The sequence below is a fragment of the Cupressus sempervirens genome, chromosome 8 (genome assembly GCF_028749045.1).
Source record: "Cupressus sempervirens isolate cs-2001-9-10 chromosome 8, ASM2874904v1, whole genome shotgun sequence".
NCBI classification, from domain to species: domain Eukaryota; kingdom Viridiplantae; phylum Streptophyta; class Pinopsida; order Cupressales; family Cupressaceae; genus Cupressus; species Cupressus sempervirens.
The window spans coordinates 772,067,375-772,355,732 of NC_143125.1; the positions used below are offsets into that span (position 1 = coordinate 772,067,375).

General features: G+C 35.8%; 1 protein-coding gene across 9 annotated transcripts; it reads right to left on the reverse strand.

Annotated features, from left to right (window-relative positions):
- Nucleotides 1–60,207: 60,207 nt before the first annotated feature.
- On the reverse strand, nt 60,208–239,959 carry LOC149544693 (lysine-specific demethylase JMJ705-like). Of its 9 annotated transcripts, none has more exons than XM_089795270.1 (13): nt 239,379–239,959; nt 209,774–209,965; nt 132,502–133,951; nt 132,230–132,308; nt 131,952–132,019; nt 130,968–131,118; nt 123,961–124,673; nt 123,737–123,823; nt 123,546–123,620; nt 122,073–123,338; nt 121,744–121,953; nt 61,373–62,413; nt 60,208–61,106 (listed from the first exon to the last, which is right to left on the reverse strand). In XM_089795270.1, exons 3-13 carry the CDS (start codon nt 133,793–133,795, stop codon nt 60,601–60,603), a joined length of 5,490 nt encoding a protein of 1,829 aa, XP_089651396.1. In that variant the 5' UTR covers nt 133,796–133,951; nt 209,774–209,965; nt 239,379–239,959; the 3' UTR covers nt 60,208–60,600. The 9 variants fall into 9 exon arrangements, with proteins under 9 accessions (XP_089651396.1, XP_089651393.1, XP_089651392.1 ...); XM_089795267.1 differs by having other exon boundaries at nt 123,955–124,673; XM_089795266.1 differs by lacking the exons at nt 209,774–209,965; nt 239,379–239,959 and adding exons at nt 134,337–134,429; nt 134,557–134,574 and having other exon boundaries at nt 123,955–124,673.
- Between the last annotated feature and the right edge of the window lie 48,399 nt (nt 239,960–288,358).

The following is a 288,358-nucleotide window of genomic DNA, read 5'->3' on the forward strand; positions in this document are numbered from 1 at the left end:
AACACCATCTTTGATGAGTCCTTGCTCAAGGATCATTCCTTTCTCTTTGATATCCTTATAGGTCTGCAAATAGTTCATGGTCATGTGGTGACCCAAGCTGGGATGTGCATTATCAATAAACATTTTCACCAAATGGCATTCTGGCAAGGTGCAGGATATGCAGGTGGTAAGGGTTTGCCATCTTTGTAGGTATTTGGCAAGGCTTTCTCCACCTTTTTTCTTGGTGTGGACAAGATCAACTATTGATAGCTCTGTTTCAACAAGATGAGCATATTGGGCTACAAATGCCTCAGATAATTCAGCAAAGTTTTTAATTGTGCCATAGGGGATTTTGTAAAACCATTCAAGAGCTGGTCCAACCAAGCTTTTGGGAAAAAGGTGCAAGAGGAAGACATCATTGTATGCCACATCTTGGCAGTGCATGTAAAATTTTTTGATATGTGTGATAGGGTCTCCTTTTCCTCTAAATTTGTCAAATTTGGGTACCTCAAAGTCTTTGGGAAATGGTGCCATGGTAATGGCTCTGTCAAATGGGTAAGGACACACATTCTCAAACTTGAATGTCTTTGGATCATTCCCTTCTTGGATGGCTTTCAGAGCGGTCTTCATTTGCTCCCATTCTAAATTGATACGTGATGGCTAGGGTACCCCCAATGTAGGAGTGCCTTGAGGTAGGTATGCGCTAGATGGGGCCACTGAATATGGATGCCTGTGAGGGATTTGCTAATAGGGATTGTACATTGTTTGGGCAGCTGCATGGTGGATAACGGGTTGCTGAGGGGGAGGTGGTACATATTGCTGCATGTGCTGCGAGGCTTGCTGTTGATATGGGATTTGAGGTTGGGATTGAGGAACATAAGTTGGTTGTGTGATAAATGGATTGCTTTGTGGAGGTAAGGTATAAGATGGTTGTGAGGCTTGGGGAAAGGATCGAGGGGCTTGTGGGGTTTGACCAATATATGTGGGTTGTGCCCCCATTCGGGATGGTATCTGCAAATAATTGGTGGTTGGCTGGGGTGGTGGATTACCTCCTAGAAGTGGCATTGAGAAGTAGTTGGTAATAGGAGGTAATGGATTAGTTGGTGTTGGAGGTGGTGGGAATTAAAAGCTTAGGAATGGAATTGATGGGGTTTGATAGCTTTGTGGCTGGATTTGGAAGCTTGGTAGAGTGGTGGCGGGAGCTGGGGTCACTTGCAAGCTTGGAAAAAGATTGGCAGTAGCTTGTGGGATTTGATAGCTTTGTGGAGTGAGGGTAGTAGCTTGTGAATTTGTGTCTGGTGGTATTGAGCTCCCAAGACCTAATGGAAATGATGGGATTGTGCTTTGGGCTATGGTGAACAAGCTGGGGGTGATGAAAGGTTGATTACTTGGCCCCATGGGTGGCATCCCTGTTGTATATTGCTGAGTTTGGCCAAAGATGCTAGCACTAATTTGGAGATGGGTGGATTTGGAAGGCTAGGTTGGGGAGCAGCAGCAGCAATAGTGAAGGGAGTGAACGGTGAGGTGTTTTGGGTAAAGGGGGTTTGGAGTGGAGAGGTATGAACCAAGGATGGAGTGGTGGTGGCTGGGTTGGCTTGCGGCAAGGAGATTTCAACTTGGGTGGATGATGGTATGTTTGGGTCTGTTGGATCATATGGATTGGCTGGAGGCTCTTCTTTTGACACATATTGAGGATAATTTGGATCCTAAGAGCCTATGGGTGGTGGCAGTTGCCCAAATAATGGGTGAGATGGATCTGATAATGGAGGGGGTCTTCCAAAGTCAAAGGTTCCTACATTGTCCCTTCGAAAATTAGCCATGATTATCTCTTTGTTCTTGTCTATAATGGCATTTACCAATACTGCATTTCCTAGTTGGTTCATGAAAGCTTCAATGTCAGTAGGTGATGGCATAGCTTTCTCTAGGCTGAAGGATGGCTGAATGCTCAAGGGGGGTGAGGTTGTTCGATCCAAATGATAGGGCTTCATTGTTTCTTTCTTCTTGGCTAAGCGAGTGATGGGTGGCATGAAAAATGCTCCTAGGGAGGAGATGCAACAATGCTGATGGATGCAAAAGGGGGAAGGCTTCTCTATGCAAATGATTTCCTAGGTTGAGGCAAAGCTATGTGACAAAACCTAAAGAGGATTTGGTTGGGGATTCTAAATTCAAAGATATGTTGCCAAAGCACAAAAGGTCTACTTTCCTATGTGCAAGCTTGGTGGTGATTGTGTCAACTTAAGGATAGACTGATGATCCTTTAGGAAGAACACGAGATTGACCACTTATGGATCCCAACCTTTAGCTCAAGGTGATGAGGTATAACAAGTGACAAAGCTAGATTACCCTAGACAAAGCTCTGTCAAAGGGATAACCTTGGTGAGATTGGTGGATTTGAAAGATTTTAGGAATGGCAAACTTTTGGCAAGGTGACAACAATTTTGAAGGCTTGGATGCAAATTTTTTTGGATTTCTAGCTAGATGGTTTGATTCTAAATGAGATGGATGAGCTAATAATGCTTAAGGGGATAACCTAAGATGGCTAGCTTTTCTAAAAATATGACTCTAAAGTGAAGCTTATCCAAGAAGATGTGGAGAAACAAGGGTGTCTAATCATAGAAATCATGCCTAGTGGGTAAGGCATAAGCAGGATTGACTCCTGGATGTTGGCTAAATTTGATGGCGCGCTCTAACCAGGCCTCTTGAAGTGCTTCGTTGACAGCTTTTTCCTCTGCTTTGTGGAGTTTGGCAACTCGCGGGCTTGGTGTTATTTCTTTTCTCTTGGCTGAAAGTTCTGTGTATGCCAAAGATGGCTTGATTTTGACTTTGTAAAACTTCTATTTGGGTTTGGGTTGTTCCGACATAAATTTTTGAATTTTCTTGGCTTTGAGAGATCTCAGTTGTTTTGCTTCAACTTGTTCAACTTCTAAAATAGGCAATGACTATGCTAAGTGTTTCCTAAGCTAGGATTGACCAAGTTTGGCAAGCATTCATTCAACAAGTAAAATAAAATCAAGCAATAGATAGGAACACCCAGATAGAAGTTTGTGGTTCTCAGAATGTGATACTTGCACTGAGGAGTGTGTATGTTCTACAAATGTTTCAATTAGTCACTCCAAACACATTAACACCCTAAATGGTTTTCTACAAGGCTAACAGTTGGTTTAGCTAGGGAGTCCTCGATATATGCAAGGTACGTGAGGCCCAAATCTGTAGATGAGACCAAAAAGATGTTAGATAGCCAAGAGGAGCGGTAACCCACTTCTCCTCTTTCACTTCTCAAGGGTATAAAGTTCCTTGAGGCTTAGCCCGAATGACAAAATATTGATCCCAAGAGAGGTGTCTTTCGATTCACCTCCCCATTCTTATACTCTGCTAGAACACTGGAGTTGAGGTTGTCCAAGGGGTGATGAAATCCCCAAGCAGGCCTCCTAAAAAGAAACAAGGTTTTGGATCCTAATATTATGCACCCAAGATGGCTTGAAAGATGACAAGGGGAGAGATGACTTGGATGACCTTGGGCTAAAAAACACACTTGTTCTTTTACCAACTGACTCTTATGTGTGCTAATCTAGACTTTGCAAGCACTCATGTTTAAGATACAATGTTCAATTCCAACTTGAAGCGCCAACAAAAGTAAATCGATCGAAGAATGCAAACAATAAGAAGAGTTAGGGTCAACAAAAGAAAACTCGCGCGCCCAGAGGCCCTCCACGTCAAGTATCGATTAATTTTCTTTAAGGCATTCAAGATTGAGTGTGAGTTTGTTTTAAGCCCAAAACAAAAGTGTGTGAGATTCGATTTCAAGCACGCGCTCAGAGGCTCTCCACGTCAGTTGTTGTTCAATTTTAGTGTCCAAACTTGAAGTTTGATCAATTTAATCTAGAGTTTTGGTCATTCAAGAATTTTGATAAAGTTAAAGCAAACGTTCAAAGACCAAGTGAGTTAGTTAGATTGTGGAATTGATGGGTGATTAGAAAAGAGGTGAGTCCAAGGAACTACTCAAATTGATTCTTGCAAATTTGTATTTAACTTAACAAAGTTTCTTAATTGTCCAAAAATCAAACTTTACCTAAATTGCATGTGAAAGAGAGATTTGTTTTGTTCAATTTTAGAAGCTCCAAATGAAGTGTTTGATATTGCAATGGTTAATTGATCCTTGGCATTCAAGATTGGATTTTTTGTTTTAAGCATGCATTCCAAGAAAAATTGATTTTAATCCATGGCATTCAAGAGTCTATTTTGAGCAACATTCATTCAATGGAAAATGTGTTTAACCATTCAAGTTCATTTTTTAGCAACATGCATTCAAAGACAAATGGTTAAACATTCAAGTTCATATTTTAGCAACATGAGAACCTGCAAGAAACATGGTTAGTGGTTCCATATGTGCTCCAACCTACAATGAGACAAAAAAAAAAAAATTAGTTAGTTACCCAAAATCTTCAAAAATGAGAGCTTAACTATGGGAAAAAAAATTTTAACTTTTTTTGTTGTTTTTCCTACGCATAAAAATGCTTAAAATGGTCTAAATTTTAAAACAGAAGTGCAACAGAGACAGGCGAAGATGACAGTTCATTAGGCGCAGACACCAAACTGCAGAGACGCTAATCTGCAGAGACGCTGATCTGCAGAGACGCTAATCTGTTGAGACGATGGCGGCAGCGGAGATGACAGTTTAGATTGCGGAGACGACAGAGTAGCCGACAGAGGTGCTAATCTGTGGAGATGATAGTCTAGGATGCATAGACGACAGTTGGAGATGCGAAACTCTGCAGATGACAATTTGGTTGTGAAGACGACAGTTTGCAGGCGCAGATGCCAAACTGCGGAGATGACATTGCGCGAAAAAAAAAGGCTGAAAAACGCAAATTTTTTCAAAAAAAAAAATTTTTTTTGTTATTTTTGGATTTTTTGAGGGTATGTCTTCTTCCTAAGTGCGTTCTTTAACCTGCAAAAACAAGAAAAACACCCTACAACTCACTCAAACAACAAGAAACATTAGATTGTTAGAAAAATAACATATAGATAGAAATTGATGATTAAATGACCCATAGTGGGGTCCCACCGGACGTGCCAAAATGTAGAACAAGATTTAGTATGCAAAGAACATTAACAAATAAAATAAACATTCACAAACCAAAAACTAAATTCACATATATTTTTAGACAAAGAAAAGAAAAAAAAAAAAAAGTGCAAACCTCACAAGAGAAAACACTCCATACTTTCTTGATTCTGTAGATGTGTCCTTTTGATGTGGATGTATGCTCAAGATGCTCAAAAGCTGCTTCAATGGAGGTGGGTAATGGCAAATTTGTAGCTTTGTGAGCTCTCAATTTGGCATTATAAGGGTAAGATTGATGGCTTTGGTTCTCAAAATAGCATGGTAACTTTAGCTCAAAGATTGTTGATGAAATGGCTTGGGATGGGATTCAATTTATAGGCCAAGGGGTAGAGGGATGGAGGGCTTAGATGCAAGGATGGGGAGATGGTTAAGGAGGGCTAAGATGCACTCAAAGGGGAGCACATGGATTGTGCTTGTTTAGCACCAATGGGAAGGTGACACTTGTCACAAGGAGGATGAGTGTGAGAGGGTAGGGTAAAGGGTTGGTTAAAGGCATGATGAGTGGGGTTGAGTATGTAAGAGAGATGTAAGAGGAATGAGTGTGGAAGAGGGAAGAGTGTGGAAGATGGATGTAAGAGTCATGAGTGGGCTTGTAAAAGTCTTTTATGTTTTGTAAGAGCACTCATGACTTGGTGGTTGGGATTTTTGAGGGGAGACTTTGATTTGGTTTAGGAAAGTCTTAAACTTGTTTAGGGAATGTGACAACATTAGGGGGTAGATTAGGCTTGGGTTTAGGATTAGATTAGGGATGTTAGAGATGTGCAAGTGGATGGAATTAATGAGGGTGGGTGAGTTAGTGGCTAAGCTTGGTTAGTATGGGTGGATGGGGTGGATTAGGCTAAATGAAGGATTAGGGATAAGTTAGGGGTTTTTGGATTTGAGGATTTTATTTATCAAATAGATTTATTTAATAAATGGGGATTTTTGGAATTAGATAGAAGAATAGGATTTAATTGATAAATAATAGGTTTATTTGATTTATCAATTAGGACTATAGATGATTAATTAAATTAATCAGCTAGGGATGGCAAAGGATTAATTAAATAAGAATTTAATTAATGATGCCTTTAGAATGGCTAAATTAGATTACCAAAGCGGTGTAATCAAATTTAGGTGTCTACAGCAGGAAGTGGTGCATCATGTAGATCTCGACTAGCAGGTGACTACGACTCCCTTCCTCAACCACACCAGAAATGCCATACATAAGAACAAACATGCACACCATACACATGCAAGTATGGGGTAAGTATCCATAATAAAACACATGAGATAATAAACCATTTAACTAATCATCATCAATAACTGGAAATAATGTAATAATCATCATGCATATATGAAATGTAGAGTCTAAGTAATCTCATCATACATCAACTGAATCCATAGCACAATATCTGATAGTCTCGAAACAATGCTACTAACCATCAACATAAAACTAATCTAACATAGTCTGACAATAATAGCAACAATATGTCCAAAAAAATGTAAACGAGGGAAGGCACTACAAGTCACTCAAGTGTCGAGCAAATAGACCATGCCAAGTGATTCAAGAGCCAAGTAAATAGTGGATTTGAGCAATACAAGTGTTGAATCATAGTAGAAATATTAGTGTATGCAAAATAGTGGATGTTGAGCAATACAAGTGTTGAGTCATAGCAGAAAGATTAGTGTATGCCAAGCAACAAAGACTTTAGATGTCGAGTAACATATTTTTGACATATTTGTTTGTAATGGCACAAAAAACTATGTAAACCATTTTTGAGCCAACTTAAGGATGAATTATGATATTTTGGAGATAAGGATGAATCTCTAGCAGGATTCCCTATGCAATTACATGTAGCCAATCAGAAAATGGGAAGGATTAAGTGGCAAAATGGATGAATCTCAGCCATAGATTCATACCTAACCCTAAGCCACCAAAGTCTTCTTAAGGAGGATGAAACCCTAAGCTTTCTAAGAGTGTTGAAGGAGCGAAGAGGATATTTTATATGTACAAAGAGAGCATTCATAGTGACTTAGAAGTTATGAAGTGAAACCACATTGTAGAATCAATTAGAGCATAACAAAGGATAGAGAAAAAGATACAACAAAGAGACATTACATCAAGAAGGATCAAGAATGTATTTTTTAGAGGTGATCTATTATTAGGCAAGAAAGTACCAACCATAGGATCTATGTTGAGACATTTTAATAGGTGATTTCAGTCAAATCTCTTAATAGAGTAGTCCTAACATGATGTATGAAATCCTTTAATAGGGTTGTTACGTAGTTGAAAGTTAAAGTCCTTTAACCAAGCACATTTATAATAGGGTGTTGAAATCCTCTAACAAGGTGAGACCTAATAGTCTTTGTAAGCCTTTAATAGGGTAGATCATGTTTCATGGTCAAAACATTATAACCTTTGTTGGATACACTTTTACTATTGTAGTAGTGAAGATTTTTGAGTGTTATCCCCACCCTGGTTTTACCTTCTCACTTGGAGGGTTTTTGGGTAATCATATATGGTGTTATGAGTGTGAATGCTTACATGTTTACATGATTTATATGTATATGTTTTACATGTTATTTCAGTTTACTCATTGAATGCATGAGATAGATATGTGGTGAAAGTTTTATGTGTCCAAGTTTAAACTATTGATTCAAACCACCCCCCCCCCCCCCCCTTTCCTATTATATTTCCAACATGTCGAGTGAGACAAAAGTTAGTATAAGCCAAGATATAAAGAGTTAGTTCATGTTAAATCATAAGATATGTGTTGAGCATATAGAAGTTGAGGGATAATATGAAGATTAGTTATGATCAAGCATTGTGGTATTCATGTGTCGCGTGAACCAATTTTGATATATTTTTTTGGAATAGCACAAATAATAAGGAAACCCATTTTTGTCTAACTTAATGCTTGTTTGATGATTGAGGATTAATTTAAGGAGATGATTATGCATTTTTTATGGATCATTAATCTCTATGCAAGGTGATTAATCAATCATAAAAATAGAAGGGTTAAGCATAAAAATTAAAGGACCTAGATCATTGATTTTGATCTAGAAACTTCTCCAATTGGTTATGAAAGGAGGATCCAAATCCTATTTTCACAAGGCTTGTGTGTATGTCACAAAAGAAAAGTTTGGGTGCTTAAAGAAAAGTTTGAAGGTGAGTCAAATAGAGTGACTGAATAGAGTAGTAAAGGAAAGCATACATATATATCAGATTAGAGATCATATCAGACTTTGGAAAGAGTAGATTTGTAATTAGCATATTAAATGCAAATCAGAGGATTAGGTATTGATAAATATTAACAAGTGAACCAGGATAAATATATTAATAAAGTGGTCCTAATAAACCTATATAAATCTCCTAATAGATTTATTACTTAGTTGTAAGTTTTAAATCCTTTAATCAAGGTAGACGGAATAATTCTTGTAAGCTCTTAATAGGGTAGACCCCTCATAGGGTAGATCATCAAAATTGATCAAAATTGTAGCCCTAACAAGAGATTTTTGTTACTAAAATAGTGAGATTTGTAGGTCTCATCCCTACCCCAATTTCACCTTCACCTTGGAGGGTTTCTAGGTTACCAAATTATTATGTTATGTGTTAGATCTAATACATCATTACAATGAATGTTTAAATGATTTACAATATTATTAGAAGGATTTAAAGTGAAAGATATCAATTTTATAATTGTTTGAAAGGACAAAATTTTTGTAGATCCTGATTCACACCCCCACCCCCAAAATTATCTCAATTCCCAATAGACTTCCAACAATTGGGATCAAAAAAATCTAACCACTTGAGAGTTAAGATCTTGGAGATGGAGGTGTACAAGTTAGAAAAGCCATTGAAAACTAGAAGCTAGACATATGACGTGTACTACATCAACTTAAAGAAGCAAGAAAAGAATTGAGGAAATCATTAAAGAAAAGGAAGGAGTTGGAAATCTAGCAGAATGATACTCAATATCAAGAAGACCTTGAAGGTCTACTTGATGATGAAAATTCTAGTGAATTTGATGTAACAAAAGTAGATCTATTGGAGAAGAAGAACACACTAAATGACTAGGTAAAAACACTAAAGAGAGAATATGAAATTCATAGCGATAAGATTGTGTGAAGTGACTGAATAGAAAAAGAAAGCTAAAGAAGATAAGAGTGATATGACTACAAGACTTGATGAAAGGAAAAATGGAGTGCAAAGGATTACTCAAAATTATTTAGACATGGCTAATAGATTGCTCCTTACAAATCAAGAGTTTAATAGGAAGGATGTGGAGATTACAAATTTGAAATCTAAGAATTAACTGAAACATGAGAGTGAACGCATTGAAAGATTGAACAAAACTAAAGAAGTTGTAAGATACTATGAAGAGTTGACAAGATCATAGAGAAGACCCCATGACACATTTAGGCCAGGATATATCGAGCACCTATTATCTACCAAGAAAGGAGAATCGTCAAAGAGTGGAGAACAAAAGAATAAAAAATGAAAGAAAAAACCCACATACTATCATTATGGAAAGCTAGGCCATAGAAAAATCATCTATAAAAGAAAATTTGGTAAGAAAAATCCTAAGCCCAAATTTACTGGTAATTTCTTTAATTATAAGAAGAAAGGACATCAAGAACATCATTGTAGATCAAAGGCTAGTAATACATGAGTGGCACCTAGATTTGAAAAATACTGTTAAAATTGTCAAAAGTATGGAAGTCAAGCTCAAGAATCCACATCTTAAGAAAAAACTAATTGGACACCTAAGAATCAAGGAAATTCACCTAAGTTGGGCAAAAAATAAATTGGTATTAAACCATGTGGTACAATTGTCAGTTATGTAGTGAGTATGTTCATGTTACAATAAATTATATCAAGGCACATTCTAGAAGTAAATCCAAAAGTTGGATAAATGATAGTATAGTTTGTTATAGTTGTCATAAGATTGAACATTTGAGTAGAAGTTGTAGGACCCAAGCACCAGCAACAAGCAATGAAAATATCAAAGGAAGAGGTATTATTTATTTTGAGTAGACAAATAATTAGATGAATCAAACTTGGAAGAAGAAGGAAGAAGCATGTAACAGTGGAGCTAGTGAAGCCAAGATCACCCAATCCAATGGATTAGGTGATTTCAACACCTCAAAATAAGTAAAATAGAGGTATGAGGAACTGTACATTTCAAATACTATATCCTACATCAGTTCTTAAGTTTAAATGTATTGTATTTCACATCTACATAAGATGATATACATAAGGATAGCTCTAAAATGTGAACCAAGTAAAGATAGTATATATCAAGTTGGAGCATAGTTGTTGTTGAGCACCAGTATCAATTTAAGTTGTAATAGAGTCACGGTGTGGACTGAGCTCCTATGTTGACTGAGATGATATGCTTGACCTGTTTGTGATTGAGAATATGAATGTCATTATAATTGAGATTTTTTTCAAGACTGTGTCATTGAATGGAAGTATGGATGTTGAGTTGTTGTATGCAAGCTGACACAATTGTTGTGTATTTTGTGATCACCTACTATAATTATAGAGAATTAGATGTAATGTTATTTTGACTATTTAAAGGTATTTAATCAATTTTGAGTTCTTTTTTAAGTGATTTAAAACCCTTAGAGTGATTTTAGAAGAATCTAGTGTGTGTTGTCAATGAAATTGAAGAAGTTTGTAAAATCTCTTTGAACCAAGTTTGATCAGTTTGTGAAATTGTTTGGATTTTAGAAACCATAGTTTCTAATGGAAGTGAAAGAGGGGGGCATTAAATGATAACAAGGTCTAGATTATGCGTAATGAGGCTTGTCCTCCTTCAAAGTTCAAGGCTTATCCAAAGATTGTGATTATTGGAGATGCATCTGGAGCATTATCATCAATTCCACCTTAAGTCATTATGGTGCATGATGTATAGTCATGCTACATGTGTAAAACTGGAGAAATTTGTGACTTCAAGTTAAGGATCACATATGATAAGCTATGAAAGAATGGATTATTGAAGAAGGAAAATAGAGTCATGGCCAAGAAAGGGTTAAATCATATCCTAGATTTTCCCAAATTTCTCAAGGTGGAGTACATTAAGATTTTTTTGAGTAGGATGCATGATATAAAGTTGTGGCTAGAGAATGGGCCAATTAAGATGAATAAATCAATAATACATCAGATAACTAGCTACCCTAACCTTGACCAAGTAAAGACTACTCAATGCCAAGCTAGGAATATAATTGAAGACCTAATAAAGGTGAAGTAGAATGGTTGTGGGATTAGAATTAATAAAATTGAAGTGCAGTTATTGAGTTTATATTGTAAGTGATTTCCCATAAATTATATTAGTTAAGCTAACTGAACATTATGCCTTGTGTAGCTATAGATTTTGGATACAAAATAGTCAAGAAGGACCATAGCTATGGCTTAGCTAAGCTATAGTCAATTTCAGATAGCAGAAAATCTTGGAGCCATCAAGAAGGAAAAGAATACATCCTGTAAGTTTGGTTCACTTATCTTATGTATAGAACTCCTTTCCTATAATTGGAGATATAGTCTGGGATAAGGATAGACTAGTTTTCAAGCAGATCAATGTATATATTGAACAATTAGATGAAAATTGTAGTAATTTTGGATGATATTTTAATGAATTCAAAAGGAAAATTAAAAATATCATGAGAATCCCTAAGTTAGTGGTTGATCACATAGGCTTCATGGTAGATACAAACATTACCTATGCTCAAGTAGTCATACCAAGAGTGGCATGGTTAAGGCCAATGCAGTATGAAGTTAATGTTGATGAAGTGTATGTTGTAATTACTACACTTTTGGTAGAGCAGATTGACAAAGGTGTCAATTCATTCAACGCATGAAACTGCAAATATTAAGATGATGCAGATAAAGGTACCCAAGATGGACAAGAAGAGAAAGAAATTGATCCAAGACCTAGCAGGTAAGCTTGGAGAATCACCCTTGCAAATCATTGAAGGTAAAGGGGAAGATTAAGAAAATGATGGTAAGGATTATGAAGAAGATGAATCCAAAGGTAAAGAGCTTGTGGATGTTGATCATTAGGTGCCAAAAGGTTAAAATATTGTGATTTTGGATCCTAAGGTTAAAAGGAGCCTAAAAGAAGTGGTGATACCACCCACCTCCATACAAAGATGAGTATCCAAACTAGGATCAAAGTGAACAAGTCATGCAATTGCTGAGCCAAAGAAAGGGATAGTAAATATAACTAGGCTAGAAAAGGGAAAGAAGAGGTCATCATTGGCCAAGAAGACTAAGGTTAGAAAAAGAAGAGGCCAAGGAGGAAACTTATTGTTAAGCCTGATGAGGAGGAGGATGAAGAAGCTGAGAGAAATGAATCATATGATCTAGGTAAGTTTCAAATAGTGCCAAGGCGAGCTCCTCATGATATTGAAAAGGTAACTGAGGATCTTCAATGTTTAGTAGGCCTAATATGATTCAAACATGTAAAATATGATTCTTTAGATAAAGAAGATAAAGAAAACATTGCACAAGCAGTTTTGGACATGATGGTAAATTTCAAATACACACACCAATTAAATCGAGTAAAGAATTGCCTAAAGAATTGTACAAAAAAATTGATGCTAAGTGAAAATGGGCATTAACCACTAAGAAATAATTAAGAGAGGTCACATTGGCCTGTGTTATGCAAGACTTATGAAAGTATCATATGGTTATTTCCATGAAGGAGTATGCAAAGAAATTTATTACTAAGGCTAGAGCTTATAAAATTTTGAGGAATATAATTGAAAATATTATACAGGAAAGAAAGGTTGTGTGGAAGAAATTTTTTGGGTTGATGTCACCAATAGAAGAGGAGGAAAAGGAAGATGAGAATGTAGAAAAAGATAACACGGAGGATGTGTAAAATAATGCAAAATAATTAGAGGAAACTGCAGAGAAAATGGTTCATGATAAGGAAAAATAAACAAAGATAGTCATCATTGAGAATGAACCCCTGTTACAAATTGCCCAATTTGACTCTAGCTATCAAAGAGCTAGAAAAGATAGTTTCAACTAAGCCATAGAAAGATAAGAAAGTTCCTGATGATGGGACCCACCACTCGTACCAACTCACAACAAGATGGAGACAAAGAGATGACGAAGGCTTCATAAAGCATCCATTAATACTTGAAATTTATTACAATATTCTCCAAATGGAAAGGACTCCAAATTCTTACAATATAAGAGAGATTTCTCACTAAGAGCTTCTACAAGAAGAGCCTATCCTTCAAGAGGTTATACTCGAAGAGCTTCTACTTCCCCAACTTCTACTTCTCAAGCTTTCTTACAAGAGATTACATTTGAAGAGCTTACACTTGAAGAGCTTGATTACAAATGAACATAAGCCTTCCTTAAATAGGCACTTACCACCCAATGCATGATTTATCCACAACATTCTAGAATATCCACAACCTTCTACAATATCCACAACCTTCTAGAATTTCCACCTAAATATAACTAAGCACTACCATGTGGCCCAATTAGAAAATTACATTTCTTTTGTAGATCACAACAAATATTAAATGCATGATTTAAGGAACTTTCCACAAACTTCTAAGTTGCCACCTACACACCTCAATTAATGGAATGACAACTATTTTTCCTATCTTTCTATTTATGCCACCTATGTACCTTGAAAATAGAAATTCCTCTTTTCTCCTTTTTCTTATTATTTTCTTTCTATTTTCATCACTTTCTCTCTCCTCCACAATTTTTTTTCCTCTTTTATTTTTTAAAAAAAATTAAATTAAATTTTCCCATGCAAGATGCTCCTGCATCAGTTTCTCAATCATCAAAGACACTGTGATGGACACCACTAATCCAGCGACTATGCAAATTAAAGAATATCAACATATTGGAGAGCAAGGAATTGATCAATAGGTAGCTATGACAACAATTGAAACACCTACATTTATTAGTGATTTCAATGCTCAATTAGAATAGAAGACACTGGTCATAGATGCCAAGGAATAGAATGGGTTGACTGCTAAAAGGAAGAAAGATGAAGAGCTTGATAAGGAAGATCAGACCAAAGAGGGTCATATTGATGTAATGAAATCTCAAGTAGATAATTCTACTACTAGTGAAATAAGACCAATAGTCTCAGGTTCTCTTATTTAGGGAACAAATGAGACAAAGCCACCTAGAGATGCAATGATCGAGGAACAAGGTCAAGAACAAAAGAAGGCATAGAAAGAGAAGGATCGAGTGTGGATGTTTCTTCACACTCTCTACAATTAGCATTGCCAAGTAGCAGCACCTGAAGGAAGACATTTTTGAAGAAGAAGACAAGATCACTTAACAAGCCAAAAACATTGGATGAAGTTATAGTGATCCCCAAATTTGACATTGATAACTTGACATATGAGCAAGTGCAAATTTTCAAGATCTATTGTCCATAAAGTGCAAGAAGGAAGAAATGAGTAGTGAGTAGAAATAGAAGAAGGTAATTCAAGAGATAAAGGATATCTTAGTTGATGCTTATGATATCAAAGATGTTGATCATAAAGCCCTTATTATGAACCAATGAGTGCATATTGTTGAAAATGTCAATGATGAAGATATTGAAATAAATGAGAAGTTATGGAAATAGTCTGAGAAGAAATTTGAGAAGAAAGTTTTGGAGAAAGTGTCAACCTAAATAGCCATTAGGAAAGTTGAACTAACCCTGTAAATAATGTAGAAAGAGTAATAAAGAATATTTAAATTTTGTATAAGACATTATATCATTTACTGAGATTTACAAAGGATATACAAGATAAGATTTATAAATTTTAGTTACATTTGATATTGACTAGACATTCTTTGAACATGTACATAATTTCAAGTTCTATTCACTATAATAGATTGATTTTTATTCAAAGGAGACTGGCTAAATTGCAAGCCATAGATGGAAGAATGGGATAAAAACTCATTTTCATTCAGTTAATGTCAATACCTCATTTGGAGGTGATGTAGAGAGATTTTTCATTAGCCAAGGAGATAGAAAAAATATATTCACATCTCTCTACTGCTGAAATTTTAGTTGACCTAGTTGCTCAGCTAGAGATAAAACTTCAAGTTTTGGAATATGTAAAATCAAGTTTGCATAATACTTTAGAAATGATTATATAGATTCACAAATTATTTTTGGACAAGTAAGGTTTTATCCTATCACCCTAATAGACTTAAGTGATAAAAACAAGGGGAGAATACTGCAAAAGGGGGAAATGATAACAAGGGGGAAATGAAGGAAATGCAAATGGATATCATCAAAGGTATGACCCTTTGAAATTTTTGTTTTGAATGCTCATTTTGAAATTAGAGTATGTTATAAGTCATGTATATATTTTGTACATATTGAAATCTTTATAAAGAGCGAGTCATAGTCTAAGGGGGACTACTATTTTTAGTTTTGGATGTAATGTTGAATCATGAAAAAGTGTTTTCACAACTAATGTCAAAGGGGGAGATTGTTGATCTCTAAAGTTGGTTGTATGTTAGTATCAAACACTTAGTCATTTTTATGGAAGATTTGGTCAATCACCACTATGATCGAGCCATCTAATGAAGTTTGAGCTATGTCTATTCGACTTGTTCTTATCTTATTTCTAAGTTAAGAAATTGTTATTGTTGAGTAAGTGTATGGTCACCAAGTACTCTTATACATACTAAGTGAGATAGAAGTTGGTATAAGTTTAGATATATAGAGTTACTCTATCTAGATTCATACAATATGTGTCAAGCATATAAAATTTGGGGGACAACATGAAGATTGGGTATGACCGAGCATCATGGTATTCATATGCTGAGTGAACCAATTTTGACATTTGTTTGGAATGAAACAAACACTAAGGTAAACCATTTTTGGATGGCTTAAAGCATTTTTTAATGATCAAGGAGTAATTTAAGGAGATTATTATGTGTTTTTTATGGATCATTAATTCCTATGCAAGGTGGTTAATGAAACAAAAAATGGAAGGGTTAAGCAAAAAAATTGAACGATCTAGATCATTGATTTTGATCTATAAACTTGTCCATTTGGTTAAAAATGAGGATCTAAGCCCTATTTTTACAAGGTGTGTGTATAAGTAAAATAAGCGAAGTTTGGATGCTTGAAGAAAATTTTGAAGGTGAATCAGACAGGGCGACTAAGAAGAGCAGTTAAGGGAATAATATAGATAGATCAGATTATAGATCAAAATTGAGATTTGAAAGAGGAGATCCATAATCAAAATATTAAGTGAAAACTAAATGATCAGATACTAATACATTATAACAAGTGAATCATGGTAAATATCTTAACAAAGTGGTCCTAAGAGTCCTCTATAAATCTCCTAAAAAATTTGTTACTTAGATGTTAGTTTTAAATCCTTTAATTAAGGTACACTAAATAAGTCTTGTGAGATATTAATAGGGCGGACTCCTCACAAATTTTATCATTAGAAATGATCAAAATTGTAGTCCTTATAGACAAATATTTTTACTACGGTAGTAAAGATTTGTGGGTGTCATCCCCATCCTTATTTTACCTTCACCTTGGAGGGTTTCTAGGTTACCAAATCATTGTGTTATGTGTTGATCATTTACTTTCATATTCATGGTTGTGATTAGATGTTAGATTTGATACATCATTACAATGAATGTTTATATGATTTATGATATTATTATTAGAAGGGTTTAAGTTGAAAGATATCAATTTGATAATTATTTCAAAGGATAAAAGTTGTATATATCCTAATTTTCCACCCCCCACTCTCAATTTACTTTCCCAATAGACTTCCAATAGGTCACTCCTAATTGGGTGATTGAACTCCTTTAATAGGGTCACATTTAATAGTGTGTTACAATCTTCAATAGGGTTGGCTCTTAACCGATCTCATTTTAGAAGAGTGAAACATTGGTGGCATGTTACTTGATGGTTATTCCCAAATTGGGTTTCCATGTTAAATCATGGTGTCAAAAGTATTATTTTTATGTATGGATTTTATTATTTTACAAGCTATATTTTTACTATATTTTATTTACTAGCAGTTGAGACATATAGAGACAATAAGTTATGAATTTGCATGAAATATTAAATTGTTGATGATATGCTATATAGACTGATTGTTTTTTTAGTTTGGTTAAGTTTTTTGAATTTAGTAAAAGTTGAATTGGTATATCTGGAAGCAAGGATAACTAATTCACCCCCTCTCTCAATTATTCTAAATCATTATAATAGAAGGAAGTCCTAAAAATAAGTTAGAGAAGAAAGATCCTTAGTGTCACAAGTTGACAAGAAATCTAGTCCGATCATATATAGTGGTTGTTCACATCATATGACTGGTGATATGAATAAAAATTTTGAATCCAATAGTTATGATGGAGGATTTTTCAGAGATGGAAACAATGCATGCTATCACAAAAAGGGAATAGGATCTATTACTCTTAATGGAAAGATTAACATTGATGATGTTTTCTTTTTTATGGATTGAAGCATAATATTTTGAGTGTTGAACAACTAGTTGACAAGGGATATCAGTTGCAGTTCACAGAAAAGACATGTATTATCAAGGATAGGAATGGCAAGATGATTGGTACTAGTACAAGATCCAGAGGTAATGTTTTTCAGTTGAATCCTACTGAGATGACATGCTTAATTACTAAGGTTGAAAATAGTTTGTTATGGAATATAAATTTTTGTCACATAAACTTTGATAATATTGTGAAAGAGAGCACTACATTTTCATTAAGAGATTTCCCTAAAATTGTGAAGCCTAGTAACATTTATGCAAGGAATATGTTATGGCTAAACAAAAGAAAAGTTCATTTCCTAGCAAGAAGTTTACTACAACTATGTAGTTGGATATTGTGTGCATAAATTTGGGTGATTCTAAAAAGACAAGAAGATTATATGGTGAAAGGTATTTCACAATTCTTATTGATGATTTTACTAGGATGATGTGGGTTGCATTTCTTAAAGAAAAGTCTAAAGCATTTGAGAAGTCATTTTTGTTCAAGAATAGAGTTGAGGATGAATTTGTTTGATGATTAAAGACCTAAGATTTGATAGAGGTGGAGAATTTACTTCAAATGAGATTAACGCTTTTTGTGAAGTGAATGGTATTAAGAGACAACTGTAAGCCCCTAAAATTCCTGAGAAAAATGGTATATCTAAGAGAAGAAATAGATCTGTAACAAAAGCAACAAGAGCTATGATGTTTGAAAATAAACTATTTTATGGTTTGGACATGCACCATCAATGAATTATTTTAGAATATTTAGAATCAAGCGTTACATTAAGAGAGATGATGATATTGATAAGTTTGATTCAAGGAGTGATGAAGGTATGTTTCTTGGTTATTCATTGAACAAAAATGCCAGACATTTTAATTAGAGGACTAAGACTATGTTTGAGAGCACAAATATTAAAGTGGATGAGAAGTTTGGAGTTCAAGTGAGAATACTTGATTACAAATTTGATGAGGAAGTTAATCATAAAGTTTGTTAGCATGAGCATTGATGGTATTCCATTGGAGGAGTATCCCAAACATTTCTAGAATAGTTGAGGTGATTGATATGTGGCATTCATGACTGTGTTTTTCATTGATGTCAACATAGTATTGTTTCTATAAAGACTGGCAGAGTAGAAGACATAGAATGAGGTTGTATAAACCATGTATTTATTATTAGATCAAGAATAGTTGAGGACATTCTCTACATTTTGTCATGATGTCGTGACCAAGTGTGTGTGTGGAGAGTTAAAGATATGCAAGAGTTATTCAAGAATTATAGAGGAAAGTGTGCAAGAAAAGTAACTAAGAAGTATTTTCTGATATTTTGATTTTATCTTTTAATAGAAATAGAATTGTGATGAGAGAAGTTAGTCAATGATTGTAGAAACTCTAATGATAATGTCAATGAGTGCACAATTTAGATATCAGCGTACAAAATATTTGAGAAGTTTTATTTACTATGAGCTGAAAATGTTTTGTAATTGTGAAAAGATGTAATGAATTCTATTTATTAATGAAGTCAATCATAATTAATTGGAAAAGCCTCAAGGTTGACTAAAGGAATTATTTTGAGGATATGGTATAAAGAAAGGTTATTTTACTTAATTTTAAAGAAAAAAGTGTGGAAGTGAGTGTGTGACATGTGAAGTATTTTTTAAATGTAAGTGATCCAAGGGATTATTGGAGGTGAAGTTGTTGATCAAGTATTCAGATCAAAAGAGGTTTGGTCTAGTCAAGAGAATAGAGAAGGAGTTCAAGTTATTATGCATTCTATTATTCTACATGGAATAATATAGAGATTAGTTGGACAGTATCTTCAATTGTCTTTCCCTAGTTTTTTTAAACAATGGGTCCATCTCCCTTCTACAACTCCTAACAGGGTTGGCACAACTCCTAATAGGTTTGGAATCTCCTAATAGGGATTCAAAGTCTCCTAACAAGGACTGTTATGTACTGAATGTATTCCATAGATTCTTGATAGGGTTCATCCTCTTACAATGAACATTTATATTAGTACATCATTTTGTGGGTACCATCCTCACTAGGTTTGTCCCTCCAATCAAGGGTTTTCATAGTTTTTGATTAGATAAACAGGTTTTAAAGGGAACCTGAAACCCAAAAGTTACTACATAAGAAGGCTGATAATAAGTGTGATAACCCAACCAAAAAAGTATAAGTTCAAAGGCTGATAATAAGCATTAAGCCCAGCCAAAGAAAAAAGTAATGAGAAAAGACCAAGAAAAGGAAACAAACAAAGCCACGGCCAAAAGCCAGCACAAAAAGCCAAAAGAAAGCAATAAAAAAAAGAATAGGCAAGAGTTATTCCTCATTCTTTCACTCCAGATCATGCATCACCTGAGTAGCCTCAAAGGCTTGTTGATTCTCCTCCATTTCCATTTGTTGCCCTCTTTGATTTCCCTAGTCTTGTGCAGGAGTGGAGTTGTCCTTTGCAGGGTCGTCCTCCATTCTGGCCTCGTCCCTATCATTTCCATCCTCATCATCATGCATTTCTATATCTTTGATCCATCCCATGAGAGAGATGATGTTGTTGTTAATGGATTTTAACAAGGAAAACATCTGATTAGCAAGGTTGTGGTTGTAGTTTTCCAGATTGTGTATCCTCTATTCTGCCAGAGTGAGCCTATCAGCCAAACCTATCCTCCTGTTGGCATCCATTCCTTCCCTTTTTGTCTCAATGTGTTTCACCTAGTCTTTAACCTCCTCAAGCTCATGGAAATTCCATTTGATTGATCTTAAATTATCAATCATATTGTTGTGAGCATTATTTAAAAGATTAATCCCTGTCTCCCTGGCTCTGTCCGAAATAGCCACAATCGTCGGATCAATTAATTCTTCTAGTCACTGCTCTTCTTGATTATCCACTAGGATTTGGGGATTCATGGCATCCCTAAAGATTCACATTTTGGCAGTCTTGACATTGAAATTAATCCACACTTTCCTCCTATCATTAGTCTGCACTTCCCCTTTCGCATACCCAGCTTTCTCCTCTTTCTGCTCCTCAGGGTGGAGATGGATAGGATAAAGGGGCAGCATAGACGTCTCCTCATAATGAGGGCACACATCCTCTAGACTCTCCCTCTTGTGCTTCTTCCTTCCACTATCAACCTTTGTTTCCTCTTGCGTCTCCTTCACCACCTCCTCAGACTCTAGATCCTCCTCATCGTCGTTGCTTCCCTCCTCAGCCTTCTCAGCCTTCTTTTGCCTGAGATCCCTAGGGTTTTTTATGCTTTGGATTATGGGGGAGGGGGATTTTTTAACGTGGAAAGTCACAACTTTCCCTAAGGAGGAGACTCCGCCTTTCTCAGAACTGAGGCTCTGAATGTCATCCAAGTCAGAGGAGTAACTAGAACTTCTAGACTCCACAGTCTCTGTCTAAGGGGGGGCATTACTAATAGTCTGAACTTTGAAGTGCTCATGGATAAGAAGTAGCAATCCCTCATGCAGTGTTGGGTTTGCAATGGGCTTCTTTTTGAAGCTGTCCATCACCTTACCCATAGAGGTTAACAGATAAAAAGGAAAAGAAATTCTAGCTTTCTTCTGGAAATGATTTAAAATAACAAAGTGGTGGGTGCAGGCTCTATCAAACCTTGGGTCCAAAGTAATATACTCAATAACATCTTTCAGCACGTACCTCCACCACTTCTTCATGGAGTCGGGGACATAATAGGTGTCAATTTTTTTAACGCCTTCAATTCCTTCTCACTCTCCACAAAATTACTTACTGCATTGGCTGAGAGCTTCTTATCCCTGAAGAATTTGAAACCCTTGATAGGGATCTCGGTGACAATCGTGATTACCTCCTCCATTATCTAGAAGTTGATGCCATTCACCTTAACCCTGCCCTCTTTCCAAGACTCAATCATACTGTTAGTCACCTCCTAATCAAAATCATGTAGCTTCATGAGATACTTGGTTACCCACCCTCATCCAGCTTTTCCCAAACTTTTGGCCTTCTTCTCCATTTCTCAAAGTCCCCCGTCGGCTCCTTTCTGCATCTCTCACCCACCATCTCCTCCCTCTTCACACCTGCTTTACTCATAAGCTCTTCACTATGAGATTGGAAAAGACCTCTAAGATTAAGCAAGGAGAAAAGAAAAATAACTCTGTTGTTGCCCCTGAAATGAATGCAACAAAAAACCCACAAAGTGTGGCAATTAATCAATGAAGGATATCTGCATTTACGAATTCCCATTTTTCTATTATGAAAAGTACCCATATATCTTAACCCTTTCATATTCATAATTACAACTTGATATCCTCCATAATTCCTTGGATTTTCTCAAAGTCAATCAAACTCTTGACATCCACTGACAAAGGAGTTTCGGGAAGCCATGTCATTTTTTGGTCTATGCTGACCCCTATATTTGCCAACCTGTCGGCAACCGGGTTTGCTTCCCAAAAAGTATGGGTGACATGGAATTTTTTGAATTTGGCAAGGGTCTCTCTCGTCTCATTGATAAGATTTGTAATCATCCAAGAAGGATACGAATTTCCATTAATGCACTTAATAATGTTATTCGAGTCCCCTTCCAGTCATAAATTGGTGACCCCATTTTCAAAAGCTAGTTTAACTGCATTGCACGCAGCGTTGGCTTCTACAAAATGATTTGTTTGGAAACCCAAAGGGAGAGAAAAAGCTGCAATATTGTCTCCATTTTTATTTCTAACCACACCTCCACTACCCGAGGATCCAAGGTTGCCCTTGGAGGCTCCGTCAAAGTTGGCTTTGTGCCAGCCTTCAGGGGGGAGGTGCCACTTGGCTTCCTGTCTTTTTCTCATTTTGTCTTTTACCTTCTCCTTCTTCTTGCCTCCTATCTCAAAAGCTCCCCCCTTCCTCACAGAAATATTTTCCTTTATTTTACTAAAGATCTTCCTTCCAACAACCAAAGTCGGCTCCTCCCTGTCTCTAAAAATCTGATTGTTTCTCTCCTTCCATATGCTCCAACAAAAATGGGACAAGGGCCAGGAGCTGATTTCCTTCAAGGTAGACCCATTGAACATACATTGCCATTGTCAAAAGAAGTCCAGGAGGTTGGAAGGAATGCACCAACTATGGTCAAGGTCTTGGGTGAGGAAGTCCTAGACTGTTCTGGAGTAAGAGCAAAGAACGAACAAATGATTGTCTGTCTCTGACTCGTCTTTGCATAAAACACATCTGCTGGGCATGATATGACCTCTTTTAATGAGATTTTCCTGGGTGAGATTTTTTTCCTGAAGTGCCAACCAAAAAAACATGTTGACTTTTGGTGTTAGGCTCGGGAGCTAGGCCCTCAACCAAGGGGGGACGCATTTGTACTCCATAAAGTAGAGTACCCAGAGGAAACTAAATAGAGCCCATTGGCATTATCCCTCCAAACCAACTCATCCTTGTTGGTGCTGAGGGATAAGGAATTAAGCATGATCATAATTGGTTTGAGTTCCTCTGAGATAATAGAAAGGTCCTTCCATCCTTGATCAGTCCTATAGTTACTGACTTTGTGCCCAAAAAGGTTGATGCAATCATTAGTCCAAACACCTTAGGTAGGGTAATTAATGAGTGGGCCCTGAGAAAACCAACTGTCCGACCAGAAAAGAATGTTCTCCCCATTTCCCAGCTTCCAGGAGACCTTAGAGTTAGCTAAATCCTTGGCTTTTAAGAACCCATTCCAAACAACTGAGCCTCTAGGTAAATCCTCACTGAAAAGAGTGAACTAAAAAGAGGGCCTTTATATACTTGTTCACCACAGTGTCTTTCCATTCCCCTCTGCTACTAAAGATGCACCAAATTTTCTTTTCCCGAAGGGCCTTGTTGATATGAGTGAGCTTCCTGATCCCCAAACCCCCATTCTTTTTAGGGAGACAAACGTTGTCCCAAGCAACAAGGGGGTACCTTTTATTCCTATCAGTTCCCATCCATAAAAAATCCCTTTGAATTTTCTCCATTCTCTCAGCATGTTTTCCAGGTATGGTGAAAAGGCTCAGGGCATATATAGGCAGGTTTTGAAGGATGGATTTAACGAGTTGACATTTTCCAGCTTGGCTAAGAGAGGCTCCTTTCCAGCCAGCTAGCTTCTTATTGAACCTATCCAAGATGTCGTTCCAAAAGGAATTAGAAGGGGCCATGCCTAGGGGGAGACCAAGGTAGGTAGAAGGAAGTTTCCCCACCTGACAACCCAAGATTCTGGAGATTCTCTATTGTCTTCCCTCCGAAGTGTTGATAAAGAAAATAGAGCTTTTGTCCCACTTTATAAGCTGCCCTAACCCTCTGGAATAGGTGTCCAAAGTGTCTTTCAAAGCCTTGGCCTCCCTGACCGAAGCCTCTCCTCCCATAATAGTATCATCAACAAATTGCCGATGCATGAAGGGAGTGCATTTGGAAGAAGGTTTGAAGCCTTTGATCCTCCCATCTTTCTTTTTCTTCTCCATGAGTCTGCCAATACATTCTGCTCGGATGATGAAGAGAATCGATGATAGAGGATCTCCCTGAAAAAGGCCTCTAGTAGGTTTGAAGAAATCAGAGGGGGATCCATTCACTAAAATAGCTAGCGAGGGGTGGTGACCAACTGGGAAATTAGCTTGGAATATTTGACATCAAAGCCAAAAGCCTTCAACACCAACTCCAAAAAGGACCAATCCACTCGATTGAAAGCTTTAGACATGTCAAGTTTGAGTAACATCCCTTCTCTCTTACCAGCTTCCATAGAGTGAATCACTTCATGCACCATGATAATCAAATCTAAAATCTGTCTGCCTAGGACAAAACTAGATTGTTGTTGAGAAATAATTAGGAGGAGGAGCTTAAGAAGCCTCAAAGTGAGCACCTTCAAGATGATCCTATAAAACGAGTTGCACAAGTTGATGGGTCTAAATTTATCCAGAGTGTCAGCCCCTGGCACTTTGGGAATAAGAACTAAGAAGGTGGAGTTGATTTCCTTTAGAATGCATCTGGCTCCAAAGAACTCCTGAATTGCCTTAACAACATCCTTCATAATGATAGGCTAGTACATTTGGAAAAAGAAGGTAGGAAAACCATTAGGTCCAAGAAACTTATTCGCCGAAAGAGAAAAAAAGAGCTTCTCTCACTTCAGAATCAGAAGGAATGGCCCAGATCATATTATTATGGTGCGGTTGGAGGATCTGAGGGATACAAGAGACAATATCGTCCCGGTCCACCTTAGAGCTAGAAAAGGATCCCAAGAAAGAAGGGAGGAGAAGAAAGAGACAACTTCAAGTGAAATATCATCTTCCTTAGTCAACACACCCTGGTCTTTTTTTAGGCCAGAAATCTTGTTGTTGGCTCTATGTTTAAGTGTGGATAAATGGAAGAACTTTGTCTTCTGGTCTCCTTCCTTGAGCCAGTTGATTCTAGATCTCTGCCTCTAGAACTTTTCCTCTTTACTAATGATGTCATGTAAATCAGACAAAATGGACAGCTCTACATCTCTTCTCAAGGCATCATACTCATTTTCCTGAATGGAGGCTTGGATGGAAGAGAGATCAAAAGCAAGATCCTCTTTCATAGAGAATAAATGACCAAAATCTAACTTATTCCAAGCTTTTAACATCCTTTTAACATTACTAAGTTTTCTTGCTACCATGAACATAGCAGTACCTTCCACATCTATGCTCCACCAGCCCTTTATTCTCATTAGAAGGTCAGGGTGGGAGGTCCACATTTTCTCGAAACGAAAAGGAGGAGGTCTACAAGGGTGAAAAGGGACAATTGAGAGGGAAATGGGGGAGTGGTCGGATCCAATTCTAGGCAAAAGAGCTAATTTGCAGGAAGAGGACTGCAGCCAATCAGGAGAAATGAGGGCTCTATCCAGTCTAACCTAAATACACTCCTTACCTAAGCATTTATTGGACCAAGTAAAGTTACCACCCATGAGGTCCAAATCCAGAAAGGCAAAATCATTGATAAAGTTTGAAAGATCATGCTTGCTATCCCAGTCCTGAGGCAGACCACCCTTCTTCTCCTTATCCAGAAGAGGGGTATTGAAGTCTCCCATAATGATGCCTTTTTTCAAGTTGCTATTCTGAACCATCCCTACAACTTTGGACCAATAGGAATTTCTTTCTCTCTTGTTGTTGGGGGCATAAATTTTGAGCAAGAACCAAAATTCATTGGAATGAATATTGTACACTTTACAAAATAGAATGTTACCAACATTGGAAACCGATTCCACCCTGAAGAGTTTTGACTTGTATAAAGTTAGTAGGCCCCCAGAGGCATCATCAAAGTTTGCAGCCTCTCTGCTCATCATGTTACTGAACTCTATGTTTCTCAAAGAATCCTTTTTCATTTTTGTTTCTTGAATCATCAAAATATTTGGTCTCTGGTCTCTAATCAAATTCCTAATGATTTCCTTTTTATGGGCGCCATTTAGGCCCCTGATATTCCATGAGATGATCTTCATTTTTTACTCTTGGAAAAGTCCTTCAGGGTGCTTTGCCACCCATTTTCCAAACACCTTCTAGTCTCCTCTTCTCTGGACTCCCTTTCTGATTTCCTTCCTGCTTTGGTTGTAGAGCCCACATTTGGTTTGCAATTGCTCCTAGTCGCTGCCGGAGAAGCCTTTGACAAATTTTTGATTTGATTCTTCCTAAGTATCTCTTTCTTCTTTTCAAACTTCAGGGATCTAGAAGCCTTATTAGCATTCCTTGGGCTGGTATGAAGATCAACCCTTTGGTTTTGGTCTTTCACCATATCCTCCTTATTTCCTGTTCTAGTTGGTGCATCTTTGGTGGAGACCAAGTTTTCCTCTGGGTCCTGGAAGATGATAATTTCCCTATTATCTCTTTCCTTGATCTCTTCCATGGAGCCCAGAACCGGCTGCTCCTCTCTAGGGGAAAGGTCCCAACCATCCTCTTGAAGACCTTTCTGTGAGACACCCTTAACTTGCTCTTCTCCAGGCTTGAGGGTCTTTTCCTTGACCTGATCATCCCCTAATGTTTGGGGTTCGGTTAAAGGTAGAGAGGAACTGGGATTGAGTAACTCTCCTTCTTTACTTGTCTTTCCCTTAGGTGCTTGATCTGTCCTCTTTGGGGCTTCTACTGCAACCTTGGTCTTCGAAGATAGGTCCTTCTAGCCTTGAGCTGTGATCTTTTTTTTCCAAACTTTCTTCATCCTCTATTGAGCACAAGAAGGGGGATTCTGCTTACTAGTCATCTTATATTTCGGGCACTGAAATGCCTTATGATCAATTTTTACACAGTAAAAACACCCAAAAGGAACACTTTCAAAGTCTAACTGTTGGATATGGGTACCAAGTTTGGATTGAAAAAAAACCACTTCAAGCATATCCTCCCCTTCCCTTACTCCAACGCATATCCTCACATAAGTCGGACTACTCTTTGAAGCAGTGATTGGGTCGATGGAGAGAAGCTCTCCGAAAGAGTTGGCCACTCCCTTGATGACATCCTCATTCCAGAACTCCAATGGTAGCTCTAGGAGTCTAACCCATACCGGAGCTTGCTAGAGGAAAGCTTCGTTTAAGTCCAATTGGGATGACCATCTCTGAAGCATGAGGGTGACCCTTCCAAAGCTCCAAGGACTTTCACATAGAATATCAGCCATATCCTCTTGACAGTAGAACTCAAAAGAAAGGAAACCATTAGCCATTGCAGTGACAGAGACCTAACCTTTCAAGCTCCATTTTTTCAAAGTATAGGCCCGGACCACATCAATATTTGGTCTTGGGCCAATAAACTTTTCGACGAGCTTTGAAGCCATAGAGGCAATGTTGTGATCAAAAATCTTGTCTGGAATAGCAATCGTGCAAGATCCCTTTTCCAGACCTAACACAACCTTAACCAAAGGGAAAGAGGATTTACCTGATGGCTTGACTCCAAAGAGTGAGGCCCAACGCTTTGGGAGAATCCCTGGAATATCCTCACATGGGTCCCCATCGCCTGACTCCTCCTCGATGCTTGCCTAGATCCCCTCTTGTGTGCCTGGTGATCGAGGTTCACCTCCCTGTGAATTCCCGCCTGTCTCCAGATTTAAAATTTGAACTTGTGCTCCCGCTCCCATGTTACTCTCCAACTTTCGCTCATGAAGGGTTTTCATAGTTAACATATATGGTGTAATTGAGTATGTGTATCTTCTTATGGTTGTTAATTATATTGTTCACATGCTTAACGTTTAATAAGTTTGATAAAAGTTATATTTATATGATAATTGATTTACCCTCCTCCCTTTCATTTATCTTGGTGAATTTTACTTTCTAACAATTTGTATCAAAGCATTAGGTCCTTGAAGGAAAATCTTAACTACTTAAGGAGATAAATGGAAGGCATTTCATAAAAGAAAGTCCTAAGTTTAACTATAATAGTTGAAAATAAAAGATGAAGACACATTTTCTATGTAAGGGTCTAGGATATTGGCTAATGATAGAGAATGGAATGAAGATTGTGGAAGGAAGAAAACTTGAGGAATGTAGTGAAGTTGAAGGAGATTTCTTCATGTGTAGCAAGATTTCTAGAGAAGCATTATTTTCATCTCTTTCTGAAAATGAATACAGTCAAGTAAAATCCTTAGAAACATATCATGCAATTTAGAAATCTTTAGAATCTACATCTGAAGGTGATGTGCATGCTAAGAAAATTGTATACAAAATTGGATATATTTGTTTCAAGAAGCTAAAATTATGGAAGATGAATCTATAAGAAGTTAGGTTGGCAGAAAATCAAAAATTATTGTAAGAATCAAGTCTTAATGGAACTAAAGATGAAGATGAGATCATATGGAATATATTTAAAACCCTAACACCACCATTCAAGCAGACAACATAAATGATTGAGTACATGATATCTTGTACTAAGAAATTTACTAGAGAGACTCTTCTTGGAAGACTGGAAGCAATAGAAATAAGCTTGAAACAATTTGGAGATTCACCTAGAGTGGAAACTATTTTTAGTGCATTTAATGTCTGTCCTTTCTTGTCAAGAAGTGCAAGAACTAGTGTAGATTATGCTAGTAGCAATAAATGCACATGGGAGGAAGATATGGGATTGAAGAAGGAATTTTATTTCTTATAAGGAGAGATCCAAATGGTAAGAAAATATTTAAATGTTGGACTTATAATGAGTTCGGTCATTATGCTTTGAATTTTCCTAAAAGAGAGAAAATGTATAAGAATAATTTCAAACCTAGAAGGCCTAGAGATTATTTGTATGCAAATGAAAATGATGAGTCTAATAAAAGAGTTGATAGTGAAAATGATGATTAGTTAGGATTTGTAGATATAAAAGAAGAAAATCTTGAAATAGAATTCAAAGAAGAAAAAGCCCTAGTTTCACAAGTTAAAAATAAAGTTGATTGGATCATAGATAGTGGTTGTTAACATCATACGACTTGTGACATGAATAAATTTGTTAAGTTTAGTACTCATGATGGAGGGATTGTCAAAGTTGGTAACAATGCAACTTGTCATATCAAGAGGATATGATCTGTTACTCTTGATGGAAATACTAATACAGATGATGCTTACTTTTTTGAGGGGTTAAAGCATAATATATTAAGTATTGGAAATTGGTTGATAAAGGATATTAGTTATAATTTACAAAGAAGACATGGATTATCAAGGATAAAGATACTAAATTGATTAGCACTAGTACAAGATCCAGAGGTAATATTTTTCAATTGAACCCTACAAAGATGACATTTTTAGTAGCAAAAGTGGATGAAAATTTTAGAGTTAAAGAGAAAATATTTGAGTATAATCTAGATGATGAAGAAGAAGCTAATCCTAAGCCTATTATAGAAAATATTAATTTTTTCTTTGATACTAACAATAATTTGTAGAATGATAATCAAGTTGCAAAACAAAGAGAAGAACCAAGATATGAACCTAGAAAATAAGTAAGTGTTGAGATAGTAGTGCCTACACCTAATAGGAATTTTAGAAAGAGTTGCCCTACTAATCAAATTACTGGAAGCAAGGAAAAGAAAGTTATTACAAGAAACATAGTACATGAAGAATTGTGTTTTATTTCTCAAGTTGAACCAAAGAGTGCACATGAGGCATGCAAGGATGATCATTGGATTTAAGCAATGAAGGAAGAACTAGATTAGATTGTTTAGAATGAGACATGGGAATTGGCTCTTAGACCTAACAATAATAATGTTATAGGAACTTAATGGATTTTTAGAAACAAGATGAATGAACAAGGTGAAGTTGTAAGAAATAAAGAAACATTTGGATGTGAAGGATATTCACAGTAAGAAAGTATAGATGATGAAGAGACATTTTCTCTTGTTGCTAGAATTGAAGCAGTAAGAATTTTCTTGGTTTATGTAGTAAGTAAAAAGTTCAAAGTGTATCAGATAGATGTGAAGTTAGCATTTCTAAATGGAAAGCTTGAAGAAGAAGTCTACATTAAAAAGCCTGAAGGATTTCATTTGACAACAAAAAGAGACATGATATATAGATTGAAGAAAGCAATGTATGGACTAAAGAAAGCATCTAAAATCTAGTATGCTAGGTTAGACAAGTATTTGAAAAATTTGGGATTTTCTAAAGGCACTAAAGATAGTATCTTGTATTTAAAAGAAATTGAGATGGTTTGTTTGTTATTGTTACATTTTTAAAAGACATAATAATTAGAGGTAATGATGAAGCAAGTAACATATTTGCTAATGAAATGAAGAATGAATTTGACATGAGTATGATTGGTGAGATAAAATATTTCTTAGGTATACAAATTGTGTAGAACAATGATGGCATTTTCTTATCACAAAATAAGTATTTAAAATATTTATTGAAATAGTTTAGCTTGGAAAGTTGTAATCTTATTGGTACACATGATAATAGGTCACAAGTTATATACCAAAGATGAGACACCTGCAATTGAGTAGAAGAAGTAAAAATCCATGATTGCAGGTGTGTAACATCTGACTCACACAAGACCAAATATATCAAATGTAATTTGTATAGTAGAAAGATTTCAAGAAAGCCCTAAGAAATCACACTATATAGTAGTAAAGATAATATTCAAATATTTGAAGGGTGTACCTAATTTTGGCTTGTGTATGATAGATCAAATAACTTTACTCTATGTGCATATTACTAATATAGATTTGGAAGGAAGTATGGATGACAGAAAGATTACAATTAGGAAAAAAAATTTCCTTAGAGGAAGATAGGTTATTGGGGGAAGAAAAAAACACAATTGTATTTCACAGAGTATAGCACAAGAAGTATATGTTGTAGGAGTTGAGAATTTGACTCCGAAAATGTGCCAAGATCACTTGCAATGCAAATAGCTTGCTGAAGAGAAACCTAGGGAGCAAAGAGCTTGAAGAAAATTTCATACAAGAGAATATTTCACAATAGGAAATGAGAATTGCTATGTGAAAATGGAATGAATTTACAATGAGTGAGAGACCAAATAAAAAGTCCTCATGGAAACTTGTAGAACAAGCTGGAATGAGGTAGGAGATAAGGTTGACAACTAAGCACACATCCACAAGAGGTGGAAAAGATAAGTATGCTAAAGGCAACAAACTCCCATGTTGTCAACAACTAATCTCAACTACATGCATTAACCTAGGTAAGCTTAAGTAATAGAATAAATAATTAACAATTAATTAATTATTTACTCTATGATGCAGGAGCATCCAGAGGTATAAGGGCAATCTTGTGTCACCCAAAAAAATGTACTTAGACTTAGTTTTTGTTTCATGTGTTTTCATTCTGGATACCCATTTGGGTCAAATAAAGGTTTCAACTCTCACAGTTCTACTATCAGTGTTCTAGGTTAGAGTATTTGAACACCTTGTGATACGTATAAATGTCAAAAAAAATAGGAGTATTTAATTGAGCCATAATTTTGGTGAATTAGAGGGTTTAAGTTGGCTAAATGAATGTAATTGTTATTTAGAGCATTCCAAAAAAAGAATTAGGTCAAAAGGCCCCACAGTTTGAAAGTTATTGCAGTTTTTCAATTTTTGGAGACCTCCTAAGAATGCTTCAAAGTTAGGTTCAGGGCATTAAATGACCTCGTACAAGGCCAAAAATATGGGGGACCATAGGGCTATAGAGAACTTTGAGAGCTTTTTGTAAATGTAAATGGTTCGTCAATTGGAGCTACAGTTCAAAAGTTATGCCTCCCAAAAGTTCGATTACCGTTTTTGGATTCTTCTAGTTTTGCACTAACTTCTAACAAAACTTCTGGAGCCTTCTATTTGGTCGGTGGATATCAACTAGCACTTTCTAGAATGCATTCCTAATCCTTAACCCTTTGGGGTCTATTTAATTACATTTCTGGCATTGTAAAAGGTAGTTCAGAGTGGAGTTTGAGAGAAGGTATTGGGAGAAGAAATTATCTCCAAATTTATGCTATTGTAAGCCCATAGGGCATGTTTTAGAGTTTGTTTCTCTGCACTAAGTGTACTAGCATATTTTCATAGTTAATAAAAATTTTCCCTTTCCTATTGTGTCCATTATGTGCTTGGGTTGTGTTCCCATCACTCTAAATCCACCCCCCCCCCCCCCCCCCCCCGCTCCTTAAGTGCAACTTAGGGAATGCCTTAAGCTCACAAAACAAAGGAAAAAATGCAAAATGGGTCCTGACAATGAGGCCATTTTAGGTACCCAAGTACAATGAAAAAAAATGGAACTAAATGCAACCTCTATAAAATGAGGAAAGAGAGAGAACCCCATGGGAAAAACTCTCCCCCAAAAAGAGGTAAAACAACATGTTGAAAAAAATATGAAGTGTAGGAAGGATGGCCTCAACCAATCCCCCCAAGGACAACTTTCATAACCCCAAGCATTGACCGTAGTAGAAGAAAGAAAGGCGATGCAAAAGGCCTAGTGAAGATGTCTGCAACCTGATTGGGGGTAGGAATATATTCCAATGCAATAATACCATCTTGGATCAATTGATGAATGAAATGAATATGCAACTTAATGTGCTTGGTACGTTGATGTTCCACCGGGTTGCAAGAAATGTGGATGGCACTTTGATTATTGCACCACAAAATATTGGGACGATCAAGAGGAAATCCAAACTTAGTCATCAACCAACGAAGCCATAAAGCCTCCTGACTAGCAAGAACTGCGACCCTGTACTCAGCCTCTGTAGATGAAAGTGCTCAAGCATGTTTCTTCTTGCACGACCATGTGATGGGACCAGAGCCAAGGCAAAACACAAAGCCAGAAGTAAACTTTCGATCATCAACATCACCAACCCAATCTGAGTCAGTGTAGCCAACAACGTGTGGAGTCCCCATAGTGTAATGAATGCCATACATGAGTGTGCCCTGAATGTAGCTTAGAATACACCTGACATCTTGCCACTGACACCATGAGGGTCCTAAGAAAACTGAGAGACAAGGCCAACCGCAAAAGAAAGATCAAGGCGTGTGTGTGTTAGGTACAATAGGCTGCCAACCAACTATCGATACAAAGTACCATCCACTATAGATGAGGAGCAAGAGGTAGAAAAAGTAACACCTGACTAAAATAGTGTAGGAGTAGCCTTACAATCAAGCATGTGAAAGCGACGAATCATGTCAAAGGCATACTTTTGCTGATACACAAAAATGCCAATAGGAGACTAATGAATCTAAAGACCAAGAAAGTAGTGCAGCAAACCAAGATCAGTCATCTTAAACTAGTCCATCAGTGCACGCTTAACATCTTGGAGCATGGATGACAAACTACCCATAAGGATAATATCATCAACATACAAAACAAGAATCAAAATCTCATCACCAAGATGTTGAATGTACACTATGGGATCGGAATGGTAGTGAGTGAAGCCTGTAGATAGCAAAAATGAGTCCATCTTCTCATACCAAGCCCCAGGGGCTTGTTTGAGACCATATAATGAACGTAAAAGCCTACAAACCAAGGTGGGATCCTGCACAACACTTGGAGGCTACTCTATATAAATCTCCCTAATGATATCACCATGCAGGAAGGCACTTTTCACATCCATCTGATAAACTAATCATCCCTATGAAGCTGCGAGGGATAAGACAAGGCGAATAGAATTCATCTTGGTGACAGGGGCAAATGTCTCAGAGTAATCAACACCCTTAACTTGTGAAAAACCCTTCGCAATAAGACAAGCCTTTTACTTATCAATAGAACCATCAACAACATACTTAGTGTGGTAAATCCACTTACAATGCACTAGTTTTCTCCCCTTGGGAAGAGAACAAAGATCTCATGTGTGGTTCTCCATAAAAGAAGAATATTCCTCCTCCATTGCACTGTCTCATTCTAAATGTCTTGTCACCTCCGCAAACGTCTGAGGATTAGTACTAACAGCATGACTGAGTAGACTAGAACTCGCAGTGTGAGAACAAGTCCAACGGGATGTGGATGGGTCACTAGCTAGAGATCCTGCAGCCTCAACAGTAGCTCAAGCCCATTTAGGCATCTTGGGAGGATCTTGTGGTGGAGGTATATTGGGATCACCATGATCATCATCCTCATCATCTGTGGAACAAACTGGAGATGAAGAGGGAGTAGTGGGAGCAGGTGGAGGCGCTGGAGATGAGGAATGAACTGCAAAAGGGCTCTCATCAAACTAGACATCTCGTCAAAATAGGACCTCTTTGGAATTAGGATCAAATAACCTATAAGCCTTTACATCCTCGCAGTAGCCAACAAAAATTAGTGGTCAGCTCTTCGGTTCCATTTCTTTCCTTTGAGCATTAGGTACAAATGCATATGTCGTACTCCCAAAAACTCTGAAATGACGATACATTAGGCTTGACATGGGACCAAGCCTCCTCAGAAGTCATATGTCAAAGTGCCTTGTGAGGCATCCGATTCTAAATGTAGTTCGAATAATTGATTGCCTCTGGCCAAAAACATGAATCCATGGACCTAGACTAAATCATGCAATTTTTCATCTCCCGAAGGGTTTTGTTCTTCCTCTCGGCCACACCATTCTACTGAGGAGTGTAGGGCATTGAAAGCTGATGCTAAAGACCATGCTTAGAATGAAAATCTCTAAAAGCCTGCTTCACATACTTCCCCCCATTATTCATGTGTATGTTCCGAATAGAAAGCCCAAACTACTTCCCTACAAATGCCTTGAAAACTCGAAATGAGTCAAAGACATCAGACTTGTACTTAAGAAAGTACACTCATGTGCATCTGGAGAAGTCGTCAATGAATGTAAGCACATAGCTAGCACCCAAAAAAGGAGTGGGAAATGACATGAGGTCACTATGAATCAACTCCAAAGGCGCTAAAGCATGAGTGGCTCATCCATGTGAAAAAGAATCCCTATGTTGCTTTCCAAGTGCACATCCCTGACAAACACCATCTTGATAGGAAATCTAGGGAAGCCCAAGAGCAAGTGCCTGTGTGCTCATTTGCTAAAGATATCTGTAATTGACATGCCCAAAATGTTCATGCCAAAGTCTGCTTATTGAATCTGCATGTGCAACTAAACATGAACCTATGTCATCAAAAGACTCAAATCCATCAAATCTATAGAGGTGAGATGTAGAGTCAACACTCCTAGTGGCCACGATCATCTCCAGATCATGCAACTCCCGAATAACCACATCATGCGGTGAGAACTCAACTATCTTCCCAGAGCCAGAGTGGTAAATCTAATAAATAGACAAAAGGTTCGTCGAAATATCAGGAAGATAGAGTACATCCTATAGAGAGCCCCCGGCCAACGCAATAGTGCCAGAACCCAAAACTAAAAGCTGTGAAGACTTTGCAACTGCAATCTGTGTGGTGGCACAAGGAGAAAGTGAAGTAAGTAACTTAGGAGTTTTTTTTAAGTAATGAGAATCCCTAGAATCAAGAATCCATAAAGGTGCTAAAGTTGTAGCTTGTGCAGAAAGAGCATGACCTTTCCCTATAGCTGGAGATGAAGACTGAAGAGCTAATATGTGATGCTCCTTCATGGCTTCCTTTAAAGCCTCCAATTATTTCCAACACCTGGAAACTAAATTTCCATCTTTCCTACAAAAATTGCAATACTTACTCGATTTCTTCTTGGTCTTGGAGGTAGACTCACCTGACTTTGAAGAATCTTTACCCTTGGGAGGGTTTGTTGGAGAATTAGCTAGAGGCTTAGGATCAAATTTGGTTGTGTCTTTCTTCAATTTTCATTTCTTCTTTGATTTCCCCTTATAATTTTGAGCAACCAACGATTGGCTGGAAGAGCCAGAGCCATCCACCTGTTGGATCTTTTCCTGTTCCCTAGTCAACCTGTCACAAAATGTCTCAAATGTAGGCATCCTATGTCTGTCTCCAAGGGCATCCATAGTGGAGTAGAAAGTAGAAGAAAAAACTTGATACTACCCCTTCAACTTTGAGAGTATCAAAAATATGCACTCATCATCAGTTTTGTTCTTCCCACATCCCTGTAAAACTGCATGTAGGGATTTGAACTTCATCAAAAAGTCCTCAATGGTGGGAAAGTTGCTTGGTGACAAAGAAGTCAATTTTGCATCCAACTGAAGTGCTTAGAACTCATTCACCTGTCCAAACAAAGTCTGAAATTTTTACCAATAAGCTCGTGGAGTAGTCAAACTATCTAGATGAAATAGTAGACTATCTAAAATGTTGAGTGCAATCAATCCCATGGCTTCATCCATTTTGTTCCTGTGTTGTAGAACTTCAAAAGGGTGCGTAAGAATAGGTTGATTCTCATCCAGACAAGACCATAGACCTCTTGACATGAGAAGTGTAGTCATTTGTGCCTTCCAAGTGTGGTAGTTGTGTGGTGTGAGACGAGTCACAGATGGATCCTCCATTGAGAGAAAGAATAAGACAGAAGTAGAAGGGTCTTAACTGAAGTAAATTACAAAAAAGAAAGAGACCCCCCCCAACAAACATACAAGAATATCCCTCAAATACCACAAAAACAACTATAGAAAGCAAAAAATTGGAAAAGAACTTGGATTTGTTGATGCAAAATACGAGGAAACACAAGCCTCTATTTTGATGCAAAAAATGAGAGCTCAAATGAACTTATAATCTTACAAAACCAACACCAATGTCTGCATCTCTAAGTCAGCTTTTCGATGCTTCTTTTGGATTGGAAAAAGACCTCCATATGCTTAAGTTATGGCCAAAAAATTTACTGTTGCTTCAAAATTGCACCTTGCTAGAAAATTACAGACACTATGTTAAATTTGATGCTCGTATAGCCGTCAGAAGACCATCGTCGAAATGATGATGTCAGTGGCTAGAATGATGATGTCAGTAGCTTAAATGATGATGTCAGCTCACCAATAAATGACATCAGCATAGTCGTCAAAAAAGTGACATAAGTGGTCGATTAGATGATGTCAGTGTCAGCAAATGACATCAGCGTGCCTGAAAATGATGTTAGACAGTTGGAAAGTGATGTCAGCAGGGCGAAGCAGCCATAGAGCGGCAAAATTGAAAAAATTACTGGTGGCAATGGTGCTTGGGAGGAAAACCCGACAGCGCCACTGGTGGCTGGTGGCTCCTTGGCAAAGCGGAGGTGCTGGCTAGGCGGAGCGGGCTCCAGGTGGCACTGCGGTGTTTGCTGCCAGCAAAGCAGGGAGTTAGTGCCCGGTAGGTGGCCGTGCAGTAGCGCATTGGCGCTACTATGGCGATGCCCAAAATATTTTTTTAAAATTTTTTTTTTCTCTACGTCTATATAGCAGCTACCTAGGAGGCTAAAAATTTGACAAAAAAATGCTTGTAGCCAAAAGTGAAAAGTTTTATATGAAACCTAACTGCAAACAGCCTTCCAAATCTAATGGCAGCATCTGTTTGACCCTAAAGTGCTCCAAATAAATTGCTCTACCCCCGATTTGAAGAAAAATGCACAAACAAACTAGGGTTTGTGACTCCAAATTATGTCTTCAAAAATCCTTCGAACAAGAAGCAGCAGGATAGCTCTGATACCATGTAGGAGTTGAAAATTTGACTCTAAAAATGTGCCAAGATCACCTGCAGTGAAAATAGCTTGTTGAAGAGAAACCTAGGGAGCAAAGAGCTTGAAGAAAATTTCGCAAAAGAGAATATTTCACAATAGGAAATTAGAATTGCTATGTGAAAATGTAATGAATTTACAATGAGTGAGAGACCAAATAAAAAGGCCTCATGGAAGCTTATAGAACAAGCTAGAATGAGGTAGGAGATAAGGTTGACAACTAAGCACACGTCCACAAGAGGTGGAAAAGATAAGTATGCTAAAGGGAACAAACTCCCATGTTGTCAACAACTAACCTCAACTACATGCATTAACCTAGGTAATCTTAAGTAATAGAATAAATAAAAAACAATTAATTAATTATTTACTCTAACATATGTAGCAATAGTAAACAATTATAATTAGATCATGTGGTTGATACAGATGTTGAAGGACATTGGGATTGAGTTTTCAAAACCTTCTATCATACATTTTAATAACAAAAGTACAATGTGTATGCCTAATAATCTTGTGTTTCATTCTAAGACTAAGCATATATTGATTAAGTATCATGTTCTATGAGAGAAAGTTGCTAAGAAAGAAATTGAATTAGAGTATGTTACCACAAAAGAGTTGATTACAAATATTTTTATGAAGCTATTACTAATTTTTGCACACTTGTAAAAAAGATTTGAATTGATGCCTAATGGTGTTTTATGATTCTAACACCCTTCATTCAGCCTGCATATATGTTCCATGATGATGTACCGATGTTTTGAACCATTCGATGAAGTCCCATTTTGAGCTGATGTCAGTTCTGCATTTTCTGCCTAGGTGTGAAACAGCGACATAGAGCCATCTTTGCATTTGAATATCTTTTACCCTGTTATGTTTCATGAATCACCACTTTAAGAGAATTTAGTGCGCATATCAATGAACTTATGTTTCAAGTTTTGAGTCATTTTGAATCTGTAAATTGCTAGATTGATTTCAAGTTTCGAGCCATTTCGAATCAGAGGTTTCACTAGTAATCAAAGGTGCATATCAATCTGAACTTATGTTATATCTTTGAGCCTATGATTGGTGGGACTAAGTGGTTTGTTCCCTTGTTTTATACTCTCAAAATACTACAAGTGTGCCAGTTTTTAATTCATAACGAATCCATATGCACACTTTTCCAAGTCATTTCTGTTTGCCAAAATCACTTTTCAGTCGATGTTCCTAGTTGCAAAATTCTGAGTAGCCTACTTTGAACGTCCACCATTTGCACCCCGAGATCCGTCATGAGCCCAAATCGTGGAATCATATTCTCCTCATGACAACATACCAGCGCCCCAATTTTCAAAACTTCAAATGCCCAGTTTTCAGAGCTCAAACCAAACACAATTTCCAGCTTTCTAACATGTTTATCTGCAGGTGATTTTAGGTTAGCATGTTCAGAGGTCAATATCTTTTGACCCCGATGTCGTCATGCGACGAGATTTTGCAGGCCTGTTGAACATGTTAGAGAGATGATATATCCAGAGTTTTGGGGTTTTGACCAGATGTTTGAATCAGTTTTAAGACCAGCCGACAAACCCTATCATCAGAAAATTACACTTTGCAAAGAACAGTTATAAATGAGTTTTCAGTGATGATTCAATGATCAATTTGGTTTCCAGAGAGTTCAAGGCAATATTTTAATTGAAAGGAGCCAACACTGGTGGATTTTCTTTTTTTTGACACCAGTAAGCATGAAGGTACAGACCTTATGATGCATGTTTTGGAATCAACATTGATTGAACAGGACGAAATGTTTTTGTTTAAAGTATGGAGAATGTTGATTTTTGAATTAAGAAGGGTGGTGAATGGGATTTTTTCTAAGTCAAGGATATAATGAGATCCATTATGTTTTACTTAAGGTGAACCATTTGGCATCTACATGGGATTGTCTTTGAAATAAAAGTTTATAATTGATCTTGGTAGAAAGGCCTCATGCAGGGGACTCTGCCCATGCAAGGCAATCAACATCTTTTGATACCCATGGCTTCATGCAAAAAAATTTCACGCCCAGTCGTAGCAGATGCAATCGAATGCAAAAGATAAGGAAGCTCACATGACTGGGGAGGAAGGAGCTTCACTCGGGTAGAAGAAGCATAACAAAGAGGATGTTCACAGATTCTCCATGGGCTAGCCGCTGGTTTGGGGAAGAGGGAGCCTTCATATAAATAACTTGTTCATGTCATAAAGAAGCCGCAAACCATAGTAAAGGAGCTGCCCCACGTTGCCAGTAACAAAGCAACACAACAATCACACACACCTTCAATAAACAGGAGCTTCTGCAGTTCACACAGTCAAGAGGCAAAGCCTCGTGCAGGGGACTCTACCCACGCATTATGTCAAAAAATAGGGACAAAGCCCACATAAAAGAAAAACACCAGTTATGAGGAAAAGCACTACATAAATCAAGATATTCACACCTCCACGTAGCACAGGAGGTTCACGCCGTCATGGTTGAGGCTCCAAGTGCAGGACGGGGGTATCACAGTCCAAGGTAGTGTGAAATTTACAGCGGGTGTATCCCACATTGATGGGGATTTGAGTTTTATAATATTTTAAATACCCACGCAGGATAAATGGAGTTTTCTTTGAAGAGACACATTATTTGTAATGCCGCTACTTGTATGTGGAGGGGGGCCCAACCTATCGTGGGTCAACGCAGTTTTGACTGCCCAGTCGCATGGTTGGGGGATGTGGTTTGAACCCGCGCGATGTCACGACAATATTGTGTGATCGGGGGTCCAGCCTTGGTGATGTGTGATATTTTGATGCTCTCGTATTATCGTAGGTAGAAATATAAAAGTCCCCAACCATATGGCTCCATCGTATGATCAAGGAAAATTTTTTATGTCTCGCAATGCTCCGCCCAGTCGTGTGATCGGAGGCTCCAGAATGAAGAAGCCTGATGTTACGGGTTTGCCTTGCCATAGGGTTGGGAGGTGCTCTCAAAAATGGCATGATGCTACGATGTCTTCATAGGATCATAAGATAATTTCTGAAGCGGCCCAATGCTATGAGGATGAGGATGAAAGATGTTATGAAACATAAAGGGGTCTGCTCAGCGAATGAAGGGTTGACACGTGGCAAGGAGGGAAAAGAAGAAAATTGATTTTAATATCAAACCTTCAGAATTAATTTCAACGCTCAGAGATTAAATTGAAAAGATTGGATTTATTTTTAATGTTTTATATAGTTTGACTATATAGGCATTTTAATTTTTTCAATTTAATTGTTCTGTTCTATCCGGGAGCTAGAATTTTCAAAGGGCTCTCAGAGGGGCATTTTTTATCCAGAATATGAAGTGTTATATGCCGTCAAAAATGGGAGAGGATGAACTCTCCATTTTTGCAGTCAATTTTCGTACAAGTATTAACTGGTATCAGCTACAGGAGCTTTTCTGATTTTAGGGTTTTCGTGGGGAGATGTGAAAATTTAATGTTGCAGATGAAATTGCAACTTGGTGTAGAGATTTTTCATCATTCTTAACTTCTCTAGCAAGTTTCAAGTTGATTAGATGGTTTCTAATGTAGTTGGATCAGTTATTGTTTTTGGTAACAACAGCAATATTTGAGTGTCACGACAAGGAGGGTTGAGACATGATGGAAATCAGATTTTGGGCCTCAGTAAAGATTTGTGATGATCTTCTGATATCTTCTTCAAAGAGATATTTGCATATTTTATGTGGAGATATATCAGATATTTTGCATCAGTTATGGTTTTTCAAGTGCAAGTAGATGAAGGATGATCAGTTTCAATAACTCTAGATTGAAGACATTCTCAATGGGACAGATGTCAAAAGCATATCACTTTTTCGGAGATATCTTCTTTCCTATATATCTCCTTCTGCTGATTGTAAGGGTTCCAATTTTTATGACTTGTGAGCCCACAAGGTTGGATCCAGTCAAAAGTTGTGATACCAATCTTCTCAGTTTTTTTTGGTTATGAACAACATGTCGTATCTCTTTTGAGATATAGTTATTTCACAGTCATTCTTTGTGTATTTTCTTGGGTTCTAGTTTTATGCGGAGACATATTTTGGAGTGATTTATGGAAGTCCTTCATGGTGGTCACTTGTAGATTGCGTATAACCCAGTTCTGGGAAGTGTTATTATGCTGTTACCTTTGAAGTTGGAATAAAGAATAGTTTGGAAGCCATTGTTGAGTTATTTTTGTTGCATGTGAGTTCTTTTCTGATTTTGATGTTAGCTCTTTTGTGATTCATTCTTGAATCCTTGAAGTTAATGTCATAATTTTTAGCATCTGCAAAAAGGGTGTTTGCTACCCATATAGTTTGTGAGTTATGATTTAAATTTTCACATCGGTTGCTAATTGTGAATGTTCTTATCCCTGTTAGTAATTGATTTGAAGTCAATCCTTCTCATGTTGTATTAGGGTATTCTGATATAAATATTGTGCTCATGTCAAACTGGTCTTTAGTAAGGTTTCATCGTGCCTTAACAATATCATTTCTCACCTTTATTCTGGTGCATCACCCTTAGGTTTTAGAATTTTGTTTACTAATTACCCTTCTCCCCTTTTCCTTCATATATGAATTAGTTTTAGGCAGTATAAAGTGATTTACTAGATAGGAAGCCGGCCTAGAATCCGAAGATTCATTCCAACCATGGTTTACGCACAACCTTGGAATGTTTCCATGTTTCTCCAAAGGGTTAATTTTTTTGCAAACTTAACAGGGTGCACTTTTGAGAGCTAATAGAAGCATTTGACTAAAGATACTTTTAAGTATTTGCAAGGTACGTTTGGTGTTATGGCCCTACCTACTTCTAAATAAATGATGTAGAGAGTGCATCAATCCAATGGTACAAAGAACTATTATTTATCTACACTGGTTGTTGATGCATCCTATATGTTGGACTATCTATGGTTGAGTAGAGTCATTAAGGACTCTTGATAGCTAGTATGGCATAGTATATTTGGATGCTTAAGTTGGTTGAGGACTTTGAGAAAATGATTGACATAATTATTCCTTTGTTATTGATGTCAATGTGGGAGAGATTGCATGAAAGAAATCTTCTGATACTATGTGGGAGAGAATTATTCATGAGATATTGGTGTGAATGGGAAGTATATCAATGGGGGAGAAGTGTGAATGATTAATGACATCCATGTAAGAATGAGAAAGAACAGATAGAGAGTTGTTCTTGTGAATTTCAAATTTTATTGATGAAGAGAATTTAAAAAGAAGATAACATGACTAGAGTTGGATATAGTGTTTATGGACTTAGAATTTTTTCATCTATGTTTCCATCAATGCCAAAGTGGGAGATTGTTAGCATGAATTTTGATGGCATTCCTTGAAGGAGTATCCTAAGCATTGCTATAATAGTTGAGGTGATTGACATTTTCATTCATTATTGTGTTTGTCATTGATGTCAAAATACTATTGTTTCTATAAAGATTAGCAAAGTAGTAGATACAGAAAAAGATCTGATGATGAGGTCAAGTGCAATTGAGGACATTCTTTACATTATGTCCTAAAGTCATGGCCAAGTGCACATACAGGGATTCAAAGACATGCAAGAGTTATTCAAGAATTACAAAGGACAATGTACAGACAGAGTACCTGAAAAGCAGTTTCTAATGTCTGGATTGTATATCTTAACAAGGATAGAATCATGATGAGAGAAGTTAGTCAGTGGCAATACATAGTCTAATGATGACATTAGTGAGTGTGTTAGGTTGGATATCACACATGTAAAATATTTGAGAATTCATATTTATTGTGAGCTAACAATATTTTTATTATTGTAAAAATATGTAATGAATCATATTAGCTTAATGAGGTCCTATCATGCCTAATTGGGAAAGTCTCAAGGCCGACTCAAGGAATTATTGTAAGGATATGGTACAAAGGAATTTTATTTTCCTTGATTGAATAAAGGAATGTGTGGAAGTGATTGTGTGACATGTGAAGTATTTGGTAAATGTGATTAAGTGATCCAAGGGATTATTGGATCTAAAGTTGGTGATTTGAGATCAAAAGAATTTTGTTTTGGTCCAGAGGATAGAGAAGGAGTTCAATTTATTCTACATTCTATTATTCTAAAAGGAATACTACAAAGATAAGCTGGATAGTGTGTTTGGTGGTCTTTCCCACAAGTTGTTTGGGCAATGGATCCATCTGCCTTCTACAACTACTAACATAGTTGGCACAATTCCTAACAGGATTGGAATATCCTAACAGGAATTCAATTTCTCCTAACATGGACTGATATGTATTGAATGCATTTCATAGACTCCTAACGAGGTCCATCCTCTTACAAGAAACATTTACATTAGTACATCATTTTGTGGGTACCATCCCACCAACATTTTCCTTTTGATCAGGGGTTTCCCTAGTTAACATATCTAGTGTTATTATGTAAGTGTATCTTCTTATGGTTATTGATTATATTATTCGCATTATTAAGGTTTGATAAGGTTGATAAATTTTATATTGATCTGATAACTGGTTCAACACCCCCCCACCCCCTTCCCTCCCTCTTTTTTTATCTTGGTGGACTTTACTTTCTAAAAAAACTAACCAAGAATATGTTGAATCATTTAATGAAACTAATAATGATTGACATAATGAGATTCAAGTTGTGGAATAGGGAGAGGAACCAAGATCTAAACCTAAAGTATAAGAAAGAATTGAAAGAGTAATACCAAACAAGAATTTGACAAAGAATCAGCTTGCTGAACAAATTATTGGAGACAAAGAAGTTATGACAAGACACAAAGAACATGAAGAGTTTTGTTTGATTTCTCAAGTTGAACCTAACAGTGTTGATGAAGCTCACAAGGATGATTATTAGGTTCAAGAAATGAAGGAAGAATTAGAATAGATTGAGAAGAATAACACTTGGGAATTGGTTCCCAGACCTAAAGAATGGGTTTTCAGAAATAAGATGAATGAATAAGGTAAAGTTGTGAGAAATAAAGAAAGATTGGTATGTAAAGGATACTCATAGTAAGAAGGTATGGATTATGAGGAGATATTTACACTTGTTGCTAGAATTGAAGTAGTAAGAATGTTCTTAGCTTATGCAAATAATAAAAAATTCGAAGTGTATCAGATGGATGTGAAGTTAGCATTTCTAAACAGTGAGTTAGAAAAAGAAGTCTACATTAAGCGACCTGAAAGTTTTCCTTTGAAAGAAGAAGGAGATATAGTATGTAAGTTTAAGAAAGCATTGTATGGAAAAAAACAAGCACCTAGAGCCTAGTATGCAAGATTAGATAAACATTTTGTAAAGTTAGGATTTATTAAAGGTAATGCAAATAGTAACCTATATTTAAGAAAAGATGGTAATGGTGAATTGATTATTGTGGTATTTGTTGATGACATAATATTTGGATGTAATGATGAGTGAAGTAAAGCATTTGCAGGATATATGAAGAAAAAAATTGAGATGAGCATTATTGGTGAGATGAAATATTTCGTGGATTTTTAGATTGTACAAAATGATGAAGGTATTTTCATTTCTTAGAATAAGTACTTGAAATACTTATTGAAAATGTTTGGTTTAGAGAGTTACAAGCATGTTGATACACCTATGATAACTGGTCACAAGTTATCTAGTAAAGATGAGACAACTACAACTAAGCAAAAGAACTATAGATCTATAATTAGAGGTCAGCACTATTTCACAAACACAAGACTAGATATAGCTAATGTAATTTCTATAGTATCAATATTTAAAGATGATCCTGAGGAATCACTTTATGTAGTAGTAAAAAAAAAAAGATATTTGAAGGGCACTCCTTATTTTGGATGGTCGTATGACAAATCAAATTAATTTACTTTATATTCATACACTAATGTGGATTTGGAAGGCAATATGGATGACATAAAGAGTACAAGTAGTCAGGAATTTTTTCTTGGAGGAAGATTGGTTTCTTAGATGAGCAAGAAACAAGAACGAATTTCATAGAGTACTATAGGCTCAAAGTATGTTGCAATAGAAAATACTTGCAATCAAATAATTTGGATGAAGAAAATATTGAATGATATTGGGATGTAGTTTTCAGGACCTATTATCATTCATTGTGATAACACAAGTATAGTGAGTATGTCAAAGAATCTTGTGTTACACTCAAAGAAAAAGTACATATCTATTGAGTATCACGCTTTGAGACAGAAAGTTACAGAGAATGAAACTAGATTGGAATATGTAAACATAATAAAGAAGACTACAAACATATATGCAAAGCCTTTACCTAATAATATATTTGAGTATTTGAGACGAATTTTTGGGGTTACACCCCTAACTACTTAAGAGTAGATGATAGAGTTTGCATCTAACAAGTGGTAATAGAGCACTAGTTTATTATCTAGATTGAATGCTTGATGATTCCTCTATGGGCGAGTATTTGTGTTTCAGATACATCATGAAGGACTCAGGGTAATTGGCATTTCAATAGTGTCTTTGGACACTTGATCTGATTGAAGATATTGAATAGTGGATTGACATAATGATGCCTTTTTCATTGATGCCAATGGGAGAGAGAATACATGAAAAACATCTCCTGTCAATAGGGGAGAGAATGAACTCTTGTGAATGGGGGAGAGAATGAACTCTTGTGTATGGGGGAGATGTGATGACTAGAATATTTGATTAATAAAGAGGATTTAAAAATGTTATTGATGAAGAGGATTTGAAAAGATGAAAATAGTAGCAACAGTAGAGTTGCATTTGGTATTTATGAAAATTAGATATTTTTCATCTATGTTGCCATCAATTCCAAAGGAGGATTTTTTAGCATGAGTGTTGATGACAATCCTATGGGGGAGTATCCTAGAATTGTTGGAGCACTTGAGGAATTTTTATAGCACTTACATGTTGTATTCATGATTATGTTTGTCATTGATGTCAAAATATTGGTGATCTTGAGAATATGGCATAGTCACAGATATAGATTAAGACCATATATTTAGAAGGTGGAATATGAGGTAATGCAAAGTTGAGGACATGTTCTAAAGAGTCTCCTAATGATTTGATTATGAAATCATGTAGAAAGTTGAAGACTAGTGCCAATTCTTCATGATTTATTCAAGAATGAATTCTGATAGAGTTCTTGAGAAGTACTTTGTGATGTTTTGATTATATCTCCTAATAGAGATAGAATGTGGATAAGAACAGTTAGACAGAGGTAGAAGACATGCTAAATATGGTGTGGTTGATTGTACTAAGTCAGAAGTTGAACATGTGAAGAGATTGAGAAGATAGTGAGATGAAATTTTAGTTATTAAGGAAATGTGATTTAATGTATATTAATGAGGTCCTATATTGTAATTATAAATTCAAAGAGGCTCATGGCCAACTCAATAATGTAATCTAGAACTTGTTATAAAGGAAGGCTTGTTTCCTTGGTTGTAGCATGTTATTTTTGTAAAATAATATGAGAAGTATAATGCAAGTGAGTGATCTAAGGGATTTTTTATGTGATGTGAATAAGTGGATCTAGTATTGAGATTTGAGAAGTATTTGGTGCAGAAGAGGCACAATAAAAGGATAGAAAAAGAGTATGAGTTGCTAAGATATGTTGTATTTGGTATTATTTTGCAAGAGATAATGCAACGATCAGTTGGATAGTAAATTTGGTGGTCTTACCTTTGAATTTCTTTGGACAATGGACTGACCATAGTATCGCTAAACCTGTAGTGTCCACTAAAATGTAAAACCACACCCAGACTCTATTGTTCTTTTATATATTTTTAACCTAGAAGACCAGCTAAAGTTGAAAAGGAGCTCAACTTCTCTCTTATCACTATCTATGTAAACATATCTGTTGGATTATCATTTGTATGTATCTTTTCCAAATTTAACTATCCATCATCCAAAACTTACTAAAGGAAATAGTACAACAACTTTATGTATTTTGTCTTTGAATGTAGAGCACAATTCATTGCAAGATGAATGGCACTCTAGCTATTTATAAACAAATAATTATCCCTTTGTAGGTTTCCTAATTATTACATTAAGAATTGAAGCCATATCATCTCCTTGGGTGCCTCTATAGTAGCAGCATACTCTACCTCTATAGTGGATAAAGCATTAACCTTCTGCAACTAAGAAATCCAATTAACTATTGTCCCACCAACAATAAATATACAACATGTAGTATTGTGTTTGGTATCAAATGTTAAGATTTAAAGAGACATAAGTAACAATTACATGCAAATATATCCAATATCATAAAATAATAATGCACACAAAAGGGGACACAAGACACAAAGATTTGATGTGATTCACCCAATCCCTAGGCTATGTCCACCAAATAGTGAGTCCAATATTTTTATTATTCAGTGATTACAAGCTAATTACAATCTATAATCCCTTAAAACTCAATACCACTACAAGAAGCTATTATCACATCACACCTCATGAAATCTCTAACCCTAAGTCATTTTACACAATATTTTTGTCACTTACAAAATTAGGGTTAGAATAATTATAACATGTTATCTTGCGGTAAAATAGTTGATAAAATAGGTCCAAAACCCTCATTGTTTCCCATAGTTGTATTAGGAGCTACCACCTCTAAACCCCTGCTCAAGGACCCACCTAGCCCCAAACCCTACCAAGGAATAATGTAAAGTGTACAATACTTTTCTGATCAATCACCACAAACTAACAATCTCCCACTTGGGGATTGATCAAGCTCCAAACTAGGTAGCAACCTCACACATGGAGACTAATCATGTAGCAATAGCATTATTCCATGAGGCTCCCACAGGATTGAACCAACTTGGACTTAGTTGTTCCTTTATTCTATTCAATCTAGAAGAGCAACCAAAGTTGAAGAGGAGTTTAGCTTCTTTCTTGTCCCTACCTTTGCATCTTGTCTAGGTTTAACTGTCCATCATCCAAAATTGATTGAATGAAATGAGACCACAACTATATGTGTTTTGTCTTCAAATGTAGAGAATAATTATTAGCAAGATGAATGGCACTCTGAATATCAGTATATAGATAATTATCCCTTTATGGATGTCTGGATTCTTCCATGAAGAATTGAATCCATATAATCTCCTTGGTTGCCTCTATAGAAACAACATACTCTTCCTCTATAGTGGATAGACCATTCACCTTCTATAACTGAGAAACCTAGCTTACTAATGTCCCACTAATAGTAAATACATATCCTATAGTACTCAACCCAGTATCAAGATCCCCTGCCAAATTTGAGTCACATACCCTTGTAAATTAGTAGTAGAGCCTCCAAAATGTAAATATTTATAGATATTCCTCTCAAATATGTGAGACTCTATTTGACTTACTTTCGATGCATAATCCCAGAATTACTCATATACCTACCAACAACACCCACTGCATGTGCAATAGGTGGTCTAGTACATACCCAAGCATACATCAAAATACCTACAACTGCAGAAAAGATAACTTAGACATCTTATCATCCTCTTCTTGTGTCTTTGGACACATCTCCTTAGTTAATTTTAAATGGCAACACCTTCTCAATATAATCAGACTAAAATAATGTCAATTTTCTATTTTTCCTATCTTTTCAAATTTTCATACCAAAGATTTATTTTGTTGACCCAAATCCTTCATAGAAAATTAATGTGCTAATTATTTGTTAACACCTTAATGTGATCCATGTTAGACCTAGCTACAACCATATCATTAACATATAAACATAAAATAATGTATCTCTCATCATCTAACCTCTTAATATAAACACAATGAACTAAATGATGCCTAGAGTATCCATTCTCATGGATAAAACTATCAAATTTAAGATATCATTTATGAGGTGATTGTTTCAAACCATAAAAATGTTTCTTTGATCTACACACTAAATTCTCCCTACCTTTAACCTCAAATCCTTGAGCTTGTGTCATATATATGCAAATCTTCGATAGCCACAAGACTTGAGCCAATGCGAATAGAAGTCATTTTAAGAATGGGAGAAAATATATCATCAAAATCAATACCCTTTTTCTGTGCAAATCCTTTTACAACTAACTTGGCTTTAAATATTTTCTTACCTTCACCCTCTTCTTTCAACCTATAAACCCATTTATTCTATATAGCCCTTTTACCTATAAGAAATTACATAAATCTCATGTCTGATGTTTCAACAAAGAGTTTATTTCTTATGTCATTGTAGACTCCCAATAAAGCTTTATATCCACCTACATATCTTCATCATACCATTTAGGTTATTAATAAAATAAAATACAAAGAGGGAGAAAATCTTTCTAAAGGTCTACTTAACCTTTCTGGTTGTCTAACATTCACTTGACATTGTAGTATTTGTTGTTACAATTGTTGTGAAGCATGAGGGACTACTAAAATGTCATCCTTTTGATTATCATCCAACATTGCATGATATATTTCTTTCTTCTCCTGTTACTGCAACAAATCTTTTTATAACACTTTCTCATTGAATATAACATTCATATTTCTTACAGTTTTATGATTTTCAAAATCTCAAAGCCTATAACCAAATTCATCAGTTTTATATCCAAAAAATAGACTCTCTTTTTTAATTTAACTTCCATCTTGGTTCTATTTTGAAAATTTATATGTACAAATGTTTCACAATCAAAGGTTTTGAAAAAAGAATAGCCCTCCTTCATGCCCGTCCATGCTTCCTCTGGAATACCACAACCCAAAGGAGTAGAGGGACCTCTATTAATCAAATATACAATATTATTGACAGCCTCCTCCCACATGTTTAAGGTTAGCCTAGCATGAAACCTCATGCTCCTTGCACGCTCCATTATTGTCCTATTCATGTGTTCAACCACTCAATTTTCTTGTGGAGCCCTTGGAAAAAAAAATTTCCTATGAATACCCTTAGTGGAGCAATAATCTTCAAATTCATTGTTGCAATACTCACCACCATTATCAAATCTGAGACATTTTATCCTTTTACCTGTCTCATTTCCAACCAAGCTTTTATATTTCTTAAAAGTTGAAATATAGTAGATTTTTGTCTAAGAAAATAAACTCATACTTTTCTACTTGCATCATCAATAAATGTAACATATTAATGAGAGCTACCAAGGGAAGATACTTGAGCTGATCACCATGTATTTGTATGCACAAGTTCTAATTCCCCATGTTTTTTTATCTTCCCCACTATTCACAAAACTCACTCTCTTTTATTTTCATACACAACTTTCACAAAAATCCATATTAACACATTTTAGACCTTGTACAACATTTTTTGAATGAAGTAATTTCATACCTTTCTCACTCATGTGCCCAAGTCTTTTGTGCCATAGTGTTGTTTCAAAATTCATAGCAACTATTTGTTCTCTATGTTCAACTACAAAAACTATTTCTGAACATTCATTTTTCTCTGAAATAATTAAAATACAAGGAATAGGATGATGTGTACAAAGATATGAAGTTCCTACTTTCACACCTTTTACTACTACTATGGAACCTTTTGAAACCTTCATTTTTTTATTATTAAAAGTAGCTATGCAACCCTCATCACCCAGTTGCCTTGCTGAAATTAAATTCCTACTCAATCTCAAAATATGTCTTACCTCTTTTTTTAGCCAATGATTCTTATTCTGTAACTTAATCTTAATTTTTCCCTTTCCAACAATCTAACATGATTCATTATCCCTAAAATAAACTAACCTAAAATGCCCTTAGACATAATCAAGAAAATAATCTCTATGGGGAGTAGCATGAAATGAAGCCCCTAAATATAAAACTCATGAATCATTAACACTTTCTACATAAAGAAGAAAAGCATCCTCTTCAGATTTATTACTTACCACATTTGCCTCCTTGTTTCCTTCTTGTTTGTCTCCTTTATTGTTCTTTCGAGTCTAGCAATATTTCTTCTTATGTCTCGATTTTCCACAATACCAGCAATCTCTTAGTCCTCTTGATTGTGACCTCTTCTTTTTCTATTTTTCTCTTGATTTCCAACAATTTCTAAGAGTGTTTCCTCTCCCTTTCTTTATGCCTCTACTTTATGTATTCAAAACACTTCTTAATGTAGATCCACTTGAGCTTTTCCTATGATTCCTGACTCAGAATAAAACCAATTACATTGTCAAACTTTAGGGTATTAGATCTAGAAACAAAATTACTCACATCCATTACCAAGCCATCACATCTTTCTAGCAAAGAACACAAAATCAAGAGAGCCCTAATTTATTCATCAAAATTAATAAATTATGCAAGATAATTGATTGGTAACTATATTAAAATCATTTAAATGATCTGCAATAGATCCACGTTCTAGACATCTTCATATTAAATAAATGCTTCATGAGAAATACCTTATTTGAAGCATAGGGCTTTTCTTATAGCTTTATTAGGGTTTGCATCAACCCTTCAATCATCTTTTCTTTTGTAATATTAAATGCCACCAATTGCACTAAGCATAAAAAAATACTTCCAAGTTCCTTTCAATCCAAAATATCCTAGTCCTCATCTATCATAATGGTTGATTTCTTAGATTTTTCTTGTGATGGCTGCCATAAATCCTTCTGATAAAGATAGTCCTCCATTTGCATTTTCCATAACTGAAAGTTTTACCCATTAAACTTATCAACATTCAATTTACCTTTATCTTCTATCACTCTCACTCACCTGTGAGACTCACAATCAACTAAGGCCTTCCTACAAAGGATAACTAAAAACAACCTTGCTCTGATACCGCTTGTTAGGATTAACGAGATAGAAATAACAATTACATGCAAATATAACCAATATAAAAAAATATTAATCACACAGAAGAGAACATAAGACACAAATATTTAACATGGTTCATCTAATCCCTAGGTTACATCCACCAAACAATGAGTCAAGTGTTATTATTATCCAATGACTAAAAATTGATTACACTATGTAACCCCTTACAGCTCAATACTACCATAAGAAGCAATGATCTCATTATACATTATGAAATCCCTAACCCTAAGTCATTTTATACAAAAAAAATTTATAAAAATAAAAATAAAAAATTGCTTACAAAACTAGGGTTGGAATAAGTCATCCAATAGAAAAATAGGAGCGGATACCTTTTGCAATAATAAAGTCACTATTTCTTTCAGGGGCGTTACCCCCAAAATAAACCTGTGAGGGTGTTGCCCTTAACCCCATCTTGAGGGCTCTATCCCCAAACCCCTATAGAAATAATCTAGGGGGAAACTATGTGAAATAAAGTGGGAAAAAATTAACCTCTAACTCTAATTATGCTCCACATCAAACACTAAGTCCAAGGTTGAAGGAACTAGCACTGAATGTGCAAACAAGACTACTACAGAGGCTACTAACAAACAAGATATTGTAGCCAACACAAAGAATGATGGTGACATTGAGATTAAAAGGGTTTAGATCATTCTTGAAGTTTGCATCACTCTGAGAAGATCTTGTAGATCTTCTATAGTGAAAATAGAGAAACAGTCAAAAAGTGAACCAAAGAGGACTAGAGTTACTATACAAGAAAAAAAGTTAGAGGAACATGTCGAAGAGAAGTCTAAGAAAGCTACTTGGCAAAAGGAAAAAACTCAAGGCCCTATATTTAAGGAGCCAAAGAGTATAGTAAAGAAGAAGAGCTCCAAGGAAAAAGAAGCAAGGCAAGATAATGAACTAGAAGTTGAACATTATATTGTTACAAATCTAAAGGAATCAAAAATCAATTTGAAAGCAAAAAGAAGAAAGTGGAAACCAAACATAAATAAGGTCACAACCAAAATTGGACATGATGAGAATCTCGACTAGGTACAAAGATCCTATTGGAGATACAATAAACAAGATCAATGTAAGATTGAAATCTCAATCATAATGCTTATGCTAAAATTCAAGAAGAATGTAGTAGAACTAAAAGGTTGAGTACCAGATCATTTATTTGGAAAGGTGGAAGAAAAGAAACTTAGAGAAATAGAAGAGGGTGAGAAGATAAGAGAGGAAAACGTAGGAGAATTTTCTACTCTAATTAGTTATGAAGATATGCAAAATGTCTTGAACAAGTCGAGCCTAAATTTAGAACAAGATGATGAACATCAAAATAACGGCAGGTCAATGTGATGAAGTCAAAGTAGAAATAGAGAAAGCACTTCTTGAAGTACTAAATGACCCCAATTTGAAGAAGAGAAAGCCCAAGAAAGGATCAGCGGTATTACAATTGATGAGCCCAAGATACTGATAAATGACCCCAATTTGAAGAAGAGAAAGCCCAAGAAAGGATCAGCGGTATTACAATTGATGAGCCCAAGATACTGATAGAAGAAGACAAAGAGACAGATTAGTTTGTAAGCACAGTTGGGCAGCCATACCTTTGCATTAAGGGAGTTCCTATAACTCTAGATACTATTCAAGAAGAAGAAAATATGGACACGTTGGACAATACAATTGACATGGGAAGCATCAAGGAGATAGCATGACTGAAGCAGTTAGTATAGAAGAAGGGATAAGTGATAGTGATAACAATAGAAAGATGCACAAAATGAGGAAAATCAAGTAGATGATCAAACTAAATAAGATCAAGATCACCAAGATATGAATACAAATCGTATTAGTATAACATATATGGAAAATGAAGATTTTCACAACAAATGATAATAACAAAGGAATGATCATTTCAACATGACTGGACAAAGTATAGTTGAGAATGCACAAATAAACACTCAATCTCCTATTGTGAAACATAGGTCAATAGAGAAATGGAAAGACATTACCTCTCCACCCACAAAAAGCACTTCAATAAAATCATTATTGGCTAGTGCGAGCGTGGCAAAGGAGATTTCAAAATTAATCAAAGAAGACATGGATGAGAATGGTTTTATGCAGATATCATTGTTTTCTTATGCAAAAGCAATAGAGAAAGCTAAAAAGAAAACAAAAACACACAAGATTCTTCTTGAGAAGTCTTTGGAAAGATTACAAATGACTTTTCTCACACTACTATAGCTACATGTTATTGAGAATTTGAGTCAAGTGATTGAATAATTTGATGATCATTACTCCACATTGATAGAATCAACTAAGTTGAAAGCTCAACAAGAATTTGAAACTCACTCAATTTCAAAAGGTATGTGCAAACATAGAAAATGATGTTTTATTTATTGATGAGTGCATTAAGGATATAAGCCATTGCATTTCTCAAGCAAAGAAATGTGTATGTAGCATGCACTAGATCACATCATTGTGTTGAAGATGTCACTCAATGCCTTAAAGAAGATGAGGCTAAGTTAGAGATGATAGCCGTTGAGATAGAGAAACACGATTTGAACATAAGTATATAAAAGAGTGAGCAAAACAATTTATAATCTTCGTACATTGGAGCATGAAAGAAATAGAATATTGTAAGAATCGGTCTATTGAGAGACAATTTGACTCCAAAGTTAGACATGTTGCAAAAACAGTTGAACACCAAACTCAAGGCAAAGAAATCTTATGAAACATTCATCCACGTGGACCTACATGGAGCTTATATTGTTGCATATACCATATATGCAATAATACATGTAGCAAAATCAGTAAAGAAGACATGGGATGCAGAATGTGAAACATCGAGAAGAGATTTTTCAGATTGTACTAAATTTTTGGATTAGAGAAAAGTTTTTGGCACCACAATTTTGACATGTACATATTTATATATAACTCACTTCTGTCATTAATATCAAAGGGGGAACAAATACATTTTAAAATATATAAGATACATAAGTTAAGTTCAACAACATTTTGAATAGCCAAATTTGAAATTTTGGAATTTTGGAACAACAATTGTTACCATCAGTGTCAAAGGGGGAGATTGTCGGCAAGTTGGCTAAGATGGGATTATGGATGTTGTCATTAATGGAAACAATATGCTTAGCTAAGACTATATATGGTAAAAATGTGGTTTTGATATGTTAGTATTATAAAATTGCCTAAGTATAATTTAGGAAAGCAATGCATAGGCAGTTTTCTTTTCATCTACAAGCTTTACTGGGAATAGATCTAGAGCTACCATTTTGGGATATAGTAGTATGGAGAGTTTGCAAGATATGTATAAGGTCGTTTGCATTAGTTTCACAATTTACACAAGTTATGGAAGGAAAATCACATGATTATTTGATATCGTTAAAATAGAGCACATCAAGCATCATGGTCATTTTGGCTAAGGAATTAATTTGACTTGTCAAATCAAGGACTTAGGAATGTAGGGGTATAAATTTTTGATAAGGTGGTGATTATGTGCAAGGTCGACTAAGCAAAGGAGTTAAAGGAAAAGAGTATAAAGTAAAATATTTTGGATGAGCAAAGATGCCAATGCTTATGCCAAGTGATGATTGATATGTGCAAGCTTTGCTTATGTTGTAAATATTATGTTTTGATTAACAGAGCATAAATAATATTTATATGCATGATTAGATGCAATGAACGATAAAGGGCTAGCCAAATATTTGGGATATCAACATAGTCATGGGTTTTGTAATTCCTTATGTTACTTGTAAAGTTGTATATTATTGTAAGAGTAGTTTGCTTCACCATTTTGTAATACAACTGCTAACAAGGTCTAGTCCTTTGAAAATGACATTAACATTATGTGTATGCAATAGACTCTTGATAGGGTCAAGACCTTTCACAATGTACTTTTAATTAGCAGATCAATGTGTGGGTACCATCCCCCTCGGAGTTTTCCCTTGGTTGGGGTTTCCCTAATTAACAAAATATGGTAAATGAGTTTCTTTATGATTTTCTTATTATTTTTGTTTAGCACATTGATATAAATTTAAGAATATTTTTTTTATCCATAATTGGGCTAAAAGGTGTTGGAATAATGATTCAACCACCCCTCCCCCTTCCACCCTGCCCCTCTTAGTATTGCATATTTCTAACACGAGCTAGGGTACTTTTAAAAAGTGTCACTATGTACTAAGTGCTTAGCTTGATTTAGCAATGTCTAGGACCTGCCAAGGTTATAAAGAACCAAGGTATTTTGCATGTAAGGATAAATCTAACATTAAACATAAGTCATAAAGGGCTAGGGTGGATATGATGCTATTAGAATTGAAAAACAAGCAATATTTCCCAAGTGAATCATATTAATGTGAGGAGTACATGCTAGAGATGTGAGGGTCATATCTAACTGAAATGCAAATATAGGAGATCAATACCTTGACCCAAGTTCTACCATTTGTAACGCATTGTGATATAAACATATCAATGTTGAGGAGGTAGCAACTGAGTAGCTTTATAAGATGAGTAGGAAACCAAGACAAAAATCAAAGCCATAACAAGTATCCATAAACATATATTACCAAAGAGGATGACCGGTAGATGAAAATTTGATGGGGCCTGGTATTAGAATTGATGCATCTATCAAAATCAATAATGGACCAGATTAAAAACTAGGACATGATGACAAAAAGGGGCATTAAGGACAATCATCTTGATAAAGATCATGGGTTGGGATATAAGGACAATAAACAATCATGCATGTGGTGACATTAGAACTTTCTCACTTTCTCTATTGTTTATGTACAAAAAAAAAAATTTAGATATTTAAAATCATTTTGAGAGCAACAATTTTCCAAGAATGAGAAGGGTTATTCTATTCTTTAAAAAAGAAATGGTTACTAAAACTAAAAGAGAGATTATCGAGGAGTCTTTGAAAATGTAAGTAACAAATATTCAAACAAAGATATTTAATTTTGTACTTGATGCTCCGAAGAGGGAGTCTTTTCTTTCTTTTTAGCATTGTAAAGGAGACTATCAACATTTTTGGAGGAGAAATATGGTCTTGAGTACAAAAATTAAGAGATGTTTGATTGTTGATTTTGTTGAAGAAATAATGCAGTTCTTTTGAAACTTTGTGATCATTTGTGTCTTTATTTTATTGTGGTTTTCCTATGTCAAATACAATATTTTCTTGGGTGATTCATTTTATTTAAATCAGGGCCTTGTTTATCTCATGGACTTTTGAGTTAATAATATTCACACAATCTATAAAGAGTTGTAATTTTCCTGATTCTCTTTTGTGGGTGCAGAAGTAATGAACGTTGTGCCATTTTCTTTCACTATCATTATTTAATAAACCTGCATTTGTAACATAGCTATGTACAAATGTTAGTGTACATATCTTTTGACACTGAGTTGTTTGTTTTGCTATTTATGAATGTTGTCATCAATGAAAAGGGGGAGATTATTAGAATGTGAAGTTGAAGTTGATCATGTTATTTTCATTAGGATTTTGTCATTGATGCCAACATATCTGATGTATAGAGTAGTTTATTTATGATTTGGTTGATTTGGTGTATTGATTGATGTGTGGACTAATATTTTTTGTATATCTGTAGTTGTGTTGATGTATCAGTAGAAGTGTTTACCAAAGGATGTGCTTTAAATTATTATCCTTATTTGTTTCATTGGTCATCTCTTTTAGTGTGCAACATATGGTGGAATGTTTATATGAGTTCTCTTGTTTAGAAAGTGGTTGGGTTTCAATCTTAGCAATGACTGGGTAATGCGTTGATCATATTTGTTTGTTACTGAAAGTATTAGAGGTGGTGTATTGTACTAATGTGCACCAAACATGTTGTATTGGGCAAGGTGGCCCTGGTTTCATTCCTTGCCATTGTAGGAATGCTTTAGTTTGACCTATTTCAAATCAAATTACGCTGACTTGGTTGTTGGCATCAAATTATATACAAAGAGGGATAATCTCAATTAGTGTGTAGCTTGTGCTATGTTTTGTCGCAAGTATATGTGAAGTGGAAGTGAATCCAACAAGGAAGATTTGAGTTGCAAGTTGATATAATCAATAACAAATTGATATATCATTCCTTTATTGTAGAGTGGTGGTGGTAGTGACCTCAATGGTGGATTCAATTTCATTTCTTATATTTTGCAATGTGCCTATTTTCATTCACAGTAGCCATGTTCATATTTCAAGGTAGTTAGCTCAACTAGCGGTGAGCAACAATGACCCTTGTAAAAAATCACCTTAATTGATGTTCATTTTTTAAGAATAAGCTTCTTTGTGATTTTTCCCGAATTAGGTTTCCACATAAATTCTATTTTTCATTGTGGTTATGGTTTTGTGCTTCCGAGTTTATATATTATAAGTTTTGAATGAGAAAAAAAAATCTCTTCTAATAAATTGAAAATGTTCTATCACTAAATTATTGTGTTTCATTAAATATCAATCAATCATATAATGTTATTCATTTACTATGTTTGATGTCTACACATTTTATATGCATGTCTATGGAAGATTTCATAGTTGGCATGCCTACAAACCTTCCCTATCTTGAGAAATGCTTATACTTTACATCATCTTATTCAAATCTCTCTCACAATGATTGAAGGCATTGAATTTTATTTTATTTCATTAAATCTTTTTTATGCATAGTATCTAATTATCTTTATAAAATAATAAATGCAAATAAATTATATCAAAAGAAATTTAAATATTAAATATTTTACTAATATTTTAAATAATATAGAAAATTTATAATTTGTTTATATAAGAATATATTTTTTCAATTTTCACATTTGAATTCTACTTCTAATTTCCTATCGACTTATCCCTTGAATCTCTTTAGGCGCAAGTGCTAATTTTAAGATTCCTTACGTTAAATTTGCATTAAATTTTGGCATTGAGTAAGGTTCAGTGCAAGGCCCTGAAATCGTCTAAAAAGATCTTAAATGGTAATTAAATATTTACCTTTTTAAAAACAAAACAATGATTAAGTTTTGACAAAGTAAATTTGGATCCCACGAACTCTTTTGCAAAATAGCTGTAGGCAATGAATCAGCCTGTAACATGAGCATTATACGATGGGAAGTAAAAGCAAAATATATCTGCACTTAAAAATTAGAAAAGATGAATGGAATCCTCTGAGTAACACACGGTAGCTTTATGCTTCTATTTTCTCGACGAGCTTGATCTTCTACAAGTACAGATAGAAGATACAAGTAAAGGTTGACAATATATTGTCATTGGGCCATTAAATTCAAAAATATATGTATGATGAAATCTTCCAATAAACCCACAGATTTTGAATTAATGGTGCCATAAACCACTAACTAGCATTGGGTTCAATAAACTGAGCCATTTCTTGTCTGCAATATAGGCAGGCTAGTGAGCGTTGATTATTATGTGCAGTGCCCATTCATTTGCGCAAGGGCCAGTGGCCTGCTATATTTAACTCAAGTTGCATCACATTGTGTCGAGCTTCTTACGTTTAAAAGACTGCTTGGCTCAGGTTTAAAACGATTTGTTCCACACAGACGGATGCCACCTATTAGTTGCTGGCATGCATAGAGCACCATCATTCAATATGTTTGTTAGAGCACCATCATTCAATATGTTTGTTCAATAGCTAGACAAGTGCCGATTGGTACATGGCAACAAAATCCTATTTGAAATTGCAATTGTGAATTCATGAACCCAGATGCCTTTGAATATCAATCAATTATGGTTCTCCACTAGCCTTGATTTTTGTTCATTTTTTCATCCGTGTCTACGGTCAATCAATTATAATAACATTTTGTTTGGTGCAAATATGTACTATTAATTATTATTTTTGTACCTATGCTAATTGTTTTATTCTGTGGAACTTAAACAGGCATGTCCATAAAGAAGCCGTCATCTATCAGCTGGGGAATCCACACACAAAAGGGAACAAAATGGATTCAGCATGCAAAGCACTAAAAATTACAGAGAATCACGTGCCTGAGCAATTCTCCATGCTGTTGACTGTGAACAGTATCTACAAAGACAATTATCAATACAAAACAGAAAAAATTCTCCATGAGTATAATGTACAAGATAAATGGAAGGCTTTGTCGACTGGACCTTCTTAAAGTTCCAAGTCGTGAATACCTTGTCTATGTAGTTTCTTGCCTAATCCTATCCACAATTGCTTTTTCACAAAACGTGAATTAATCTGTCATATTTTCTGAAAAATACACTTGCAACAATGAGACTGAATCCATTTCATGAAACCCCTTAATTTCTTAAGCATCAATGCTGCTTAAATAATCTACTGTTTAAAGTCCCAGATTCAACCATGATGACCCCACCAAATTGTGCATCTAAGAAGAATAAGGATAGATGTTGCACTGTATCTAAAAGTCAAGTACTGTGTGAACAAAAAGGCTCCACTACTTATGGCCAGTTTTTCTCTTATGGCGACTGAAGTCAGAAACAAATCGAAAAGTCTTGCCACAGCTTGCAACAGGACAAACATAAGGTCGCTCTCCAGTGTGAACTCGAATATGCTCAGTTCTCGCCCATGGCCACTTGAAAGTCATTTCACAACCTTTCCAGGTACACTTCAGAGGTCTGTCATCTAAATGGACACGACGGTGTTGTAAAAGGTATTTGTGTGAACCAAACCGTTTCCCACATCCCTTTACAGTGCAGGCATTGCGCTTGTGCACAAGAAGTTCCTGTTTTGTTTGGAAAGTCATACTGCATCCTTCAATGTCACAATGATATGAACCCTCATCTTCATCATCCTTGTAAATAGTAGCTTTTGTAATCTTTTTCCTTGTCAACACCTTTCTCGATGATGACCGGCACTGCTTTCCAGACACCTTGTCTACATGTGTGGCTACTGTGGGTGCCTTACTTTCCAGTGTTCTGGTTCTCAAACGTGTTCTTGGGCCTGAAGGTGTAATAAAAACAATATCATTGAAATCATAAGCTTATCAAAATTAAAATCAGCTGAGTCAGTAATGTAAAACAACGAGGTTTAGAAGCTTAAAAAAAAATTCAAATCGAAATTAAAAGATACGACCATAATATTAAAAACTATGTTCTATAAGCTTCTATTAAAGTACGGTGGATGCTTGTCACCTAATGTACAAGAGAAGTATAAACTAGTTTTTTCTTTTCAAGCAAAAGGATCACGTGACATAAGTGCTTCATTACCTGGACTGGCATGCTCTTCAGAAACCATGATCTTACTTCTGTCCTCACTATTTTCTGCAGGATTTGCAAATACTTCAACAGAATCACCACCATGGGTCCACCCTGTTTGTTTCTTTCTTTTCTGTCTTGATTTACCTGCAAATGTGTTATGACAGGGTCCTCCTTGTGACAATAGAGCTTCAGCTTCTGTGGATAACTGTTCATATAGTTTACATGAATCAGCTTGTTCAGACAAAAGATCATCACTCCTTACTTGTTTGAGTGAAGGGTTACCACTCTTTGAAAGATCTGAAGAATCTAACATTCTGTCCTTAAAAACTTGAACATCTCTCTTACTTTCACAAATTCGTTCTTCCATATCCAATTTTCTTTTCCCACATAAACCTTCATTTATAGGCTGACTTTGCAAATTACTGGTGTATGGAATGCATATATTTTCATTGCAAGTTTCTTTCATGTCTTCTTCAAACATGATTTTATTGTCCAAAATCAGACTTGTTCGTTTTCTCGAACGTCTACAAGATCTATCAACTTTGGTGCATCCTACCTGGTTGCTTACAAAACCAGTTTCCTCTTGAAGATTATGTCTCCGTAAATATGGATGAACTTGCTTAGCCATCCAAACTTTCCCACACCATCTTCCTGCAACTGTTAACTTCTTATGTCTACTTACTTTTTGTTTACAATCTTCTGTGCCTCTTGGTGAGTGGAGAGAATGTGATTCTCCAAATCGCCATTTATGACTTGGAGAATCAGGAACATCAAAATCATTGTTGCAAAACAATTTATCCAATACTCTACCATGTGTCATTTGCTTACTGTGGAGGGGTGATTTGCTAAGCTTCACACTATAGCGCAAATTGGCACCGAGCTGTGCAGTCCAGTCCCTGCCTAGTTCTGTGTCAATTTCTTCCTCAATAGCAACAGCTATCATCTGTAGATCATCTTCACCAGCATTTCTAAGAGGAATGCTCTTCCATGAATTATCAACACCAATTTCTTTGGCAATCAATTTTGCTTTCTCTTCTATTTTAGGATAATCTGCAATTAAAAACAATGTATACTCAGATAAAAATAGGAAAGCCATAGCCATAAGATTAGAAATTTAGAAAAGAGGGAAAGCTGAATTCATTGGGGGCATCCTTAAGAGCATGGATTCGTATTTTAGAGCAGCATCCTTTCAGGCTTCTCTAGCCAGAAAATTTCCATGTTTATTACAGCATTATGTGAATGTCAAGCACATGACAAAGTCCAGTAGCTTGCATGACTCTTGCAGACAAAAAGATAATAATTTTTTATCAATAGTTCAGATAGTAATTGTCATATCTCAAAGTCACTGAATGTAAAAGCCATCCCCACAGAAGAGTTTTCAGGCTTAGCTTGGTCAACTGTTGGGGTTGAAATGGACTAAGCCAGTTCATAGTTATCGAAGGTAAATTTGTAGCAAAAACATGGTCTTGAGCAACAGAAAAGACATCCCATGTTTGGTGATTTTTGAGGTAATGCTAGTTTAAACTTCCTACATCTTAAGCCTAATACCTAAGGACATTAGGCTACAAATTATCAACAAAAGTAACTTTTTAGGGGTCAAATGAATATTCCTACTAAGAGTTTGCTGCATTCTGAAAAGGAATGTCCTAAGATTATTATTACAACTAATGCAAAACAAATATTTAAGTGAATTACAAGATGAAAAATTATTTTTTGAAAAAATTTGAAATAGATGTTTGAGAGATTGAGACATAGGTCCAGCACCAGCATAAAACGAATGCCAATACAGAGGTGGTGTCAAGCACCAAAAGAATCATCTACTATGCTTACTGTACTTCCATCCAAGAATAAGGACAAACACATTGATGAACAAGGACGAACTTTTGCTCACAACAATTATGATTTCAGACACATCCATTCTTAATTACTAAACAAAAATCATTGTAGACAAATACTTTCACTCACATACATCATGTGAATTGGGACAAACAAATCCACTCACAAACAGCCAACAATTGCGACTGAACAAACACCATCCAACCACAAATGCAAATTTCTGATTTGTTTTAATCTAAGTTGCCAATCCAGCTTTGGGGACGGATTCAGGTTTGACAATCCAATTCGTCGATTTGCGAAAAAAAAATTCCCATTATGATTCATAAGAATTCATATCTATATATAATATATAGTTTTAAAAAAAAGAGAAATATACATAATTCTAAAACTAAATTATTTCATACTATGAATCTATGATGCTTGACCATTCATCAATGCCAAATGTCAAAACAAACATTATGATTCATCCTTCAAAAGAAAAGCATAATATAGAATTCACAAACTACTTAAGACATATAGTCTGCAAATCAGATGCAGACCGGTCCCCGAATCCAGACCCAGTACGGACCCAGATCTGATTTGGGGGCCAGTTGCCCAAATCTGGTAACTAAGGTTTCAGAAAATAAGTTTCTCAAGGTCTTCAGTAGCTATTTCAAAAAGACATTCTTCATCATTGTCCACAGCCAATGCTTTATCTGTCTTTATCTTGTCATCAAGGAGATCCTTGCTACGCTAATTGCAATTCATAATAATCGTGCCTTTTTTTCTTGCAATAGTAGATTCTTCCTTGGAAAAACAGTCTCTTTGATGTAGAAAAAAGGGATTTAGAGGAATTGTTATGCTTGTTCTTTAAAAAACATTGTGATTTCCTCTATAATCAAGTCACAAAGCTCCATTAGTTTAAGAATATATTATATCTTCTAGGGTAACATTTACTTTGTTCATTGTAACACAACATTACCATATATTGCAGCCATATTATTTAACAAAATTGTATTTGCATTACCATCATCACCATCTGTTCTAGTTTTTACCATAGCTAATTGATTCATTAGGGAACAAAACTTACACATGTTGAACAATTTGAAACCTTCCATCATTTTCAACCCGAACACTTTTTGTTTTAAGCTCATCTCTGCACTTGATGCTTGTGATCCAAACAAGGCATTCAAACCCTCTCAAAATTGCTCTAAAGTCTTTGAAAAATCAATATGATGGAGGTATGCATCTGAAATTCCAAGACCAATCAAAGGTGTTGCCCATCAATATTTTATTGTCCACTTAAAATTGAACATCAAACAGCTTTGACACAGTACCATTCACAATATCCCATAAATCATTTTCAAAAAGAATTAACTGAAGCTCGACTTGCCAAGTGAAAAGTCTTTGCCTACAAACGTCTCAATCAATGTGATGTTCCTCTCAACTTATAAGTCCTTGAAACCCCCTTGATCAAAGAAAAGTTGACAATGCTGAATTCCACCATAATGCACCTTCTAATGATCAATACTTCTACAAAATATATATATATATATATATGTTACATCCCAAATTTTGACCTAATTTTAAATTTGTTCGAAACTGTTGGATTTAACGAATTATTCTTTCATGATCATGTGAAATAGATAGTTATTTATATACGTTGCATTAACTGTTGATGAAATGGTCGGTAACCTATAACTATTATTAGATGATTAGCAATTGTTTGATTTAGAAAAATGATTATGTTTTTTCTTTTCTTTTAATATGAATTACTATGGAATTATTATTATGGCAAAAGTGTTTTCATGGGTGATTGCAGGAGAAGATGAAGAGGGGGGAAGCATTGTTAAACAAGATCATCAGAATGGGATGTTCGCTTAGTTCAGTCATCAGGATCAGCAGTTATGACCTTAAATTTCCTTGGAAGGGATACGATGACTTGACCACAAGATACATTATGGGACCCACATGAGCTATTAAGAAAACAATATAAGAAAAATATAAAATAATCTAATTTAAATATAATATATACCTTAAGAGATTTTTAATTAGTTTTCATCATAATATTATAATAAACACTTACATACGAACACATAAATATAAAAAAAGAAATGGCACCAATAAATTATAATAACGTAATTTAATGATGTCACTCCATTAATATACTTACGTGAACGTATATAAGAACATATTATAATAATTAATGAAAATTATAATCTTTTCAACTTTTCCTTATCTTTTCAAATCGAATTAATGATTGGATTTCGAATGGACTTCTTTGAAACTGCTGGAAACTGAGAAGCCACGGCTAGTATTATATATGGAAGCCATAAAAGAAGTCGCAAAACCGGAACTCCCAAGCTTACAATCATCTACTATTATTTCTGTATACATTGCAACAAGCCGAGTTCCATAATATCATAGTATTTTACCTATATCCACCCATGCCCTGCTATTGTCGTATCCAGCTTGATCGAATTTGGGTGTTTCAACTAAGCTGTGCAAGAGTTCCGGCTAGAAGTTGTGAGGGTGCCAAATCCAAGCCAAGGTCTTCCATAAACCAGGTTATGAAATATTTCCAACATTTTATTTACTGCCGTTTTCCAGAATTTAATACATATTGCAGCCGGCTAGGCATGATATATCAGTTTTAAGATAGAGATTATCATTTGTAGCATTGCTGTTGGCCACCTTCAATTTCATAGAGCCTTCCATATTCATTTCTATATATATATATATATTCATTGTATCTCAAACCGTCAATAAAGAAGTCGATGGTAACTTAGGGATCTCAAAATAAAACAAGAACCATCATAAACAATATGAATATCAACAACAATAATTATCTATTTCTGAACCATGACACAGGTAAAATATGAGTAGTATGCTCATCCAAAGCACCTGGGAATCATCGGCAATAAGGCCACAATGGTGATGAGGTGGAAAGGGGGCAGCGAGCTCATAAATTCTAATGCACCTAGGATTGACTGGCTAATAGCCAAGAGATGGTGAAGAGGTGAAATGAACCTGCAAGGAAACAAGAATGAAATTAGATATGAATATCTTAATAATGAAATAGTTAATAGCTCATGCTTATCTACCAAGGTAGTTTCTAGGCATATGTGTCATCCAATGATCACTTGATGTCCGTAACACAAAACTGAGTGGGCACTCAAAACACCCGGTAGCTTAGATGGCTGGACTGAAGAACATCCCAAGCCCAACCCAGGTAGGGAGGGTCATTCTAATATGTTAGGATGTGTGGGGATAAGTAGGGTCTAAGGTTGGGAGGTTAGGCCTATATCAATGCTTCTCCTCTCACCAATGCCAAGACTTGCACAACCAGATAAAAGATTCTTCGATAATACTTGTATGTTTTCAATCCTCTTGCTTCTTACTTGTTAATCGTTTATCATGGATTACATATATGTTAGATAGTCGTCTTATTTCAGTTAAAATAGTTAATTGCCACTTAAATTGAATAGGAATATGTATATATTCAGATAAGCATGATACCTATTTAGATAGATAGTTGTTACTCTATTTTCAGCTGAACATGGTTACAATTAGGAATGGTTAAATTTTTTACATTGAATATGTTTATGTTTATTCTCACGATAGATAGTCATTATTCTATTATTTTCAACTGACCATGAAATTACAGTTAGATTAGTTAATAATCGATCCTGAATATTAATACAGTTACCTTCTGTTATTGTTAAAAGAAGTTAATGTCATGTGAAATGGAATCAGTTACTTTTATGAACGTTGGGGGTTGTTAGTTTTAAATGTCTTAGATTTAGCTATGAAAATCCTTTTGTTAAAATATATAGATAGATAGATAGACAGATAGATAAACTCCCTCTTATTTTAATCTGATTTGAAAGTGAAAAATATGAGACAGAATAAAATTTGAACCTTCAACATATAGCTCAAATGTAAAGTAGCTTGAGTATCGTAGTCACTATTCCTTGCATATTTTCTTGGAAGAAGATTGTTATGAATCTCCCACTTTCTTCTTCTCTTTGTTGATAGAGTTATCCACAAAAATTCAACCAGGGTAAACAAATCAAAGGAAAGACAATCAATGATAAGAAGTAGAAGAGAATTTGATGCAAGATCCACATGCAAGCAATTTCAATTCTTTTTGCTCTAACAAGACCATTCTGCAAGGAGCACATGCAGGACAAGTTCATGGTTGCTGGGTGAGGAAGAGAAAAGTGTTGTGCATAGGACTCCCATATCCTATTTCAAGAGGAACTTCATAATGACCTCCCTAAACATATTGGATTGTTTCGATGGCTCAATACAGACAAGCATGCATAACATTATCATATTAACCAATTTAACAAACTCTAACAAACCTAACAAATAATTATTATAGGCATCCTATGATGCAATTTTCCTAACAAGAACTTCGAAGAGGCATCTCCCTTTAGTACTGGACAGCTTAACACTATTTGGTGCATTAAACTAGAACACCTTTTGAGAAAAATATTGCGAAAACCCCCTACAAGAAAAAAATGTGTAAGAGTGCCAATGAAAATTCAGTATATGTTATTTAGTTGTCTAAAGTTTAGCTTCATTTAATTTCTCAAAGACATTTTTATAGCTGTTCCTTTTCATCCCTCTATTGTCCCTAATATCCACAAAACCATACCCAAAACCACATCCCCCTGTACTAGAAACACAAAGAAACACTGGTTTTCCATAACATCCGTCTAATAACACAACTTGTTGAGGCCAAAGGAAGGAGACATTAAAGCTGACCACCTGAACTGATTAGGCATCATGGTTAACCTCCATGAGCTCGACCATCCATCACAAGTTGGTAAAGTGCTTCTCACCATATGACTTTGAGAATATGTCTGCAATTTGGTTCATCAATCTTCATGAATCTGAATTTCAACACTCCATACAATTCACCATGGTGTATCCTGTTGAGGCAATTGAATCACTATTAATCCATATGGCATGTCAATTCTTTTTAAATGGAATTGACCACTTCTAGGGAATACTAAACTCACATAGTAATCCACAAATCCAGGTCAATTCCCATGCAGCATTCACTATAGCTGATAATCTGTCTCAATACATAACGGTAAATGCTTGACTTCTACAACACCAGGTAATTGAATCAGTGCCAAGATGAAACATACACCCAAAAGTGAGCTTCCTCTAATCTAGTAAGATTTTCTGTTTACATCAGCATACCATGTAAAGGTCTCCTCACTTTCCACACAATATATTAGATATAAATTTATAATATATTTATAAACATAGCGTTAAACTACACTGCCCACAAGTGTTTATTGTAATGTTAATTAATAACATTAGTTACATTTGAAAAATCAAAATATATATTACAGCTAATGTATTCAAGGAAGACAGTCAATTTTGAAACCCATCATTGAACACCATTGTGGATTCTAAGTGACTCCGCCAACACCAGCTAGGTTGGAATTTTTCACCACCAAAACTGATCTTCCCAAGAGGATTTTCTCCTCTAGAGGCTGAGATGAATCAAATCCAAACTCCAGAACTACAAAGGTTACAATTGAAGAAAAAAAATGAACTCAACATATCCCAAATGAACCTCTCACTTTTTTTTATAAACCTTTTGACAAACTCTTCAAATTCTCCTTTTTAACTTCCCCCTCTTTTCATATTTCCCCCTTTTTCATATTTCCCTTTTTCTTAAAATTTTACTTCAGCCTTGGAGTAATAAAGTTGTCCTCTTATTATTTTCCATTGAAATAAAAGAGGTCACTTAAGGAATTACATACTTTTATGACCTTTTTAAACAATTTAATTATTGATTATGATTATAAATGGGGCATTACAGTAGCTCAATGTCTTACTCTGATGTGTATTATTGGTTTAGAAATTGGGAGACCCAAACCTCCTTGACACAATCATAGCTGATTTAAAAAATTCACTCTTCATTAAATATTGTATTCTTATAGTCCTTGGCTTTCTTATCAATTTTACTACCATAAATCACCCAATATTTGTCACTCTTTGCAACAAACTTACTAAGCCAAAGCTCTAGCCTATTTCCTTGTTGACTGATCGGACGGAGTGATAGAAAATTCATATTCAAACCCAAAACATGGTAGATATAAAAAACCTCCAGATGAATTCAGAAAAATTCCAGCCAAACTAATAAAGATCTCACAAGACATATCTATCATGTGGTAGTTAACAGATTTGTTTTCTCAGACTAACAAACAAAAGACTCTTCTCGCCCAGACACAGACAAATTGCTACCAAACAACTAGAGAGATCACCACTGCTTGCATGATCTTCCTCTGAACTTTAGAGATACAACTCTCTCTTATTATGTAATTTGTAGGCTGCAGTTTCTGGATATGATTGTGTTGAGTTTTTGCATCAACGTTTCCAATCACACTCCATGATCCATCATTGGGGCTAGAAGGAGCTGAAGGAGAAAAACATAAGCATGTTTATTGTTTTCTCCTTCAGCTCTCCTCTAGTCTGTTTATTATTTTCTCCTTCAGTTCTGTTCTAGTCTTTATTACTTTCTCCTTCAGCTCTCTTCTAGTCCTGATGATGGATCACAGAGTGTGATTCGAAACGTTGATGCAAAAACTCTAATCTGTTTATTGTTTTCTCTTTCAGCTCTCTTCTATCCTGATGACGGATCAAAGTGTGATCTGAAACGTTGATGCAAAAAAGAAAAGAAAAATCATTTCCAGAAACTGCAGCCTACTGTTTATGATTTATTGTGGAAAACTGATGACTTCAATGTAATTTGTGTTTTTCTGGGTTTTTCTTTAACCAGAAATAAGGAAAAATAAACTAACACCTGCACATAGCTATGATACATTTGCAATATGAATTCAAATTAAGGAAAAAACAGAGATAACACAAAGATCACCCTCCCAGCACTAACACAAGATGATCAGGAAAATAACAGCAGCTCCCTTCAGATAATGTGAATATTCAAGACTAAAAGCTCATAAAATGATCGCAATCATGATCTACTGTACTAGATGAAATTATCCAAGAATGTATGCTATTGACATAGGCGAACAACAATCACAAAGATATACAAATGAACGCAAAGTTTCAGAACTCCATCTTAATTTCCTGGACAAAATCAGAGAGTTTAAAAACTCTTTATTTCTGTACTAAAGATCTTGTTTCTCTGAGCACTATACTGCTATCTTTCCCCTTATGAAAAATTCTGATCAAATTACCTACCTCTGATTGATATGACAAGACATTCACTTTCAGAATTCAGACCCTAATGTACTCTTTGGAATACATATTTAAAGGATTTCCTTCCAGACCCTTTTCAGTTTATATAACTGATCCTTGGAAGATAAAAGCTATTTTTTTCCACTCCTAAAATATTAAGTCATTGGTAAGTCTGAACATCATCAATTGAAATTTAATAAAAATATTTTTCATCATATAATTGGCAGATAAGATGTCACTGTATATTTCTGAATCAGTGCTTCAGCCATACAGTTTACTCCAAGAGTGAATGCTCCCATGCAAAGGTCACTGTTATGTACCTTACACATCCTTGATATTCTTAAATGCAATGAGTCACATATTTCTGCAACTCCATGTTCACCTTTTCTTCATCCCACATGAAACCTTAAATATTCTAAACTCACAAAAACCGCTAACAGTGACACCCCCAGCATTTGCATATATGTCTAGCAATATAGTTACTCCTTTCTTTGATAAAATCTCATCAGCTTCAGGGTCTGTCGGTTGATTTGCTGCCTCAATTATGAATTTACTATTTAGTGTTTACATCACTAGCATTTTCCCTGTTGAGAACACCCCCAAGTGCAGCAGGGATAAGTACATCACATTCTTCAAGAAACAATGTCTGGGGTCAACAATTTCATTTGCCCCTTCAAATCCTTTGCAGCCTCAAACTGTCAAACAAGGACCATACAACAGCTGCCAAATTCATGTTGACCTCCACATACCATGGATAATCATCAAGATAGTGTATGGAAGCTTTGTCAGCCTCTTCGAAGATAAATAAATATTCTTCATCTCCAAGTAATAAATATGCTTTCAGTAATCTATACTTGCAGAAATCTCGAAATCATTTTGGGTCCATTAGCCTGAAAAACATTAATCTGAGCTTCATCAGGATCAATTTCAGAGCAATCAGCCCAAGATCCCTGCACTGCGTTCTTTGTAACTTTCTCAAATACAGGATTTCCAACAAATCACCTCAAAAGTCCAAACTCTAAGGTGAAAGTCCCAAACTGACAGTCTTTGGAGAAGAACACACTCAGCATCTTAGACACTAGGGTTATCCAATACCAACCCACATGATTATCTACATTTGCTAGAGCTTGATCTCTTGGGTAGCTCAATACTCTTAGATTCATACCACTTAGCACTTAATTTGCAATACAGAGCCTTTCTGCAGTAGCAGTCATTGTGTGAATCCATCCATTCCTGTTTGCAAGCCTACTCATATGTTGATCTGGCGGCCCCAAAAATAGGATTTTTCATCAGCTCCAAAGATATTGGGTAGTACAATTTATCAAGGATAAGAGGAGAGTTAGATTTTAAATATTTATGTAAGAGAGGTACATCTATCTCAGGATTCTCTGTTGAGACAAAGTTCTTTAACTTCTTCAAAACACCAATCATAGTCGGACGCACACTCTCAATGCATGAAGACAACAATTTGTGATAGGTGCAAAGAACTTTCCTTCAATACCACCCAAAACATTCTCCACGGACCACTTAATGTCAATTATTCAGCTTCTTTTGGGACTATATCACAGGGATAGAAAGGTTTTGAACCTCCTAGCACGCCCAACACTGACCACTTAACACTACCTGACTCCAAAGGCCTCTCAACAAATTGATTTTAAAATTTCTGTGGAATCTGCACAGTGCACATTGTTATACAGTCAAAATATTTTTCAGATTGTTTGATTTATTATCTCCAGTGATCTCCAGTTACTTCAGATTTGTCCAACTTTCACTTCCAACAGGGTCCACTAAATGTAGGCAGCTTGAAAGGTGCATCAGGAAGCACAGTCTGTGCCTTGCACATGCACAGGCAATACATTGAGAAAGGCTGCTGTGGTCATTGAGGGCTGTCAAGCTAACAGTACGTTTCTTTTGGACACAATTCATCAAGTCTAAAGTAGACTGGCAAAACACAGTCATCTGGTACATTGAGTCCATTGTTTCAAATATCTAACTTAGTGTTTGAGGCATCTGTGCCAAGAAGATCTTTCACTTGTTCATCGTATATCTCAGTCATTTGAACAGAACCTCATACTTTATCAAATCTTTCCTCTTTGAGGTATCTAGAAAAGATCAGTAAATGCTCAACAATTGACCGTCATCTTCTAGAAAACACCTGTTTGTCTACTCATGGTGTATGTTTTCCCTGATAGGATCTGATCAATGGCTATGCATCTGAATAAATGTTCTTGTGTTGTAAAGAACCCAGAGACCATATTGAAATTGAACATCTTCATGACATCTTTCGCAGTCTTTGATGAATTTATCCAGGAAATCTCACCATGCTTTGCAAACCAGAAACCCCTATATAAGATGTTCTGACCCTGCAGTGTACTCTGATGCTACCTTTGAGACCTTGTAGGGTATTATAAAGGTTCTTATTTTCTTTGACACCTGTATGTTATCCAGAAGCAGAAATGGGAAGACATTGGACATCCTCATTGGGTAATTCCACGTTTTGTACTAGTGTCAATCAGGGCACTTTTTAGCTGCAACATTTTTCTCTCTTGAAAGCCATTTTTCTTTTACCTCTTTGTTTGTATATGATTTACAAGCATCAAGGAAACATGCGCACATAACCACCATATATCCAAATGAAATCTTAATAATAAGTTTTTGGGAGTCCCCAAGATACTGGCCAGAAACAAGAAAATCATGTAATTGAAATATGTAAAAATCTCATTCAATGAACTCACATGAATTATGCAAATCCTTTCAGCTCATTCCTTGAAGTGAGACATTCAGAAGTTTTCTATCAAACAACTAAGGCACGTGGCTTATGATTTAGTGGTTAAATACATGTATGCCTATGTGGTTAATTACATTTGGTAAACATGCCCCCAAGGCATTTTGTCAAACGGTTGAATTCTATTATCTGAGTTTCATATTTGGGATGTATATCTGCCACAAGTATTCCAACAATATCTAATAAACCTCTCTCCTCTTTCGTTTTTTAATAGCTAAGAAATTCCTTTTCTACATATCTCGGTAATTATTACATCAGAATGGCATCTTTGGGGGGCACTTGATCTGTTGATATATCTATTGCATCTTCACTTGATCTCTGAAAACGGTCAATTCATCAGGCTATGCATACGAAGCCTGGGATTTTAAATATTGTCTCCAGGAATGTTTTATCAGTAAATATCTTCATGGCAAGGTCATAAACAAATCCTTTTCCAAAACTCATCATGAGGGATTAGGATAATATGCAGAAGATTAACACATTCATAGAAACCATTATCCAAAAGTATGAAAAGTTTAGACTTGACGAGTTTTAAAAATGGGCCAACGCCATGCAAAATCTAATGATCCATAAAAAGAAACTCTCACAAAATTACCAAAAGCTATACATTCCTCTAGAATGCACTTATTCTTTTTCCTTGGCTAGAATTGTGTGTGTGTGTGTCGGGGGGGGTGCGTGCGTGCGTGTGCGTGTGTGTGTGCACGTGGGTGTGTGTGTGCGTGTGCGTGTGTGTGTGTGTGCGTGTGCGTGTGTGTGTATCCATTTGCTGATGTTTGAATCTTCCATGTCTGTGTGCGCGTGTGTGCGTGGGTGTGTGCGTGTGTGCGTGTGTGTGCGTGTGTGTGTGTGTATCCATTTGCTGATGTTTGAATCTTCCATGTCTATACTTTGCAAACTAGGTGTGACTCAGCCAATACACAACGGCAAATTCCATTCCAATATGTGGGCCGATAGCTAGTAATAAGACAATTTATCTCTATGTTTCAAATAAGGAGCTTGTACACACCTAAAACTGGTCAAGAGAAAACATTAATTAAAATCAAGCAATCTAATTAAATTAAATAAAAATTCCCCTCCTATGTAATTGAATTAAACATTTAATTACCATCAAATTTATTAATTGTTTCATTTAAATCCAAATTCTACATCATTCACGTCTATCCACCTCATCACATGACACATCACCTATGACTGAATTAATTAATTTCTTTGAATTAATTAATTCCTAAGAACTTTCACCAACCACAAGAGGACAAAATCAAATTCAACCAATGAGAGACGAGAGACAAGCTCACATGGATTACGAATAGCCTTTGCTATCCTAGCCATTCATCTCCATCATGCAATCTTGACCATTCATGGAGAACACATCATCCCCTTAACTCAAACCGTACCTTAACCATGGTTAGCCATAACTCACCCCTTAAGCCTTGGGAAAACACTATAAATAGGGTGCATTCCTAGTTCAAATCATCCATTGTCATTCTAGAAATTGCATTATAGTCATTTTAGCATACCAAGATCATTTGAGCATTGTTACAATGCTGAATTTAGTTTGTATCATGCCTAGTTTATTTGATTTCATAGCATTGTTCTTCATCATTTAGCTGAATTTGTATCCATTTTAGCATTAGATCTTCATCCTACCTTCATTTCTCCATTTCTAAGTTGTCATCTATGAGCTTAATTGCAGCTGAGAACTAAATCTAGTAGGTCCTTAGGAATAGAGAGCGATGAGATGCTCGTGAGTCATTATTTCATGCTTTCATCCAGTTATTTATCATGTTTTTGATATAATGCTCATACTAATGTCTCATTTAGGTTTGTGATTCACAAGTCTTATACAAGTATAAGTACTAATGTCTCATTTAGGTTTGTGATTCACAAGTATAAGTACTAATGAAATATGAAATCATAAGGGCCATGCTCCAATTTACAAGTCTTATACAATAACTATTAATCAAGCATATCAGGCAATAGGAAGGGATTAAAAGAATGTCTTCAATAGATGGGTAGCACAGATTGAAGGAAGTTTATATACATTGGATGAGACCATAGCCACATAAATGTGTAGATAAGTTTTACATTTATCTACTCTTTGTAGTCTCTCTCGTAATTCTATACATACTATAAGGGTTATTTGCCTTGATCTTTTCCTTTATGTTTGAGGATATTCTTAGAGGAAAAGAAGGATAGTAGCTCCAAAGACCCTAATGATCAAGATTGATAAAATGAGGCTCTTGAAGCAAACATCTTTGATGATTGAGATTATCAAATTCTTCTACATTAAGAGGAAGTATGACACTTCTTCTAAAGCAACACAGGAGCTTAGAAGATTGATACTCAAGAGGAAGTCTAGAAATACATGTCTGTGACTGCATGATTTTTATGGGCCTACTCCTATGTATATCATGAAGAAGTGATGAATTATCACCAAAAAATTAGATATCAAATTCAAAGTGAGTCTAACAAGAATCCTTGGGGAAGAGAGACTCTAAGGGAGTAACTATTGAACCTAATTTTTTAGGATCTTTGTTCAGAGGAAGAATTTTTGAGGTGCAATCCTTTGTGAATGATACCTTCTCTATGAGGAGAAGTTCTAAGTGAAACTCCTTGTAATGCATTCCTCTCTGTAAGAGAAAATTAAGGTGAAAACCTTTGTACCACCCCCTGACTGGCTTCATGGTGGTTGCTATTTCACATATGATATGTAATGAAAGGTGACAATTTTTTATTCACATATGGAAACAAAAGGTAACTATTGTAAGGTGACAATCTTATAAATGGTAGACCCTTCTATCATGACAGATTTCATTAAGTTGTTGTCCCAAAGTGTTGGAAGTCATGATAACGAACGTATCAACTAGAAGGTAACTATTGTATGGTGACGACTATATCAATAGTTGATATATCTCCTAACTACAAATGTGTTGGAAGAAAGTGTTATCATGGATCTTCGGGCCAGATTTTTTCGGACACCATGAAAATCAATTTGTTATGATTCTCCAGGCCAAATTTTGCCAAACACCATAACTTAAATCTATCATAGACCACACTTAAGGTGGTGTTCAAATCTTGTATTATAATTGCTTTAATTCTCTCTTTGCTAAAATGGGAGTGTTGAGAAATTTAGCCTCATAGTGAATTGAAGCAAATTCCATATGTAATATATGTTAATATATGTGTGTGTGTGTGTGTGTTAGTGGATTTATGTTGATATCCGTAAATGTCATTCCAGGAATATCACATTGAGATGATATATCTCCATATGCTTGAGAGCATATTGTGTTCCATAACAAATCCTCCCTAGCTAAGAGGGATTGTTAAGCTTATAGCCTTAGTCGGATTGATTTAATTGTAAGATACAAAGTTGATATATATATCACATATATACTACATATATATATATATATATATATAATATTATGAATATATATATTATATATTATACATATATATTATATAATACATATGTTATATTGTGATTTATATTGTTAATATATATTAACTAATAATGAATAATCATAGAGACATGTCTCTTCATGAGACATGTCTCCTACTCTTATATTTATAAGAGATTGGGATCTGTATTTGGAACACACCTATAACAATGACAATGTAATTACATTTGCAAAAACCGATCCATGTTACTCAACACTTTGGTCTTTTGATAATTACACCAACAAATCCATCCCAAGTCTTGCCTCCTTTCCCTATTGGCACAATGAACTGATGACAAATTTCGGTGCATTTTCAAGCTGTCACAACAAATCCATGTGTTTCCTATTACTTTTCCAAGTTCTTTCAATCTGCTCCAAAGGAGCCATTAACTATTAATCTACTTTGTACCTACATTACTAGTTCACCACCTGTACAACCCAAGTTCACGGTTTGAACCCAAATCTCTATGGTTTTTTATTGGGTTTTGCCAATTCCCTCTACATTTGTCCCAGAAGAACCCAAGGCAACCTAACCAAATGGGAAAATTTTGCACTTTCTTTTTCGATTGTTTTCCCCAAAGTGTGCAAATCGCCTCTAACCCCTAAAACATGGTATAGAAAACATCAAAAAGGCAAAAGCAAGCTCATTTTTTCTATTGTGAATGTAAAACAAAACATTATTGTCCATTGTTGAAATTATTTTCTTGCTTGCTATTGCCCAAATACACTTGAAGATAAATTGACGAATGTTTCAAGTGGTTTTTGTATATTCGTACAAATTGCAAGTAGATGTTTGTCAATGAGATTGTTGAAGATTTCTTCAAAAAAGATAGGTGGTTAGAATCTTTTGGTTTTTTCTTACATTTTTTCAACAAGACGTCCTATTTTGATTTAAAAAATTTAGTTTGTTTTCATTCTTCTAGGTATCTATAAAATATGCATAATTTTTTAACACAAACTAACTCTTAAGTTTTATTTATAAAAATTAAATCCGTTTGTTTTATTGAACTTGTTGTCTTAGGTATTACAATATGAACAAATTATGTTGAAATGATATAGGCTAACAAGGCATCAAAATTTTGTCCACAAAAAGAAGGTAATGACATTCCAAAAGTGTAAATCTTGGCATTTATTAAAGAGCGAGAAAAAGACGATCAAGCAACAAGCCAAAAATCGTTATCCATTGTTAAAGAAAGGACCTCTCCTATTTTGATTTGACGAGATTGAAAAGAAGATCAAGCAACAGGTTAAAAGTCAAATTATCCATTGTCAAAGAAACGATCTAAGGGAATAAAGCCCCCTCTACCACCTTCTCATTCTCAACCTACAAAGAGCCATCCATTTTTGTCCACCCTTGTGCAACAACATGTGGCTTCTACACATAAGGCATCAAAGGGATAGTTGGAAAATGGCATTTCATAATGAGTCTCATGAGATTGTCAAACAATAGATACAAGATGTGTCAATGCAAATGGATTGACCTTCAATGTTGTTTGCTCACCCTATTGGCAACAAATTGTGAAAGTGATTAACAAGGCTCCAAAAGGGTACAAGCACCAATGTTTTGAGATGAATAGCACCTTATTTGGAAAAATAAGTGAAATTTGTAGAGGGTCCCTTTAAGAGCTTAAGAGATTCATGGGTTGAAACAAGGGAGCCAATTGTTTATAATGGATGGAGAGAGACAAAATTTGATCTTTGATCAATGTTAATGTAGTGTCTTGTAGACGGGCAATGTTTTTTAGAGCAATAGATTGTGAAGAAGAGGTGAAGGATCGTGCATTTATTGATAGCATTCTTTATCAAGCCATTAAGAAAGTGGGCTCTACAAATGTTGTACAAGTTATAACAAACAAACTAAAGCTATAGAGTGCTTGGTTGAATTATTCATCATGTGTTATTCACACATTTTGTGAACACCTTGTGCTTTCCACTCCCTTGACCATATGCAAAAATAAAATGGCGTCATTCATTCACACATTTTGTAGACACCTTGTTATTTCCACTCCCTCAACTTTATGGTAAAAAATTTCGCCCAAAAGTTGATTGGATCAAACAAGTAAATCTTGAGGCTGAAGCAATCCATAAATTCATCAACAACCACCATATATCACAAGGCATGTTTAAGGCATATGGATAAACCCTGTTTGGATGAGGTACATGATGTCATTGACTCGATGATTGGCAAGATAAAAGTCATCATATATATAAAAGAACAAGGTCAAACTACACAAAAAAAAAAAAGACAGAGAGAGATGGAACAATATACTTACCCACTAAATCTTCTTGAATATGCAATCCCAAAAATTGTAGTGTTGAGCAACTATTTGTGGCAACAAAAGTCGCCCCATAGAGATATGTTGAACCCAATCAAGGGTACCAGGCAACACTTTGCAGACTCCTAGTTATTCATGGCATACAGGATGTTATCATTGAGATCATGATCTTCCATGCTCCGGCAACTATCCTCTTGATGCTCTTCGAGACAAGATACTCATAGTTGGTAGCATGGTTCAGAAACTCCAACTTGAAGAGTAATTGACAAGACCATAACTTTACTCTTGGTAAGAGCTCAACAACTTAGAAAGTACAAAAAATTATAATTTCTCAAAAAACTACATAGTTTTTTTGAAAAATTTGTTATTGAGTGTATTAAATTTGTTGGTGTACTTAATTATATGTATGCTTTACTTAAGTCTACTTAAGATAATGCAATTGCATATTAGTTGTCATGTAGACGTGGGGGAGTTTGCATTTCATTCTAGCACATGGTGTTGGAGAAATCCACTTGAGGTGGAGTTAGGTATCATCTCATACCTCTTTATATGTGTCATCCATCTTTAGTGCTCCCATTACATTATCATCCTCTCATTGTTGCACATACCTTGTTCTACAATAAAGGATGATCAACCACTGGTGGATATGTCATTCCACCTGGTGTAATTAATAGGTTATGCCTTACATATCTCCTACTTATCATGCACTGCCTATATATTCAAGCACATCTACTTTATATTCAATTGATTGCACATCCATTATCATTTGATCAAATATTGAGTCAGTCACTTGATCATATTATTCTGTCTCTCTTATTTGTGCTATCAATTGAGCTTCTAGAGCTTGGCATTTTCATTCTTTGCCTTAGGCAAAATCTTACAAGGGTAGCAAAGTCATAGAGTGTCATTGGTTAGCCATGGAGAGCTATTGGTTTCAATTTTGGAAGGATACGATTCAAATCAGGGATATGCAGCTATTGTGATTGTCTAGAGCAATATTTGACCTCATCATTGTGTCTATGTGGCCATCCCTATAAATTTGGCCATATAAGGCAAAAGTCAACTCTGAAACAAAAAAATTGCAAACCAGATTTGTGCAACATGACTTGCAATTGTGTAAAAAATATCAAAATAGTTTTTTTTATTCTTAGAAAAAATTCTCAATTCTGGAATTGATCTTCAAAATATAATCACAGAGTCACAATTGGTACAAAGCTATCACCGTGCTTTATTAATAGTTGTGTGTTGATGTATATAAAGAGGAAGCATTTTCATTCTAGCATGCATGTGGGATAATGTTTTGGCAGCCTTCACCATTGAGAGTTTCAATAGTGAACCCAATTTTCAAATGCCCATAACTCACTCATCTGAACTCCTTTCTTAATGCATTTTTCCAATTGTGTTGGAATTTCACGATCTTCTTAGATCTGCAAAATGATTTTGATTTTGGTCCATGCAATTTTCGAAAATTATTTTTTACACAGCTAAAGTTCAGCAATCCTTGATTTTGCAACTTCGGAGGCTTCCTTGGGACTCATAGGGACTCATTTTTAGATTCAATTTTTTTTGAAAGTGCATAAGTTTTCGTCAACTTCAACGTTTGCTATTGAGATTATAGGTTTATTTGGGTGAAAATATCATTTTCAGCATTTGGTCTATTTTGGCACTTGTAATTTATCAGATCTTGAAGTGATATTGTGTCTTATATTGTTGAGTCTATTATAGCTTCATATTTGCTAATGTGTTCATCAAAATCATAAGTCCACTTTGGTCCATATTGGCAAGTGGCAATTGTACATGCACTACATGTAAAGTGCCAAAAGCATTTATTTTGGGAAAGTTCTTTGATTTATTGCATTGTGCGGGGGTGCAATGATTTGATCTCATTTTTCTGATGTGAGAAGTGCATCATGGATAAAATCATGGGGATAACATCACATCCTACAATCATAACTTTGCATGGGGGAATTATACATCATGGGCAAAAGGAATCATCACACATTGTGCACAGTTCAATCTCTTGCCTCATCTTTATGTACTTGTCCCTGAGCCAAAGATGTTGTGGAATCAAGTCATTTGTGAGCAAAGGAATAATCATATCAGATGTTTGATTTGTGAGAGCTTTAGTTCATTTCTCTTTTGTGCAATCTTCCCCAAGATCAGCGATATTAGGTGCCCACGCACAATTTGGACTATTATTTGAGAGATATATGGAGATCCACATGTTCCTTCATTCCCAGCTGATCTTGTTGCAATTAGTCTCATTCCACTTGATGATGTAGATAGCATTTCCATTGATGTTGTTTTCATACAGATGATATCATGAATTTGTGATCCAAAATGTCCACTTGCAGCTCCTACTTCTCCAGTTGAGATAATTTCTACTATTGCTCCTGATGATTCTTGCATTCATACAACCATGGTTGCTTGTGTATCAATACAATTCCTCGCCTTCCAAACTCAGTTCCATAGGATGACTACTTGACATGCAATGTAGGTTTGTTCGTGGACTCCTAAATTGTAGATTAGGGAGACAGATTCCTTTCCAATTTCTTGAGGCATCATACATTTTGAGGATTTTTCCTAGAGATTGGCGAGGATTCATTGATACACCTATGGTGATATTTCTTCCTAAAGTGAAGAGCACCATTCAGCTTTCTTGGTGTGGTTTCTACATTGATCCAAGAGGATCTACCATAGGTGTACATTCCTCTATGGGAATTCCTGATTGTATATGCATGATGCATGTCCTAATGGGGGTCTTGTTGTGGGGGGGGAGGTGGAGGCACTTGGTCTCTCTTGAACTTCTCTCCTATATGGGAATTCTTGATTGTATATGCATGATGTATGTCATAATGGGGGTCTTGATTACTCTATCCATCCATGGATCTCTCTTGAACTTCTCTCCTATATGGGAATTCTTGATTGTATATGCATGATGTATGTCATAATGGGGGTCTTGATTACTCTATCCATCCATGGATCTTATATTTTCATCTTTCTCTTTTTTTCTTTCTTTTTTTTCTTTTTTTCTTTTGGGGGAGGGGGGGTTACTCCCATTAGGGTTTCCCTCTTTTACTTATAGTTTACTTAGGATAATGCATTTGTATATTAGTTGACATGTCGCATAGGAGTTTGCATTTCATTTTAGCACATGGAAATCCAGTTGAGGTGGGGTTAGTAGTCATCTCATACCTCTTTATGAGTGAGATCCTCCTTTACTACTCTCACATTATCATTCGCTCATTGTTGCATATACTTTGGTGTACAATGCAGGATGATTCCCCGTTGATGGACATGTGATTCCATCTACTATGATTGAGAGGTTATCTCATGCATGATATGGACATGTGATTCCACCTAGTGTAATTGATGGTTATCTCATGCATATCTCTTAGTTATCTTGCAGTGCCTATATATTCAAAAACATCTACTTTTATTCAATTGATTGGGCATCCATTATCATTTGATAAAATATTGAATCAATCATTTGATCATATTATTTTGTCTCTCTTACTTGTGTTATCAATTGAGCTCCTAGATCTTGACATTTTTATTATTTTCCTTAGGAAAATTTTTTCAAAATTATAAATTAACATCTCAAAAGAGAAAATGCATGGGTATATAGCAAAAGAAAAAAAAATGAAAAAAATATGGTTTAACCAATTTACCCGCATACTCATTTTTATCCAAGCTTTTCTTGTCTCTAAAAAGAGAGCTAAATTTGTAAAACACACTACGCAAAAAAAAAAAAAAAGGTACTCAGAGTTTGCAAACTATGGTTGGTGGTATTTCAATGGCCAACTATTCACAATTTCACTAAACCCACACTAAGCATGATCCATTACACTGACATGGATAAGCCTTGTTTGGGTGAGGTATATGATGGTGGTAACTCAATAAATTGACAAGATAAAAGTCATCATATATGCAAAAGAACAAGATCTTGAAGAAAAATTCTTCAAACAACTACAATAAAAAAAAAAAGAGATGGAAAATTTTTGATTGCTCCACTTAATCTTCTTGAATATGCATTAAGCCCCAAATACTATAATGTTGAGCAACTTTTTGTAGCGACAAAAGTCACCCCATTTAGGAAACCCAATCGAAGGTACTAGGAAACACTTTGTAGACTATTTGTTAATCAAGGCATAGAAGATGTAGTAAGGATTGAGATCATGATTTTGCATGCTCCAACCATTGCCATCTTGATGCTCTTCAAGCCAAGATGCTCAAAGTTGGTAGCATAGTTCATACACTCCAACTTGGAGAGTACTCAACAAGCCTAAAAATTTCATCTTAGCAAGAACTTGGCAACTTAGAACAAAAAACTAAAATTTTGAAGGGAAAAAAACATAGCTTTTTTGCAAAATTTGTTACTAAGTGTATTAAGTTATTGATTGACATCTCAAAAGTGATAAGCATTGGAATTTAGCAAAAATAAAAATGAGAAAAATGGGTCCTAACTGGTTGGTCCTACCCATCCAAGTCTTTCTTGTGTCTCAAAAAATTTGAGAACTAAACATGTAAAAGATCGCGAAGCAAGCTTTGGGTTTAACTATGGAGGAAACTCCGTAGTTAAGCGCGCTCAGGCTGGAGTAGTACTGGGATGGGTGACCTCCCGGGAAGTCCCGGTGCTTCACCCCTGTGAGCATCAACTAGATCCAATGAGTGCTAAGTGTTCCATTTATTCTCGTGAGAGATGGATTCATGTTGAATCACTACTCATGAAATATGGGTCATCGAGTTTGACTAAAAATCACACAGTTAAATCCTGATATTCATATCACAATTTGACTAGCTGTGGAAATTATCGCCTACTTATCAATTGATGAGCTTAAGGGGCTTTCTAATGAATGGTTCATAAGGCACAACACTTGGTGAAGGTTTTGCAAATGGGGTTGCAAGCTTTGGGTTTAACTATGGAGGAAACTCCGTAGTTAGGCGCGCTCAGGCTGGAGTAGTACTGGGATGGGTGACCTCCCGGGAAGTCCCGGTGCTTCACCCCTGTGAGCATCACCTAGATCCAATGAGTGCTAAGCGTTCCATTTATTCTCGTGAGAGATGTATTCATGTTGAATCACTACTCATGAAATATGGGTCATCGAGTTTGACTCAAAATCACACAGTTAAATCCTGATATTCATATCACAATTTGACTAGCTGTGGAAATTATCTCCTACTTATCAATTGATGAGCTTAAGGGGCTTTCTAATGAATGGTTCATAAGGCACAACACTTGGTGAAGGTTTTGCAAATGGGGTTGCAAGCTTTGGGTTTAACTATGGAGGAAACTCCGTAGTTAAGCGCGCTCAGGATGGAGTAGTACTGAGATGGGTGACCTCTCGGGAAGTCCCGGTGCTTCACCCCTGTGAGCATCACCTAGATCCAATGAGTGCTAAGTGTTCCATTTATTCTTGTGAGAGATGGATTCATGTTGAATCACTACTCATGAAATATGGGTCATCGAGTTTGACTCAAAATCACACAGTTAAATCCTGATATTCATATCACAATTGAAACTATTGTCAATAGTACTTTCATGGTCAAACACTCACACACCCACAACCTCCTGCGAGCAAAATTTGATTGCAACTTTCATACACAAAACCTAAGTCACAAGGTTCGAATTCAAATTTGAGTTCGTCGATCATATAATTCAGATGAAATTCGACAAGGATAAAAATTTGAAAAAAAATCATCATTAACTTGAGCTTATATATATTTATCTATTTTTAAATATAAGTAATATATCCACAAAATTGTCAAAATAGTTTAACATTGCTAAATAATTAAACTAAATAGCTTAATATTATTTTAAAATAAAATAATCTTATTATAAATAGCAATATTATATTAAAAGTCATAAAATTTGGATGAAGTTCGAAAAGGGTAAAATTTATTGAAATTTGAACTTCATGGATAAAATTTGGTGAATCTTGTGACTTAGCACAAAACTATTACCTTTTAAGTTTTAATTATATTTTTATTTTGGAACTTGATAACTCTCTAAGTTTGTCTGAATTTCTATGGCCTTCATATAGTTTACATTAAAATACTATCGTAATATTTTAGTTTAAAATGGTCATTTAAGTTGTTTAGTTAGCAAGTTCCTATTTTTAAGCAGGTTAATTAGTTTAATATCTTCCTATTTTGTCTTTAGTTATCAATCGTTACTGTTATGGAAAATCTTCTAATTGCTTATATGGGAAGCATTCCTTCTTTACTTACAACAATCAATTATCATTTTGTGATATCATAACCATAAGTTCGAATCTTGCAATTTTTTACAATTCGTGGAGTCAATGCCCAAAACTGTTAGAATTAAGGAACACTAGGGGAGTGAATTAGTGTTCTACAATCATTTAACTTTATTAACATGTTCTTTCAACCCTTAACAGATAAAATCTAAAGAAAAATACAAGAACATAACACAAACAACCATAACCCAATCAAGGGAAAAACCACGGTAGGGATGAACCCATAAGATGAGAATACTCTATATTACACTGGAGAATGCACATGCATCCAAGCACATTACCTAGATCTCACTGCTCAAAAAGAAAAAGTCTTACTGCATATAAATTAATTACAGTATCACAATAGAGTTTGAGTTAAGGAACAACACCTTTAAATGTCAAAATACAGTTTCGGTTAAGTAGATTGTACAAATTTCATACACCATTCTCTTCTCTATTACACTATCCTACTTCAATTCGAAACACAAAACTTTATCCTATGCATGTGAAATTGTGCATAATTGATACACACATCTTCTATCCACACAAAAAATTGGTTGCATGTCGGCTCAAGAACACTTTAAAAAATATTCAAATGCGTACAAGTTATCAGCAAAATTCAAATAAAAAATACTAAAGCAAACTAGAATAATTGATTACATGTTACACGTATGTCGGCCAAACTTCCTAGATCATAAAAACAATCACCAAGACTACTCGATCAAATCTTCATAAGGACCAACAACAAAAGTCAATTATTATGCATTGTCCAACCAAAAACTAATACAAAAATGCTTCTTACTTACACACCAATTATCACCAGACGCCAAAACTTTGGAATGAGGTAATTATCATCCACCAAACTTCCCTTACATCCACCGCACAAAATATTAACTTGAACATAAGTACCGACCAAAAATACTAAGCATTGCCATATGCTTTATTCTCAACTTGCCAAACTAGAGAAAATCTTTAATCTAACTTCCGATATGATCAAATAATGTCATTTGGATGGGTACATTGACTTGGGTTGCCATCAATGACCCAACATAGAACCCATGTCGTGCCTCTTACCAACAAAAACTTATTTCCAAAAGTTATTTAATGATTTTTTAGAAAAAGTGTGAGATATCCCAAAAATTTCTTTGAAGTTTTTAACCATTTTTTAATAATATCAAAGCTATATTCCAACTTTTAAATAACCTCAAAGGATTTTACTATTTTTTTTAAAACAAAATCAAAGCTTTCCATACCAGATCAAGGATTTTTGCTCACACCGTTCCTATTTTTGTTTGTTTCCTAGTTCATGGGTTGTTTGTGAAGAATCAAGTTCTATTTCTGTCGATTTTGGCAAACAACATATTTCAAGTCGTTTCTTTTGCTTACAACCTAGTGACTAATTTTGTTTTACCATTTAAGTCTTGTATGCCCACACAAATATTTCTTGAACCATTTTGGTTCAAAATCACACCATTTATTTTCTCCATATGTTAAATGCTTTTTGGTCCCTGTTTTGCAAACTAGAAAGTTTTTTCTTGTGCCTCTTTGTTGTATTGTTTGCTCTTCTGACTAGTGTTTTAGGCTGCAATGTTTTGCTCGTGACCATGGTGATTTCTTCTATTTTTTTATCATGTATTCTCTGCCTGCACTAGCTGCATTTTTGGAGCAAAGGAAACGTTTTCCAAAAGTTGCTAAGTTCTTTTTGGTATCTTCCTCTTCCGATGTTAGGGTTGTTTCCAAGAGTTTCAGCATTTTTACTAAAGTGCATTAGAGTTTTGCAAGGTTTTTCTACAAAAACTTGTGGTTATTTTACATTGAGGGTTTCTTATGCTTTTTCAAAAAAAATGTAGCAGGTTTTGAATATTTTTTCCCCCAAATTATGGGTTTTTTAACCTTCTAGGGTTTTGTCAATTTTTGCCTCAAAATCATGAGTAATTGCTATTATTTTGACAATTTTTTTAAAATGATCCACCTTAACCATTATTTTCACAAAACAAAGGATTTTTAACGCTTTTTTCCGAGCATTTTGTTGCATCGAGGATTTGAAGATTTCTACATAAATTTATGACGTTGATTTTTATTTATTTTTGTTTTGATCGGTAAGAGGCTGAAGCCAAGATTAATTCTTATTATGTGTTGTGATTAATTATTATCGAGTAGACTCGAACCCAAGACCTCCCACATAAGAGGCTCACAATTAACCATTGTGTTGTAGGTTCTTGCCTAATTTATGGAGTTGATTTGTTGCTTCTTTTTCTGAAAAATTTTTGTGAAATCATGGTTTCAAAGTTTTTTAACCCATTCTTTTATCAACAAAATCCAAAAATTAAAAAAAATAGAGGTTGATCTCGGTTCTCCTATGGCTCTAGATAGCCGGAGAAATGGCTTCCTTACCCAATATCACGTTGGAAGGCACTCAAAGGTTCAAAAGAAAGAGCTATAAAACTTGGAAGTAGCGAATGCTCACTACTTTTTAGTATTAATCCCTGGATCAAATTGTTCTAGGTAAAATTGCCCACCCTATAGCAAGTTAAGATTGAGAAAGTTTGATGACCACAATCATGAAGCAATTATGTTGCTCAAATTCTCTGTAACCAAAGAGTGATTCCAGAAGTTCCATCTGCCAAGACAATTGCAAAAATTTGGACACATCTAAGAGTCTCAATGAAACATTTGACAAAGGCAGAGCTCTCTTCCTGAAGAATATGTTGTTCTCAATCATGATGAATGACAAAATGTCTTTGCAAGATGACTTCATATGGTCCAAATGTCTTTGTGGTAAGTTGGAGGTTATTAGTCACAAGATGGAAGAAGACATGGTGGTTATCAGGTTGAAAAGCTTACCACGATCCTAAGAGTGCTTCATTGAAACTCTTGACATTACTTTCACCAATGTTGACCTAGAGTTTGATGACTTGTGCAACAAGCTCTTATAGCAAGTCAAGTTTGTGAGTGATAGTGATATTGCCAATGTCGAACAAGCATTTACTACCAAGGGCAAAGACAAAGGAAAGTCCACTCTGCAATAAAGACAAACTGAAGATTCTTCAAAAAATTCACAACCTATCACATGTAATTATTGTGGTAAACTTGGTCGTCTCCAAAAGTTCTATAGAAACACGTTGGCTGATTAGAAGTCCAAATAGGAAGGGTCTGAGCAAAGGCTCGTGCTGCAAAGCAATCTAAAGAGGAATCGGCCTTCTATAAATTTATGGCAAAATGAGTTACAAATTATGTAAAGTCTTCTGTAAGGAAGTTGATAGAATGACAATTGAGGAAGGGTATAAAATACTATTGTAATGTTTAGCTTATAATGGCTATTTGAATCAGTGTTACAGGACTCAGACTCGCCTCTAACTAGGAAAGTCAAAATTGGGCTCGGACTCGATGCTGGACTCAACAAGGACTCAGAAAATCGGAAAAGCCATGAAATTCAAGGACTTTTAAGGATTTAAAGATTTTTTCATGCATCTTTTAGTCAATTAATATCAAATACACAATAATAGAGATAAATTTAAGCTACTTAACACACATGCAATATTTTGCATTTATCACATAAGTATAAAAGCAAATTTCTAAAGGAAAAAAACTGGACATATTATAAAGTTAAACATAGTGTCACTGTCAAATGTCTACAATATTCATGGATTATGAAATCCATAACATCAAATGTACAAAACATATATCAAGATAACAGCTAGAGTGTAGAAGACTAAGGCTCATAGTAGCCTATGTCCTCCTACAAATACGCCTAAGATAAATCATGCAAGACTCTAGAGCCATCCTCTCTCCCTATGTCTGAGGTTAAACCTCAAGGGCATCTGCATCCTCATCCTCACCCTCATAATCCTCATCATCAGACTCGTATCCATCATTCCTAGCCTCAAGGTCCTACACTCAGTCTCCTCGTGCTCTAGCCTCCTCGACATCCATCGCTACTACCTTTGCCTCCTCCAAATGCTTCCTTTAATAATGTTTAGTATGTTTGCTTCCTTTAACAAATAGAGAGACTCTTCACATTACAACTAAAGGCCTCTTCAATTTCTCAAAACATGACGTTATTTTTATATATACAACTCTGTGTATTTCCATGCCTCAATGCAAGTCGTATGACACATGTCTTTATATTTAATTTTACAATTATTATCATAAATGTCCTCTTTAGCTTAAGGTGACCATGGCAATAATAAAGGTCATATTTCTAGAGATAAAGAATCTCTATCGCAGCTACAATTTTCAACGCTCCCTCTTAGCGAGAGAGATCTTTAGCCGAACAATCACACAATGCTGCAACCAAAAATGTCAATGATAAATTCTAATTATATAAATTCTTATAAAAAACATAATTCATGGAATCCCTCAACATGAAAACCCTTCAAGAAACACAACTAGCTTTCATCATGGATTCTCTCAACGTGGTTTTGTCATGGAATCTCAACATGACACTCTTGCAAGACCCTTACATCACAAACTCTCTCTACGTGATGTTGTCATGGGGTCTCTCAACATGACAAGCCTACAAGGATCACAACCAGCTTTCATCACGAACTCTCTCAACATGATGTTGTCATATTATCTCTCAACATGACAAGATGTTTATGTTTACAACCAGCATTTTATCACGGATTCTTTCAACATGATATAGTCATGAACTCTCTCAACATGACTCCCAACTCCCATCGGGATCTATCAACATGGTGACATGATGAACTCTATCTACATGATGCAAACTATGAGTCTCTTGCGAGTGAAATAGTTACCAGGTTGTCCTTACTATTTTAATAATTTCACATAAATAAGAACCCATAATAAGCAAGAAAAAGGATCATAGCTAAAACTCTTTTCCAAAAAGAGTCTCAAATTCTATAATACCAAAATATTATGTATAAAAATGATAGGGATTTCATAAAGACTCCCTCTAAACAGGAATAATTTTTATCACAATACAAAGATAGCCAATGAAACCTTCCTCTAAAGTTAAAAAATCTCCCTCTAAAGCTCATCATCTCCCTCTCAATATGTAATCCTTATCTTGTTGCATCCTGCAACCATGTGAGAAAACATCAATCTATCATGTAGAGATAAATATTGGAAAGAGAACACTATTACTTGATATATATATATATATATATATATATATATATATATATTCATTATCAGTACATAGAATGAAAACCTTAAAAAATGTTGATGGGGGGGTGAATCAGTACTTCAGAAACTTAAAAAGTAAATGCAACTGAGAGAACACAAAGAAAAACAAAGATACAAGAATTTATCTCATGGAAACCCTTTTGGGTAAAAACCACGGTATCACTAATCACTGCAAATGTGGGCTCCAACCCAGTACATCGAAGGCTCTAACCTTCTCAACAAAAAGCAAGCTTCAACCTGATCAAACTGAGGCAAATATCTCTAGAGGCCACAACCTCCAGCTAATTGATGAAGTAATTGTATTACAACCAATTTTTATTCTTGTCTTATATTGAATTGATAAAACGTTGTAGACAAGAATACAAACACAACAATTTCTTCCTTCCTCATTTCTATCACTATCTTCTTGCTTCAAATGAAAATTTCCCCTTCTAATTCACACGCTACCTGAAGAAATGAAAAACTTCTTTATGTTCCTCACTCTCTGCATTCATATCAAAATCGTGTCTCTAACATGGGTATGCAACTCGTCCATAATGTTTGCACTGCTACATGTATGAAAGTAATCGCTGAAGTATGATCATTACATCTTGCGATCAAAAATTCAAGAATCCCACACACAGAGTGTCGACAGTTACAAAGGGTGTAGTCAAGAAATACTGCCAAGGAGTTCAACACTTGGCAACTTAACGAAATAGACTACAAGGGCTTCTACAGAACCATTTCCCGTGGACTAAATGTTCTCCAGTGGACTAACTTTCCTATGCACAACTTTCTCGTGGACAACTTTCTTGTGGACAATTTTCCTGTGGACAAACTTTCCTATGGAGAACTTTCCTATGGAGAACTTTCCCGTGGAGAACTTTCCTGTGGAGAACTTTCTCGTAGACAAACTTTCCTGTGAACTAACTTTCTATGGACTTCATTTTCTTGTGGAATCAAGTCACTCAGCGTAGAAGATTGAAATGAAAAATACTAACAATCTCCCCCTCTTTTCCATTGATGGCAACCCATATTGATACCACAATATTCCTAAAACTAAGTTGTCATGAAGCTAAACATACAAATCTCCCTGCAAGCATACAGCATAAGAACATACAACTCCCCCTGCAAGCATACGACATAACTCCCCCTTTGACATCAATGACCATGAGATATAGCAATGCAAATCTCCCCTTAAACATATGCCATTTGATAAGGAGGAAGAATACTGAGCTTGTTTCGAAGAGAGTCAAAGTGTTCCCGAGATAACGGTTTTGTAAAACTATCAGCAACTTGTTCCCTTGAACAAACATATTCTAACTTGACCACGCTATTAGCAACTTGCTCTTTTGAATAATGATACTTAATAGGAATGTGCTTGGTGTGGGAGTGCATAACAGGATACTTAGAAATATGAATGGCACTCGAATTATCACAATATATCCAAATGGGATTATCAAACTGAATCTTGTAATCAATCAAAGTGTTCTGCATCCAAATTAGCTCAGCGCAACATGACACTGCTGCAATGTGTTCCGCTTTAACAATAGATAAAAAAGTGTAAGATTGATTCCTGCTGAGCCATGAAACCACACAATTTCCTAGGAACAAAGCACACCCACTTGTGCTCTTTTTGTCATCCACCGTGTTGGTTCCAACCAGTTAAAGCCAACTTGACAGGATTGATCAATGTGATCCAAATCCCCTACGCTTATAGCTCTACAAAACCAAGGCGGGTGTACCTGATCTTGGACAAAACACTTAAATCCAAGATCCTTATAGCAGATCAATTAGAATGTGAATGCAACGAAAGTCTTCCTAACAGCAAGAATTATAGAAAAACTTTAAACTTGAAAATTATGAATTAAAATGTGATAATGTTTTAAATAAAGAATAATTATAGATTAATGCAACAAACGAATATATTAATTCCTCAAAGGAAAGAAATGAAATTATTGTCAGCATATGGATTATGAATCAAGAGTAATATAAAGACCAGTGCTCAATTAAATGGGCAATCAAAGTCAATATTATAAGTCGAAACATACAACTTCATAAAATTCAATATTTTTTATTATAAACAATTTTAACAATTCAGACGCGACGGATCAATTATATGAATGTAATTTAAACTAGTCTAAGATGTACTGTAACTCCTGTGATATGGAGACAAACTAGACATAAATATGGAAACAATTAAATATTTCACAATATCTATGTTTATCAAATTTAAAATGCAATAATGACCCAGTCCACTTATCCAAAAAATTTAAGTGTTTACAGAAAATAAATAAAAATAAAATACTTATAAAGGACACAACTTAATAATAATTTAAAACCCCAAAATTTAAAATAAATAATTATGCCAGAAATAAAATTGCAATAAAGACACTCCTTACAAATGCTCTATCTATTGCATTTCAATTCCGGAATCGCATATAAATTTGTTTAGTAATTCAATCCACGGGCTTGGTTCAAGAATTTATTTCTTCGCCAATCGGAAAATATAATACATCACAAGTGCATCAATATATAAAATTTTAAAATATGAATATGAATATTATATCTCTTTTGTTTTTTTACAGTGTGTAACCCTTCCAAAACAATGCACTCTTTTGAAACTAATAACTGACTATTCTAATATTGCTTCGATTTAATGGTAAAATCCGATGAGTTATGTTTATGCTTTGTTAATGATAATGAATTCATTGAAACTTTTATGCTCGACAACACACATATCCTTCATATACGTCTGCAACTTGTTTTCACTTCCTCCAGTGAGGCTCTCAATTAAAACAATTGAACATGTTGGGAGTCACATATTCTTCATCCACACAAATTGTTTCTCCTCCGCACTTTGATTTTGTAATATTTGCCTTCGAAAATATCATCCTTTGTTCCCTAAACACTCATGAGCCTGCAACAAAATTAAGAAAAACGTATCAGACATTGAAATCGATGGTGGAATTTTGCATTTGCCATAATTTTCGTAGAGACCCTCAAGTATGAGGAAGGATTTTGGTAATATCTCATACAATCTAAACTCTGTGATTTCTTTATTCATATCCTTTTTGCCGCTGATGAAGTCAATGTTATTATTGTTGTCTTCGTATCTCTGCAGGTTCTAATAAGACATATTCAATGTCATCCGCTATTTTCAATGGAGTCCTCTTCAAAACATCTTCCAACTGAATCCCCACGCTGAAGAATTTACAATGGCTGTCTTTGTTTGTAGCCACCATTTTTCGAATTAACCTCAAATTTCATCATAACTCAACACTAATTGGGCAAGCATCTTTGTCTTGCGTGGCTTCATACTTACATCTTCCAATGCCCCAATTTCAGGTTTGTTCATTCCTCTACGAAGCTAGAGATGGTATGCAAGCTTTATATCTTGGAAATGGAGAACAATGAAAAGGCTCCAATAATGGGTGTCCATAAAGATTTGTCCTTTTAATAATTGTTGTCTACCATAGTTCTGAAAGTGGCATCTGAATCCTCTAATTGTTTTCTTAGCTCTACAAATGCATATTCATCAAATGAGATTGCCCAGTTTCACTCTTTACCTGCTCCTTTGACTCTCCAATTTTGTTTATACTTCTTAAAAAACAATCTACTGAACATTAGGATGCATTATTAACCGCACAATAGATATTCCTTGCTTTTTGGATCAATCATCTTGTTTTGAAGCACCTTGTATTTGTCAAGCATCTTAATGGAAACACATTCACCACTCTCCATACACTTGGCAAATCTGACCTTGCACGTCCCAATTCATATTTGCTCACACGAGTCCTCACCTGCTACATCTGCATTTCCCATTTGTGACACTACTGCAGATAATACTCTCGCTGCAACATAAAAGTACAGATATATATCAAATGAAATATTCATATTCTTACTGTGAATAAGAATAGATGAAGTAAATGTTGTATATAATGTCTTCAACAGTAGCTATTTTGAATCTAATAAATGAGACTCTGATTGGTATGCTGGTTGATCTGTACAACTGTAATTTAATGCTGTTCCATGATGCTCCATACTTAGCTTCTCAAAACAATATCATTGCCTTTTGGCTGTGCATGATAATGCCGATCATTAGCATCCAGCTCTGTTTTGTACTAAATTAATACAACAGTGGATATCGATGACTTCCTTATACATGACATGTGCTTTAATGGAACTTGATAATATGCTGTCATGTTGTCTCTCCGTTCACTAATCCCCTTTTATTCTGATATTAATGCTGATTATAACAGTAACTTTTCCTCTTTAGCATTTCATAACATGACCATAAATGATGATGCTACCTTCATGCTATTTACTTAATCATAACATCACTCATGAATGTTTTCTCCGATTTGAAATATGACTATGCAATTCATGCATGTGCTTTCATCTCCTTCATGGAGGCCCTAACGAAGGTCAAATTTTGGGCTCCATCACACCGAGCCACCGCATTCTTGCATCTGTAATGGCTGTAAGAGAGAAATCATAACTCTTAGGAAACCAAAGACCATATTCAATAGTGCTTTTCAAATATTTAAAAATTCTCTTAACAGCTTTAACATGTGTTTGCTTGGGAGATGCTTGAAATCTAGCAACATAACCAACAGCCTGCATGATGTCCAGTCTGGTGGCAGTAACAAACAACAAACTTCCTACCATAGACCTGTAGAAAGTTTGGTCAACATTAAGGAATACGTCATCCTTGCTTAGTTTGCATCTGGTTTCCATGGGAGTGCTAACCGGATTGCAATCTTCCATCTTAAACCTTTTAAGCAGCCCTCTAACATATTTAGCTTGTGAAATAAAAATACCTTCAGCTGACTGACTAATTTATAGCCCAAGAAAACAAGATAGCTCCCCCATCATAAACATTTCCAATTCACTTTACATGCAATCAGCAAATTTCTTGTTCATTTTGGAGTTATCACTACCAAAAATCAGATCATCAACATAGACAACAACAACAAGAGTGTTGTTACCTTCATTCTTGAGATACAAATTGTTATCCATGTACCCTTTCTTGAGTCCTTGCTGCTGTAAGTAGTTGTCCAGCCTGTCATACCAGGCCCGAGGGGCTTGTTTTAAGCCATAGAGCGCCTTTTTCAGCTTGCACACACAGTCCAAATCAATAGTCAAGACAAAACCATCCAGCTGTTCCAGATAAAATTCTTCATTCAAGTCACCATCAGAATGTTGATTAGACATCCATTTGAAATACCTTAAAACCTTTGAAGGAAGCAAAAGCAAGAAATATTCTAATTGCTTCTAGCCTAGCAACGGGAGCAAAAGTCTCATCAAAATCCACACCTTCAACTTGCGAGTAGCCTTTGCAAACCAACGGACTTTGTTTCTAACAACTTTACCTTCTTCATTTACCTTATTACAAAATACCCATTTTGTCCCAATCACGTTTTGTCCTTGGGTCCACAAGCTCCCAAGTATTGCTCTTGTTGATTTGCTCGATCTTTTCCTTCATCGCTACAATCCAGTTCTCATCCTTGGCTGCCTCTTCATAACATTTTGGCTCAGACAAAGGCATAAACAAAAGATCGTCACCCTCAAAATAATTAACATCCTTTCTAGTAGCCCTTATTCTTCTTTCAGCTATTACTTGATCTAAGGGATAATTCTTTTGAACAAACTATGGAGTTTTAAATAAAAAGGAATCATCAATTCCACCTTGAATATCATGCTCAAAACGCCCATGTGAGGTTTCAGCTTTGTTATTAGTTTTCTAGTTTGTGTGGTAAGTGATGAAAAAGATACAGTAGCGCTGGTCTTATTTTTTTCTTCACTTGGGCTGTCCATATTCTCACTAGAATTGTTAATAACCTCATGAATCTCAACATTAGCAATTTCAACTATTTTATGTAACCTTTTTGTTGTAACACTTGTAAGTTTTTCTCTTTGAGGAGTACCCAAGAAAGATCCCTTCTTCAGCTTTAGAATCAAACTTACCCAAGTTATCTTCATCTATTCTAATATTACATGGGCTACCAAATATTTTGAAATACTTGACTGTAGTTGGTTTACCTTTCCAAAGTTCATATGGAGTCTTGCTGAACTTGGACCTTAACAATGACCTATTTTGAATATACACAGCTGTATGTACAACTTCTCTCCAAAATGTATCACTTACTTACCTTTCATTCATCAAACAATGTGCCATCTTTTGGACTGTTTTGTTTTGTTTTTCCTTTCCACAACACCATTTTATTGTGGAGTTCTTTGGGCTGAAACCTGTCTTCTAATGCCATGAAGTTCACAGAAGCTCATAAACTCATTAGATGTGAATTCTCCACCGTTATTAAAACGCAAACATTTCATCTTCAAATCAAATTTCATTCTCAACTAGAGCTTTAAACACCTTGAATTTTTCTAAAGCTTCTGATTTTTCTTTTAGAAAAGCAACCCATGTCATTTGTAATCATCAATCAGCAACATAAAATACCTCTCACCTTGAAGGCTTGCTTTCCTAGTTGGTCCACAAAGGTCCGTGTGCACTAACTCTAAGTGGCTTGGAGCTGGTATGTTCTTTTGGTTAGAAGGAAGCTCTAGTTTGCGTGCCTTCTTGACAGTTCCTGCAAAGAATATCAGTTGCCTTCTCTATCTTTGGCATGTCTCTGACTACTTCTTTCTTGCTGATCTTGACTAGATTGTCAAAATTGATGTGCCCAAGACGCTTATGCCAAAGCCAAGCATCATCCATACTACTCAAACAAGTTTCAGCATTAAAGTCCTCAAGAACGTAAAGATTCTTAGCTGTGCTAGTTGCATTTGCAATTACATCTCCCCCTTTTTTAATAATGCAAGACTTTAAATCGAAACCAAGATCATACCCTTGATCACACAGTTGACTCACGCTTAACAAAATCTGTTTTAGCCCTTTAACATAGAGAACATTTTCAATAGTAGTTTGACCATAATTCAATAAGAGATTACCTATTCCAACAACTCTAGCAAAAAAACTACCAACAAATCTTACTTTTCCACTCTTCATAGGATTAATGGAATGAAACTTACTCAAATCACATATCATATGTCTTGAGCAGCCATTGTCAATATACCATATGTCCTTTTCATTCTTAGCTAGAAAAGCAGTTAAGACAACCAGAGCCTTGAGAGACTCCTCTTGGTTCCTCTTCCTCCATGCCTTGACAAATTTTGGCATGCTCTTAGTTTCAGCCTTTGTGAGTGACCTTGTACTATAATTCTTGCAGAACCTTGAAGTATGACCAAACTTATTACAGTTGTAGCATATTAGATCAAACCTCCAAAAAGAACCAAAGGCATTCCTTTCAAAGTTGTAGGACTTTCTTCTATAACCAGCCTTGCAATCAATGGCTTTGTGCCCAAAGTAATTACATGGAAAACAATAACCATAAAAGAAAGGTTTGTTCACCTTGTCATCTTACATGTGTTTAGAGATAGCATGTTGACCATCATTTGAATTCAGCTGACCCTTTCATTTTGACAAAGAGCTTTCACCTTCTTTCCATCCAACTCATGTCTTGTCAAGAGTTGATTTTTGAGAGGCAAGAATGTCATCCAAGAACATGTTGTTATTATTTGAGAACTCCAAACCAGACAAGGTAGTAAATTTATCAATGTTTCTGATTGAAACAATCTCACCTTAGCTTGGAAATGTTGCCTTCCTTCAGCTGAATCCGATTCCCAAGATTCTCACAAATTATCTTGGCCTCCTCATTTTGAATTTTTAGATCAGTCAAGAATTTTTCAGCTTCACTAAGAGTCATAGCAATCTTCAACTTTTCTTCACTCTCTACTTGCAGCAAATCAACCAGATTCTGATTTTTTCTTCTTGAGCTTCATTATTTCAACCAGAGTTGCAACCAATTCAGGCTCTAGGTCCACTTCATCATCATCCATAACCATGTCTTCAAAAAAATCTTGGTCTTCAAGTTTAGTGTCCATAGTTGTACGAGCCATGTCCTTTTGTAGATCTATGCCATAGGTATTGTGTAATAGATCCCAAATTTCTTTGGCAGTACTGAGATGCAGAACTTTGTCACATAGAAAATCTTCAAGACAACTTATGATAGCACTCACTGCCTTTGCATTTGGAGTCACCCCATTTTCAGAATTCAGAGGATTAAGGTGTGGAACATATTCAGCTCAGACACATTCCCAAACCTCAAGACCAAGAGACTTGATGTAGGTCATCATTCTGAAGCTCCAAATTATGAAAATTTGAGCCATCAAACTTCAAAGCTTCACAATTTATATATTGTTCCAGATTCAAATCATCAATAGCCATGAATAAAATCCCATCATTTTGAGGATCATCCCCACTGCTAGAAGAATTATTGCTGCCATTTTTAGAGTATAATACCCTTTTTATTTTATCAGCTTTCCAATGACGTTTGGAGAATGTTCTTGTTCTTCTAGCCTTTGCATTCATTTCATCTTGGTTGTCATCTTCTTTCTCAAAAGGGCATTTAGATGCAAAGTGGCCTTGTTTCCCACAATTGAAACACTTCAAAGAGATTTTACCTTTGTTCTTGCTAAGACCATTTTCCAACTCCCTCACAAGGTCTGTGATTTTGTCATTTGAGCCTTCATCTAAGCTTTCACTTGGTTTCTTCTCCTCGTCCTTACTAGTGTTTGCGTTTTGAATGTCATCTCACCTTTGGAAGTGCCTTCAACATTGGTTCTCATCTCATAGGTAGTTAAGATAGCATGCAACTTATCAATGGTGAGAGTATCTAAATCAGACATTTCTTCAACGGCAATACCTTAGCGTTAAACTTCACTATAAGAGAGCGAAGAATCTTTTGAACCATTGTTTTGTCCACAATAGTTTATCCTAAGCCTTTCAATGCATTGACAACTTCATCAACCCGAAGAAAATAGGCAGCAATGCTCTCATCTTAAGCCTTTCAATACATTGAAAACTTCATCAACCCGAAGAAAATAGGCAGCAATGCTCTCATCTTCTTTCATGCGAAGAATTTCAAAAACAACCCTATGTGTTTGAACATTGGCATTCCTCACTTTGACATCTCCATGATAGGCATTGAACAACTTATCCCATACCTCTTTAACTAAGGTGCAATGCATGACTTTCACAAATTCAGATTCGATTAATCCACATAATAAGGCATTCATGGCCTTAGCATTGTACTCAAAATCCTTTTAATCATCACGATCATTGGGTGCTTGGGCTTGAATGGTGTATCCATTGACTATACTAAGATAAACATCACAGCCTAATGGCATAATGTATGTTTTGATACGCACAGCCCAAAAGGCATAGTTGGTTCTATCAGATAAGGGTGCACAGTTTGTGGCAAGCCCTTCTAAAGCACTCATGATGAAACAGGACAGATCTACTCTCATGCTTTTAAGCTTTTAAGGAGAGACTCGGCTATGATACCAATCAAAAAACTTAAGAAATGTTGAGAGGGGGAGAGGGTGAATCGGTATTTCAAAAGTTTAAAAGTAAATGCAGCTGAAAGAACACAAAGAAAAACAAAGGCACGGAAATTTACCTCGTGGAAACCCTTTTGGGTAAAAACCACAGTATCACTAATCACTGCAAATGTGGGCTACAATCCACTACATCCAAGGCTCCAACCTTCTCAACAAAAAGTAGGCTTCAATCTAATTAGACTGAGGCAAATACCTCTAGAAACCACAACCTCCAACTAACTAATGAAGTAATTGTATTACAACCAATTTTTAATCTTGTTTTATCTTGAACTAATAAAATGCTATAGACAAGAATACAAATGCAGCAATTTCTTCCTTCCTCATTTTCTATCACTATCTTCTTGCTTCAAATGAAAATTTCACCCTCTGATTCACACACTACCTAAAGAAATGGAAAAACTCTTTATGTTCCTCACTCTCTGCATGCATATCCAAATCGTGTCTCTGGCATGGGTACACAACCTGTCCATAATGTTCTCATTGCTATCTGCATGAAAGTAACCCGCTGAAGTGTGATCATTAAATTTTGCAGTCAAAAATTCAAGAATCTCATACAGAGTGTCAACAATTACAAAGGGTGCAGTCAAGAAATACTACCAAGGTGTTCAACACTTAGACAAACTTTACCGTGGACCATGGACAAACTTTCCAGTGGAGAACTTTCCCGTGGACGAACTTTCTGTGGACTCCATTTTCATGTGGAAACAAGTCACTCAGCCTAGAAGATTGAAATGAAAAAACTAACATAGAATACTTATATCTATGATCGGAATAAGGACAGTGATGATTCATATCAACCAAATCTTGAAGTTCTATCTTTGATGAAGCCAACTGGTCTTATCTCATATTGACCTGATTCCTTCAAAGAGAATTTCAAACCAATCTCCCTACAACTGCAAACTCAATCAATGCAAGCATAGTCTAGCCACTTGAAAGATAAAGAATACCATACTTCTTGCATAAAAGCATCAAACAAGGTTTTCAACCCTGTACTGACTTCAAAACCCTACCACAATTGAAATTTTTTAAAGAGACGAGCCATACCTCCCTGCTTGGGATAAATATTGTTTCAACAAAACGAAGTACTCAAAAAAAATGAAAAGAGGATTCGAAATATTAACAATAAAATTTTCTTCCAAGGATCATAGCTAAACCAAGCACAATAATACTTAAAATCGTAGTAAATGTTGAGATCATCGTCCTATAGACGAACAAATTCAAAGATATGCAAATAGAGATAATCAGTGTAACACGGGGACGCGTCCCCCCCCCCCCCAAAATTGGGCCGTTTCGGAGACGGGGACGTCCCCGGGACGGGGGGACGGCGTTTCGGTGTTTCGGGCGGCGCCACTTAGAGCGCCACCGCCGCCGGAGACGGCGAGATGTCTCCGAGACGGCTAGAGGTCTCCGAGACGGCGGAGACGTCTCCGAAACGGCTAGAAATCTCCGAGTGTGGGGGTGCGGGGGGACGCCAAGGAGTCTCCTTCATTGAGGGGGGACGCCAAGAAGTCTCTTTCATTGTGGGGGGACGCCAAGGAGTCTCCATTGATTTGACATTTTGATTTGGGCTCTAGGAGACTTGTAGTTTTTGTTTGCATTATATACTTATTTTGATATCATGATTCATGGCACATGATACTTATTGTAATCATCTTTATGTCATGACTCATATGATCATTGATTACTATTAGATAGTAGAATCTAGATACTCATACTATTGATTTGAAGGCTGCTATATAGAGTTTAGACTAATATTTATTATTTGCTGATGTTCAATGTTTAATGTTAATTGTTTGTTTGTCATTTGATCATGAATCATGATATTCCAGTTGATATGGTATATGCTATACCATATGTATAGTATATACACCCCTACTCCTTCCGCCACCCCCCCATCCCCTGCCACCGTCCCCCCGTCGTCCCCCTGCCGTCCCCAAATCAAGGCCCCTCTGCCCCCCTGTCTCGGAAACTTGTCCCCCCGTCCCCCCGTCTCCCAGGGCGGTGTAACTATGGAGATAATTAAATCAAATTGCACAGGCGAAGAAAATTAAACCAACGAACATATGGACAAATCAAAGAGAAAACTAAATGTGGATGTAGACCAGTATAGGAGAGGATAAATGGCATGATACAAAAGCATATGGCTGAACTAGAATTCACCAAACAAAAAATGAAGATGTCGCTGAATCAATAGACCCAAAAAAAAACAGACTTAAAATCACTGAAAGATGGTGACAGACTTAAAATCACATGCCTAATGCAAAAAGAAACATACACCACCAAAACTATATTACGAAAGTAATTGCTAAAATACTTGCTTGTTATTAACAAAGACCGAGAGGTTTATATATACAAAAGAATAGAAACAATCGTAAAAAATAGAAATATTCTATTCTAGTTAAAAGAAAGCTAAAGAAAGCTAACAGACAACTACAACTAACTAATATTAGAAACATTCTAATATTTACAATAGATTACAAACAAATAACCATTAACTAATAATAGAAGCTTTTCTATTATCGTGATACTATTAACTAAAATTAGAAGTCCTCTAAATTTGACCATCTTATTAGGACCAAGAGGCTTGGTGAGAATGTATGCAGTCTAATCCATGGTAGGAACATATTGCAAGTCTATTGTCTCATCTCAAACCAGTTGTCCTATATAGTGACAATGAACATCCACATGCTTGGTTCGTTCATGGAAGACTGGAATTCATGCTAACATGATAATGCCTTTGTTATCAACAAACAAAGTGGTTGATTGTGTTGGTGACATCTACATATCTCCAAGCATCCAAAGAAGCCAAACACCTTCACAACCTGCCTTGATTGTCCCTCTGTATTTGGCCTTTGTAGAGGAGAGAGAAACTGCATGTTGCTTCTTACAAGTCCATGTGACGGCACCTAATCCCAAATTGAACACATATCCATAAGTTGACTTTTTATCGTCAATTGAGCCTACCTATTCTGAATCTATGAATCCACTAAGTCTAGGATTAGAACTTCAAGAGTAAAGAAGTCCATAATCTAAAGTTCCCTTCACATAACAAAGCACACACTTTGCTATTATCCAATGATCAACCTTGGGAGTTGTCATAAAGCGTGAGACGAAGCTGACTGCGAAGCTAATATCAGACCTAGTAGCAGAGAAGTAGATGAAGCTGCCTACTAGTTGCATGTATGTAGTATCATCAATGGGAGGAGAATCAGACTTTGCTAGTAACTTGAGATCTTTCTCCATGGGTGTAGATGCACGCTTGCAATCCTACATAGGGAATTTGTCTAACAAGGCCCTGGCATATCTGGACAGAGAGATGAATATACCAAAAGACCATTGCCAAACCCCAACACCTAGGCAATAATGCATGAGCCAATGTCAGTCATACCAAAAGCCTAGCATAAATTATGTTTGATTCCCTAAATCAAAAATGTTGAACTACCACTTATGATCAAATCATCCACATAAATAACCAAAAGGATGATGTCACTATTAGTAGTCTTGATGTACAAATTTGAGTCTGAAGAACACCTCTGGAAGCCTTGATCATTGAGGTACTCATCAATTTTCATGTACCATGCCCAAGGGGCTTGCTTCAATCCATAGAGAGCTTTCACTAATTTGAGAACCTGATGTTCTTTACCGACAACCTTGAAACTAGGAGGTTGCGTCACGTAGACCTTTTTGTGGAGATCACCATTCAAGAAAGTAATCTTGACCTCCATCTGATGGACCTTCCAACGAAACTATGTTGCCATGGCTAGGACTAATCTAATTGTACTCATCTTTGCAATAGGAGCAAAGATCTCCTCATAATTCATGCCCTGACACTAAGAAAAGCCCTACGCAACTAAACACGCTTGGTACCTATCCAAAGTACCATCAAATTTGTATTTGATTTTGCTGTATTTGATTTTGTAAACCCATTTGCAGCTAATGGATTTCTTCCCTGGTGGAAGATCAAAAAGGACCCAAGTGTTATTTTTTAGCATGCTCTGGTGTTCAAATGTCATCGCTTGTTTCCACTCTAGCCTCGGAATATGTTTGAGGTTCAAACACACTGTGAATGTTGGCCATAAGAGAAAAGTTAATAAACTCTGTAGGTTTGCTCTTTTTCCAAGTAGTTCTCCCAACAATGAGCTCATCATCACGAAGATCAGCAAATGTCTTAGCCCACCATTTAGGCCAGAGAGGAGAACAACCAACATTAGTATTAGGAGATGCTCGGTGATCAGGTTCCTCATCAGAAGAATTTGGATCAAACTCAGGTGAAGCATCTATAAATTGAAGTGATCCTGCAGGGGAAGCTAGAGGTGTTTATACTGGGATCACAAGTATAAATAGAGCTATAGGAGCTACTGGAGCCCTCTCATCAGGTGGACCTAATGGAAGCCTAACCAAATCATGAGCCTTCATAGGCTAGTCTCCTAGATCAAGAACAGGAGGAAAACAGGCATGAATGGTCCTCACTGCTCAACAAAGACTACATCATGACTATACAAGAGATGAGATGTCTCAGTGTCAATCAAGCGGTAGGCTTTATGAAGGCTATTGCATCTAGCAAGCATAAGTTTCTGACTCTTGGCATCCAACTTCGTGCGTAACGCATCAAGGATCCAAACAAAAGCAAGGGTGCCAAAAACCTTCAAGTGACTGATTCTTGGCTTACAACCTAACCAAGCCTCTTCCAGAGTTCTACCTTTGACCGCGACTATGGGTAACCGGTTCAAAAGATAAATTGCAATGTTTACTACTTTTGCCCAGAAGTGCTTTGGAACATGTTTGTGTTTGAGAATGGATCGAGCCATCTTGGTGATTGTTCTATTCCGACATTCAACTACATTGTTCTATTGTTGTGTGTGGGGTGTGGTTAACTAGCATTTGATACCATGAGTATCCAAGAAGCTAGAGAATTCATTAGAACAAAACTCCCCCCCATTATATGATCTAACAATAATAATAGATTTCCCAAACTCTTTTTCAACTAAAGGTTTAAACTTCTAAAATATAGGAAATGCATCTAATTTCTTTTAAGAAATAAATTTTTCTACTGAAATCATCATCAAACAACAAAAAATGCCTGGACCCAAGAATAGAAGTAGTGGTCATAGGGCCGCAGATATCGGCATGAACAAGCTAAAGTACCTCAAAAGCTTGTCATGAATCGCCACTAGTGAAAGGTGTGTGATGTTGCTTCCCAGCTTGGCATGCACCACAAACTCTAAGCTGCTAAGTCTAAATCTCTGGCAAACCGAGGACAAGCTCTTCCCAAGCAAGCTAAGAAAGATAAGGCATATTTAAGTGCCCATACCACTGATGCCAAAGTGTGCTAACAAAAGACCATCGAGTAGCCATAGCTAAGTCCCAAGAATCACCAGAATCACTAAGTCAGAAAAGACCATGATCCTCAAGACCCACTGTAACAATTGACTGAGTCGCCCTATCAGTGATGGTACACTGATGTGAACTAAAGTGACATCCAAGTGTGGAGAATGTTGTAGTAACTAACTAACTGAGAGTTCATTTAGTTCTATCCCTGGAACATAATACACATCAAGGAAAATGAGATTCCTCCCAGTAGACTGAATCTAAATGTTGTCTTTACCAACAACGGTGTACTCACAGAATTTGTGTAAGGTTGCTAGTTAGTGAACCAATCTCTTTGGTGGGTGAAATGAGGAAGGGCACCTGAATCAATATACCAGGCAGACGACTTCACCTAATCTATAGGTCTTTTAGCCATGTAAGCATAAAAGGCAGATTGTCTGCTCAATGTGCTCTGCACTATTCACTTTGGTTGTGAACCTAAATGCTTAGACTGGGCAGCTAAGCATTTCTAATATTCAACCTTCATGTGACCAAACTTTTGGCAGTAGTTGCATTGAATGTTCTTTCGGGAATCTTCTAAAGCTGGAGCAGAGAACTTCTGTTGAGAAGATTGTTGAGACTTGTCTTTATCCTTTTAAAAGGTTTTAGCAGCAAAGGCTTGCTCTGTGGAGGAGGAGCTAGAACTGCTATCAAACTGTTGTTTTCACCAATCTTGCAGAAGCAGAAGTGTGCAGAGATTTGTGAACTTCAGGTCAACACCAAAAGACATGATGTTGAGAGTCTCGATAAAATGGTCATAGGACTTCAGTAAACTCCAGAGAGTGATAACCACAATGTCTTCTTCCTCCATCTTGCGACCAATGGCAAGCAACTGATCACGGATTTCTTGAATCCTATTCAGGTGACCTTGGAGTGATGTTTGCTCATCCATGATAATAGAAAATAAGGTGTTCTTCAAGAAGTAAGCTCTTCTTTTGTCAAAAGTCTCATGAAGATTTATGAGATGTGCCCATATCTCAGCAATTGTCTTACTGGATGGAATCTAAGAGAGCTGATCATCAGCTGCGGATAATTTGAGAAGCATCACCACCTCCCGATTCTTCAAATCTCGTGTATCATGATCAGCACCAAGGGCAGTTGGACGTTGTGCAACACCCAAAACAATCTGATCGGTATTCTGATATTCAAATATTGCTATTATTTGTTGCTTACAAGTGCCATAATTTCCACCATTTAATTTGGAATTGCTCTTGCGCTGAATACTAGTCAATGATGCCATAGCACGTTTTTCAATGAAAAAACGTGAAAATCTGTGAAGGCACATTCTTTGAAGCAAAAAAATGGAAGACCCATTAAATTTGAAAGGCAACCCAGATGAGAGCTCGAAAAACCCAGAAAGAATATTTTCTCGATGTTTGAATCTGCTGGCTCAAAAATTGAGGCATGAAAATTGAGCAACCTAGAAAAATTGGACGACAACCCAATTGAGCTCTTGAAAAACCCACCATGAATCTGCAATCAAAAAAAATTGAGCCCAAAAATCAGGGTTGCAAACAACAAAGTCCTAGGCTGAAAAAAGCTTAAAATCAATGGCGAATTTGCAACAAAAAACACAGTTTCTGGGCGCAAATATGTTATTGAGGGTTTTAAGAAACCCTTGATGTCGCTCCAATCCCTAGATGTGCAGAAAAATGGATGAAAATGACCAAAAAACAATCACATTTTTTTTAAAATGGCCAGAAAGAAAAACATGAATATAGATCGTCAATATTCTCAAACAAACCCTAGTTCAAAGAAAATATTTAATAAAAAATAATTTCAAAAATAGGTACTGACAATTTCAGAAAAGAAATTATGATTTTGAAAACAATTTAAAGCGGCTTTGATATCATATTGCAAAGTTATTGGTAAAATACATGCTTTTTATTAACAAAGACCAAAAGGTCTATGTATACAAAAGAATAAAGCGATGTTTCCTTAGGAAACGATTGTAAAGAATAGAAATATTCTATTCCAGCTAAAAGAAAGCTAAAGAAAACTAACGGATAACTACAGCTAACTAATATTAGAAACATTCTAATATTTACAATAGATTACAAATAGATAACCATTAACTAATAATAGAAGCTTTTCTATTATCGTAATAAACTAGAGTGAATAGAATTACCCATAAAGCTCATATGGATACAAAACTGGACAAGAAGAGAACATATTCGATGATAGTTACAAAAGGCACATGGCATGATAGCAATGAACCGAGGACATGAAGCTCAAATAATATAGTGACGACTCCAATTCAATAACAATATTCGCTGCCAATAGAACATACTAACCATACCGTGGCAAGAAAGCACACACAAGGCACAAACATATTATATGCAATACTCTGATACAAAACTACAATGATCCTGAAATATGGTGACAGACTTACAATCATATGCCTGATACCAAAAGAAACATACACCACCAGAACTAGAGCGCATAGAATTACCATAAAGCTCATATGGATACAAAATTGGACAAGAAGAGAACGTATGTAATGGTAATTACAAAGGACACATGGCATGCTAGCAAAGAACCAAAGACATGAAGCTCAAATAATAGAATGACAACCCCAATTCAATAACAATATTCGCTGCCAATAAAACATACTAACCGTACAATGCCAAGAAAGCACACACAAGGCACAAACATATTGTATGTGATACTCTATCGACACAATATGGCATGAACACAATAGAAATAACAAAAATTGTGCTAAAAAAAATCTCCACGTATGAAATGAGAGATGAGAATATCTACCATCAAGATGAGGCCACACTCGACAATAGTGTAAGATGACTACATAAAAAATTTACAGGAATTCTCCACAAAGATCTGGTGTCACTGTCCCTCTATCATCCCCACAATTAGGGAAAATCTTAGCCAGCCCTGAAAACTGAAACTATGTTCTCCTCCCGATAATCTCGTTTCCCAATACTCATTCCAAGAGTAACCACAAAAGAATTTGGAATAGTAACCACTCTGTCTCCTAGCTGGAGATTCTCACTTGTAGCAACATAACGTGTAAGCTTTTGTTTCCCACCTTTTGATGCCCTTTCTCTCAACTTGACCTTGCAAGGCGGAATACGTGTTTGTGCATCCAAGACTTCAAATCAATCTCATCTTGAGCCACGCATTTTGTCTACCTTGCCCTCTCTGTCTTTTCCAACGCTATTGCCAACATGTCTGTAGTATACCACTCTAAATACTTCACGCCCTCTGTGATTCGACTCTCGACCTACCTATTGATGTTAGTTTTGTACCACTACATAACATATAGCAATTAAACACTTGATATGGAATATCAAGTCCTTAATTCCTCTCTTGAAAAGTTAACACTTATGAAGACATAAGCAAGAACTCCAATGTTCCTTACACCCGTGGATACTAACTCAGTATATCGATATGATTTGTTGGTAATCACATAGGCGAGCTTACATTATTCATTTGAAGATAACTTGGTGGTACTTCGCTTGCTTGACTTGTGTTTTTCTCCTTGATCACTTTCACTTTCAACTACTCCTACCACTAAATGCTTATTGCTCTACTACTAATCCTATGGATGGAGAAATTAGGAAATGGACGGGGATCTAACCAAATAAAAGCTTGCCAGTGGCACTACATCCATTGGTGTGATGATTCTAAGGGATACTCTTAGGATTTTCACACTAACACCTATCTTCCAACCCAACTTGAAGTAGAAGCGGAAAGATGATATGCAAGTAGAACTTAAGAGCGATTGGACTAAATTACCACACAAGCCGCTAGGATGCTAGTGGCCTAGTATATAGGTCCCTATCAAACATTCACTAACATCACCATACAATTAGCCATCTGCTTCTACTCTAACAACATGAAATGAAATCCTACATTAATTTTAGAGATGAGAAGAACCATGCTATACACCAAAATGATCATGTATATCCACCATGCAAGCCACAACAATGAATAGAGAACAATTTTGATAGTATTTTGGCAACAATTCTCCAACATAACTCCCTCACAAATGAGAGCAAAATGGCCTTATATAGAGGCTCCAAATTACAATGAATGGTTGAGATTAAGAGGCAAAATCAAGGGCCAAAATTATATCTTACAAACCCTAATTAGGGTTAACATTATTCAACCAATTACATGAGGGCACAAGCTTTGTGGGCCAATGAGAAAATTACAATAATTTGTCAACCAATGAGAACATAGGACACTTGGCATGATTTGATTGCATGCAAATGAAAGTGCCACCTCATCAACCTTATAAATTTATTCAATCCTTGAGATAAGGTGAAGCCTTGGATGCTTGAGCTTGTCCTTAGAAACTTTTTCATCACCACTCAAACTTGCTTGTACTTGATGTCCTGACTCTAACAGGATGAGATCTTCATGCACTTGGGCTAATCTTGCCTTGGCCTTGATGGCTTCCCTGGCTATGAACTTATTTACAACTTGAGAGCCTTCCTCTTAGTCACTACCTTGAAATCGAACTTAACCTCCCCCATTATCCTTGCCTTCCTTAACCTTCCTGGTCTTCCAACCTTCCCATTCGAATCTAACCAAGCTAGCTTGCACGAATAGCGAAGCCTTGCCCAGCCTCAATTATTTTCAAATCTCTTATAATAATCCGCTCTTTCTTGAAATTGTGAGGTTTCTTAAATCTCAATCTTCAATCAAAATCACCCTTTACCCAATTTCATTCTTCACCAAAGCTTGCACTTCAAACTTTGTTGGCTTGCAATCAAATAGAAGGGCTAGGACCCCAAGTGGAATTGTTTCTAGTTTTGCATTGCCCTAAGTTGTAATTCTAGATTTTCACTTATAATTCTAGCCCAATCAAATTTGCCCTTTCCATTTACAATTTCATCAATAGAGTAATACATCCAATTCTTGAATTGCATACCTTGTGAGATGCCCATGACTCAGATGAGCAGCACAATGAGGTCGCCATACTCTAATTTGAAATCTGACTGGATGAACCTTGACGCCCTAGTGACTCCCTTCTTGCCTTCATGTACCCAATTCTGTTTTAGGAGAATGAAGTAGGCATCTTGATTATCCTAGTGGAACTTGGCAGCCTGATCCATTGTCTCTCTCTCAACAGTATCATGTTTACTGTACCGATATTGGTATCGAGAATTTGCCTCATTTTTTAGAAAAAGGTGGTTTTGGGCATCATATCCTCTTTGTCTTTCTTAGTATTTGTTCCCTTAGGGTTCTTGCTTGCACTAACATCTACCATCCTAAACACTTATTTCTGCCCCTTCGTTGTAAGTGATATGGACTACCCTTATCCATCTCCAACCTTCTTTCTATCAATAGATTCTAACTTATTTCTGCCTCGCCAAGTCTTATCACTACACTTATCAATCTCCAATCTTCAACCTAGGGGTGGAAAAACCACTTATTTCTACCCCTTCATTACCTTAGGATAGACTACACTTATATCTCCCAACTTCATTCCTAGGGTGGTCTCGCTTATTTCTGACTCGCCAAATGTCTTATCATGGATTCTACACTTATCTCTCCAATCTTCAACCTATAGATGGGAGGATGAAGTGGTGAATGATGAATGCAAGAAGAACCAAGAGAAACAAAACCAAACAAGAACAAGAAGCAAAATCTGCTTAAGGACCACCTTTCAACTCTAGAATGAATTGAATTCACCTTTATCAATAGACAGGTCTTCTTTGAAGTTCGGATCAAACCTGAGAATTTCAAGCCCTTTGCAAATAATGATGCCCTAGCTGGAAAAATCAGAATTCTGTCCGCTTGAGATTGCCCATGCATGTGCCAAAAAATCAGACTTCAATCATGTGTTTCCGCTACCAAATAATACTGTCCAGATCTGATGCAAAATCGCAGCTCCTCAAGAAAATCAAACCTCCACAAATTTCGCCTAGGGCAAAAAAAATCGCAGTCTTCTATGAAAAAGAATCAGACCTCAAACATGAAAATCTGCTCCTTGCAAAAATCACCCAAGCAAAGAAAAATCGCCCAACGAAGGAAAATCGTTAAACAAAAGGGAATTTTGCCCCTAAAAAAACGCCAAGGCACTGAAATCTGCTTTAAGCACACAAATCTGCTCCCAAAATTTGCTAAGTAGAAGGCTGCTCCAAAATCGCCAAGTAGAAGAGACCTGCTTGTGGAATGAGAAAATGAAGGAAGGAGGAAGCCCTCTTATACCCAACTCTACACACTCCTCCTAGCTGGTCGACTAGCCCTGGGAGGGGGAAAATTTAATTAGTGCACAATTCTGGCCCAGATTTAAATGTCAAGCTAAAAATTAATTTTGCCACAGTGAATTTTGCATTTTTAATTGCCAGTTAAAACCAAAATTGCAAAAATAAAATTAATAAAGCCTTGGAGATGCTAAACATTTTCATTTAATGACGTTTTAGTAATTAAAATATCATTTAAAATCGGATTTGGCAAGCCAAAATCGATTTTTTCAATTTTAATTTACCAATTTCTTAAAAGATTTTAAAATCTTCAAGGTGAACTTAACCTATTTAATGCTAATTTTTGCAATTTAATCCAAAACCAATTTTGCAATGCAATTTTAATTTTTTAACAAAAATAAATCATTTCTCTAGAATCTAAAATCGATTTTCCAATTTGATTTCACCATTCACAAAATTAATTTTTCACCACAAAAAAGTTCAAAAAATTCCAAAACAATTAATTCTAAACAGATTTTTTTTTTTTTTTTTTGAAAAAAAAGCTCAAGATTATACAATTACATCCAATTTTCAAAATAAATCGTCTAAATCCAAAATTTTGCAAATTGACCCTACCAAGTATAGTCCAAATTATCGAGAAAATGTTGCCTTTGAAATTTGTCTGCCTAAGGATAAAAATACAAGCTCCGAAAAATCAAGTACCAAGTGAAAAATAAATTTAACCTCCTCCCTCTTGACCTGAAAGCGTCGAAGGCGTAAAATTTTCCAAAATAGGAAATTTTTGGACAACTTCAAAAAAAATTTGCTTAGGCAATCGAAAAAAAGGGGGTCCCCAAAAATTTTGGGGCGATGATATGAAAACTTCATAGAACTACCTCATACAGTTACCATCGACATTACATTTGCCTAAGACAAATGAGCCACCAAGTCACAATTTTGGAGCAGAGGAAAAGCTTGTTGCAGCATGGGAATGGTAAGGGAAAATGTTTGCACCATAACAAAATCCCATGCCCAGCGTCTAAGAAAATGTTTTTTAAATTCAAATATGAAATGAATAAGTTTCAACTATAAAGTCCACTTATCCCTTTAGCACTGAAGAGACCACAACAAAGAGTGCTTCCCATGGAGCAATTTGCATAAATGTTAAAGCCACTAATCACATTACCGAATTGATGACTTCAATATACAACCAATCATACACAGAGCATAAAACATTTGCAATTCAATACTCAAATGAGCCAGGAGTAATCATGACCGGATAGAATGACAAAGGAGCAATCATAAAACAAAACAACATAGGCATCAGATGGGGACAATCAAAAAACACATCGAACACACAATAGATCAATCTTAGAGATCTAACAACAAATACTAGAACAAGAGTCTTATTGTTGCTATCAACCTTGCTCTGATACCATGTTAAGCTTAAGCACATAAATAAATGATAAACAACAATAAGGAAAACAAAATTGGATACAACATACAACAAAAGTTACCTTCGGAAAACCCTTCCAAAATGAAGGTAAAAAAGTTAAAACCCCAACCACACAACAAAATATCATTTATTGATGATTAAATGTTCAAGTGTACAATGTATTTCGCTTGAAGCAATATATATAACAAATTTAGAGACTCTTCACATTACAACTAAAGGCCTCTTCAATTTCTCAAAACATCACTCTTTATTTTCAAAAACACGACTCTTTGTATGTCCATGCCTCAACGCATGTTGTATGACACGTCTTTATATTTAATATTACAATTATTATCATAAATGTCCTCTTCAGCTAAAGGTGAACATAACGATAATAATGCCCATCTTTCAAGAGATAAAGATCTCTATCGCAGCTACAATCTTCAACAACCACTAGCACTAACACCATCTATGGTTCTTATAAGAAGTTAAGTTGATCATTTCTCCCAAAAGATGCATTTATTTAGAAAATTGCTACCATCCCAATTAAGGATCTCACTGGAGGTGGTTAAACCATATCACAAATCTTGAGGGTCTATGTTGGATACTTGCCAATCATTTTTTTCTAATTTTTTTTGTTCGAGCGGCCCCTAGTTGTCTTAAAGACATAATAAAAATATGCAACCCATGTTTGGTCCATTAAAACACTAACTCTTCTAATCATTTTTAGATTTGACATACTTGCTAAGAGGAAGAAAAAAACGTGAGTGCAGTAATAGCAGTGAGGAAAGATCGTGTTTAGTGAGGAAAGCTTGCATTTAGTATTTACTAACTATTTTAGTTTAATTTCTCTTTATTTCATTCTGATTTCAGCATGATATTTGGAGCCTTTAGGCATTTTGATTTTTGCTATATATGTATGTGATATTATTATAATGGAAGTACCTAGTATTTGCCATTTTCCATTTGATAAATTTTCATGTATTGATCTTCTAAAAAGAGTCTATGGTGAATGGTTTATCAATGTTATGATATGCATATTTGAATTTTGTCTCTATATATAAAAAAATCCCCTATGTTTTTAATCATCGTCCCTTGAGTCCCATCCCCTAAATGTTGGCTTCAACCCGCACCCGTACTGGAAACACATCCCCGTCCCCTAAAACATCCCCGTCCTGGAAACTCCGTGGAGCATAGGTGTGGACAGATTGCCGACTATGGGCAGTTCGCACCAAGCCTATGGTTTGGGCTAAGCATGTAGACAGATCGCCAATTGTGAGGTAGTTTGCACTAGGATTTCAACGGAAGCACAAAAAGTGTCTCTCCATGAAGAGAGTGTGGTGGAAGAGTCGAAGGTGTTACACCTAAGGATTTCCTAACCCTCTAGAGGCAAATGCAAGCAATGCAAGAACAAATGCATAAAGGAATGAATCTTGTCATAGAAGATGATGAAAGCGAGGATGAAAGAGAAAAAGGAAATATAGATCAAGATGGAGTAGAGGAATTTCTTGACCCAAAGGAGGCGAAGCTTTTTAATGCCATTTCCACTATTGGAAAAAGACTTAAATTTGATGTTCCCACACATTTTTGGGAAATCTCAATCCAGAGGAATTCATCAACTAGATCAATGAATTGGAAGAGTACTTTGAATATTAAGTTATTGAAGATCTGGATAGGATCAAGTTTGTAAAGGCCAAACTGAAGGGTCATGCAAAGATTTGGTGGCAGGAGATCCAGTTGGATCGAAATAAAAGAGGAAAGGACAGAATCACCAAATAGGATCGGATGGTAGCTAAAATGAAGCGATAGTTCATTCCCGTCAATTATGAGCTTGATTTGTTCAAGAAAATGCAAGGGTTGAAGCAAGCAGGAAAATCTGTTCAAGAGTGTACTGAAGAGTTCTACTGAGTAACTAGCCATGCAGAAGCTGATAAGGAGAAAGACGCCCATTATCTTAATGGGTTAAGGTCAAGTATTAAGGATGAGTTGAGTGTAGTTTGAATGACCAGTATTGAGGAGGCATACCAGTTTGCCCTAAGAGTTGAGCAGAAATTGGGCAAAAAGTTTGACAACAAGAATAATGGAAGAAGTCACAGTGGAAGATCTAGCAAACGATCTTATGGAGGCCGAAATGATGATCAAAAGAACAAGGATGAGGCTGGAAGTAACAACCAGAACCAAAGGGGGAACAATTCCAATCATTTTCATGATCAAAACAATAGAGATCAAAGCGGAAGGGGCAAAGGACAAGGATCTTGAAGAGGAGGCTTCCGTGGGAAATGTTTTCACTATGGAGAAGGGCATAGAGCATTTGAATGTTCCCAATGCCAAGAAGGGTCATATCGAAGAACAGAAGGCCAAACTAGAGGTGCACATGTCAATGAAGATGCTAGATCGTCACATTTTGAAGATGCTGAAAGAGAAGTCCTAGTTAACAGAAGAGCCCTACTAACTGGTGAGAATGAACCTAATCAAAGAAGGAGCTTGTTTGGCACAAGGTGTAGATGTGAAGATAAGCGTTGTTATGTAATCATTGATGGTGGAAGTACTGACAATCTGGTGTAAGAAAATGGTCACAAAGTTGAAGCTGAAGAGACAAAGACACCCATGCCCATACTGTATTGCTTGGGTGCAAGATAACCACAAGGTCATGGTCAATGAGAAATGCTCAATGAAGTTCAAGATTAGAAGCTACCAAGATGAGGTGTTTTGTGATATCATACCTATCAACATATGTCATATGTTGTTGGGTAGATTGTGACAGTTTGGCAAGCATGATGTACACGATGGGCGAGCAAATACCTACACTTTGACCAAGAATGGAGTGAAACATAGGTTGAAGTCATTGAAAGAGAAAGAAGAAAAGGTATGTAATGCTGCCAGAATACATTTTGTTGATGGAAAAGAGTTTCTCCAAGGTATGAAGCATGAGTATATGTATTTTGTTGTAATTCCAATAGATGGTAAAGATGATAATGTACATGATGATTACCCCCAGTGAGGAAGATCAGTCACGAGCTGGATTTGATTCCAAGAGCCAGTTTACCAAACAAGGCAACACACAAAATGACACCTACAAAAAATGAAGAGTTGAACAGACAAGTTCATGAGTTGTTGCAGAAGGGATTGATTTGAGAGAGTCTAAGTGCACGTGTTATACCAACAGTATTACCACCAAAGAAGAATGGAGAATGGAGGATGTGTACAGATTCTCACACTATCAACAAGATCACAATCAAGTATAAATTTCCATTGCTAGAGATGGATGATATTATGAACTGTTTGAGTGGGACAGAGTATTTCACAAAGATAGATTTTAAGAGTGGGTGTCATCATATTCATATCAAAGAAGGTGATGAGTGGAAGACTGCTTTCAAGACAAGGGAAGGACTTCATGAGTGGTTAGTCATGTCTTTTGGGTTAACCAATGCACCGAGCACTTTCATGAGGCTCATGAATGAGGTACTGAAGGAGTTTCTGGATAAGTTTGTCATTGTTTACCTAGATGATATTCTGATCTTTAGTAAGACATTGGAGGAGCATTTGATGCATATCCGAAAGGTGTTTGATAAGTTGAGGGAAGAAAAGTTGCTGATAAACCTGAAGAAGTGCAATTTTGTGAAAGAGTTGTTGTACCTAGGATTTGTAGTCCCAACATAAGGTCTGAAAATGGACCTAGAGAAAGTGAATGTTATCCCTGAATGGCCTACTCCAAAGAGTGCTACAAAGGTAAGATCTTTTCATGAACTGGCTAATTTTTATAGAAAGTTCATAAGAGGTTTTAGCAGTATTTATGTACCTTTGATAGAAACAATGAGGGGATAGGAAAGAATTTAAGCGGACTGTAGGAGTAGATAAGAGTTGTAATCTAATGAAACAAAAAGTTACAGAACAGCCTGTTTTAGCACTTCCAGATTTTAACAAGGTGTTTCAAGCAAATTGTGATGCTAGTGGTACTGCAATAGGAGTTGTTTTGAGCCAAGATGGTAGACCTATTGTTTATTTCACTGAGAAGTTGAATGATGCCAAAAGAAAATATTATGTTTATGATCAAAAATTTTATGTTATAGTTTAGACATTGAAGAAGTGGATACACTATCTTATTCCTAAAAAGTTTGTTTTGTATACTGATCATCAAGCTTTGCAATATTTGAATAGTCAAGGAAAATTGAAACAAAAGCATTTAAAGTAGGTTGAGTTTTTGCATAGTTATACAATTGTTTTCAAACACAAGAGTGGGAAGTCTACCAAAGTTGCAAATGCTTTTAGTAAAAGACATCTTTTGCTGATAGAAATGTAGATTGAGGTGGTTGGGTTCAAGGAACTCAGTGATTTGTATCCAGAGGATCCTGATTTTGGTGAAGCGTGGAAGACTTGTATAGAACCTGTTACTCTTAATAGGATGGAGTGGTTGGATTTCAGTTGTGCTTTCCAAGAAGTTCAATGAGAGAGAATCTCGTCAAGGACAAGCATAGTCGAGGATTGGTTGGACACTTTGGTAGAGATAAAACCTTTTCTTTGGTTGCTAAGAACTATTATTGGCCACAGTTACAGCAAGATGTGAAGAAGTTTGTACAGAGTTGCAAAGTATGTCAAATGGTGAAAGGAGCGAAGCAAAATACAGGGCTGTATCAGCCATTACTTGTACCAAAGAAGCCGTGGGAGGATGTCAACATGGATTTTGTTCATGGATTACCAAGGACTCTGCAAGGGCATGATTCTATTTTTGTGGTGGTTGACAAGTTTTCAAAGATGGCACATTTCATTCCTTGCAAGAATACTAGTGATGTTGTTCATGTGGCAGAGTTGTTTTTCAAAAAAGTGGTGAGATTACGTGGTTTGCCAAAGAGTATAGTTTTAGATCGAGATACCAAATTTGTTGGGTATTTTTGGCGTACATTGTGGAAGAAATTGAAGACGGAGCTGAAGTTCAGTTCATCAAATCATCCACAAATTGATGGACAAATATAAGCTATGAATCGTAGTTTGGAAAAATTGTTGCAATGTTTGGTTGAAGACAAGCCAAAAGGATGGGATATGATTTTACCACAGGCAGAATTTGCATATAACAATTCTGTCAATGGGGGTACTGGTAAATCACCATTCCAGATTGCATATGGGAGTAGACCCAGAAATGCTTCTGAATTGGGGCAGTTGGATAAAGGAGAGATAAGTAGAGCTGATGCAGAAGAATTTGTTAAACATTTGAAGAACATCCATGAGGATGTGAGGAAGCACATTATAAAGATGAATACAAAATACAAGGCTAAAGCAGATGTGAAAAGAAGGTATAAGGAATTTCAAATTAGAGATGAAGTCATGGTTCATTTGCGAAAGGAGTGTTTTCCAATGGGTACATATAATATGCTGAAAATGAAGAAGTTTGAACCATAAAAGATAGTGAAATGGCATGATTCTAGAAAAGCCTATGAAGTGGAGTTGCCTGCTGAAATGAATATCTCACCAGTATTTAACATTTCAAATTTGATAGAGTATTATATAGGAGGTTATGGAGATGAAGTTGCAGAAGTGCAATGGAATATTCTAGCAGCTAGTTCTGCAACAAAGGAGATTGAGGAGATACTAGACTATCATGTTGACAAAAGTACAAGGATTAGAACTTATGAAGAATACCTAGTCAAATGGAAAGGGGGAGGTTAACCGTCTTGGTTTTCCTCTTAATACTTTAGACGTGACAGGGTCACTTCTCAAATTACCCCTAGTGTCTGATGTAGGAGCATCCTAGGTGTAAGAGTAATCTTGCATCAACCAAAAATATTTCATTTAAGTTGTTTCAATAAGGGTTGTCTTAGTGTAGAGTTGTTGTCTGTGAAGGCTTGCTACTTAGTATGTCAGTCATACGAGTTCAAAATGTCCTAATTTCAGAGGTGGATATTCATCTTAGATATATCAACCTACAAGTTGAAGCTCAGTGTCATATCTTGCGTATTCATGGATTTATTACAAATTTTTGGTTTTGCAAATGGGGTTGCAAGCAGAGTGGGTTTAACCATGGAGGGAACTCCATAGTTAAGCGCGCTCGAGCTAGAGTAGTATTGGGATGGGTGACCTCCCGGGAAGTCTCAATGCTTCACCTCTATAAGCAGTACCTTGATCCAATGAGTGCCAAGTGTTCCATTTATTCTCATGAGAGATGGATACATGTGTGAATCACTACTCATGATATATAGGTCAATGAGTTTGACTCAAACTATACAGTTAAATCCTGATAGCAATATCACAATTTGACTTCTTGTGGAAAATATCTCCTACTTATCAAACAAGCAGAGTTTAGATATATATAAATGCCTCCCAACATAGAAAATTAACTGGCAAATAAAACAATATTGTTTTTTCCCTTTATCCTGCTATCTTCTAACACGGCCGAGTCATTTCCAAAAACTCACCGATTACTCAGCGATTAAATGGCAAATAAATACAAAAAAAAATGGCGAGTTTTTACTTTGCAATTAAATCTGCCAAAAAACTCGCCTGAGTAAAAAACTCAGCAATTAATGGCAAATCGTCAATTATTCAGCGATTATGCCAACTATGATTGCACCTTCTAAATAGACATAAGATTGCTATTGTGGCCATTAAATCCTTTAAAGTTTCAACCAAGAGCATAAACCAGTAAGGACTTTGTGTACAAGGACAAGCTCCTCCTCCTAAGCTGCATTTTAAATTTTCCATTGTTAAGGCTAGTGGTCTGCCAAGTCATGATTAAATCTCATTGACATTCAATTGCTCCCTAAGTTTCAAATGTACAAGCTTGATGGTAAAAAAAAACTCAAGAGAACGACTTGCACCTTAGAGAGATTTCTAAATTATAATAAACCTAAGGATGACCTCTAAATAATTCTAAAGGTCATTTTAAGTCACATCTCGGCTAGCTCTCTTGCCTAAGACTCACAGCATGCATGGATGCAATATATGTACATATTGGTTTTTAATTATTTTCTGTCCATTCCAGTGGCTGCGAGCGTCAAGCACCTGTACAATCAACAGATTCAAGAGGGGAAAGAGCTCAACTGGACGGAAGGGCCTGCAGGATGGGTTGCATGGCTTGAGATAAGGGCTAATGACAGAGACCTGAATGGTGTCTTTCAGAAATAGCTAACAGGATTTTACCTAATACAGCACTATTATCTTTTTCCTGGCCAATTTTGATGTACACAGTCTTTGAATACAGACCATGCAGGCAGTCGTGTACGTATTAGTTTTTAATTATTTTCTGTCCATTCCAGTGGCTGAGAGAGTTGAACACCCATACAGTCGGGCAGATTCAAGAGGGAAAAGACATCAAATGGACGGAAGGACCTGCAGGATGGGTTGCATGGGTTGAGATAAGGAGTAATGAATCATGACAGAGACCCAAATGGTGTCTTTGGAGATAGCTAGCAGGATTTTACCAGATACAGCACAGCTATATCTTTTTCCTGGCCAATTTTGATATACAGTCTTTGAATACGGACCTTAAAGGCAGTCATTCTTTGATAGATTGTACCCTTCTTTTTTCATTTTTGTATTGGAATGATGTGTATAGTCTCATATGTAGTAACTAATTACTCTGATATACATGTGAACAGAACTCTTTCTGAAGTAATTTGGCTATCTTATATCTAATACAAAAAATAAACCTGCTGATTTTTGAACTCAGCTTCATTATTTTGAGTGTTTACATATAGCATGATAGTTGAGTTTGTCTCTTTTACATTGCAGTGTTTTTAATTATAATATTTGCTTGGTATTTTTCTTTATAATATTTAATATAATGTCATGTTGTATTATAAATTTATTTTCTGGTAAAAATGTGTATATATTTCTGATTTGTTTATGTTTCGCATATGGATTAACCTAAAACAAACCCAACCCAAAAAAAAATACAAATCCACAAAAATGAACCTGCAAATCCAGCAACCCAAACAGCAGGATGATCAGTAACTTGGCAAGCAAAACCGAAATTCATCAAGCCAAAAACCACATTTTATAAGGAAAAAACAAAGGAAGTTGTAAAATAAGAGAAAAGAAGAGCCTACAAGCATCTAGATAATAACTTCCAACACAAACAAACCTTTAAAAAAGTTCAATCTTTAACCCATCTGACATCATATTTCTATTTATTTATTACAATATACAGTGAAAATTTTGTATAACTATTTCAATATTTTCCCCAAGTCATAACCTCCAACTACAAATTAAAATTAATCACGATAACCAACTATGAATTACAATTGATTAATTTCAGAAAAATATATATGTACATTAGTATAATTAATGAATTCCCAAAAATAACTAAATAGTCCTGAATGTGTAACAAATGAATACAACATAAATGTGAACCCTTTTAATAAATAATACCAAACCAACTTAGCATGAAAATAAGACCACTAGAACTTACATGAAGATCAACCAGTATGAAATGGAATGCCAAGAAAATGCCTCAAGATGGGCACGAGGGACAGTGAAGATTGTTTTCAACCATTGTTGGTTCAAATGATTGAGATAAATTTGATGACATGTGTCTTTATTTGACAAGGGTTCCACAGGACAACTTTGATCATGAGGAAAAACGAAAAGGTAACTATATTCAACTTCAGGGAGTTCATCTCTGGGAAAGCTAAGTACCCAGCTGTTGTTTACGTACCCAAGTTGGAAAATATAGAACCTAAAGATGGAAAATACCTATGACTACTGTGGCATGATTAAAGGTGCTGTCCATATTTGCAAAAACAGTGGACAATAATTGACTCTTACTGGGGACTGCAGTGCCTGCTTCACATGCAGGAGAGCCTCAAAAATCTCGTTATGTTCATGCCTAAACAAATATTTGACCTCTGAGTTGGGAAAATTCAACAGTGGTCAGGTGTCTCATACATTGTGAAATAAGATTCCACACATTTTCCACAATTAATTGTTACAAGCCCTTTTCAAGTTTAGCAGAGGGAGAAAAATAGGAGCAAGGATTTGAATACCCCATGTAACTCATATAATATGAGTAGTCAGTAAAAGAAATAATCTAAGGAAAAAGATAGCATTCTCTCACTTGCATGGCACAGGAGAAGCAAATGTACACCTCCCATAGAATGCAATTCCTCCTCCACCTGAAGAGCATGCTCCAAGCAAAATACATGTGGTCTCATGACACCATTGCCTGGTTTCCACAATGATGCAGTTCTTCCATTGAAGGCTGCTGTGTCTGGAATATTTTCCTGTGAAGCATATCCTGTGTCACAACCTCCTACATTACCACCTGCTGCATCACAAATATGTATATTAAGAATATGATCTTTGCATGAATTAACATCCACAACAGAAATAGACAAAAGGCTGGAATCTTCTAAATCAATACATTGCATAGGAAACATTTCTTACCTGCACAGCCTTCGCTAAGAGATTCTTTTAGAGAATTTCTTGTACAGAAATCACCACAAGTTGCTTCGAAATCAGAATTAAACCCTTTGGACTTCATAATGCATTTGGATACTATTTCAGCATCTGATACAGATACACTTGTACTCACAGTAGATACTGTCACGTTTTCAGTTTCTGGCACAAAGGAAAGTGTCACATTTTGATTTGAAAGCCCTTCAGCACATTTAGAGGCCTGTGCACAAATACCTTCAATTTTATCTTTTTTATTTTTAGACTGATCATTCTGGTGTGCTTCATAAACAGATGTCTCTTTGACTGAAGTCTTAAAGAGCGCAAGAGTTACAATTGACTGCTGCTGTAAGTCATCAGATTCTATTGAGGATAATTCAGAACCATTAATCTGAATATCCCCACAAATATTAGTTAACTGTTGAGAAATTTGTGAACTCTTTTTTGCATAATGATCTAATGAATCGATATGCACTTTCTTGAAACTATTATCCTGCTTCAGACTATCATTTCTAGAATAATTGAGTTCATTTGATACTAATGATACTTTGTCTGAAGGCAAAGGGCCACTCACAATTAAGTCATCCTGAGCCTGCTCCCTAATAAGTTCCCTGGTTGACCCAAATGATGAAAGAAGGGTGTTTGCAGCCCCGGCAATGACATTATTGTCAGAAATGATTTCTGATCGTCCACAAAATGGATAAGCCCCACTAACTTCAATAGCATCATCCATTTCATCAGAATCTGATGCATCATTATAAGTGGCTGCAAGAAGATCGAGTGCCGATGGCACAGGAATGGGAGAACTGACAGGCAACACATTTGATACAGATTTGCTTATGGCTTTGTTTGAAGCATCAAGATCTCTATTTTGATTATTTATTCCTGATGAAGCTGTGTTATTACTAGAAAACATCTTTGATGAACAAAATGGACTTGGTCGATCCTGGCAATTAGAATCCCCCTTATCAAATACCATATTGCTGGAAGAATCAGAAAGGACAAATGTTTCAGCGGTGTTTTGCAAAATTGTTTTGCTGCCATCTGGTGATTTTTCATCACAAACATCTACAGCTGAAGTTTCTATAAGCCTGGCCAGACTCAAGAGATTATTTAGATCAGAAGTAGATTTTCTTTGTTCTGCCAAAACATCATCTGTATCAGTAACTTCTACCATTGGTGTTATAGCAGATACGAATTCAGGATGTTCAATTTTTCTTTTCCTGAAGTGTATCTTGCGATCTTTGACTGATGGTTCTGTTACAATAAATAAAGTTGACAATGCAAGTGAGCATAATCAAAATTGCTATAGAATTAATTATAAAATGATTTCCCTGAATTAAAAATAAAAACCAGCATTTACTCAGATATGTTGGAGAGAACTTTTTATCCCAAAGCTAGTACTGTAGTACATATATGGTAAATACAAATTTTAACTTCCGTTGTAAATAAGAAATAGAATACCAAGAATATTAGTGTGTACTAAAGATGCAGTACAGTTTCCAACAGTATTGACTTCTGATGGTTGGACACATAAACCTGTTATATAAATTATGTCAGCAAATGGAAAAATGCCAGTTTAATGCGATAACCTATGAAACTTGGACGTGGAAGAAATATATATGCGTACAAAACAGTTGCAAGTAGCATCTCACCTTCACCAACTTGATCTTGATGATTGACACCATTCGATACCAAAGCAATGGGTGTTTCAAGAAGAAAGTCCACAGCACAGTTATCGACTGAAAATATAAACATGCATAGAAATCAAAGACCCAAGTATACCATATCCAGAATTAACATAATAAATAGCCAGGATATTTTGCACAATCCTGATACGGATGAGAACAGCATGAAAATAAAAATTATATACCCTCACCAATACATGTCCTCTGCGTAGCAATAACTTCAGCTTCAGCAGCTGAAACATTTTTTCCCACATTACATAATTCAGATGCCCCAAAGTGTCTGTCAACTTCTTTATAACCAGCTGGAAAAAGCTTCCTTGCTGCTGCTTCAGAAGGTTGGATTATAGCCATACATGGAAACCCCAATAATCCACAAGCAGCACATGCCAATGTGCCTGTATCAAGGTGCATTAAATCACCAGGCGATGAATCACTTCCTATAGAAATTTCTTCACTGTGAATCTCCATGTGCCTATCATCAAAGTAATTATATGGATTCTCCTGCTCGCATTTTTCAGTTGAAGATTTCACTCTTATTGAATCAGATAATTTCTTATTCATCTCCAGGATGCCCTCTGCACAGAGTTGTTCTTCTTTGCAAACGAAGGTGCTAGCTATAGCTGAGTCAGACTGCAATGTTTCTAGATTGCTTGTTCCAAATGTAGACCTCCAATTTGGATAACTTATAGAGGAAACACATGAAGATGGTGAACCACTCGGAACATCAGCAGAATCCCAAAGAACTGCATAGCAAGTGGATTCCTTTTCAAGGAGAACATTAAGCAGGTGATTATTATGAATCATATCATTTACAAAAAAATTCTTAACTGCTATTTCTCCTTCACTTTTCTTTTTGTCTTTTAATCTGGAACTCCGCGGCTCAGCTGCTAAGCTCATAGGTATCCTGTCAGAGTAGAAAATATACAACAGTCAGTTAAAGCTGCATACAGATAATAAGTAACTTCATCTAACTTTCCACAATGTCTATAAGGGCAATTACAAAACACAGTCAAAACATAATTGTAGAATAACAGGAGAGAACTATAGCTTTGTGTGTTTATAGCATATGCCCTTGGATCTAGCCACCTAGGAAATGGTATGGAAAGAATTCATAAATACATACAAAAAGCTGAAGCCTGTTGCCAATCAAAACCATTGTTCACAGAATCGCCTCAAAGAGAAGTTGCCAAGCCAACAAAAAACAATTGGTAAAATCTTGGCAGCTTAAAAAGCAATTAAATTCTTTAAAAAATCATTTATGCAAAATACAGCTGCAAAATGTATCAAATAAGTTTAACGGGAAGTTGGAGGAGCACCCACAGCAGAGTCGAGGAACAGTGGACAGAAGACACCATTTTTATACATTTTAGAAGGCAAAAATCAATGCTTATTAAGCCAAAATAAAACGTACGAAACAGAACAACAGTGAGAGGAAAAACCAACAACCTAGCTCGAACATTCTCGAGTTATAAATTTTCATTCTCTTAAAGATAACATATGATAATAAGATAGGATTACAAAGGATCCTTCTGATAAAACCTTGCATTAAAATCTTGGAGATTTACAATACCATAGCTACTACATAGAATGCTATGAACTGGGACATAAACCTGGGAATTTATTTTGCTCTGCTATAAACCTACCCCCGTTTCTCAATCTTATGTCTTAGTCCGTAGTATTCTATGTACTTGCCACAATACTGTAAATCTCAGAATTTAACCCATTGATTTATCTCTCCGACCTTTTGCAATCCTATATTATATTTAATTGTTTTCAAACTAAGGAAAAAGATTCCAGAACTCAAAGTTACTAGCTATGTTATTGGGCTTTTCTCTACACCATCATCCTACTCCACATGGTGCAGACAACATAAACAGAGAAAGCCATGGATCTGTCCCATTATTTACGATCTTGTTTTGACTGTGATTCACAATTGTATACACTATACATAATAATTTTCTTTTAAATATGACAGTTGAAACCTCTACAACTAAGACAATTCTATAAAATATCATTAAAAATCTTATATTCTAATGAGTTAATAGCCTAAGAGATTAAGTTTGAAATTTTCACATTGAATTTTTAAACATCTGAAAACCACAGCATATTTAGTGAAACGTGAAAACTCAACATTGAGCATTCAAATGGAAAGTGAAATCAAAAACTGAGAATTCAGAATACAAATGTCAAAGCTAAAAACTAATATGCAGTGTCAAGTTTCAAATTCTACCATTATAACAGATTAAAAATTATTGTACTTAGTAAAACAGATGTCAAATTTCACAACTCCTAAATGCCTAATCACTATCACAGCTGCACTGTTCCACAGAGACAGGTGGCCCCCAAAAAAACCGCATCCCTCATTGGGGGACATTTCCCAGACTTGGGAACTTGGGGGGAACATTCCCCCCAGAACCACCACTTCTGCCAGGGATGCCTAGGTTGCTTGCTACATGGCACATGCCATTACATACTAAATGCAACCTTTAACTTCAGCAGATTAGTTTACGTTTAATTGGGCACTTTTAGAGATGTCATATTGCAGATTTCGCCTTTAAGATTTCAATTTGCCTCAATTTGAATATCAGTTAGAGATGTCATATTGCAGATTTTGCCTTTAAGATTTCAATTCGCCTCAATTTGAATATCAGCGCCACCCCCTAAACCACTGCTCCATCACCCATTCACTGCCTTACCCAAATTTAGGCCTTTGGTCTCCCTGTCTCCAAAACCTGTTCCCCCATCAGGAAACTCTATGAAACTATGAATATGGACTAATAACCCTAGTCAGAATATTGGTCTTTGTCCTTGCCAACTTGATAAAGCTTCTCAGGCTCACCATCCCCTTGTGCTGCAGCATTCTATAGGAGTCTTTTAATCCAAGAGCTGCAAAGCAAACTGCAATACTAGCTTCAATACTCCACAAAAATTTAGCTTATTCTAAAGATTGACTGGATGAAGCTAGAAATAGACAAATTCCTCTCAATATTAAAGGAACTAGCTACATATGCTAGGAGGCATGCAGAAAGCATTCAAAGGGATGGAATAAGGCTGTCATCTAGTCACCACCATCTCTACGCATGCCTCTGCCCATCCTCTTTGGTTGACTGAGAGAAGCCACTATAATCAACAAAACTAACCTACTCTTTCCTCAATTTTCCTGCCTCCTCAGTCACATAGGCTTTCCTAAAGCCCCTTATTAATCCCCATAACTCCCAACCATTGACTATGTAACTCTCTCAAGCCTAGAGTTGGTGCTCAGAAAATGGGCACAAAACAAAAACAATGGGAAGCTTGTGCTGTCTTCAGCACCTACGGAACCTTTGGAAAAGACTGTTCCTCTATCCTAATGTAATTCTATAATTACATTCTCAGGGAAAGGGAGTAAGAGGCAGAGGTCCTAAAGAATGCATAAGATATAAGGAAGGCAATATACAAGAACAGAGTGAAACTTTGCAAAGAAAATCAGAAGTTGGATCACACAAGAACACAACCCACAAAATTTGCGACCATGCACTCATCTCATATTGAAAAGCGTGAGAAGGAATTCTAGGGACTCTAATATGAACATCAGATATCCAAAGATTACATTAGTCACAACAAGAAAATCACAGATGGTGTTGGCACCCCTTCTGATTTTGCAGTATCTATTTTGTTTTCTTTGTGCCCTCTATTTCAAGATCCAGCTGTATTTTCATGGTAAGCCTTATGTATTCAGATATGTCCCAATTCCAAGAGCCTTCCATTTTATACCTTGGCCCATTTCAGAATTGAAAACCCACACAAGCTCCTTAACTTATTTCTATTCCATTGTCGATTTCCCATAGCCAATTACCTCAAATCTTAGATCTTACACTTAATTCTTTTAGTGCTAGCACTAGCACTTGGTCCAGTTTCCATAATCTCTTATGGCTTATACTCTCACCAACCTTTGACCTAGAACATTGCCCTACAAAATCATTGTGGTCATTCATTTCATACAAGATTCAACTTGATTAAAGCCACAGGCAACTTGTGTGCTACCCAAGCCACCCAAACACAACGGTTGCTAGTTTTCTTGTCTCTGTTATACACCAACAGGCTCTAAAGCTTATTGATGAGCCAGGCTGACTTGTAAGTGCCTACTACCCAATTTGACCCTTGTTGTTGACTTGATATGGAGTAGTTGAATTGGATTAATTCTTCACTCCTTTGGGTTCCTGCATTCAATCTTTGCTCCTTTGGGTTGATTTGTGCATTCATTCTTAGAATGCCAGTTTATGGGAATTTGGCAATGTCTCTTACCATTATGTAAGCTACATCAATTGACCTTTAATACAGAAAAACACTGATTTGTACCCTGCAAACCACAAATCCAATTGTTCTTAACTTATACAGTTGTTAGGTGATCTCCTCCCTATGCCAGATACAGATTTGTGAGACAAATGAGGATTTTCCTTCCCATGCAACCCCAAGCAGCCCTACGATTGTGTGTTGAGCTAAAACAGGTGACTGCAAAGGGTGATCTTGTGGACTTGAACATTGATAGTACTGTTTTCCTATGCCATTAATATGAATTGTAATTAAAATGCTTTATGATAGTAACATTTATTTCAGGCTGGTTGTTGAGCCAATTCAAGTCAGTCTAAACTCTGGAGTATCAAAGAATGCAAGTCTAGCTTTGTGAGAGCTGAGAGTATGCATAGCAAGCCGAAAGCAGGTTGTCCATGCCAGATTGCAGCTATTCAAGGCAGTCTTTAGAACCTAGTTTTGGATTCCCTGCTGCCCCACTTGTTGAAGTGATAGTAACATGATTAGATTAATGTTCAACAAAAATCCCAAATTATTGCAAATATTTTTGTAATACTCTTCTATTGTTTCATGTGGATTGTTGTAGCTTTGAGACGGATTATTAAACATATTTAGTTCCAGATGTCTTTATTTTTTTATTTGTGTATACGCGCAAATCTTGTTCTATTCTTGGTTTCAAAATAGGCTCTCTTTCTTCCATGCAGGTTGTGGTCTTATTGCCCATTGGAGTAGCAACTGATCTGACTTTTCCAAATATACTTTCTTTTTCAATGATTTAGTCTCTCTTGCAGTTCGGTAGCATTGCATATTTCTCAATGTTCTCATAATCTAGTAAATGTCAAATTGTGTCCTATCTCAAGCAAGTTAAAATTTGCATACATTAAGGATCTTGCGAGTGTGTTTTTCATCTTGCATATGTGCATGAAGTGTCATGTGTCCATTCTAGGGGATGTGTACATTGTCGTTGGCTTATGATGCATAGCAAGAGGATGTTCTTATATTCTTATAAAGGTATTTTAGGTCTATCACTGTCAATGCTGACACTTTTTTAGTAACGAACTTAGGAACTCATAGCACACCAAGTATGATTCTTAAGATCTTGTGATTATTATTCTTTTCTCCTTAATTGTCTTCAATTGAAATCCTCAAAGATTAGCACCATTGGCTCTGCAAATATCTTAAGATGAAGGGAAGTCTCCCGTCCTCTCCAAAACTGGGCTCTCTCTAAAACTAACACTTAATGTCGAAAATTCTAGTCCTATCCTCTTAACTATAATGCCCCTAACCTTAAGGATTGGTATTGCCCTATGAAAGGAACTGCAACTTTGAGAGGGAGGGTCTTTCTCCTATCTTAAAAAGGTCTAGGCACTCCTATATGACTATGAAAGATATAAAAAGTACAATCAACATCTGGAAAAGACTCAGGGAAGAAAATATCAAATGAAGGGTGGTGCAAATTTGTTGATTTAACAATAAATCCAACAAATAAGATTTGGAGTTAATGCCATCTATAGAGTGAACCTCTTGTTATCATGACAACCTTTTATACAGAGAGGGAAGAGATATAATTTGCATGACAACCTCTTCTACAAACACAAATGACAACAACTGCATGAAACAAATTAAGGCTTAACTCTGCTGAGTTCAAATTTATTCTAGAAATTCTGGGGACATGTTGCTGAAAATAAACCAAGGAATAAAATCAAATCTTGAAATACAGTGCTAGAAAACAAATTAAGCAATGAAACTACAAGTGGTTAACCTACTTGCTCAAGCCAAACATTCCCTTGCTTAACCCCACACCACCTCGCCCCTTTGATAAAATGGCAATAATGTCCTATAGAATACTCGTTCCTAATCTACTCAGTCAAATCCTTCACCGTAACAAATTTCCTCAAAACAGTTTGTGGATTTTGCTCCACTTGTTTCAAGTTTTCCAGATCATTTTCAAGTTGTTTAAGTCATTGAGAAACACAGGAAATGTCACTAGTTTACTGAAACAGGGTTTTTCAACTTATTTCTTCTCTTTGTCCATTTTAGGAAGTCTTTTAGTGTTGCAAAATGAAAGAAAATTAACAAACTATTCTTGAGATTGTTGATTATAATGTAGAACATGCAGTGGCACTAAAGGTTTGTGGTAGCGAGAGGTAGCCTCAGTGGAAAAAGGCAATGTGGAATCAAAAAATTGTGATCGATCCCTGGAGTTCACATGCAATAGATGCTTGGTCTTTTAATTCGAGAATGACTGATGATCAGTGAGCCCTTTGAGAATATGTGTCTGTTGCCAGTTCGGAGGAAATTTTTGCAGCTTTTAAAATGTCGTCAAAGCCTTCAAATGCCTTTGGAACCCTCTAGAGCACTGCCTTGTCATGGGTTCTCGTCTGTAATCATTTCTTCACCTACAGTACATACATATATACATATATGTATATGTCCGTGCGTGTGTGCACATGCACAAACACTCTCTTACTGCAAGCACCAACATCCCAAACCCGAAACTCCATGGAACATAGCTTCTAAATAGTTAAGTGCATATGGCACAAATATTGGAGCATTTTATTGTCATTTTTAGAAGACTAAATTAGAATGAATAAAATTTGTGTAACATGCACAAATCCAATTTCCATTTAAGATCATTCATACAAATCCTGATTTTTTTTTTAAGAAGAAAGGTACAGCAACCCTATCAAACCTCTTGCCATACTTATTTCCAATTTAATCACTTTCATTTTGTCGGCTTAGGGAAACCCGGAACTTAATGTAAAATTATAAATCCCAATTTTCATTGCAGGTATATCAAAACCCCCAAGTTTTCTGTTTGCAAAAGGAAGCATCCAAAAAAACTTAGAGACAAACATTTCTATAGTTAGATGGCATCAAAAACATAGAATAATAGAAAGGCACAAACCATTGAGGGAAGGACAAGGAATGCATGTATAGCAACTGCTGATGCGACATCATAGGGAGATAGTTCATTGCAGCCCTACGAACTGCAGCTTCTTTTGCCACCTTAAGCCAAGCTGGAGTCGCAATATTAGCAGCTTCTCCGCAGTTAAAGCCTATTCAGAGAATAACAGAGGTTGAAAGTCCCTTAAAATTAAACCATGATAAAATTATTCAAAAATTTACTTGATTTCTTGTGGAAAATTGAATCCTAAATTTCAAGTATCTTAGAATTAAGCAATACAGTAATCATGTAAATTAACTACATAAGATTTGACAAAAGTTTGCACAGGGCATTCTATTTTTAGTTTATCCAAATAGCAATATATATTGATTAAGCATACTAGAAGTTAGCTGTTCTTCATCCACCATAGACAAAACGTTACACATAAAATACGTAATCTATTGTTCTCTAAAGAGACAGAACTCGAAGAAACACTCCAGTTAAAAGAATGTAGAGTATCAAGCTTGCAAAATATACAATGTGAATCCTATCGAAAAGGCTAGAAATCCATTGCGAAGGTCATAGACATAAATATCCAATCAGAATAAAATATACAAAAACTTGTCTTGAAATAAAAACAAACATCAGCCTTAAGCATGAAATGCTCAATAAAATTCCTACTAAAACATGTTATTGACTGAGGCTAGAAGAAAATATTACCATTAATTAATAATAAACAAAACCTCACATTACATGACCAAATTAAATTAAAAAACAGAACAAGTATCTTTTGTCCAATCTCACAAACCTGAACTGTGAAAATTGTAGTTTCCTTTTATATAAAGTAAACAGCTCTTAGTCTATAAAATATATTGCATCATTATTTATAGTTGGCAGAAAACTAATCTCTGAAGTTCTTTGGCACAGTCATGACTAATGCATTATTTGTAGTATTCCAAATTCATGAAACAGAGAAGAACAGAAACAATAATTTAAACACCTTACCATGGCTAAACCCTAGGTGATATGCCCTCGGAAAAGTAACAACAAACTCCCCTGGATTCTGTACTAACCTGAAAGTCAAAAATAAGTTCATGAAACTATGCCATCACTTCTTTTGACCCTAAATCTTTATCAGGGAAGAGACTAAAATTTATAACACAAGCTTATTAAAAATTAAACACGTTAAATTAAATCTGAAGCACGTCTAATTTTAAAAAAGAATTCAATCGTGAAGTGAAGGTAGCAACTGCTAGTCAGAAGATCAAAGATGAGAACAACACCTGCAACAAGGAACCCCTGTTTGGATCAGTATTTCTGGAGACATAAGAGTTGTCTTCTCGCCTAATATTGCAAATGCAGCTGACCAACAGTAAAGTTACAAACAGTTAAGTTGTTAAGAAATGCAAATGTTGGAATAGCAACTACTCACTCAGTCAAATATAGCTTGAAAAACATGAACCAAGTGTATTAAAGTGAATCAAAAAAGTAATGAATACAATAAATTTAAGGTTATGCAAAAAAAAAAAAATTGTGAATATACAATAAACCATACCTAGAGGACTAAGGTGTTCCCCATAGCCATGTACCCGTATAACATCCTCTAATGATGCAGCTGCATCCCCCGGAACAGCATACCAGGTCTTAGGAAAGCCCGTCTGTAAGTAGTTCAAACTGTGAAGTTCATGATCTTCCACATGCCAAGCAAACCAACTAAACAACATACCAATATAAACCATTGGCGTAGTCACCCCTGGAACCTCATCAGGCATGTGACGAATTAGAGATCCAGGGGAACGAGCAACAATCCTCATGTTCCAAGCACTGTTTGAGAGTTTCCATCCAGCACCTCCTACTTCCCTGTCAACATTACCGTCCAAAGTCTTATTTCTTTTCTTCATCCCATCCACCATATGGTCAGACATTTCATCTGTTGTTAGTTTTCCGGTTATGGGTGATTCTGTAATATTAGTATCCTCAGCTGATTTGGTGCTCGAAACATGGTTCTCCTCTGTAGTGTCTTCACTTAAGCCAAATGCTTTTGCAGAATTCACATGGCTGTTGTCCTTGGGACCTAATTCTTGCATGCTGTAATCAGTTTCAATTTTCTTCTGGTTCTCAAAAGCAACATGAGACTGTAGTTCCATTTTTCGCTTCCTTGCTTGAGACGTAGATTGACAGGTAAAAGATTCACTAGGTTCCCCGAAAGCTGTACCAGGTATGTCATTAGCATACTCAACCGAGATGGGTCTGTCCGAAGCTGCCTTCCAAAACATTGTCTCAATGGCCAGTGGAGAAATTTCCTTGCCTGTACCAAGCCGCAACCGATGAAAAGCCCTTGCCTTAGCCTCAAACTGATCGATTGTATAACTCTCCCCACTTTCCCATACTGGTTTCTGCACAACAGACTGCATAGGGCCTCGTAACTTTCTTGGACTCCACCCTATTTGTTGATGACGAGTGGTGAATCTGGCCTTACAATCCCCATCAACAGCAGTAGCAGCTTCAAAAGTCTCACTTTTATAATCACTACCCTGCTGAGGAGCAGAGCAAGTTGATGCCGTTGTGTTCATGTTCCGTGAAAGAGTTAAGGAAGAAACAGAGGAGCCGTGAACACCTGCTACAGCACTATCTTGGGACTCTGTTAGAGATCTATTAAGGTTCGAAATGACCAGCTTCCTTGAAGCCTTAGGGAAAGGAGGTACAATCTTGCATATGCCATACTGTGTTGCCTCTTTTTCGATCTTCAAAATGTAGCCTATTGGGTCAGCGAATTCAGCTTCTGTGGGATGATACTCTGGGGCTACAGGCAAAGACTTAAGCCAAGGGGATATTTCCTCATCTCCCATCCTAAAATCTGCCCCAACCAACCACTCCAGGAGCAGTAAACTACAATGAAAGAATTCCAATTATCCACTGTAGATCCTTCAGAACCAGAACAACCCACCAATTCCTTTTCTCTTAATTTTCGACATTGAATCCCGCAGGGCACCTCTTCTTACAATCTGCATTACTCGCACATAACCGTGTTCCTTACCAAATAAGTACTCAACTGGAGGTCTGGAAGATAAATAATATGGAAACCAAAAAGAATAATGGAAATCCAACGTAATTCAACAAGAAGTGAAGAAAATAAAAAATCATTTGGGCATGTTTCCTCGGATTTTTTAAAACAGAGGAAAAGAGTACTTTCTAAGGGTTCCAAATTAAATGGTTATGGACTCCCAGGAAATGTAGGGTCGTTTAAAAGCCGCGATACAAAACAACCTAAAATATGGAAATCAAAATATAACTTCTGTCAAAACCAGCATATCCAGAGCTCTCGCTGATTTAAAAAACCATTTTATTAATTGAGCAATTTGATATGAACTTATGATAGTAACCACTTACACTATCCAGTTAGTGATGAAATACAGATTCCCGCGGATAGGACAGTTGCTCAGTCAATTTCATTGAGGACATGGCCTGCGTCTCCAACTCTCCCTACACTCATTTTGATGTCTTGAAAATGGATCATAAATAGATTGATTGCTACAACCCTCACACTAACAGAATAATAGGTATTTTTCTAAATCTGAAAATGCTTCCTAAATTTAATCATTATGCTTACAAGATTAAAGGGCCTTTTTCAAGCTCATAGTTCTTGCATTCTTCTTTCATCGTTAAATTGCGAGTCCACGGCTTTAACGAAATGGCATGAAGCTCTTCGGTTGCTTATTTTTATTTATTTGCGAGGTGCCTATACTATTCAGCTATTGCTATGTTCCTTGCGAGAAAATCCCCCTTAACAAAATCGTCGTTTGCTATGTGCAATTTTTTGTTTTAAGTTCAAAAAGAAGGTTTGGAAAATTATTTTAATATTTTAAAAAAGTTTTATATCATATAAATTATATTAATGATAATAATAGTGGGATTTTAATGATATATCTTAATAAAAATTTGTAATTTAAAATATATAGTATAATATCTAAGCTAAGTGATTCAACATGATTAATAATTAATAAGGATAATAGATTATTTAAAACAAAATAGTGACTATTTTTTACAATCAATATTTTAGATCATACTAGATAATATATCATTCTAAATATTTAATATTAAACAACACAAATTTACAAAAGGAACAAAAATAGCATACCAATCGATAACTAAGAGAAATATATTAGAACTCACCAAAACTAGCCAAACATTACAAAATTCTTACAACATAACAATTAAAAAAATTGTTTGAACAGTGAGATACAATTAAAGAAATAATAATAAAATAAGAGCCCTCAAGCAATACCTATTTACATTTTTATATCTTTAAACTAGGAAATTAAAAATATTTATTTTATTTTAATAATTTTATAAATTTATGCATAGATTTTATAAATTGTTATAATATATTCCTCTTTTAGGTAAGATTGTGTGTGAGTTTTTCCATATCCATCATTAGGATGAGAGTGCTAAGAATGTGACAAAATATGTTGCAGACCTAGACTTAATAAAGAAAAGAGGAAAGGAAAAAAATAACAAAGAAGTAGGAATATAATATCATAAATTGTGGAAATTTGTTATGTTCATTATTATAATGTTATCCTTTAAAATATCATTAAAAGTATAACTTTAAATAAAAGATGATGTATATTTATGGTAAATCAATTATAAAGAGATAAAATTTGTTTAATTTTTTAAAATTTGTGCAAAGTCTCATAAATATTTAAATAAAACAAAAATCAACAACAATTTATGTCTTTAATCTATTTTTTTGATGTATGTGTTCACAACAAATTAGAAATTATGTTTGGGGAAAGGGATTAGGTACCATCCATTGTTTATTTCTTTTTAACTTACTTCTTATTACTATTTTTTTAGGAAATCAAATAAATTATAACTAGAAATCTATTACTACTAGATATTTTTGTCTTGGTATTGATAGAAATAATTAATTATACAAAATTTTGAGGTAGTTGTAATGCATAGCTACATTATTACAATCCATGAGATCAAGTAGATTTCTTTGATCCATGAGATCATCTACAAACTCTTTTTACACAATTGAAACCACAAGGAGATATATTTCTTTTACTTAAATGACTAAATTGAAAATAAAAAAATAATTGCATTTTGATTTTCATTTAATTATTCAATACAAACAAGTACAATCAACAAGTGTTATCATTCCTAGATGGACGATATTTGTGCTTGGTACCCCTCTTATGTTGTAAGAACAAAACAAATTGTGTTAGAAAAATGGTGTCCAACCATGATTATGTGTCTATTATGGTTAGTTTTAGCCCATGATTTTGTAAATTTTTTTATGATTTCTTATTTTCTATTTCTTATATATTAGTGCATGAGAGGCATTGTCATTTATTGTGATTATCTATTAGTTGTTGAGCTACTCTAGGTCTGGTGATGCTCTTATGAGAGGCTTGGTTTGCAATTATAACATAATTTGTTACCGATTCATGAATAATATATTGGGTGGCTTTTGGAGTGTCAGATTTTCTCTTGACTTGTTTTTCCCCGCCTAAATAATTGTGTTGTGGTATGTGTATTATTTATGTTATTTATGTTAATTTTTTATAACTATTATAATGATTGAAGAATGATTTTGCAAAACCCTTCTCTCAAGATTATCATAGGAAGTTGTTTCGCTACTTAACCTCCATACATATTGATGATTGTTAGCCATTTCTTGTAATTGTGAGTAACAAAGCTAATTAGTACTTAGAATTCAGAACTAGGATTTGTTCAAAATTTCTATTAGAGTTGACGAAACAACCACAAGAACCAAGAAAGATAAAGTAAGATAGTATGCTCTATAATATCCCTAGAATTCTATATTGATTGCATAAATAATATAGTAGTTATATCATTAAAATAAATGAATGGTTATTTTTGTAGAAACCAAGAGATACCCTAAACCTAAATTTAGGAGAACTAAACCAAGGAAAAGTAGGAGCTAAACTAAGCTCTACAACTGAGCTAAAGGTAGACAAATAAACTCTACTTGAACTAAAGCGCCTATGCCTAGCATAAGCCAAAAAGTAATTGAAGGGCATAATTAAGCAATAATAAAATAATATGTTCTAATTGCTCTTACCCCCCATCCTCCTCTCTTCTCCTCAAGATAAACTTTAGGAGAAGACAAAAGGCTAACATAAATGAGACGCAAGAACGAAGGGGTAATTAGGCATTGATTTACAAAGTAATGCAAGTCACACCAACGAGGTCTTTCTAGATATAGAAAAGGAGGATAACCAAATGGGAAAAAACACATCTCCTAAAGAAAGAGATGCAATGAAAAAGTGTTGATCTCATATTGGTTTTGACAAGTCAATATCAACACACTTAAGTTATTTACATAGTTCATGCCAAACAAGTAACATATGTCGAACAAACCATAGACCATGCCGAGTCATAGTGAGTGTCGAGTCACTCGTGTGCCGAGTCACTCAAGTGTTGAGCAGACAGTATATGTCGAGTGACATAGGAGCTAAGTAAATAGTGGATGTCGAGCAATGCAAGTGTCAAGTCACAGCAGAATGATTAGTGCATGCCAAGCATCAGAGACTTCAGATGCCAAGTGACACAGTTTTGACATATTTGTTTGTAATGGCACAAATAACTATGTAAACCATTTTTAAGCCGACTTAAAATTGAATTTCAATATTTTGGAGATAAGGACAAATCTCAAGTTCGATTCCCTATGCAATTACATGCACCCAATCAAAAATGAGAAGGATTAAGCAGCAAAATGGATGAATCTCAGTCATAGATTCATACATAACCATAAGTCACTAAATCTTCTTAAGAAGGACAAAACCCTAAACTCTCTATGAGTGTGTAAGGAATTGAGGGAGTAAAGAGAAAAGCTTGCATGCACAAACTGAGCATTCATGGTGGCTTAGAAGTTATGAAGTGAGATTGAATTACAAAATCAATTAGAGCAGAACAAAGGATGGAGAAGAGTATACAGCATAGAGACATCTAATCGAGAAGGATCAAGAAGACAAGTGTTTAGAGGTGATCTGTTATCAGGCAAGCAAGTGCTAACTACAGGATCAAAGTTGAGACATTCTAACAGGTGATTTCAGTCAAAATCTCTTAACAGAGTAGTCCTAATAGGCTGTATGAAATACTTTAACAGGTTGCTTACTTAGTTGTAAGTTAAAGTCCTTCAACAAGACACACTTCTAATAGGGTGTTGAAATCCTCTGACAAGGTGAGACCTAACAGTCTTTGTAAGCCTTTAACAGGGCAAACCTTTCACAGGGTAGATCATGACACATGATCAAAACATTGTAACGTTCATTGGATACACTTTATTATTGCAGTAGTGAAGATTTGTGGGTGTCATCCCCACCCCAGTTTTACCTTCTCACTTGGAGGGTTTCTGGGTAATCATATATGGTGTTATGTGTGTCAATGCTTACATGCTTACATGATTTAGATGTATATGTTTATATGTTATTTCAGTTTACTCATTGAATGTACGAAATGGATGTGTGGTGAAAGATTTATGCATTCAAGGTTAAACTACTGATTCACCCCCCCACCCCGCCGAGAAGTTTGCCTTTCCTATTGTATTTTCAACAAAAAGGGTACTAGATATGTGACTAAGGACTTCAAGTGTTGCCACAAGTACATAATTTGTCACAATATTAAAATGAATAAGTCTCATAGGGGAGAGAAAATGAGGATAAGAACTCACCCCCCTCCCCCGCCTGCCCTAATGAAAAAATTACGTTTTGTGCCTACCAAAAAATGCATAAATATAGAATATGATTCACTATCTACAAAGTACATGTCTCCCCTTTAGAAGAAGTCAATCCATTATTGGACAAACAGATGTGTTGTCATTGATGTCAACATATTTCTCTCTTTATACAATACTGCAGAAGTATATTTTAGGAATATATAGTGGAAAGAATGGATCAGTTTGGCTATTGTGTTACAGCTTTCTGGTGTGAAATTACAAAGATGTTGAAGATTGTGTCTAGTTGATTCATCTCAAGTTGTAGAGGATCGGTTTAAGATATGAGAAAGTTACAATAGATTTATCAGAGATTAGTATAATGTGTTCAAGAAGAGTTCAAGAATAGATAGGGTGGCAATGTTTAGATTGATGAACTTCAATATGGCAGAATCAGCTGATGTGAAGTTAGAGGTATGCTCAAGACTTGTTGATGTATTTATAGTTTTCTAGTGCGATATTACAAAGATGGTGAGGATTATGTATGGATGATTCATCTCAAGTTGTAGACAGTCGTTTAAGATATGAGAAAGTTACAATAGATTTATCAGAGACTAGTATAATGCGTTCAAGAAGAGTTCAAGAATAGACAAAGTGGCGTTGTTTAGATTGATGAACTTCAATATGACAGAATCAGCTAATATGAAGTTAGCGGTGTGCTCAAGACTTGGTTGCAATTTGCTAATTGAATTTGTGAGTCCTTATAAGGTCCACTAAGAAAGTTGTTGGAGTGACAAAGGTAGAGCATTCAAGAAGAGCAGTGGTCATGGCCAACCTAATGATGTGGCATGTACCATGAATCGTCATGATTCATGGAGTTATTGCATGTTTGAGGATGTTGCTAAGGATCTCTGTTATGTACTAGTCACACACAATCATTTTGTAAAATGGCTTGTATTAAGTGTAAGATGAACAACGAGTGTTCATCTAAATGTAGAAAGGGATGAAAGGGATATAAGATCTACCTCTAAATCCAAATTCCCAAAGGAGAGGTCCAAATTGATTAACCAAAAAGGCTAATGCACAAAAGAATCAAACTATGGAGAATGTGTATAGAGAAGAGAATCTTATATCTTGTTATAGAAAGTATGTATTGAAATTGTAATTGAATTGAAAAGAAATACTAACCTTAAAGTACAGTGAATCTGGAAAATGTTGTTTTCTGATGTTTGTATACAATTTCAGGAAATTATGCAATTGGATTTGTACTAGAAATGTAGAAACAGGGAAAACCCAGAAACCTTTTGTCTTTCTAAAGAAGGTCGACCTTGACCCAAACCCAGGGTAAGATCTTACCCCTTTATTTGCGACCTTGACCTGCACTGCTCCGACAAAAATTATGTTTGCCAATCCCAAAAGTTCATCAAAAACGATACTCAAATATGCATTGATATTCACTGTCTCGAACCTGCTCCTGCAAGAAAAAGGGTTTTGTTGTTGGATGAGGGGTTTGCCTTGGTCAAACCCTAATTTGGAATTAACCTTTAAAAATGGAATTGAAATTACAATATAGATAAACAAAGTAAATGGAACTATTCACCTTGCTTATATTGAAATTCTTGTGGAGGATTCAAATCCTTGAATCCACAAGGATGGATACTCCAAATAAACATAGAATTGAATGTAGGATGTCTCAAATCAATTGCATTAGATCTTCAATACCAATCTTGAATGGATCTTGGAATAGAAAGAGGCTTGAATGAATGTGGATGTTAGAATCTTCAACAAGAAGGCTCTAAAGAGATTGAATCCTTCAATAGCTATCGATGGATCTCCTTGATGAATTGAAATCTTGAATGCTTTCCTTCCCCTTGCTTGCTTGATCACTTGATTGCACTTATGCTCGAATTCAATGGAAGATGGATGCTTGATCATCGAAAATATCTCTGGATTCCTCAAAATGAGAGAGAAAGCCTTTCATTTATACTAATCTAGGATACAAACTTCTAGAAAGATCAACATATGAGAATTAAATTCCAATTAAGCCTTAACCTCTAGAAACGGACCTTAATTATATACAATTTATGAGTTTACCATTCTGAAATCTGAAACAGTCGATCTAGAAGCGGGAAATGAAACTTTGTGAAGCCTGATATCCCAAGACCTCTGAAACTTGAAATTTGGACCTAGGGTCAAGGTCGAGGTCGACTCTAACCTGGGTCAAGGTCAAGGTCATCCTTGACCTAGGTCAACGTCAAGCTTGACCTTGACCCGAAAGGTCGTCCTTGACCCAGAAGGTCAAAAATATTAGATCTTCAGAAAAGGTTGCTAGAAAAGGGTTAGAAACAAGGGAGAGAGAAGTAGAACAAGGGGAAAAAGCCAGATCCAGTCAAATACCCACTCAAGGCGCTTGACATGACCCCAGACCACTTTCTCAGAGGGCTAAACCAGTCCTAAATGGAAGTGCTTCCATTTTCCAATGATACATTAAGTAAAAAATGTTTTGTAACTAGGTGTTTAAAAAGGTTGACCTTGTCTATATCTATAAGGTTGATGAATTGTACAAAGGAATCTAATCAATTTTATTTACCAAAAAAGTGTAGTTGTGTATGGATATAACTCATGTATTGGTGATCATGTAAAGAGCTATGAGTGGAATCTAATGTACTTCATCAAAACCAATCAAGCATGTTGGAGATGCTACTAGCCAATTCTTAAAGTTATGAATTGTTGTCGAGTTGTAATTGTAAAGCAATGAGCCTTTCTTTCAATAGTAAGCTCTAGGCAGGGTGTCAGAATGTGAGTGGATTCCTTGTTGTAACAAGTTATACTTTAAACAAGGTATAATTTATTGCAAGATTCAGCCCCAACGTAGTTTTCCCTCTAACAAGGCTTCCACACTAAAATCTTGGTGTAACGTGTCATAGATTTATGCTTACATGTTTTACATTCTAATCCATGGTTTGATGATTTAAATTTGTAAGTTGGTTTTGTTCGAAATGTAGTATAGACTAGGTGACTTAGAGGGGGGGGGGAATTAAAAACCGATAAAACTTCTACTTTAATTCATTAATTAAACCACCACCACATATTTTGATCTTATTGCATGCATGAAAGAATGAAAGCAATAAAACATTCATAACACTTTGACACAATATTTGGTAACCTTGAAACCTTCCAAATAGAAAGTAAAACTAGGGTGAGCATGATACCCACAAGCTTTATTACTACAATATAAAGTTAGCTTGCTAAAGCTTACAATTGATCACTTCTAATGATCTTCCATGTTAGGAGCAATAAGGACTGCTTGGTCCACCTTGTGAAAGGATTTACAACATACAATGAAGTATGCACTCTGATAGGAGATTTGGAATGAGATTGTTAAGTCCACCTTGTTAAAGGATTTAATTGATGCACCCATTAGGATGAATCAGTGGTTGATCTTTGATCTGCAACTCGTTTTGTTGAATGAGATTCCTTTGAATCACAATGATCACCTTGTTGTGATAGATGAGTATCTACTTTTCCTTATATTTCTTATAGCCTTCTTTAATTCGCACTCATTTGCTTCTTGTTTCTTCGATGTTATTACATTGGATATGAAAAGATATATTTCACATATATACCAATCCAATAAATTACCTTCTGGAGTCGGCTACAACACCAAATTCAAACAATCTTCACAAAGTCAGCTCATTGTTGTAACTCAAGTTTTGAAGACCACTCAAGTGATGTTCTTACACTTGGCAACACTTATCAACACTTGACAAACTCTAGCACTTGGTTAATGTAGATGCTCGGTCCATTCGGATCACTTGCGGTAACAGGAACTCATTTAGCACTAGATGACTTGGTGAACATTGTAGAACTTAGGAGACTCGGTGGACACTAAATGGCTCAACCAACACTACCTTTGTTCACTTCATTAACATTGCCAACTCGGTAGACACTACAGAGCTTGGTTAACACTATACTCTATCTCAAGTGCTCAGTAGACATTATGAAGCTTGGTATGAACTATAATATGTCTGATCACCTCAGTAACAACGAAATAACATGGTTTGCACTGCTAGTTATATGATAAGCTCGGTGGCAATGTAACCAACTAAGTGTTAAGTCACTAATAGACAAATGATTTGACCATCAAGTCAACATGTTTAAGTTTTATATTACGTGAAAATTGATTTGGAAGGGGCCTCAAAACTATAGTAACGAGAATCGCCAAAAAATACGTAAATTGTCAGTTTGGCAATTCAACTCGAGCTTCCTATTTTTTTTTGAATCATTGAACTAGATCGACAAGTTCATCGCCATGAATCGTCCATTCAGTGATTCATCGAATAAATTGCCCGCATGAATCGCCTACATGGATCAAACCAATTTTGGGTGTTGACTCCTCTTTGATCATTCTAGAGGAGATTGATCCAGATTCGATGTGGCTCACCAAGGCTATGGATCTGATCTTCACTGAAGTAGACAATGAGTAGGTTGACCAAGTCGATAGAGAGGTTGAGGCTATGGCCATGGAAGAGGAGCCCTCAAGCACTGGTAGACACACACGCACATGCACAAATACAGGCCCTAGTGATGTTGTTCCTGAGCCCATCTTACATGCGGAGGTGATAACTCAGCAGTCTTGTAGGACCTACCTTAGATGCCTTTGTAGAAGGCAGATATGATACTTAGACGTTGAGGCTGAGGTTGCGGCCAAGCTTGAGGAGGATGATGATGCTTGAGCTAAAGCCTTTTTTTTTCATTTTGTTTGTAGATACTAATAGACATGTGTTTCGTAGATCTTCATCTTACATAAATATATAATTTGATGTCTTATGGATCTTCATCTTACATGCATTCTATGATTTGACTCATTAAAGGGTGCATAAAATAAGTTTTAAATAAAGGGTGCATTCAATAAGTTTTAAATTGTTAAAATCTCTCAATTTCAAGGGTTTTTAAAATCTGATGATTTAATTATGATTCATGATTTGATTTGGCCTTGTTGATTCCGATTCGATTCTGATTCTCATTACTTCGCTCAAAACCCTTTACAACCATACCCGATGAGGGATAGCATACTCAACAGGACCAACACCAATGACTCCAACAAAACTACCATCTACCTGACACTGAACAACGGTAGAAATAGCAATTGTCCATTAAACCGCATTAACATTTAAAGGAGGATTGGAATCAACAGTTAGGAAATCGTGTCAGTTGTTTAAGCTACTAAGGTTAGGTCACAACTAATTTTTAATCTATATGCCATTGAGCTTGAAGAAAAGTAGGGGGAACTTCAACAACCTGAAGCTCTAATTACCAAAAGAATGTCTAAGGCACTAATAAGTATGAAGGAAAGTTACCTTCAAAATGATTTTCTTGTAAAAAGATTGGTCATTTTGCATCAAGTTGTTCTGAAAGAAGACCTAGGATATATCAACCAAGATATGAGAAAGATTCATATTATGGTAATAAAGGTGTGGTAGATGATGAATATAAAAAGGAAGCAAATATGTTTTATCGCTATCAAGGAAGAGGACCCAAGTCATCTCATGAATGTTGAAAGAGTTCTTATGTCATGAGCTGAGGAAAGAAGTGATTGGGTAATTGGCAGTGAATGTTGACAGCACACGGTAGATAATAAAACTTAAGTTTGTGCAATTAGAAAGGGAGGTGGTAGTGTCATATTTGTGATGACACTCCTTGTCTGATATCTAAAAAGGATATATTACTCTTGATGTTGAGAATAATACTAATGATGTTTTGTATGTTGAAGATTTGAAGCATAATCTTTTAAGTGTTTGAAAACTATTTGACAAGAGATATGATTTGCAATTTATGGATGGCAAATGCAAAATATTAGGAAGCTTCAACGATGAGATTACATCGAGAATAAAATCAAAAGGTAGCGTCTTTCATTTGAACAAATCTAAAAGAATTTGTTTGATTGCTCAAATTGGTGACAATTATTGTGGCATAAGAGAATGTGTCATATTAAGCTTAACAATATTGTAACTTATTTGAGTGCTAAGCTATTGAAACTTGTTAATACATAATGCAAGGAATGTATAATAGCTAAGCAAATTGGATCTACTTAAGAGTAAGACTGGTTTTACAAGAGGAGTGGAGATCTTGTGCATATTGATTTGTGTAGTCCATCTAAAACTAGGAGTTATCATGGTGATAGATACTTCTTTCTATTTGTTGATAATTATTCAAAAATGATGTGGGTTACTTTTCTAAAAGGAGAAATCTAAAACTTTTGAGAGGTTCAAGATCTTTAAAGCTATGGTTGAGATAGAGACGAGTCAAAAAATCAAATGGTTGAGCTCAAATAGAGGTGGTGAATTCACCTATGGTAGATTATATGTTTTATGTGACACTTGTGGGAAAAAGAGGCAAATTTTTTAGGACACCACAATAGAATGGGATACAAAAAAAGAGGAATAGATCAATTCTATATACAGCTAGGACCATGATGATTAAAGGAAATATTTCATAGATATATTGGAGAGAAGAAGATCTAACAGTTGTGCACACAATCCACTAAGTGTAGATAAAACGTGTAACAAATGAGACCACCTATAAACTTTAGTATAATAATAAACCTACTATGAAATATTACGAAGCTTTTGGAAGCAAATGTTATATTAAAAGAGATGAAGATCAAGGCAAGTTTGATCCTAGAAGTGATAAAGGAATCTTTCTTGGTTATTCAAATAAGAGCAAGGAATAGTTCAATGTTACAATAAGAGATTGAGGAAAATTGTTGAAAGTCCAAATGCAAGGATTGTTGAATGCAATTAGAGACAATCCAAATCCTATGGTTCTAAAGATGAAGACACTAATACAAATCAAGGAACACAAACAAAATAACAAAATCTACTTTAGGTCGTTCTTATTCTGAAATTGTACCTGAGAATGTACATGGAACATGCAAAGATGAAATTGGTAAAGGTTATGGAAGAACTAGATCAAATTCATAAGAACATCACATGGATCCTAATTCTCAGACTGAAGGATAAAAATCTGATACATACCAAGTGAATGAAGTTAGTCAAGTAGTAAGGAATAAGGCTAGAATTGTTTCTAAAGACTATTCACAAATGGAAAGAATTGATTATGAAAAAACCTTTGCTCTTGTTGTTGAATGGAAGTAGTTAGCCTCTTATGTTACTTACAAGGACTTCACATTGTATCAAATAGAAGTTAAACTACATTCTTTAATGCTAAGTTGGAACAAGAAGCATATATAAAAAAATCCTAATGTTTTCACATTGACAGATGAACACAATATGATATGTGGAATGAAGATTAAAACAAGCTCCTAGGGTATGGTATGCAAGGTTGCATAAGTATCTTTTCAATATCAATTTCAATAAAGATATTGTTGACTGTAATTTTTACTCAAATTTAACCTGAATAATATGTTGAATATCGAGGTATTTGTTGATGATATCATTTTTGGCGGAAATGACAAGTTGAGTAAAGAATTTGTTAATGATGTACAAGGAGAATTTAGGATGTTCAAGATAGGTGAGATGAAATTCTTTCTTGGTTTGCAAATTGCAAAATCAAGTAAAGAAATTTCCATATCACGATCAAAATATATAAAGGAATTATTGAACAAGTTTGGTATGGTAGATTCTAGGACAGTTGGGACTCATGTGGTAACTGCTTGCAAGCATACAAAAATTGAAGAGACATCAAAGGTAAATCAAACCCAATATATAACTATGATTGGAGGATTATTGTACTTGACACAAACAAGTGTTAGCTTGTGGTGACTGATAAGGTAAGTACTATACACTTTATAACCGACTATAACCCTAATTTTGTAAGTGGCAAAATGCTTGTATATTATGGCTGAGCGTTAGGTATTTCAGTGATAATGATTTATTTAATTTTTGATACTAGTGATGTAATTATTATTTTTGTCTCTTTAATCCTAATGAGTAGTATTAGACCGAGGTTGTTTCAACTATTCTCTGCAGGAAAGTCTCATGGTTGAGTGGGGGCGATGACAGATGAGGGTAAGCTAAAGGTTGAGAAGTTTAATGCGTAGAACTTTCAGTTATGAAAAATACAAATGGAGGACTATCTTTATCAAAAAAATCTATGGCGACCATTAGGAGGAAAGGCCAAGAAAGACACAAATATGATAGAAGAGGACTAGGGTGTTTTGCAAAGATAAGTAGTTGGAAGTATTTATTTATGCTTGGCATAATCAGTGGCATTTAATATTACAAAAGAGAATACAACTGAGATATTTCAAACAGAAACGCACTTGGAAGTATTTGTTTATGCTTGGCATAATTGATGACATTTAATATTACGAAAGCAAAAACTATCGAAGAGTTGATGCAAACCCTAGCAAAGTTGTATGGAAAGTCATATGCTTCAAACAATGCATTTCTCATGAAGCGTTTATTTAATATGAAGATGGTAAAAGGTGGATCTATTGTTGATCATTTGAATGAGTTTAATATAGTTACTAGTTAGTTATCTTATGCCTCTCTTGATTTTGTGTTCTTTGCTTGAAATTTGGAATGGGTTGGTCATGACTGTGAGTAACTATGTTTTTAATTCTAAAACCCTAAAACTTGATGATGTTATTGGTGTTATTCTGAGTCAGTAAATTCATAGGAAAATCTCACCTAGATGTACATCAAGAAGTGTCTTGAAAATAAAGCAGAGGCAAAATGAATGAGGAAATAATTCTAGGAATCATGGAAAATCAAGAGGAAAATCAACGAGAATGAGGTATTTATCCAAAGAAGCGAGAGATTGTTGGTACTATGGGAAATCAGAGCACAAGAAGAAAGATTGTTAGTCCAAGAAGAACAATGAAGGAGACAAACAAGATGGAAACAAGGAGAGCAATGTGGTGAGTAATAAATATAAAGAGGATGTTTTTCTTATTTCTTTAGAAAATGTTGATGATTCATGGGTTCTAGATTCAAGGGCTTTATTTCACACTACACCCCATAGAGGTTAATTTCTTGATTATGTCCAAAGGGATTTTGGGCCAGTTTATTTGGGAGATAACGAACCTTGTCAGATTGTCAGAAAGGGAAGAATTAAGATTGAGTTGCAGAATGGGAATCATAAACTACTACAAGAGGTAAGACATGTTCCAAGGCTAAAATGGAATTTAATTGGAGAAGGGCAACAAGGTGATGAAGATTGCACAGTTACTTATAATAATACAAATTGGAAGGTTTCAAAAGGATTCTTAATAGTAGAAGAAGGTATAAATGTAGGCACCTTATATCTTTGTATAGGTCATATTGTTCCTTCTTCAATTGTTATAGAGAAAAATCGATGTTTAGTAAAAGTTGTTGCAGTTGAGCAAGAAGAACATCAAACAGTTGTCGTAGATTCTGACACAATGGAACAACAGACTTGGGCACATGAGTGAGAAAGGTATAAAATTACTTCAATCAGATAAAGTTTTACTAGGTTTAAAATGTGTCAATATAGATTTATGTGAAAGTTGTGTTTATCCAAAACAAAAAAGAGTTATTTTTGTCAAGAGTGGGAAGGAAAAGAAAATTAAGAAGTTAGAGCTTGTGCATACAAATGTAAGGGAACCGGTTCAAGTATCTTCCTTTGGTGGCTCTCATTATTATGTTACATTCATTAATAATGCAACTATAAAAGTATGGGTTTATTCATTTAGACAGAAATCTGATATATTTGTAACTTTTAAGAAATGGAAAAGCTTGGCTAAGAATGAGACTCCTAAAAGACTAAAATATCTCATATCTCATAATGTTGGTGAATATTGGAGCAAAAGGTTTGAAGATTATTGTTCCTTTAACAGTATTGGTAGGAAGAAAATTGTTCTAAGGACTCTTTAAGAAAATGGAGTGGTTGAACGCATGAATAGGCCAATAATGGAGTGTGCAAGGAGTGTGAGCTTCCATGATAGGATAACTTTAAACACGTGGGCAAAGGTTGTTAATATTGTTGTATATTTAATCAATAGAGGGCCCTCTACTCCTTTAGGTTGTGGTATCCCAGAGGAAGCATGGGCTGGTAAGAAGGTATGTTATTATTTTCTCAAAACCTTCAATTGTGAAGCATTTGCAGATATAGATCTTGAAAATATAACCAAGTGATGCAGGATCATCCTAGGGTAGTCAGCAATCCTATACGCAAGGACTTTGAGCTCGGATTTGTAGACTTATGGTTCACACAATTGAGGATATCTTGGAAGCATACTGTGGAACCTTCTCCTAAGTGTGCATAAAGTTTGGAGTAATCGTCTTGGAGCTAAACCTTATTTGGTGGTTGTTGATAACGTATTCCTGATTCACTAGCAGACCTTGGAGATTGTTTTTGAAAGCTTCGATCTATGGAAGTTGGTGTGTATGCTCTTGGATTTTGATAGTTAGATGGCATGTGGTCCTATGCATAAGAGCACATAGTTTCATGTTGTCATTTGAGTTAGTTATGGTTGTAAACTTGGGGCTTTTCCTAAGTGTTTAGTTATTTCATGTATTTAATGTATAATGTACGCTGACTTGTGGCTTAGTTTAGTATAAGTAGAGGGTCTTGTCTTGTCTTGAGTCAGCATTCAGCATAGAGCTCAACATGAAGAAGATAGAGTAGCTAAGAGGAGTGAAGTTTTGCAAAGCTAGTAGCTAAGTGTGGGCTTGGGAAACAAGAAGATTGTTTGGTGGCTTGAGAGCACAAGTTTAGATTCTTCTTCGGGTTCTCTACCAAATTGTGGATCTAGACTAGCTAGAAGTTGGATCTTCAAAGGTTTTGTAGAACTATTATTATAATTGTTTATGCATTTGGTCGTAACGTAGAAGGCCTTATAGTTGGGCAGGTTGGATATAAATCTTATGATTCTATTATAAGAATTGGCATTGTTGTGGATTTAAATCTTTGTATCATTGTTTATCTTCTATTATGTGATTAATTGTTGGGGGCTAGGTCATCTCCTTTACAGACTCGCCTACCTTGTACTTCATCACCAAGCTGGAAGCTAAATCTAAAAATTGTGTATTTGTTGGATATGACATTAATGAATTTGGCTATATACTTTGAAATTTTGAAAATCATAAAATTGTAAGCAAGGATGTCATATTCAATGAGAAACTATTGCGCAAAGATCAATTGCAGCAACATGAGAAGTAAGAAAACAACTATATAGTAATGGATGATGCTCCAAAAGATAATGTTTCAGTCATTCCTTATGCTCTGCAACAACAAATATCACAAACCCCAGTAAAGGTTAGACAGTCAACAAGGCCTAGTAGACCTCCACAAAGCTTTTCTCCCTTATTGTATTCTATTTTATTCACATATGCAGGTAACCTAGAATGTTATGATGAAGTTGTACAGGTGGATGCAAAGCTTTAGTAGGGATCTGCAATGACAGAAGAAATTGACTCTTTGCTAAAAGATCAAATGTGGGATTTATGTAAGTTGTTTGCAAGTAAACAGACTTTACAAAATAAATGAGTTTACGAGTTGAAAGAAGCAGATGCAGGTAAGAAAGATTAAAAGCCAATTTAGTTGTAAAAGGATTTGCACAAAAAAGGGCATTGATTTTGATGAGATATTTCCTCGAGTTGTTAAAATGATTTCTATCTGCATAGTTCTAAGAATGTTATATATATATATATATATATATATATATATATATATATATATATATATATATATATATATATATATATATATATATATATATATATATATATGGCTTGAAATAAGCACCTTGGCAATGGTATCTTAAATTTGATAGTTTTACGAATGAGCATGGTTACACACGGTGTTATTTGATGTTTATATGTTGATGATATACTTGCAGTTGGGTCTGACATGGATTACAGCAAGGCGTTGAAACAACAATTAGCACATTCTTTTGTTATGAAGGATTTGGGGGCAACAAAAGAAATCCTTTGATTTGTAAACTAGGATTTACAATTTTACAATTTAAACCAGATTACAGATTTAATTCTTGATCTAGGCAGTAATTGTGTGGTATGTACTTTAAACCCTTGAAATTACAAGAGAAATTATGCTTTAAACACAATTAATCATCATAATTTATCTTGTAATTTCAATGGTTTAAAGTACATACCACACAATTACTGCCTAGATCGAGAATTAAATCTGTAATTTGGATTAAATTGTAAAATTGTAAATCTTAGTTTACAGATCAAAGGATTTCTTTGTTGCCCCCAAATCTTTCATAACAAAAGAATGTGCTAATTGTTGTTTCAATGCCTTGTTGTGATCCATGTCAGACCCAACTGCAAGTATATCATCAACATATAAACATCAAATAACACTGTGTGTAACCATGCCCATTCGTAAAACTGTCAAATTTAAGATACCATTGCCAAGGTGTTTGTTTCAAGCCATATAAAGTTTTCTTCAATATGCGCACTAAATTCTCCTCACCCTTGCTACACACACACACACACACACACACACACACATACTGTCAAATTTAAGATACCATTGCCAAGGTGCTTGTTTCAAGCCATATAAAATTTTCTTCAATCTACACACTAAATTCTCCTCACCCTTGCTATATATATATATATAATTTTCTTCAATTTGCACAGTAAATTCTCCTCACCCTTGCTATATTCTTCAATCTGAAGCCATATAAAGTTTTCTTCAATCTGCACACTAAATTCTCCTCACCCTTGCTATATATATATATAAAGTTTTCTTCAACCTGCACACTAAATTCTCCTCACCCTTGCTCTATATATATATTCCTCACCCTTGCTATATTCTTCAATCTGTAGCCATATAAAGTTTTCTTCAATCTGCACGCTAAATTCTCCTCACCCTTGCTATATATATATATATATATATATATATATATATATATATATATATATATATATATATATATATATATATATATATATATATATATATATAGCAAGGGTGAGGAGAATTTAGCATGCAGATTGAAGAATATAGCAAGGGTGAGGAGAATTTAGTGTGCAAATTGAAGAAAACTTTATATATATAGCAAGGGTGAGGAGAATTTAGTGTGCAGATTGAAGAAAACTTTATATGGCTTGAAACAAGCACCTTGGCAATGGTATCTTAAATTTGATAGTTTTACGAATGAGCATGGTTACACACAGTGTTATTTGATGTTTATATGTTGATGATATACTTGCAATTGGGTCTAACATGGATCACAGCAAGGCATTGAAACAACAATTAGCACATTCTTTTGTTATGAAGGATTTGGGGGCAAAAAAAGAAATCCTTTGATCTGTTTACTAGGATTTACAATTTTACAATTTAATCCAAATTACAAATTTAATTCTCGATCTAGGTAGTAATTGCATGGTATGTACTTTAAACCATTAAAATTACAAAAAAAATTATGCTTTAAACACAATTAATCATCTGTGTTTAATAACAATAAAAGAAAATAATATAAAAGAAACTTAAATAGATGAGAGAATAAGAAAGAGAATAAAGAGACACAAACAATTTGATACGGAGTTTGCCCGAGTACGACTACGTCGCCAAGTCCGCTTCTCAATTGGGGGACCGCTCTATTAATTCTACCAAGAAAAACACTCTGTTACAGAATCCAAGCTCCGAACATTCACAATCTCTCTTATGCACTTGAAGACAATACACAATGCCTCTATGCTTACAAATTCTCTCACAAGAAAAATTTATGTGTTCCTTTACAAAAATTCTCTCTCAAGAAATTCTCAAGGACTATACCCTCACCAAGTGTAATTTCTTTCCCAAGGACTAATTACTTGAATAATTTCTTCAAAATACCCTTAGCTACCAATGCCCAAACTCACTCCCTTTTATACAATTTTACATGCTAAAGTAGGAGTTTAACCATAATATTTCTATATCTCATATTTTAACCCCTTTTCCTAATTAAATCCTTTGTACTTTCAGATTTACTAATATTTAAATGGCCCAAATTAACTTGAGCACATAATGAAAATAGGAAATAAGATTTAGAAATAACTGACCAAATCACGATAGCTAAAATATTCACCATTCTCAATCTCAAAAATATCGCTAGCATAGTTGGTTGAGAACGAAAATAGGACGTGAGTGGTTATGGATTCAAACCACATGGCTATTTTCATCTTATAGTGGTTTTGTCTTTTAGCTACTAGTTTAAAGATAATAAATGCCTTTAAAATCTCCAACGCACTTGTACAAGTCATTGGCAAATGAGATTTGTTATAAGATGGAGGTTATAGGTTCAAACCTCATAATTAATATTTTGCAACAACTGACCAAGATGCCACGTGGCATTACTTAACTCACTCTTCTAGAGACATGTGTCTCACATGTATTGGTCCATTTGTTGAAACATGTTGCAATTGGTCCATATCATCAAGTAATATGACATGGCAAAGTGCCACATGTCAAAACATGACTGGTCCACGTCATTCAACTACTCCATTGACTATGTGTTGAAGTCATGCTGACATCATCATTTTGACTTGATTTCTTTACTATCTTCAAACAAGCATATCTTCCACATACATACAAACTCTATTTTTAACAAAACGAACGCCATTGGAAAGCTCTTCATGAGGTCTTCAATTTGGAACCATTGTTGACTACTTTTGAAATGCTTCAACTTCACCTCTTTTTAATAAGTCAACCTCTGGTTCGCCAATTTGACCTAAACTTTTGACCAAGCATAACTTTTGCACATGAGCTCCTTTTTCACCCATTCAAGTTGCATTGGGTTCAATTTTTAGAGTTCTTTGTACACATGTTGAATTTGAGAGATTTTGAGACTGTGATTTTTTTGACTTTCCTAGATCCACCTAGAGCATCCTTGGTATGAAATTTTGCAAAGATAGGAAAAATGGGAAATTGACATTATCTCAGGCTAATTGTATTAAGAAGGTGTTGTAGTGTATCTATATCGAAAATGACAAATCTTTCAACACACCTTTGTTTGCTCATTTGAAATTAACTAAGGAGATGTGTCCAAAGGCACAACAAGAGGAGGATAAATTATCCAATGTACCTTATGCTTCAATTGTAGGAAGTTTAATTTATGTGATCGTATGTAATAGGTTAGATATTGCACATGTGGTGGGAGTCATTAGTAGGTATATAATTCTATTAAATATAGTAGCAAGAGAAGTGTTGTATTATATGATTCTCTCAATATATTCATTATGCTCATATATATATATATATATATATATATATATATATATATATATATATATATATATATATATGCCCTAGCCATGACCCACTCAAGAGCCGTCGATGCCTGCTTTGCTCCGCCCATGAGCTCGCCCTAGTCGTGGCATGTGTCGTGGGTTGAGCCCTAACCTGTGTCACCATTGCATTCCATTCCACATTTTTTGTGAAGGGGGGAACCGGGCACAAGGGCCATTTGCCTCACGCAGACCTACCTGTTTTCATTGTAGGGATCCACAAGAAAACTTTGTTGCAAGAATCACTCTTTAAACAGATCTCGAGAGTAAACTTCTAAAAGGGTGCCAATTGTTTGACAAATTGTGCAGCACATTTGATTTGAGATTCTTTGCTTCTTGTCATTCCTACACTCTTAACTAGACCTCACCATTGTGTGGAGGTCTTTAGTGGAATTCGACACATTCATTTTGGGACCATGGCACATGATATGCAAGCTCTTTGAATGGTTAGTTGTCTATAAACTATTTGACAGAATGTTTGGCTTGTGGTAATGATGTAAGGTTTCTAGAGGCACCTTCTTTTTGCGGGCATACCTTTCTTCTTTGTGAGCCATGGCACCCATCTCTGATCCAATTACACTCCAGCAGCTCGTTGATTGCTTGACTATAGTGGAGTCTGCTAATGTTGTCCTACAAAGTGTTGTTGCTCAGTCAACCTCACTCTATATTAAACTCGTCGAATGGTTGGCTATGTTGGAATTTGAGAACCACATTTTATGTGATACTGTGCAATCTCTAGTCGCTGAAACTACAGGCCTTAGGTTGAATTTGGACTCTACTACCATGCAGCTCAGGGAGTTAGACACTATCAAAGAGAAACAATCGGAGTTTGTGGATAGGCATTCTTCTCTATTAACGGAGACTAAATTAAAGGTGAATTCTTGGGCTTCTTTATGCAACTCTATGACTGAGGCACCCCTTTCAGGTGTTGAGAAGTTAGTAGAAGGGAAGATGGATGACGAGCGGGTTAGGCAAACCCATGAACTAAACCTATGGGTTTGTTGTCTCTTCTCCATTGATGATCCCTCGATTGTTGGATACTCTTTCCCCAAACTGTTCATCTGGACACTCTCTTCATCTGGTTCCTCTCCCTCTCTGATAGGTTGTCGGCTCTTAGAGCAAAGAGAAAGTGATTTTCTCTTTCCCCTAAGATCTACTTAAACGAGGACCTCACGTGATCACAGGTGGCAAAACTCAAGCAAGCTCGTGTCTTCGTTGTCGCTACCCAACAAGAGGGTAAATATGCAGTCATTAGAAATCTTAAAGGAGTAATCCACAACACCTTTTCTACAGGCTGGGTTTCGAGGGCGGCCTCTAAAGCTAAATGACGTGCTCAACAGCAATTGAGCATAGGTTCTTTGTGCCTCAACTGTTGGAATAGTAGTGGTATCCTCTGGTCTTTGCTTGGCTTACTTAACAACGCTATTGGTTCTATCAACGTTATTTTTATTACAAAGTCACATAAGAGCCCCATGTGTCCTCTTCCCAGTATTACTAGCTATCAATGGCTCTCCTCTTTTAGAGATGAGGTCAGGTGTTCTGGTGGGGTCAGCAGTTCTGGTGGGCTCGCCTATCTTATTTGAGACCACCTTTTTGTTACTATTTCTTTGGTTCACTCCGACAAATATGCCAGCTTCATTGGGATTTGTATCGATCGAGGGACTTTGCTCTATAGGGATACCTATATCGTTGTCTACTACTTCCCGCCAACATCTTCGTACTATGCAGTTCACAACATTGAGGGTGGGGACGCCTATGAGTACCTCCTTGAACACATTACCAGATTCTTTGCCATGGGGGACATCATCATTTTGGGAGACTTTAACATGTGAACCAGAGGCCGACAGCCTACCCTCCATGATTGTAGATCCAATCCCATGTGTACGATTGCTTATGATCCAGGCTCTATGGGTTTGCACGACCTCTCCAAGGATTGTCAGGGGCGCTTCACCTAGTATGTTTGCTATAGCTTTACGAGTACTCGGATTTAGTGATCCTGAATAGGCTCTCCTACTTTCCCAGCTCCGAGCTCTTCACTTGTTGGCCCCATTGTAATGGCACTAGCATTGTGGACTATGTTCTCTCTACTGCCTCCTACATCCCTTTTATTTGTTGCTTTACCATCTCTCACCTTCCTCTAGCCAACCATGCCCTCCTTAGCATCACCCTTTGGGGCGCCCTAACAGCTTCTCTCCCATCCTCCTCTACTTCTTCTTGCCCCCCCCCCCTTCTAGCGGCCTCCACCCTCTCCCCCCCCCCCCCCCCCCCATGCTCACACTTCTTTCTGCTTCACCGATGGTGACGTGAATCTCTTCATCCACCACCTCAGACGACTTTTCCCCTAGGATCCCTTCTTTGACTCTAGGGACATCACCTCCCTGTTCCACTCACTTGCGTCTACCTTGTGGGAATTTGCCCTTCTCTCCATTCCCCACTGCACCTCCTCCCTCACACCTCGCCCCATTTGAAGATCTTGCCCCATGAACTAGTGGTTCGATGAGGACTGTAAATCCTTTCACCACATGCTTCGCTCTACTCCACCCACTTCTTCCTCCTCTTCCTCTCAGATGAGGCTCAACTACCGCCCCTTTCTTTGCCACAAGAAACGAAAGTTCACTTTATTACAATGTAGATCCCTTTGTGCCACACTCTTCCAGTCTCCAAAGCTCTTTTAGCGCACCATATTTCCTCACCACCCTCCCCGCCCACCCTCCACTCTGGACCATCACTCCCTTGCCTACCACACCTCCACCCACTATCATATCTCTGGCCAACCCCCTCTCCATCTCCTCTCCCCCCCGCACCTATTGTCACCTCTTCTCCTTCTCCCACATTAGTGAGGCAATTAGAGTTATGAACAGTAGTAGGACACCAAATGAGGAAGGGTTCCAAGCTGAATTCTTCAAGTTGGGTATCTCTGTCCTGGGCCCCTTTCTTATGGTGCTCTTTAATCGAGTGGTTTGCACTAGCTTCGCCGACTCTTGGTCATGACATATTATCTATCTGATCCATAAGTCTGGGCCAACTTCCGACCCTAGGAATTATAGGACCATCATGGTTGGGCATACCTTCGCCAAACTCTGTGCGATTTTGTTGAATAGAATCCTGTCTAGAGAGCTCAATCAACGACATTGCCAAGAAATCATTCATACTTGGTATATCAAATTCTGATGTGATCGATTATCCACTCACACACACACACACACACACACACACACACACACACACACACACACACACACACACACACACACACACACACACGATCGATATTATATCCTTGATTGATTCTGACTTTATTATTTCATATCCCTTTTGGTATCGGGGTCAAATTAATATGACATCCGAACAATTATTGTAATCGGGACATTCTTCTTTGTTCACCATTGAAGTACATGGCTCGTAGATCCATGACTCTACATGGCCATTGGCCACGTAAAGTCATGTCCCTACAAGACATGTACCTCTTCCCATCTTATATATTTGAGTTCACTAGTGTAATCTAATCACCAATAAATGTGGCAGTGCATTAGTATCCTTCCAACGATATTGAAATAACCAATCATAGCAGATTATACATTACAAGTTGTGAACTACGAGTACTTCTAATCTCCTGTCATATATATTAGTAATTCAAATTAGATATAATACCACAAATCAGTTTATCTATCAAAGGTTCTGAAAACAATAACATGGTATTAGAGCCATCCTGACAGAGAAACTCAATCTTAATATTATTAATCTATGAATTATCAATATCACATTTTTAAAAATATTCTCAAATTCAAAATGGTGAATCACATAAGGTTAGAGAATAGACTTGAAGGATTATCACATTTTTCATCATGGAAAATTCAAATTATGTTTGTACAAGAGATGGAGTTAGAAGAATACATAGAGTCAAATAAACCAATACCAAAAAATGATCCAGATAAAATAACATGGAAGAGGCCCAACAATAAAGCCATGAAAATTATTATAGACTCTGTAAGGATCATATTCTTCCCTCTATATATAGTCTTAAAACTGCTTTTGCAATGTTTTCTACAATTAAAAATTCTTTCAAAATTAACAACACTAGTAGATTGCTAACATTAAAGCAAGATCTTCTATATAAAAATGAACAATGGAGAATCAATTACATATTATTTCTTAAGAATTTCTGAGTTGAAAGATCAACTTGAAACTATTGGAAGTTCAATAGATGACAAAGAACTTAGCATTATAGCTTTAAAAGGACTACCACTATCTTTGGAAACATTTATTCGTGGTCTAAGCTCTTGACCTAATCTTCCTAAATTTGAACTACTTAAAAATGAATGCACTCAAGAAGAGTAAAGATTAGTTTCCAGAGGAATCAACCTAAATCAAGAGGGAGACATTCAAGCTCTTCATGCCAATATGAACAATAAAGAAAAGGTAAATTCAAACGAACTAGAAAGGAATTCAACAAATCATACAAGAAATGAGATTGGTCAAAAGTACAATGTTTCAAATGTGACAAATTTGGACACACTCATAACTTCCACCCAAAACAAAAGCAAATTCAAGCAACTCTAGTAGAAGTCAAAGAAGAAAAAGATGAAAAAGAAGAAAACTACACATTTTATCTTGCACTATCTAGTGAATTAAACTTCAACGAGAATACTTGGATTATAGACAATGGAGCATCACGTCATATCACGGGCTTTATCACGAGCTTTAGAGATAAAATTGAAAGCTTTGAAAGATACTCCTCTGAAGAAGTAACCATTGGAGACAATTCTACACACCCGATTAAAGGTATTGGATCGTGTTCAATTCAACTAAATTCAAGTATTACTCTTCAACTTAAGAATGTTTTATTCGTACCTGGTATAAAAAGAAATTTAGTCTCTATCTCTAGTCTTCTTGATCAAGGGTATCGAACCACCTTTCAAGAAGATAAAGTGCTATCTTGGCCAAAGAATTTGAATATCAAGAAAACTATATCCATTAGATTTAGAGATGGAAGCCTATACAAACTATGTAATCAGCAAAATTTGGCTCTAAATCATGACACATCAAATACAAGTGAAATTTGGCATAGAAGACTAGGTCACCTTCCTTTATGTGCATTATCATCAACAGGAAATATTGTAAAAGGGTTACCTGGCCTCAAACCTTATCATTTAGGCATTTTCAAAGGATGTGCCTTAGCCAAAAACACAAAGAAACCATTTTCTAAAAGTGTACACAAATCAAATTATGTACTTGAACTTATCCATACTGATCTATGTGTTCTTATGTCTGTACCTTCCCTAAATGGTTGCCTCTATTATGTGATTTTTATATATGACCATTCTAAGAGAACTTGGATCACTTCCTTAAACAAAAGGAATCAATTGAAGTATTATCTAAATTCAAAGAATTCAAAGCCCTAGTTGAGAACTAGTCTGGACAGAAAATCAAATCCTTAACATCAGATAATGGAGGTGAATACATCTCTGAAATCTTTAAAGATTTTTGAATTATTATTGGAATTAAGAGGGAATTTTCTATACCATATAATCCTCAACAAAATGGAGTTGCAGAATGAAAAAACAAATCAATTATTGAATCAGGCAAAGCTATGATGCATGACCAAAATCTTCATACCTCTTTTTTGGTTGAAGCTTCTAATACTGCACTTTATATTCAAAATAGATGTCCCCACTCAATATTGGAAAACACAACTCCTAAAGAAGTATTTACGAGTATCAAACCAGACTTAAGCCACCTAAGAATATTTGGGTGTCATGTTTACATTAATATTCCTAAAGAAAAGATAACAAAATTAGAAGCATTTGGAAAGAAGTGTATACTCATCGGACATAGTGAATCAACCAAAGGTTGCAGGATCTATGTCTGGGGTCAAAGAACCATTGAAGTCAATAGAGATGTAAAATTTAAAGAAGACATTGTCTTTAATCTTTCAAAGAACATTGATGAATAATATGCAGAACCTACTATTGAACTAGATGAAGCTCATTCAGTAGAGAATGAGAGGGAGAATGATACTGAGAATATTACACCTACTATTCCGAATTCAGAAAATACTGAAAATTCTAATAAATAAAAAAGACCACTTTGGGCAAGCAAAATGATAGAAGAGAATCATATAGAACTTGATGAAGTAGTCAGAGAAAGCAAGAGAACAAGAAACCAATTATGCTACGTAGCACTACTTTTTGAACTTATCAAAAAAAGCCTTCAACTGTCGAACAAGCCTTATCAAACAAATTCTGGAAGGAAGCAATGATTGAAGAATATCAATCAATACTAAAAAATGATGTGTGGGATGTTGTACCTAGACCGAAGAATAAATCAATGGTTTCTTCTAAATGGTTATACAAAATCAAGCATGCACCTAACAGAGGCATTGAAAAATACAAAGCCAGATTTGTAGCCCACGGATTCTCACAAAAGGAAGGAATTGATTATAAAGAAACATTCACTCAATTGCCCAATATACATCTGCTAGAACCATCATAGCAATTGTAGGCTCCAAAAGATGGAAAATCCATCAAATGGATGTCAAAACAAGATTCCTAAATGGTGAAATTGAAGAAGTATATATTGAGGAACCAAAAGGATTCATCACTCATAACAAATACTCCCGTGTGTGCAAATTAAAGAAAGCACTATATGGCATTAAACAAGCACCCAGAGCATAGTGTGAAAGAACAAGCAGTTATCTCACAGAATTAGGGTATTCCAAGAATGAAGTTGATCTCAATATATACTTTACAATAAATGGAGATGATATGGTCATTCTTGTATTATATGTTGATGATTTGTTGATAACATGTGGAGAACATCTTATAGCCAAATGCAAACAAGAACTAACAGTAGAATTTGATATGAAAGACCTAGGCCTTCTTCATTACTTCCTAAGTCTAGAAGTCTAGCAAAAAGAGAACTACATATTCTTAAATCAAGGAAAATACACTGTTAATATTTTGACTAAGTTCGGGATGATGGATTGTAAACCAATTACTACTCCTATGGAAGCTAACTTACACAAACTGAAGAATGGAAAATTTAAATCTGAACCTATTGATCCTACTTACTACACACAGATCATCGGATCACTGATCTACTTGGTAAACACTTGTCCTGGTATATGTTGTGCAACTAATACATTGAGTCAATTCATGTGTGAAGCGAAGAAGATACATTTGATGGCAGCTAAGCATATCTTACAATATCTAAGAGGTACGGTTGGTATGAGACTCAAATATGATCAAATTGAAATCAACCTTCATGGATATTCAGACTTTGACTAGGCCAATGGCTCTACTGAACGTAAGAGTACCACAGGATGTTGTTTCAGTCTTGGATCTGCAATGAACTCTTGGTTTAGCAAGAAACAATCTTCAGTTGCCCTAAGCTCCACTGAAACAGAATATATAGCCCCGTCCATGGGAGCCAGAGAAGTGGTATGGTTACCGAAGTTGCTAGTTGGGTTGTTCAAGAAACCATTAAAGCCAACTATCATTCACTGTGATAATTAAAGTTGAAACAAGCTTTCAGAAAATCCATTTTTCCAAAATCGATCTAAGCATATTGAGATACCTTATCATTATATTAGTGATATGATAGATCAAGATGTTATCAAACTGGAGTACATAAGTATAATGAGAAAACATCGGATGTTCTTACCAAACGCTTGCCAAGGTCAAATTCAAATATTTTAGGGGGAAACATGGTATGATCAAATTGTAAAATTTAAAATATTGAATTTGAGTTTCAATTTTTATGTGTGTTTATTCTTCTAATTGAATAGTTGCATCAAATATGTAATGAAAGATGACGATCTTTCATAGACATATATATTTAGAAGGTAATCATTATAGGGTGAAGATCTTAACAATGATAGGCCTGTTATCATGTCATTCTTCTAGAGACATCAGAAGTCATGGATAACGAAAGTATTATGATCACTCTAAGTTGTGGATCTAGAATGTCAGATATCATAATACATGTTATGATGGTGCTCATAACATTATGATTATAGTTAGTTAACTAGTCACTGTTTCATATTGTTAAAGTCAAATAATCAGTTGATTACGTGAATATCATTAATATTGATAACTTGTTAAAATTATGAGACCTGATTGATATTTCACTTCTCCCTTGCTAAAAGGAGTGTTAAATATAGTAGCAGAACTCTCTCTCTCTCTCTCTCTCTCTCTCTCTCTCTCTCTCTCTCTCTCTCTCTCTCTGTGTGTGTGTGTGCGTGTGTGCGTGTGTGTGTGTGCGTGCGTGCGTGTGTGTGTGTGTGTGTGTGTGTGTGTGTGTGTGTGTGTGTGTGTCTGTGTGTGTGTGTGTGTGTGTGTGTGTGTGTGTGTGTGTGTGTGTGTGTGTGTGTGTGTAATTTGATATACCAAATATGAATGATTTCTCTAATATGTAAAAAATCATATATGAGAGGGTAATTGATCACAACAGAATTTGATATACCAAGTATGAATGATTTCTCTGATATGTAAACAATCATATATTAGAGGGTAATCAATCACAATAGAATTTGATACACCATGTATGAATGATTTCTCGTGTGTGTGTGTGTGTGTGTGTGTGTGTGTGTGTGTGTGTGTGTGAATCTGACTCTATTATTTCATATCAATTTTGTTATCAAGAAAATTAATATGACATCCGAACAATTATTGTAATTGGGAGTTTATTATTTGTTAAACATTGAAGTGCATGGTGTGTGTGTGTGTTTGCGTGAATCTAACTTTATTATTTCATATCCATTTTGTTATCGGGGAAATTAATATGACATCCGAACAATAATTGTAATTGGGATTTTATTGTTTGTTAAACATTGAAGTGTTGCGTGTGTGTGCGCGTGTGTGTTCGTGCGTGTGTGTGTGTGTGTGTGTGTGTGTGTGTCTAAATCTAACTTTGTTATTTCTAATGGAGACACAACCAAAGACCAGAATGAACACTTAGGAAAACGGAAATATTATTGTGAATGAAAAATGCCCTATGGGCTTACAATAGTATGATTTTGGAGAAAGAAATCCTTCGCACAATACCTTCTCTCTAACTCCACTGAGAATTGCCTTTACAATGGCAGAAGTGTTCTTAAATAAGCCCCAAATGGTTTAGGGTTAGGAATACATTCTAGAATATGCCAGTTGGCATCCACTGCCAAAACAGAAGGTTCCAGAAGTCACGTTAGAAGTCAATGTAAAATTAGAAGAATCCAAAAATGGTAGTCCAACTTCGGGAGGCATAACTTTTGAACCAAGACTCTGATTGACGAACTGTTTACATTTCTGGAAAGCTCTCGAAGCGCTCTATAGTCACTGGACCAGCTTTGCTCATCCCCCATTTTTCAGCCCTGTACGAGGCCATTTAGTGCCTCAAATCTAACTTTGAAGCGCTCTTAGGAGGTCTCCAAGAAATTTAAAACTGCGATAACTTTCTACCTTTAAAGCCTTTTGACCTGATTCTATTTTTGGAGCGTTTTAAATTACAAGTATAATCATCCCTCCAGCTTACACCATCTAACTCATCATAATTTTGGCTCAATTAAAAAATAACTCATTTTCTACATTTACGTGTATCCCAAGGTGCTTAAAAACTCTAACCCAGAAAATTAATAGTGGAACTATGAGAGTTGGAACCTTTATTTGACCCAAATGGGTATCAATAAATGAAAGCACACTAAACAAAAACTAACTCTAAGCATATTTTTGGGTGATACAAGATTGCCCTTACACCACTGGATGCTCGTGCATCAATTTCATATGTTATCGGGGAAATTAATATGACATCCGAACAATTATTGTAATTGGGAGTTTATTGTTTGTTAAACATTGATGTGCATGGCTCTACGAGCCATGACTCTACATGGTCATTGGCCACGTAAAGTCATGTCCCTACGAGACGCGTACCTCTTCCCTTCTTATATATTTTAGTTCATTGGTGTAATCTAATCACCAGTAAAAGTGGTAGTGCATTAGTATCCTTCTAACCATATTGAAACAATCACTCATAACAGATTATACATTACAGGTTGTGAACTACAGGTACTTCTAATCTCTTATCATATATATTAGTAATTTAAATTAGATACAATACCACATATCGATTTATCTACAAGAGGTCCTAAAAACAATAACAAAGTCATTGTGAGATCGAACATTAGGATGCAATCAAATGGATTCTTAGATATTTGAGAGGAACTCTAGTAAGTGTTTACATTTTGGGAGCTCTACTTATTATTTACAAGGCCATGTTAACTAAGATTTGGCAAGGGATCTAGATACTAGGAGTACTAGAGGTTGTTTATTTATTGTTCGTGGAGACACAGTTAGTTGACATATTTAAGGATATCAACGTATATCCATCAACTTAGATGTTATCTTTCAATATAATCTGGAGTATGATTCAACAAAAAAAATCAATCATATGATATTCATCATACTTATATTATTTTGGTATGTGCATTGGCATCAAAAAATCCTTAATGCCTACCAAAAGAATATGTTATATGCTAGTAGGATATGAGTTATCTGATTTTCGGCACTATGGGACAACAACTTAATCAAGTCGATCAGATAACTAGTAACCAACATGTCATGAAAATACATTGTCAAGATTGTCACCTTACAATAGCAATCCTCTGAAAATACACCAATGAAAGATCGTCATCTTTCATGACATAATCGACGTATGCAAAATAGTAACCACCATGAACCAAGTGAGAGGGTAGAAGAAGGGCTTTCGCCTCAACTTCTCTCTCACAAAGAAGAATGCATTACAAGGAGTTTCACTTAGAACTTCTCTCTCATTGAGAATATATCATTCAAAGGATTGCACCTTAACAATTCTCCCTCTAACAATGGTCCTGGGAAGTCCAGTAGTTACTCCCTAAGAGGCTTTCTTCACCCAAGGATGCATGTTGGACTCCCTCTGAATCTGATATTGATCTTCTGACTTTCTAGTGATAAGTCATTACTTCGTTATGATGTATACTTGAGTAGGCCCATAAAATCATGCAGTCGCACTCATGTATTTCTAGACTCCCTCTAAGCATCAATATTCTAAGCTCATGCATTACCTTGAAAAAGTGACAAACTCCCTCTTAATATAGAATAATACTCATCTCACATAGTCTCAATCATCAAAGATATTTTTCCTCCAAAAAATTCATAGATCGAGTTATGCACTAATGTTTAGTAGCATGTGTAAGGTACCAACCTTTTTTTCTTGCAAGAACATCCCTGCACATAAAGGAAAAGATGAAGGAAAATAATTCTTATAGTACAAACACAATTAAGAGAGAGAATATAGTAAGTAGATAAATGTAATACTTAAAGCTAATGAATACTTATCTATGCATTCTTGATACACATTGATTTAATGAAGATCCATATGCACCAAATTAGAAAATGACTCTATATAAGCATTTGTCAAACAATGCGAATGGAACATTGGTTATTGTTCCCCCCACAATGTAAAATTCCCACTCTTATATCGGTGAACACTTTTGCATCACACCAAATATGACAAACTTCTTTTTGTTTAATAGATCTCATAACTTTAGTATGTTTGTACTATGGGAGGATATGATAGAAGTGATCAAGTCAAGCTTTCAACTACATTTCTTGTAATAACACTTTAATGTTGTTGTTGTGCTTGATGTGTTTTTTTTGTTTGTTTTTTTGATAATATCTCATGCCCATTAGTCCAACATCTCATCTTTCTGTTGAGTACTTCTTACTGACTATTAGGAGAAATTTATCATTTTATTAAACCAAGTCATTGTCCTAATGAATTATGTCATCTATGCAATCTATTAAAACTCATTTTGGAGATTAGGGAGGAAGGATATGTCAAGCAAACTCTGGCATTGAGGAGGAGAATAAATAAATAAATTTAATGCTACAAAAATGAGAAGTTAGCAATGTCCTCCATTCAAAATCACGTACACAACTTCTCCTCTTCCTTAAAATATTCCACCCCTTTTGGTAGTCCAAGGTTGGTCTGTCTCTTATAGTTGCTCCAACTTGATGATGTAGCATTGATACTTGATATATCAAAATTTTCCACTACAAATACTTGCTACTTGTTTTCATTAAACAAATCACTAATGTGTTTTTTTTAGAGATCAATACTTTATGTAATACTGTTTACTCATCATATGTTTGACTATGTAAGAAGTTGTCAACCTTTTTTATACTTGATCAACTGATATAATATCTCAATTAATGAAATGAGCTTGAATCATTTCTAGCTACACTATTCGCAACTTAACAGTAGGCTTATTGCTTCCCAATATTGTCATGAGAGAGAAAGGAACTATATTATACTCTTGACTTTATTATTTCCCATTCATAATAGTGTATTGCCCCGTAGACTATTCATTTTCTTTATAATTCCCGATAATGAAAGGGTAGAAAACATGTCACCACCATTGAAACTATGTCTCAATCTTCAATTTGAAATTGGATTATGCAGAGAGTGGTCTTACAACACTCAAAACGTCATGTGCACTCAAGATGAAACTCATTCAAGAGAATTGCACTCCAACCATTAGAAATGAAGATACCACAAATGAATAAAGGAGGAATTGATGGTATCCATGCAAGAGTCACTTGGTAAATTGTCGAAACGGCTTCTTGAATCACCTGTCCATATTCAAATAAGGGTTTGATATTCATTAGAGGCTTGTCATGAACACATATTTCAAGTGTATGGATGTTGTTATCCCCATAAAATTTTAATTATTATCGTAAATATAAGTAATGATATAGGAGCTACCACTAAATAGTATAGAAGCACAAAAGAATTATTTTTTATTCTACCACCACTTCTTCAAGTTTCTAAGGATCATTGGTATTTCTATCTGACGCTCACAACCTCATATATAATTCCACCACTATCCTTCTCTCACTTGAACCAAAGTGAACCAATACTTCGTAATTTCTTGGAGCATTTTGCGAGCTTCTCCAACCCATTTGCAATTTTAAACTAACTTCCTAATTCAATCACCATGCCCTCAAGGCATGATTTATTTGTAGTATTTAGTGGAAAATGGATCAAATGTATTATGACCCCTCTTTGCTCATTATTGCATACTCGACGTCATCCTTGTCCATTGGTGGTCGGTATAAAACTTCTACAAACATAATCCAAATCTACAATGTCACCATCATGCACGTCCAACTTCATCACCTTGTTAGTATACATCGAGATTGAGTGGCCCACAAGTAATTACTCAAGCAGTAACATTGTTTCCACCACCACCAGCTACAACAAAAGATACTTGTCCCTCTGTCAATAGACATTTTTACATCGCCATATTTACAGTATTAATTTGATGATGATGCATCCAATTAAATGTTCCTCAATTTGTGTTCAGTTACTTAGTAGTCTATGTTAATTTCTTATGAGTTTATCACTAAGGTTGCCTGAAAAGCTATGTTCCCCCCATTTGGAGAAAGGCCCAAACTCCTGTTATAATTTTTGAACATAATGCTTGTTCTATCACCATCGTTTTGTTTACATGGATTGCACCTAACTTGTGACAATGAATTTGTGACATTGACATAATATTTCCACAATTATTATTAGCAAAGACAACAATATTTGTTTGGTTAGTGGTAACTGTAATCACTATTGATATGTATATTGTTCAACCATGGTGTGTGGTGAAGGTAAGAAATTTCATTCTCACTTCTCTGTGAATCATATTTGGATTCAGTAATCAGATAATATACGATATTTTAATATTAAGTGTTAGGATTTTCCCATCAAGAAAACTCCATCAAACTAGATTTTAATATAGGTCGACCTCCTAATTCCAATAATGTCGTGAAAGCATGTATCAGCTTTATAGTGTGCCTCGAACACTAGGCCGATAATGTTGCATCTCCCTTATTCCCTCATAATAGTACTCATGATTTATCTTGTCCTTTTAATAACTCTTTTTTCTTGGTCGTTGCTAACTCAATCACATCTCCCTGGGATCTAACTTAGTCACTTTTAAAAATCGATGCATGCTTCTTTTCTTAATAGATGTTTCTGAGATGGAATTGATGCTAAAATGATGTCCACTCCCTCTATAGTATCGCAGTGTTATGAAGAGTTTTTAGGTTCTCTTCGTCAGTATGGTCTGTCTCAATTCTGAGTACCCAACTTTCCAATTTTGATCTCTTCATTTCTCTTTGCTCAGAAGAGGGCTCTATGTCATTGCTTCAAAAATTGATTAATGGTGTTTTCTATCTCCCCTTCTTCATTTTTATCATTTGTTTGATCTAGAAAAAGATCTTGAATTATGCTTGCCAGAGTTATCTATTTTTATTTCTTTGATTTATGTAGACCGGTAATTGTTCCTTTTTACATTTACAGCCAAGCTCTGATACCATGTTAATTTTTAGGCTTGTTTCTACAAATGTAATAGCATTGCTATTTATGTTTATGTGTTCCAAATGCATATTCAAATTTATATAAAATTGTGTAGAGGAGACATGTCTCATGAAGAGACATCTCTATATGGTTTATTAGTTAATAACAATATATATACAAAATATATATTATAATAATAATAATAATATTATTATTATTATTATATAAGAAATGTGTCTAAATGATGATTTACCATCAACAATGTATCTCATGGTCTAATCAATTCGATCAAACCTACGAACTTAACACGATTCAGTGGGAGCCTCATTGTGTAGTGGTATTACTACAAGATCAATCTCTAAGTGGAAGATTGTTGTTTAGTGCAGAGCTTGATTAATCCCCAAGAGGGAGATTGTTAGCTTGTCGTGATTAAGCAAGTATTGTACACTTTTCATGTATCCTTGCCAAGTTTCGAGATAATTTTTTTGGCTATTTTTTTTAGGGTCAACATGTTGTAACTTACTCTGGTCCTAATTTTGTGAGTGACAAAATGCTTGTATAAAATGGATTAGGTTAGGAATTTTAGTGATAATGATAGTAGCCTATTGCAGCGACATTGAGCTACAAAGGATTTTAAATTGTAATCATGTTGAAATCACTGCATAATAAGACTATCGGACTTGTTGTTTGGTGGACATAGCTCAGAGATTAGGTGAGACACATTAACTCTTTTTGTCTTGTGTTATCTTTTGTGTGGTTTATTTATTTTATGATATTGATTGTATTTGCATGTAATTCTTATTTATATCTCTTTAATCCTAACAACAAGACATTATATCATGACCCAATATGTATCTTACAAAGATTTCAAATAGAACTGATGGAATCTCATTAAATTGTTGTGAAGGGAATTCAAATATTTGAAAGAAACAGTTAATTATAGCTAATGGTATGGTAAGGATGATGGTCACATCATCATGATTGTGCTTTGAGAAACCCACCATCGAATAGTTGCTTGCTTCATGAAGTTTAAGAGCTTTAGTTGGAAGTTTTCAAATTCAAGAAAGGGTGACTGAGCAACAACGTCATTGGGTTGCAAGAATACGAAAGCACTAAGGACTTTGTAGAACTTGTGACAATGCAATGATGCAAATTGTGGTTTAGCGAAATTAGTGACAAGGCAACTTGAAGAGCATATGAGTTGCAAAGTGGAAAATTTTGAAATGGGAGGGGTGCAACATGTTGCTAACATTGGCTTTGAATGGGGATGAGCACTAAGAAGGACGAAGAGAATCCAAAATCAAAGTGGGAGATGCACTAGTGCTTTAGTCATTGGGTGCAAAGTCAAAGCATGGAGAGATCGCTTGCAAGGAAAAGGAGACAAAACACACAGTGCAAGCTAAAATTGAACACTACAAAAGACACATTGAAAAAATTTATGGAAGGGGATGGGGTTTCACATTTATACAAACCCATTCACAAGTTGCAAGAAAAAAGAACCTTTCTTCCACAAGGGTCCATGTTCATGCAACGCCCCCAAGAAATAGTTTGTCAGTGATTAACTCTACACTACCCATCATGTACATGTTAGGTCATTTTCTATGAAGGGCTCTTGATTGTTGACCTTTATGCTCGTTCACTAGAAACTATCTTGAAGATAAGTGAATACCAACCACTTCTGACAAAAGACCCTTTCGTTCCTCGGTCGAAATTAAGTTTTGAAAATATTAAGTTCTTTTCTCTATCTATCTCTTGTGCATGAATTGTCTAGACTTCTCTGTGCTTCTAGAAAGAAATCCCCTTCAAAAAGAGGATTGTACATGGTTGTGAAGTCAACAAGTACGAGCAAGGCATTAAGAGTGTTTAATATGCCCCTGGGCTTAAACTCAATAGATCTTTGTTCTTTTTGGGCCTCCGTTGATTCTTCAGTGTTAAGACCAGCCAAGGGTATACGAATACTACTTTCTTTGAGCATGGAATCAAACCACTCAAAAAAGGAAGGAGATTCTTCATTTCTCTCATTTCCCGAATGGATGAATTCGTAAAAAAAAGAAACATTTTTCTTGTGCACTTAAGACTTCTTTTTGGAAATTTTTCTTTAAGGATGTGCTTTAGGGAGGGAGAGAGATGTGCTTTCGGGGGGGGTGGGGCGAGAGAGAGAGAGAGAGAGAGAGAGAGAGAGAGAGAGAGAGAGAGAGAGAGGTAAGCATGCAATTGGTTTTAAAGCATGACTATGGGGAACCCATTTTGGAGGTTTAAGATTCCTCAACTCACGGTCTTTTAGGTAGCAGAGTCATTGCTTTAGGCATTCCAAGAGTGAAGCCAATTTATGATCTTTAGAAGGCTACAAGTTTAAACTCTTGGCTTCAGTTATGCTTGCCTTTCATGTGCTCCAACATGACTGCAGCACCTTATCATGTATACTACTATATACAAGCCGAGAAGCACCCTTTTGAAAAATCATTTAGGGCTAGGGTGGATAAAGGGTACACAATACCAATGATTTGATTTCCCTAGTAAAGTTGTCAAAAAATTTGTTGGTAAATGTTTTGTCACTTAAAATTTCAAGTGTTTGAAATGACTTTATAGGCCCAAAAACATAACAAAAGACTTGCAACAGATAGATGGTAAACACAATTACATTGAATCCGTCTCTAAATTTAGAGGTACAACTCCCTCACATAAGATATGCAATGAATAAATACCAATGTGCTTCTAACCAAAAAATGAAGAAATGAAGTTAACACGTATATAAAAATGGTAAAAAATGAATCTAACCCAAACAAAATGATGACTGCAAATGAAACAAAGTTCATTTACACAAAAGCTTTTGTACTACAAACCAAGGAGATAAGCCTCAAAACACTCAATTATTGTTATTCAAAGATAACATAATGTATTTTATTTTTAATTATCTAGGAATAGAAGTAATTCATACAAAGAAACAAAATAGAGGCCCAAAAAATGACAGGACAAAATTTTGATATAACTTTGATAATTATCTGGAAATAGAACTAATTCATACAAAGAAACAAAATAGAGGCCCAAAAAATGACAAGACAAAATTTCGATATTGCATACATATGAGACATGAATGGGGAGAGTTGTACACAATACCAATGGTTTGATTTCTCTAGTAGATTTGTCTAAAAATCTCTTGGTAAATATTTTCAATATTACATTCATATGAGAACTCAAAAAATATTAGTCTTTACATTACAAACAAAACTAGAATTGTATTTGTTTTTCAATATTCTTCTCGCCCCCCTTTTTTCTCTTTACAATAAGACATGCTTATATAACCCCCCACCATTATCCCACACAATGATGGTTCAAAAAATAACAAAAATGGCCTTGTTTATGTTATCAAGACAAGGTGACGCTTTTAGATTCCATTTGGGTCCACCCTCAAATTTTGTCTTTTGATTCCCCGTCTTCGTCCATGTTTGCATGCAACAAGTTGAGGACGTCTACCATAAATTCAAGGGACCTTTCATCTTCCACTTTGACTAATAAAAGGTCGAATTCAATGGAATCCCTATCTCTTTCTAACTCAAAAATGTTATTCTCATAACAAGAAATGGTTGCTTCTCAAATACTAGGTAGTGGTGAACATACTAGAGATGATGTTGAACAATTCCATTTCTAACTTTGTGAGGTCAGGCTGGAGCATGGGTTTGAGATCTTCATTATTATATTCCTCTAGATGAGCAATTTCCATCTCGACAAAAGAGAATTTGTAGCTGGTATAGCTTGCTAGATGATTGTCAAAGAACAAGGTGGTTTTACCGTCTTAAATTGGTAACACTTCAATTTAATGATGATTTAGCACCTATTTAGTGAGATATAATGCTAGAGTTGCAATTAATTTGCACTTCTCCCCCTTCTTATTTTGTTGCATTTGTCCTAGGCGGAATTGGATAAAACCTAATAGATCCTCCTTGGTATGCATATTTCACGACGCAAAGCTCAAGGTAGGTTCTTTCCACTTGGGTTCTCCCTTACCTTCCTTAATCACTTCACCGAATTTGATTTTTCTCAAAAATTGTGCCTAATTTCTAAAGGTCTGGACCTATTTCATGACCCCGAGGGATTCCTGCAGATTATAGGACCTGGTTAGCAAGGGCTAGTGCATCCCTACTCAATCAAGGATGCAGTGCGTCCCTACTAGCCCAATCAAGGAGACAACGTGTCCCTACTTGGGACACAATTGTTGTCCCCCTCTCAGACCTTGTTCCGAATTTGATTCAAGGAATTAATTTCAAGGTTTAGTCAGCCTACGAGAGAAATTGTATTGTGAGCCTTTTATAAGCCCATTCATTTGTCTCATTTTGCATCATGCATTCACACTATTATTTTACGCACACTAGCACTCAAGTGTTCAAGCATTCAAGTTATCTTCAAGTTCATTCAATGAGATCCTTCTGCAAGTTATTGGAGAGAAGATATATTGCATTCAAGGTGCTTTCAAGGAGCTTCAAGGAGTTCATTTAGAGGCTTCATCATTTAATTTCTTTATTCTTTACTACAACCTTTCAAGATCTAGCTTGCTTCATTGACGATGGAGGAGCTTTCCATCAAGGGAGGACCCCTACATTGATGCTTCTTCTACATTCTCATCCTCTTGATCTGATTTAATTGGTAAAGTGAGTTCATTGCATTTATTTGAGAAATCCAACCATCACAAGGTGAATTTGTACATTTATCCATCTTTTTAATTATTTCAATTTCAAGGTTTATTTCTAAAATGGGGTTTGACCAAGGCAAACCCACCATCAAGAAAACAAAACCATTTTTATTGCAAGTTGCAAACCTCGAAAGGAAAAACAAGTTGTGGATTTAGATACCCTTTTCATCAAACTTCAAAGGTTCAAAATCCATTTTGCATTTAGAGACTGTTGAGCAAGGATGCACTTCATCCCTGATGCCAAAAGTCGACTCTCCCAAACGATCAAACAAATCATAGGTTTCAGTGATCTCGCAATTTCATACTTCAAGGTTCGAACTATTCACTTATTAGAGTTGTGTAGAGATCAGAAAATCATATATAATATTCCTCTTCATTTTCAAGTTGAGTCATCTAATTGTTTGCTTTATTTCAGCCCATTTACTTTATAAAGCTATTGTCTTTCATAGCTCCTGTTATACTAAGGTTTTAAGGACTTTTACACTCTTCTCTGATTCTATAACCATTCAATCTTTGCTCGCATTAGTGCTCCTTCATCACTTGGTTGACACTAATCTTCTTAGATTTAGTTACCTTGGGATTGGAATTGAAAGGATCCATTTCCCTGATTCCCCTTTTGAGGGGTTAACTTATGTGATGAATTTAGACTTACTTCCTTGCTTCACATTGCCCACCACACAATGGCCAAAGAATGAGTTTGTACCTCATTTATAACTGCTTCAATTAACTATTAAAGACAATGGCGCATGAGACATTTAAATATTGTACTTTGCCACCTCATGATAGGACATACTTTACACCAAATTCAAAAATATGTCCCACTATAAGAATACGCCAAGATTGTCTCATTAAATGCAAAGTAACATCATAATGAACGTGGTTTGAGAAACTCGCCAAGAAAGAGTTGCTTTCCTTGCAAAGTTTCAAGGCTTTAGTCAGAAGTTTTCACCTTCAAGGGTGACTGAGCAACAACGTCACTAAATTTTCATAATATAAAAGCAATGAGACCATTGTCACTACTTGCAGACTTTGTAAAGCTTGCAACAATGTGACTATGCAAGTTTTCGCTTTAGGAAACGTAGTGAGTGACAAGGTGACTTTAAGAGCAATCAGGTAGCAAAGTGAGAAAGTTTGAAATGGGAGGGATGCAATCTACAGCTAATACGTTGATATTTTTTTTCACAACATGTGTTGTCATCGATGTCAAAGGGGGAGAATTATACACAACACCAATGGTTTGATTTCCCCAGTAGAGTTTCCAAAAAATATATTGGTAAATGTGTTTTGATATTGCATTCATATGAGAATTGCAAAAAGATCAAAGTCTTTAAATTGCAGACAAAACCCAAATTTCATTTTTTTTTAATCCTCCACAACCCCCCCCCCCCCACCCCGGTTTTTCTATTTACAATAAGACATGCTTATATAACCCCCAACCATTATCCCATACAACGATAGTCGCAAAAAAGAACACAAAAACGTCTCTATTGTCGTTATCAAGAAAAGGTGACACTTTTAGATTCCATTTAGGTCCACCCCCGCGTTTTCTTTGTCTTTTGCTTCCCTTCTTCGTTCACATTTGCATGTAGCAGGTTGAGGAGGTCTACCATAAAGTCCAAGAACCATTCCTCTTCCACTTTGGCTAATACAAAGTTAAATTCAGTATGGTCCCTCTCTCCTTCTAGCTCGAAAATGTTGTGCTTGTAACGAGCATGGTTGGTCCTCCAACCCTAGGCGAAAACAAACATACTAGAGACGATGTTGAACTATTCCATTTCTAATTTTGTGAGACCAAGTTGAAGCATGGTTTTAGGTTCTTCATTGTTGTATCCCTCTGGAATAGGAAGTCCCATCTCGATTAAAGAAAATTTCCAGCTACTATAACTTGTCAAATGATTGTTAGAGAACAAGATGACCAATGAATGAAATTGCACCTTATTGATAATTGCTTCAATTAACTATTAAAGACAAGGGCACATGAGATATTTAAATTTCACTATCTCATGGCAAGACATACTTTACACCAAATTTAAAAAATATACCTCATTACAAGATTACACCAAGATTGTCTAATTTAATGCAAAGTTACATCGTGATGATCATGCCTTGACAAACCCACCATTGGCCAGTTGCTTGCTTTGTGAAGTTCCATAGATATAGTCAAAAGCTTTGAACTTCATAAAAAAGGGTGATTGAGCAATAGTGCCACTAGGTTGTGGGAATATGAAAGCATTGAGACCATTGTCACTACTCCCAGACTTTGCAGAACTTGTGACAGTGTGGGTTGTTGCTTTGCAAAAGTAGCGACAAGGCAACTTGGAGAGCATTCAAGTTGCAAAGTAGAAAATTTTGAAATGGTAGGAGTGCAAATTGTTGCTAACACATTGATATATTTTTTCACATCATGTGTCACCATCAATGTCAAAGGGGGAGAGTTGTATACAATACCAATGGTCTAATTTCCCTAGTAGAGTTGTCAAAAAATCCGTTGATAAATGTTTTTGATATTGCATTCATATGAGAACTCTAAAAGTATCGAAGTCTTTACACTAAAGAAAAAAGAAAAAAGTATCAAAGTATCCCTCTGGAATAGGAATTTACATCTCAACAGAAGAGAATTTGCAACTAGTGTAACTTGTTGGGTGATTGTTAGAGAACAAGGTTGCCAAAGAATGAGTTTGTACCTTATTTGTAACTAGTTTAATTAACTATGAAAGACAATATCAAATGAGAAATTTAAAACTTGTGCTTTGCTACCTCATGACAAGACATACTTTACAAATTCAAAAGCATGTCACATTACAAGATTATGTCAGGATTGTCTCATTAAATGCAAAGTAACATCAAGATGATTGTGATTTGAGAAACCCACCATCAAACAGTTAATTATTTTGCAAAGTTTCTAAGCTTTAGCCGAAAATTTTCAACTTTGGAAAAAGGGCGACTAAGCAACATTATTGTTGGGTTGTGGGAATATGAAAACATTAAGACCATTGTCGCTACTTGCAGACTTTGTAGAACTTGTGACAATGCAACGGTGTGGGTTGTTGCTTTAGCAATAGTAGCAACAAGGCAACTTGAAGAGCATTTAGGTTGCAAAGTGTAAAATTTTGAAATGGGAGGGCTACAATTTTTTGCTTAACACATCGATATATTGTTTTCACATCATGTGTTGCCATCAATGTCAAAGGGGGAGAGTTGTATACAATGTCGATGGTTTGATTTCCCTAATAAAGTTGTTAGAAAATCTTTTGGTAAATGTTTTCGATGGTATATATTCATATGAGAAGTCCAAAAAAATCAAAGTCTTTACATTGTAGGAAATCCAAAATTATGTTTTTTTATGTATTCTCCTCCCCCCACCCCCTTTCTATTTACAATAAGACATATTTATATAACCCCCCACCATTATCACATACAATGATAGTTACCAAAAAGAACATAAACATCCTTGTTTCTATTATCAAGAAAATGTGACACTTTTAGATTACATTTGGGTCCATCCCACATTTTCTTTATGTTTTGCTTTCCCCTTCTTCATCCACGTTTGCATGCAACAAGTTGAGGAGGTCTACCATAAAGTCCACTGACCTTTCCTCTTCCACTTTGGCAAATATAAAGTTGAATTCAACTAGTCCCTCTCTCCTTCTAGCTCAAAATCTTGCTCTCATAGTGGGCGTGGTTGGTTCTCAAATCCTAGGCGACGATGAACATACTAGAGATGATGTCGAACTGTTCCATTTTTTATTTTTTGAGACAAGGTTGGAGCATAGTTTCGAGCTCTTCATTATTGTATCCCTCTGGAACACGAATTCTCATTTTGATAGAAGAGAGTTTGTAACTAGCATAACTTGTCGAACGATCATCAGATAACAAGGTGACCAAAGAGTGAGTGTGTACCATATTTATAACTGCTCCAATTAACTATTGAAGATGGTGACGCATGAGAAATTTAAATCTTGTACTTCTCCACCTCATGACAAGATGTGCTTCAAATCAAATTCAAAAACATGTCCAATTACAAGATTACACCAAGACTGTTTCATTAAATGCAAAGTACCATCATGAGGACTATGCTTTAAGAAACCCACCATCAGACAGTTGCTTTCTATGCAACGTTTCAAAGCTTTAGTCGAAAGCTTTCAACTTCAGAAAAAGGTGACTGAGCAACAACGTCACTAGGTTGCAGGAATAAGAAAGCACTAAGACCATTATCACTACTTGCAGACATTGTACAACTTGTGACAATGCGATGGTGCAAGTTGTTACTTTAGCTAAAGTAGCAACAAGGTGACTTAAAGAGCATTCTGGTTGCAAAGTGGAAAATTTTGAAATGGGAGAGGTGTAATCTACTATTGACACATTGATATGTTTTTTTCAAATCATGTGTTGCCATCAATGTCAAAGGGCGAGAGTTGTTAGACTAAGAAATGTGATGTCATTGATGTCAACATATTTATCTATTAAGACAATGTTCCAGAGGCATGTTTCAGGAATATACAGTTGAAAGAATGGATTGATTTAGCTATTGTATTTATAGTTATCTAGTTTGAAGGTACAAAGATGTTGAGGACTATGTCTAGTTGTTTCATGTCGTTACAAAGAATTGATTGGAGGGATGAGAGAATTACAATAGATTTATTAGAGACTAGTATTTTGTGTTCAAGAAGAGTTCAACAATAGACAAAGTGATAGTGTTTTGATCGGTGAGCTTCGATACGATAGAGTTAGCTTATCCGAACTTAGAGGTGTGCTCAAGATTTGGTTGAGTCCTTGTGTGCTTTGTTGAGAAAATTGTTGGAGTGACAGAGGTGGAGCATTCAAGAAGAACAATGTTCATGGCTAGCTTGATCATGTAGTGTGTACTAGTGGATCATGTTGTGATTTTTGGAGTTGTTGTATGTTCAAGGATATTGCTAAGGATCTTTGCAATGTACTAGTTCACATACAAATGATTGCTTTGTGAAATGAGTTGTAATAAATAAAAGTTTTGCAATTAGGTGTTTAATGAGGCCAACCTTGTTTATCTCTACAAGGTTGATGAATTGTATAAAGGAATGTAATCAATTGGATTTGCGAAAGGTGGTTGGTGTATGTATAGATGTGAATCATGTATTTGTGATCATCTGAAGCAATATGAGTGGAATCTAATCAAAACTAATCTAGCAATGAGCCTTCCTTTGAACAATGAGCTCTAGGCAGTGTAAATAAATCAAGTGTATTCCCTATTCTACTATGTGTACTTTTAACACGGTATTTAATTATGAATTTCAATCTCATCATGGAAATTCCCCTAATAGGGTTTCCATGAAAAAATCTTGGTTTTATGTGTTGTAGATCTGTGCTTCCATGTTTTGCATTCTAATATATTGTTTAATCGCTTAAATTTATAGCTTGGTTAGAGTTGTTAAGGATCGGTCACATCTGACTTTGATCTATGAAATTTGTACGTGCAAAGGGAAGAAGACAATTTGTTGTAAGATGCTCTAGAAATTGTGAGATGTGAGTGTATCACCTAATTTAGTAGTGCAAATTGAATACTAATGAGTAACGAAAAGCATTCACAAAACTAAACGAGTAAACACTTATGATAAGATGAGGTAAACACCAAGAAGGAAGGCAAACCAAGAATGGTAAGCTCTTGGGTGTGACCTATGATGACATAGATATGTCCAATGATGAGGGATGTGTGCTCGGTTGTCCTCAAGCTTCAAATGATGGGGTGTTTATCAAGCATGGGGGTAAATGGAGTATTTAACAATGGAGGTGAAGATGGATTTTGACATGGTTATGGTGCAAAATGAGTATGATGTAGTGGTCAGTGGGGCATTATAAGTTTGCATAAAAGTTGATGATGGATTGTGAGAGGGAAGGGCTTTATTTATAGGCTAAGGGGAAGTGAGATGGATGGTCAGGATGCAAGGATAAAAGAATGGTGAGGGAGGGCTAGGATACTTTGAAAGGAGAGCACATGGATTGTGCTTGTTTAGGGCTCTAGCCTTGTGACAACTATCACAAGCGAATTGGGTGGTCAAGATGGAGGGTCAAGGGGAGTAATGAGGGAGGATGAGTGTGTAAGAGGGATGTAAGAGGCATTAATGGCATGTAAGAGTCATTAATGCTCTTGGATAGGGATGGAAGAGGACAAGGGAGACTTGTTGAGTTTGGCTTGGGTTAGCACGTCTTAACCCTTGCTTAAAGTTGTGCACATGTTTAGGAGGGGGATTAGGCTTGGCTTAGGAAGGGGTTTAGGGGGCAAGTGGCTTAGCTTTGATGGGATGGGTTAGTTAGGAGGCTAAGTGAGGTTAGTATGGGTGGATGGGTTGAATTAGGGTTTAGGGATGTTTTAGGAGTTAGGATGATTTATTAAATGATTCATTCAACAAATAGGGGAACATGGGATTAAATTAAATAGATTTGAAGATTATTTTTTTTATGGAGGTCATCCACAAACAAGTTTTAGGTACTCGAGAGAAATAGGGTTTTAATTGATAAGTTGTTGATTAGAAAAACAGGTTTTATAGGGATCCTGAAACCCAAGTTGAAACAAGACAAAAGGCTAAAAATAAGCAATTAAAGCCCACCCAAAGGACAAAGGCCAAACAAAAGGCCAGTACATCAGATCACCAAACGAAAGGTGACCAAAGTGGCATCACGACAGCCACCAACACAAGTTTTGCCTAGGCTCCTGAAACCCAAAGAATATAGGGAAAGAAATCCCCATCAGGCCAGTACATCAGATCACCAAAAGAAAGGTGACCAAAGTGGCATCACGACAGCCACCAACACAAGTTTTGCCTAGGCTCCTGAAACCCAAAGAATATAGGGAAAGAAATCCCCATCCATGATGCACAACAAAGATCAACAGGCCAAAAGCCAAGGGGTAAAAAAAGAACAACAGACCAGAAACAGTCATGCATTGCCATTAGATCCCTTCTTATGAGACCGTAATGCCATGGGTTTTAATTGATAAGTTGATTTTGGGTTATCATTTGATTTTATCAATTGGACTATAGTTAATTTAATTAATTAATTAGCTAGGGTATGACGATTAATTAATTAAATAATATATATTTAATCAGTAATGTCCTAGAAGATGACTAAATAAGATAACCTAATGGTGTAATCAGATTTAGGTGTCTACGGTGAGGATCCCCATGCATCTCTCAAGGTTAGGTTGGAACTATGCAAATATTGATATAGTGAGTATTTATTTTATTAAATTTTTCTAGAATAAGAGTTTTATTCAATATTAAATTATGTTGTGCTGTGTAAATTTATAATTCTAATTCTTATGATATTTTTTTTGGAATTTAACAGTGAGTTTTTTGAGTCGAAGTCATTGATCTATATTTCATGAGTAGAAGTTCACATGATTACACTTAGCATTTATTGCATCTAGATGAAACATTAGACCTTCTTAGGAGGTCACCCATCCTAATATTACTTTATTGCATCTAGATGAAACCTTAGACCTTCTTAGGAGGTCACCCGTCTTAATATTACTCTTACTTACCTCGTATTGTATTTTATTGCAAACTAAACAATTTCATTAATGATAAAATAAAAATCACTCAATTGATTCTTAGCTCTTAGCTTGTAGATGATTCTTAGCTCTTATAGTTGCTCTATTAGCTCCTATATTATATTGGAGCTCCAGAGCTATCAAGTTTCTATCCACATGCTTGAGGGATCCAACCTTGAGTGACCATTTTGTGCACAGTGAGTTGAAACAATGATTGCTTTAGTGATTGCAATGTTGAAAAGTCTTAAGATCAACTTTCATTTCTTGCAAATCCTAATAGTTGAAAATTGGTTCAAATTGGTCGAGGACACATTATGAGCCAAAATTTGGGGGCAAGTGAAAAATATAGGCAGTTTGGAGTGAAACAAAGGTTGCCATAATATTACCTTCCAAATCATTGAATTTAGAGATTTACAAAAATTTGAAGGATTTTTTAGGGGTGCATTTTATGTGGCATAAAAATTCTTACATCTTTACAATCTACCATTTTAAGTGTACCATTGTACCATGGCTACAAAAAGATTTCAAACAATTTATTGGTGAAATATACGAACAAAATTGCACAAAGGGAAAGAAGGATATGCTTGCATGTAGGTAGTTGGTGATATCCAACACAATTGCCATTTTTAGTGCATCCTTCGAATTTGGGGCCATTCTAGATTTAGCTCAAAATCCTACATGACCTAGTCTTGTTTTTTTGGCCATAACTTTTCATGTATATTTGAAATTGTGAAAACACGACATTCTCAAAAAGTTGATTCTAGTGCGAATTTGAATATACATGTGGTTTGATTACATTCAACACCAATTTTGTATACTCTACCTTCAATTTCAGCCTTCATTTTTTACTTTTGGGGTCATATATTGAGCATCCAGACTCCATTTTTCAACTTCTACACATCGTCAAAAAGTCCTCATACTTCTTAGTTTAGATCCATTGATAGTTTTTCTAAATTGTGCTCCAAATACATTTGTATTCAATTTTTTGCATTTTCACTATTTATTTAATTACTTGGACATTTTAACACTTGTGGATGGATCTATTTGTTGGACAGAGTTGTATTTGACGTACTCTATATGTTTTGAGATTCTTGGGGTTTGATAATTTCATTTGAGGTATTATGAGTTTTTATGTCCACCCTTCCATATATTATTAGACTAGCGAAGGGTAATTATGAGTGTATGGGATTACCCTAAAATGATTTTGGTTTAGGATGAGTTCATACAAATACGACACCATGTCTAGGCACTTCAAATGTGTTTAAATGTTATGTTGCAAACACTCATAATTACCCTTCGCTAGTCTAATAATATATGGAAGGGTGGACATAAAAACTCATAATACCTCAAATGAAATTATCAAACCCCAAGAATCTCAAAACATATAGAGTACGTCAAATACAACTCTGTCCAACAAATAGATCCATCCACAAGTGTTAAAATGTCCAAGTAATTAAATAAATAGTGAAAATGCAAAAAATTGAATACAAATGTATTTGGAGCACAATTTAGAAAAACTATCAATGGATCTAAACTAAGAAGTATGAGGACTTTTTGACGATGTGTAGAAGTTGAAAAATGGAGTCTGGATGCTCAATATATGACCCCAAAAGTAAAAAATGAAGGCTGAAATTGAAGGTAGAGTATACAAAATTGGTGTTGAATGTAATCAAACCACATGTATATTCAAATTCGCACTAGAATCAACTTTTTGAGAATGTCGTGTTTTCACAATTTCAAATATACATGAAAAGTTATGGCCAAAAAAACAAGACTAGGTCATGTAGGATTTTGAGCTAAATCTAGAATGGCCCCAAATTCGAAGGATGCACTAAAAATGGCAATTGTGTTGGATATCACCAACTACCTACATGCAAGCATATCCTTCTTTCCCTTTGTGCAATTTTGTTCGTATATTTCACCAATAAATTGTTTGAAATCTTTTTGTAGCCATGGTACAATGGTACACTTAAAATGGTAGATTGTAAAGATGTAAGAATTTTTATGCCACATAAAATGCACCCCTAAAAAATCCTTCAAATTTTTGTAAATCTCTAAATTCAATGATTTGGAAGGTAATATTATGGCAACCTTTGTTTCACTCCAAACTGCCTATATTTTTCACTTGCCCCCAAATTTTGGCTCATAATGTGTCCTCGACCAATTTGAACCAATTTTCAACTATTAGGATTTGCAAGAAATGAAAGTTGATCTTAAGACTTTTCAACATTGCAATCACTAAAGCAATCATTGTTTCAACTCACTGTGCACAAAATGGTCACTCAAGGTTGGATCCCTCAAGCATGTGGATAGAAACTTGATAGCTCTGGAGCTCCAATATAATATAGGAGCTAATAGAGCAACTATAAGAGCTAAGAATCATCTACAAGCAAAATACCTATCACACAAAATAGATCAAGCAAGGATAATAGACTCTATAACAACCCTAGAATTATGCATTAATAGAACATATTATATTGGAGACATACAATTATAATAAATGAATGACTTTTTTAATAGAGCAAGCGATGCTTTAACCCTTAATTTAGGAGAGTTAAAGCAATATAAAGTATGAGTTAAATAAGCAAACTTTAATTGAAGCACTTAAATTTAACTAAGTGAAACAAATAAAGGAACTAATTAATTAATAAGTAGATAAATGTCCTAATTGCTCTAACAATATGTATGTGCATATACATTTACACATAACATACAATTAATAAATATATTTAATATATCTAAATATACAAATATTCATATAATCAAGTGTCAATCAAGAAAGCTTAATTTTTTTCATATTATTAAAAAAAATCAAGAAGAGTTTACCAATCATTATAAGATACATATGTTTACAAAATTTCAAAGATATATATATATATAGAGGCGGGAGTGGGGCGGGGGGAGGGTGTGGGGGGGGGGGGGGGGGGGGGTGCCTTATCTACAATTTTAATAAATTATTTTTTTCATCCTTAAGAAGAAGAATTTACCAATCATTATAGATATCTTAAACATGCATCCCAAAAATTTGAAAGATGTCCCTTAGTATGTGGTAATATTTAGATAGATGTTTTTAAAATATTTATCTACATTTTTATATATTGTTTTTTTCATCCTCTACATACCAAAATTTTATGTTAAAAAGTATTTTGATTGTTTAATACATCATTTTATTTCTTAAAATATATATTTTTATTCTTATAATTACTATTATTATATGTTATTTTTTGAAAGTTTGTTTTTTCTTTGATTTTTAAAAGTTTAAATGAAACAACACAAATAATTTGTTTTGTATATTTAACTATATTTATGTGAGTGATTATTAATTTGAATTACTCCAAATACGTCAATGGGCCCTCGGTCTACTGGTGAAGTTGAATGGCTCACAAAGAGCCCACCAGGGATCAAGTCTTATTGAGTGCAAGGCTCCAACACCATAAGGGATGAGGTCGAGATCATGCCCCAGGTGATTTTGACGACGTGGATGCCCCTCAATCCTTAGCTCTAAGCCAAAGAGGTTTCAGGCACGAGTGGACTCGTATCGGGTTCCTAAATTGTTTCAGTGGTGGCCTTCACTAGTTATTGATAGCTCGCAGGCCTCATGCCTTACGGGGTTGCCTCGTAGGTCTGAACCCTCCATCAAAAAAAAAATGCTCCAAATACACAAATAGATGACACAATTTTTTTTTTACTTTAGAATTAATTTATAGTAGAGAAACATTTATTTTCTAGCTCAACCATATTTTAAAAGAGATTGTTTTTATGTATAAATAGTCGTTGATTTAAGATACACAGTAAAGAGTTTTTGTTAATACATTCATGCCAATATAATCCACCTCTTACATAATTAAGAACATAGAAAACACTTGTGTTTTAACTGCATGGCAAGACAACCATATGATTCAACATAGGAAACTTTATTAGATCATTCGCATAAACATATATATTATGTGGCAAGATCATATTGATTGTACTGTGCCTCTTACCTATGGGGGCTTGTTGGGTGCCAACATGGCCCAATGGGCTAGAAACTTATATAGTGGTTGCTCCAACTATTATTGCCAATGAATCTTCTACATCATGGCTTGCCAAGGCATTGCTTGTTTTCTTTGCTCCACCATGTTTGCAGATTTTTTGTTTTGGTGATAAGGGGGTTTTTTAAGCAAGACAATCTTTTGAAAGGCATGTTCTCGAGTATACAAAGGTTGTCAATGAGAGGTTCTCCCCCCCAAGGCCTCTTTCTATTGTTGGTGGACAAACCTTTGCTGGGGTTTCCAGATCTACTACTATTCCTCCAAGGTGAAAACTCGAACCCTTTTTGTGCCAACACCTCACATGTGGTATTTTGTGGCCTTGAAGTGGCGAATAATGTGGACTTTACCAACATTGCAAGTTGGTTTACATATTTTTTGGTTGTTGCCCCTATTTGGGATCTTCATTGTTGAGTGTCAAAATCTTGGAGAACTATAGCTTATGGTAATATATTGAGCTTTTCCCTCAAGAAACTATAATTTCTTACTTTCAAAGTTATTGTTTCTTGCACTTTCTATCCAGTGTTGATTGGTCTTGCTACGTTGTTTTGTGTTGCTTCTATATTATTTGTAGATACCTCTACATGACTCACTTCTCCCACATATGACTCCCAATACTTATTATTTGTACATTCTTCCCATGCCCAAAGAGATGATAGTTTTTATGTGGAGCCTAATCCAATTCAAAGGTTGATTTTTTCCCACTTCGTTGGGCACATTTTCCACCCAGTTTATCCTACGGGGATCCATGCTAGGGGACCAAGGGCAACGCCCAAGGGAGGTCCAAGCGCAACACCCAAAGTGAGGTCCTAGGGTTGCACCCCGAGTGAGCTCCTTGTCGCAGTATAGGGCAAGGTTGAGGGGTAGCACCCTCAAAGTCAAAAACGAATTCACTATTGTAAAAGACGTCAAAGTTATTTTTTCTATTAGAGGACATATTATATCCGTAATTTTGTATGCGACAAGTCTTGTATACAATGGCTTAGGGCTAGGGAGTTTAAATGGATGATGACTTAGTAGCTTCTTGCAGCAATATTTAGTTGCAAGTGATAGCAGATTGTAATCAGGTTGAAATCATTTGATAATGAGAATATTGGACTCGTTGATAGGTGGATGTAGCCCAAGGATTGGGTAAACCACGTTATATCTTTGTGTCTTGTGTTCTCTTTTGTGTGCTTTATTCCTTTCTAATATTGGTTATATTTGCATGTAATTGTTATTTATGGCTAGGTGAAAGTTAGCTTCATTAGGGAGACTCAAAACTAAATTTGGTAGGGCATGATGTGGCAACCAAAGATTATTTGAAGCTGGGTTTCCACTCTAAAATGATAGAGAGGTTGTAGTTTGCGATACAACGATCATACTCCCAGAAGGAACAAAAATGAAGTCAAATTAGTTGCCCTTAATGATAGGCTTAAGTTATTCTTGATCGTGAATGTCAAAAGTGTTGATATAGATTGGGACTCATCGATCATAGCCAATGCCAAAATGAACCAAGAGGCTTGTAGCTAAAATGAGTGGAGTGAAAGAATAAGAATATTTTGGATTAATCAGACGACTATAACCTTCCACATGTATACAGTGAGGCAATTGTGTTGTATATTACATATCAAATAAAGTCATCAATCAAGTGATGTGAGAGTTCATTTCTGATTGTGTGGAAGAACGCGAGGATCTAAACAACACCATAGAAAGAGAGGGTCTAACAAGTCATGACTAGAGCTCATTCAATGAATATTTGCAAAATAATGGGGCATCCAATTGTAGTTGAGACTAGAGATACCCAATGCAAAGCAACAACTTCCAAGTTATTGAAAGTTAAGTGGTCTCAAAGGTACAAATAGATTGTTGACTAGTTTGCCTAGTCTACGTCTACCACAAGTAAATCTACCTTTTCCCATACATGTGAACAACTTTGGTGATGCTAAAAGAGTCACCTTTGGTTTTCTTTGAACCTTTTTTATCATCAAGTTTCATATAGGGAGTTGTCCCCTCTAACAACAATTTTTCATATGTATATATTATTCTTAGGGAACAAGGGTAAAGCTTGGCATTCACTTTATAGTGCTCAAATGCATGTACATCATCCAACATTCACGGTTAAAAATATTCATCCAAATTGTCTCCTTATACATCATTATATTCAAAAAAAACCCTTCCAATCTTTTTAACCGTACGAATAGATTTCATCTATTCTAGTCAAATAATGATGGATAAATATGCATCTTGGACCACTTGTCATATATCACTAATTAGAAGGCAACAATCTCATTATTTTCATTTCAAAATTTAATCATCTACTTACTCGCATGTCATACTCAAGCTAATCATCTTATTGTTCAATAACAAAAATCTCTTTAAATAAATCCCATGAGCTCCTCAAAAATGACCAATTCATCATTCTTTATGGTTATAGGCTTCTCCATAATAACTCAAACCGATTTACTCTGCAATATTTGCATCGCCCATCAACCTTAAGATAGGCCACTTATATTACAAAGTTCGATCAAATAATAGTCTCACAATTGAGATTTTCTTTTTCTTATTTCCATTCTAGTGCTCTTTTGATATCTTTTAGGTCATCTGTAATGTTATGTTTTTTCAATTTAGAATCTCATCATATGACTCTTCCAAATGAATGATAAAAACAAAGCATTCATTCTTGGAGCTTGCAAAGAAAATGTGGTAAATATTGTTGTCTTTAGAGTAGATTCCTTTGCATTTGGTTGTGTAGTTGGAAAGGATAGAATGTGGTAAGAATCGTTGTCTTTTGGAATAGACTGCTTTGCATTTGGTATGTAATTGGAAATGATAGCATTTTAACTTAATAAAAGAAGCTTACGTTTCAAGGAGTAAAGCTCTACACAAATGTCCTACATGGTAAATTATTAGTCCCTGCCTATCGGAGTGTGTTAGTGTTCTAAGAGTGGATGCACATCTAGGGGTGGGAACTTGTATTGAGTGCTTGGGAAGTACTTGGGTAGTGATCAACAACATAGTTGAGATTGATGTAGACCGGGCCAGGGGCCATTGTTCAAATCAATAAAGCTACTTGTTACCCTAAAATACTGTGTTTAGGATCGTGTTTAGTTATTTCCGTTGTGCAAGTTATTTTGTGTGCCAGTGTTCTAAGAGTGGATGCACATCTAGGGGTGGGAACTTGTATTGAGTGCTTGGGAAGTACTCGGATAGTGATCAACAACATAGTTGAGATTCACATAGACCGGGCCAGGGGCCATTGTTCAAATCAATAAAGCTACTTGTTACCCTAAAATACTGTGTTTAGAATTGTGTTTAGTTATTTCCGTTGTGCAAGTTATTTTGTGTGCCAGTGTTCTAAGAGTGGATGCACATCTAGGGGTGGGAACTTGTATTGAGTGCTTGGGAAGTACTCGGATAGTGATCAACAACATAGTTGAGATTCACGTAGACCGGGCCAAGGGCCATTGTTCAAATCAATAAAGCTACTTGTTATCTATACGCAGGGAACTAATGTTTTCAGTGATGGTCACTAATAATTTTTTTCATCAAAATCAATGAGTTTATAAAGGTTAAAAATCAGCTTATTTTTAAATTAATTTTCAACTAACAAATCCTAATTTCTGATTGGTGAGAAACAATTTTACCAAGGGTAAAATTCATTTTTCTTTACCCAAATTAGAGAAAAAATAAATTCTAGAACGTTCTCTTCTTCTACAATCTTCTGTAAATTCCAGGAGTTTTCTGGAGGCTTATTTGCCCAAAAATATTATTTCCTTTCATGCAATCACCCCTTCTTATCTGCCCTTGGCTAAACAGCCGAATATATGCACCCTATTTGACAGTTTAAATAATTTATTAATTAATTTTAAAATGACAGATCAGTACTTCTGTGATTTTAACATTTATTTTAAAATTAGATAAAATGTCAAATTGGATGCAAATTTTCTGCTGTATAGACACCTCCTTCTTATACAGGGTTCACCCATGCTTTTCCAAGCTTAAAAGATGTGTTCCCCTTGTAACCACAAAAAACTCTCCAAAAATACCAACATTGTTACGTCCTAAAAACACTGTAACCCTTGTCATATCCCGTTTGAGCGGCACAAATTTGTCATCTGACAGATAAAACGCCACCGCCTAAACAACGGTCGGATGCTATAATAGGACCGTGCCTACTTCAATTGTTATTGAGTGCCAAAAAAGTGTGAAATAATGAGTCTTCCCCACAAATTCGATAACAATATACAAAAGCTACAAATAGTGAATATAATCTACGGTAAATTTGTAATGAGAAGCCAGGGCGGACCATTTGATCAATCTTCTACTTCTGTCGAGTTCCTTATCACACGGCACTTTTTTGCAGGAGAAGGTAGGTTAAGTCGAGTTGCTTCATTTTCACCGCTAAGGTCATAGAATAGTGGGGATTTCAAATGCTCCCCGACTTTCTTCGTCTGTAATTTCATCAGGTTTTGACTGACCGGCCCACGAAGTTCTGAAATCCTTTGGCTTATTTTATTCATATTCTACCAAGGGTTTCTCCTCTAGGTAAATTAAAACATTTTCTTGTTTTTTATGCATTACAATCACTTATAGCATATTTGTTTTTGAAAAGGTACGTTTAGCCCTACTAAATGGGCAACGTCTATACAGCCACGAAAATGCACTTCCATACGAAGGAAAGGACTTAGTTAATTTTTTAAAAAGTTAGAAAAAGCAATGTAAAGAAAAGTTAATTTTTTAAAAAATTAGAAAAAGCAATGTAAAGGAAGTGCATTTTCGTGGACTAAATGCAACAAAGATCTTATTGCAAGATCCAACAACGCAATCTATATTGAGCTGAGAAAAAACAAAAGCATAAATGGCACCGACTATGGTTCTAGCCTCTTGCTCATCCATCCACGTTGTCTTCGTTCTGAACTTGAAAAATAAATTCAACCCCTCCAAAGTAATCTCATTCTAAGTTGAGATTTAAAAAAATTGATGTTAAGTTTTAATTTTTTAATTAAAATTATCATTATCATGTATTATTAAAAGATATATATACATTAAAAAAATCAAATATAAAGTTTAGTTATATATTTTTCAAGTAAGTTAAAATTAGAATTTTATATATTTTTGATAGGTTAAAATTAGATTTTATATATTAAATTGATATAATTTCGAAATAATTTTTTAAAATTGTTTTAAATATTTAATTTCATAAAGATTTGTAATATTTTTTAATGAAAAATATGTATAATTTGATTTTTTTATGATATATTATTGTTAAAATTTTGAAAAAACTATATAATTTTTAAGAAGTAATTTTATAGATACATAAAAGTAGCTTTTTAAGTTTAGTAAGTAATCTTTGGAAAATGAAAAAGAATAAATTTAAAATATTTATCTTTTCTTCACTAAATTTAACAAAAAATAAAATAGTTCTTTATTATTTATAGGCATAAGAGTTTTCATATTTTGGTTTGAAAATATATATTAATACATACACGCATATTTTTAACTCTTTAATTATTAGTCATATTTCTTATTTTATATTAAAAAATAATTTTGATATAAATTTTTAATATTAATTTATATTTATTAAAAAATTACTATAAATCATATTATTTATAGAAGTGATTTTTTTTTAAAAAAATTAGAATATGATTTCTCTCAACATTTAATATCATATTTTAATGTTATCATGATATGTGGTCTCAAATTAAAAATCTTAAATTATCAAATCGACACATTAATCAAATAAATTGTGAAATTACAATGACACTAACAAGCTTATAAATTGGTCAAGTTGTACCATCAACTAGTTAAAGAAACAAAAACTACTTACATTTTCACCCAAATTTAACCAATCTCGAATGCCATTGTATTTTAATTTCATTCATCAAGATCTAGAGCCATAAAAAAAAAATTTGGAATAACATTGGAAGCTAGAACATGCCAATGTGACCCTGTCCCATATAATATAATGTTCGTTTTGTTTTCTCATGTCTCTACTCCAGTTTTAATTTAATTTAATTTCTCAAATTCATCATTACTCAAAAGGCAGGGACTCCAGCTCAACAAGAACTCTCTTGTTCTTTTTGTAACCTAAATTAGAGGATATTGGTTTAATATAACAAAGCTAGAGCCTAAGATGAAGACAGACTTTCTAATTTTGATACGATAAAAATTTGCACCACCGCCATGTAGAAAATAGAATAAACTAAAACTAGAATTCTCGTGCAATTGCATATTGGTACATCATTAGTTCTTCATAACGTAATCATCCATTTATATTCTAGTATAACTCTTCATTGTGTTTCAATGTTGCCTGCAACATCCCATAAGAGTGAAAAAATGACGATTCTATTATAAAAAGAAAAGATACTTTACAATCAAATTTTGGCTGTCCAATTTCTCCTAAAGTTGTTTAATGTGAAAAATATTTTTCCACAATTCTATTTCACTTTAGTTTCAGAATTTATTTATTTTTATCTTTCTAATTTATAATTATTATTTTTAAAACTATTTTATGAGAAATAAATTAGATATGTTTAATAGAAAGAGTTCAAAGGCTGTCAAGGTTGGGCGAGCAAGACAAAAACTTTAAACTAGAGCCCCATTTACATACAAAAGACTTTTTAAGGGTCAAACGTACCAATACACTCTAAAGGATGTTAAAGGTCTTCATTAGAACCTTTATATATAATATTTATAAACTTAATAAAGATTAATATAAAAATATTTATAAATTTAATACAAGTAGCATTGAAAAGATATGAAAATTTCAATATATTAATACTAATTAGAAGGATATTAAAATTCTAAAATGATCTATCAAAAGCAAAATCCTCATATATAAATACGAAAAGTAATATATGTTTAATTAAGAAAAGGCATTGTTCATATAATGGACTATTGAAGGCATAAGGGAAAAAGCAACAAGCTCAGAGTATAAAACTTTAAGGGAAAAAGCATCAAACTCACAGAGTATAAATCGGTTATGTCACAAACAATCTTCCGCAGCCACTGACCATTGTTTTTTAACTCTGCAACTAACGAATACCAGTACTTCACCTCACTGTGATTTTTGTATTATGGCATTATGCCCACTTCAGCGACCACTATCCTCACAACCAATGACTACCTATATCTCTTTTAGAGAAAAAATAAATATAAAGATTATATTTCAACAAATAAAGTGTATTCAAAAACTTGACGGCCCAATATAGTATTTAGTTTTATTAGTCATTATGGTACTCTATAAAGTGACTTAAAAACATAAACAAACCTTTAAAAAGCGTATGTCTCTGTGTATATATGTTTTTGCTTTAGAATTATAGTTCTAAAAGTGTAGTTTCCAAATTTTTACTTTATAGTAGAACAAATATTACCGAAAACCAAATAAAATGCAGTATATTCTCTTTCAAACCACAATATTTTAGAGATTTTCAATTTGAGATTAGCTGAAATTATAAATTCTGCAACAAAGGTCAAAAGATTTAGGCTCGGTTCAAAACCATCTCCCGATTCCATTTTCATAGAAAGAACAGACTGATAGTAGAACATTCGCTATACCTAATCAATCATATCTCCTCTTGTAAATTCCATTGACATCCTTTGGATACAGATTCTAGCTCTTAAACTTATTGTCACGTTCTCCATTTAGATCATCATATCACTCTTCACTTATTATGGCTCATCTCATTTAGGTAACACTAACTGTAGCATGCCCGAGGGTTCACTCAACTGTTTGGTACAGCATGTTAAAGGAACTGGTATTCACAGCTACCCAAGTTCAAATCTTGACTACTTACGAAAGCAATGTGCACCAGCCATCATTACACCCTAGGAGTTAAAGAGGTGTAAGAACCCAAGGGGCCTTCCAATTCTCCCGGATATTAGAAAATAAAATAAAAATCAGTAACCGTGGCTAAGTATGGGAAATAGAGAACAAAGTATCTCAGATGAAAATATTTAAGAGGCAAAACAACCATATGTAAAAGATTCAAATTGATTAGTCCACATTCAAATGGATGAGCTCTGCCTGCCTAAAATTAGTCAAGGAAGATTAGGACAACATTAGGAAGCAAATGTTGAACAACAGTTCTTATGATTTACATTACTAAAAAATGTTTGCAACAAAAGAAAACGGGTGTACTGCTTCTCGTGTATTAATATACTAATACTCCAGCAATAAAACAACTAGATAATGACTCCTAGAACAAACCGTATGGCTTTTATCGTTCTTATTAGGGATAGGAATTGATTGAAAATAGTCTCCGGTAGTTTTTTTCTAACAGATAAGTTGTATAAATAAAAAATAAATTGTTATATTTCATAAGGTCTGAACTCACCTTTTTTCCAGTAGAGATCTAGCCTGAAAACTTGTTTTCTTCCTGGGCTTTCTGTCCACTGGTTTAAGAATATGCGGAACACGATGAATTTCAGAGACAACGACAATGTTAAGGATAGAAACCGTCCATTATGTATTGACAATTTTTTTAATATAATCACTTGACTCTTCCGTAATTATTTGAAAAAAGTTATAAACAAAAGGTTTTAAAAAGATCATTTGGTGGTGTATTACATGTGATATTGTTAAATACAATATTTGGACACTATGGAAGTTCCAATTATGATAACAAAATGTAAGGCTGCAACAATCTCATATTGATGATAACTGTGAAACAAATAAAGCTTTACAGAGCATCACATGTGTTTGAAAAGGTTTATTAGGCATTACACACCAATTGCAAACGAGGCTAGTGGGCAGAAGGCCCAAGCAACAGATTCCTCGTGCACATCATGGTGAGGACTCGAGCATGAAAACACTTGCACCAAAAGCTTTGGAAATTGAGAAGAGACCAAGCCTCCCAATGTAATTGATTTCCAACAATCAATTATACGCTTGAAATCGTAATGAGTGGAATATTAAAATTTATGCAATAAAAGCTTTGTGAATTAGGAGAATGATTTGGGGGGCTGAAATGCTTCCTTTCATGATGATAACTACAGCATTGCAAAGTCATAAACTATAAGCTTTTATTGATTGGGAAAGAAGCTGGAGGGTGGAAAGCCAATATTCAATACACCATGCAAGAAACAATTCCATTAATAAAATGAAATAGAAGCCTCCAGTTTCAATGCCCAAAGAAATAGATTTCATACAGCCTGCATTGGCCTTTGTGGAGATCTAGTATTCTTGAAAGGAGAGTCACAAGTTCAAATCCCACTGGAGGTAAGGTATGTACACCTCATTTGTAGCATACTTAGGTGCCTCTCACCTCCCACAACCACAGAATAGTCCCACATTATTATAACCATATGTAGACTCAAAAACAAGTGGTCAGTATTGTGGACAGTAAAAGCCCCTTTATTTTCCTTCCTTATAATTATCTGTAGTATATAGTCTACTGATACCTTGAGAGCAAGTATTAATGCACCAAAGACTCCCAATTATGTCAATAAATAGTATACAAAAGAAAGCTTTTGAAAGAAACCTCCAACTGGGTTTTATAGGCTTAACTTTAATGATGTTTCTAGGAGTAACTCTATATTAATTTGGGCTGGAATTTTGTCAGGGGATGCAATTGGCAACCTAGAGAAAAGAGGTTCTCATTTGATGGGAGTAAAACAAATAATAAAGAGAAATGGCAAGTTGAGGTGGCAGGTGTTGCATTGGCTTCCTTGTTGAGGTGCAAGCATTTAGTGGTGGAAGATGATTCCAAGAGAGGGATTGAGTGTTTGATATTCCATATCAAGTATTCAATTGCTATATGTTATGTAGTGGTACAAAACTGACATCAATAGATACCCAAATTCAAATGGAGCAAATGAAACAAAGAATGAATTATTTAGTAAATCAACTTGAGCAAAGACATGAAGATGCCCAATCCTCACCCCTTCCCAGAGCAGAACCAAAATGTAATATCCTCCCCTGATTTGAACTTTGACTTGCAGAAATTTAACTTAAGGAATATTGTCAAACACTTTGTATGCAAACTCATAAAGCTGATTTCCTCAATAAATTGCTTTCCAATGAGTAGATTTACGAACAACTATGAAGTGACATTAAAATGCATAATACACATCATAACATTTTCACAAACACTTGGCACACATTCAATAGTATATGAAAAATCTGGAAACTCTTTCAATCTGCTAATAAAGGGTGATTTTTAAATGTAGATGTGCACTTACAGCTGCCTTAAAGGCTGCAACAACTATTCAGACTTGTATTCAACAATTATTATGCAAAATATCAAAATTTGACAGAAGAAACCTGGAATTAGTTGCCGTAGTATTTTGCAGATGTAGTCGACCAGCCCTCCAAACTTCTAATCAGCCGGAAAAACAAGTAAACTTGATACCAACACTGTTCACGCCGTACTGTAGCAAATATTGTTCATGCCGACTGTAGCAAAATACTGTTCATGCGGCACTATAGCAATAACTAACTTCAGATCTGCACCTCAAACCCTTGTAAATTTCTTTATGCAAACGCCCCAAATGAAACCCAGTGTGTTTCCTGAAGTGAAAACACCCTTGATCCTCCTGACTGTGTCTTCCAACAGCGAAGAGAATGCTAGCAAAGAGGGATTCCTTCCTCCAAGCCCGATAATCAGATATCCAGCAACATAACATTAATCTTCATCCAAGCATACAAAAAAAAAACTCTTCTATTTCTTTTATAGTGTTCTCACAAGAGCTCAATCCTTCGTTTTCTCAATGTGGGATAAAACATAACTCCCTTTATGTACCTTATGTCTCCAATGTGTTATAAAAATAAAGGGAACTCTTTTAATTTAAATATTTCCCACAAACTATAGTCGATGCACTAATAAAGTTAAATATTTAAATTTAACTTTATAAAATGGCTTTATCAATGCATAACAAATCTTATCAATGATAAATAAGTCTTTCTGTCGATTTTAAACAATTACCATCAACATACCACTGTGACTGAATGTCCGGCCATGTCCAAGATGACTTACTATAAATAGTAAGTATGCCCAAAGTTGCCTCAGAACCCCTCAGAAAGACCTGCAACTGAAACTGTCTAGGCCAAATGGCCTCTAAGCCCCTTTAATGTCCTAGTTAGCCTACAGGACTGTGGGGAAATAGGCTAACGACAACATCATGCTATGAATGCTAGAAAGGGGACATTACAATTCGCCCTTCCCAAAATTGCTTGTCCTCAAGCAATTTCAGCTCTGGATGCTGCAATATCTGCTCATTTTCCCAAGTAGCATCCTCGACAGGTAGGTTCCTCCACTTCACTAGATACTCCCTGATAGTCCTCCTGCGAAGCACCCTCTCCTTGGAGTCAAGTATGGCCTCGGGAACCAAGATAAGCTTTCCCTCATCATCAAGAGGTGGCAATACTACTGAAGGCACCACATTGTGACCCAATGCCTTCTTAAGGCGTGACACATGGAACATATTATGCACTTTACTGTCTGCAGGCAACTCCAACTCATAAGCTACTTCGCCCACTCTCCTGATTACTTTGAACGGTCCATAGTAGCGTGGTTTCAATTTCTCTGCTTCACTCTTCTTGAGAGAGGACTGTCTATACGGCTGTAACATGAGGTACACCATATCTCCCACCTCAAAAGACCTCTCAACCCTGTGCTGATCAGCATATTGCTTCTGCTGATTTTGTGCCTTTTGCAAATTTTCCTTCAAGGATCGCATAATGTCCTGCCACTCCTGCAAAGTATCCTTGGCCTTAGGCACCCTGCTGTCCCCAAATAACAAATCCAAAAAATTAGGAGCATCATACCCGTACAGTGCCATAAAAGGGGACATTTGAATAGACATATGGAAAGAGGTATTATAGCAGTACTCCCCTAGATGTAGCCACTTCACCCAAGCCTTCTGCTCTCCTGCAATGTAGTTTCGAAGGTACCCCTCAACCCATTTGTTCACTATCTCTATCTGCCCATCAATTTGGGGGTGGTAGCTGGTACTCGGAGTGAGCTCTGTTCCACATAACCTGAACAACTCCTGCCAAAAGTGGCTCATAAATCTGCTGTCTCTGTCACTGACTATGCTCCGTGGTATCCCATGTAGTCTGAATACCTCTCGAAAAAATAGTTCTGTTGTTTGTGCTGCTGAATATGTAGACGAAATTGCAAAGAAATGTGCAAACTTCGTCAATCTGTCTACCACAACAAAGATACAATCCCGACCCTGTGCCTTGGGGAGGCCTGTGATAAAATCCATGGAAATGCTATCCCACTTCTTCTCTGGTATGGGTAGGGGCTGTAGTAAACCACCCGGAAAAGAATGTTCCTGTTTGTTCTGCTGACACACAGGGCATTCCCTAACAAACTGAAGCACCTCTGATTTGAGTCCTTTCCAAGTGAAGCGCTCTCTCACCTGCCGATATGTCTTAAAGAATCCGGGATGTCCTGCCATTGGTGAATCATGAAATGCCCTCAAAATCTTCTGCTTCATAGCAGACCCGGGTACTAAATAAATCATTTCCTTGTAGATGATCAGATCATTTACGACAATGTATCGACTATCTTGGATAGCTCCCTCAATAATGCTAGATGCCCAACTATCCTTAGCATATTCTACCAAGATCATCTCTCTCCAATCATCCATGACTATCCCAACAGCAAGCAAATGAGGCCTTCTAGATAAAGCATCTGCAACAATATTTTTCTTCCCTTTGACATAGGCTATGTCGAAATCATAGGCCTGTAATTTACTCACCCACTTCTGTTGCCTGTCATTAAGGTCCTTCTGTCCAAGGAAATGTTTCAAGCTATTATGATCTGTTTTTTCTGTGAATCGGCTTCCCACTAAGTACTGCCTGAACTTAGCTAGCGCGTGCATGATTGCTAGCATCTCTTTGTCGTAGATGCTGTAGGTTCTCTCCACACCTCGTAATTTTCTACTCTCATATGCGATGGGATGTTTGTCTTGCATGAGAACAGCTCCTATGCCCTCTCCCAAGGCATCACACTGCAGCTCAAAAGGCCTGGTGAAATCTGGAATGGCTAAAACAGGACATGTACTCATCAACTCCTTAAACCTGTCAATACAATCCTGAGCCCTCTCTGACCACTTGAAACTATCTTTCCGTGTCAAATATGTAAGTGGTGCTACTATCTGTGAAAATCCTTCACAAATCTGCAGTAGAACCCACAAAGCCCGAGAAATCCCTTGAGTTGTGAAGTGTTCCTCGGTGGTGGCCAATCCAAAATGGCCCTGATCTTGTCTGGGTCAACCCGAACACTTCCTGCACTAATAATATGCCCTAGATAGAGCAACTCTGTCATCCCAAACTCACATTTACTCATCTTGGCATATAATGACTCCCTCTCTAGAATACTGAGCAGTGTATCAATATGCTTCAAATGTTCCTCCCAAGTACGGTTGTATATCAGTATATCATCAAAAAATATCAACACAAACTTCCTCAACTGATCTCTGAACACTCTATTCATACAGGACTAGAAACTGGCAGGGGCATTTGTCAACCCAAAGGGCATGACTAAGAACTCAAAATGTCCATAGTGGCATCTAAAAGCTGTCTTCTCCACATCCACCTCTCTAACCCGTATCTGATGGTAGCCGGATCTCAAATCAATCTTGGAGAAGTAGCATGCACCATGCAATTCATCAATAAGCTCATCGATGCGCGGGATAGGGTATCGGTTCTTGATTGTCTTCTTGTTTAGCTCCCTATAATCAATGCACATCCTCATTGTACCATCCTTCTTCTTCACCAATACTACTGAAGAAGCGAAAGGACTTTTGCTTGGCCGTATGTGCCCCATGTCAATCAACTCCTTAATTGCCTTTTATATTTCATCCTTATATCTCTTCGGATGGCGGTAAGGTGTGATGATAACTGGCTTAGCCCCTTCCTCTAATTCAATAACATGCTTGATTCCCCTATCCGGGGGTCTCCCTGGAGGTATCTCACCAAACACCTTAGTATGTTTGGTTATTATTTTTTGTACATCAGGTGGATACTCTTGTTTATGCTGCTCTGTCATCTCAGGCATTACTCTAAACTCTGCTGCCCACTGCACCTAATCATGTCTAAAGAAACTCTGCATCCGCTTGAGTGACACCACTCGAAGTCTCCCATCTGACAAACCCCTGAGCACTATCTTCTTACCATTTGCCTCAAACCTCATTTCCATTTTCTCAAGGTTAAATGTAAACTCTACCAGAGACTTCATCCAGTTCATCCCAAGCACCATATCCTGATCACCAATGTTGACCACAAAGAAATCTCCTATCATGTCATAATCTCCCAAACGAAGCTGCAAGTTGGAGATTTTCTTGGTACATTCAATTTTGAAGCCATCGGCAACCATCGCCTTAAATCCCCTATGCTCCTCTGTATGTAGCACTCTGCGTGTCACAAACTTCTCATCAATGAAGTTATGTGTCGCCCCTGTATCAATGAGTGCCACAACTCTCTGTCCATCCAAGGTTCCCCTAACTTTGAAAGTGACGGCCTCCTGTATACTTGACAACTGAGCTATCGTGCTATCACCGCGTGCTTCCTCCTGTGAAGAACTATCATCATCTCCATCTGATTCGGATGATTGCTCTGAATCTCCATCTACTGACTCTTCGGCTGAAAAGTACTCCATCTACTTAGCTTTTGCTTTCAATGGACACTTATGTGACAAATCCCAAGGCTCCCTGCAATGAAAACAAAGCTTCTTCTTCCTGAGATCATTAAGTGTCTCATTGTCCAACCTCTTACTTTCCTCCTTAGTTGGCTGAACCTCTTTATGAAAAGGTTTCCTGTCCTTATCTTTCCTTGAAGGGAAACTCTTTGCCTGGAATTTATTTTTTGAAGATGAAGAAGAATCCATGTCACGAGCTTTCTTAATGGCTTCCTGCAAAGTGGGAGGGTTGAGAGCTTTAATCCCCCCTCTCAACGGATCAGCTAACCCATCCATAAATAGAACTAGTATCCTCCGTTCAGATACATCTGTTAGTAACACTGCAAGTTTCTGAAACTCTGAAATGTATGTTTCCAATGATCCCCACTGTTTAAGCTGAGCTAACTCCTTGAAATGGAGTTCTGGATCCTTCCTATCAGAACGTTCAATCAGCCTCTCTGTAAACTCCACATATGAGGTAATGTGTGCATGTCCCATAGTGACCATACCATGATGCCACCACTCGTGTGCTAACCCATCCAGATGAATTGCTACATACTTAATAGCTTCTTCCTCGGGCATAGGGTTCAATTGAAAGTATGTGTCAAGCTTTTGAACCCAAGCTCTTGCTGTAGACTTTCCTGAGCCATCATAATATGGTAACTCAAGTCTCCCTACTTTCTTCCGTAGCTCATAGCTCTAGTTCCTGTCATGTCCACGTGGCATATGTTTCATCCGCACATCCATATACTCCCTAAAGGTAATTGCAGCAGTAAAATCTGGCCCTCCGGCTTCCCAATCTCTCCTCAACTGGTCCTGTATATCAGTAATCTGGGGCTTTGGTACGAGCTGCTCTGGAGCTCTAGGAGGAAATGTAGGAATCATGGGCCTTGAACTCACTGTCCTAGCTCGCTGGGGTGCATGACCGAAATTGTTCCCAACTTGTTCATCTCCATTATGTGTCCCATCCTGATCATTTCCATTCTAATTGTTACCATTCTGATTATTTCCTCCACCCATGTTAGCATTCAACCCCATTTGACGAGCCATCATCTGCATCATAAGATCCAATCTCTTATTCTGTTCCTGTGCCCTTTGTTCTGCTTCTCGCTGACCCTGTACCAAGGTCTCTAATAACTGTAAGAATCTTTCCTCTCCAGGCTCTGGACCGGCATTTCCGCCTCCACCTAATCTTGAATTCCTGTCATCTCGGTTACCCATATTGCTGTCTTGATCAAAGAATACCTCCGCTGTGTCTGTATGACTGGATTCTATACCCCCCTGTACGGATGAACTAGACTGTTTGTTTTGCAGGTCTGAACTCCTACTTTGTCTTGCTCTGGTATTGCAGAAATTATAAGGCCCCTGTCGCATGCTCAAACATAAATGCTCTGATTTTAGTGTTTTGACATTTCATCAAACACTTTCCCCTCTATCCGCCAGATCCAAATTTCCTATAAGACCTCCACAGGATGGCAGGACTTATAGCTCTGATACCACTGTAATATCCTCCCCTGATTTGAACTTTGACTTGCAGAAATTTAACTTAAGGAATATTGTCAAACACTTTGTATGCAAACTCATAAAGCTGATTTCCTCAATAAATTGCTTTCCAATGAGTAGATTTACGAACAACTATGAAGTGACATTAAAATGCATAATACACATCATAACATTTTCACAAACACTTGGCACATATTCAATAGTATATGAAAAATTTGGAAACTCTTTCAATCTGCTAATAAAGGGTGATTTTTAAATGTAGATGTGCACTTACAGCTGCCTTAAAGGCTACAACAACTATTCAGACTTGTATTCAACAATTATTATGCAAAATATCAAAATTTGACAGAAGAAACCTGGAATTAGTTGCCATAGTATTTTGCAGATGTAGTCGGCCAGCCCTCCAAACTTCTAATCAGCCGGAAAAATAAGTAAACTTGATACCAACACTGTTCACGCCGTACTATAGCAAATATTGTTCATGCCGACTGTAGCAAAATACTGTTCATGCGGCACTATAGCAATAACTAACTTCAGATCTGCACCTCAAACCCTTGTAAATTTCTTTATGCAAACGCCCCAAATGAAACCCAGTGTGTTTCCTGAAGTGAAAACACCCTTGATCCTCCTGACTGTGTCTTCCAACAGCGAAGAGAATGCTAGCAAAGAGAGATTCCGTCCTCCAAGCCCGATAATCAGATATCCAGCAACATAACATTAATCTTCATCGAAGCATACAAAAAAAAACTCTTCCATTTCTTTTATAGTGTTCTCACAAGAGCTCAATCTTTCGTTTTCTCAATGTGGGATAAAACATAACTCCCTTTATGTACCTTATGTCTCCAATGTGTTATAAAAATAAAGGGAACTCTTTTAATTTAAATATTTCCCACAAACTATAGTCTGTGCATTAATAAAGTTAAATATTTAAATTTAACTTTATAAAATGGCTTTATCAATGATAAATAAGTCTTCCTGTCGATTTTAAACAATTACCATCGACATACCACTGTGACTGAATGTCCGGCCATGTCCAAGATGACTTACTATAAATAGTAAGTATGCCCAAAGTTGCCTCAGAACCCCTCAGAAAGACCTGTAACTGAAACTGTCTAGGCCAAATGGCCTCTAAGCCCCTTTAATGTCCTAGTTAGCCTACGGGACTGTGGGGAAATAGGCTAACGACAACATCATGCTATGAATGCTAGAAAGGGGACATTACACAAAACCATCCGCTCATATTGAGCAAGAGAATAGGCAAATTCCAACTCAGTTGGATATTCAAAAGAAGAATCAAATAGCCAGTGAATTATTTGTTGACATAAACAAATTAAACCTCTAAAGTTTTCAAGATCTAAGTCGGGGGATGTCGTTGGGGCATGGTTAACTGAGGTGGAGAAATATTTTGAGATTAGGAGTTTATTCAAGAACTCAAAAGTTGTTTGGGGAATTTATCAGCTTACTAGAGAAGTTGCTACTTGGTGGGAAAACAATAAAATGAAATTGTCTTAAGACCACCGATATTTCTTGGGACAAATCCGTCACAATCTTTAGAATCGGGTGTTTACCCCAATCCTTCTACAACCAGAAAGTGTTGGAACTTCAAAACCTTAAACAAGGGCATTGGAAAAAGTTCACTCGACTAAGTATGTCCCTGCTTGTCAGCGAGATGAAAACTTCAAATTCAAGAAGTTCATAATGGGGTTGAATAAGAGAATTGGGGGAGCCATAGATGTACTAGCACTCTGAAACACGAAGGAGGCTCATGAAAAGGCTATCAAGCAAGAGCAAAGATTGAAGAAGGATAATTCCATCTGAGACAACAAAAGAAAAGCACATTCTCTAGTTCTAACCAAGGAACTTACAAAATAAATTATAAGAATTTCAAGATCAACAAACCCAAGTCCAAGGGGAACAATTGTAAGGATTTTAAAGGCAATTTCAATAGCTAATAATGACAGCATAGGAAATGAAAAGAAAGGACCAACAAGAGGTTGCTTCATCTGTGGCAGAGATTATTATGCCAATCAATGTCCTAGTAGGGGCACATCTAATCAATGAGCACATCCTCCATTACCACCTTAGGAAACTGGTTTTTTAGCAAAGGATCCATGCGACAATCGATAGTCGTCAAACAAAGCATCAAATGGCTCCTATAGAAACTTCGGGTAAGATATATGGGAGCTTCTATATTAATTGATACTGGAGCCACTAAGTGTATTATATCTCCAAAGTTGTTAAGTAGGTTTCCAAAAAGAGCTTGATATATGGAAAACCTTTGGACTATTGAGTATGCAAACCAATCAAAAGCCTGGGTAGAACAATGTTTGTTTGAGGCACAAGTAGACTTTCCAACCTTTTCAACTGAGGTTAACTTGTATGTGACACCTCTGGGATGTTAGGATATTATTATGGGAATCAATTGGCTTAGCGAACATAGGGAAAAAGTGGATTATCTTGCAAAAATAGTGAAATGCTTAGATGACAATGGAAACCCTTTAGTCGTTGAAGGAATACCATATGAAGCTAAAACTCGTCAAATATCAACCATGCAACTTAAGAGATGTAGAAGAAAAGGGTGTGAGGTTTATGTAATAGAACTAAAAAATATAAATAAGATTCAAGAAAAAGTTTATCAAGATGATAACATTTTGAGGATGGGGAAATCAAAGAGGGAAGGAATCTTTTACAGAAAGTTATCCTTACCTTAAGAATTATCAAGACATGTTCTCGGAGAAGTTACCTAGATTACCTCCTAGGGTATTTGATTCTACCATAGATTTGGTGCCTAGAGAAGAGCCCATATCTAAAGCACCTTATAGAATGACTACCATAGAAATGATGGAATTACAAGTTCAATTGCAGGAATTATTGGATAAGAAACTCATCTGCCCTAGTGTCTCTCCTTGGGGAGCACCAATATTGTTTGTTAGAAAAAAGGATGGAACCATGAGGTTGTTTTATAGATTATAGAATGCTTAACAAGGTCATTATCAAGAATAGATATCAACTTCCCCGAATTGATGATCTATTTGATCAAATGAGAGGAGTGTTGGTATTTTCTAAAACCTTAGATCAGGTTATCACCAACTCACAATGAAAGATGTAAATATTAATAAAAAGCTTTTAGAACCCATTATGTGCATTATGAATTCACAGTGTTACCCTTCAGATTAACCAATGCCCCTACAACATTTATGAATCTTGTGAATGGTGTGTTCCAAGATTGTTTAGATAAATTGTATTGGTTTCATTGATTATATCCTTGTTTATTCTCGAAATGAGGAAGAGCACCAAGAGTATCTGGAAATAATTCTTCAGAGGTTGTGTGAGCACAAGTTTTTTGGTAAATTGTCTAAATCAAAAGGAAATTTGCTCAAAAGGTATTGCAATAGACCCTACTAAGATTAAAGCAATCAAAGAATGGGCTACACCTAAAAATGTGTCAAAAGTTAGAAGTTTTATGGGATTAGTTGGGTTCTACAAGAAATTTGTTAAAGACTTCTCTCAAATAACCCACCCAATAACTACCTTGCAGCAAAAAAGAAAAAGGTTTGTTTGGTCAAAAAAAGTCAATCAGCATTTGAGTATTTAAAAGAAAAGAAAACTACCACACTAGTACTCAGAGTGCCAAATCCCAAGGGCCACTTTGTGGTTATCAACGATGCATCAAGGGAAGGATTGGGGGCTGTATTGATGCAAGAAGGCCAAGTTATTGCCTATGAATCCAAAAAAATTAAAGAGCTATGAGCAAAAGTATGCACCGTATGATATAGAATTAGCAGCCATTATTCATGCTCTATAGATGTGGAGACATTATTTGATAGGAAAACCATTTGAGCTAAGATCAGATCATCACGGATCTAAGTATATTAACTCAACCCAATCTTAATGCTCACCAAAGGAGATGGTTGGAAATACTATTAGACTATGATTTTGAAATCAGCAATATCAAGGGAAAGGAAAACCAAGTAGCTGACGTCTTAAATAGGCGAAGACACATTTCGTCCATAATAACAATAAACCCTAGACTTAAGGAATAGGTGCTTCAGAAATTATCAAGGAATAATTTCTATAAACAAGTATGTCTAGCCCTCCAAAATGATCCGTGTGATGTCAGATACGAAGGCTATCAACTACAAGGGTAGAATATATGTACCTAAGGATTATGAAATCCACAAAATGATTTTGAGAGAAACTCATGCCACTCTTATTTGGAACATCTTAGGATAATAGAAGCATTAGTTGATATAAAACCACTATACTTTTGGAAGGGTATGAAGCAGGAAGTAGTCAAATTTGTTGCGAGTTGTCGTGAATGTCAGACGGTCAAAGTTTAACACAGGGATCTAGCAGGGGCTACATCCAAAGGAAATTATAGAATAGAAATGGCAAATAATTAGCATGGATTTCATACAAGGGTTACCCATGACTACAAACAGGCATAACACCATTCTTGTGGTTGTGGACCGACTTACAAAAGTAGTTCGTTTTATTCTAGGAAATTTAAAAAATGGAGCACCAATAATTGCTCAAAATTTGTTAGAGAAATTTTCAGACTTCATGGGATTCTAGAGAAGATTACCTCAGATAGAGATGTTAGAATGAAATCTAGAATTTGGCAAACTTTGTTTTCTGCCTTGGGAACAAAATTGAATATCAGTTCAGCCTATCATCTAAAAACTGAAGGGCGGACAGAAAGGGCAAACCAAGTGTTGGGAGATCTTTTAAGGGTATATTGAACAGATCAGCAATATCGCAAGGAAATGTATCTTCCCTTAGTAGAGTTTTCTTACAATAACTCTTTATCATTCTGCTATTAAGATGGCATCATTTGAGGCCCTATATGGACAAAAATATAGAACTCCTGTAAGTTGCAACAGGATTGAGGATTGAGTAATTGTTGGTCTTGAAATGCTCCTAGAAATAAACGAGCAGGTAGTTCAAATCCCTCAAAGATTGAAGGAGATAAATGATTGCCAAAAGAGCTATGCAGACACTACAAAAACTCCTAGAGATTTTGAGGTAGGGGAATAGGTCTTCTTAAAAGTTAAACCACAGAAAAATGTTATCAAAATTGGTAGAAATGCCAAGTTAGCCCAAAGATATGTGGGACCCTTTGAAGTGTTGGAAGTTGTAAACCCTATAGCCTACAAAATTGCTCTATCTCCAACCCTTGCCCAAATGCAGAATGTGTTTCAGGTATCTTGTCTTAAGAAATATACAGTCAATTATGAGCATATCACTGACTAGAATTTCTTGTAGGTACAAGACCCAGGGATGGTGGTAATAGAACCACTCTAAGTACTTGAGGTGCGTAAACTATGCTTACAAAATCGGGATATAACCCTGTACAAGGTCCAACGGGACCAATATGCTAAGGTAAATGCTACTAGGGAAGATATTGATGAAATGTTCCAAAAATTTCCCCATCTTTTCTGAAAATATGAACTTTGTTATGATACTATTACATTGTGTCCTAAATTGAGAACTCTGAGACATTAAGACAGCTCTTATGTAATTGTTATTATTGTCATTTTTATATACTTAATTGTCAATGTTCATCGAGGACAATGAAACACAAGGGGGAGGGTATGTTACATCCTATATTTTATTTTAATTTAAAACGTTCTAAATATAACTTATAGCTGTTGAGATTTCATGTGAATCACAAATGGTTGGTTAAATTGTTTATTCGTTATGATTTCATCTGAATTGGAAATGGTTGGTTAAGTTGGTTGTTTGTTATGATTAAATTATTTGCATTAGAATTTATTGGAAACCTTCTTTTACTACGTTATTTTCCTTGCAAATGCGCAAGGAAGGGGGGGAAGCATTGATAGAGAGGGATTAGGGCACGAACACCAACCTACCATCAAGTTTGCCAAGTATTCATCGAAACCACTTTGACCATGGAAAAGCATGCTACGGCAAACTAAATAATACAAAATTTCCACTCTGAGCTGACTAGGTCATCTAATATAAAAAGATATATATATATATATAATAAATGAAATAAAAATTGTTACCTTCGAATTGGAATATGGATGCTCTGCATTATCTGATATGGGATCTATTATATTATATAAATAATAACCCTACTATTTATATATATTTGTACATATTAAAAATATATACATATATTTGTATGTAGACAAAATAATATGTATAATAAGTATACGTAAATAGCATAATTATTACTTATATAATAGTTTGGGTGAAAATTCAATTCCCATATCAAATTTAATTTTAATTCAAAAAAAGTCAATCGGTGTCCTATAAATCTTCTATTATTAGGACCTTTCATTTTCTTCCAATATTGCATGTCCATTGGCCAAGATTATAACATATAGATGCATGTGTCCCATGCAAATCGTAACTTCATTTTGCTTATTCCTTTCCCATGGCCGAAGGAAAAGGAGGGCGGATCATTCTCCTTTATATTCATCAATCGGAGTTGATCTTTGGTTTTGCGGCTCAATGATTATAATAGCCATGTCTGCAATTGTATGATTTCATTCAAGTTTCCTACCAAATTCAGTTAGCAACTTAGAAAACTGTGACACAAGCGATTACAATTCATTATAGGAAGTGCAAGTAAAATACAAATCAAAAGCTCCTTATTCAGGTCGTATTTCCTTTGAGATTGTTTGTTTTATTAATGCACATTAGGTTATCATTCATAGCATGTGCAAGGATGGTTCAATCGAACCATTGTTTGCAATATGAAAAGTCTGTATGAGCTGTAATGGAATTATCTTACCACCCATAACAAGAGCACTCATAGGCTACTATTGTCTCAATTATATCATGTAATCTAAAACTTATTTACACACCAAGAAGAATCAGTTGAGCATCCCATATATACTTCCAAAAAATACAATGTCATTAAAAGTATGTCCCTGAGATTTATGGAGGATGATCCATGGCTGAAACTAAATCTAACCACACGGAAATCATAATCTTTCTTTCTTTCAATTCTAATTTATGGAGGCAGAAAGATATTACTTTACATAACTGAATATTATATAATGCAAGTTGGAAAATCAAGCCAAAGATCATCAAGGATAGCCAAGAATAGTTGAGATGAGTGGTGTAGTCCATATGAATTGGATAGATTGATAAACCTGCAAAACTAGAAAGATATGTCGGCACTATGAAGAATTTATGAAAATTGAAATTAGTAAATATGGTCAGCTCATAGTGGGAACTAGATATTAGTTAGGTCTGTCAAGTCGGACGGTGGGTGATTGGACACAGTCTCCTTTAGAATCCCTAGTTAGGGTAGGTTTAGTGGCAAAGTAATGTTGCTATGATCACTAGAGGTTAGGATAACTCAGTTGAATGGATATTATATTGGGAGGTACCCACAATCTAGTCGGCTATGTAGTTGACAACTCTTACATCAAGTTGCTCATGTGGCAGGACAAGATGGTGTACATGTGCCTTATCCCGTGCAAGGTTGGGCCATTCTCAGTAGAGAATGAGTGGGGATTATACTAGGTCCGTCGTTGGGAAGTTAAGCCTCTATTAATCCTTTTCCCCTCCTCCAAATGCCTAGACATGCATAGAACAGATCAATTCCTACTACTCTTGATGTGATGTGATGTAATGTAAACCTTGTTAGTATTCTATTATTTTCTTTCAGTTGCACCTCTATTTCAATTTCAGTTATATATATCTTATGCAATTACTTTCTTGTTCATATGAAATGGTATTTAGGATTTTGCAGTTAGATATTATTTTAATTATCATGTGTAATATAGTTAGTTAATCTATTCTGATCATTCTTTCTAGTTCATCAAAAAGGTAGTTTAAATCTTTCAATCGGTAATTAAGATCTTTTCATGAGAATACAATTAATCAGTTAATTTCCGTTATTTCCTTTTCATGTGAAGGGTAGCTATTTTTCCTTCTATTTGGTAAAAGAAAGAACATCTTAAGGTTATTAACCCTATAAAAATTTAGGTTGTCACAAGCAGACGATAATTGCAAAGGCTCGACAACTCTATTATGTGGCGGTTTAGACTTCATCTATCATATACTAGCTATAAGCCTATCAGCCGTTAGCTCTATTGTATTTCCAAGGAGTAACCACTCTAGCAGTGAAGCCTGTGGGCAGATTCCCTTTGTTGTAGTGAGCATTTCAGTAGTTAGCCTTGATCTAAAAATCACCTTAATAGGAGTTTTTCATTTCATGTAATTTCGCTTCTCTGTGGTTTTTCCTAATTGGATTTTCCACATAAATCCTAGTATTGATTGTGTCATTGTTCTTGTGCTTTCATGCTTATCTTTTTTATAGTGATTTATTGTGTTTTGACCGGAATATCTTACATATTGGTTGATGATTGTTAAGTATTAACACACAGTTGAAAAGTTTTATAAGTGTGTGGGAATAATGGATTCACCTCCCTCTTAGTTATTTGGCATATTGAACATACTTACTACTTCTAGTAACTATCTGTTTTGAGAAAGTCAAGGCTTTTACCTTTAGCAGGGCTCCTGATCAGTTTGGTAGCACTATGGAGTTGTGTTGGCACCAACAAAGCTTTCATTTTGAGACTTACTATTTTTTCACAATGCCCTTAGCCTCAATGTTAGCAGAGCTTTTCAGTTTATTGATTGGGGTAAATCTATTAGCTCAAGATTAAGGGATTAATTATTAATAAAGTATTCATTCATTAATAAAGTATACAGTATACTTTATTAATAATTAAGCATAAAAAAGCTATTATAAAGTTATAAATGTAAATAGGGGCCAAAGTCATTAATAAAGAGCATTGTGCCTAAGATCAAGGTGTTAGTTAACGAATTAATAAGTCAGCATTGCATCTAAAATGAAAATGAAATAGATTTACTAATCTGGCTTATGGAAGAAGCTACTTGGTTCAAACCTTCATGAGGAATTGTAAAATAAATTTGGTAGAAATCAAACCATATAGTAGATTGGTGCTTTTGGCTTGTATTTGGTGAAGTCTCAAAAGAACATCCAAGGGTTTTTAGAATTGGCTTGGGAGTTGAGAATTTTACAGGTTCTCAGCACTTTGATTTGGTGAAATACCCAGTGAAAGCGTGCACAGGCACTGATTTCATTCAGAGACCAAGATGGAATTAACAGTTGATAGTATTGCAAATTAATTAAATAGTAATCATTCAGCATTGTAAAATAAGGGTAGGTTGATTTTCTTAAGAGCAGATCACACCTTCTTAGAGATCTGAGTTTGGTGTTATAAGGCAGCCGCTGCATCTTTGGGGGTCACATTAGTGCTGAAGAGGCAGTTTTAGACAGTTCGGTGTTCCGACATTGCCATTTCCAGCTTTGGCAGCAAGGTATGAGAGTTTCAGAACAGCTGTGTCCCTCTATTCGAAGGTCATGAAAACCTGTGATCAATTTCCTGGTTTCATTCATTGCATTTTATTAATATAAAATAGCATGTTATCATCATTTAAATCATTTCAATTTGGAGATTAGCAATAAAGATTGATTGGTGAATATTTAGCATAGATATTTGTATTTCAAGCATTGTTAATCCTATATTGTCAAAAAACCCAAACTAAGATAAACTCTTGAAAAAAACACAAAAAAACTAAAATAATTGCAAAAACCAAAATCCTTAGACTCGGATCAGGGATTGGGCATTCATCAGGACAACATGCTCATGATGGTATAGAAATTTGATAGGTGTTGAGATTTTCATTTGGAACCAAATCAAATTTCACCACATATTAATAACTCCTCATAGGCAAATCGGAAATCTTCATGTCATCAGGCATTTCATCATCGACAGATAGGAAAATTCAAGTGCATTAGGACTGCATTGAAGATGCAAGTCGGATTTCACCTTGGTTTGGAACTTTTATTGGATATCGAATTGCACCTTCAAATTTGCTCACAATGTTGAGTCCATTCTGTAGAATTAAATAAGAATAAGTTTGTGGACTGACTGGGAGCTTGATGATTTTGAGGAATTTCATTCGAGGGGAATCCAACAATTTCACTAAGTGTTGGATCAGGACTTGATCAACTTACTTCTCAGACTTGCTAAAACTTCTGACTTCACCAACATTAATATTTCAAAATTGTTTCCATACCAGAACTAAAACTGCCAAGCCAAAAAGTGGGGATCCCCATTTGCAAGGGGGGTGTGTGTTTTATAACACAACAGAGACCTATAGTTTCTCATTTCCAGCTTGCTTGTGAAACTCTGACCCCACTTTGCTATCCATTTCCAGCTTGCTTGTGAAATTCCAACCCCCTTTGTTGTTCATTTCTAGCTCCCTAATGAAATTCCACCCAGAAAGTATAGAGGAAAGTCATAGGATTAAAGAGGTCCTGGATTAAAATGACAAAATCTTTGCAATGGAGATTAAATTTGGTTATCAACTGAGTTTCAAAGAGGTGAAAAGGAGATTTCCATGCAAATAAGGATGTTTTTGAACAGGGAAGTGAAATCTTTTAAAGAGTGGGAAAAAATCTGCGTAAAGTTTCTTGCTCATTTACGGCTCCAAGCTGGGTTTGTGTCCTCCTTGAGGAGCATTTCCAGCTCCTTGTAGGAATCCCACCCATGAGAAAATAAAGTCACTTTGAGAAAGCCTAGTTGAAGTATGATCGAAGAAGATAGGGGCATTGAGAGACAACAAATTCTAATTTAGAATTGAAGAAAATAAAAGAATTCCAAAAATCAACTTTTGAGAAACTGAGAAATGAAAATGCATGTTTAAGTTTTATGAAGAAATTGGACTTGTTTTTCTCATTTACAACTCCTAGCTCGAAATCCAACCCAATGCATTGCTGATTTCTAGGACCTAGCTGCAAATCTGACCTAGGCAATTGATGCACTTTGAAAAGCTATTTCCAGCTCCTTCTCTAGAATCTGCTCAAGGAGAAATTAGCATGTTCAAAAAGAAACTGAAAATAAAAAGTTGATGGGTCTTCAAGAAGGTCAGCCTTGTAATGGACAACATGAATTCAATATTCATCAGAAAAACCAAATGAACAATGCGTAGGTTGACCTCCTTGAGGGAATAGACACAACCCTTCAATCATGCCTCTTGAACGGTATAAATAAAGATCAAAAGAAGTCATTAAGACATCATCAAAGACACAATTCAATCATTTTCAGAGCAAAGCAACAGCAAAGTTTTTGAATGTGAACTCTTCGGAAGCATTTTCAAGACTAGCCACTCAGGTCTGAATTTTAGGAAGTGAATTTGGACACAAAACCAGACATAAGAGACTGAAATTTGGCAGGAGTGCAAAAATCAGACCCATTAGTGTAGATGTCTGCCTTAGAAACTTCAAAATATTAGAAATGTCAGTTGCAAATTTAAGCTAACAGTGTGTGCAAAACTCAGAAAATCAGACTTCCAAGGCAGAGGTCAAAATAAAATCAGAAATTCTAGTTTTGCAAGAATGTGAAATGATGGCAAAATTTGTGAAGAAAATTAGCATCTTGAAAGTTAAAATTTGCAGATTGACAATAACATTTTGACTCCTTTCAAATCCTCAAATGCATGTTTCAATATTTATTTCTTGCAAGGCACATTTCCTTTTGTTTTCTTTTTCTTTGTAAGGTGGATACATGGGAATGATCGTGGAAAAGGATAATACAAGTCTCGAGCCTAAAGGCAAGGTGATTCTCAAGATCAAATATTTCAAGGAGTTGAATTGCTTCACAAGTGAAAATGATACATAATCCTTAGATTTGCTTTGAATATCTAAGAAACAACAAAATTAACATGGAGCTGATTACAACAACAAAATTGACGTGGAGGTGATCACAACACAACAGATTCAACAAAAGTTTCAAGGAAAAGGGTAACTTTAAGTGACTTGTCAACACAAGAAGAAGATCAAGGTTAAGAACTTAAGATTAAAGAGTGTCAGTAAAAAGATGGAAACAGAAATGCAAAGGTCCAAGACAACAATTACAAGAGGAAGATAACTTAAAGTTTGAAGGAAGTCTGAGAAAGATAGTTTCAGAAGAATTAATCAAACTTGAGAATGGCGTGTATCAAGAGATATTGTTCAAAGTGCAAAAGACTTCTTTGTCACAAGGAATAAAGATTTCAAGATGAGAAAGATGATGTTTATAGAAAACCCTATTTAGGTTTACTTTGAATTATCTTGGTTGTTGATCTTGAATCAAATCTGTCAGTGGTTATAATTGAAAGCCCTATAAAAAAATCTTGCTCATTTCATTTTTAAGGAAGACTATGTGAAATTATTGCCCAAATAATAGTAAACTCATTGAAGCTTGGTGAATACTTCTGTTATTTTAGGTGTTAACATGGTTTCCTACTCTTTTAGTTAGAATTTGTTTAAGTTGAGAACTTCAGTGGAAGATGCTGTTGTAGATTGATGGTGAAGCCTCTTACATTCATATCATTTGTAATTTGTTGATTGTAAGTTGCAGTACATAGTCAGTCTAAACCTATTTCAAAATTTTACTTCAATTACTTCAAGCTCATTAATTTGCATGCCAAATGGTATAGATGTGTATAAGTGATTTGAAACTCGTTTGTGTACCCTTAGAAAATTGCATCAACTTTCCGTAGTTGTCCCATTTGGCAAAACAAGGATTGGTTTGGTTTCACTAAGTCATCAATACTATCTTGCATTTCTTGTAGTAAATTGGATCTCTAACTCCATTCCTTTTGCTTGCTCAGCATTTAAAGTTTCTTTGTTCAAGAGAGAATATTTTATTTTATACATTGGAGTGGTCATAGAATTCACATCAACATGCACCCAACGCCCCAAAAAATCCACACTAGTCTATATTCCTGTACCAAAATTTTAAACAAACCTGCTCACCTAAATTGTTTCATTGCAATCTGTCAAGTTTGGTGAATTCAAAACTAGGTCGGGAGAAATGGGGAAAATGAAAAAAAAAAACACACATTTTATAGCCAATTATTTCAAAAACCACCCCCACCCTTTTATTAAACAAAACATGATTTTTTTATCAACGAACCCCCTATCTCAATTTTGTCAATTTTATAATTCATAATATCATTCTTTAATTTTTTTCTCACCTTTTGGTAGATGATAACCCTATCCCATAGAATAAAAAATACAGGAATAATAATATTATCCAATTGATTAGTTAGAAAAATTGCAAGCTCTGCCATAAATAAATGTCAAAGTTTGCAAGCTTCATCAATGTGTACAAATGCGTACAACGCTGAGAACAAAAAAATAAAAAGAAAAAACACTAATATTTCCAATACAAGCTATCACCAAATAAAACCTAATAAGAGGATAGCTCTGTTTGAGATCAAAACAACAAATCGATATGCAGCTTTAGGGGATTTTTTGGAATCAGATGAGTCACAAATTTTGGAAGATCTTGGTCCCTCTCCAAGCCTACTTCCCTCAGCAAGAGATGAACCCAAACAAGAAGCGATGCCCCATCCTTTTTCTTCCCCTGCATCGAACACACCTAAGGGTCAAAAGGCAGTCGAAGAGAAGATTTCCATGAAATGAAACCATATTACCCCAGGATACAGCAAGTAAGAATAAAAAGATTTTGGTCATCCCCATTACATCCTTGACTTTGTGTTTTGCCTCTAAGGCAAATCAACTTCAACTAGGACAAAAATTGATTCCCCCAACCAAGAGTAACCCAAATAGCAATTCTATATCCTATATCCATATCACCAAAAATAGTAAAACCCTAGCCTTGCCATGTAACCCTAATCTCTCACTACTAAATCCTACATCCAAACCCTCTAGAAGACTTACTAAAGGAAATAAATTCTCAACAAGCATGCTATGAATTTTATATCAAGAATACTAGCCAAAGGGTGGGTAGATCAGTCCCAATATAGTGGTAATTTGTTTGTGTTAGTTGTTGCATTTTTTCTTAAAGGAGAGGTTGAGAGACTAAATAAATTAACAAAAAAGCTTATAGTAAGTGTTTGCAATTCTTAGTTGTGCACTGAGGACATGGATTTGAGCCCTTATCATATAAGCATGAATGGTGGTTATGCTTTGTTCACATCTACCTTGTATTGAGCAAATATCTTAATATGGTGTAGATACAAAAATCGAAAAGCTCAAGCTTACGCAAGGAGCGAATGCCCTTGCCCCATTTTTTGAAAACAAGCATGACAGTTGAAGTATTAAAAGGAATAGATATAAAACCTAACATGAGGAATTCCTTATCATTCACCATCATTCTTATCATTTGAATTGCCTATGCAACCATATCATATCTATAATTTTATTAGTATAAGGATAACTTTGTCTAGATAAGTAACACTTCTACATATATGAACATTAGCAAAAAGGTATTCTACATGCAAAAAGATTAAAAAAGGAGGTAACTCAAGAGACCATAGCTATCTTGACTCTCATAAACTCCCCTATAAAAGCGTGTCAATACTTATAATTGTTGAAAATGTTGTTGTCATCGTGTCAAAGGAAAGTAAAGCATATTGTTATTGTCAAAGAAGGAGATTGTATGCTTCATGTAGCAATATGGAACCAAAGGCCACTAATTGTAATCTATGCATGGCCAAAAATGCTCTTAGAACAATACTCTTCCTTGATCAAGGCAGCGTTGGAATTATCATTTTAACTGGGCCAACCCATGAGATATTTTATTTTATTATGATCTAATATACAATGGTTGGGGCCTATTTGGAATGGGCTGACCCTCTTGATGAAGCCATACAACTAACCCTCTTGATGAAGCCATACAACTAATCAAATCAAAATTTTAAAAAACCTATTATATGCAAACATGGCCAACCTTATCATGTGAAAAGGCATGATTGGGGTATTATTGTGTCGTTTTCTCACCACCACTCCATTGCAAATGGGAACAACCTGTTTTTGCTTTAGCAGGAGGAGTTGTTGTCTTAGGTGCTTTTAGTCGGCAACATTTTCAAGTCTCTAAGTCCAATGGCAAGTTTGAGTAATTTTGGCTTGTTGGGAAGTAATATTTGTCTAGGGTTTGTGTGTGCATTTTAATGTCCTTTTGAGGTGTTTTCTTAGCCTAAGTCCAAGTGGGAGGGCAGAATTTTAGTCTGAGTGATAAAAATTTACATGAGAAATAGAAGAAGAATTGTGAACAAACCACACTCGATGGGAATTCCTAATGCTAAGGATTTTCCACCAATGGAAATCCTTAATGCTAAGAATTCCCACCGGCTATCATTTCCCCAAAACATGTCAAGATCCCCCCCTTTCGAACAAAACAGGGTGCAAGCGCTTTGAGAGATCCTTATTACGGTGGCCAACTAATCATTGCAATGCTAAATGGTAATTTTCTTAAGGATGATGGTTGACACCATACCCAAGGGAAATTCCTAATGCTAAGGATTTTCCCCTCCTCATCAACCCAAAAGAGATGCAAAATTATGCTAAGGCGTAGCGAATCAAAAAAATTGGTGAAAGAATGGGAATAGTGGGCGAAATGGCAAGTTTTGGGAGTCTAACTGGCAAAAGTGTATTCGGTGGAGATTCCTAATGCTAATGATTTTCCACTGGGGGAGATTCCTAACACTAAGGAATTTCCACGACATTAATTCTCCCAAATTCCACCATCCTCTAAGGCATTTAAGGACTGATTGATGACATGAGGGCAACATCATGAGCAAGAATAGAACAAGGAATCACCAAGGAATGTTCAAATGAGGTAAAATTTGAGAAAATCCTACTCGGTGGAAATTCCTAACACTAAGGATTTTGCACCAAGGGAAATTCCTAATGCTAAGGATTTTCCACTGAGGGAAATTCCTAATGCTAGGGATTTCCACCACGTTAATCCTCCCGACTTGGGATGTTCCCCTTTCCCTTTAGCCTTATTTTTCTCATGTAAAATGAAAGACAAATCAAATGGGCAGATTGGAGAGTTGTAAAAAAAATGAATCTTAACACTAAGTGTGATGAACTTTGTTTATTATTGATGTGTTTAATTTTTAGACTTTTTCACAAACTTAATGCTTTTCTCCTTTGTTTTGCAAGGCGAATTCAAGAAGGGGTACTGAATTGAAATTCATTCTTGGAAAATCATAGTGTTGTTGGTGCACATACCCTCCATCGTTGCCAACAAAAATTAGCACTAGAAGGAGAGGCTAGGAGGCAAGGTGATGATCAAGGCCTCAAAACTTCAAGTGGATACTACCAGAAGATGTCTCAAGCCCGAGGACTCAAGTGAGAAGGAAAGATCCATGTTCAAGCTATCAACCCACAAAGTTAGATTGAAATCAAGAGCAAAGTCAGGAAAGTAGAGAGGATCCAGCTACATGAAGACCTATTCAAGGAGAATCAAGAAAGATCAAGTTGACAGGTTCAAAAAGATGCAAGCGATTCAAATCAATTACATGAGGAAATTCAAAAGACGGAGAAAATCTCAAACATTAAAAGATACTAATGCAATTTTAACAAACATCTTCGCAAGCCAAGACTCCAAGCACAAGATAAGGATGATGAGGTGGCAATTGTTTGTCTCCTCCAATTAGAAAATACCAGTTTCAAGCATCGCCAAATGTTCTATTTTCTCCTTGGTTACAAAAAATCATTGTAATTTTCTTAGTGGCCCATGAATTCGTGATTTCATGTAATTGGTTTTAAATTTGGCTACTCTAATTGGGTTTTGTGGTAAGAAATCTCAACTCTTGATCTTGAATCAATCTTGGCCCTTCGTTGTAATGGAGCTATTGTAAAAGGCCAAGGTCTTCTCATTTGTAATGTATTAGATTAGTTTTAGGAGGTGAGATTAGAGAGCTAAAGTAGAGTAGGCTAGCTAAGGGAGAGACTTGATCAAATTGTTTGTACGATGCTTTTAAAGTAATGGATGGTTCATTGTTGGTTCTTCATGACGAATTACTTGTTATTGCTTTGGAGTGCTGCATGGTTTCCTCAATATTTCACTTGGAGTAGATTTATTTCATGTTGAATTAGTTTAGGTAGATAGAAGTTGTTGTCGATGTTTACTTGTTTGATTTGAACAAATCCAGGTCTTGTGGATGGTAAGGGGGCCTTGTGTGGTAAGTCGATGACTGAATGCACTTAACTTCAATTGATATTCAATCTTTAGTTTGCATCCATTGGATGGGATTGGAGAAAAGATATAGATTTGAAAACCACTTTAGTGTTCGTTAAAATCTTGTACTAAGTGGGTGGAGCCGCTAGTGACATTACATCTAATAGAATCCAAGTTCATCCATGATTCCTTGCATTCACACTCAGAAATAGAAGAAATAGTAGAAATAGAAGTTATAAGTTGGAGTTGGAGTTGACGTGGAAGATTTGGAAAATCAAAAGCAATATTTTCATTGCACATTGTAAAGTCAAATCTTTAGAAGTGTAAGAGTTGATATCCATTGAATGAATAGCATAATTCCCTTTGTGATAACCAGCAAAACACATTATTTCACTAAGCAAGTATCCACAGTAGAAGGAACCTTGAAGTCATTTCATGATCTTTGCAAGCTTAGCATGAGAGATGACTTTATACCAAGAGAGAATTAAATGTTTGGTGTTTCTCCTTGCAAAATTAAGTATTTGGTTCTACATGTTGTAGTGGAACAAAACTCACATCAACGGGTATAAATAAAAGAGTTGGCATCAGAAAGTAGGAGCTTCGATGTAATGTTATATTAAAATGATAATATAATGTTTCTAATGGTCATCTTTAGTGAGTTTAGTTTTGCTACTTCGTTTCTATTTTTCTGAAATGATTTATTTCATTGAGAAACATTGTCATGTACTTTTTTATTTAAGAAGACTTCATCTCCATCGTTAAATATTGAAATATCAAACTATCAAGCTTCATAATATCAAAGCAGGTCTAGATCTAACTCCCTCGTGGGAGACCTAAATTTATATGGATTGCATATTGCTTGCATGTGCTTTTTGGGAGTTGCATGTTGCTTGCATGCATTGTTTTCAATGCTAAGTGTTTTCTCATTTTACCACGTGATGAAGTTTGGCAATTTTTTGAGGTATTTTAACACACAAAGTTTGGTGTCTTGTTGTATGAAGGTTTCTATAATAGATTGGTTTGTGGTCTCCTAGGTTTTCTAATTTTTGTCCTTCAAAAATTAGTTGACAGTTCTAATTATTTTTTTCAATTAAAAAATTATGTTGAGTTTTAATAATTTTGTCCTCCAAAATTATGCTGTGGGTTTTCATGATTTTTTCCTTAAAGTTATAGGTAGATTTTCATAAATTTTTCCCTCAAAAATTTTAGGGAACTGTTTTGTAAAAGGGTTTTACTATTTTTCCCCAAAAACAAAGTTTTGTATTATGACCCATCTCTCAGATTTTGTGTCTTGGGCTTTGATCAATTTCTCTCCTCAAAATTAGTCTTTGATTTTGTTATTTTATCTTTAAAAATTGCTTCTGGGTTTTCTGATATTTTCCAAAAAAATCATAATTGATGTTGTTGTTCTTAGTTTTTTCTTTTGTGAAAAAAAAATCATTGCAGGTCTTTGTCGATTATTTCCACAAAATTGTGGTTTCTTGCAACTATTCTAGATGCACCTAGAGTTGCTAGGGCAATGTTTTGCACAAGGGCTTATCAATTTCTCCTCACAATTGTGTTCCAATTGTCTCAGTGGCTCTAGCTACAGGGAGTGATACCTTTGTTTCCCAACATCAGGTTGGGAGGAGTACAGTTATTTTGGTCATTTCCAAAAATTCTGTAAATTCAGGGATGGTCAAGTCAGGCTCATGTCGCAAAGTGTTCTGATGCAAAGGGGGCAGACTTCTAGGCATCCATGATCAAAAGACCCACAGATTGTCTGTTGTAGGGTTGTTAGTATGACGACCATTAGAGGAGGGTATTAAAATAATAATGTAATATTTCTAATGGTCGTCTTTCACGAGTTTAGTTTTATTGGTTAGCTTCTATTTTCCATATTTAGTAACGATTGTTTTGTTGATAAACATCACCTTGTGCTTTTCTATTTAAGGAAACTTCATCTCCATTATTTAATATCAAAATATCAACCTGTCTATCAAACTATCAAGTTTTATAACATGCCATTCAAAACTAGAACAGATTATTACAAAAGACTGTTGGAAGAAGAAAAGCATAAGTGAAAACATTGCAGCAGATCTTGTGAAGTGTGAAAAGACAGATTTACTGCAACAGACTTTGTAAAATATGAAAGTAGAGATTTATTGCAGCAGATTTGTGAAGTATGAAAATGTAAATTTATTATAGCACATTTGTGAAGTATAAAAGAGCAGATTTGTGAAGCAGTTGAAGTACAGAAAACTATGTTCATTGTCCATTAAAGAAGCTATTTTCAAGAAGGCAAAAATCATTTAGAGGTTGGTCCCTCTCAATAGAGGAGATTGGTGTCTGCTAAGTTGGTGCTTAGTAGTGGGGATTGATTTCCCTAGTGGGTTGGTGCCTACAAAAAATTGTAAGTGTGTTATGTTTTATTAGGGCTGGAGGCAGATACAAGCAGTTCTTTGTGGTTTTTCTCTGAAAGGGTTTCCAGTTCCACATTAATATTGTGCTCCATAGTTGTGAGACCTTAAGTGATTGCTTATTGCAATTTTTTTTGAAATAAGTAACAGATTATATTATATTGATTCACCCTCCCCTCGTGTGATTATGTGCTCGTCAATATAGGACAATATGGAGTTGTTCTAGTAGATACTTTAACATCTGTGAACATTAGCGAAAAGGTATTCTAAATGCAAAAGTATTGAAAAAGAAGGTAACTAAAGTGGCCATAGATATCTTGAATCTAATAAACTCCCTTATAAAAGCATGTCATAACATATATTATATTCTTCTATTAGAAGAGCTATGGCAATCATCCTTCATATCAAAAGCATCTTCACTAATTTTTCTAAGTACATTACTTACTATTGTTTTATGTTTCTATTGATTTCCATTTTATTACATCAATAGCAGTATTTTCATATATTCTACATTCAAGTTCCAAACAAGTAGTATATGAGCAAAAATCTTTGATATTCTTGCTCCATGATCCATGATTGTGTCCCAAACACTTCTGATTAGATATTTATTTAAGTAACCATCTCTGAGTTAACACATCTACACAGCCATATTCAGCCATGGAACTATAATACTGTGACATGTGTTAATCTCAGATCGGTTTTGACTTATGAGTGACAATACACTTAAGTCATTTACAAGATAGAACAAGTAATGTATGCCGAGCATAAGTTGTTCGATAGTATTGTTGAGATCAATTTTGTACCACTACATAACATATAGCAATTGAACACTTGATATGGGATATCAAACACTCAATTCCTCTCTTGAAAAGTTAATACTCATGAAGACATGAGAAAAAATCCAATGTTCCTTACACCTATGGATACTAACTCAGTTATATCGATGTGATTTGCTGGTAATCACATAGGCGGCCTTACATTGTTCGTTCAAGGATAACTTGGACTTCTGGTGTGATGGTGATGATTTTGTATGAGTGCCAGATGATGTTGATGGTGGTGATGATGGAAGGTGTGTCCAAATGACTTATGCCTTCCTAACTTTCTTAGAATGAAATCCAACTACTCACTACTCTACTCCTACTCCTGTAAACGGAAAGATTAGCAAATGGACGAGGATCGAATCTGATGAAAGCTAACCAGCGGCTCTACCTACATAGGTGCAATGATTAAAGGGAAAATGACTAGATTACCACGCAAGGCTTCCTAACCAGCCACTAGGATGCTAGTGGCCTAGTTTATAGATCCCTATTAAACATCCACTAATATCACCATGCAATTATCCATCTACTCTTACTCTTACTTAGCAACTTTCTCAAAATAAAATCTACTTTAACAACTTCAATGAAATCTAACTTAAACTATTTCGAAGTAGAAACCATGCAATAACACCAAATGTTCTTAATCACCATGCAAGTCACAACAATGATAAAGAGAGGCAATTTCAGTATCAAGCAACAATTTTCTTCAACCCTTTACAAATGAGAGCAAATGGCCTTATATAGAGGCCAAAATTACAACCAACGGTAGAGATTAAGAGGCAAAATCAACGATCCAGATTGGATCCTAGAAACCATAATTAGTGTTGCCACCCCATCGGCCAATGAGAAGATGCCACCTCATCAATGGACCAATGAAAAAAAAGGAAAAGTGGCAACCAATGAGAAGGCACCAAAATGGTAGCCAATCAAATCAAACACCTATCCTACCCAAGAAGAAGGAGAATTTGTCACTTGGGCTTACATCAAATGATCTTCTAATATAGTTCTACCCCTTTCTTTCATCTTTTTAGCCAAAGTGATGAACTTGGCTAGCATGTCGTTGACTTCCTTCATGGGAGGGCAAAATGTATGTTTCATCTTGAACTCAGCTGAATTCATCATGTTGCTCGCTGCTTGCAGTGTTTTCTCATGATCCTTCTCATATTCTTTCGCGTATCCAATAAAGGCATTGAGGGAGGCAAGGGTGCCCAAATGTTACTTCTTGATGACAACCTTTCCCAACTCATCCAATCTTGATCCAAATTTTGTCTCATTAACATTCTCCTCTTGTCCACTTGAATTATACCTTTGGTCTATAGCCTCAAATATTTTCAAATCACTTCCTCCAAATTTGCTCTTCCTCGAAATTCACTCTTCCTTGAGATTCAATTTTCAATTTTCACTGCCCCTAAATCAAATAAAAGAGGTAGGACCCCATACAGAATTGCTTTTGATTTTGCTCAATCCTAAGTTGCAACTCTAAATTCTCGCTTATAATTTTAGCCCAATCAAATCTTCTCTTTCCATTTTCAATTTCATCAATAAAATAATACATCTAGTTTTCGAATTGCATACCTTGAGCTAAGCCCATGATCCAGTTGAGAAGCACAATGAGATCACCATACTCCGATTTGAAATCTAACCTAGTGAGCTTTGATGACCTAGTGACTCCCTTTCTTGCCTTCGTGTAACCAATTCTGCTTTAGATGAATGAAGTAAGCCTCCTGATTATCCTAAAATAACTTAGTTGCCTGGTCCATCATTACCACTATCATGCTTTTATACTGAGGAATATTAAATGCTTCTTTGACCACTTGTCCGCCGATGTTGGCTAACACTCTCTTCCCTTCATCAAAAATGATGGACTTGGTAACAATATCAAACCGAGATGCACACTCCATTACTAATTCCGAACAAGGCAAGGTAGGAGGCAAAGCCGCCGCATGCACAATTCCGCTCTTGTAGATCTTCTTTGCCATAGGGGATTGTCCTCTTTTCAATCTATCCTTTAACTATATCATGTTTACTATGCTGATATTGGTATCACTTATTCGCCTTACTATCGAGAAGAAGGTGGTCTTAGGCATCATGTCTTCTTTGTCTTTTTTGGTATTCATTCCCTTTGGGTTCTTCCTTGCACTAACATCTACCATCCTAAACACTTATTTCTGCCCCTTCGTTCTAAATGATATGGACTACACTTATCGATCACCAACCTTCTTTCTATTGATGGAAGCTAGCTTATTTTTGCCTCGCCAAGTCCTATCTCTACACTTATCAAACTCCAACCTTCAACCTAGGGGTGGGACTACCACTTATTTCTGCCTCTTCATTACCTTAGGATGGACTAGACTTATATCTCCCAGCTTCAACCTAGGGTGGTCTAGCTTATTTCTGCCTCTCCAAGTGTCCTATCATGAAATCTACACTTATCTCTCCAAACCTCAACCTATCAGTGGAATGATGAAGTGGTGGATGATGAATGCAAGAAGAATATAAGGGAAACGAACCAAGTAAGAACAAGGAATAGAATCTGCCTTTAAACCAATCTTCACCTCTAAAATGAATAGAATTTTACCTTAAATTTGTCTTTACCAATAACCGGACCCTCTTCAAATTCGGGTCAGATTTCGAAAATTTCAAGTCTCTTTGCAAATAATGATGCCCTAGCAAAAATCAGAATTTTGACCTCCTTGAAATCACCCAAATTTGCCAAAAGAATCAGACCTTGGATCATGTATCTCCTTTACCAAACAAGCAGAAATTCACAGCCTTTGGGAAGAAAATCAGACTTCAAAAAATCACCTAAGCAAGAAAAATTCAGATCTGCCCTCAAAAAAATCGCCTAGGGCAAAAATTCGTCCAAGATAGGATAAGAAAAATGCCACCAAGCAAGGAAAAATCTGCCTAAGAAAATCGTCCAAGATTGCAAGCTGCCCTTCTAGAGAAAAATCGCTCAACACACAAGAAGGAAATGGAATGAGGAGATGAGAGAAGGGGGAAGCCCCTCTTATACCAAAATTTCCTTATCCCTCCAAGTTGGCCAACTTGCCCTGAAGGAAAGCAAAAATTAAATTAGCTCTTTACTAATGGACCAGATTTAAATGTCATGCTAAAATTACTTAGCTCAAAGTGGAATTAGCCCATTTATTGCTGGTTGTGATCGAAAATTGCAAAATAAAACAAGGAAAGCCTAGGAGATGCCAAAATTTACATTTAACAACGTTTTGGCAATTAAAATATCATTAAAACCGAATTTAGCAAGCGAAAATCGACCTTCAATTTTAATTTACCAAATTCCTTTCAACATTTACAAATCTCCTAAGCAATATTTCAACCAATTTAATGAAATTTTGCAATTTAATCCACTTTTAATTTTGCAAACAATTTCAACTTTCTAACCAAATTAATCCTTTACCTGGAGCTCAAAATCGATTTCCAATTTTAATTTCACTATCAAAATATTTCTCTCAACCAAAAATTCAAGATTTTCCGAATGACTAAATCTAACAAATTCATTTTGAAAATGTTCAAGCTTATACAGTGATTTCAAGTTTTCAAAATCCGTCTAAGTCCAAAATTTTGCAAATTTATCCTACCGAATATTGTTCTAACCATTAAAAAAAAATGTTGTTTTTTTTAAATTTGTTTGGCCTAAGGATAACATTACATCTTCTAGAAAATCAAGTTTACACCAGGTGAAAAAAAAAATCACATCCCTCCGTCCTGGCCCGAAGGCGTCCAAAGTCTAAAATTTTCAAATCGAAAACTTTTGAACAACTTCAAAAAACTTGCTAAGGCAACCGAAAAAAGGGGGTCCCCACAATTTTGGGGCGATGATGTGAAAACCTCACAAAAAGTATATGTCAAGCGAGACATAAAGTATGTGCCGAGTAAATAGTAAGTGCCGAGTCACTCAAGTGTCGAGCAGACAGTTGATGTCGAGTGATTCAGATGTTGAGTGATCAATAGATGCTAAGTCATTCAGAGGACGAGTTATATCATTGAAGATGCAGTGGATGTGGAGCATCAGAGACTTCAAGTGTCGAGTAAAACAGTTTTGGACATAATTGTTTGTAATGGCACAAACTTCTATGTAAACCATTTTTTAGCCGACTTAAGGATTATTTTGCAATTCTTCATGATAAGGACAAACCTACATTGAGGATCCCTATGCAGTACATGCAACCAATCAATAAAAGAGATGGTTTAAGCAACAAAATGGATAAATCACAATCATTGATTCATACCTAACCCTAAGTCATCTGGATCTTCTTAAGGAAGGCAAACCCTAAACATTGTAATGCGTGGAGAGAGAAGTTTGCATGTGCAAATAGAGCATTCATGGTGGCTAAGGAGTTGTGAATCAAGTTATACATTGCAGAATCAGTTAAAGAGAACAAAGGAAAGGAGTTAGAGGACAGAAGTGATACATCTTATCAGAGAGGATCAAGTACACATCAGGAAAGAGGTGATTTAGAGGACAGAAGTGATACATCTTATCAGAGAGGATCAAGTACACATCAGGAAAGAGGTGATATGTTATCTAGCAACAGAGTGCTAACCACAGAATCATTGCTGAGACATTCTAGTAGGTGAATCAGTTAAATCTCTTAACAGAGTAGTCCTAACAAGTTGTTGTAAATCCTTTAATAGGGTGCTTACTGCATTATAAGTTTTAAGTCGTTTAATTAGGCACACTTCTAACAAGGTGTTGAAATCCTTTAATAGGGTTAGATCTAACAATCTTGTAAGCCTTTAACAAGGCAGACCTTTCACAGTGTAGATCAGAATTTACGATCAAACATTGTAACCTTCACTGGATACACTTTACAACTGCAGTAGCGTAGATTTATGGGTGTCATCCCCACCCCAGTTTTATCTTCTCATTGGAGGGTTTCTGGGTAACCAAATATCTTGTGTCATATATGTGTTGAATTTTATTTGCTTTCATACTATGGATGAATATGTTTAGCTAGGTATTTCAGTTTACATGCAAATTGTGAGATGGATATGTGGTGAATGATTTTATAGTAAAAGTTTTGAATGACTAATTCACACCCCCCCCCCCTCAGAGTTTACTTTCCCTATTGTATTCCAACAATTGGTATTAGAACACAGTTCTCTGGAAAGGAAAGCTTTGCAACTTTGAGGAAAGATCTTGAAGATGGAAGTCTACAAGTTGGGAAAGACTATTGAGAATTAGAGATTGAAATCCAGCTTTCCCTACATCAACTGAATGAAGCAAGAGATGATTTGAAGCGCTCACCAAAGAGAAGGAAAGAGATAGCTATTAAAGAGAATGACACACAATACCAAGAGGAAGACACTACTAAATTGTTTGCAGATGGAAACACAAGTGAATTTCATGCAACAATTGCAGATCTAATGGAAAAGAATGGTGCCCTAACACAAGAGGTCAGAAATCTTAAGATGGAACAAGAAGTCCAATCAGTATTGCTATGTGAGGTGACTGAGCAGAAAAAGAATGCTAAAGAAGACAAAGTCATGACTGAAGATGACAAAAGGATATTGACCAACAGACTGGAAGAAAAGACATCAGAGGTGAATAGGATTGCTCACATGCAATTGGAAACAATGAATCAAATGATGATTGTCAATCATGAATTAAATGGAAAGGATGTTGAGATCACAACACTGAAGTTGCTAAATGAACAACTGAGAAATGATCTAAAAAGATAAAAAGAATTTGTTAAAAGTTTCAACAGACCTAGTGAAGCCATCAAGTATTTTGAGCAATTGATGAGATCTCCTAGATCCAACAATGATACCACTGGATTGTGTTACACCAGCACCAAAAAAGTAGAATCATCTAAAAGTGGTGAACAAAGAAGCAACAAAGGTAAGAACTACAAACCTACTTGTCATAATTGTAGAAAGATAAGTCATACAACAAATGTTTGTAGGAGCAACAATGCAAATCAAAACCCTAAGAAGAAATTCATGGGTAACTGTCATAAGTGCAACAATCCAGGGCATCAGGCACATGAATGCAAGACCAAGACATCAAGCACACAAAGATTTGAAGTTTACTACTACAACTGTAAGAAGTATGGACATAGAGCATATTAGTGCAAATCCAAGCCTAACTAGTCATCAAACAAGAAAGACAAGATAAACCATACTAACAGATCCTACAATTGGGATTACAATACAAGGTATAGTTGTCACTATTGTCAAGAGTATGGACATGTTGCTGAAAATTGCATTAGAACACATTTCGAAAGTGACTATAGTAGAATGTTGAATCAAACTACATGTTTTAGCTGTTTGAAAACTGGTCACATCAGCAGAAATTGTCCAACAAGGTCAAAAGCACCTAGTAGTGAATTCAATAAAAGAAAAGGAAAGGTTGATGTTGAAGAAATCAAAGTGCAAATGAACAAGACATGGAAGAAAAAGGAAGATTGCAATACATCAAGTTCAGATGGGATCACTTCATCCAATGGATCAGGTGATCACACCACTCCCAACTAGGCAATCAAGAAGTGTGTGGGGAACTAATATTTCAAAGTTTAATCATACATCAGTTCCAAGGATTCAGTTCTAAAAAGATCATATATGCATGAAGTTAAATGCAAAGTATTGGTTAGAACTCAGAAGAAATCTATAAGTTTTCATGTTACTACTGAGCATGAAAAGTTTCATTGTTGTTGTCAAGTGACAGTTTAGTTGTTGTCGAGCTATCTAAGGTGATCGTGTTGGTCGAGCTCGCCGTGGTTGCCAAGCATGGAAGAAATTACATGAAAGCCAAGTGAGTCAAAATTGCTATTGGAGCCGAGCTTATAGTTGTGCAAGCACTGAGCATTTAATGTGAAGTTTTAAGGGCTATATGGTCAATTTTCAACTCATTTGCGATCATTCGAGATTGAAGAGAACACGAAGAGCATAAGGCAAATTGGAGAAATCGATTCAAGCATTTGCATACTGAATTCAATTGCTACTCGACACCAAACATCAGATTTTTCAAGGTATTTATCGTGTGCCAAGCTACGCTATTTGAATTTACGCAAACCCTAGATAGTTGTTATGGCGTCTAGCTCTTCTATTGTTGTGGTTAAGGAAGGAAAGGAAGTTTTAAACGTTCAATTGATTAGTAATGAGATTAAACAACCACATTTCTGGACAATTCCTGACATTGCATATAAAGGAGACCCGTTTGGTGCATTATCTATGATACAACCATGAGTTTTAATGATACAAGATGTAAGGTGTTGCTACACTTGTAAGGTAGGAAATATAGGAGACATGGAAATCAGAGACTTGTATAGAAAATTGTGTGAAAACGCAGTGCTGAAAGAGGAAAACAAAATTGTAGAAAGAAAAGGGTTAACTCGTGCCCTAGATTTTCTAACGTATTCAAGACAAAGTGGATCAAGACAGTTCTCAGCAGGATACATGACAACTCTATATGGTTAAAAGATGACCTTATCAAGATTACAAAGAGAATTATTCAAAGGGTAACAAGGTATCCTACCCTAGACAGAACAAAGACTATGAGGAGTAATGCAAAAGAGGCAACTAAAAAGAATACAGGGGTAGTGTGGAATAAGAGAGGGATGACCATAGATATAATCATTGATCCCCTAATTGCATTTGCAGTAAGGGTCATTGCACATAAGTTCTTTCAATCCAACAGATTGAATAGTGTACCATGTATAGCTGTGGATTTAAGCTATAAGATAGTAAAGAAGGACCATTCTTATGACCTTGCCGAGTTACAACTCCAGTAGTTATCAGAAAACTTGGGAGCCATAAGAAAAACAAAAAGTGCACAATGCAAATTTGGTTTAACATATTATTCTATGTGCAGAACACTTTTCCCTCATCTGGCAAAGTTGCTTGGAAAACCAATAGGTCTATTGCAGTGCAGATTGGAGAATACATAGAGCAATTTGGAGATTATTTTGAGACTATAATGACAAGTTATTTTGAAAACTCTAAAAAGTCAATGAAACAAAAACAGAGGATACCAGTATCACTAGTAGAGAAACATTTCAATGATGTTTGTTTTCTTGTTAATGTGGATTTCACTTATGCTCAAGCTATTGTTTCAAGGGTTAGATGGCTCAGGCCATTGACTTATGAAATTAATGTGGATGAGGCATCTGCAGCCATCACTGCTTTACTCGCAGAGGAAGTAGATAAGAATGCTACTGCATTTGGAAATTATGATGTAGCCAAGTCTAAAATCACAATGGACTTGAAGACAGCTTTTGTGATGAGAAAGAAGAACAAGATTGTGAAAAAGCTCGAGGAACAATTTGGTGAAGAGGCAGAAGGAGATGAAGAAGAAGAAGATAATGAAGATGATGAAGATAAACCTGCCCAAGCACCACTTGCTCTCACACAAGGTCAAGGTGAGGACTAAGGAGAAGAGGAAGTAGAATTTGATTAAGGTGCCGAGGAAGAAGAAGCCAATGAGGCACCTATTGCTACAGAAAAGAAGAAGAAAAAAGCAAAGAAGCCAGCAACAAGCAAACCCAAGAAAGTAGTGAAACCTTCACAACAAAAGCCTACAGTTCCTATCACCAAGGCTAGCACAAGAGCTACTGCTAAGAAGACTCGGGAAGTTGAGAAGCCTAAAGGCAAGAGAGCCAGTACAGCTACCAAGGAAGATGAACCTGAGCAGAAGCAAAGGAGAAAATACATTGCTCCAGCTGAATCAGATGAGGAGAGGACCGAGTCAAATGACAACAACCAATTCAAAGTGGTAAGTCACGGACCCTCTTCTAATTTGGACAACCTGTGTGATAATATCAAGAACAATGTTGATTTATCAGGGTTCACACATGTTGGATTTGGTAAACTTGGGAAGATAGAGATGAATAAAGTAGAAGAATCTATGTATGCCATGATTACTCCAATTGAAATTGCCAATTCTTTACCCAAGAGTCTATATGACAGAGTTGAGCAAAGCTAGAAATATAGTCTCTCAACTGAAAGGAATATCAAAGAGACTACTCTAGCAAGAGTGCTGCCAGACTTGAACAAGTCTGCAATGGCAAAGGCAATTAATAAGCATAAGGGAAAATTTGCTCCTAAATATAAAGCCTTTAACATTTTACAGGAACAATATTGAGGATGTTGTCCAAAAGACCACCCAGCTATGGAAAGTGATATATGGGTTGGCAACAAATGAGTCAAACAAAAAGACACCTGTGGAAGTAGGTGAAGACAAAGCAGAACAAGAGGTTGTTGAGATAACAAAGGTTGAATCTATAAGGGAAGGACATGAGGAAGGCACAGTAAAAGAAGCAATTATAGAGGCTACAACTAAGGAAGAGCAATAGCAAGAACAAAATGTACCAGAGGTACATATGCCAAGTGTCAATCCACCTCATGTAGAAAAAGAGGATCAACAAACAGAAACAGTAAAGATCAAGGATTTTTCTGAGAACTCTATTGAGAACATCAATCCCTTAACAGAGGAGGATATGAAGAAGATATTGATTCTGTAATGTTCCTGAGTATGTAAGGACTGGATGATGGTCGAAAAGGAGCACAAAAACTTGTACGATGTGGGAAAGGTAATCTTGCAAGTATAGATGGAGGTATCCATACGGTGGAGGGAGAGGGCAAGTACGGATTATGGTGCCTAAACTGTCCATATAGTGCCAAGACAATGCCCAAAAAGGTCGTACAACGTTGCCAAAATGGTCGTATAGTGCAGCTATAATGGTTGTACAGTGTTACCAGAGGGGTCGTATGGTGTGTGTGGGTGTTGTCGAACGGTGGAAGGTGGGGAGTATGTGCAACAGGGATATGTCTTCAATCCGTACAGGGAAGGTAGCAGGCTGTACAACATAAGAAAGTGCAGTACGGTGATGAATGTGTAATGGTCGTACCTAATATTGGTCGTACGGCATCAGGGGGAGACAATGTGTCGAGTGTAGGTCAAGTACGAATGGAGGGGAAAATATGTGGGAGAATGAGGGGTGTTGCCTAAATGGGAGACCGTACAATGTATGGTGGGAACTGGAGATAGATGGAATTCGTAGGGGATGCACAGGGAGACTTTGCAAATTGACAAATAGTGTAAATAAATAGCAAGATTTGATGCAGATAAACAACAATTGGAAATACACAGGACAAGAGAGTAGATCAAACCAACACAATGAATATTCACAATATGATGAAGCTCCGACTTGTCAAATCCGAGTGAAGTGTTACAGGCAATGGAATAGGGTGAGGGTTGAATCCCACCGAAATCGAACAAACAAAATAGGGAAGGTCTTTCACTTCCGAAATGGTGATCGACAGAGAACTCCAACAAGAATTCGCAGTATATAGAAAATAATCCAAATTACATACCTAAAGACTACCTACAAGTCGTGCTTGAATACCTGTCAGGAAACTTTCTAAAGGTGTACAAAGATAGCCGACGGTGACACAAACTACAAAAAAAAAAAAAAAAAATGGGTCTGAGATATATTAAATCAATCGGCCCATTAACAAGGTTTAATTAAATACATTTATTTTATAACGGGGATATTACAGTCCTCCTGTCCCGAAATTTGCTTGTCCTCAAGCAAATGCACATCTAATTCTAGGAAACCTTCTGTAGTTAGCTCCTTCAATTCCGAGTCAGGCACTGAGTAGATTTTCCCGCTAAAGTAAATGATGTCATCAATAACTTTGTATCTTTTATCGCATACATAGCCATCCATCAACTCACATGCAAAAGTGTTCTTGGAATACTCAACCAATAGATGGGCCCGCCAATTATCCAAGGAATGTGGTGAGGTGTTGACTATCTTGTTTTTATTTGCAACATCTGGGACCAAATCCTGTTTAAAAATTGCCTCAATCTTTTTGATTGTGACTTCCCTCAATCCTTTATTTGACATTCCTCTTAGCAGCACCTTCTTGCCATCTATCTCGAATGATAAGTCCATCCTTTTGAAACTTTGGGTGTACTGGTCAAGAGTTTCCAACCACTGAATGCCCAAAATGATATTAGTATCAACCAAATCTATGACAAAGAAATAATCTGTCATGGTATAGTTTCCCATGGAAATTTGTAGCCATGGGATCACATGAGTGCAAGGTAACAAGGTTCCTCCTGCAACCTTAACCTCAAGTCCCCCATGCTCAACTGCGCGCAAGCCTTTACTAGTGACCAAAGATGAATTAATGAAATTGAGTGTGGCGCCACTATCAATCATGATTGGGACTCGTTTTCCGTGAAGTGTGCCACGAACGCTGAAGATACCACCTCCAGTCGATGTAGTGAGGGTAGCAATGGACCCCCTTTTTGTATCAACGCATTTATTCTCTCTTGCTGGGTAATGTCTTCATCTGTTGCTGCAAGTATTTGTCCTTCGTCATCATCAGGCATCACCTCAATGTAATGAATCTTTCCCTTCCCAAGGCAATGATGAGCAAGTCCCCGTGGTTCTTTGCATGTAAAACAGAGCTTTTTCCTTTGGAATTCTTGTCGAGAATCTTCATCAATCTGACGTTTCTTTTGAACTGTCTCCTTGTCCTTGTCTTCTTGTGGGGATGGTGTTGGTGTAGCTACATAGTTTTAGAGGAAGATGCGGCCATGTCATGCACCTTCTTAATAGCTTCGTTGAGTGTACAAGAGTTGAACCCTTTGATCCACCTCTCAAAGGCTCCCTCAGCCCATCCATGAATAACACAATTCGACGTCTTACAGAGATCTCTGTGACTAGGACTAACAGCCTTTGGAACTCAATGATGTAGTTGTCTACCGTGCCCGTTTGCTTCGGCTGAGCTAGATCTTTGAAGTTTAGCTCAAGATCTTTCCCATCAAAACAATCAATGAGTCTCTTAGTGAACTCGACATAAGAGGTCACTTGGTCGTGATCGAGAGTGACCAATCCATGATGCCACCACTCATGCGCCACTCCTTCCAGATCAAGTGCTGCGAACTTGATTGCTTCCTCTTCGAGCATTGGATTGAGTTAGAAATAGGTATTTGCCTTTAGGACCCATGACTGTGCGGTAATGACTCCAGATCCATCAAATGGCAATAAGTTTACCTTTCTGATCATTCTCCTGAGATCATCATTAAAATAACCGTGATTTCCACCACCAGAATATCTCATTCTTAGATCAACATAGTCTCTGTAAGATATATCACCTTCCATATTCGCATTCTGCCAATCTTCTTGAAGTTTCTCTTGCATTTCCTCAAAAGTGGGCTCTCTTTCGATGGGTATCAAGGGTCGAGAGCGAGAGGGTTGAAAATTTGTCCTTCCCGAAACCGAATCATCGCTATGCCCATTTTGTTCTCCTATCTTTCCCTCGGCCAATTTTTGTAGAGTTTTCTGCATAAGCCTTTGGGTTTCATTGATTTGCATTTGGTTTCTATTCATCTCTCTTAAAAGATTCGTGAGTTCTGTCGTGGAATCCTGATGATCTGTCATTCTATCAATAAGGTTACTTCGCCTTCTCGTTCGAGTATAAACTTGCATTCACTTCCACAGGTAGGTAGGATCAAAAGCTCTAATACCACTATAATGTTCTTGAGTACGGAAGGACTGGATGATGGTCAAAAAGAAGCACAGAAACTCGTACGGTGTGAGAAAGGTAATCTTGCAAATGCAGATGGAGGTATCCATACAGTGGAGGGAGAGGGCAAGTACAAATTATGGAGCCTAAACTATTTGTACAATGCCAAGACAATGCCCAAAAAGGTCGTACGGTGTTGCCAGAATGGTCGTATGGTGCAGCTGTAATGGTTGTACAATGTTACCAGAGGGGTCGTACGGTGTGTGTGGGTGTTGTCGTACAATGGAAGGTGGGGAGTATGTGTGGCAAGGATATGTCTTCAGTCCGTATAGGGAAGGTGGCAGGTCCTACGGCACAAGAAAGTGCAGTATAGTGATGAATGTGCAATGGTCGTACCTAGTATTGGTCGTACGGCATCAAGGGGAGGGAATGTGTGGAGTGTAGGTCAAGTACGGATGGAGGGAAAAATGTGTGGGAGAATGAGGGGTGTTGCCTAAAAGAGAGGCCATACAATGTATGGTGGGAACTGGAGATAGATGGAATTCGTAGGGGATGCACAAGGAGACTTAGCAGATTAACAAATAGTGTAAATATATAGCAAGATTTGATGCAGATAAACAACAATTGGAAATACACAAGACAAGAGAGTAGATCAAACCAACACAATGAATATTCACAATATGATGAAGCTCCAACTTGCCAGATCCGAGCGAAGTGTTATAGGCAACGAAATAGGGTGAGGATTGAATCCCACCGAAACCAAATAGGGAAGGTCTTTCACTTCCGAAATGGTGATCAACATAGAACTCCAACAGGAATTCGCAATATCTAAAAAATAATCCAAATTGCAAGTCTACCTACAAGCCCTGCTTGAATACCGGTCGGGAAACTTTCTGAGGGTGTACAAAGATAGCCGACGGCGACACAAACTACGGAAACAAAATAAAAATGGATCCGAGATATATTAAATCAATCAGTCCATTAACAAAGTTTAATTAAATACATTTATTTTATTACGGGGACATTACAAATTGATACCACCACCAAGGCAAAACTATGCAGCCATCCTATATTGGTGAATGTGAATGAGATTGAGAAGGCAAAAATGGCCTCTGCAAGGGAGAAAACTTAAGATTTATCTAGTGCCCCCCTTCAATCTATAGAAGTGCAATCTACCATGCCTATGGTAGTATATCAAAGAAAGGACACAATGTCAACACATGTCAGCACATTAGTGTCAAATGTTTTTTTTACATGCAATTTCAACAGATGAGAAAAACGGGACACCAATCCAAACAGGTCAAGAAGCCAATCCTGCACCTACAACACAAGCAGAAGATGATACAGAGATCACAGAAACGGAGAAGGATAGGACTGAAGATTCAATCTTGACTATGAAACCAGAGGAAGTGATAGCAATTCAGACACTAGTTACCTTCCCAGATACTGTTACACCTATTCCTAGTCAAGCACTTCATAGGCCAAGTGTAGAAGCTACACCTTTGCAATCATCAAGGCCTAGTCCTAGCACATCTAAGGTTGATGAAGTTACATCTTATGGTGATATCAACTTAGATGAGGTGATTGAACTGCCAAAGTTTGATCTTACATCAATCACCATAGAGCAAATGGGCATATTGCAGGATGCTCTAGCCAGAAAGAAACACCAAGAACTGCTCAGAAGGGAGCATAGGCAGAAACAAGCACTTCATGACATTAAGGACATATTTCTTGATGCATTCAACCTACCTGCACCTGATGAAGCCAAGCCAATCATTGAGCAGTTGGCAAATATTGTGGAGAAGATCAATGATGAAGACCTAGACACAAATGTCAAATTGTTAGAATGGTCTGAGAAGAAATTTCATACCAAGGTAATTAAAAAGATATCAAGTGCTATTGCACTTAGTCAGGTTGAGTTAGCAACCAAAATTGATGGTGTGAAGTGTTGGAGAACATTTCCTCTTTTTACAAGCTGTGTGATGTACCCCTGTTCATACAAGAAGTGCAGAGACACATTGACCACCTAGAGAGAGATTTGAAGTCAACAGGTAAAATCTTACAGCAATCTCCTAGTCAAAGTCAGTCTCATTTCATAAATTTGTTGTCAGCACAAGGTTAGTTAGCAGCTTTGCAAGCTCAAGATGCCAACATCAAAGCTACATTGATCAGCATCCAGTCCATGTTGACCCCTCACATGGAATTGTTACACAAGGAACTAACCTTTGCAAAAACATTGATGAAGAAAGATCCCCATCTTTCTACTCCTGAAGGCCTAGTCAACCTTGCTGCCAAGGTAGCTATTCAAATCAAATCTCTTGAGGTAGCATGTGACAACTGGAATGTAGCACTAAAGCTCATAATAGAGGTCCATAAATCATATTTGGACAAACACATTATTTGTGTACCACCCATGAGATAAATGTCAAAAGGGGGAGAATGAGATAAAAGGGGAGAATGCATAAGTTTTGGGGGAGACCAAACAAAGGGGGAAGCAGTACAAAGAAACAGAGCTAGCGCAGCAACACAACAGATCTACTCAGCATGAGTATTCAGATTCAGAAAAGAACAATCAACTCAGGGAGAGTTATAGAATTTTCAGGTATGACTAATAGGTCACAAGTTTTGCAAAATTTTGAAGTTTTAGAAATTTTGTATGTAAACCAAGTACTAAATGGAGATTATCTAAGTTATGCTCATAAGTTAAGGATATTCATGACCAAGTGTTTTTGTCACTCATGTCAAAGGGGGAGATTGTTAATCTTAGATTGGTTTTGACTTATGAGTGACAATATAATTCAGTCATTTACAAGATAGAACTTAGTTCATGCCGAACAAGTAACGTATGTCAAGCATAAGTTGTCAGATAATATATGTCAAAGTAACAAGAATCGGAATCGGATCGGAATCGGCAAGGCCGAATCAAATCGTGAATCGGCCATGAATCGGAATCGAATCGGCCATGAATCGGAAAATTTAAAAAACCCTCGAAATTTAGTGAGTAACATATTTCATAAACCCTTTATCGCTGATTCGATTCACCGATTCACAAAAAATCGTTTGGCTTGAATCGAATCGCCGAATCGCGTGAATCGCATGAATCGCCGTGATTCTTGGAACTATGATATATGTCGAACGAGATATAAAGTATGTGCCGAGTAACTAGTAAGTGTCGAGTCACTCAAGTGTCGAACAAACAGTTGATGTCAAGTGATTCAGATGCTGAGTGATCAATGGATGCCAAGTCATTCATAGGACGAGTTACAACATTGAAGATGCAGTGGATGTCGAGCATCAGAGACTTCAAGTGCCGAGTAAAACAGTTTTGGACATAGTTGTTTGTAATAGCACAAACTTCTATGCAAACCGTTTTTTAGCCGACTTAAGGATTGTTTTGCAATTCTAGATGATAAGGACAAATCTATATTGAGGATCCCTATGCAATACATGCAACTAATCAATTAAAGGGATGGTTTAAGCGGCAAAATGGATGAATCACAATCGTTGATTCATACCTAACCCTAAGTCACCTAGGTTTTCTTAAAGAAGGCAAACCCTAAACATTGTCATGTGCAGAGAGAGAAGTTTGCATGTGCAAACAGCGCATTCATGGTGGCTAAGGAGTTGTGAATCAAGTTATACATTACAGAATCAGTCAGAGGAGAACAGAGGAAAGGAGTTAGAGGATAGAAGTGATACATCTAATCAGAGAGGATCAAGTACACATTAGGAAAGAGGTGATCTATTATCTAGCAGCAGAGTGCTAACCGCAGGATCATTGTTGAGACATTCTAACAGGTGAATCAGTTAAATCTCTTAACAAAATAGTCCTAACAGGCTATTGTAAATCCTTTAACAGGGTGCTTACTTCTTGTAAATTTTAAGTCCTTTAATCAAGCACACTTCTAAGGGTGTTGAAATCCTTTAATAGGGTAAGATCTAACAATCTTGTAAGCCTTTAATAAAGCAAACCTTTCACAAAGTAGGTCATAGTTTATAATCAAGCATTGTAGCCTTCATTGGATACACTTTACAACTATAGCAGCTAAGATTTGTGGTTGCATCCCCACTCCAGTTTTACCTTCTCATTGGAGGGTTTCTAGGTAACCAAATATCTTGTGTCATATATGTTTTGAATGTTATTTGCTTTCATACTATGGATGAATATGTTTAGCTAGCTACTTCAGTTTACATGCAAAACGTGAGATGGATGTGTGGTGAATGATTTTATGGTTAAAGTTTTAAAGAATTGATTCACCCCTCCCCCCCTCTTAGAGTTTACTTTCCCTATTGTATTTCCAACAACATGTTTCTTATTCCCCTTGCCTTCATTCCCCTTTTTTAAAAACTAAAAGGATTGTTGTTTAGAAAATTAGAAACCCAATGGATCCATAAATACAAGAAGATCAATAAGGATTCCACTCACATGCACTTATTATATGCATTTGAAAATTGAACCTATATTAACAATTATCTCCCCTAAAATACGTCTTCCTTCTAGCTGAAGGGATTCATTAGTAAGTTTCACTTAATTATTAATATAATCTTTTTAGAATCATTTACAAATATCAAAATATATGACCAAGGATAAGTATATGATTTAGCAGGAAACAAATTATGTTTTCCATATTTACGTGAGTACGTCTGCAAGGTCTTGCAAAACTATTGTAGATCTTGATTAACAGCCAAAAACTAGAACCATAATATGTCACATATGCCCAAAGCATACTATGATACAGCATGACACAAGTTGCAGAAGCAAAGCATGCTCTGATTATGGTTATATCAATCCAACTTCCAACTGCCTTGCCATCACGGTGTCAGGAAAAAAAATACAAGTTATCTATTAAGATTGATTACTTTCTAAACCCAAGTTTATAGCAATTTGCTGATTTTGAGAAAAGTACAATAAGAGCAAAAGAAAAATCATTATATATTAGTACTTATACGTATTTACAAGCTTGGACTCTGTATTTTTAAAATCTAAGGGATATGGATTTGATTTAGTCATTTATTATATTTAGTAATTCACATGGAGAATGTTGCTAAGAAAAGGTCATGCATGAAATTACAGACAATCCCCTAAGTAAGATTCCGTTCACAACATGATGTGGCTATGCAGAATAATTTCAAGAACATAGTATATGCACAGGTGACAGCTGTACATGTTGAAACTTGCCTACCAATTGATAGACAGCACAAACTAAGCTTTAGTCTAAACATGACTTATTGTTGTGGGTAATTAGAAAGGAAACATAAACTACTTCAAGGCCTATCAAATTTGAGGAAAGAAACCTCCTACCGGTAGATGAGAATGACGAAAAGAAAAGAAAATGCTGCTTCCTAACAAAAGGAATAGCATCGAAATCATATTTTTCAGAAATGGAAGAGCGGCAAGTGTAGGGAAGAAATGCCAACGCATGAGAAAAGTAGCCATATCAAGGCAAACATTTCGTTCAGATAAGTAATCCGAGTAAAAGAAATTAAAGCACAATTCAGTAATATCGTCAAGTTTTATTAGGGATATATAAGCAATCCTTGCTCTGAGTTTCTCGAGGTAAGAATCGCACATCGAGAGAACTTGTATGAGATTAGACTTTATACCCCAAAATAATAGTTAAGAATCACTTATGAATATAGACTGAAATGATGATAGTAGTTTAAATTTACAGTAAGACAAAAACACTACGTAATCTTTGGCAAGTGTCTTCCGGCACAAACTAATCACTCAAAACCCTTTAAAAAAGCCCTATCATGGCGGCCAAATAACCATAAAGCATTCATGCTTATCTGTTTAGTTTTAATTTTAATTTTAGCAGTTAACAAACATCAAGTGCAAATGTTTAAAGTTGCACATAATATTTCCAACTCAGCCGGTTTAGCCTATCTTGACTCGTCAGTTTCAACGCCTGAGTAAAGTGAGATATAAATCATATAACATGGAAGAAAACTAAATCGTGCTGACTGACAGGGTTATACAAGTGACCACAAAACCAAGGTTATCTATTCATCATAAAATAACAGGCCATAAATCAGCAAAATTCATCAAAATCGTGCACACAGAGAAGATAAAGAAAATAGTAAGAAAACACGTACCGTAATAAGATAGTGCTCCATTCTTTCGTTATTCTTCGTCTCGGCAAGCCCACCGCGGCTCGAACCTCAGCCGATCGGAATGTAAAACTACGTCAATTGCTGCAGATAAAAGGCTATTACGGGACGTCATCTGACGGCAAATAATTCTGCATTTCACTTGGCCGAATCTTCTCTGCACAGCAAGCCTTCTGACATGTTCCTGATGGCTTCAGGACAGGCTCGCTGCATATAATTTTTGCCAAAAATAAGTCTTTGCAGGTTAAAATCGTATGGCAAGTAAATCTTACGAAGCGAAACATCGTTTCGATGGTGCACTTGACGCGTTTGAGGGTTATAAATGAGGTAATAAATATGCATGGAAGAGTTTTTGAAGTACTGAGACGCAAAAATGCTGTGAAGAAGAGCATTTTGAAAGGAAAAAAATGGCTTGGCGGGTGAATTGGCTGGTGAAAAAGCGTGTGCATATTCACGCATAAAGCTCAGTCACGCCTCTGCTGCAAATGACTGGGTTTCTTATGAATTATCAATGATCTGTTTTCTTTTTCTATTATTTGCTTTGTCTGCCCTCCTTTTATGCATCTTCCATGTATGTCCTCTTTCACTCTTCTTTATACTTTTTTTCCGGGAAGGAAAACCTCGGTTTTTGTAAATTCATTAATAATAATAATAATGATAATAATCGAGGCTAATATTCGGGGTGAGCTTCCCGTGATCCGTGTCTTCTTTCTTCTACAGTTTTAGGAATAAGAAACATCTTAGTTAATCTTAGTTTTAAGCTCTTCTCATTGAACTATTACAAGGCTAGGATTACTACCTATATCGTCATTAATTCTTTCATATTTGGTCAATCAATTTGTTATGTTTCTTCACATTAATATTTGCAAGTCATATATTTTATATTTGTAATCGTATTTTGGGTAGAAATTGTTTTTGGGGAAAATTTAATTGGCATTATAGCATAGGCCATGGTAGCAAAACATTGTATTCACTCGTATGATCGCAAGAGCTTGCAAGTAACATTTGGTGATTAGTTTTTTTTCACATTACTATAAGGTGGGCAATAGCATGAGATATAATGCGCAGGTCGGGGTGACATGGTAATGAAAATAGCAAGGGGCTTTAAAAAATTAGATGTGCAAGCTATTGGATTTTTCCAACGACCATAGTCGTAGCAAGTTGTAGCATTTACTATATTTACTATATTTGTGTTGTAAGTTGCATATGTTAGAGTTTGTAATTGATGATTTTGTAGGTAATATGAGAATGAGAATGTTATGCATAGATTATGCACGTTGTCATTGATGTCAACATATTGTCTTTTGAAGATAAAGTCTATTATTGACTTATGTTGTGATTACTTTAATAATTATATGTTTTTTAATTTCATATTTTGGTCTAAATCCCTTCACCATTACAAATATGGGTTTGTGGTTTGGATAATATGCTTATGGATATTTGATGTGCATATATTCAAGTCAGGAGGTGATATGACTAGAGAATAAAATATATAAGACTCAAAAGCTCAAATTGACAATTGCCTTATTTCATGAAGTACAGACCAATTCATTAAAATGTTTGCAATCATCAAGTGTTTGTGTTTTGCTATGCAGTTTTAGGACAAGTTTAAGAAATGTGTGTAACATGTGATTTCCAATTGGCATTAAGTTTCACTATATTTTGGTCAACCTATTTGAGTAAAATTTATGAAGCATTTTGGAGGAAACATGTGAAGTATTTTAGGAGTTGACTCAATAGAAGATTTTTTGATGCTTTAGATAAGCATTTCTCCATTCCACACAAGCCTCCTCAGTAAAAAGAATCGATGGAAAATACTTGTATTCAATAGTTACAAGTACACCAATCTAATGAGCCTTATCATGAGTTTTCTTATACATAGCTATCTCAGTTAGTTCAATCGCAGGTCATCCACATTTGTTGACCATGGTGGTACTCTCAAAACTCACAAGGGTTTTGAATACCTGGTTGAAAACTTTACAAAAGTAACCCCTATCAGAGCTTTTTGTTCCTATGTACCCTCCTGTTGTTTTGCGATCTACCATGAATTTCAAGTGCTTCACACATTGCATATAGTATATACTTGTGCCTTAGGTCACCAGTTTCAAGTTTCAAATCATCTAGTGAGATTCCATTTTGAGCACTTAAGAAATCTGCACTTTTTGCCTAAGTGTCAACTTGTTATTGGAAGTTTTCTTTGCATTTGAATATCTTCTGCCTGGTTTAGTGTCATGACTCGCCATTTGGGGATGTTTAATATGTATATCAAAGAGCCTATGTGTCAAATTTAAAGTCATTTTGATGATTTTTGATAGGTTTTTGAGTTCTCTTAAGTTGGTTGTTCATTGTTGTTTATTGTTGCATTTTTCTGGGTAGCCCTGTTTGACTAAGAATATCTTTTTCCCAGTTGGTTGAAATGAGAAATTTATTTCACCATTGTGTTCTAAAGGTCAAAAATATGTTATGTTCCACTTTTCAACCCATGAAGAATCTATTTGATTAGTTTTCAAACGAGATTCCAAATGCAATTTATATTGTTTTCATTATTGATCATATTCACAAAATTGTTTAACGCCTTGTTCATGATTATATATCTTTTTAACCATGATTAGTGGGGTCAAGCTAATTGTAGTACACTATTCTAAACATAAAATACTCTAAGCATGCAAATTGCAGATCCTAATGTTTCCATTTGAACACTTTTCAAAGCTCGTTCCATTTTTAATTTGCTATGTTTATCGAATTGCCCAGTTCTGTATATTCTAGTAGCCAAATTCAAATGCTTACCGAATTTTCCTAATTATTCATCATGAGACAAAAATGCACCCACATACTCCCCATATCAAAATGAATCTATGTCTCAGGTTTCAAGTTTTCAGTGATTGTTTGTTATGTTTTCAAAGTCAAATCCAAAAATAACTTTTGACTTGATCGTGCATATCCATATTATACTCTTGCGAGAACCCATTTTTAGAACATAGTAATGTGAACCCTACTAATACCTAGATGTGAGAAGACGAAAACTGGGGCATTGGTTCTTTGTCATGAGGACATTATGGATTTGCGATTTGGGCTCATGATGAATAACTGGATGCAAATGGCAAGCGGTCAAAGTGGGCTACTCGAAATTAGCAGATTGGAAACACTAGCATAAAATCATTTTTTGCGAATGGAATTGACTTGGAAAAGTGTGCAAATGGATTCATCGTGACTTGCAAACTAACACACTTAAAGTATTTTCGGAGGACAACACAGTGGTACAATCCATTCGATCTCACCAATCACGGATTAGGAGTTATAATGCCATGAAAAGGGGTACTGATCAATCTGCAAATACTGACACCAGTGCAAACTTAGAAATTCCATTTGGAATCGCATTTGAAAACTGATCAAACAGATTCATCATAGCATGAAACTTGAAACATAACAAGTCTTTGACGTTTACAATACAACGCAAAAGGAATTTCAACATTTTGATCAACTGGTCAAAATTTATAACACATCAAACAAGGCTTCCCAGAATTATGTGCAATGTGCAAATGCATGAAAACAATAACTGACCAACTTTGAGGGACTCGAAACCTAGTCAAACGAACTTGAAACGACTCAAAATTTGAAACATAGGTTCTCGGATATGAATACTAGATACTCCCAAAGCGGTGTATCTAAAATATTTCTAGGTGCAATTTATTCGATGACAAACACAGCCTCTTATCATTGTTTAACACTTAGGATAAAATTGCAGATTTAACAATTGCTTAAAACAAGACTTCACGGGATGGCTCAAAATCTTAATTTGACTTCATGGAACGCTTAGACATGTTGAATGTAGGGTGTTAGAAACATTAAACACCTTAGGGGCCTCAACTTGACAATCGGGTACATGTGCATCAAAAGCTTTTATAGGGCTCAATTTTCTCAAAGGTACTAAAAATTGACCATGCAATTTTGAGCGCCAACAGTGGCTCTATCTGGGGATGCATGCCCCTTGTGAGAATGGCAAGATTTCAGGTCTCTAGGAGAAGCAGACCACACACCTGAACTTCAAAAACACTCTCGAACAGCTTTATTGAAAACAGAGAAACTACTCTACTTATGTACACATGATGGCCTCGGGCCACCAAAAAGTTTCAGAACTCCTTACCTCTATCATATACCTGATTTTCATTTACATTCTCTTGAGGCAAACTAAAATTCTCACTTATATCAGTTTCACCATATATATCAGATTTTTTCATTAATAAGTCAGGTGAAACAAAACTGTTATCATTACTTCCATTGTGCATATAAAAATCAAACATACTTTCTTCATCTTGCTCACTATGAAAAATTAATCGACGTGATCATAACAAATGACATCAAATTGAAACCGATCACTGTTGTCTAACCCATGGATTCCTTCAACTGGAAACACAAAGTGCTCATATTCAACTTCATTCAACGAGTTACATGGAGCAGATTGTAACTCACCTTGTGCCTCTGTAAATGAAGAGTATGGAAAATCTGATTGTTGCCTACTTGCAACCATGTTACTCATCGAATCAAATTTATCCTTTGCTGAAACCTCTTCACACTCAAACAATTGATTAGTCACCAAAATTGAAAACTCATTCTGAAAGTGCTGATCTAAACTATGTTGATCACTATCAGTTTCTTCATCTAATGAAAGTCAAAATACACCTTGAACTTATCTTCAAAAGACTTATCAACATATAAAGAAAATCTATAATCTGATTGACAATATTCACTATTTTCCTCATCATCATATGAAACATCAAAACAATGTTCCACAAGATCAACATAAAAAAGAATCTGAAACAGCATTAAACTTCCCTTCATTAACATTCCTCACATCCAAAAAATTGTCATGTGCAAAGACATTTGAGGTATTGTCATCTACACCTCCAAAATCTGATAAGGATTGTTCAGATTCTAGATCTATTTCTACATCAAACTTTGGGGAAGTAACTTGACTAAATGAAGAAACATTATGACAGAAAATATGAAGATTCTTAGTAACACTTACTTGCTTTTCAAAATCATGAACCAACAATTATGAGATTTCATCGGAGCTCAAGAAGACTGCCTCACAAATCTTATCCTGGCTGTGATTATCATCCAGATGACATGAAGAACTTACAACAGCAAGATCATTATTATAACAATCTAGGAAATCAAAATTGTTACAACATTCATTCCTATTATGGAAATCACTACCCTTACTACTGTTACAAATTTCTTCAACTTCATATTCATTGTAATAAAATTTATTTTCACTTTCATATCCATCTTCATTATGTTGATTGCAATTACCCGATTCATTAACATTTGAATCCACCTCTTCACATTCGGAAGACAGATTATCTTTCTCTACGAACTCATCATGTTCATTACTACCTTGACTTTCAGCACATTCGTTATCATCAGAAGACATAACATGAAATCTATTATCATCATTTTCCATCTCCTCAATGAATCTCTCAATTTGTAAAAACCTTTGTAATCTTATAGGTGTTGGCCAATTGACTGAATCGGGTACTAGAACATCAACGAAAACACTAGGTAGGGAAGATTCCTTGGGGCTACAATGAAAAGGCATCTTACTAATTATTGATTTAAGCCTTAAATAACATTGTTCGGCACTTAAACCTTGAGTACTTCCTACTTGAATTCTTATAAGATTGACAATCCTTTTGTTGAGATAATGGGTGTTGCACACATTGCATAATATTGTTATTTTATTGTTTTATTTTTTATTATGTAATGTTGTACCTAGATGGACGTGCAACATGTAAAGATTCCCATGGAATATTCTTGATGAGTTGTATTGTAACATTGTGATAATATTTCATGTAATTATTTAATATTGGGGAAAAGAATTAAATGCCCAATATTAAATGTGGGGTCAGTGGGTTAGGTAGCACATAGTTTTAGCACATGGTTTATGTAATACCACTTAGTGGTTTTGTGGGACTTGCTACTATATAAGCAGCCACAAGGGTAGTTGTTGTAGAGAGAGTGAGAGTGACAAGGAGAAGACAAAAGGCAAGAGTCGAGCGGGACAAGGCTTGACAGGTTAGCCAAGGGAGCATTTGTGAAGGTTGAAAGCATGGCATGGGATGTGTGGATTCATGCTTGTTCACATAGTTTGCTCGGTTGTGGCTATGGCCATGAAGGCTTCCATGGTTGTATGGCAATGGTATTTTTTGCTGAATAATACATGATGATGGATGCTTTTGGAGGCTGGGTTTTTCCCTCAATGAGGGTTTCCCAGGGTATATCTTGTGTCACATTTTGTGGGTATGTTTTCTATTCTCTTGCATGTAGATTTTAATTCCGTGTTTATTTTAGATCTATTATGGGTTATGTGGAAACGGTTATATTCTTTATTGCCAAGTTTCCTTACAAGTGGTATCAGAGCTATGGTTTTATTATTGTAACCCTAAATTGAATCCATGGGAATGCATGAGAGGATAAAAGAAAGGGCAAGATATATGAATAATTATTGCAGATCTGAGGCTTTTGGATTTGCTGTTATGATGGGATCTTAAAAGATTTGGGCATGGGAAATTGTTGGATAAAAAGGTTTTTCGGATGTTTCATTGAAATGAGGGTTTTGGGGGGTAGTATGTAGAAATGACCTCCTGGGTAAAAACAAACCTCACCATTGGATCTGGGTTGACATTTTAATAAATTTTGATATATAATATGCCCTAGTTTGGCCATGTTCAGAGAAAAATGAAAGAGTTTTTTGGTTTCAGCCCATGATGGCCGTCAAATTTAATCCCGTCGAAATTTTCGTCACTGAAAAAAAATTAAAAATGAAAAATCGTACTGAAAATTGTAAAAAGACTGTCTTAGTAAAATGGCCATAACTTTCTCTCAGAATATCGAATTTTAGAGTTCTTATAGGTGTTGGAAAGCTAATTCAGAGCACTACAAAATGGTGTAGGTTTGGTTCTGTGATTTTAAAATTTTCTCAGGTTTTCAGAGCCCTAAAGTCAGATGTTATTTATTTTGAGCACGGATTAGGGCATAACTTGGGCATACGGAGTCGGATTTTGGACTTCGAGTAGTCAACGGAAAGCTCTTGGAGAGCTCTACACATTGGTTCAGATTTGGTGCAGGTTTGGCATGATTTATTTGTTGATATATTGATCTGAACAGTTTATAGGTATATTTTGACTATGGTAACATTATGAGTTTATGGCATTGGAGATTTAAGATTTGATGTCATTGTATACTCAGTTCATATTTTAGATTGGTCTCATGATGATATGGTTATCAGTGTTTTTGGTTTGGATATGCATGATGACTTGTTGGGTCTACAAGTTGTGCAGTGTTGTAAGCGGTCTATACTTACAGGTTGCATTTATAGCTTGGTTATGGGTTGTCTTTGCCCATTGATCTTTCATTATTGATGCATATTCAGATTGGTGGCTTGGATTTGGGTTGTCTATGCCCTAAGTCACATGATTTTATCTTCATGTTGAAGGGATGAGATGTTGTTACTAGGTACAGTCATGGTGGAGGATTGTGGTTGACTATGCTGACAGGTTGGACATACTTTGAGAGCCAGATGCTCGGTTCATGGATGTGATCATGGTGCCATGGATTTTGGCATGACATGATTGGATATACAGGTACATCCTTGATGTTCATTAGCTTGGATTTCTGATATAGTTATGGTGGTATATCTTCTTGGTTGAGGATCATGGTTATTTGGTTTCTTTTGAGGAGCTCATGATGTGCACTTTGAGTTCTTTGATGGTTTGATGTCTTGGTTGATTCTCATGGTTAGAGGATGGTATTTTTCATCATGATGTCATGGATAGCTTGGATACACGGTTTAGTGGGAGCTTGTGACAGTGATGGGGTGACAGTGCAGGATTAGTTCTTGGTTTTGGTTTGGATCTTCATGTAGGAGATGGATTTTATGATGCCATAGGTGACTTGGTACCACAGTTGAGTGGGAGTTGTTGGCATTGATATATTTATTGAGTGTTTGCAGATGTTGGAGGTTTGTCTTAGATCCTGTTGCTGCAGAAGCGTCTTTGACATTTGCATGGTGCACTTGTTATCTTCATGGTGTTTGAAGATGGTTAGATCTTGAGGACTCATGGAGTTCTTGGTTATCTTCATGGTGTGTGGAGATGGTTCTTCATGGTATGTGGAGATGGTTTTCTTCATGGTGTGTGAAGATGGTTGCATCTTGAGGACTCATAGGGTTCTTGGCAAAGGTGAAGTTTATGCTTTTTATTTGGCATGTTATCCTTAGTATGAAGATAGTTTCATTATTATGTCATGGTATACTCTTGATACGCGTTTAGAGTTGTGACATGTTATAGTATGTTCATATGGAGCATGTTATCTCTTTAGTTGAGATGGTAAGATCATGTTGTCATGTTTATGTTCCTAAGGCCATGGTTGGAACTTTGACATTGATCTTGGTTTAGTTTCTTGGTATTGAGTACACTGATCATAAGTTGGATACTTCATGATATTGCTATGTTGCATTTGGAGTTGGCATGGATTGATTGGTTACAGGTGCTCATGGATACTTAGAGACGGTAGTGATGCTGATTTCTCTTGGATTAGAGAAGTATTTGTTGGGACGGTTGATGGTTTCAGCAGGAAGTCCGAGGGGCAGTCACCTGATATGGACTTGAGAGGAGATTGTTCTTAGATGAGTCTTGGTTGGAGACTTGGGTATCTTGATGAGCATTCTCATTCCCCACTCTTGGTCTACTCGGCGGTTTGCTACTTGAGAGGTATAGCCCATTGTTTCTCTCAGTTGCATTATATTTATGCTTGTCTTTCATGGATATGGATCTTGAGCTATGGTACATGAGTTAGTTCTGGAGAGTTCATTTGAGAGATGGTTAAGCACTAGTTATCTCCATGTGCATATGTTGTTATGCTGGTTGAGTTTGGGAGATGGTTTTATATTGGGCATATTCCTTGGATTAGGAATGGTTATTCCTTGGTTTAGGAATGGTTTTATTGAGTTTGATCTTCTTGTGAGAGGCTTACATCCATGATTAGTTATATGGTATGTTTTGGGTGTTGTTGAGGCTTCTTGTTGGGGTTTTATGGAGGAGATCATACTTGCACAGTTTACATCTAGAGGTGTGTGTAGAAGGACATGATACAGGTTATGATTTACATGGTTTCTCTGGTCTTGGTTATCTTCCTGGATGTTCAATTTTGCCTACATTGGATTTGAGATTGGTTAGAGATTGTGATCACTGGTTTGTGCTCATGTATGTCATGTGAGAGATGACATGGTTATTCCTTTATCTCTTTCTTCTGTTGGTTATGGTGAACTTGGGAGAGCATTGGAGAGTTGTTCTTGCAGGATATCAGTTTATGTATTGTGGATGTCCTTGATACTACATGGATTCACTTCTTTGAGATGTGTTGAGTGGATTGGTTATAGATTTGACATTATCTTTTGCAGTGGGAGCTTCTTGGTATATATGTGGCAGGTATTGCTCTTGAGGCTTGTGATTGCAGGTTATAGATTGGATATGTCGGTGATATGAGATTCACTTGTTATACCTTTGAGGTATGGATAGTTGGATGGGTTTGGCACTTTGCTGTGGGTACTATTTCAGCTATGGATATTTTGACAACTACGGATACATGTGATTACCTTTGGATCAGGTTATTTGTGCTTGAAATTTTTTAGTTGGTACAAGATTTTATGATCTTCTAATGCGACAGGTTGGGTGGTTTTCTCTTTGGATGGCTTCTATGTATGTCCAGTGGGAGTGGCATAATAGGAGGTGAGATCATTCATGTTCGAGATGCTGGATACTTTGATTTTGTTGCGGGTACCAGGATGGAGCACTTGGTGTATTTTGATCCATGATGGTGGATGTGCTGGGAGGGATTGTTCCCTTGTTCATTTATGTGGCTACGAATTGACCCTATGCAATGTATACAACAAGTGGGAGATTGTTGAGATAATGGGTGTTGCACACATTGCATAATATTGTTATTTTATTGTTTTATTTTTTATTATGTAATGTTGTACCTAGATGGACGTGCAACATGTAAAGATTCCCATGGAATATTCTTGATGAGTTGTATTGTAACATTGTGATAATATTTCATGTAATTATTTAATATTGGGGAAAAGAATTAAATGCCCAATATTAAATGTGGGGTCAGTGGGTTAGGTAGCACATAGTTTTAGCACATGGTTTATGTAATACCACTTAGTGGTTTTGTGGGACTTGCTACTATATAAGCAGCCACAAGGGTAGTTGTTGTAGAGAGAGTGAGAGTGACAAGGAGAAGACAAAAGGCAAGAGTCGAGCGGGACAAGGCTTGACAGGTTAGCCAAGGGAGCATTTGTGAAGGTTGAAAGCATGGCATGGGATGTGTGGATTCATGCTTGTTCACATAGTTTGCTCGGTTGTGGCTATGGCCATGAAGGCTTCCATGGTTGTATGGCAATGGTATTTTTTTGCTGAATAATACATGATGATGGATGCTTTTGGAGGCTGGGTTTTTCCCTCAATGAGGGTTTCCCAGGGTATATCTTGTGTCACATTTTGTGGGTATGTTTTCTATTCTCTTGCATGTGGATTTTAATTCCGTGTTTATTTTAGATCTATTATGGGTTATGTGGAAACGGTTATATTCTTTATTGCCAAGTTTCCTTACACCTTTTGTAGACCAGTCTATTCAACGTAGCAACGTTATTATTCACAATTTCTAAACTCTCAAAATTTGGCAGACTAATTTCAGATCTGAGATCTGACTCCATTATAGAACAAAATTTCTACCTCTTCTTTCTAGTGCTAAAAATAACTAAATAGAGGCACTGATTCTAACATTTGACTTCCATGAAAAGAAAGCATGAAAACCAAAATACCTCAAGTGTTGATGCTAAATTTCGATCTGCTGACTTGGCATAGGTGTAAGATTGAATATCCTTTACACCACTGATCAAACTTTGTAGAGTTGCCACCTCTTTGCAAGAGGAATAAAATAATCACTACTGTGATTCACTTTTTACACTTCAATTTTTTTATAACAGCAGATTGCAAACAACACTTAAAACTTATCAAGAATTTAAAATTCCTTTTCAAGAAACTACCAAAAGCTTCAGATCTACCCATACAACTGAAAATCCTTCAAATTTTGCAATGAGATCAACTAGGAACAACTGGTACAGAGATTTGAGAGTCGCCACTCACATTTTGTGAGAAATAAAACATATTTTGTCACTTGACAAATCTGGACTAGACCTTCAATGTAAGAGAAACTTGCAGATCATTATCATCTTGAAAAGAATTTACACTTTATAAATCAAATTCTTGACTCTGAACTTTCTCAATAGCACTTGCAAAGACTGAACTGATTGAAGATAGACCTATAACAGTCATAGCACACAATTTTCATCCAATTTCACAATATACTGTTGTCCATGAATAAAGCTTAATTGGGGAACATGAAACTTCAACAAGGAAATAAGAAACGCCTCTTGCTATATATATGCTATATTCAATATGTTTCATGCCAGAGATTTTGGTTCTTTCTGAATGCAACTCCCTAGCAGAGTCGCCATTTTGTTGGCTCTTGATTTAACAGTGTTTAAACAACTAAGTATGCAAGGCAAGAATGTGTCTATGGGCAGCTATCTCCAATAATGGACACACTTCACCAAGAACCTGGGCCAACTATAAGGCTACACTCCTTCTGCACTTCAGGCTCTGCAAAACCTATGCGGGTATACCTATAGATTCTTTATATGGTACTAGTTATCAAAGCATACATTGAATCTAATGTAAAGCAGATAAAAACCCCTAAATCTTCTATACTTAACCAGGAATCACAAGCATCAAATAGCTAAGGACATAACTCATGAAACTGGCAAGCTAAGTGCTGGTTAACATTGAATAGCTTTCAACATAAAAGGAAGAATTGATTTAATATGTTGATAACAGCAAGACCCAAGTATGAGCAACAAAACTTAATGATCCTATCTCTGACCAGTGCCTTATCTATTGGGTAATTAAAATGAATTACAACAGTACATCTCCTAGAAACCTCTGACATAATTCCTACATCAAGATCTCTGATCTATCTTTCACCTTGTGAATAGACATCTGCTTCGTATTTGAATCTCATACTCAGACAATCCTTTCATGAAATCAGTAAACCTTGTGATAAACACCAAGCAATTACATGGCTCTTTGTTCCATAAGCAAGATATTTCAATCACATACATCACTAAATGAGATGCAACCTAATCTATGGTCTTTGATCACAAACTAGAAAAGATTATAGATCCACAAACAAGAGATAAGATTCAAACTAAATTTGAAATGATTGCTGCTCTTTATTTGCTTTCCTTGAAACCAAATACATAAAATGTATAGAAAATAACTCATAAATCACCTAACAGACTAGAATTATCTGCATAAAACATAAAATGTTGTTCAATACAACAGAAAAATGCTGGGTGTGTGGCTTTCACACCCTGAGCAAAGCTTCTAAGACTAGAAATTGAAAACCAACCAACAACTTTTTTTAGAGAAGAAGAAAGAATAAAAATGGAGAAGACAATTCCTGGATTTAATTTGCAATTGACATGTGTCTCTTTAGAAATCCTTCCCAAGTAGATCAAAACCTCTTTCTAACTTCTCCTTCTAACTGAAAATCAAATCCCCATCATTTCACCTCTCAAAGACATCAAAATATCTCAGAAATCTAATGATGAAAGGATGTAACTGATTTTGGTCATCAATGAAGAAATCTGCTCATTCTACTACCAATGCCTTGGAAAACACAAATTGACTTATAGCACGAACCAGTGAACACCTGTGCAAAAACCAACCTCAAATTCAAAAAATTCAGATTCTCCCAATTTCGGTGGTATATCGAAGTGCCCATTTTCAACAAAAAAATGCCCCAGATATGTCCTTTTGAAAATTAGGTCTTCATTCTTGGTTTCCATTGCAATTGAAAATTTCAAAAAATTATTCCTTTATATAGTTTGAACTATATAAATAATTTCCAATTTTATTTAAAAATTGACCTGTGCATGTGATCTTGAGGAGAAACAATTAAAATGAAAATTTTAAAACCTTTGAAAATTCCCTCACAATTCCATTAGAGTCAAACTTGGTTTGACCATGCTTGACACGTGTCATCTTTTGATTGGCTCGAACCTGAGTAGTGCCATGTGTCACATTCTAACTGGACATCCTCATTAGTGCCATGTGTCATCTTCTCACTACTTTGCCATGTTATCTCTCGTGCATCTTCCTTATAGCGAGTTAACGAGAACCCTCAAATCTACCACGTGGCATGATCTAGTGTGTCTCTAAAACTACTCGCCACATCACCTTGCCTCAAAATCTGTGCCACATGGCACCTTGTGATTTGTCAGGAACTCTACATCACCACCACATCATCCCTGTCACGTCAGCATCGCTATCTCACCATCTTAACTCTCGTGCATCCTCCGCTTGGCTAGATAGCGAGGGCCGCTCGATTCGCTAAGTGTCACGATCTCGTTGCAAATGGTCTGACTCGCCATATCACCTCCTACTCATTGCCACTTGGCACGATTTGGTTCGTTGCTCGTACTGCAAGTGGGACCCACTTAACATTTTGAACCTTGCCAGATTTTGAAGTTTTCCAACAACCTCACTCTTTTGCTAGCCGAACTTTTTGAGATTTCTCGACTAGCGAAGTAGCAAGCCACCGAATTTTTGAATTTTTCGGTCACCTTCATTTTGTTGATGTCATCAACCCTTTACCTACCACTTTGTTCAAAATTTGTGCTTTTTCGCCTCCGGCTGACGTCATCAGTGAGACCCCTCCATGGTCGCTGCCTTTCCAAAAGGCATCTTCCTTAAGGCATTTTACTTTATGTGTGATTTTGTATTTAAAGGATCAAAAAGACCCTCCCACAGGCAATGTGGGATAATGGCCTTTGGCTTATTCCACACTGAAGTTGTCCCTTGCTGCTTGCATCTCCTTTCTTTGACGTGTAACTGTGATCTTTAAATTTTTAGAATGCCTCTTTTTAATGGCGTTGACTGTTATTTCAAATGACTTCCCTTCTTATTTCGTGGGCTCTGCCCCTGTACATTGCCGCAAGTTGTTCCTTTTTAATATTGCCCCTAGTCAATGAATGTGTGGGATCTTCATTTCTATGGTTTGCGGGTTGGTTTTGGGATTCATTGTCAGCGGTGAGAGCTCATTTAGAGTTATTGCTTGTATATATTCCTTTGTTATGTGCTGACTTCCTTTGCTCATGTCTTTTTAACCTTGCATGGATCTACTTTTAATAGTGTGGGTTTGAACTTTATTTGGCACGAATGCTCCCCTGTTACGGTTGCTGATCTACTACGGATTCTTCTTTACACTATTGCTTCAAAGTTCACTGGAAACTCTTTTTAACACCTCCTATGCCCTCCCACCGCCTTCTTGGCGTGGGACTCATTGCATTTCATACTACTTTTTCATCGTTGGGGCTTCTTAGTTTTGATGCAACTTGATGAGTTATGCAGCAGCTCCTTTTGTTCATGCATGGATGGTGGTTTGAGCCGGCTTCTTTAACTCGCACCAGTTTCCTATTCTTGTTAACATATGTCCTCTGTTCAAAGCGTAAGTCTCCCTTTCATGCATGGATGGCTCTTTTATTTTGTTGTGGCTTGTTTATTTAGTGTGGGATGTTTGCCTACGTGGATCTTCTGTTCACCGCCTTTAGTCGACTCCCCTTCAAGCTTTGGTTGTGGTTTCAATGCTACTCATGGACTATGGCTTTGTGCTACGATTTCCTCAATAGAAACTTTGACTTCCACTATCGATGTCATCCTCTCCTCCGTAAGTTCAACCTATTATTGTAACAACTCATTGAACTTTGTGATTTGTTGCTTTACGAGTAATCTTGTATAGTATGCTTTGAAGAAATTGAGATTTTGCTCTTCCATCTTTTGCCACACAAGTCCAATGAAGCCTGGTTCTATTTTAACCTGATTTAAAAGAGTGTTTACAACTTTCCTTTCATTCATGTACAGTTGTAAGCAATGCTCTATCAAATTTTGCACTTGTTGTATGTCTTCACAAGATATTTTGTTAGGCTCCCCATTTGAACTTGGAGGTGTGCTAGAACCACCTGACAATGTCTGGCCTTTTTTTTTAATGATAATGGATGTTGAGACTACTGGGAGGACTGTGATTGACTTTGTTGAAGTCCCTGATGGCATGGCTCAACCATCACACACTAAGCTTTGACCGCTTAGGTGGCTAGTGTGGGCCCATCTAGCATTTTGTCCCTTTTCCATTTTCTTTTACGATTGTTTTAACTCTCCTCGGGGATAGTGACAGCTATGGTTAGCCAATGACATCGACAACTGCAGTTAATTTGAATTTCATTTTTAAATTTGCACTCTCGCCTGTGAAAAGGGTAGAAATTTGACTTCTAGTTACTCTTCTTTGCTTTTCTCTGCGGCATTGAGATAGGAATGGCCATGATTAACAACATGGGGCAGATTGGGTTAGCCATGGGCTATGTTGGTGTTTTCGTGTTCGTGTCTCTCATCAGCATTTGGGGATTCTTTGGCAGGATTGGAGTGGGCTCCATTTCTAAGCATTTTCTGAGGTATCTCCTTCTTCTCAAATAAATTATCTTACTCTTCAAAGATTCAAGCTTTAGAATCAGATCTCAAGATCTCATTTTATAATCAAAACTTTTTGTATTTCAGGAAAGTGGGTGTGCCAGGACTAGTGTGGATGGTGATATGGCAGGTGGTGATGATAGCAGGGTACATAACAATGGCGATCGGAATGAAGGGATCTCTCTACATTGGTTCCATGGTGGTTGGCATCTGGTATGGTGTCCGTCTCTCCATTTCAGTTCCAACCACATCTGAGCTTTTTGGATTGAAATACTACTGCTTGATTTACAACTTCCTCATCCTCAACTTGCCCTTGGGCTCCTTTCTCTTCTCTGGTCTCTTGGTAGGGATTTTGTATGATATTGAAGCTGCAAAAGACTAGTAAGGAAATGCAATCATACCACCTTTGACTAGAGGCACCTGGTCACATGTAAACTTCAGAGGTCTCTTAAGCGGGCAAAATGAGTTATATGTGGAAAATGTTAAGACGTGCATGGGAGCACACTGTTACAGATTGGTGTTCTTAGTTATGGTCGGAGTTTGCCTCTTGGAATTAGGCCTCAATTTGCTTTATACTATAAATATTTCTAAAGACAGTTATCAATCAATGGAATATACAATTGACAACTATTCTATTGTGTAGACTCTTTTCATTTTTTATTTTTTTAAATTGGTTCATTGTGCAATTGCATCAGGGTGTAATCAAACTTGTTAAAAGAAACTTTATAATCATATGGACCAGCCATGTTATATCTTTGATAGTTTTATATGGTTCTCTGTTCACTGCTATAGTTGTTCATCTTATTTTCTATAATGGCCTCCTCTTACATGGAAGCCTTTGTCCATGTAGAGAATAAAAGATTCCAAAAGTGAATAGGAAATTGTTCAATTTGGAATTAAACAAAACAAAATTCTAGAGGGGAAAATAAAGTACAGAACTAGCATAGCTTTCAATGTTCGAATGGGTGAGGCACTTAGTGTAGACTAAGCTTATATTGGATGTCTCGGCAATCACAATTGTCACTCTTTTGTGTCTTCCCATTCTTTCCAGTTGTAAGATGTCTATACATAATATCATGTCTATAGGTGTGGGAATAGAACTAATTTTGTTTTCACTTCACCTTTTATGCATATAAAATATATTTTATTTTATTTTCCCTAGACAATAGTACTACTGTATTATGTTTATCCAATTTTCCAATTTTTTATTTTATTTGACATCTCTTGCTCTCTCATCCTAATGATGGATCACGTAGTGTGATTCGAAACGTTGATGGTAAAAATCTCCACACAATCTAATCCAGAAATTGATTTACATAACTATGATGGATTGCGGAAATCTGATCGCATTAATTTCATATATTTTAATAATTATTTTTCATCAATTCTATTGGTTGATTTGTTTTTGTGTTGTATGACCCCTTTTTTGGAGGTTGGGTCCATAATTCATTTTATCGGCACAATTTTAAGAGATATATTAATACGAAAACTAATATTATTATTAAATCTATTACATATTTATAAAAAATCATCACAAAATTATATATTATATTTATATAAAAATTTATTCTCACATACATATATAATTTTACTAACATTATTATTTTAATAAGTTATTTGAAATAAATCATTTAAGTTAATTTTTTATTAAGCATAACTGTTAGAGTAAATAATTAATTATTAATTATTTATTCTATTTGCTTAAGCTTACTTAGGTCATGCATTTATTTAATATTTTATATTTAATGCATGTTGTGGTTAGTTGGTGACAACACGGGAGTTTGTTCCCTTCTAGTTGTCACACTTATCTTCTACCACTTTCCAGCTTGTTCTACAAGCTTCCATGAGCTCTTTATATTCGAGCTCTCCTCTTTGTATTTTAAAACAACATCACATCATTTCTTATTGTAAATACATTTCTTCTTGTGTTTGCATTCATGATGTCTCTCATGTCCGTTTAGGGCTTTGCCCGTGATCCATGCTCCTCCCCTTCTATGGCTTCTCTTTGACAGGTTTCGCATGCAGGTGATCTTGGCATCTTCAGAGTTGGCTTTCCTCAACTCCAACATGGTATCAGAGCCTTCCTGCTGCTGCTTCGTTGAAGAAATTTTTAAGCCGTGATTTGGAGTCACAAACCCTAGTTTGTTTGTGCAATTTTTCTTCAAATCAGGGGATCAGAGATTTTTCGGAGCACTTTGGGCCCAAACGGACATCACCATTGGATCCGAAAGGCCATTTGTAGTCAGGATTCATATAAAGCTTTTCATTTTTGGAGACAGGGCAATTTTGGCGATTTTTTGAGGCCTCCAGGGTCGCTGCCGTACGGATCGTATGTACGCACGGCTCAAGAAAAACAAAAAAAATCTTTTTGGGGCGCACCGCCGCCGCGCCACCGCAGGGCCGCCGCTGTGCCACCTGCGCGCAACCTGCAGCGGCCGCAGCAGGCAGTGCCGCCCGCGCTCCACCGCGGCTCGGCCGCCGCCCTCCGCCGGCGGCTCCTCCGTGTTCGCCGCCCTGCGGCCACCTCCTCCCGGTTCTGCCGCCTTCGCTCCGCCCAGTCCTCCGCTCGATAGCTGTGCAGCACCATCAGCCGAGTCAGCCACTGCAGGGGTGACACGTGGCATGGGCGCCACGTGGCACCTTGCCACGTGGACCCGCCACGTCACCCCTGCCACGTCAGTTTTGCCACGTGGCGTGCCATGTGGCACTCTTTTTTTTGTAGGGACGGGTGACGAGCCTTCAAATTTTTTCCCGTCAAATGCTGACGTCAGCATGCATCATCTATCCTTGCATGCACCTCTCCTGATTCACTTTTGGACCTACTTGTGGTTTTTTGGCCATAACTTTTGCATACGGAGGTATTTTTCTGATCCGAAAGAAGCGCTGGAAATCTGGTTCCAAGACGGAGATTTTGGTGCAGGTATTTTTAGTTTTTGATTTTTTTTATTGCCTATTTTTTCTGTTGAAGTCCGAAGTCCTGTTTTTGACTCCGGCATGCATATCTTTTGCGTCCCATGCCTGTTTTTTGAAAACTTTATATTTCTGGAAAGCTGGTTCTATGTAATTTTCAGAAATGTAGTCCTTTTTCTTCTTTTTTGGCCTCTGATCTTTCTATCATAGTTTTGGCATTTTTGCTCTATGGTGGATATTTTGAGTATTTTAGGCTCGAGGATCGTTTTCCTGGCATGGTTTTCTTTCTTTTCGACTGTACTTTCTCTTGGTTTAGCTCTTTTTCAGTTCTGATCATTGTAGCTATCATTTTGAAGCACTTCTTTGTATCGCACTGAGATAAAGTATCACTTTTGCATTCTGGGAGTCATGAACGTTGTTTTGAGTCAGGTGTACTTGCACTATTTTCATAAAGCACCATGGGGGGGATTATTGTTTGCTGTTTTAGGCATTCTCCCTTTGTCAAGTGAGTGTCCCTTCCACAACATTAGCCCATGCAGAGTCAGTTAGACCGTGTCTTTATCAGTGTCTGTACCTCTTTTCCTCTCTCCTCGTTCTTGGTTCGTTTGCAGGAGATTTGGCTCACCTTCTCAGTTGCCTGTCATCACACCCTGTCTGCATTAAGGGGGGGTTATGCTGTGTTCTAATGCATCCATGGTTCGATGGTTCGATAGTGTGAACTATGTATTCAATGGTTGATCCTATATACAAGGCGATTGTAGTGGCTGGCTACCTATGCATTTCGGTGAGATGGATCATCTACCATATAGACATGCTCAGTTCGTGCCTTCTTCTTCCATGGAGGTTTCTTCAGATCAGTAGTTTGGTAGATTTGTGGCTTCTTCATGCTTCAGTGATGCTGCTTCTTCATGATCACTCTTTGTTCCTGTTTTAGGGGACAATTTCCCTAGTTGGAGACTTCTTCAGTTCTTCACTGGGTTCTTACCTCTTTTTGGGGGAGGGTTTTTCCCATGTGGTTTTCTCTCTTTCCTCGCTTACAGAGGTTGCATTCTTCTTGCATTGTACATGGGTACCTAACATGGCCTCGTTGCCGGGACCCATTATGCATTCATCTTAGCTTTGTGAGCTTAAGGCATTTCCCTTTGCACTTAAGGGGGGGTGTTAGAGTAAATAATTAATTATTAATTATTTATTCTATTTGCTTAAGCTTACTTAGGTCATGCATTTATTTAATATTTTATATTTAATGCATGTTGTGGTTAGTTGGTGACAACACGGGAGTTTGTTCCCTCCTAGTTGTCACACTTATCTTCTACCACTTTCCAGCTTGTTCTACAAGCTTCCATGAGCTCTTTATATTCGAGCTCTCCTCTTTGTATTTTAAAACAACATCACATCATTTCTTATTGTAAATACATTTCTTCTTGTGTTTGCATTCATGATGTCTCTCATGTCCATTTAGGGCTTTGCCCGTGCTCCATGCTCCTCCCCTTCTATGGCTTCTCTTTGACAAGTTTCGCATGCAAGTGATCTTGGCGTCTTCGGAGTTGGCTTTCCTCAACTCCAACAATAACTATCTATTATATTTTATCATTATATCTTTAATACACAAATTTTTACTACTTTATTAACATTTATAAAAATATATTTTAAAATTTGAAATAAAACTATAACAATTTTTTTTCTAAACTATTTACTATGACTAAATGACAAGTTGACACTTGTTATAGATCAAGTTTATTTGTTTGATGCTAGATTGAATTATCTTATAAAATTAAATATTAAATATAAATGTAATTGAAATTAATAATTATTATGATTAATGATTTTAAGGTTCATTTTCAAAACTAGTAGTATTTAAAAGTCTCTTAATGGATTTCTCTAAATTTCATATACAATGAAGTGTAAAAGAGAATGTTTATCTAGTAAAGATTGTTGTCTATTTGATCATTATTGCTGATCAATACAAATTTATGACGTATGACTTTAAAAATATATAATTAATGAATAATAAATGTCAAATAAATATCTATTATGCTAGATGATGAAGATCTTGTCTAAAATAGCATTTGGCAATGAATTTTCAATTAAATGAACCAAAATCACAATTACAATTAAAACTTTATATCTGTCGGTGTGACTTAATATATATAACCAATTATTTTCCCATTCAGTATGTATTAGTTTGGATAAGAATTAGTTTAATGGTTGAAATCAAATAGACTACTGAATTTGACTAGAAATGTATGAACATAAATATTATTACAAGTCATATGAATATGATACTCGTAGTTATAGCTTCTTACATAGGCCTAACCATGCAATAAAAATGTGCAACTAATTACTAGATAGATGTATTAAGACATTGCCAAAATAATGCATTAAAATAAATGGCATATTTATTAAAGGCACAATTTACCCATCCCAATAAGTTAGTAAATATTCTTTTTAGATTGTAACAACTCATATCGAGGGATTCCTAGTCTCTTATTGACTTGGCATGCCTTTCATTAAAAACTATAAACCAAAACAAAGGGAAATTAGAAATAGAAAAAATAGATTGATAGCCAAATTAGACAATCCATCTATAAGATCTTTACTAAGAATTCCTAATAGACAAGGTTATGTAATATGAATGTAAAAATAAAAGATTAAATAATAATAATGGAAACATCTAAAATCACTTCCTAGTTGAAGCAAGCTCGTACCTCTAGTACTCTTAAGACCACTATTGGTATGACTACTAAGATTCTTCCCCCCTACAAAGCCAAAAGTGAGAAAGATGATCTCTCCAAGAATCAGGAAGAAATTGTGAAAGTTTTGGAGGACTCTAAAAAGGTTTATTCCCCAGCCATGGAGACTAAATGGAACTTGTAGAACTCTTCCCATTTTTTCATTCCCCTTTCCTTAGACTCCATAATGTACCCTCCTTTCCTAGTCATTGATTTAATTTATCATGGTGACCCCCAGGTGAATGGGGAACACTCTTTGAGCCTAGTTCCTAAAAAGAAAGACATCTCTATGTATTTGGAAACCCTCACCCTGCATTCGATAAAGCTGGGCTGATATTACAATAGGTTGAAATCATTAGCAAGATGACTTCTATTCTAGATACATATTTCACATAGGAAAATTAGTAGGATGGAAGCCATTGTTGAGGTAGAGGAGAAATTTGTTGGCTAGAATTTGGGTTGTAGGGATGAAGTGTGGTTGGAAGTGGGTCGGGAGTTGGGTGATAAATTACACAATTACAAATAGCTTTAGGAGTAGGTTGTGGAACTTTATAATAGTGTGCCCTTAAAGGAAGAATGACAAAAAATGTTGAAGACTCTTATGGCTATGAAAAAAGATTAAGAATAACTCAGGAATCAAAATAACAATTTGATTTTCCACAACAATTTTGTTCGAGAAAAGCTAGAGGCTAACATTGGTGGTCTGAAGCTCTAGCTAGAAGAAAGATTAGAGAAGAGGAAGCACAACAAGGAAATTTCAAGAAAAGTTGTTGGTCATTTGATAGCCTCCCAAGGGACACGTGAGACAATGTCTATATGCCCTCCTAGGTTCTCTTTCCTAGATCAACTCAAGGAGCTGCAAAAGTAGTTGGTTGGCCTTCCTTTCTTCTACTTTGGGTTGGTGTGTGTTTGGTTCTCAAATTTTGGTTTATGATGGTGTTGGGTTTTGGTTGTGGGTGGTGTTTTTTGGTTCGATATAGTTGGCATGGTATTTGGTGTTTGATGATTGTTGGTCCAGCTGGCTTCTTTGTACTAGTTTGTAGAATTTTTTGGGTTGTATCTTGGTCCATTTTTTTGCCTTTATGGAAGCAGATGGGTTTTTGCTTTTAGTTTCCTATCTTGGTTCATAGCTCTAAGTTTTAAGTTAATTTTTTTTTCTTGTAGTTTAGTTTTTGTTGGTTTGTTCAAGTTCTATTATGTAGGTGGTTTTATTTTTTATTTCACGTTAAATAAATTAAATAAATACATCTAAAATTTTGAACATTAAATTTCACATCTAAAAATTTGTATATAAATTAAACATGTGTGTTTGTGTGTGTGTGTGTGTGTGTGTGTGTGTGTGTGAGAGAGAGAGAGAGAGAGAGAGAGAGAGAGAGAGAGAGAGAGAGAGAGAGAGAGAGAGAGAGAGAGAGAGAGAGATCTAAGGTCTTAAGGGGTCGTAATAGGTCTTATTAGTAATCTAAAGTCTTAAGGGTCCTATTATGTTCTATTAGGTCTTATTAGTAATCTAAGGTCTTAAGGGGTCATAATAGTTCCTATTAGTAAACTAAGGTCTTTAGGGGTCATAAAAGGTCCTAATATTAATTTAAGGTCTTAAGGGGGTCCTACTACGTCCTATTAGGTCTTATTAACTTAATCTAAGGTCTTGAAGGGTCATAGTAGGTCCTATTAGTACACTAAGGTCACAAGGGACCAGAATAGGTCCTATTAATCATCTAAGGTCTTAAGGGTTCCTATTGCATTCTATTAAGTCTTATTAGTAATATAAGGTCGTAAGGGGTCATATTAAGTCTTATTAGTAATATAAGGTATTAATAGGTCATATTAGGTGAATTTACAGGTGTTAATAGGTCCTATTAATAAGTGTTATAAATTAAAATAACTTCACACATTTGTGCATCAAAATAAATTAAATGTACACATGCATAGATAACAAATAAACAAATTAAGTACATGTACATCTAAACTTGAACATTGAAAATTTCACATCTAAATGGCTAAAACATTTAATAAAATGCATATAAATTAAATGTGTGTGTGTGTGTGTGTGTGTGTGTGTGTGTGTGTGTGTGTGAGAGAGAGAGAGAGAGAGAGAGAGAGAGAGAGAGAGAGAGAGAGAGAGAGAGAGAGAGAGAGAGAGAGAGAGGGAGGGAGGATTGTTTTAAATTATTTTCTAGATGTTCTAGGTTTTTTTTTTTTAAAAAAAATTCATATAGAGTTATAAATCCTTTTTTTGTTTTCTAGATCTAACTAGTCTTATTTTTCTTTTCTATTTTATATCTACCTAGTATTTTTCATTTTCTAAGTTCCTATTATTTTTCCAACTACAACTTTAACTATGTTTTTTCAATATTTTCTAACATGTAAACTAAAACATAAAATTGATCAACATGTAGTAAAATAACTAAATACCCATAGTAAATAACTAAATATTCATTGAAAACAACTAAAATTTCATTACAAATAACTAAACATTCATTAAGAAAACTAATATTCATTAAAAAAAATAAAATATTCAATAAAAATACACAAAATGAAATCTTGTACATACCTAGTGTGTTGGATGCGTGAAGCAAATCAAAAATCATAGACCAAATTGATGATGTAACCCAAGACATTAAAAAGTTCACCCTAAGCCCTTCCACCAAATCACAATAGTAACAATGAGATAAATAATGGTAAACTGACACTTATAAAGCATTTTTTGGCGACAAAAAAAAGCTTCAAGCAAACCCCTAGGCTTTGCTTGAAGCCCCAGCGGCCAGGTGGTCTATGAGACCTTGTGCAAAGCCTATGGCTTTGCTCAATGCCACCAACCACATGGCTTTTCTCAAAGCCACTCGGAGGCCTCATTAAAAGCCTTGGCTTGGAATGAATCCTCTAAATTTTGGATTTCCCACTTTTCATCCAATTTCTTTGTGATGAAAAGTGGTAATCATTACTATGAGCTTACCCTGCAAGTATGATTTGAGAAGTTGAATGTGATTATCAAGTAATTGATAGGAAATTTTATGAAGTTTGAATTGGTACTAAAGTGTTTGAAAGGCTTGGAGGATAACTCAATATAAATGATTCACCCTAACCTACCCTCCTCCCCCCCCCCCTCACATTTATCTAACAAAAAAGACCCACTTAATTTCTTTAATGCTAATGTTTGATCCTTTCACAAAGCATGTTTCCATTAGTTCCTCATGACATGCTTACCACTCCTCACCTTAAGAGAAGTATCATATTTTTTGTATAGAAAAATTGAATCAACTATTAATATCAACATTTTGAAGATCTACATCTTGAATAAAGTCACACTTTCTCAAAATAATTTCATAAAAAGAACTAATAGTTTTCCATCACAAATGTTAAAAAACATCCTAACATCATGAAAAATCTTATAATTTCTCTCCAACCAAATAATGAAATATAAAAGTTAATAATAATTTTAAAAGTAAGAAAATAAGAATTGAATGTAGAACCATTTACTCCCAAAAAGAAGCTCTATCAAAAAGGACTATTTTAAAACTGTAAAATAGTACCAACTTTTGTTTTGTACACAAGCTTCAAAAGTTTGTACATTTTTGTCCTCCAATCCTGGGAGTGGGAGGGTACAAACATAGGGAAAACATCTAGATGCCACAACTTGTTATTATGGATCCTTTTTTAAAAATTGTTGTGTTGACTTTGGTTTGCTAGTTCCCCTGCAATTCACAAACACTACCCCTGACCCTCATATCACTACACAAAAAATGTTATGCATTATCAATATTTTTTAACTTCTATACTAAGGTCTTTACCTAATATTATCATCTGAGTTTTAACTTTGGATGCTTGGTATTCATGATTATGAAACTATACTATTCCTCTTTATTTGATCAATAATTTGTTCATATTAGTTATTGGGTGTTTGCCACTTATTTGACCAATAATCTAATGTCAATATTGTCGATGTCCTTTGTTGATTGTTACCAATCCTGTTGGCTTTCAAACAGGCTTTTTTGGTATGCAATTTCATTTAGGGATTAGGCTTTTTTGGTGTGCAATTTTAGTTAGAGAATTTCCCATATCAGAGGCCCTTTTGTAACTTTTACTTATTCAAAGTTTTAATTTTTCCAATTGCATAAGATTGCAATTTGTAAGATAGAAAACAATCATAGATGACTGTAGATGACCGTGCAAAGTAACAAGCACCACACAGTGGCATGTACTTGTAATAAAATATATTGTAATAGAAATAGTATAATATTTTTTATGTATTATATAACTTTAGTATTATAAAATATTTAATAAAATAATATAATATAACTAAGAAATATATTAGTTTGATATGTATATTGTGAAATATATATATATTACCTTAAATTATTTATAGTAAAATATTTAATATTATTTATATTAAGAGTTAATAAAAAAATAAATTTTCATAGAAAAAGATAAAATTAATTAGAAGTAATCACTTCATTAGGAACATAGAAATGTTTACTACTAATAAATGTGTATTTTGTAAAATAAATATTTTTATTTTTTACTATGTATTATTTATATTAAAATATTATGATTAATGAAAAAAATTTATTATAATTGGTCAATGGTTTATAAATTAATTCATTGATTGTTAAAAGAAGATGCAATATATATATATATATATATATATATATATATATATATATATATATATATATATATATATATATATATATATATATATATATATATATATATATAAAGTTAATAAACAAGTATTTTTTAATAGTTAAAGATCAAAATAGTAAATTTTTAAATAACTTCATTAAAAACATAGAAATATTAACTATTAATAAAACATAACAACCTACAATATAGCCAAAAATAAATCAATATGGAGAGCAACTGAAAAAGAGGTCCTATAAGACCAAATCAAATGAGCCAATCATTGTTGAGAAAAATAGATTCAATAATAAATTATATTAATAAATTAGTATATAAACTTTAGAAATGTTTGATTAATCAAAAAATAATTCATTATGATTGGTCAATAGATTATAAATTAATTCACCATTCATTCAAACTAAACTAAATGCAATAGTACTAGCCTACAACAAGTACAATAAGCCACAATTTATATATATAGCACTACAAAAACATCATTATTAGATAAAACAATTAGTTATCTATTTATTAATTTTTATATTAAAATATATCTCTTTAAATCATATAAAATAATAATTATATTAAAAAATATCCCTTTAAATAATAAAATAGATGAAGAAGGGTGTCTGGTCTTACTTTGGCCTCTATCTCTACTAATATATGAGACAAATGAAATGACGGACCCACCTCTGTGAAAGATGTTATCAGTTATGAAGTGAAGGGACCCACCTCCACGATCCATATCCATTGCTAAGAGATCATTGTGAAATATATAATAAGGTGTTGGATAGCAGTAGGAAATTCAACATCAAGATAAGCATTAATATGATGATTCTGATTGGCTTAGTAGCAAATATCAAAAAATTATTTGGACTTTTATCTAAATATAATCTGAATACAATAAACCTCCTATCTAATCAACTACTTACAAACAACAAGTCATGTGAATTTGTCTATAGGCCTACAAAATAAAGCCAACAGTTTGGCCCAAGTAGAGGGTATCTCCATGTGGCACTCTTCTTTCTATCCAACATTTTCTTTATTGGGGTATGATTTTTGTAACAATCCTACTGTCAGTTTTTATTCTGACTGATTAGTTTTGAGCTCTATAATGGCTAGAAGTAAGGGAAATCCTCAAGTTTTTCTTATTAAGATAATTATTAATGCCTTTTATAGGTTTGTCAAACCCCATAAATCCATTGGTTATGATCTTTTCCCAAAAAGGACAAGGTATATTGCATTTGAGGATGAGATGATGGGGAGATCATGCAGTGGTCTAAAACTAGATGTACCAAAAGGGCATTGTACAATGTATGTTGGTCATGAAAGAAGTCAATTTATCATATCCATACATTACTTGAATTATTATGCACTCAGGGCATTGCTAGAGAAAGCAGAGGAAGAGTATGGGTTTCATCACCAAATGGGATTAGCCATCTCCTGTAATGAAGTTTCCTTCCAACATTTGACGTCATTGATAACTAAGAGATGGTGATTAAGGTCAATCTAAGATTTATGTGGAGTGTCAACATTGTGAATTTCATTGCCAGAAATAGAGAAAATTTTAGGAAGAAGATCTTGCTGACAAGAAGAGTTGTGAAATTTGGATGCATTGAGAAGGAGAAAAGTTGTCCACTTTACCTCAATGATGTTTTGAGAAGCTGCTGAAGGTTGATTTTGATTGAAATTTTACCCTTGGTTTGATGGAATTAGTTTGACCCATCTAACTTGAAACCTAAAAAAATATGTAGATTTATTCTAGCAGTGGAACCAACGTTATCCTCCTGAAATTGGAAAACTTCACTAAGCACAAGCCGTGATGTTGATATGTTGGGCATCTTTCTAATCGATAGCTCTCTAATTGGAATTATTTTTTCTCATATCAACTGTCACTATACTATACATTTTTGTAAAGTCAGCTATAAATCAATGGATTATACAATTGACTACTATTCTATTTTGTTTATTTTGCTCCTCTACTTTTTTGTTCACTATGCAATTGCATCAGGGTATAATCAAAGTTGTTAAATAAACCCTATGATCCTAAGGTCTTTGTAGTTCATATGGATTTTCCATGTTATCTCTAGGACAAGCTAATCTCCAGACAAAATGCACTAAAGACAAAACAAACTCAATCTTTTTTCTTTTTTTTTCCAAATTCATGAAAATGTAGTGATTTTTTACCAAATGTTTTGTTATGTTGACTACAAACTATGGAGATCATAAAGATCAAATGCTGAAATTTTTGGAAAAATCCATGATGTTTTCGATTGTTCAATTTTTTGAAAATTATGTATTTCTCCAATTTCTTCAAGAAGCTTTCTGAGCCATAAATCTTGTGTGCCAGCTAAAGTAATAGCAACAAACTCTACTTTTGTAGAAGAAAGAGCAACCACACTTTGCTTCTTTGAACTCCATGTGATTAAATTGAAACCCAAAGAAAAACAATTACCAGATGTAGATTTTCAGTCATCCAAACTACATTACCAATTTGAATCACTAAAGCCAACAAGCTCAAACTTATTAAAAGAATAGTGAATGCCAAAATCGACTATGTTTTTACATACCTCAAAATTCTCTTGGCCGCCTTCATATGTTCCTTTGAAGGATTTTTCATATACATTGAAGCCAATGAAAGTAAATAAGCAATATCAGGCCTTGGGTGTTAAAAACATCAAACTCCCAACTATGCTCCTGTATGATGTCTCATCAACAGTTTCAGCACCATCATCTCTACATAATGCAACTCCATAAGAAATTGGAGAGGAAAGAGGTGTACAGTCATCCATATCAAATTTTTTCAACATATCCTTTGCATATGATTCAGGAAGCTCCCCTTAATACCATAAACTTATAATAGAAACATAGAAATAATAGAAAATGTGAGAACAAAATGTGGACTTCTTATTTGCAGCACAAATGTGGAATTACAAAATTCATAAGTACAATATGCTAACCCACATGGGCACCTTCATTACAACAATTTGCAAGAGAAACAGCCAACTATCACCTAGAGTTATCCTAGACAATGTTTGGGCCTTTCTTAAATAGGTAGTTGTGTGCCGCCCAAGAAGGTTCTAGATGCTCAAACTTAATACCTAGGGCTAAAAAACCCTAACAATACACATAGAGTCAGCCAAATACATCTTTGACAAATTATTTTAGAAATTTCGGTAGCCCAACTTTCGAAGGCCATAACTCATGAACCGTTGCTCTAATTTGCTATTATAACCACTTTTTAGAAATGCTAGCTCGTGATCTAAAGGCTAAAAATTGTGGTAGTGCCCTTCCATCGAGTTTTCAGACCTCATCTGGGCACTCTAAGGCCTCCAATGGTGAGCCTAAAAACTTTTTAGCAATTTTTTTCCACCGAAAATCTATAATAACTTCTTTGATATTAATGCTTGAGCAATGGGATTTTTATGGTAGGCTTGCAACTTTAAATGAACCTTCTTGTAGAAATTGAGAACATTCTGAGCTCATATGACAAACTTACTAAAAATAGCAAGTTCTCATAAATACTAACCACCATGTCTACTAGTCCTTATTAAAACAGAAAAGACTAAAATACAAATATTTTTGAGTGATGCAAGATTGCTCTTACACCTAGGATGCTCTTGCATTAGACACCTAAGGTAATTTGAGAAGTAACCCCATCACATCTCAGGTGTTCAGAGGAAAACCAAGATGATTAACCTCCTCCTATGCTAGCCATGATGAATCCTCAACTAGTCTCCCTTTCCATTTGACCAGATATTCCTCATAAGTTCTATTTCTGGTACTTTTCCAACATGATTGTCTAGTATCTCCTCAATCTTCTTTATAGCTGAACTAGCTACTAGAATGCTCCATTGCACTTCTGCAACTTCATCTCCATCACCTACTTCATAATACTCTATCAAATCTAAAATACTAAATATTGGTGAAATATTCAATTTAGCAGGAAACTCTACTTCATACACATTTCGAGAATCATGCCTCTTCACTATCTTGCACACTCCAAACTTTTTCATCTTTAACTTATTATATGTATCCACTAGGAAACACTCCTTTCTCAAATGAACCATGACTTCATCTCCAATCTGAAATTCCTTATATCTCCTTTTCACATCTACCTTAGCCTTATACTATGTATTCATCTTTATGATGTGCTTCCTCACCTCCTCATGGATGTTTTTCAAATGTTCAACAAAATCTTCTGCTTTAGCACTACTTATCTCTATTTTATCCAACTGCCTCAGTTCAAAAGCATTTCTGGGACTACTCCCATATACAATTTGGAATGGTGATTTACCAGTACTATTGACATAATTATTAAATGAAAATTTTTCTTGTGGTAAAATAATATCCCATCCTTTTGGTTTATCTCCAACCAAGCATCTCAACAAGTTTCCCAAATTGTGATTCACAACTTCTGTCTATCCATCCTTCATTCTTCTTTGGTGCTAATACTACTGGTATAGAAAATGGTCTTAGACTCTCTTGAATTTACCCCTTCTACAACAACTCATGAACTTGCATGTTCAACTATTCACTTTCTGCTAGTGTCATTATGTGCACTGCCTTGTTTGGCAAATTGGCTCCTGGAACCAAATCTATCTGGTGACTCATCTTCCTCACTGTGGGCAATCCTTTAGGTATATTATCTAATACTATATCAAAAAACTCTCTCAACATATCTGCAACTTTTGAAGGTTCTAGATGCTCAAACTTAAAACCTAGGGCCGATAGACCCTAACAATACACATAGAGTCAACCAAATACATCTTTGACAAATTATTTTAGAAATTTTGGTAGCCTAACTTCCTAAGGCCATAACTCACGATTTGTTGCTTTGATTGGCTATTATAACCACTTTTTAGAAATTATAGCTCCTGATCTATAGGCTTGGAACCATGCTAGCGCTCTTCCATCAAGTTTTTGGATCTCATCCCTGTACTCTAGGCCTCCAACAATGAGCTTGGAGATTTTTCAGCAAATGTTTCCACCAAAAATATGCAATAACTTCACTAATACTTATGCTTGAGAAATGATATTTTTATGGTAGGCTTACAACTTTAAAATGAACCTTCCTATAGAAAATGAGAATATTCTAAGCTCATATGAAAAACTTACTAAAAATAGCAAGTTCCCATAAATAGTAACCACTTTGTCTACTTGTCCTTATTAAAATAGAAAAGACTAAAATAAAAATATTTTTGGGTGATGCAAGATTGCTCTTACACACAGGATGTTTCTGCGTCAACATACTTTTCTTGAAAAACAAAAATTTCATCTTTACCTTGATAAACCTCCATTCCAAGAAAATGCTTCATGAGACCTAAATCTTTCATCTCAAACTCATTCATCATAGCAACTTTAAATTCATCTTTCATCTTTGAACTACTACCCATATATAGCAAACAAACTCACAATGAGAATATCATTACCTTATTGTTTGTAGTAAAGGGTACGTTCACTCTTACTTCTTTGAAAACCCTTCTGCTAAAAATATCCATGAATTCTTGCATACCATGCACATGGTGCTTGCTTGAGGCCATACAAAGCTTTCTTCAACTTATAGACATGTTCTTCTTTTCCTTGAATCTCAAAACCTTGTGGATGTCCCACATATACCACTTCTTCTAAGTATCCATTCAAGAAGGCACTTTTCACATCCATTTGATGAATACTCCATTTCTTTTGAGCTGCAAGAGAGATTAACATCCTAATAGTTTTTTCTCTTACTACTGGTGCAAAAGTTTCTTCATAATCAATGCCATACCTTTGAGTGAAACCTTTAGCAACTAGTCTTGGCTTATGTCTTTCAATACTTCCATCACTATTATACTTGGTCTTGTAGACCCATTTTGTGTCAATCTTATTCTTCTTATGTAGAAGATATACAAGCTCCCATGTCTCATTCCTATGAATGGAATCCATCTTTTCATTCATTTCTTGCATCCATACCTTATTAGCACATGCATCTTCAAAACATGATGGCTCAAAATCAGCTTTAGCAATTAATGAAAAATGTATTGTCTCACCTATTAGATCTTCTTCATGTGCTTGATTTTCACACCTCTCATAGATATCACTTAATCTTCTTACCTTTCTTGTAGGACTTGAGGATGGACTTGCTCTTGAAATTGTCGAGGGGTTACTTGGTGGGCTTGGTGATCTTGAAATAGATCCATTAGCTGGCTGCTCATTATCATTATCAACAATAATATCATCATCCAAAATTGATTTTGTCTTTTCAACATGGCTTTTTTGATGACCATAAACTCCCCTTTCATCAAAAAGCACATATCTTGAAAAAAAATTCTTATTAGTAATAGGATTGAATAATCTGTAAGCCTTGTTTTCCTCACTATAACCCAAAAAAATGCATGATTCACTTTTAGCATCTAGCTTTTGCCTATTTTGATCAAGGATGTGAACATAAGACAAACAACCAGAAAAATAAAAATGATTTACGTTAGGCCTTTTCTCATACCATGTTTCATATGGAGTCATCTTATCTAGAGTACTTGTACGAATCTTGTTGAGAATATATACAGTTGTAACAACTGAATCAGTCCAATAAGAATTGTTCAAACCCTTGGTTTGCAACATGCTCCTTGTCATTTCTACCACAATATGATTTTTTCTTTCAGAAAATTCATTATGTTGAGGTGTGTATGCAGTTGTGAGTTGTCTTTTGATCCCATTCATCTCACAAAAAATTTGAAAATCTTTAGATGAAAACTCTCCTCCATAATCTATTCTCAAACATCTGACTGTGTTCCCTTTCTCATTCTCTACATGAGCTTTAAACCTCTTGAATGTATCAAAGGCTTCATCCTTAGTCTTCAAAAAATACAACCAACACATGCATGAGTAATCATCAATAAAAGTAATGAAATATCAGGACTTAAATGTAGAGAGTTCTCTAAATAATTAAATGTAGAGAGGTCTCTAGTGAAAATACCTTTGAATTATTACTTTATGAGCTATCCTTATGATAGTCAAATTAATCTAAAGAATTTTTTTTAGCAAAGAAAATCCCAACCATTTTCCTCATTCAAAAGGTTGTTGGGGTGATTAGGAAAATTAATATGAAGTTGGGAAGATGGATAGGTATATGTTAATTGTGTAATAAATCAAAGACTAAGAATTGAACTAGATACTAAAAGAGCAAATAATGATGTTTCAAGCATGGTGATCAAATCTATCTAGAATCAAATTAGTTTCAACCCATCTTTCATTAATCAGAGGCAAAAAGGAAATAAAAGAAATTACAAAGAGGTTTTTTTTGAGAAAAACATAAAAATAGTTAGATACTAAAAGGAAAAAATACACTAGTACTAATGTCTCATGAACAACTTCTATACAACTTAAGAAATTATTTTTTATCAAAACATCTAAAATCACTATTCATGTCAATAGTGAAGAAATAGTGGCAACTCCAGGTCTAGGAAATAGAAGAGATAATGGGGTAGTAGACAACAATATGAAACTTCAAAGTAGCTACATTCAATATCATATAAAATATTGGATGGCTTAAATATAATACACTAAGGTTGATTCCTACATTAAAAGTGTTAAATAATAGAAGTTGACTTACCTTTTCGAAACTCAAATTTTCCTTTAGTGTGTGATGTTTAATGGTGACCATAAAATATAGGCTTAAATTCAAGTGACAATGTCTCATACATACATCATGGTGCTAAAGAAGAACTGCAAAAGGTTGATGCAAACCTTCTTAAGGGAAAGTTATGTTCATCACAAGTATCTATATCCCTAATCAATTTAGGATCCTTTAAATATAGATATAATTGAAATCAGATCATCGCTCCTTTTTCTCTTGGATTTGATACTCCAAAACACCACCAACACACACACACACACACACACACACACACACATGCACACACTCACGCACATGTGAAAGAATGTATGCCAACCAACATATGTGTGCATTCAGACATGCCCACACACCCACACATATGCCCACGCCCACACACACACCCCATTAAAATTTTCCCCTATAGATACCTTGATTCTCTACCTCATGTCCTCCCCTCTTTTCCTCTTTCTTGATCTATCTCATCCTTCTTCTCCTTCTCTTTCTATCTTTCCCATTCTCCCATTCTTCCATTTATTCTGCCCCATTGCCATTTTTTTGTATTTCATGTTAATGGCCCTCTCCCTCTCTCTCATCCTCCCCTCCACCCCTCTCTCTCTCTCTCTCTCTCTCTCCAATATACCCCATTTCTATCAAACTCTCCTAACTGTCTCAAAATATCTCTTACCCTATTTCAATATTTCCCTATGTCCTCTCAGCATATCCAAATTTACTCACTCACTCATAGACAGACATGTCGTAATACTCTCTATCCCCACCTTCTTAGTTACCTTAGATTTATTTATTATTAGCCCTAATTATCCTCCTATATTTTTTTTTCTTTATCTTTTCCATTCTCACAATCTCTTCCCTATGTATGTGACATGCCTAACACACTATTTAATTATTTAGAGTGCTAATATTCCTCCTCAAAAATAAAATTAGGGTTAAGTTTAGTTGTATTTACTTTTAGTGTAGGGATTTGATTTGGTTTAGAAGAGTTCAACAAGTTTTTGTTCAAAAAATAAAATATATAAAAAAATGTTAATATAAATTATTCAAGAAAATCTAAAACAACTTTAAAATGTAAATGTAAATTTAAAAGTGGTATATATTTTTTTTAAATGAAGATAATAAAATATATTTTCTACTATTTTTATCCCATTTTTTTTCCATTTATCATTAAGATGTAGAAAAATGGTAAAATTATTTGATTATTTATTAAAATATATTTTAATATTTTTCAAAAAAATATTACTATTTTCTAGATATCTTAACATTTAAAATAATTTAAAGCCTCTATAAAGAAATTACCTATTGTATTTTATTCCCTTTCTTCATTTCTTTGCGTGAGTATATCGATTAACATGACAAGATAAATCTCTTTAAAAAAATTATTTACATTGAATTTCAATAAAATAATAGAGGCCAACAAAATTCTTTATCATTGAGTTTCAGTTTATGTTTCACCATTTTAACTCTACACTCTTTTGGTAAAAACAATCATAATATTATGAATGATAAGTAACATTTTTCAACTTCAAGTTATGATCATTTAGTTTTCATTATCACAAGAAAATAGCCAATATTTCATTTCCAAAGGAGACTTTCATTCTCACACTCAATATTATTAGGAAATTTGAGAATAATTTAAATAAATAAATTCTTGGTCCATGCACCCAATAACTATTATAAAATTATTGTACGTTGAGTTTCTATACATTATTATTAGCAATCTTGAAATTCATAAATAATTATTCAATTTCTCATACAAAAGATCAAACCAATTTCCATTCTAAATCTACTTGAGAGATTGATCACACAATCGGTTCCAACTTCATAACACAATAGTTCAAGTCAGACATTAAATAATCACAATGATGACCAATGACTTTTACCAATGCATTTCAATCATATTGCATAAATGTTTTACTAAGCTTGGCCAATTGATAGGAAGAAAATGAAAAGAAACAACATGAGATTCTAGAACAAACATCTCTACCCTCTTCATTCAGTCCACATTTAGCACCCATTCCTTATTCTCTCTTGCACTATTTATAAATTCAGAGAATATCATCTATGGGATTTTTGTTGCAAAAACATAGAAACTAATATTGATTTTCAGCTTTTCTATGGAGCCTACTTCACATAAGACAGTGATGAATGATTCGATGGATGTTCCAAATACACTCCTAATGAATGCATTTGCAAAAATATCATAATTTTTTTTTAAAAATTGGTTGGCTGAAGGATGCTTATTGAGATGTGTAATCGGCCATTTTAGTTTATTATGAGTTTGGAGGTTATACAAACAACTATCTCAAACTACCATATGGTTGTGCTTTGGAAAACTATAGTATAAACACAACTCTTTCTCAAAAGGTTAAGCTAAGTCCAGTATGAAAACCTGTTTCAAATCAAAACAAAAATTAGAGCCTTTTCATCTTATCAAAAGAAATAACTATGACAAACTAAGATTTCCCATAAGCAATTAATAGCAAATATATAGAACCATTTCTTAACTCATCCAATCATGACAAGAAAAGACTTTCAACACAATATGAACAAGGAAATTGGGTTGTGCCATTAGATTTCTCCTCTCCACTAAAATCCCTATGCTCCAATTCGCTAGCACCTCAAAAAATCCCTCCAATCTTCCCACCAATCCTTTTCAGAAGAAAATGTGTGGTCTGTGTTTGTTTCCCCCATTCCAAAATAAAACTTCCTCTGTCTCTTAACAGGTTACACTAGTTAATATCTCATGCGGATGGGGAAAGACGTGAAATTCATTTGATGGATTGTACATTCTATACTCATCTCATCTAGGTAGATTTTTTTTCTATGTTATCATTTTACAAGAGGGAGCTCATCGTGGCCAGTGAGATTTCTAGTATATTAATTAAACCTACCATGAAACCCTGATCAAAGCCTGGTTCAATACTCAGGTGATTTTAGAGAGAGGAACTTGAGGAGACGTACCATCTGGGAATATTTGGTGAAGTGGAAGGATTTTTCGGTAGAGGATGCGACTTGGGAGAGCGAGGAGATTTTACAACATCCAGAGTTGAGATTTCTTGAGGACAAGCAATTTTAGGGAGGGCAGAATGTGATGTCCCCTTCTAGCTAGAGACATCACTTTAGCTGGTGATTAGCCTATCAGAGACCCTCGTAGGCTAATAAGATTGGATAGAGGGTCACCTTGGTGTGGAGATCCTCCAAGGACTAGAGCAGAGTACTCTTCTGGGTTGCCAGAGTTTGTTTATGATGAGTTTTGCGTTGAGTTTGGCTTGGTCAGGCTATTTTTAGCAGATTTGGAGTTATAAAGATAGACCCCTACTATTTTTAGAAAAGGGGTATGGTCATATGCAGTTCTATCATGTTAGCTCCCAATCCAAATGACATTCAAAAATGTTGAGTAATAATGGAGATATTAATGTTTATTTAGTTAAAATAAACATTTTTGGTTTTGAGCCTATATTGTTAAGTTATAATATATAACTTAAGTGAGGGTCATGATATCATAAAAGGGGCCATTGTTTCAATTAATTGTCGGTCCAAGCTTATGGAAAAATTAAAACGGATTTTCTAAGTTTTAATGTAATAACATTTTTTATGTTATTACTATATCTTTTATCCCACATTGAGCGTGGAGACTCATTCTGGAGTTGAGGAGTCCTTATAAACAAACCTTGTCTTCCTTCAAGAGCAGGTTATGAGAATTGCTTTAAAAACTTTGCCTTGTGAAATTTCTTGAAGTTTTGGCAACAAGGGTTTCTACAAGTTTGAGAAGAATTCAGACTGTGGAGAATGTAGTATCTTCAGAGTTGATGCAATTTGAGGGTGTGAAATATCACTTGAATTTTGTCTGTGAGTTGACTTCATTCTGGAGTCAATATTGTGTTTTAGTAGGAAACAATTGGATGAATCTGTTTACAGGTTGGAAGGGGTTATAACAGCAGCTACAGTGCTGTGAATAGTAACATGCTATAGTGCTGTCATGAATAGTGCACTACAGTGCTGTGAACAGTACAACGCTACAGTATTGGAGACAAAAATCAGGTTTTTTTCAACTATTAATGATGATGTTTTTAATGTATTCTTCCAGTAATAAGTATTGTACATACATTAGGAGCCATCTGAATAAATGAATTTGATTAGCATTATAATCAGATTTGAGTTATAATTTTAGGTAAGATTAGTTTTCAATATTTGTATTTTCTTTTCATCAACTCAAAAACCCAAAAACAGTTTTAAACATTCAAAAACAAACCAAAAACAATCATTACACCTAGGGAAACAAATAGTGATCAACATAGAGCCTATTTGGGGTTCTTACATTGGTATCAGAGCCTCATTCCTACCATCCTGAGGGTTTGGGGAGTCATATGCAGCCACTAGAAATTGGGCCACACAGGTACCATACTCGTAGGAGAGCTCTGATTGAAAGAGAACAGTTACAGGAAATAGGAAATATGGAAGAGAGGCATGATGGTAGTCCACCTAGAAACAGGAGGAATAATGATGATTGGGATACCAGAGAATTCTACCGTGCTATGGTTATAGGGCAGCAGCAGATGGCACAGGCATTAGAGGCACTCACTACTATGGTAGAAAGGATGAACCCACTTGTTAGACAAAATGGGAAGCCCGGAGAACAGGGAGATAACAGGAGGGCTACAGGTAATCAGAGATCACAATGGACCCATTCTAGAATAGCTGATAGGCCTACATGCCCTACATTTGTTCCAGAGGAGCCAGAAGAAGCTCCGGTAGAGGAGGCGACAGGAGACCCCATATTCGCAGATGCACTCATGGCTGCAAATGATGAATGGGAATTATTAGCTCCGCAAGTTCGGGAGAGGATGACCTTTGAACGCTTTGTAAATCAGAGGAGAGAGCATTACAGGTCACTCAGACAAGATAGGAGGCCTAGAGGTCAAAATAGTGAGCTGAAGAGGGCTACAGGCAAGCTTACTATGCCTACATTTGATGGGAGTGGTAAGATGACAGCTCAAGCTTGGATTCATAAGCTTGACACATTTTTGGCACTGAGGCCAATGACAGAGATTGAAGCTATCAAATATGCCACCTTGCATTTGGAGGGAATAACACATGATTGGTGGTACCATGGTATGGTAACACTTCAGCATAACTAGGTGACAGAATACTAGGACTTCATGGATAGGTTGGTTGAAAGATTTGACAAGAAAGATCCAGAGATTTACTTCTGAGACTTAGCACAGCTAAAACAAACAGGCAACTTGGAGTATTTCATTGGTGAATTTCAGCGGTTGGCAGTCATGGTGCCAAACATTTCAGAGCATAGATTGATAGTTCTTTTCATTGAGGGCCTATCTGAACCATTGAGAGGTTGGATAAAGGCATTTGATCCTATTTCTTTACAAGAAGCAATGAAAAAGGCAAGAAGTATGGAACATGCAGTCCCAACAAACAAATTTCAGTCCAAAGGAGCATCTTCTAGTAAGGATAACAAACCATTTTATAAAAAACCAAAGAGGACTAATTTTAAAAATGATTCTAAAGATAAAACTCCAGCACCTTTTGACAGGGAAACATTAAATGATTTGAGGAAGAAAAAATTATGTTTCTACTGTAAGGGACCCTATGATTCAAACCATGATTGTCCTCTTAGGCCAAAGGGAAAAGCTAATAGAGTTATGTGGGCATACTATGAGGAATCAGAATAAGATAATTTAGATCAGCAGTCTGATATAGAGGAAATAGATGGTGGAAAAGAGGAAGACAAGGCTAAAAACTTGTCTAAAATGGAGTCCAAGGATGGGGAAGGAGATGGGCAACTTAGGGAAGCTCGTCTCACTAGTATTAAGCAAGAAGGGTCATTCTGAATGAGAGGAGTACTTGCTGGACAGTGAGTCATAACCTTGGTTGATACAGGTGCCACTCATAATTTCATTGATGCTAGGAATGGTGGATAAGCGTGGCATACAAACATAGGAGTTTGGGGGAATTAGAGTGAGGGTAGCGGACGGCTATGTCCTCAAATGTGATCGTAGGATCACTGGACTCTCATTGAAAGTTAATAATTATGACTTTAAGGTAGATTTTTATGTTGTACCTATGGGAGATACAAATATAGTTCTTGGGATGAGTTGGTTGCACGATATTGGAGAGTTCACTCTTAACCTCAAGGAGATGGAGATGAGGTTTAAAGTGAATGGGAAGACACATATTCTTAAGGCAATCGGGGACAATGATCTCAGGATGGTCTCTTTTCGTAGAATGGCTAGATTGATTCGACATGATCAGGTAGAGTGGGCAGCAGAGTGCATGTTGATGCCATCACAGGAGGGACAACATAAGATTGAATATCCTCCTGATATTCAGGAGCTTAGAGTTAAACACTCTAAGGTGTTCAGTGACATTCCACCGGGTAGACCACCAGACAGAGGTATTAAGCACATCATTGAGTTAGAGGAGGGGGCTAAGCCCATCATGATTACACCTTACAGGCATCCGAAGAGGTTGAAGGATGAAATTGAGAAAACCATAAAGGAGTTACTTGCTATGGGCCACATTAGACCAAGTAAGTCTCCTTTTTCTTCTTCAGTGGTGTTAGTAAAGAAGAAGGATGGGACATTGAGGATGTGCATTGATTACAGAGTGCTTAATAGGAAGACGATTAAAAATAGGTACCCCATTCCCAGGATCGATGAGTTGATAGATGAGCTTCATGGAGCTTGCTTCTTCTCAAAGATAGATTTGAGATCAGGTTATCACCAGATCAGAGTTAGAGAGCAGGACATTGAGAAGACAACTTTTAGATGTCATTGTGGCCATTTTGAGTTTGTAGTTATGCCATTTGGGCTAACTAATGCACCTACTACTTTTCAGGCAACAATTAATAGAGTTTTCCATCCTCAGTTGAGGAGATTTGTACTTGTCTTCTTCGATGATATCTCGGTATATAGTAGATCTTGGGAGGAGCACTTGGTTCACCTGGACACAGTGCTGGGGATATTGGACCGAGAATCCTTGTATGCAAAGGAGTCAAAGTGTGATTTGGGCATGACAGAGTTGTTGTACTTGGGTCACATCATCAATGCAGAGGGTGTGCGCATGGATCCTGAAAAGATTCGTGCCATTGTGGAGTGGCCTTCACCGGTGAACCTTACACAGTTGAGGGGCTTTCTAGGACTATGTGGTTTCTACAAGAGGTTTGTGGATGGATATTCCAGGCATGCGGCACCCTTGACAGATTTGATGAGAAAGGGAGCTTTCTTGTGGACTCTTGAGGCACAGGAGTGTTTTGAGAAATTTAAGGGGTTGATGACTTCTTGTCCAGTATTAGCATTACCAGATTTCAGCAAACCTTTTGAGTTGCGTTGTGATGCTTTCGGAGAGGGCATTGGAGTGGTGTTTATGCAGGAGAAGCACCCTATTGCTTATGAGAGCAGGAAATTGAGAGGGCCAGAGTGGAGCTTCAGCATATATGATAAGGAGATGTTAGCCATTATGCATGCTTTAGCCAAATTTAGGCAATATTTGGTAGGTAGCAAATTTTGTATCAAAACCGACCATAATAGCCTAAGACACTTTTTGGGGTAGCGAGATCTCAATGATAGGCAACAAAAGTGGGTGAGCAAGTTATAGTCCTATGACTTTGACATTACATATTTTAAGGGGACACAGAATGTAGTTGTTGATGCCTTATCACGTAGGCCCCATTTGAGCTTATTGACAGACATATCAGAGGATTGGAGACACTTGATCCTTGTAGAGTATGCAAAGGACACTTGGGCAGTTGGATTCATAGATGGGACTATTCAGGACAACAGATACACCCTTGTGAATGAGCTCATCATTTACAAAGGACGAATATTTTTGGTCCCAGGATCAGTAGTGAGGAGGGTGGTTTTGAAATCTTTTCATGATTCACCTATGGCAGGACATCCTAGTTTCTACAGGACATACTGACAGATTAGAGAGCAATTCACATGGGAAGGGCTCAAAGCAGAGGTACTTCAGTATGTTAGGGAGTGTCCCACTTACCAGCAGAATAAGCAAGAACACTCCTATCCAGTCGGTTTACTTCAACCACTTCCGATTCTTGATAGGAAGTGGGAGTGTTTGTCTATGTACTTCATCACAGGACTACCTAGAGCCCAAGGCAGGGACTGCATATATGTGGTTGTGGATCGCCTTACGAAGTTTGCACACTTCTTTTCGATCACTGCTACATACACTGCTACACAAGTGGCAGAGTTGTTCTTCAAAGAGATATTCAAATTACATGGCTTACCTTGGAGCATTGTAAGTGACAGAGACAACAGGTTTATGAGTCACTTTTGGCAGGAGCTATTTAGGTTGTGTGCGACAGAGCTCACTCTGAGTACTAGCTACCACCCTCAGATAGATGTTCAAACAGAGATAGTAAACAAATGGGTAGAGGGATATCTCAGAAATTATATAGCAGGGCAATAGAGGGCATGGGAAAAGTGGATTTATCTCTGTGAGTATTGCTACAATACCACTTATCACATGTCTATTCAGATGTCACCCTTTATGGCCCTGTATGGGTATGAGGCACCCAATTTTATGGATCTGCTTTTGAGTGACAGTAGAGTGCCCAGTGCAGGTGATTTGTTACAGGAGAGTCAAGACTTTGTTAAGACTCTCAACGATAATCTAACTAAGGCACAAAATCAGCAGATCAGAAGAGGACTGAGCGGACTTTTGAGGTTGGAGACATGGTGTATCTTATGTTACAGCCTTATCGTCAATCCACTCTCAAGAAGAGTGGTGCCGAGAAACTCAAGAGATGATACTATGGTCCATTTAGGATTATCAGGAAAGTGTGAGAGGTGGCTTATGAGTTAGACTTGCCGACGGAGAGCAAGGTGCACAATGTTTTTCATGTGTCACACCTCAAGAAGGCACTAGGGCATCATATTGTGCCTTCTACAATACTAACAACCCTAGATGATGAGGGAAAACTTGTTTTGATACTGGAGGCTATCATTGATTTTAGAGAGAGGAACTTGAGGAGACGTACCATCTGGGAATATTTGGTGAAGTGGGAGGATTTGCCGGTAGAGGATGCTACTTGGGAGAGTGAGGAGATTTTACAGCATCCAGAGTTGAGATTGCTTGAGGACAAGCAATTTCAAGGAGGGCGGACTGTGATGTCCCCTTCTAGCTAGAGACATCACTTTAGCTGGTGATTAGCCTATCAGAGACCCTCGTAGGCTAATAAGATTGGATAGAGGGTCACCTTGGTGTGGAGATCCTCCAAGGACCAGAACAGAGTAATCTTCTGGGTTGCCAGAGTTTGTTTATGATGAGTTTTGCGTTGAGTTTGGCTTGGTCAGGCTATTTTTAGCAGTTTTGGAGTTATAAAGATAGACCCCTGCTATTTTTAGAAAAGGGGTATGGTCATATGCAGTTCTATCATGTTAGCTTCCAATCCAAACGACATTCAAAAATGTTGAGTAATAATGGAGATATTAATGTTTATTTAGTTAAAATAAACATTATTGGTTTTGAGCCTATATTGTTAAGTTATAATATATAACTTATGTGAGGGTCATGATATCATAAAAGGGGCCATTGTTTCAATTAATTGTCGGTCCAAGCTTATGGAAAAATTAAAAGGGATTTTCTAAGTTTTAATGTAATAACATTTTTTATGTTATTACTATATCTTTTATCCCACATTGAGTGTGGAGACTCATTCTGGAGTTGAGGAGTCCTTATAAACAAACCTTGTCTTCCTTCAAGAGCAGGTTATGAGAATTGCTTAAAAAACTTTGCCTTGTGAAATTTCTTGAAGTTGTGGCAACAAGGGTTTCTACAAGTTTGAGAAGAGTTCAGACTGTGGAGAACGTAGTATCTTCAGAGTTGATGCAATTTGAGGGTGTGAAATATCACTTGAATTTTGCCTGTGAGTTGACTTCATTCTAGAGTCAATATTGTGTTTTAGTAGGAAAGAATTGGATGAATCTGTTTACAGGTTGGAAGGGGTTATAACAGTAGCTACAGTGTCGTGAACAGTAACATGCTACAGTGCCGCCGTGAATAGTGTGCTACAGTGTGGTTGAACAGTATAGTGCTACAGTGAATTAAAAATTAGAGATTTAATATTGCGGTTTTTGATAGGTGCTGCCTAAGGAGGAAGCAACCAGCAACGTGGTTGCGTGTTGGAGACAAAAATTAGGTTTTTTTCAACTATTAATGATGATGTTTTTAATGTATTCTTCCAGCAATAAGTATTGTACATACATTAGGAGCCATCTGAATAAATGAATTTGATTAGCATTATAATCAGATTTGAGTTATAATTTTTGGTAAGATTAGTTTTCAATATTTGTATTTTCTTTTTATCAACTCAAAAACCCAAAAATAGTTTTAAACATTCAAAAACAAACCAAAAACAATCATTACACCCAGGGAAACAAACAGTGATCAGCGTAGAGCCTATTTGGGGTTCTTACAAATAAAGCTATAATTAATGCATTGCGTGATAGAGTTGTAGAAAATATTTGTAATTTTGTTTAAAAAAATTGAATTCCCTACCAAAAAAAGTATGGTCCAACAGAATGAATGAAAAAATAATAATAAAAAATTAGAAAGAGATAAAAACATTTGAAATTTCTTATTGAATGAAATCCTACTCAATGCTTGATTAAAATATATACTATTTAAATGACAATTGATAATTTCTTATATATCTAAATATGAAATACAATATAGTTAACTAATGAATAAATCATTATAATCATTTAAAAGTCAATGTCTCACAACTTACCTAGTCAAATTAGATAAGAAAGGTCGCTTATATGAAACAAGTTCCAGTTCATTCATTAGGTGAACCGTCGCTTACAAACATGGACATACGAATTTGCTCATACTTCCCAATCGACACAAAAGATCGACTATAATCAATCAAACAATACTTCATTCACTATAGATAAAGAAGAATAATTGGTAGAATCTTAGAGCTTTTGTCTGAGATGTTGTGGTGTTCTGGCCTTTCTCGATTTGTATAAAGTAGAATACAACTTCTTCATCCTAAAAGTGAGAAGAAAATTGAGGCCTAATCCCAAGAGGCAAACTTTGGCCATAACCAAGAACACCAATCTGTAACAGTTTGCTCCCATGCACGTCTTAACATTTTCCACATATAACTCATTTTGCTCACTTAATAGACCTCTGAAGTTTACATGTGACTAGGTGCCTCTAGTCAAAGGTGGTATGATTGCATTTCCTTGCTGGTCTTTCGCAGCTTCAATATCATACAAAATCCCTGCCAAGAGACTAAAGAAGAGAAAGGAGTCCAAGGGAAAGTTGAGGATGAGGAAGTTGTAAATCAAGCCATAGTATTTCAATCCAAAAAGCTCAGATGCGATTAGAACTGAAATGGAGAGACAGATGCCATAGCAAATGCCAACCACCATGGAACCAATGTAGAGAGATCCCTGCATTTTGACCACCATTGTTATGTACCCTGCTATCATCACCGCCTGCCATATCGTCATCCAGCTTTCCTAAAATACCAACAGTTTTGATTTAAAAATGAGATCTTGAGATCTGATTATAAAGCTTAAATCTTTGAAGAGTAAGATAATTTATTCAAGAACAAGGAGATACCTCAGAAAATGCTTAGAAATGGAGCTCGCTCCAATCCTACCAAAAAATCCCCAAATGTTGATGAGAGACACGAACACAAAAACACCAACGTAGCCCATGGCCAACCCAATCTGCCCCATGTTGTTAATCATGGGCATTCTTGTCCCAACGCCACAGAGAAAAGCAAAGAAGAGTAACCAGAAGTCAAATTTCTGCCCTTATCACAAGTGGGAATGCAAATTTAAAAATGAAATTCAAATTAACTGCAGCTATTGGTGTCACTTGCTAACTGTAGCTGTCACTATCCCCAGGGAGAGTTAAAACAACCATAAAAGAAAATGGAAAGGGACAAAATGCTAGATGGGCCCACACTAGCCACCTAAGCGGTCAAAGCTTAGTGTGTGATGGTTAAGCCAGGCTGTCCTCGATAGCCTAGCTACTGCATCATCAGTCCTTGCTTAAGCTAGTGTTGTCATGGTGATGTCACTATGGTTCATATTCAACAACCTTAATTCATAAAAAACTTGGAGATATTTAGTTTTTGACTTCTTCATCATATTCCCAATCACTTATTATGCTCGCTTTCGGTTATCAATTGAACCTCTATCTTTGCCTATTTTATAGCTTAGCATGCAGATCCTCCCCACATCCATTTGATTTTGCATGACAATATGCATACCTCAGAAACTTTATAAAGTCAATATCATTATAATCAATCCTTTTTAAAACAACACTAATCCTTTCAAGTGTCATGAATTTGATGAAATTAGTTGGGCCCCAAGTGAGTTCGGCTTAAAAATTTTGTTTTCAAACACCTAAATTGTCAAATTGATCCACCAATCATCTCAAATGGATTGGAATCAAGTTTGATCACTGAACCATCAATTATAGCTCAGTTTCACTTATCGGCAACTTGCCCATTTAATGCCAGAGGGTCTTTTCACTGGCCTTAAAGACTAATCTAAATACCTAACCGAACTCTAAAATATGGCACAATGACTCTTTGCTCCACATACTTGCACCCTGTCTAATCTCCTCTCATGAAAAATTTGAGATCAAAAGATATTCGCTGTCAAAGTTGACCTCTTAGAATCACCTACAAGAAAACATGTCAGAAAGCAATAAATTGGGTTCGGAATTGGCTTCGAAAACTGGTCAAACTGACATGTGAGAAGATGAAAACTGGGGCATTGGTTCTCTGTCATGAGGACATTATGGATCTACAATTTGGGCTCATGACAAATAACTAGACAAATGGAAAGCAGTCAAAGTGGGCTACTCAAAATTAGCAGAATGGAAACATTGGCATAAAATCATTTTTTTGCGAATGGAATTGACCTGGAAAAGTGTGCAAATGGATTCGTCATTACTTGAAAACTGACACACTTAAAGTATTTTTGGAGGAAAACATAGTGGTACAATCCATTTGATCTCACCAATCATGAATTAGGAGTTATAACACCATGAACAGGGGTACTGATCAATCTGCAAATACTGACACCAATGCAAAGTTAGAAATTCCATTTGGAATCACGTTTGAAAACTGATCAAATGGATTCATCATAGGTTGAAACTTGAAACATAACAAGTATTTGACATTTACAATACAATGCAAAAGGAATTTCAACATTTTGATCAATTGGTCAAAAGTTATAACACATCAAACAGGGCTTCCTAGAATTATGTGCAATGTGCAAATGCATGAAAACAATAATTGACCAACTTTGAGGGATTTGAAACCTAGTCAAACGGACTTGAAATGACTCAAAATCTAAAACATAGGTTCTCGAATATGAATACTGGATACTCCCAAAGTGGTGAGTCCTAAAACTTTTTTGGGTGCAAGTTATTCGATGACAAACACAACCTCCTGTCGTTATTTGACACACAGGATAAAATTGCAGATTTGACAATTGCTTAAAACAAGACTTCACGGGATGGCTCAAAATCTCAATTTGACTTCATGGAATGCTTAGACATGCTGAATGTAGGGTGTTAGAAACATTAAACACCTTAGGGGCCTCAACTTGATAGCCGGGTACATGTGCATCAAAAGCTTTTATAGGGCTCGATTTTCTCAAAGGTACTCAAAATTGACCATGCAATTGACCATGCAATTTTGAGCACCAACATGTAGAAGGAATTGAGCATAGCAAGGCTCACACATATTGAGGTCCACTTGAGAAATGGCCCTTCTTGTGAAATTGTTGTCTAAAACCTTTATCATAAGATAATGTGTTATGAAAGATACTTTGGTAAGAATAAACAAACTTGTAAAGAATATTGATGTTGAAGAGATGAAGAAAGAGATGAAAAGGATTTGGAAGAAGGCGAAAATGGACATGATAAGATGATGATGCACCTAGCTCTGGTGCAAAGATATCATTTGGAAACTAGTCTCAATTCTTTGGCTCAAGGGTAGTTGCTATGAAGATCTTATTCCCCCTCCATTTTTTAAGTTATTCTCACAACTCATGAAGATATGATTTGAAAAATGATGGAGTTAAAATTATGATGAAGATTGTGAAAGAAAATACTATAATATTGAAGTTTGCAAAGTTTCAAAAGATGATTGTACACGTATAGATTAAAAAAAGTTATTTTTTAGTGATGCAAAATAAATAGTGAAAAAAATGCAGTTTTGTTCAACATGGTACATAAATACTTTTTATTAATATTAATTTTGTTATCTGGTAAATTGTAGAATTGAGGGGCATAAAGGAGAAGTTAGAAGTTGAGAAGAGATTATTGATAGTTGAACAAAAGATAATTACAAATTTCTATTTCATGGCTTCTAACGAGTTTCTAAGTTGTGATGATGAACCTTAATGCAAGGAATTAATAAAAGAGTCATTAAGGAATGATGTTGTTGGTGCATCTTCCTCACTATTAAGTTAGGTTAGTATATTTGGAAGATATCTACTAGTTTGTTAATATTAAAATTAAGGAGCATAATAATGTAAGGATAAATAATTTTGAAGATTCTCTCAAGAGAGAAAGTTCACAGTTGATTTTTGAGCTAGGGAGCACAAGTTTGAACATATCGAGTGAATTTTCAATGATTATTGATGAAGAATTGATTAAAATTTTCTTAATAAAATTGTATTATCTACATCTAGTTAGAAAAACCTTATCAAATTAAAATGAAGCTCTAAATGTTGTTAATGGATTATCTTTAATTAGACCATTAACCACAATGAAATCTATAAGAAACTAAGAATTTGAAAGCTTTGCATGAATAAATTTATATTAGTGAGCTCTACAAATTGATGTCATAATTGAACCTTTGGTAAGATATGTTGTTATGGGTTTTGCCTATAAGATTAATTTTTGTAACAAGAAGGTTCCACAACTATAATTGTTATTAATGTTACTTGTCAGACCTCTAAGGAAATGAAGAAAAAAGACTTGTATGAATTATTGAGATGCCAAATATTTAATAATATACTAATAAAAAGAATTAAATACGTGTATTTTATTTTAGATAACTTATTATAGAAGTTGTGAAAACCAACTTCACAGATCACTAAGAACACTTGCATGCAAATAACTTGTACTGAAGAGAAACTAGAAAAGGAAAAAGTAGAGCTTGGAAAATCTCAATGGTGAGAGAGAAAAAATGTATTCCAAGTTATGAAAACAAAAAGTACAAAATTTCAATCTTAAAGGTGAACGAAACCCTGAAGGAAAAGAAAACTAGGTTTGTGCATTATAATTAATATAAAATATTAATTATATGCACCTAAGAGTAAGCTTAAGTAACTAGGGTAATAAACAACTTAATTAACTAAATCAAGATGATCTAATTAATAAGCGTAACAAATAATTACTCTAACATCCCCCCTTAAGCAAATCTCAAGA

Bases quoted from the DNA above. Each gene is read 5' to 3' on its own strand.
- LOC149544693 (XM_089795267.1), bottom strand. From the start codon at position 133,795: ATGGGAGATGAGGAAATATCCCCTTGGCTTAAGTCTTTGCCTGTAGCC. The intron at 123,339-123,545 runs GTATTCTATTTC...TTATTGTAACAG, and splicing joins AGTACACACTAATATTCTTG to AACCATCAGTCAAAGATCGC. The intron at 121,954-122,072 runs GTAAGAAATGTT...TTTGTGATGCAG, and splicing joins TCTTAGCGAAGGCTGTGCAG to CAGGTGGTAATGTAGGAGGT.